General features: G+C 42.3%; 5 protein-coding genes and 1 long non-coding RNA gene across 9 annotated transcripts; 3 read left to right on the top strand and 3 right to left on the bottom strand.

Moving 5' to 3' along the window:
* Nucleotides 1–13,748: 13,748 nt before the first annotated feature.
* ATP7A (ATPase copper transporting alpha) lies at nucleotides 13,749–39,264 on the bottom strand. 2 transcript variants are annotated; one of them, XM_082289723.1, is made up of 23 exons: nucleotides 39,205–39,264; nucleotides 33,131–33,274; nucleotides 30,133–30,622; nucleotides 28,670–29,401; nucleotides 27,716–27,922; nucleotides 26,504–26,667; nucleotides 25,683–25,844; nucleotides 24,968–25,044; nucleotides 24,561–24,786; nucleotides 23,972–24,205; nucleotides 23,607–23,698; nucleotides 23,052–23,179; nucleotides 22,740–22,894; nucleotides 22,309–22,443; nucleotides 21,276–21,470; nucleotides 20,864–21,046; nucleotides 20,352–20,565; nucleotides 19,550–19,696; nucleotides 18,953–19,095; nucleotides 18,432–18,635; nucleotides 17,777–17,894; nucleotides 17,153–17,255; nucleotides 13,749–16,793 (listed from the first exon to the last, which is right to left on the bottom strand). In XM_082289723.1, the coding sequence occupies exons 2-23, from the start codon at nucleotides 33,236–33,238 to the stop codon at nucleotides 16,517–16,519; spliced, it is 4,494 nt and encodes a 1,497-aa protein (XP_082145849.1). In that variant the 5' UTR covers nucleotides 33,239–33,274; nucleotides 39,205–39,264; the 3' UTR covers nucleotides 13,749–16,516. The 2 variants fall into 2 exon arrangements, with proteins under 2 accessions (XP_082145849.1, XP_082145850.1); XM_082289724.1 differs by lacking the exon at nucleotides 39,205–39,264 and adding an exon at nucleotides 39,033–39,150.
* Nucleotides 39,265–40,029: 765 nt separating this feature from the next.
* Nucleotides 40,030–42,324, bottom strand: COX7B (cytochrome c oxidase subunit 7B). The gene is made up of 3 exons (XM_082289269.1): nucleotides 42,166–42,324; nucleotides 40,781–40,905; nucleotides 40,030–40,229 (listed from the first exon to the last, which is right to left on the bottom strand). Exons 1-3 carry the CDS (start codon nucleotides 42,200–42,202, stop codon nucleotides 40,155–40,157), a joined length of 237 nt encoding a protein of 78 aa, XP_082145395.1. The 5' UTR covers nucleotides 42,203–42,324; the 3' UTR covers nucleotides 40,030–40,154.
* Nucleotides 42,325–44,119: 1,795 nt separating this feature from the next.
* Nucleotides 44,120–54,740, top strand: MAGT1 (magnesium transporter 1). Its single transcript, XM_082289188.1, has 10 exons — nucleotides 44,120–44,234; nucleotides 45,361–45,530; nucleotides 46,411–46,528; nucleotides 47,507–47,647; nucleotides 48,100–48,240; nucleotides 48,669–48,758; nucleotides 49,941–50,004; nucleotides 51,589–51,663; nucleotides 52,211–52,301; nucleotides 53,277–54,740. Exons 1-10 carry the CDS (start codon nucleotides 44,142–44,144, stop codon nucleotides 53,290–53,292), a joined length of 999 nt encoding a protein of 332 aa, XP_082145314.1. The 5' UTR covers nucleotides 44,120–44,141; the 3' UTR covers nucleotides 53,293–54,740.
* A 5,054-nt stretch (nucleotides 54,741–59,794) lies between these two features.
* Nucleotides 59,795–125,878, top strand: ATRX (ATRX chromatin remodeler). 3 transcript variants are annotated; one of them, XM_082289563.1, is made up of 36 exons: nucleotides 59,795–59,935; nucleotides 70,437–70,549; nucleotides 72,179–72,313; nucleotides 73,552–73,607; nucleotides 74,436–74,488; nucleotides 76,070–76,194; nucleotides 77,398–77,517; nucleotides 80,551–80,660; nucleotides 82,731–82,798; nucleotides 83,659–86,573; nucleotides 89,116–89,194; nucleotides 95,180–95,310; nucleotides 95,817–96,029; nucleotides 97,574–97,667; nucleotides 98,184–98,292; nucleotides 98,920–99,099; nucleotides 99,471–99,612; nucleotides 99,998–100,107; nucleotides 102,024–102,170; nucleotides 102,369–102,546; nucleotides 107,531–107,668; nucleotides 107,882–108,057; nucleotides 109,044–109,161; nucleotides 109,753–109,883; nucleotides 110,177–110,265; nucleotides 110,422–110,591; nucleotides 111,517–111,670; nucleotides 111,950–112,053; nucleotides 114,036–114,144; nucleotides 115,183–115,360; nucleotides 116,683–116,877; nucleotides 120,073–120,222; nucleotides 120,883–121,005; nucleotides 121,565–121,660; nucleotides 122,152–122,280; nucleotides 123,023–125,878. In XM_082289563.1, exons 1-36 carry the CDS (start codon nucleotides 59,916–59,918, stop codon nucleotides 123,299–123,301), a joined length of 7,437 nt encoding a protein of 2,478 aa, XP_082145689.1. In that variant the 5' UTR covers nucleotides 59,795–59,915; the 3' UTR covers nucleotides 123,302–125,878. The 3 variants fall into 3 exon arrangements, with proteins under 3 accessions (XP_082145689.1, XP_082145691.1, XP_082145690.1); XM_082289565.1 differs by lacking the exon at nucleotides 72,179–72,313; XM_082289564.1 differs by lacking the exon at nucleotides 77,398–77,517.
* A 4,987-nt stretch (nucleotides 125,879–130,865) lies between these two features.
* FGF16 (fibroblast growth factor 16) lies at nucleotides 130,866–142,181 on the bottom strand. Its single transcript, XM_082289349.1, has 3 exons — nucleotides 141,807–142,181; nucleotides 135,419–135,522; nucleotides 130,866–131,778 (listed from the first exon to the last, which is right to left on the bottom strand). The coding sequence occupies exons 1-3, from the start codon at nucleotides 142,081–142,083 to the stop codon at nucleotides 131,533–131,535; spliced, it is 627 nt and encodes a 208-aa protein (XP_082145475.1). The 5' UTR covers nucleotides 142,084–142,181; the 3' UTR covers nucleotides 130,866–131,532.
* LOC309577380 lies at nucleotides 141,823–212,564 on the top strand. The gene is made up of 3 exons (XR_014226758.1): nucleotides 141,823–141,915; nucleotides 146,588–146,730; nucleotides 212,443–212,564. It is a non-coding gene; the product is annotated as an uncharacterized lncRNA (long non-coding RNA).
* Nucleotides 212,565–270,577: the final 58,013 nt, after the last annotated feature.

Below are 270,577 nucleotides of genomic sequence, written 5' to 3'. Positions count from 1 at the left end.
TCAAGATCATCCCGTTCCACCCCCTGCCGTGGGCAGGGACACCTTCCACTATCCCAGGGTGCTCCCAGCCTCGTCCAGCCTGGCCTTGGACACTGCCAGGGATCCAGGGCCACCCACAGCTTCTCTGGGCAACCTGTGCCAGGGCCTCGTCACTCTCACAGGGAAGAATTTTTTCCTAATACCTCATTTAAACCTACTCTTTTTCAGTTGGAATCCATTTGCCCTTGTCCTGCCACTCCAGGCCCTTGTCTCTCTCCATCTTTCCTGTAGGTTCCCTTCAGGTACTGAAGACCGCAAAGCCTTCCTTTTTCCAGGTTGAATAATCCCAATTCTCTCAGCCTTTCCTCATAGCAGAATCGCTCCATCCCTCTGATCATCTTGGTGCCTCCTTTGGGATCTCTCCAACAGCTCCATGTCCTCCCTGGGCAGGGGACCCCAGGGCTGGAGGCAGCCCTGACCCTGCCCTCTGCCAGGTCAAAGCCATTCCCTGTTGTCCTGGGACTCCATGCCCTCGTAGCACGTTGGTGGGTGCAGTCCAAAATCACCTGCCCCAACATACGTGCAGCCTCTAACACAGTGCAGTGGGCTGTGCACTGGGCGACAATAGCACAGTGCAATGGACTCTACTGGGTGAAAAAGGAGCTCATGGGCTTTTGTCTTTTGCCCATAGGATAGGCCTTTCTGTTGCTGACAGCGTTGGTTTTTTGCCATGCTCACAAAAATGTACAGACACCGCTGAGAAAGTGGTGATGACAAAATCAGTTCTCTGCTGACACAAAGGTGCTGGAGAGGGTCCAGAGAAGGGCAACAGAGCTGGGGAAGGGTCTGGAGAGTCAGTCATGTGAGAAGCAGCTGAGGGAGCTGGGAAAGGGGCTCAGCTTGGAGCAAAGGAGGCTCAGGGGGGACCTTGTGGCTCTGCACAAGTCCCTGACAGGAGGGGGCAGCCGGGGGGGGTCGGGCTCTGCTCCCAGGGAACAGGGACAGGACAAGAGGAAACAGGCTCTGGTTGTGACAGGGGAGGTTCAGGCTGAACATCAGGAAGAATTTCTCATGGAAAAGGTTGTTATAACATTGCAGTGGGCTGCCCAGGGAGGTGTAGAGTCACCATCCCTGGAGGTGTTCAAGGAATGACTGGCACTCTGTGCTCTGGTCTCACTCATAAGGTGGTGATTGGTCAAAGATCAGATTCAATGGTCTCAGAGGTATTTTCCAACCTAAATGATTCTCTGAGTCAAATGAGCATGCACTGACTAGAAAGTCAACAGAAATGTACCTAGAGAGCCAGACTAATGAACTGCTCACACCCTGAGGCAGAAGGGTGGGAGTCTCCTGCTGCAAGACTTGTCAGAAAGCTCAGGAAAGCCTGGATGGGCCTCCAAGACATCTGAAAGGTATCAATCCCAACAGCAATAAATGCTGAAATACACAAGTGGGAGCAAACTGACAGGCGACATGAAATCACCTGTGAGGTGGTCACCAGGAAATACCACCTTAGTTTGTCAGTGTGTGTCACTGTAGTTTTTTATCTATTGCTATAAATCTACCTTCAGGTTTCAAATTAAATTAGGTCCAGTAACAGTCTCAGTGTTGACTGCAGAGTAAATCTGGGGTGTACCCAGGGGTCCCTCCTGTGATGTAGCAACCCAGACCTGACCTCAGAATCATCAGGTGAGACCTTGTAACCCAGAGCCCCTGGATGGCACTTACAATGTCAGCTGTGGACAGGGACACCTGAAAGTGTCAGTGTGAATAAAGCCTTCACCAAGGCCCGAGAGTAAAATCCTAACCTGGTCCTGAATCCAGCCTCTCCTCAGGAGCTGGGATCACCTGCATGAAGCACAGCTGGCCAGAGCCACTTCCACCTGCCAAGCCAGAAGCACCAGTGACAGCAGGTGAACAAACACTCACCTTAGAGGGACTCTGGGTGAGGAGATAAGGAAGGGCTTCTCTGGATCCACAGGAGCTGTAACTATTTAACTGTTCTGAAATTAATCCATTTCCTTCTCCCTGTTCTACTTCATGCTGTGCTGCTTTCTCCAAAGGCAAAGGTTAAATTCCTCGATGCTGACTCAGAAAGGAAAGCTCTTCCCAGCTGCAGCCCACAACCCAGCCCTTGCAGCACCTCCTGCTTTCCCTGGGAAATGGGTTCATTCATTAGGACAAGGCTTTAATTTCAAAAGCTCTCCTGTCACCTCCTAGGGGTAAAAAAGTGTGGAGCAGGAATGTCACAGTGTGTGGTGGCAAGAACACAGTAACCTGAGCACCCACAGCGATTTAGGACAGCCCTGTGCCACAGCTGAGGGAAAAGGGACAGCAGGACACTTATGAATCCCCAGGTAGACAGGGCAGTCAGCAATAAAGGACTAAGCAAGCCATAAATAAAAATGACCAAGAGTACTCTACTCAATAGGACCAACTCCACTGTATCCATTCCATAGGTTAGGAGAGTATTGGATAAGAAGTCTGTAGCAATCTTGGCACACTTAATGAAGATCATTGTTCTGGCAGAAGTGCAGCCATAGCTCATTCAGTGTTGTCTGGTTTTATCCTTATTTGGTTTTCCTCCCTTTTTTTTGGTGAAGGACATGAGATAGAAGAATAGCAAGGATGTCAGATGAGAACCTGAGGCGGCAGAACACAATTGCAGATGGGATATGGTCCAGGCACCAGAATTTGTGTCTTACAAAAGGAGTTACAAAAAAAGGGGAAGATATACAGATACACATTCAAAGCTCATTTCCATTCTTGAGTCACCTCTCTGTCCTTTCCTCCTGTTGTGAAATATTTAGAATATACTGCAAATATTTAAAGAAAAAAGCCCATGCAAACAGTTCAACCCCTGCACTTTTAAATTAACCAGTGCAGCAAAGCCAGGAGGGCAAAGGGCTGCTAATGACAAACCCAAGGAGCTGGGGGTTAGACCTGTGACCATCCTAGGAACTCACTCCTAGGAATATGGAGCAGCAGCTGTACTTTAGACTGGCACAGGCCTCTCCTGCACGATCCTGCCAGCTTCATTTATCCTAAAGGAACAGGACTGTGCAAGTTTAGGCAGACCACAGGCAACGGGAGGGCTGTGGTTTGGAGACCAATAATCTGCATCTCCCTCTGTGTCGAATGAGCCAGGCTGCAGAAACTTCCTGCTTTTAGAAGCACCCGCTGCAGTTGAAGCTTCCACTTAAAAACAGGCTGCAGCACAAGGTCTGAGGGCTCTGTTGGTGCAGTGGGAGATGGTCAATATTCAAGCCCAGAGATCGTGTAGGAAAGATAAAGAGCATCCAGTCTGGAACTGTGGGAAAAGCTGCCTGAAAAACGGGCACAATCCTGAGGGAATAAAGGCAGACGTGTCCTGGCTGCTCCCTCACCTGGCCGATGCCTGCACCATCTCATTCCCAACATCTGCAGGAACAAAGGGTGTCAGGGCTGTCCGTGCATGAAATGGAATGAGGGTTAAGTAAAAAATGCTGGAAAATCCTTCTTCGTGTCTCTTTTCCCTGCACCTGGGTGTGTGTGTACGGCTCTCCAACTCTCCTTAAAAAAATTATTTTAGAGATGTGTTTAATGGGGCACAGACAACCCAATCTCACCTGATCAGCAGTTTTCCTTCATGACCAAGCAGACATGGTGCAAATTCACAGCTACTACTTAAATTGTCCAGTCAACTGGAAGGGAAAAAAATCACCCTAACATTGCCCATAGCACTGCTCTGCAGAGATGTGGTCTAAAATTGTTACTTAAAAAGGCAAAAAAAAAAAAAAAAAAAAAAAAAGAGTATCTTAAAAGATGATGCAGCCGTACTGAACTGAAAGCATCTAGGGAACGGTTCAAAAATCCATGCGGGAACTGCATGCTGGTAAAACGGAAAATGGATTCCATCAAGCCTGAAAAGCTGATGTTTGAGGCAGCCACCAAACTTCTCACAGGGGACACCACCACCAGCACAGGTGTGAAGGGACTTTTTTGTGCCCCAGAATTGTGAATCCACAGCCCAAGCCACGTGCACACACTGCAGATGTGAAGTGTATTTTTACTCCCAGCAAGCACTTGGGAATAAAAAAACCTCAGCCCCAAAGCTTGATGTCTAAACAGCAACACAGAAGTTCTAAGCCAGCTGTCAAGAGAAACAAAACACAGCAAAAACAAAGCAGAAAGGGAGCAAAAACTTGTCACGCTGGTCGTGTTTCTGAGGGTGACAGGTTCTGCCGTGCTGGGAATGCAGCACCAAACACAAAAATCCTACTGCAACTCCTGGATCCCACAGCAGGAAGGACATGGAGATTCCCAGTGGGAATCAGGGATGCGGGACCCGGCTGTGCTGCCATCACTCCCTCAGGAATAGCCAGGTTTAGCTCATTCTGTCTGCCCAGAGAGGGGGATTTGCCCCTGGATGCCCTGGAATGTTCCAGGCCAGGCTGGCCACTGGGGCTGGGAGCAGCCCGGGACAGTGGGAGGTGTCCCTGCCCGTGGCAGCGCTGGCACTGGATGAGCTTTAAGGTCCTTCCAAGCCCAAATCGTTCTGAGTCTTAGAGCCCTGAAATTCTCATGACAAGAGCTTAAGGTCCCTTCCCAAAAAAACCCCATCGCACGACTCTGCAGCTTCTGGAGCCCTGGGTCCATGGAAATACAGTTTCAGAGGAGCTCCGAGGAAATGGTGTTTTGGGGAGAGCAGAGTGGCTGGAACAGAGGAACAGGAACAGTCTCCTCGAGCAAGCCCTTGTGTCTCAGGGAGCGGGATCGGCTCGCTCCTAACGCACCTGGTGACTCCCAGAGCGGGGGATGGAAATGCAGCCCAGGTCCCAAAGAAACCCTGCCCGGGAAGGCGGGCTGGGATTGTGAGCTGGCTGCGGGAGCTCGCTGTTAAAGGCGATCTTTTGGCTGTACAGGTGCGCCTTTGGCTCTGTGCGAAGCACCCGCCCGTAGCGCCCTTTGTGCTGCTGTCTCCTGATTTCCTTAAACTTTTATTAAACGGTCCCTTTTCTTCAACTTTCCTTCAAATTCTAGTGAAGCTCGTTTTGGCAGCTGCGCGTGCGCGGATCCTCGCGCGTGCGCAGAATGCAGGGGCGCGCGGATCAGTGCGCATGCGCGTGGGGACGCATCACTGATGATCCCTCCGCGGGCAGGACCGCATCACAAATAGTCCCTCCTGGCGGATCACTCCGCGCCGGGACGCATCACCCGTTATTCCTCCGCGGGCAGGACCGCATCACAAATAGTCCCTCCTGGCGGATCACTCCGCCTGCGCATGCGCATCACCGCTGATCCCTCTGTTCTGAACGGGATTGTGATGTTGGTTTTTTGCACGTTCCATCATTGTTAGGAATGGATTGTGATGTTGGTTTTTTCACGTTCCTTAATGTGAGAAAAGCTTTGCCTGGGCTCTGTAATGTAATGCTGTAGAATGTCTGTAGTTTGGGTGCTCAGTTTGGGAAGGATGGGGAGAGGGTCTTCACATTCCTGGAAAATCTTATCCGAAGAACCCGAAACCAGAGGGAATGGAGCCAAGGAAAAAGATAAGACAGATAAGTGGATACTCAGCAACTTTAATGAATTAATGAATGATGCATGATGGTGATGAATAAAAATAAGCGATGTACTTTTAAAGCCGATCTTTTGGATGTACAGGTGCGCCTTTGGCTCTCTGCCGGAGCACCCGGCCGTGCCGCCCTTTGTGCTGTTGTCTCCTAATTGTCCCTTTTATTAAACTTCCCTTCAAATTTTACAAATAGCGAGCCTCGTGTTTCACAATTCGGTGCCCGTACGGGGATAAAGGCTCAGCTCTGGGATCTCCCGGGGAACCCAGAGCAGGGGGTGCCCCCGCCTCGCTTTGTGCTTCCCGGCGGGGTCAGGGGCGTTTGCAGTCAAACACCCGGAGGGCAAGAGAGGAGACAAAGCAACAAGAAAGGAAAGAAAAGGCTCCCTGAGGTACCGCGGTAATTAAACACGTAAAATCTTGTGCACCAAGACTCCGAGAAAGGTGAGTATTTTTTCTTACCTCTTTTTGGGGGGATAAGGGGGATGAAAGTGTGTGCATGAGACGCGGGCTGGTTACCCCAGAGCTGCGAAGCGAGTGTGGAGCCTCTGAGGCTGCGGCTCTGCTCTGCCGCGAGGGAAGCAGTCAGTAAAGAGGCGAAGCCAAAGATAAAAGGAGTGAGAGAAGCCCCGGGTTAACTGGGACGGGCTTTCAGGGAAGGGATTGAACTCCTTGAAGGAGGTGAGTCAAGAATTTCCTAGTATTGGATCCGAGAAATTTAGGGTTTAAGACTGCCGGATTGAGGGTTCAAAAATTCGAGACATCCGGGCTTAATTCTAAATGGAGGGTTAGTTCCGAGACATTTGGGTTTTGAGACTGCTGGATTGAGAGTTCAAAAAAATTTCAAGAAATCCAGGCTTAATTCTGCCAAATTGAGGATTACTTCAAGAAACCTGGGATTTTGGGCCCAGGGTGAGCATTGGCCAACAATTTGAAATTAAAAGGTACCTAAGTCTTGTGTGGTTGTGACTGATAGCGCTTGAGAAAGAGAAGTTGGAACAATAAAAAGGAGTGAGTGGGAATGAATGAGAATGTATGTGATAGAAATGCTAAACCTTGAAATATAACTTTATTTTCTGGAAGGAGGCATATTTTATTAAGAGGAGGGAACTTTTGTATTCTAGGAGAAGAAAGGGGAAAGAGGTGGTGAGGTTTGAATAGTTGTTTTGTTGGATTTTATTAAAAAGGTGGGAACCAAAGGCCTGGGAAAGATAGGTAAGATTCTGATAAAATGGGACATAAAACTAGTAAGCAAGAGTCAGGGAATAAAAAAGGGAATAGAGGCGTGCCAGCAGAAATACCCCAGGAAAGCCCTCGGGGAGTTATGCTGGCTAACTGGAATACAAACCCAAGTACAAAGGAAACGAGCAAAGTCAAAATGATCCAGTTTTCTATGTTTGGTTGGGCCGAGAAGGAAGTAAGATCCGACCGTGTCTTCTGGCCCAGACATGGCCCTTGAAGTCTGGGTCTGTCAGGCTTTACAAGGATTTGTAAATTCAAAAGAACTCGTTAACACAGAAGAAAGCAAGTACGCTTCATGCTGGGTGGGAAACAGAGTCTAAGGGGATAAGAATTTTAAAGCTGTCCGAGACCCAAGGAAAGGAGCAAAGGGCAAGCAGGAAAGAGAAGGGCTGGGAGCCCCTGGCAGCATCGGCCCCTCCATTCCCGCCTGCCTCGCCCCAAGCCCAGGCTCCTGTGGCGCCGCTCGCAGCCGCAGCGCCGCTCCCGGAGCCCGAGGTCGCGCCTGTGCCGGCTCTCAGGCAGCGCCCGCGGCTCCAGCGCTGGTCCCAGCGGCGGCGGCTCCGCCGGTAGCCCCGCTGTTCCCGCCGCCCCCTGCAGCCCTGCGGCTCCAGCGGTAGCCCAGCCCGCCGCTTTCGGTGCCCCTGTGCCCGTCCCCAGCCCGGCTCTCCGCTCCACACCAGCCCAGCCCGCCGCTTTCGGTGTCCCTGTGCCCGTCCCCAGCCCGGCTCTCCGCTCCACACCAGCCCAGCCCGCCGCTTTCGGTGTCCCTGTGCCCGTCCCTAGCCCGGCTCTCCGCTCCACACCAGCCCAGCCCAGCCCGCCGCTTTCGGTGTCCCTGTGCCCGTCCCTAGCCCGGCTCTCCGCTCCACACCAGCCCACCCCGCCGCTTTTGGGGCCCGCCCCGGCCCCGCCCCGGCCCTAGTCCCGGCTCCGGCCCCGCTCCCGATGTCCGCGGCCGTTCCAGCAGCCCCTGCCCCCGCTGCGTTCTCTGCCGCGGCTCCATTGAACCCGGTTTCGGCCCCGCGGGCCGCGCTGGGCTCACCGGCAGCTCGGCCTCCTGGCGCCGTGGCTGCTGCCGACCCGTGCAGAGGCTCCACGCCAGCCTCTGGTACCGGCCCCAAGAGCTGCTCTGCCCTTGGCGGTGCCGGCAGCAGCCTCCGCCTTTGCTCCCCCGCTCCTGGAGGAATCGGCCTCCGAGAGGATTCCCACCTCCTACCCCCCCTCCCTCCCTCGCCTGCACCGCTCCCCTGGCAGCGACCGCTTCTGCTGCTCCTCTGAAAGGAGAAGCAAAACACCAAAGTTCCAGCTCGAGGAACGAGCCCTTTCCGAAGGAAATAATAGCTGTAGACGGTTCTTCCAGATGTGTCCAAGGAAAAAGAATGTCAGGGTAGGCTTTAGTTGATGGGGGGACTGTGCACACTGGAATATTTAGCACACAAGAAGGGAAATACATCCACTGATTCAAGGTACACTTTTGGAGGGGTGCACGCCTTTGGGAAAATCTGGGAAGAAAGAAGATTGCTTGGTTCAGAGGGAGAGGGGCTGATGCATGGGAGACTTGTTTTGGAGGTTTTAGAGGCATTGGAATTGCCTGAAGAGAGAGCTGTGGTACATATGGGGGGACAGTAGGGGGGATGGCCTCAGAGATGGGAGGAGGCAGTTTGGCAGATCGGGGGGGCTGAGGATGCTGCAGAGAATGGGATAAAAAAGTTTGTGTTAATTTTGACCAGAAAGAGCGAAAAATTGGAGACTCCAAAATTCAGTGAAACACAGGAAAAGGAATGAAGTAAGCAGGGGGGAAAAGCCAAGATGAATGTGGAAAATGGAAACTTCCTGACGGAAGGCAGTTACTTAATAAGTCACTCACCAGAAAAATATTCGAAAACGTGCATCAAAAACTCATTGGGGTACTAAGGCTTTGTGTGATCACTTTCTAAGGAATTATGGGTGCATTGGAATTTATGGGTTGGCTAAACAAATAACTGAAAGCTGTATGGTTTGCCAAAAAGTAAATAAGGAAGGTGATGAGAAAAACAACTTCAGGAGGTCGTGAGTTGGCTCTCCGACCATTGCAAAGTATCCAAGTGGACTTTACTGAACTCCCCCAAGTGCAGAGGTGGAAATTCGTGTTAGTAATAACAGACCATCTTACCCATTGGGTGGAAACTGTTCCCAGTGTCAGAGCCACAGCCAGTGTAGAATGTAAAACCCTCTTAGAATAAATTATTCCCAGGTATGGAATGATTACTAAGATAGACACACTTTACATCAAAAGTTTTACAGCAACTAACTCTAGCCTTAAGAATAAAATGACAGCTCCATACCCCATGGCACCCACAGAGTTCAGGACAGGTAGAGAGAATGAAAGAAACTTTAAAGAGAACCTTAACTGAATTAATAATTGAAACTCAAATGTCATGGGTAAAATGCCAACCTCTGGCTTTATTGAGAGTTCAGACACAACCAGGTCAGACCTGAGAGTGTCACCTTACGAAATGATGGTTGGTGTTGAAGATGAAAGTTTGGTAAGAAAGTTTCACAGATGTGTGGGCTTGGCGGAGAGATCTGAGTGTGGAGCCTGAGGATGGGACAGAAATGGAAGCAGGTTTTGATGTAGAGTGGAAGATGTTTGCTGAAACATTGATCACTGAATGGGTGAGAGGACAAAGGTTGGAGATGAGTTGGAAGGAGATTTTTGTGGTTAGGACAGAGGTATGTGACTGCAAATAAGGACATGTTTTTCACCAGGTGGGTGGGTCCCAGGAAGAGCAGAAGTAAATAGAAAACATGTTTTTGCCAGGAAGAGAGCTATGGCAGGCAGACAAGGAATGTTGATGTGGCAGGAAGAAGAGAGGTCTGAGAGTGTTCCGTTGTGAGCTTGAATTGTAGCTTGCTTGCTCTTGTGAGTGGATGGTGGTGACTCTGGGGTTCTATAGGATATGTATGGTATGGTGGTGGTAGTAGCTAAGATAGGCTATAGGCAAATGTCAAGGTGTTGTGTCTGGTGCTTGTTGGTTGTTATGTCTTGGGATACTCAGCAAAGAAAGGTGTACAATGCTCTCTTGAACAGAAAGTGGCTTCAGTTATGCCTACAAGCTGTGGCTGGCAGCTGTGGGGCTGGCTCTGGATACCCACTCCCTGAAATGCTGGGACTTGGCCTATGCAATAAACAGCTTTCAAGAGAGCTGCCTGAAGTCCAGACATCCTTCATGAACCCTTTTCCTATAGTTTGGGTTACCCTTTTTGAACACCCAAAATGAAACTGCTACCTATGAATTAGGGGAATGAGTGTTACAGAATATGTCAACGCAATTGCAAGGACCCTTGAAGATTTGCGGTTCAAAGGAACTCAAACCACTCCTTTAGACTTTAAAATCCGTAACATCCATCCAGGGGAGTGGGTGTTAGTAAAAACACGGAAGGAGCAATCTTTAGCTGCACAAGGGAAAGGTCCTTTTCAGGTGCTACTGACAGCTGAGGCAGTGATCCGGGCCAAGGAGCGAGGGTGGATCCACGGCAGCCGAATCAAAGGACCCGTGCAGGAACCTAAGGAGTGGACTAGAACATCTAAGCCTGGGGATACCAAGGTAACTCTTAAGAGGGAACTGGGGGTTAATGCGCTGGGAAAACCCAAATGATTCAAGAGATACACCAAGAATCACACCTGACTGGGAAATAAGGCCAAGCTTATAGCAGTGGTTTCAAGTGTTGCCTGGACAAGTCCTGAGACACCTCCGATACCCTCCTTGGGGAGGAATCCTTCCACTCCAAACAGGAGGATCAGGACTATTTTGGGCTGAGGGTTCTCATATTCTGCCCTTAGCCTGTGATTTATTCAAAAAGGAGGAGGAATTGCTACCTCCAACAGTGCCATACCACATACCCTGTATAATTCATCCCATTACTGGACACGCTAGCTGGGTTAAATGTAAATGTCTAGACTGATAAAATATTGCTATTGTAGTTCACAGAAATGACACTCTCACTGCACAAAGTGTCGAACGCCGAATCTATTCCCCATCCAGGCAGAGCAAAGAACAGCTGAAACAGTAACCCTGCTTTGTGGATGGGAATTACTAGTGCCTGTTGAATGGGAGATACCTGAGGAACGGTGGGAAGCTACAATTAAGAAGTGGCAAAAGCAATTTGCCTGGAAACTGGCAAAGAGGAAGTGACGAGGAAATAGAGGGCAAGGCCCGATGACCACTGTAGCTGCCACCAAGAAGATCACATACCCCTGCTGTGGGCAGCAGCCCCATAGGCACGGGGGGTGGAGGTATCAGCCATATGGGACCTCTGTTATTCCTTTATCTCTCACTCCTCTTTTGTCTCTGCCCTCTGGGGATACCGACACAGCCACACCATGGGTGTTACAGAAAGCTGTGCATGGAAAACACCCAGGTTCCTTTTTCATTGCATGTACCCATGTCAACAGTCTCTGTTACAACCCATCCAAAGGAGAAGACTGTATGCAAAATGGGAAAAAGCACTGGACTGTAGAAAACCTAGGAAGGAGTGGGAGCAGGTTGGGAAGTAAATGTCCAAAAGGAGAAAGATGGGTTTGTTTCATATATATTGTTGGGAATGAAGTCTCAAGCTTAGTAAAAGAACAACTAGTAAATAAAGAGGCAAAGCCAGCACAACAATCTAACTCTGTATCGACCCCAATTCAAGACATGTATGTGAAACTCAAACAACAATTAAAAAAAATGAAATCTCAAAATGGAGAAAAAAAAATCTGTTTGTGGAATTAGGGCAAAGGATAGGTAAGGAGCTGAATGTAACCAACTGCTGGGTCTGTGGAGGGCCTCTGATGACAGAGGAATGGACATGGAAAGGCAGGAGCTTGAGCCCAAGAGAACTCCGTAAGCGGAATCGGACAAGGATAAGGGGAGAAAACAGCCCAGCAGGGTGGGTACTGAGTTCAACAGCGACAGGAGAGGAGCGTCCCTGGCGCACCGGGAACAATTTCCTCAACGAAGTAGGAAATAGTCCCTGTAAGAGATAGAAGGTCAGTAATGGAACTTGTACATGGCGGGTCCCCGAGAAACCAGCTCTGTATTGGACTCAGGAAAAAACGAAAAGAATTGTAAGTACAATAATAGTGCCGGATCGGCCGGAGGGATCAGCGGTGATGCGGCCCCGCCCGCGGAGGGATCAGCTCCCGCAGCTGCGAAAACGAGCTTCACTCTTTGTACAATTTTAAGAAAAATTTAATAAAAGCGACAATTAGGAGACAACAGCACAAAGGGCGGCACGGCCGGGTGCTCCGGCAGAGAGCCAAAGGCGCACCTGTACAGCCAAAAGATCGGCTTTAAAAGTACATCGCTTATTTTTATTCATCACCATCATGCATCATTCATTAATTCATTAAAGTTGCTGAGTATCCACTTATCTGTCTTATCTTTTTCCTTGGCTCCATTCCCTCTGGTTTCGGTTTTTTTTTTTTTCTTCGGATAAGATTTTCCAGGAATGTGAAGACCCTCTCCCCATCCTTCCCAAACTGAGCACCCAAACTGCAGACATTCTACAGCATTACATTACAGAACCCAGGCAAAGCTTTTCTCACATTAAGGAACATGAAAAAACCAACATCACAATCCATTCCTAACAATGATGGAACGTGCAAAAAGCCAACATCACAATCCATTCCTAACAACGATGGAACGTGCAAAAAGCCAACATCACAATCCCGTTCAGAACAGAGGGATCAGCGGTGATGTGGCCCGGCGCGGAGTGATCCGCCGGGAGGGACTATTTGTGATGCGGTCCCCCCGCGCATGCGCACTGATCCGCGCGCCCCTGCATTCTGCGCACGCGCAAGGATCCGCGCACGCGCAGCTGCCAAAACGCGCTTCAGTCTAGAATTTGAAGGAAAATTGAAGAAAAAGGACCGTTTAATAAAAGTTTAATAAAACCAGGAGACAGCAGCACAAAGGGCGGTACGACCTTAATGAAGTTTTGGTTTGGCCTTTTTATTTATTTATTTTTAATTCAGTCAGAGCTAAAACAGAACAGTGCCATTTGAAACAAGAAGGTTCACACACTGCCTTAACCCAAAATTACTCAAGGCCTAAATGAAACAATCCCAAAGCTTTTGGTTATTATTTTTGTGCAACAAACCTGCATTTTCCAAACCACGAGAGCTAAAACTGTAGGTTTTGTCACCCAGTGACAGAACAGGGGCAACAGGCACAAACCAAAATAAGGGGAATTTCATCCTAACGCAAGAATCCCCTTTTTTACAGGGAGGGTGAGTGACCCCTGGAAAAGCCTGCCCAGAGGGTGTGGAGATGTTACAAACCTCAGTCCTGGGGGAGCAGCTCTGGCTCCGCTGCTGGGACAGGTTTTTATTATGTGACCTCCAGCAGCCTCTTCCAGGCTCCATTTTTTGCTCCCCCCTTCCATAACACAGGGAAATTCCCACATGAGATTATTCCACAATTTCCCAACTTTCACCAGCCCCACTTGCCCCCAGCCCTGCAGTTCCATACAGGCTCAGTGTTTGCTCAGGGCTGTGTTTAGCAGAGCTGGAACTACACCTAACACCCAATCCTTGGCCTTTTGCTGAGACAGCAACAAATACTTAAAGGAGATGAAAGAACATGATTTAAAAGAGTCTGTAGATGCTACATTTTTATTACATAGCTTCTAATTGCCATCAGAATGATGGAGGCACAGTCTTAGAAGAATAGGAAACGTGAGACAACATGTTTTGAGATGCAAAGAACTGTAACAGCCCTACATTACCATTCCCTTCTCCATTCATCACTAAAACTGAAGAACAAAAATTCTCCAGTTTAAAACATTTTGTTGGAAGTTCTAAGCAAAAAAAAAAGCGCATAGTTTTTAATAAATAAAAGTGTTTTCTTGCTTCCATTGTGTTCTGTCAACTTCATATTTTTTTGTATAAAATTTCAAGTGTTTTAAACTCTTTTAAAAGTTTAAGTAAGTTTGGTAAGATTCAAAGAGCAACTTGTGAAGCCTGGAGCATATGTACTTTTTTATTAAATAGAGCACAGGTTTATAAATAGCTAGATACAGAAAACAATAAAATAGACAAAGGAGTAATACAATATTGTTTGTAACTGAGTGCTTCCAAGTGATGGTTTGGATTCAGAAATTTAAAGTGTCTCCAACAGGAGCAACCTATTTACACATTAAAACTTTCACACTTGGGAAAACATTGAGCTCCCACACATGATTCCACTTGCACTGTACATTCAAACTGAAGGGGATTTTGGTTCTTCAACATAAAGCACCTTTTACAGTATTTTAATCACAAGTTAAACATCCTAGAAGTCACTACCTCACCCTTGGGAGTGTTGGACAGAGAACCTGCTTTCAAAAATCTGAGTTTATCACAACCACCTTGCCCCCACCCCCCTTTGGGCTCAGTTATTTCCTCTCCCCAGAGCCTGATCCTCTGTCTGTCCCTACAAGCTGCTCTCACATCCCTCCCAGATAGCAGCTGCTGTTCCTCATTCCCTGATAATCATCTCTGCACCACTTTAAGTGTCCTGGTTTGGAAAAAGAGCCTTATTTTGCTGTACTTGGATCAAACACGGAGTTTCACAGAAAATGATAAAGCCTAGAAAAACATCTGTGTTGGGAAAAAGTTGGAGGTAAAGCTGTAAACATTCAACCCACACAGCACTTGGACAACAAAAGGCTGAAGGCAATGTGCTCTACAAATATATTTGGAAATAGTTTAAGAAGCTCTTTATGCTGCTTTATCTACCAACCAGGAACTCAACCCTGAATTACCTCCCTGTTTCCTGCAGTAGGAGGGTGATGTGTCATTTCCATGCCATCCACTCCCCAAGCAGCACTGAAACTCCCATCTGAAGGAGTGACAGACCACCCACAGCACAGACAGAAATATGTAAACACCTCCCTTTCACCTGCACAACTGTGCCAAGAATACCAAGAAGGAGGGTGGATAAACAACTGAAGTCTCTGCATGATTGTGAAGCACTAAAACACATCCTAACAAAACCAAACAGCTTTGGGTAACGATCTGCTTTGTAAGAACAGCTCTGCTGCTGCAAACTCAGACAACTGACCCAAACTGAGAACAAAACCCCACGGGATGGCTGTGCAATGATGTATCTCAGCATGTAACAACACTACATATTACATACAGCTGGAATCTAATTTATAAAAATACTCTGTATTCATGTAGAGATATTAAGAACTCAAATCCTGCTACAGAAGTATTTTGTTTCTTAAACCAGCAGCAGCAGCAGCATTTGAAGCTGCTCTCCTGACTGCAATACAGGTATCCTGATTTCCTAACAACATATCCCCCAGTACAGCTCTTCTGCTCTCACACAACGGGATTCTTCTGGTGGTTCTCAGATGAAATGCAAGAGCTGTTTACTCAGGACTTTTTACATACACAATCTATGCCCTGACATCAGGCTTTGAGTTAAAAAGCAGAACATTAGAGAGAATTTCTTTATCTACACCAAACTGAGCATTTCTCTTCCACAAGTACAATCAGTACACATTGACATCATGGACTGCACTTCATAATGAAACTGAACATTACTGCACCCAGCAACTGGTGCTGATGGCTGCCTCAGCAGTGCATGGGGAGAGCAAGGATCAGTGAGTAACAAACAGGTAACCAGCTACTGGCTGATGGGCATCTCTCACTGAGGATATTTTTGATATTCATGATTTCATGATCAAAAGCTGCATTTTGATATTGCAGTTCAGTAACAAATGACAGCTGTCTGAATTCACAGTGCCTGGATCTGCACAGACCAAACAAAGGGGGTTTGCATCAACCAATGCAGTGATGCTGGGCCATTCCTAGAATACAGACACCTTTACAAGCAAAGACTGAACTGTAGAGATTTTAAAGGCAGTCTGTGTGACAAACTCCCCTGGTTCATTGCAGGAGTGCCAGTAGATTCTGGTGGTGAGCACTAACTGCACTGCTCCTTCCTAAAGCTGAACATTTTGGCTAATACACCTCACACTGGTATTGCATTCAGGTGTTGCAGGAGTTTTTGGCTTAGGAGAGGTTGGGAATGAGCAAACCTCCCAACCTGGACAACCTTCAGGCAGACAGCCTCAAGGCAGGAGTGTCCTGGGGCAGGATGTGCAGAGCTCAGTGTGGATTCAGCCCCAAACCTCCCTGTTTTCCACCACACAGGAATCCAGATCCCATGGAGATGATTTGAAGTCTGGAGTGCAAAAAGCTGGAACCAGATGTTGACAAGAAAAGGCATATGAGAGGACCCATTTCTGGCAGAAGGCAGGCTGTGGAAGCGAGAGGGTTCTCAAGTAAGGCACATCTCTCTGCAAACAAAACCTTCAGGATTTTGCAGATGCAAATTCACAATTTTTTAACACAGCACTGAACTCCACTGTGCATAAAATAGCCTGGTATAAGGCTGGGAAATGAGTTTCTGGTTCCTTAGCTTCCTTAATTGTATTTCGACAATTTGCCAAAATAAATGCTATACTGCAAGCTCCATGGAATGGGAACACAGCCCCATTTGTGAGCATCAACAGCCCCGCACCAGATATTTTTGGTAAGTCTAGATTAAAAACCACCAAAGATCCTGGAAAGTCACTGCAAAAACTACCTCCACACTGAAGAAGAAATGCATCTAAAAGACCTCCACAAGGATCAAAACATGCACAGACCTCACCACAGCTGTTTTGGTTGTGTTTTTTGCTTCGGGGTTTTTTTGTTTTGCCTTAGTGGGGGTGGGAGGAACGAGTCTTTCATAAGGCTGTGTCATCATCTTCTCCAAAATCCCCCACCAAAAGTGAATGTTTGTCTGGCTCACTGAGGACTATGCTGTTCACTGAACGCTTGTCTGAGAACAGGGAGTTGATGGAGGCTCTGCTGTAGGTGATGATTCGATCCATCAGGCTCAGCTTAGGGGAGCCAGTCCCGCTCTCGTCGATCCCCACGCGGACACTGATCTCTGAGGGGCTCTTGTGCCTCAGCTGACCACGAGCACGGAACTCCAGCTTCTCAGAACTTGGTTTCTGGTACCTAAGGAAGGAAAAACAAAAATATATCAATACCTCTGAGGCTGGAGTGAAGTACACGGAAATATGGATAGAAACTGATTATGCACAAGTCAGCAGCATTTGTAATTTGACAACAAGAGTTCTCACAAACACACAAAGGCCACTAAGGAATTTCCCATTCTGAACACTTCTAATTTGTACATCTCTTCACATTAGAAATTATATTTTTAAACACTACTGTCTGCTTAACACAGACTTGCCAGAACTGTTCTTCAAAAGCCTTCAAAATCTCTCACAGTCCCGCATTTATTTTCTGCCACTCAAAGTAAAAGACCCAAGCTTCAAACCCAAAGTACAAACCACAAGACTCTTCCTACTCACATCTTTAAGAGCAAAGAAGAAAGCACAACAGAGACTGAGGAGGCAGCCATGGCTGCAGATCCCATCCAGGGCTGCAGAACCAAACCAATGGGCAGGAAGACACCTGGAAAATTACACCAGCAGCAAGTTCAGAGCAGGAACACTACATTAATCATCTATTGATAGATACAATTTCATGTGGACTGTCTAGTTTTAGTTGTTTTTTAATTTGTTAGTAAATGGGATTTTAGTTTAAATGACCCATATTTAATCCATAGGGATTTGGGGGTTATCTTAACAAGAACCTCAGGTGAATACACACCTGGATGTGCTGCACTTGCACAGTCTGAAACTCAGAGGTGGCATGTCCTGCCCACCCTACAATAAAACTGTTCACAGGACCAGGCTCTTTCAAGAAACTTTTTATCCTGAAGTTGTTTTGATGTGCTGAGCACATCCATAGCAGCCATAGTGTGGGATGAGGACAGCTCACAAATATTCCACTGCAGCATCCCCAGGCAGAGAACTCTGCCCTTAGTGCCAGCCAGAAATAAAGACAATGGGAACTCTCCCACACAACAGTAAATCACTGCAATCTTCTACTCACTGAGCCCAATCCAATTAGTGCAGGCAACACTCACACACCTGCAGCTATGGGAACTCCAATGAGATTATAAATTAGAGCGAAGACAAAATTGATCCGGATCCTCTTCACAGTTTTCCTGGATAAATCTATGCTTGCTACCACATCCATCAGGTCATCCTGCAGTGAAAATGTTTATTGGAGCAGTCAGATAGACAGAAAGCACACGTGTAGTGCCAGCATAGTCCTGTTCTACAGCTCACTACAGTGCACTGGATGTAACAGGCTAATCACAGTAAGCCCTCTGGAGGCTGCTCTGGTCAGTGCCAATCCATCACAATCCAAGTAACATCCACAGCACCTCACAGGAGGGCTCCAAACACTGACCACAGTCTGCCAGGGTGTTGCTGATGTGCAGCAAGAAGTGCCTGTAACGCTGGAGGTGCCGTGGTGCGTTACCCAAATGTAATTTATGTTTGCCAAAGGACAGGTCACTTCCTCCTCCTTTGTCCACTCTCAAACTTTAATTATCCCAACATGTCCAGTACCCAGAAAACTCAGAAGTTTCCTTCATGAGATAATCACTGATCTAAACACAGGGAGGACAACCTCTGCTCCAGTTCTCCTGGATTATGGAGACTGTGCACCCCTGCATCACCCCAACACTCTGGGCCTTCTGACCCCTCCTACCAGCTCCCTTTAACTCCAGTTTCTTACCCTGATGAGAACCACATCAGCTGCCTCGATGGCCACATCCGTACCCGTGCCAATGGCAATGCCCACGTTGGCCATGGCCAGGGCTGGGGAGTCGTTGATCCCATCTCCCACCATGGCCACTCGCTTCCCTTCGTCCTGGAGCTGCTTCACTTTGGCCACTTTGTGCGAGGGGAGAACCTCTGCAAACACTTTGGTGATGCCAACCTAGACAGAGAGAGAGGACACAACTGTGCTGCAGCTTTTCCAGCAGCTGTCAAAGCTCCTGCCTGGAATGATGTGGCCAGGAAGAGTGAAACCCATATTATCATTCATGAGCTAAAGAGCAAACCCAGCTGATGATATGAAAACAGCTCTGAATTCACAGCTGATGTTATTTCTATCCAAAAAACTTCTTGCATGCCCTCTTTACTCTGAATTTTTTTATATTACCATCTTTCACAACAGACCAGCCACCAGCAATATCAACATGCCACACCACCCTTCCTGCTGAAACCAGCCCCAGGCACAGGACACCAGCCCACCTGAGCAGCGATGGACCGGGCTGTCTTGCTGTTGTCACCGGTCATGAGGACAACTTCTAACCCCATGCTCTTCAAAGTGTACACTGCCAGCTCAGCCTCTGGCTTCACAGTATCTGCAATAGCTATCAAGCCACAGAGCACTCCTGAAAACAGAAAGAAAATGTTTGTAATAAAGATCTTTATTGATTTAGAAAAACGAACTTCTCCCACTAAGTCCAGTTCCAGAACCAGTTCATACTGACAGTAGAAAGTGGGATGAGAACAGGTATCAGGGCAGCAAGGTTTAAAGCTATACAGAGCATGGACTGTACAACCACAATGAAAAAAATATTCCTTTTTTTCCTCCTTTCTCCCCTTTTGCTTTCTTTGAAGTCTTTGCATTTTATTATTATGCCCAACTCTCCTGTCAGCTAAGTTGGGTAGGAAGAGCCTTTCCCATAAGAAAGTGCTGTAAAACTGATTAACGATCTCTTTTCAGCCCATTACCCTGCTTCAGGTGCAGCTGCTGTGACATCACTATTTATTAATTTCAATTTATGTGATGTTTTATGTGGTACTTAGTGGCAACCAAACTGAGTACAGCAGCCCTGAACTCACCATCCACAGCTGCCAGAACAGCCGTGCGGCCTCTCCGCTCGTGTTCCATCATGGCTTTGTCCACCTCATTTCTCACCAGGAGGCCATTCCTGGTCATCCATTCCCGATTCCCGATGAGAACTGAGTATTTCTGAGAGGTCACAGTAGCTGAAGGAAGAAAGCACAATGCTACCATCATGTGGATAACCAGGGAGCTTCCCTGCAGCTCATCCCAGCCAGGCTCTCCCAGTATGCACTGGAACAGCACTGCAGGAAATCCAAACAGAAATAAAGAATTTCTCCATATTTTCTGCCCAACCAATCTCTTCATGTGTCCTTAACACGGGAGACACCAATATTTCTTCAGTCCTGGGGAGTCACCCCATGTCAGAGGACCAAAAACCCCAGGTCAAAGGACCAACTCCCCTTCTGAGTGCTTTTGATTTCTATGAACAGCCCAATGGAGTTGAAAAACCTAAAAATGAGCTGTTCTTGAGTGAAAACTAATTAGTTATGCAAATACCCATAATTTTGGCTAGCAAATGGTAACTTGGGATGAAGCAAAGTAAAGCCAGAGAGAGCAGACAGACAACTCCTGTCTGATTTTCCAGTCCCATATTCAACATGCAACTTGAAATTGTATTTCATTTAAATGTTCTGAGTGATGTGTGAGCATGAAATAAACTAATGAGCAACTGTTTAATGTGTGCCTTGATGTCAGCCCGGTTCTCCAAGGCAGAAATAAGTGACCTCACTCTTAAGGATCTTAAAGACACAAAATCAAAAAACCCCCATTTTATTCTCGAACCCAGAATTAACTTACTTGGCAGCTCAGCATCAATGATCAAAGCAGGGTGCACTGATTCGTCTGCATTCTCCTCAATTTTCACAAGTGTCACATTTTTAACATTGTTTTCTTCAACCATTCTGGTTTTCCTGTAGAGTAAAGCTTCAATATTGGAGACTTTGCAACTAATGCCACAGCCTGGAACTACCTGAAAATCTGTACATGTCCCAAGGGTTTCTGAGTTCAGCTCCTAGAAAAAAAAAGGATGGAAACTGATGAAATTTTTAAATATATAATAGCACAACACAATTATAAAGCCCACAAAAGAAAGTGCAGTTGAACAAAGAGGAGGAGGGAAATAATCATCAAAATCTAAGTCTGAATGGTGCATCTAATACGGTGTGATTTATGTGGCTCCACGATTTTCAGCTTACCCAATTAAACAGCTATTACTTAATAAGCATGAACAGCCTTGTGGTATTTATGAAGTCCTGTAAGAGAGGTTCTTTCCATGAGTGGGAGCAGGCAGTGTTGTGGGAGCCCCTCACCTTTTTGCAGTACTTTGTGATTGCTGCTCCCAGGGGGTGCTCGCTGCTGCTCTCGGCTGTGCCCACAATCGCCAGCATTTTGTGACGAGGGAGGTGGTTCCCCTCCGCCAGGAACTTCACCTGCATCACCTCAGGAGTGCCGTGGGTGATGGTCCCTGTTTTGTCAAACACAACCACCTTGACCTGCAGGAAAGCAGGAAGATTTGATTCCATGAACCCATCGTGGAGGTGCAGATTCCTCGGAAAAGCACCTCCTTTAACCAAACTTGAACACGGAGCGACGACGTTAACGCGGAATATCCCGAGCTGGATGGGACCCACCAGGACATCCCATCACCTGCTCCAACAACAGCTGGCAAAACACCATCACCCCCAGGCTGGACAGCCCTTGTGGGCACACCCCAGTGCCCACCTTGTGTGCCATCTCCAGGGGCTCCCCGCCCTTGATGAGGATGCCATTCTGGGCCCCCACGCCCGTGCCCACCATGACGGCCGTGGGGGTGGCCAGGCCCAGGGAGCAGGGACAGGCGATGCACAGCACCGTGATGGAGGCCTGGAAGGCGAAGCGGATGATCACCTCTGCTGCTGAAATGCTCTTGTTGTAGCCCTGGGTACAGGGGGGAGTTGGTCAGGGAAGAAAAGTGAACAGTAGGAACAACTCGTTCAACTCCACATTGCCCTGGAGGTTGGAAACATCTGCTAATATAGCTACTGAAGTAAAGCACAGGCAAATTGTGCAAAACCTAAGATGAATGATTAAATTAATGACTATTTAACCCAATTCTGTTCTATACTGCATCTACCCTCCATTGTTTTATTTATAGGACATTTTCCTAAACAAGACACCACGTGCTACAATTCTTTAATGATGCACCGTAATAAGAGATAGCCATCTTCATATCTGCTTTTTTTCCTCCTTACTGTATATATCTTTGATAGACTTTCTTGGAAACTAAGAAATTCTAATCAGAAATAGTTTTGAAACAAGAAACCTGTGATCTAAGCAACCCTTAAATCCAAGTTGGGATCCTGACCCTCCTCTGGAATTTGTAACGAAGATGAATTCCACTGATTCCCAAGATGAATTTACACAGAGGTGTGCTAACATAGCCAGATGCAGAACTGGAGCTTTTGACAGGAGGGACTATTTTTTTTCCCCCCTCACAGAGGAGGGATGGATGGTGGGAAATTTTTGATGTTTAATATTTACTTCTTTTAATTAACTTTTTTTAAAAATCCTAACTTACAGAGTTAATGTGGATTCTCTTTAACTGCAGGAGTGATAGAGTATAAAAAAATACATAATGTAAAAAATGTACTAACAAGAGCAGCAATAGTCAGCGACTGCCTGCAGGGATAATCCAGAAAGGGAACCACTGCAGTCTAATAGAATTGTAAGGCTGTTTATTAAATATTTCAGAAGGTGCTTAAGGAGATTTACTTACCAGAAAGTATTTTTCCACTATTTCAAAATCCACAAACCCAATTATAATCCAGGCAAGAAGGGTAACCACAGACACAGCCACAATAAAAGGAACGAAGTAGCCACTAAGTTTGTCTGCAAACTGCTGGATGGGAGCCTGGGAAGGAGAAACATCACTCAGCACCATCATGTTTGTGTCTGAAGGCACAGAAGAGAAGAATCACAGCTGCTGCTTGCAGCACACTTGGCTTGCCACTTTATAATTACAGATTTACTTAATAACAGGATGAGACTTGGCTCAGTAGACAGGATCAAAGCCCTTATTCAGCAAGATATTTCATTATGCAGCTGCAATTCAAATCCAAGCAGTTTCAGCCACCCCTCCAGTGATTTGGTGTGCTGGTGCCTGCATGAGACAGCAAACCTTGAGTGCTAAATTTGATGATACTCTACCTTTGAGGTCTGGGCCTCCTCCACAAGTTTAACAATCTGGGAAAGAGTGGTATCAGCTCCCACGTGGGTGGCAGAGATCAGAAGGGACCCGTTCTGATTGATGGAGCCTGCAATAACTGTATTGCCAGGCTTTTTAGTCACAGGCATGGCCTCACCTGAGGGAAAGGCAACAACAGACACAACACTGCTGAAAAATGCACCTTTGGGACAGCTGCCAACTCCTGACAAGAGGGAGAACATCAGCTTTGACTTCCTGTCTGCGGATTTGGTTAAAGGAAAACATTTTTACACTTGGAAAAAGCAAATGCTGACCTGTGATGAGAGATTCATCCACCATGGAGTGTCCTTCAATAACACGGCCATCCACTGGGAATTTGCCCCCTGGGACCACTTTGACAATGTCACCTCGCTGAACCAGTTCCACATCGACTTGCTCCTCACTGGAACAGGGCAAATGTTTTATAAGAGATTGGAACTGGAGTGACCCAGGCAAAGGAGCTTGCACTACACACAAAGCACAACCCCACTGGCTGGCATTAGTGCATACCAAATTGACCACAAGAAAGTTATAGTGCTCTTTGAAATGCCCTATTTTACCAGAATTTTATTTACTTTCCAGTTAAGAAAATCCACTAATTGTCTTATCACAGAAAAAAAACCAAAACAAAAACAAAAACCAGCAATAAAACACTGAACCAATAAAACAAAGCAGAGCAGTGTTAATTCTGCATTTTAATACTTTTATCTGCCAGCAAATTTGAAGTTATTTGCTTCATAATTCTATAGAATAGTAAAATTTGTCTGTGAATTAAGCATGTTAACAACAAAAAAGGAACAACAGAAAAAGCAAATGACAAAGCAAGATACCTTAAAAGAACGTTATCAGGGCCCAAGGTAACAATAGTAGCTTCAGTAGCTTGTAATGAAATTAGTCTTGCCAGTGCTTCTGAGGTTTTACCCTAGAATAATAATTTTCATATTTTTCTGACTATACTATTGAAAAAAAAAGCTGGGTAAATGACAACTGTGTGTGTTGCAATTTACCCTTTTTAGACAACACTTTCTGCAAACAGTCTGATATTAAGTCAAACTTTTATTAGTTCGGTTACTAAAGATGATTTTACAACACAGAAGGTTAAAAGAACCCAGCAAAGCTTTTGCACGGGGTGTTTTTACAAGGTTCACAACATTCTGAAATGATTCTCAGTGCCTTGGGGTTCTCTTTTCCTCACCTTTGCCACGTGCTCCAGCCACCGGCCCAGCGAGATGAACACGAACAGCATCGGGGGGGTGTCGAAGAAGGTGACAGGGTTCACCTTGGCTCTCTCAGCCATTGCCACCAGGAGGATGACAAAGGAGTAGAGGAAGGCAATGGATGTTGCCAGCACCACGAGCACGTCCATGTTGGCAGTGTTGTGCCTCAGTGCTCTGGAGGCCTGGATGTAGAAGTGCCACCCTCCGAACACCTGCAATGGCATTTCGCACATCTCTAACACACAGCAGCAGCTTTTCCATTTTAGTTGTGTTATTTGCCTCTCTCCTTGAGCAAAATCCCAGCTCTAGCTGAGGCTGTGGTCTTCTCACAGTACTCCCAGTATTTCCAGTGCCCTCTCCCAGTGGGATTCAGCTGCCTCAGGTGCACAACATCTCTCCAGTGCCTGCCCTGCCCCACCCCTGACAGTCCCCAGAACCAACTATTTTGACAACACAACCATTTTGCATCAGCATAATTACATTCGCTTTTCAAACTTAATGTCTTCATCACCTTCCATTTTGAGCATTTAAGCCCAACAAAGCAGGAGTTGCCATAACCCCACTCACCTGTACAGGGACACAGAGTAAAAACGACAGGAAATTCATGACAGACAATCCTGGTAGCAGCTGGTATTCCAGGACCATGGAGGAGTGGAGGGCCTCCATCTCCTCACTGCTCATGTTGTGATGTGCGTGAGCATCCGAGAGCTGGCTGTCCATTACCATCATGTAAATCATCAGCCCCATGACAGGGATACAGAAAACCAGGCTCACAACAAAAGACCTTTTCCACCTCAGATTTAAAAAGAGGAAAAAAAAAAAAAAGAAAAAAAAACTTGTATTGCAGCCAAGTGCTGGAGGATATTTTAAGCAGTAAGTCTGCACAGTCACACAAAATATCCTAAATTGATGCCTGAGTAACAAAGAAGAATCAAAGATGTTTACAAAATCTTAGCATGCTCAGGAATACTTACTGCCTGATTTCCTGTTTGTGATCCAGGTGACTGGCAGATCTATCCTTTTTGACTAAGGAAGTAGCAAAACCTAAATCCTAAGAAAAAAAGCCCAGTAATAAAAATGAGAAGAGTCAGTTCTAAAATACACTTTGTGCTCAGTTATTGCCAAATTACTGGTGGTGCCAGTCTTACCTTTGATTAACTTTATTAACATTTCTGATATGAAATGTAACTGTTGTTTACTTACTGTTGTCTGTTACTAACGTTTAGTAACCTTACAAAGAGAGAAAAGCAGTCTGATGTAGAAATTAACCTTTTGGGAATAAAATGCTATTCTAAAGTGTGACTTTCCAAAATGGTTGTTCCTAAAGCACAGAAACAGAGAAACTGAAGAAGGCTGAGAAACTTATTTCACCTCTCACCGGCTACAGTGCTTTATTTTTAAATAGATGTGCTTTTATTTTTCTACAAACCTATAGCTGGTATCTCCAAGTCTACCATGACCTGGGTTTCACTTTATTTCTGTTTAAAAACTTAGGCAAAGTTGTAACAGAGCATTTTTGAGCCAGAACACACATATTAGCTGCAGAAACCTGCACTAAGAAGAAGAAAGCAGATGGAAGAAAAGAGACCTATTTTTTGCTTTAAGAGCTCTTCCTTCTATTTCTGGGATGTGCAACTCTTCCAAGGACACTGGATATTTTAGGACACTTGGTGCCTACATGAAACTCACCTTTATCACTTGTATGACATCTCGAGGACCAATGGCCTCAGGGTCATACTTGATGTGGGCTTTGTTGGTTGCAAGAGCTACCGAGCAGTACAGAACACCATTGGTCTTCATGAGGGTGGATTCTATCTTGTGCACACAGGAGGCACAGGTCATCCCCCTCACCTGTAAAATAAAAGGTTCCTTCCTGTTAGCAAAGCACAGGTTACCTGGCAAATGCATCCTAAGAAGTAGGAAGAGTGCTTGTGACTATGGTGCATTATTTATTGCTTTAATCTGGGTGTGAAGCAGTGAGATGGATCTTTCTAGTTAAAGATGGGAGTGCTGTAGAATCATAAAATGGTTTGGGCTGGAAGGGACCTTAAAGACCATCCAGTTCCAACCCCCTGCCATGGGCATGGATGCCTCCCACAAAACCATGCTGCTCAAGGGCCCCTCCAATCCTTCTAGAGGAAGCACAGCTTAAAGACCAGGTTATTAAGCCCTGCTAAAACTCTGTTAGCTGTTCAGTCTCTGAGCTGGGGGACACTGAGCTATACTCAGCTTCAAAAAGAAAAAAAAAAAGTAAATTCTGGCAACAGGAAGAGCAAACAGAAAAATACAGGAGCATTTCTCTGCATTTTCAGTGCAGTAGTAGTGAGCCAGCACAGTTTGCAGGACAAGATAAAATCTGTGATACGTACCTCATGTACCCTTATACTTCATTTTTTATAAATTAAGTTCTGTGACACGATTAAACTCCAGGAAGTGGACACTAACACAAGCACATCCAACAGATAAAAGCAATAAAAGCTGAGGGTGGCTGGGTTTAATGATCAGCTTACAACAAGTTCCAGAACCCCATCTCCTTCCCCGCAGTTTTCCATCACGGTGGCTCCAAAGCCCAGCTCCCGAATGAGCTCTGCAATAGCTGCAGGGTGAATGACAGCAGGGTTGTACCTCACTTCTGCCTTCCCTGCCATGAGGGCAACAAGGATCGAGTGTATTCCTAGGAAACAAAATGTGAGTGTCAGATGAGGCTTAAGAAACAGCCTGCATTTATTGTAACGTGAGGGCACAACACAGTTTATTGAAATTGGGAAAGCTTCTGTGTTGTACAGAAAGGAAAATATCCTCATGTTTGGAAGCTACACCAACACCAGCACCTCAGTGCAGGTGTGACAGATGAAAGCATTACTCCATATGAGCAGCATGCCTTTAACAGTCTAATTACAAATTAATTAGACAAATAATTATATTAAATAGACAAATCTAATTCTGCCTATGCTATATTAAAAATTATCTATTTTTACTTAAAAGAAGTTCTTCTAAAATACAGTGTTGCATATTTCTCTGATCTGCATTTACTATTTCTAGGAGCCTCTTTTCAAGAGAGGACCTGTATGAGAAAGGGCAGATCTAACAGTGCAATCCTAATGGGCACAGAGAGGATTTAGATTCATCCATTTTCTAGGATGAAAAAAATTAAAATCCAGGCTAACTCAAAACCCATCCATCTTCATTAAATTAAATTATTAATTAAATTAATTAAATAAATTATTAATTACATTAAATTATTAATTAAACACAGTCTGCATTTATGACTCTGTTACATCACAGTCATGCAGCTGTTTGTTCCTGCAAATATAATCACAGATACCACTGCCCTGACTCACAGAGCTAAAATTACCCTGTGTCCCTCTAATCCACTCACACAGTCCCTCTGTCACAGCTCCCTAAAGCACACATCTCCTTCTGCCTTTCAGCTGCACACCTGGGCACCTCCCTGCAGTAGGAAAGAGCTGTTTTGCCTTCAAAAGGATTCCATGTTTCATCCCTATATTCCTTGGAGCACTCAGCTGCTGCTTTTGCAACAGCAGTGTCTGGGCAGCACATCCATAAAGCAGCAAGGATATCCCTGTTCCCACCCTATGGACCAGAGGTGAGCAGAAACACCTGTCCTGACAACCCAGCCCTTAAGAACACTGCAAAATCCAGACGGATTCTCCAAAACAAATGCTTGGAAATGTAACAGACAACACTGACACACATCTCACCATCCTCCCTTCTCAGATTCCTCTCGATGTTGGCTACACACGAGGCACACGTCATTCCTGTGACCTGGACATAGCACTTGGAGATGGTCTTGCTCTCCTGCCTGCCAAGGTGGGCTGGTGGCACTTTGGAGGGTGGCTCAGGCTTGTGAGAGTCCAACTGTGCTTCGAGGGAGAGCTGAGGTTTGGCCACAGGGAGCTCTGCCTTTGCTGGAAAGGAGATTGCAGTTTGAGACATTGTGAACAGCCACTGCAGGGAGGGAAGAGCTGTTGTGACAGACACACTGCTGTTTGTTTAGACTGAAAATGGTGGTTGTACACACCTTGTAAAGCTGATCCATCCACCTCTCTGTCAGTTAAGAGTCAGCACAAAGTTGGCCACTGATTAACTTACTTGTTTGTTACTATTTTTCCTTTTGCCTTTCCTCATTGTCTTTGTTCTCTTGCACATCCTTTGTTCTCTCCTGTAGCTGTAAGCAAAACCTCTGTGTTGCAACCTTAGTTTCACCCCCAGTTTTATTGACTTTACCTGGAGCACAAAGCTGAACTTGTAAGCAAATGCATGTTTCATAAGCAAAGTCAGTGTTTATAACCTTAGAGAAAGGCTCTGGAACTACAGGCCACTGCTCCTTACAGCAATTCAGGGGATGCTCTGTTTGTGCAAGAACAGGGTGAAAAGGATTAAGTGTGAGCACCCAACCACTTCTGCAGTTATTGACATAAAATAGCATTTATATGACATATTTATATTGTGACCCCTCAGGTATTTGAGCCAATCTGATGTATGAAAGGATGTGCACGTTATCTTTAATGATCTCACCTGCAGTGAAGACATAAAGCTTCTCTTGGCAAGTATGTCAAACTGTATGTCAGCTGCTAAATTTCATCTTGGGTGGTACCAAATCCTGAACAAAACTGCACAACCCTTGTAAATTTAAAAGTTTCACATGTCATTACCTGGCAAAGAGGCGTCAAATCCCATTTCCTCTATTGAGGACCGCAAGTCCTCCGGGCTTGTTTGCAGTGGGTCGTATTCTATAGTCCCATTTCCATTTGGGAGAGAGACATGAACAGATTTCACTCCTGCCTTTTGAGACAGGACTCCCTCGATGGACTGCACACAGGAGCTGCAAGTCATCCCCTCAATATTGACCACAACAATTTGTGTGAGAGGCTGGCTGGGATCCTTGGATGCAGGGTGAGATTCCAGTGGAGACACCAGCGTGGGGAAAAGTGCCACGTTCTCATGCTCCCCAGGAAGGCTGACTCTGAACCTCTCTGGAGACACATTCTCCACGGCTTTCCTCAGCTTTTCTATGCTAATTAAGCTTGGGTTGTAGTTTATAGCAGCAGATTTGCTCTCTAATGAAACCACTACACTCGTCACTGCCGGGAGCGCCGATATGGTGCTCTGGATGTTGAGGACACAGGAACTGCAGTGCATCCCCTCAACTCTGAACACAACTGTCTTTGTGCCAGTCCCACTGGAGTTTTCTCTCTCTGGTGCCTCAGAGCTTCTGGGCTGAGCATTCCTCAGCCTCTCCAGGTCAATCCCACTGAGCTTCAGGGGTCTAGGCTGCTTTTTGAAGGCTGCTGTGAAACCCGCCGCTTCAATTTGCTGTTTTATTTCTTCTGCTGTAATTAGAGCAGGCTGGTAGACAGCAACAGCTTCCTGATTGTCCAGGGACACTGGAAATGAATCAATAAAATAAGTGTGTGTCACTGCCCTAAGCATAATAAGCATATCACAGGACCTCGTCAAAGCTTTCCAGCAACACTTTAAATGGTCAGAAATGTAACTGCAACAGAAAGGAGATTTCATTGGTTTGGTAAAGATCAAACAACTCAGTTCTTAACCAGTTTTTGTCTAGTACTACAACAATTTTCAACTCCTCCTCAAATTTTTGCTCTTTCCCTGAGATTTTCACAAATGGCATCACTACTTCTTATGGAATTTATCCTTGTTTTGGGATGTGTGGCAATATACTTATCCCAAAGTTAATGATATCAGTAAGTTGGTCTTGCCTTTCAGATACAATTATATATATGCCAATACAAATTTTTAATTGGACAGAAAAGATGAACTACTATTAATTGCAATTTTAAAAAGACATCTGTTATTAGAGATTTCTGTAACTGGTAATAAAATTATGGAACACAATTACTCCAGGCTCCCTACCAAACGCAAAACAACCTCTGAACACTGTCACACATGTAACAGCCACATCTTTCCCACAATGGGGGCTCCCTTCTTCACTTCTAGTCCATATTAAAAGCATAATTAAATACCCAGTCCCTCAAAGAGTCACTGTCACACTCAGCTATCTCAGCTAAAAACTCACTAAGGTTGTACCTCTAATCTGCTGGATTCCTTGCAATTTGCCAGCTTCAATTTACATGACAACACACTAAGGTTTTACCTCTAATCCTCTGAATTCCCTGCAGTTTGCCAAGCTTCCCCTCGATGGTGCTGGTGCAGGAGTGACAGGTCATCCCATCGACCTTCAGGCGCAGCACAGCGCTGCTCGCCTGGGACCAGCTGGAATCTTCCCAAGTTCCAGGCGTTACCTCTGGCACAGAGATGGTCAAATCTACTCCTGGGACCATCTGGGTAATCTGGCTGCCACTGGTGATGGAAGGGATGAAAGTCACCACTGCAGTTCTTTGATCAGAGGACACTTTCACATCCATGATCCCTTTGTTCCTCAGCAGCGTGGCACAAATCTGCCTGGGTGTTAGAGCTGGCTGGGCAGGGAGGGTGAGGAAAATTGTGTCAGGCAGAACAGGCTGGGGGTTTGAATCAGGCAGGGTAGCATCAAATCCCATGTCACAGATGGCTTCCTGCAGAGTCACTGGAGTTTGCAGCTTGGAGTCGTAGATGACAACGGCGTTCTTGTCCTCCAGAGAGACCTCGAGGGGACAAACAAAGCAATTTAGCAAACGGCAACACACAAAGTTGAGAACTGACACTGCAGCAGACTAGAAGCTGCTTTTACTTGCAAATATTAGCAATACTTGTCCAGCATAACTTTATCTTCCACTACTCACCTCAAAGAGCAAAGCCACCACCACCGAGTAATTCCTGCTCTCCTGTGCAACAACAGGGCCGGACAGAACAGATCCCAGCCCGACTCCCAGCTCCAGAATCCTTTACAAGTCTGTCTGGCCACTTCTACTTGCAACATCCAGACAGCACCAACGCATTTAATGAAACTTCCAGAGCCAAATTCACTTGAATTGGGATGACTAACCCAATTCAATCCCTGGAGCAAAACAGCCCACAGAAGAAATCCAAATCAGTTAGCAGTAATTCTAATGCAGTTAGGAGTAACTTCCCTCAGGCTATAAGGATGGAAGAAAACACTCTTTGAAACAACCCACAGCTTTAAGCAGCAGTGAAAGGAGCCCGGCATCTCCAGGCAATGGAGGCACAGGCTGGTAACTTGCTGTGAGCAAAAACCTGCATCAAACTTCACCAAAACTCACTTCAGAAACCTGATCTGTGACTAACATTAAAGAATCTGTTTTTCCTCTCTCTGTACATTTTGGTGATCCAGAGACATCGTTATTTGGTAATAACCTTTCCCATCTGATGGTACACATATCCTCAATTTAATTTTCTCCCAACAGATGATATATCAAACACAGTAACTGCAATTTCCAAAAGGAAAAAGCAATGCCTGCCAGAGGTCCAACACATTATCAATTCAATTCTATCTTTCCTCTGGGCAAAGGTACAAGCTAAAGACCACAGACATGATTAAATTGTATCAGTTAAATCATTTTAAGAACCACCTTTCCTCATTTCTGCCCCAATTATGGGCCTTAGCAGAATTAGCAACATGGACATTTACTGGTTTCATTGCAGAATAACCTAAAAGCAGCTGTTTGTCTGTATTAGTCATCCAACGTTCATGTCCCTTGTTGTCCTAATCCATAATCATTAAACTAAACCCTGTTTTACTATTCCCAGAGAATTTTCTGAAACGACTGATCTGGGTAGACTGAAGCACTGTTGCTGTAAAAACGATAATTACTAAATTGACCTCTTAAAAGTTTCTACTCAGACTGAGTTTTTTGCAATGTATTTTTTGAAATAGCATTCAGCTGTGGGATATTTACCTAAAAACCCAAATACAAAAGTCTTAGTACTGTCCTTTTAAAGCCCTGCTTCATTCCTTACATAAAGGACACTGGGGATGCACACTGTCTTGAATCAATTTAAAGTATAAATCTCCCTGTCCTATCTAAAGTCACCTATGTATTCACAGAAATTACCTGAGAAAACACAAGGCTGACAAAATGACATTTTGCTAGAAGAAGGAGAAACTATACCTTGGGGGTATAGTTTTACAGGCTGCTTTTAGCCTTTATCTGGGTTCATGCTTGCAGACACCCAGTGATTTATCTGGCCATGCACAGGGGGCTGTTCACAGCTCCAGGGCACTGCTGTCAGAGCACAGACTCACATTAAAGCTCCTTTATAGCTGAAGGAAGATGAAAAATTATCTGTCTCGTAAGTTTTGCTGCTTTTCACCAAAATTTGTGTGTGTGTGTGTGTGTGTGTGTGTGTGTACACAAACACCTGTTTCAGGCCAAAAGGAACTGCTCTGAACTGTGCAGCACCTGCTCTGCAGGGAAACTGCACCACAATGGGTCTTGCAAAACCAGCTACAGACGACGCCCACACACCCCCCAAATTAAAATTGTGCCCAGTTCTGGGAATGGAAGTGTTCACCTAAGATATCCCCACTAAAATGGGAGTTAACTGTTGATAAAACCAGGAAGATATAACTTTCTTTGGAGTAAAATCAACAACTACAGAATGTTACAGGATGCTTTCAGAACACAGACACTAAATAAATAAACTCCTCAATTTTCTGTTGTTAGAACTGCTCTTTCTACCACAAGCTGGGTCACAAAATTCATAGGAGTCTCTCAGCTTTTAAATTGCTTCCATTATTAAAACTACTGTAAGATGATGTACTCTGCAAGGATAATCAGCTCACCCTGGAATGTTCTACAGTCCAAAATTTTGCCCATGACAGAAAAAACACCAACAATGTTGGTATCTCCTTTGAGCTAAGAAAAAAGTTAAAACCAAGTCAGGCAAAGAAAGCCTGAATAAGGACAAACCCTGTTCTTGCCTTTTTTTTCCCCCCATTACTTCACAATACTGAATTAATTGTAGAGCAGAAAATTAATTAAGAGCACCAGATAATGACTTAGCTCCCACAGCAATGAAGCAAGCACCTGTTTTTCTCTTATTTACCAGAAATACACCAATGGACCTCCAACACCAGCCTCCCAAGAAACATACACAATAAACTCTTCCCACATGATTTTCCTCCCTTGGAGCACAATTTATCACCGTTTCTCCTACCAAGATTTGCTAGAAACAGTGCTAGTGTCACTTACTTTTATGTTATGGATTCCATTCATCTTCCCAAGGTGCTGCTCGATGCTCTGGACACAGGAGTTGCAGGTCATCCCCTCCACGCCGATGGTCACAGATTTTGCCTCCATTGTGAATTTCTACTCAAGTCTTCTCATTGCTGGTGGCTAAAAACAATCAGGACATTAGTTCCTAAAGAATTTCACGGAGATTGAAATGAAAACAGGGATGTAGTGGAAGATGACCCCACGGCAGGGGTTGGAATGAGAGGAGCTTCCAGGTCCCTTCCAAACCAAACCATTTTGGGATTCTAGGATTTACCACGGAACTCTGGTAGATGTCAAAATCTGACAGACCTAAGCAGAATGGAGAACTTTACATATTTCTTCCCCTGAATTTTCAAAAAGGGAAAGCACTCAGGCATCTATGACTGGATTTGGGTTACAATTGAGATCATTTAATCACATGCAGCAAGCTGTGATTCACTGGTGTGAAATATTAAATTATAGGGAGAAGCAAGAGAGAGAGAGGGGGACAGCAGCTCTGTCAGCTGTTTCAGCTCATGCTGAAACAAGAGGATGGCACAGCTGATAACTGTGTTTTTCCACATTTCTCTCTCATATATTGCCCTCTGTTTGCAAAAACAAGTGAAACTGAAATTAGCTCAGGAAGCAAATCAAGCTTTTTCCCACACCTCACTCGGAAAGTCTAATTTCTGCTCCTCTGAAGAGAATCATTATTATTTTTGCTCATAAAAACAAGCCCAGAAAACAAAAATTACTGAACCTAAATGAAATTAATTTGTAGAAATAACAGCCAATGCAAAGAACTTCTTTTGCCCAATGCATAAACTGTAAGTGACTAAGGTGAAAAGAGGGCAAAAGAAGCAAATCTCCAGATTTTTTTCTTAATATTTTGAAAAAAAGTAATGCAAGTTTTCATTGACAGAGAGGTTAGTGACCAGGAAAATGATCACAGTTAATGTTTGGCAGCAGTGAAAGCAGCAGTAAAATTTGATGACTAATTGACAAGCTGAAGTGAAGCAGAAGCTTAACTTGTTTTCTTACCCTGAGGACTTATCTTGGAAAACTCAATTACATGATTTCAGTAAAATAAATTTTTCTTGCTCCTTGGTGACATTCCCAGACTTTTCCCTGTTACAGAAGGCCTGAAGGGTTCTGGTTTCACTTTGAGATGTGTTACAAATCACGTAAGAATACAAGGAAGTTTCATCATAGAAACAGGTTTACCGCCCTGATGCACAAAACTAAATGCTGAACTTATTCAACAAGAAGTGAAAGAAATGTAAGACTGGGAATAGTGACTTTTCCAGTAGATTAAATATATCTTATCCATGCTAAGAACAGAAATAAGACAACTCTGCCTGAGGAGTTATTACAGATCTCCCTTCTCACCTGCTGTTACCAGAGTTATTAGCAACACACAATATTTGTGTGTGAATATCCACACATTACAGAAATGTAGAACTCTCACCTGACACAAGAATTACCAACCAGCAGGAAAGTATATTTTAAGCAAATTTCATACAGCAGCTCCTTTCTCAGGCTGATCTGCACACTCAGAGGGACAAAATACTTTAAAAACCACTAAGCTATGCAAGAAAACACTTGCTTTCCTGTCATCCTATGGAAATGTAATCCTCTGTGCTTCCCCCAGTTCTTCCCGAAGGAATGCTCAGCCCACACCCAGCAAACAAGGACAGCATTGTAACTCCACAGTCAGGGACACACCAATATTCCCACAAGCCTGAAGCACAGATAAAGTTGCAAAAAGCACTTGACTTACAGGGAACTTGAGAGCACAACCAGGCAGATGGGACTAAAATGAGACATCACAGACAGGATCAACCTGCCCTCTGGTAAGGTTTGGAGAGACATGAATTAAAAAGCATTTCAGGTACATGACCAATTCGAACTGTCCTGACACTGTACTTTGAAAACAAAAATAAAGGAAGGGGACACTTTGGCTGTGAGCTGCTATTTAAAATGATCAAAGGTTGGCAAGATGCTGCCTTGGAGGAGAGCTGGGGTACAGCTGGAAGCCAGGGAAAAGCTGCTGAGCTCCTGGCTGCCTTGCCTGTGCTTTGGTGTAGTAGACTCGAGCTACAGGACAATAATATCAATTTTTACAGAAACCAGGATACAATATTAAAGGTTCTCTGTCAAACTAACAGCAGCCATACTCTCAGCACAGTGAATTAACATTGATTACAGTAACCATAAGCACTGCTACCAAATGCCCAGCAATGCATTAAAACCCCAACTGTTTAAATATGTAAAAACAACATTAAACTTTTCTTCACATCTATTATTATGACAGTTTGTATGACCAAAGTGTTTCCTCCATTTTCTCAGTCCGTTTCCTTGCCCTTCTGCTGTTCATTCATAAACACAGCAGAGAAAACCCTTTCCTGGAAGAGGCTGTAATTCAAACAAAAAGCATAAAGGCATAAGAAAAAAAAAATTAGAATTATTTTTCCTTTTTAACCCCTCAAGGCCCTGAAGTACTAGGACTGAAAGCAGAACTTCCATCAATAGAATTTATCTGTTGGATCAAACTGGCTCTTCTTTTTTGTTCTCTGACCTTCAATTAAGAATGTCCCTGATCTCCATGACATGAGCATCACTCACAGCTCCCTGCTGGTGGGGAAGACAACCAACAGGCATTTTTATTTGCTTTCTTGCAGGTTGCTAACAGTTTTTATCTTAATTTTAAAAACAGGTTGTTCTCCAAGAAATGAGAAATGTCCAAATCTAATGAGCAATACTGGTCTCTTTAATCAGTCACATGGTATTATTAACACTGAATTGTTAATGAGTTGTTTCTCAGTCTGTTTTCTGTACAGCCTTGCTGAAATTTCCAAAAGCCAAACTGTCTGGATTTCCAGTGCTCCTGAAGCTTCAAAGAGATCTTGTTCTCAGAAGGAAATATGAGGTTACACACAGTGACTCTAAGTAGACACATCCTTTTTTTCCTCCCCAAGCAAAATTGCCTGGAGAACCAGTTAAATCTAAAGGCAACACATGCTTACATCTGAGACTGTATTCTACCTTGTCATATTCATTTCAGTTCTGATGCTCTGCCTCCCTTACAAGTGCTTCAAGATAGAAAGAATTTGGCTGAAACTTGAACAAAATATTTGTCATATTTCCTCTTCCTGACAACTTTAAATTAAGGAAGACCATGACTTCCTTAAGCAGACTCAAAATACCTGTTACACCAATGAATCAGGACTAGATGCACACAAAAGGCACACAAATATTAACAATTTAATCCTAGTTCTCATTTGGGTTAATATTTTCCCAAGTTTGCATGAAAATAGATGTAGAAGTCAGTACCTGTGGCAGTCCACATATTCCAAAGCAATGGCTTGTGCAAGTTAGCATGGACATATCCTTTTAATCATAACATTTTTTCTTATAGAGAAAAGACCTGAAGCTGAGGTCCTGAAAAGACCTGAGATGGTAAGTTATGGATTACACAGGTTTTAGAGAAAAAATTATGCTTTTATTCTTAACCAGTGCATTGCTCTATCTATGAAACACCTTTGCCATCAATTAGTAAAGAATTTCAGCATTTGACAATACAAAGAAATGGCAGTTCCCTTTACAAGTTACCAGTTCTGTATTTAGTTCCATTTTCTTGAAGGAAGTCAGTTAGTGCTTCTGTGAAGTGAATGAAGCAACAGAAAGAGGTGATTTCTACTTCCAACAGAAATTTCTCCCTATGGAAAGGAAAATTCAGTAGTGATCAACCACAGGGTGACTGAGACACTCATTCATCTCTCTAAAGATTTTTTTGATGAGCTCACCCAGGCATCACAGAGCAACAACGCTCTGTGCCCCACAGACACTTTGTGCCTGTTTTGGGATTAGTGGGGATACAACTAGGAAAGACAGGTGCTTCTGGTTACCTGTACAGCTCCAGTTTGCACCAGTTTATCTATAATTACCTTGAATTTATAACTGCTGAAATTAAAAGAGGTCACAGTTTGGCAAATACCACACAAATGGCAGCAACAGAATCTCACAGGTTTAATTACAGCCTTTGGATTTTATTAAATTTCTAAATGGCCAAGTGCTACTTAGCTCACTTTATTTATGGCAGCAGGAAGCTAAATTACTTATTACATTAAATGGGAAAAAGGTGCCTGTCCCTCAGTGTCTGCAGGCACCTATGGAAAAGAGCAAAGGGCAGGAAAGGAAAAAGCTGCATCATCTCACCCTTGGGCTTAAAAACTGCAACAGGAGATGGGTCCAATAGGGAAGAAGGAGGTTTTATAGGGTTCATGGGCAAACAGATCCATTTGAAAGTGTGACTAGATAGGAGATATGCATGATAGGCCCATGGATAGATGAGGCTTAATCACTGAGAGAGAAACTTCACATCTGCAATAAATGTCACAGCTACATGACGCTCTAAGTAGGTTGTAATTCATGTTGCTCAAGACTTTAACAAGCCTTGCTTGGTCAGCAGAGGACAGAAACTGCTCTGAGGGAATTTATTTCTATACAAACTGCATGGGGAAAAAAAAAAAAAGTACTCATTGAAAGCATTCTGCTTCACTTCTAACAAGTTTTACAGAACTTGAGACAAATTCTTAGCAAATCCTTTAACTCGTTCTTGGCTTTCCACAACCTCTTCAAGTCAGATTTTTGCAGAATATGAATGTTCCCTTGGAAGAACCATAGGAAATATTATGAGTAGGATATAATTTATAACCCCTTGTTATGTGAGCATACCAAGGTCAACTGGGGTGCCTCAGTCTTAAGCTTAGTCTCGAAGTACTCAGCAGAAAAATGTGGAATGCATTATACAGTAAAAATAAGAAGAGTAAGACAGCAAACTACATATAATGTTAGTTTTTGCTTCCCTGCTTTGCCACCTGGGGAGGAAAAAAGCTTCAGGTCTTTTCTCTACTAAGAAAACACATTATAATTACTAATTGCTAATCAAACTGTGTTTGTGCTCACACAGGGCATTGTAATACACAGAAAGTCCCGCACCACCAAATCTTCACCTATTTATATCCACCCAATTCAACAAGCATTTAAGTTCAGAAACACAATCTTTGCTGACTGGAGGAAAGATTTTAAGCAACTTTATACTACTTATGTGCAATTTCCAGAACATGAACACAGGGAGGCAACAGTTAAGCTGTTTTGCTCTTGCTCATTTTTGTGAGATTTCATCCCAAAGCATCATAAACAACTCCTCGACCTTTTCCAGAATATCCACACTATGCTTTTAATTGGAAAAAGGCGCTTGTGCACAGAGTGCTGCCATCATAAGGTGGCATAAGAATAAACACTAAGTAAGGTGTTTCAGAGGGACAAGGTGAGCAGCTCAGAACTGGAACAGAAGCTCAGTGACTCATGCGTGTAGAGACTTTCTCTGGCCATTGACAAGAGCACAAGAGGGGACTTTTCCAAGTGAGTGCAGACTCACTGCGTGCCAAGCCCCTAAACGCGGGTGCTCCCTGATAAACACAGCCCGCCGGGGCCGCAGCAGCCCCCGCAGCGGAGCCGGGCCCCTGCCCCGCCGAACCCCCAGGGGCTGCCAGGGCGCTGGGAAGCGGCTGAGCAGGAAACGCCGTTCTGGCTCCGGGGCTCCGCCGGGACACGGAGATGCCGCCGGGACGCTCGGTGGGTGAACCGCCGGGGCACCCCCGGCTCCCCCGGGATGAGGCACCCTCACACATCAGACGGAGAGGCTGGGCAGACCCCGGCCGAGCCGCGCTTGCTTTGGGGCCCGGGCCCCCCCCTCCCATCGGGGACACGTAGTCCAGCACCGCCGCAGCCGCCCACAAACCCCCCTCCCCGCCAGGAACACAGTGACAACGGGCCGGGGGCAGCGCCGGAGGACAGGGAAAAGCGGGAGCTCCCAAAGCGAGTCCGCACGCACCTAAAGCCGCGGGAGCGCCCACGGAGGGAAGCGGGAGCCCCCCGAGGGTCCGCGCTGCCGGAGACAGCCCCGGAGCGGCTCTGCACTGACGGAGGAAAACAACCAAGGCGGGGCCGCGGAGAAAATCCGCAGTGACGGAGGGAAGGGAGCCCCGCGCAGGGTCCGCACTCACCGGGACCGCGGGCTCCGATGGCCGCTCCCGGCCCGGGACCGCCGGGCTCTTCCCCCCGCCGTGCCACGTGACACGGAGCGCTCGGCCCCGCCCACCCGGCACGTGACGGCGGCGGACACGTGACGGCGGCGGGAGGAGGCGGGGCCGCAGCCGCGGTCGCTGTCGCCGTATCGCGACAGGAACCCGCCCGCCGCGCAGCCGTGCGGAGTAGATGGACTTTCAGGTCCCTTCCAACCCCAAGCAGTCTGGGATTCTCCGATCATCAAACACCAGCATGACCCGGTAACTGTTCTTTTCCCACCTCATTTCTCTGGTTATTTCTACCCTGAACAGAAGTTAAATGCAGAGACAGGGTTGCAACAAGATGGGCTTTCAGGTCCCTTCCACCCCAAATCATTCTGTAATTCTCTAAGAATTCATTAGGAAAGTCCCATTTATCCTGGGATACTGCCTGCTCCTGTTCAGCCTCTCCAACTCAAAACTGAATTTAATTTCTTCATGACTCTCACAGGCCACAGGGAGAAGCAGGTTACTGGCAGAGTGATTCAAGACATAAAAATCCTTTTGTGGAAAAAAAATGGGATCTCAACTTTGTCAGTACAAGTCAGATGTAAAGGGACGTGCACTCTGCAGTGGGAATGCAGTGAGGTTGATTCACACACACATCTGGCTAAATGGACGACTCAGCAATGTTCTGGACTTGTCCTTTATCCACCAGTGACCTTTACAGCAACAACTGGGACTGTGTAAAATGACTTGGGGTTTTTACACTATTTGTTATCCTTCATCAGAAACAGAGCACGCAGGAAACCTCAAACAGTCAGACAGGTTTCTAGGTATGTTTATTAGACCAGGAATGCCACTGTCCAAGTGGTAATCAGGGAACAAATGCCATTACACAATCATTTTCTCAGTGAAAGTTTAGACCAGTTCATTAGAAGCAGAGGCTGTTACTCCCTCCATTCTCTTGGAGTGATTCTGCCAACAGGTGAAAAGCCCCACGCAATGTCAAGCTTTGTGAACACCTGTAAAGGGATAAAACCCAAGATTATTAACTCTGAAATCAAAGAAACCGTCTGATACAGGGCTATTTTTATTGTTTTCAGTTCACATTTCTTGTATTAGAACATGACATCTCATTAATTTTCTGATTAAACAAGTGGAATATATTTATATTGAGTAGCATTTAAATGTTTCAGTTTTCTGTTTCAAAATACCCAACTTTAGAAGAAAGAATCTGCAATGTAAAAACCCCACCACCGTACTGGTATGCTCATCCAGAAATTTTGCTGCTGAAAGCTGTACCTGTAGAGGTTTGACATCCCAAGTAAAATAGAGAACACTTGTGTTTCTCATACATTTTCAAATCAAGCAATAGACTGACACAGAAATAGGAGTAACAACTCAAAATCAAGCCGGGAACTAACAAAACTTCCACCTCAATCACATCACTATTCGCTTATGTAAGAAGCTCCTAAATTCTGACCACTGAATTTATTTCAAACAGGCAAAATCGACACCTTTAAAGTTTGCAGCTCGAGTCACAAGAGACAAAAAGGTGACGAAACCAACTTACATAGCCCCAGACAGCTGAGAACATGGCAGCTCCTCCAAGGAGGACCATGGTTCCATATTTATCGTGGAAGTTCGGCTCATGCTTGCGATGAGCTTGTCTGACTGCAGTGTGCTGGATGCCACGAGCTGAGGAGTGTTCAGAAGTACAGAAATCAACAAAAATACATGCTAAAACCATTCACAATCCTCATCTCCCACCAACAGAGAGGCGCTAGTGTTAAAAGATTAAAAATGCTGGAAAAAATAATCTTTTGGACTTAGAACTCTGGAATGACTCCAAAACATGGGATATACACAAATCCTTTAATTTTTTTCAGCTCTCTCAATTTCTCTCTAGAAAGTTATTCCTTATGTCTAACTCCAGTAAGAAAAAAAAAAATCTTCTAAGTTACCTTTTTCACTCATATATTTTCTTTAGTATTACTGTTTCTCTAATAAAATGTTTTGCTTAGTGCCTAGCTTTTTTGGATTTCTACATATAAATATCTATCCTGGCAGTGTATGTACCTAACATGAGCATTGTCAGGATGAAGCTCACCATCAAATTATGGGGTTGAAGATAGAGGGTGTGGAAGGAAGGAAACGGAAATAACCTGCGGGCATGAGACAAAAAATAGAGAAAAAAATACACAATGATATCTGCAGATGATGTACATTATAAATGTACACTATAAAAGGTACACTTATTATAAAGACAACAGTAAAAAATCAAAGCAATAGCTACAAAACACAAACTGCCCGGTAGCTGTGTACAAAGCATTTGATGAGAAGGTGATGTGCGCATAAAGATATTACAAAATAAAACCTTTTAGTCTCAGGTCAGGGGTTTGCAGTTTTATGCAAACATGACTAGAGAAGATGATGGTGATACCCATAATGTTACTACATCATTCGCATGCTCTGTGAGGCTGCACAAGGCGTTTTTTTAGACATAAAAAAGCCAGAATATCTACCAAGACAGGTTTACTTTAGGTGCCCGCACCTCGGGATAAGCACATGGTGACCCAGGACCAGAGGAACACTGCGGGGTCTGTATCACTGAAGGGGTAACTTTAACCTTGAGTTTAAGGGCTGGCTATTGACTACACCTTGTCACCGCAGGTTACCAGACCAGAATGTGCCTTTAGATACTAGAGGAAAAAAAGCTCCAAGGAAAGGAGTCCTAGGTCAAAAAGCAACTAGGAGATAAAGAAAGCTAGAAGAAAGAAAAAAGGCAGGAGGCGAAGGACGCCAGAGCCGCCCGCAGCCCCTGAGGTGCCCTCACGACCCTCCCCGGGTGCAGAGCGAGCCGGGGGCTGTGAGGGACAGTCCGCAGAGGGTAGGGCACAAACCGGGGGTGACCCCCTGAGGAACCCCCCACGCCCCGAGAGCCGCCCCTGTCCTTACCGACGAGGCTCTGCGCGGCCCTGGCCACCGGGAACATGATGAGAGCCGAGCGCGTACCCTTCACGACCGTGAAGAACAAAATGGTCGCGGCGGAAGTGGCGGCGCGGCGAGGGCCTGTGGGTAACGCCGGGCTCCTCCTCGCTGCGGCGGAGCTCCGCGGCCGGGCTGGGCCGGGCCGGTGGTTCCCTGGCTGCTCTCCGGCACCTCCCGGGTGCAGACGGGCTCTCCGTGAGGGGCCGAGGGACAGAGAAAAGCGGATGCGGCCGTGACGACAGCGCTAAGGGAGTCGTGGCCAAGGCTGCAGTCGCAGTGTCAGGATGGCCGAGTGGTCTAAGGCGCCAGACTCAAGGCGTTCCGCGCCTTCCCGCGGCGGGTTTGGGTGTTCTGGTCTCCGTATGGAGGCGTGGGTTCGAATCCCACTTCTGACACCACTTTTTTTCCCCCCCCCTTCCCCACGTGTTTGGGTTAACTTAAATTCACAGAAGGACCGAGCTGATGAAGTCCGGGATTCTACTGCAAATGGAAACCAGAAATAATTGTAACGGTGTCTTCGAATAGGCAAATGAATCCTGAAGCGTGAGTAAACCTTTGTTTCTCTGTGGCGATTCTGTATCAGAGCCATAAGCCACCACACAGCTGCTGAGGAATTCCCCAGTGCATTTGGATTTTAACAGTATTTGTAACACACGACCCAGCAATTTATAGCGTGTGTGTAACACGAAGCGTGTATCTCATGCAGCAAGAGGAAGAACTTCATTACATTGAGGGTGGCAGAGCCCTGGAACATCTGCCTAGGCAGGGTGTGGAATCTCGGTCTTTGGAGACATTCAAAACTCATCTGCACACATTTGTGTTGTTTCAAAATGTGGATTATGTAAAATTTTCTTAGGAAAGGATGTTCTTCGATGTTTGATCTTTGTATACTTTCTAGCCTAATCAACATGGAAGGAGATTTAATCCATGAAACAGCAGGTAGCAAGCTCTAAGTGATGTCCAGATGCTGGGAAAAAAAATTACTTTTTGGTAAACTTTCTTGTTAAGGTTTATGGCTTGATATATTCAATTATCTCATGCCTAGGGGGAGGTTAACAAAGCTTGGGAAGGAGGTTGTGCCACTGATAGCAAACACAAAGAATGCAGAACTTACAGGCCACAAGGACATTTTGCAGAACTCCCACAATAAGGAAGACACTAACAAAGCCAACTCAGAAACTGGGCTGAAATCAGCTCCAGCCGGGCAAAAGGTAATTGCAGCAGAGGCAGATCACGACCACCAACACACCGACCAAAGAGAAGAGAAAGTCGGAGCATGTGCACTAAGTAGTATGAAAAGCAAAGAGAAGCATTAACCAACAGAAGATAGAATACTAATTAATAAGAGAACTACATTACTTGTATCCAATGAACACAAATTCCTTTGTTTGCTAAAGCGTATAAACAGTAAAAAGTTTTGAGAGTGTGTGTGCTTGATTTGTGGAACACCACTGAGCAGCCAAGGCTAGCACAACTCTGAAATAAAGCAATGTCTCTCTGACTGCGTGTAATTACTGGCTTGTTGCACACCGGGTAACAAATCCGGTATCTTAGTGGGCAACACTGTGTCACCTGCTCTCGGATGATCTCCAGAGATCCCTTCGAACCGTGATGGTTCTGTGATTCTGCTGAGCACGGGGAGCGGCTGAGAGACCCCACCACACCCTGGAACCCCCCCATCCTTTCGCACGTCAGGGCCCACTCCGCTCTCCCCTCAGGGCTCACTCCGCTCTCCCCTCAGGGCTCACTCCGCTCTCCCCTCAGGGCTCGCCCTCCCCTCGGGGCTCGCCCACCCTTCGGGGCTCCACCAATGGCGCGGCTCCAGCTCGCCGCGCTCCCGCGAAGGCCAATCGAAGGCCGGCGGCGACGCACGAGCCGGCGCCTCCGCCAATCGGCGTCCTGCGGGCGGGGCCTCGCTGCCGGCGGGGCGGAGCGGGGCGGCCATGGCGGCGCTGCCGGTGCCGCTGCTGGCGCTGGCGCTGCTGCTGCTGGCAGGATGTGGCGGGCCCGGCGCCGCGGGGCAGAGGCGGAAGGAGGTGAGACACACCGGGAAGCTCCACGCCGCGCTGGGGCGCGTTCTCGTTGAGCGGGATGAGGGCAGGACCGGCTAGGGCCCGGCGGGGTGGCGTGGCCTCACCGCGGGTTCCCCCCGCCCTGAGGTTCGGCCGGCTCTGAGGGGAACCCGCTGGGAGGGAAGGTCTTTGTTTCCAGGTTCTTCGGTTCTTGTTAGGAGCACTGTACGAGTGTTGTCTTCCTACCGCATGGGATTTGCGGGGCGGAGGATGGGTGGTCTTTGGTTGCAGTCGCTAAGGTGCAAATTACTTCCGCACACTTGACCCGTAGGGTTTGGAAAAATCCTGCTGCATAAGTGTTTATAGTTGTGTCACTTGTAGGTCGGAGAAGAATAATTTATTACTGTTACCATGGTGGGACTCTTGCGGCTGCCCTGTGCAGGGTCAGGAGTTGGACTTCGATGCTCCTACTGGCTCCCTTCCAATTCAGAGTATATTATGATTTCCTCAAACATATTTATCTGAAGAACGGTGTTAATGAGTAGAGAAGTGCTTTATGATAAACGTAACATTTGCGAGTTTGCCAAACTAATGCCTCTTTTTATAATGTTATAGAATTTATTGCTTCCTTTTTAAGGAATGTTTTAGTGTTGAGAATTTGAGTTCTTCAAATATGTTTTGAATTACAGGGTTTTCTTTTCCAGCAGTGCTGAAAATGAAATGTTGAGGTTGGTTCCATCTCTGGCGTTGATTCCACTGCCATAAGTTTTGAAAGTTGGAACAGTTTGATGCTTAGTGTAGAAAAAAGGCTGCGGAGGGGATGTAGGCAGTTGGTACAGCTGAAAGAAGTCTTGCCATTAGCAGTGTGAGGAAGGCCTGGTAAGCTGAGGGTCTTCACCAGCCTGGTCATGTTAAGTGGTTAAAGCTGTGTGTGTTGCTAGGTGGTTGAAGTTAATGAATTATGTTAAGGTGACTGTCAAAAGCTTCTGTGAATGCCTGGCAGAATTTCACTGAAGTATCACATCACCTGCTTGGTGTTATGAAAAGCAGTGCAGATATTTGTTCCATCAAATATAAAAACCTTTAAGATTGTGCTGTGAGACTGAAAAAAAAAAAAAAACCAACAATGTTGCTCTGGCTTGATTTTCAGATGGTGTTATCAGAGAAAGTGAACCAGCTGATGGAGTGGGCCAGTAAAAGATCCGTGATCCGAATGAACGGAGACAAATTCCGGCGCCTTGTGAAGGCACCTCCCAGAAACTACTCAGTGATTGTGATGTTCACTGCTCTTCAGCCTCACAGACAGTGTGTTGTGTGCAAGTATGAGTTCCATTTAGTACTAAATTAGGACTTGAAAGTCATCTTACGCTTTGTAGGAAACTAAATTCAAGAATAGGGTTGAACTTTCACACATGTGGAAGGAATACATGTGGGCAAGTTAGAGTAGGATTCTCTTTGCAATTTAATGTGTGGGAATATGTGTGTAATGTGCTTGTGAGAAAACAGCACAATCCTTTAGTTTTATCTCCCTCCTAAAATAATTCCTGCTTTGCAGTGTTTACTCTGGGAGGCTTCTGGAGAAAGACACACTGGAAGCTCAGCTTTTCTGACATGAGTTGCTGAAGAAATGTTTGTAGAATTATCGCTGGCCATGCAGCTTAAATGTTGCTCTTAATTAACACATTGATTGTCACTTACTTGCAATTATAATATTCTAATTCTTTAACCATATTATGGCTTTCTTTTATTAATCCAGAGGTGGCAGAGGTCTGTGAGGGTGGTTTCTGAGGGTGGTTTCTGTAGGTGGTCCGTTGAAATTATTGGTTTCCCCTGCTCTGTCATGGAAGAAAGGGCACACCTGGCCACATTTTGCTGCTCTGTGGCCAGGCAAATCATGAACAGCTGGGTTCTATTTCACCTTTCAATTAGAAATTACCTCTGCTTGTGTTTGTGGACTCAACAAATCTTGCCCTTGCATTTAAAAAAACAGGTGCCAAATGCTTCACCTGATGGTAGATAAGTGTTTGTGCTTAAATGATTTCATTAACACTTAAACTTTCTTTTTAACCCTAGAAAATTAATGGGGTGGGTGTGGGATGCACCCATTGATGGGGTGGGTAGGCACAGCTCCCTCAGCTGCTTTACAACTCGTGCTGTGGACAAATCCATGATACAGCATCTCACTTGGTGTGTTTTCCAGGCAAGCTGATGAGGAATACCAGATTCTGGCAAACTCCTGGAGGTATTCCAGTGCCTTTACCAACAAGATTTTTTTTGCTATGGTAGATTTTGATGAAGGCTCAGATGTGTTTCAGATGGTAATGTCCTTTTCTCTTCTAACATTGTTTTTAACTTGGGTTTTGGGCAAGAAGGTGAAGATGTTGCATAATTTGGTGTAACAGGGAATAAAGGAATGAAAAGTTAAAAGCTGTCACTCTTGGAAGAAAGATGGTCTGAGCATGTTGGTAGGAATATTAACAGAACTGAGATGTGGAAGAGGTACAAGGAGTAAATTGGTTTCTTTGACTTTTTTCCCTGAATTTGTCTCCTATAATAACTTAGAGTGTAATTCTTAATGGAATTCTTCTGTGGTACATGAAGAGGCAAGATAGAAAGCACTGATGTCATTAGTAACAGCTATTACAATTTTAAGATTACTAGAGAATGATAGATTAGGCTTTTGGTATGGGTTAACTGATTTCTTTTCAAGTACCCAGCCATTTTTCTCTTCTATTAACATTGTGTGAGCATGTTTTTTTCTCAAGCTGTGAGAATATTCCATGTATGCTTGCAATTATAGGTCACATTAATAGTTCATTATAGTTTTGCAGATCTTAACTTTTTTTTTAGGAGGTACTAAGCTCTGTTTAACAGCAACACAGTTTAGGCAGTGATACTTTATTAAATGGAGGGTTTTGAACTAGAGAGTTGAAGAGAGATGTCTTTTTATTACTTTTGTTAATTTTTTCCTTATTGTTACATTAGAAATGCATTCTTCAAGCTTTGGCCTTTCTGGATTTTAGAATCATACATTGCTATTTTGCAGATTTCTTTATCAAAAGTAAATTAGATAAATACTTTATCAAAAGTATTTAGAGAAGAAACAGATTCAAAAAAATGTGTGTGAAATACAGAAATGCAAGCCGTGTGCTGTCTTTTAAAAAGTCACTGCCAATGAAATCAAAGAGCTAATTTTTCTTATTCAGCAGCAATATTGCAAGACAGAAATGGCATAGAATTGTGTTATTAAACAGTCCTTTCACAGGCTGTGTCTTCTGTGAACTCTCTCCCTGCAGCTGAACATGAATTCTGCCCCCACCTTCATTAACTTCCCGGCCAAGGGGAAGCCCAAGCGGGGGGACACCTACGAGCTGCAGGTGCGCGGCTTCGCGGCGGAGCAGCTGGCGCGCTGGGTGGCCGACAGGACAGACGTCCACGTGAGTGCAGACACCTTCCCTCACCCCCTCTGTGCAGGGCCAGCTGGGAAACATCACTTGTGTTCTGTGGCTCCTGAGCTGCTCTAAATAGCTCGGCTACAAAATCTAGTTCAGACACACAACTGCATCTTTCAGTTTCCTTACAGTCTCTGTGCTGGTATTTTGTGTAATGCTGTATTTGAGATGGTAAAACTCATCTCCTTCCTTCTCGCTCTTCTTTTCTTGTGGAAGAAAAACAATCTCTAAATTATTGAATAGGGTGAAGTTTTGTGAAACTGAAGTTACACTATTGGTGGAAGAAGCATTGCTTACTTCCTGAGTCAGATTTATTACACAGAAAATGTGCGTGTGTGATGTTTTTTCCACTCAATGTGTTGTGGGCTTTTTAGCAGGAGTGCAGGTATAATGTATAATTCTGCTGAGAGACAATAATTTCACTGTGCTGTGTTCAGATCCGTGTGATAAGGCCACCAAACTATGCTGGACCCTTGATGCTGGGGTTGCTGCTGGCTGTCATCGGAGGCCTCGTGTATTTGCGGGGCAGCAATCTGGATTTTCTCTATAACAAAACTGGCTGGGCCTTTGCTGCTCTGGTGAGTAATCATGACTCTTGTCTGCCCTGTTGTATTGAGTTTTGTAGCAAATCTGGATTTTCTCTATAACAAAACTGGCTGGGCCTTTGCTGCTCTGGTGAGTAATCATGACTCTTGTCTGCCCTGTTGTATTGAGTTTTGTAGCAATTCCAAGTTTTTAAAAGCTTCTGTATTTCAAGATTCTTGAAGCTGGTAGAGGAAAATGAGGTGCAGTTAGTTTTACTTTTTGGTAGATTGATAATATTATATGATCTTAGTCTTTCCAGCTCACTGAATGCTTGATTAGATGCCTTTTGTACAAATATAGTGGGACAATTTTTAGCCTGTGTTCCAAACCACTATGTTTTGGTATGAAGTGAAAAGATATTGGGTTAAATTAAAAATAAAAAAGAAACATTATTAAACAGTGTTTCTTCTTTCCTTTTCAGTGTTTTGTGTTAGCAATGACATCAGGCCAGATGTGGAACCACATTAGAGGCCCCCCCTATGCTCATAAGAATCCCCATACAGGACAAGTGGTGAGTCTTGCCTTCATTTTCTTTTCTGCATTTCTATTGTATTTCTGCAGAGTAAGGCTGATACTAAGAGACAATCAGAGTGCAAATTCTGCTTCTGGCTCCTCTCTCTGTGAGTGAGACCAAACTCTCCTGCAGTGAGCAAGGCAAATCAACATGTCTTGCACAGATGTTGTATTTCCAGTGGTGAAGGGATGTGGTAGTTCTAAATTGCTTACAACACAATAAAGGTATTTATGGGTTGAGTCTTTCATGCTAAAAATCCTATTGCTGAGCCTGGCAATTCTGTTTCAACCTGGTCTTGTTAACTCATACACTCATCTAATGACTTCCACATAAAAACATCTTTCCTCAAGATTCTTGAGGTAAATTAATATCTAGTGACCTCAGATTTATTAAGTCTTTCTTGGAAAAAATCTCTTTTTAACATAATTTGGAATATACTGCTCTGTTCATAATATAGAATGAGATGCACTGTAAAAGTAGTCACAGTGTTTGGAGAGCATTGCATCTCCTCAGGTGCTTACACATCACATACTGGCTTTTCTCATGTTTTTACTCTGGCAATTAATTTGGTGAAAGTCCTTTTGTGCCTGGTTAGATGGGTCAGACCCTCTTCTTCCGTAGAAAGTGGATTAAATTTCTTTTTTTCTACTTAGATACAACATCACAACCATAATAGGGATTAAAACATGGTATTCTTTCACAAATTTCAATTTTTCTGTTGACCCAGAAGTGAAAAAGATTTCAAATGCTTGGTTCTGGAGCCAAGTGAGTTGGGTTCATACACAGATTGAAGGGATTGTGCTTAAGCTGAGCAGCAGTGTACACAACCTAAGAATCTCAGTCAGGGAATGGATCACATTTGGATGCAGGAGGGCCTAATCTCATGGTATTTTGCCCAGCTGGACTGAGAATCTGGACCACGAAGGTTGTAGCTGCACTTACTGTAATCTGGATGGTACTTGAGGCTGATTGTGCAATAGTAATAGAAGAAGGATTTTTGTCTCTGTTGCAGCTCCCCCAAAAATCAGCGATCAACAGCTGAAATTGTTTGTGCTCCAACTTCTGCTCTCTCCTAAAAGAAACAATGCAAACCCCAGTTCCAGGCTCTATAGCTGTTGTTAATCCCATCAAAGTTGACTCCAGTCTTTTCTGAATTTAATTACTCTTTGTCTCTTACAGAATTATATCCATGGAAGCAGCCAAGCCCAGTTTGTGGCAGAAACACACATAGTTCTGCTGTTCAGTATCCTTCCTGTGAGAAGCATGTGGTTGGTGACAGTTTTTTGGTCAGCAAATGCTGCTGCCTTTTCTGTGGTGCTTTGTCATGGCTGTAATTGCCACTTAACACTGATGCAGAAGCTTGTAAAACCTTTCTGCACTGGCAACTGTGCTTTTCCTGTGCCTCTGATTGTTAAGATGAATAGAAAAATATTTACTGTTTCTCATCTTCAGTACCAAAATGAATACAGAATTCAAGTTGTGGATCTTTGTGGAATCAGAAGATTCTTCAGGATACTCCCTGCTCTGCTATGGATGTCTCTTTTCAATGTCACTTTTTTCTTGCTTTGGTGTTGAATTCATTCCTCTCTCACTGATCTTTTATTTCTTTGCTTACTTTCTTATGATCTTGTTTGTGCTAATGATGCAGGATTTTGCCATGCTATCAAGAAAGGCAGGTGGAAACTTTCAGATTGAGGGCTTTTACATTTCTCATTTGTACAAAAAGTGTTTCTTTGGGGTCATAAGAATACCTTAAAACTCAATGTTCTGTTTTTCTATTCCCACATGTACGTTTTTGATCCATCATTTGTAACTTCAGTCGTTTCTGGCTGGAGCTTTTCTTCCTTGTTTTGTCCACCTGTATCAGCACCTTTATTTTTTACTCAGTACTTTTTCTGATACTTAATTTTTTCAACTTAAAACAGGCACTTGGAGGGGAACTTCTGATCTTTTTCTGTTACTGTACTTTTGATCCACTTGGTCAAATTCAAAGTAGAAACCTTTTGTAGATGTTTATTTGTGTTATTGCTATCCATCATGTTACAGACCCAACCTACCAGTTGCTGGAGACATTTTAAATTATTACATTTGGTGAGGTTTCTGTGGGTTCAAGTCACTTTCCTCCTGTGCTGAAGGTGGGCTGTGTCTGAAATGGAAAGATTCCTCATGCAGTCAATAATAAGTATTTTTCTTTTCTGCAGGAGACTTGGGACTGGACTTCTTTAGTTAAATGGAATGAAATTTTTGGGAATTCTGTCTTTTGTTCCACTAGATTCACTATTTTGCTTTGTTAAAATTCCTTCTTGGCAAGTGTCAGGCCTTTTGTGTTGTCTGTGCTTCTTTAATTTTGTGATATTTAGTTTTTTAAATCTGAAGAATTAGAAAAGAAATATTGCCACTTGAAAGACAGCCTTTTGGATTAAATACTGCATGTGTTTTATTTGTTCTGTTGGCTGAGTGAATGCAGAAGCTGAATTCCTTTGGGGATTTTCCAGTGGAGAACAGCAGTAGGAGTGGACCCAATCTCTCTGGGAAGGGAAGGAATGCTACTTCATTACAAGCTGAGATAATAAATGCATGTTTTTAATTCTGCCTGAAGACCTTCCATCTTGTATTTTAAGCTTTGCATTTATTTTCCTTTAAAAGCTGACATGAATGTTTTTCAGCTGCTTTTTCCCTCATAGTTGCTGATTTGGCTGGGAAGTCTTTGATTTTTCCAGTGAGTTTTAATGCCCCAGGTATGGTGTGGGAGCTGAATTGAGGAGATTAGGAGTGAGTGTGTTGAGTTCCTTGTACTTTGTTGTTTAGCCTTAAACAGTGTTTGTAGATGGTGGAGTTACTTTAGGAATGGTCCTTCTCCACGAAGCTGCTACTTCTGACATGGATGTGGGGAAAAGAAAAAGTAAGTAAAGGAAAGTATCAGTAAGTAAAGGAAAGTATCAGTAAGTAAAGGAAAGTATCAGTAAGTAAGGAAAGTATCAGTAAGTAAAGGAAAGTATCAGTACTTTCCTCTCTGAGCAAAGGCATATTCAGTAAGGGTGTTTGATACATCATTGAGCAGAAGTGTTTTTGCACTGGGGGTTTTGTACACTTCCCACCTCTAAGCTGAGGAGAATCATTTGGATTTTTGACAGTTTTTGGAGTTGCTTAGAAAACTGCAAGATAAACTCAAACCCTTTTGGCAGATGGAGAGAGATGAAGATGCTTTGCAGTGTTTCGCTAGTAAGGGGGAGAAGAAGGGACCTTTTCTCAAAGCATTTGTATAAAATTGATGTACAGAAGGAATTTGAAAGAAAATTGGTGTTAATTTAGTATTTCTCAATGACGTGAATAGAGGCCTCATCTGACCAAATCTGTAACTATTGCAGAAGGCTTTGAAAACCTGAGTCACTGTGGTGTTTCCAGGAGCAGCTGTCACATCACAGCCTCTCCCTGTGCATCTCTTGCAGTTATGTGCATTGCTGGCATTGGCTTGGTGGTGCTGTTCTTCAGCTGGCTGCTGTCTGTCTTCAGATCCAAATACCACGGCTACCCTTACAGGTACGTCAGGCTGGGACCCTGCAGCCACTGCCCTCCTGGCCTTTGTGGTACAGCTACACCACTGTAGCTCTGCTGACTCATTTGGCAGGAAATACTCTCTTAAAAATGCTCTACTGGTTTCTCAGAGTAGCAGTATTGGTTGATAAAGTCAGCAGAAATACCAGTATTTGATGGATATCATGATTTTTCAGTCTAGCCAAAGGAAAGATTGTGGAACTCTCGTTTCCATGCCATTTCATGTTATAAAGTACTTCTATTTTCATAATGATATCTCAGCCAGTTTATACTGCCAACAAATGTATTTTCCCCCCTACTTTTCTCTTCCATCTTCATACATCTTCATTATTAATCTTCTTTGTGAGAACAAGGAGGATGCCTGATGCTTTAAAGCTGCCTACATTTTGGTATTGCTTGTGTAAGGAGTCTAATACTATTATTTGACCACTTCTATATATGTCTGATAGAGGTATTTTAGATGTTTGCTAGCTTTTATGCATTTTGAAGCAATAAATACATGTTGAAGGACCAGTTTCTAATGACTTCACCATCTGCAATGAGCTGAATTCGTCTATAAAGCTAATCCCATAGACAGATATTATGCCCTCTCTATGAGAAATGTGTTCTTATTTTAAAAATATCTAAATAATAAAAAACATGTTATTTTATGAAGACTTTTCTCAAGAGCAGAAGACAGCTGAAATTATTCCTGTTTGGTAACTGGTCAGCTTTTATTCTGGTCTCTGCAACAGTCTTAGGTACTCATGCTAACTTTATTGTAGGGAAGATGTGGTTGTCTTTGGTTTTGAGTTATTAGAAACTCACTTTTAAGTGACTTCACAGCTGCTTTTGTTGTAGCAGCATCAGGCCCAGTTTCTCATTCTGGTTTTCTTGGCATTTATAAAAGCTAAGTGGAATGTTGCACACCTTTGCTTCTTATAAGATTAATAAAAATGTTTGTTATTTTGCTCTTTACAGTTTCCTAATGAGCTAAAGGATTCCAGAGTCTGTAACATCAGGAAGGTGGTGGCTCTGAAGTTGGATGTGGTGGAATGAGGAGCTCAATGTGTGTGGTTTGTGCTACCTCTGCTTACACTGAGACAGTAAACACTGAACCAAAGATGACGTGTAGTGCCTTAAATACAACAAGCAATTTGCTCTGAAGGACACAGAGTATTAAGATGCAATCTCTTTCATAAGCTTTACATCTTCTTAAGCAACTCTACTTCTAGTGAAACTCAGAACATAATGCTTAAAACTACATTCCCATGGACTAACTAGAAACGGTACTTTCAATTCACTTGGATAACCTGTTCACCATCTTTCTTTTTCCCTTGAATTATCATCTTCCTGTTTGTGCGTATCAGGTGACAGCAGCTTCTCTGTCGTGCCTTTTCGTGGTTGAGGAAACAGCTTTGTGTACCTGGAAGTCTTTTCCTTCAGCCTGTGTGCAACCCTTGGAGCATGCTCCAGATTCCAGTGTGGAATGTGCATATTGTAGAGCTGTATCTCATTTTTGAGAAGAGTTCTTAACTGCTGTATGATGCAAGAGGTTGTTTCACAGGTGGAGGGGGAGTTTTCAACATGTAGAACCAAGTTATTAATTAATTAAATATTTCTTTGCCAAATGCTGAAACTGCAATGTTTAAAGTTGTAAACTTTGACTCAGAGCTGGAAAAAAAGTCCTTAGACTGGCCAACACTCACCCTCTCAAAAACACAAACCAAAAGCACAAAGGTAACTATGTGTTGCATGAATTCAAAGTTGCTAATTGGCTCTCAAGTTACTGCTTAGAACCCTGGCAAACCAACAGATACCAAATTTGTGGTCACTGTAGTAAGTTCTTGCATTCTCCACTTATTTTCTCCACATTTTTATCCTTTGAGCAGAGGTGGCTACTACTAGGATAAATGTTGTTACCCCAGGATACATTTGGTAGCCTTACAATTGAATGCATGTGCTGCTTGCTCTCTCCTTTTTTTCTCTCACCTCACGAAGATGCTTTGCCTTAAGAATTCCTGAATGGGAGACAGTGTGCCTCAGCCCAAACTGTTGTGCAGTTCAGCAGCTGTACTACAGGAAATCTTTGCAGCCTGATTCAGTAACACTTCCTTCTGTAGGCTGTGGTGGCCTTAGAGGCTTGGAGTCAGAGAGACTTTTGTCTCCTGCTTCTGCCTCTCCCCTCTCTCAAGGGGTTCCAGAATCTGGGTGTTTGAAATTGAATCTCAGAAAGGATTGTATCACTCCAAGTAGAATGTTATGCAGTTTTGCTAAATTAATACACATCTCAAGTGCCTTAACTTGACTAATTTAGTTGTTTGATGTTTCAACTTGTTGAGATGCATTTTTCTATGCCATATAGAATGATAAGCCTTAGTGGAATGGATAAATTGTGTGCCTGACTGGATTTTGGACAAGTTTCAATAAAACTTTTTAGTCTAATACATGCTCCTGTGTCTTTTGAACTTTGACATAAAACAAGCCAAGCTCTTTTCTTCCACTATTGCTTCAGTGTGTTAATCATAGCCTGGTATAAAGTAAATAACCTGAGTATGGATGAGTAGACTGGATTAGTAGCCTGTATGTGTTTGTGGAGAATTACAGCCCAGAATGTCAGCACTACAGAAGTGCTGCTCATGTAGCCAACTGATAGCATAAAGATTACATGGTTTTTGGCTTGTTTTTGACAGCTGTCATGCAGTGAAAATCTTGGATTCATGGAGTTCTAGACAGATCAACTCAGTGTTTCTGGAGGTGGAATCTTGTTAGCACTGTAGATTTGCCTGGAACAACTCAGCAGTGCTGTACTTGTGGCTTGTTTTCCTGCCCAGTTGGTAAAATGCTTCCCATAAACTTTTTCAGTTATAATTTATTCAGTCCTTTTAAAACCACCCAGTTCCATATTGACTAAGTTTAAACAGTGGCACCTCATGCAGGTGGATGGTGGAGTCATGTTTGCCTTCCACTTGAGGTGGCCAGGATGTTGAGAGTTTGGGATTTTCCTCTTTGTTTCCATGCTTACATTTAAGATGAAAATAATGCTCCTTTTCTCCAACAGTTTTTCTGCTCTCTAGGCTGAAACTGAAGTGCATGGAGGAGGGAACAATGTGGTAGTGGAGCAGAAGATTGAGTGCTTGCAAGGACAAGTGGCAGGTTTAGAGAGGATGAATTCTGGCAAGGTTTGACTTGTGCAGCAGTTGAGAGGTAATGTGCTGGCTCTAATTGGTACCCAGGGTGACTCTGTGGGCCAGGGGCACTGGCAGCTCACTGACTGGTTGATACAACACACAGTTGGGGCCAGCAGAACAAAGGTGCATGAGGCAATGCATTCGAGACCTGCTCTGGGAAAACTGGGAATTGCTGAGGACATCTCCTTTAGAAAGTGAGTCATTAAATAGCTCAGAAGTGCCCTAAAAGCTCACCTTGAGAGAACACTTGCAATAAAGGGAGGAAATGGTGTATTCTGCAGCTGAAAATGAACTGTGTGGTTTTGTTAATGTGGCTGGCCTCAGTGACTTCTGCCTTTTTCTGCTTTTGAGAAGGAGCTGTGGTGTATTTAGAAGATATTTTGAAATAACAGCTAGAAATAATTTTGGGACCTCTGCCCTAAGCACAAGGCAAGTCAGTAAATTTAAACGGATTAATCTGTGTAATGGTTTGCATTATGTACAATTTACTGGAAGGTCCTGCATTCAAACCATTCTAGTGTTCAGCACAGAATGTGATTTTCATGAGGCCCTGGCACAGGTTGCCCACAGAAGCTGTAGCTGCCCCTGGATCCCTGGAAGTGTCCAAGGCCAGGTTGAGCAGGGCTTGGAACAACCTGGGATCGTGGAAGGTGTCCCTGCCCATGGAAGGAGTGAGGTTTAATGTCCCTTCCAACACAAACCATTCTGGAATTCTATGACAGTGGTGCCTAGTGGTCATTCTTGCAGGTAAGCCTTTTACAGATGCTCCATGAGCATCTGCCCTTCAGGGGCTGAACTGCACAGTCCTCCAGCAAGGTGGAAGATGTGCTCAGCTTTGCATCTGCTGTGTTCTTGGTGGTCATGCAAATAACCTTAATGAATCCCCTGGCAGGTGATGGCCATGGGGCTAAGATTCAGCCATGAGGGTAAGAACAAGTCCAGCCTCTTAGCAGGCAGTGGGATGGATGGCCATCCATGCTTGGGGAATATGGTGAGATCATGGCTGGCTAGAGACTTCAGGAGGACTGTGTAGATGCTTTTATGGTCACAGCTACTGGGAGTGTAAGTAAATGTACAGCAAAGCTTGTTCTGAGCGCTGTTCAAAATGTGTAAAAGCATAGCAGGGATTTTTTTCATTCCCAGCAAATTCAAGTTGGAGTTTCAGAAGTACTGGAGAAAGTAAATTGCTTAACTTTCAAAACATTTGGAACATCCAAAGGAAATCAGATGTGTGGATGGCTTCTGCTGCCCATGATATTAGATGATGCCAAATTGTGGCATCTTGTAGCCAGACTTTGTTGGGAGAGAAGAATGGTCTGTAGCGTTCCTTCATGGGCTGTTGGCAGTGGTTTGTGGCAGTCTGTTTTAAAAAATACCCATTCTATAACAGAGAAACAAGCTGAAATCCGATTAAGAATTCAAAATTTCCAAGTGCATTCATCTGCTCTGAGAAATAATTCTCACAAAGGATTTGGGAAAGTACTGGCACTTCGTTTCTATGTTGGACCTTGGTGTTTGCTGCTTTCTCATGCTGAAAAGGTTTAATTCTCAACTACAAACCACTACTCAAGTGACTCCGCACCATCCCTTTGAACTTTCCTAAGGGGAACAGAGCAACAGCAACACAAAAACAAACCCAGGCCATCGAGTGAGTGTCATCTGTTTTCAGTTTTATCATGCTTTTTGTCTCAGGAATAGTTTCATTGCACATAACCTGTTCCAATTAACAGCTCAGATCTTGATCATTCCTACAAAATTAATTTAGGCATAGCATTTTATTGGTCTGGATTAATTGTGCTACTTTTATCACAGATAATAATATGAAAGAGATGTATATGTAGTTTGTATTTCTAGGTCAGGAGCACATCAAGTTATTAAAATATCCTCTTGTCAGTTGATAGCTGTACATGTCTTTCAGCCATGTTCCTTAAAAGTAGGGTAATATATACTTAAGGAAACTAATTGCTATAAGAGAAACAATGGGTGTGATGAGACTCCACAGTGGTTTGTCCTGCCAGCTGAGCTCTGAGTCCTGACTCTCCCATGCCTGTTGGAGCAGGGGGAAGTGGTCCTGTGTGCTGGGGAAACTTAACTGGGTGCAGGTCTGGTGGATGTGCAGAGTGTTTCCCTGCAGATGCACTCAGAATCTGTCTGTACACAGATTTCAGTGTACAGAAAGTTCCTGTGCTTCTCCAATCTGTTTTTTGACAACCTCATGATAATGTCAGGTTTTGTCTTCTGGAGTAATTGCTGGGAGATGGAAGCATTTCCATTTTTACTTTATCTTGACCTTTTCTTACAGAAGGATTCCTTTTTCATGTGTGACTTCAGATAGAAGTTATGAACTGGAGGCAATTAAATTTGGGTTTTTGAACTGCTTTCAAATACCTTCCCCAAGGAAATAGTGAAAGAATAAAATATTACAGAACAACAGTAATAAATCTATCTATGTTATTCTAAATCAGTGGGATATTAGTCTGTAATGCTGACTAAATCCCTTGAGGAGGAAAATGAATGTTTTGTGTTCTTACTGTAATCACACAGTTGGAGTCCTAATGCAGAGCTAAGACTGAGTAATGCTTCCAGTTTCCTTCATCTCACTGGTGGCAAAACACTTAGAAAGTCTTTTTGCAGTTTTTCAATGGAATTTGTAACGGTCAGTTAAAATGGATTTTGTTTTTCCTCCTTCTAAAATGGAGTGAGAAGGCAGGTGATGCTTTGGTCTTGTCCAAGTGCAGCACTGGCCATGAGACGGAGTTTGATAACAAAGCTGCTGTTAAATCTGCTCTCTGTTATTACTAAATTCAGCAGATACAGGGCACAGCTCTTGGGTAAAATGTTACATTCTAAAGCGAGTTATGTTTAGACATGTTTGTAGAATTTCCCTGGGAGATGTGTAAGCTTGGATGTGCTGAAGTGTGAAAGTGCTGTTGATTCTATTATCAGAGAATGAAATGGGTTTTAGGGGTGATTTGCTTGGGTATTTTCTCATGTTTCATATGTTGCTTTATGAAACCATGTGAGCAGGTTAATTTTATTTCTTCTTTAGTTTCTGCAGAAAAAGATATTAATTTTCAAAAGTGGTTTTCTTTATAGTAAGTGAACAATGCTTGTCACCTGTTTCAGATTCTTTGTGGTACTGGGCTGGCTTTTGGTGGTCCATTCTGTTTTGGTCCTGTGTGGTGATGGAACTTCACCCAAAACCCCAGCCTGTGGAGTTCAGTCATCTTCTCAAAAAAGCCTGTAACAACTTTCCCTTGAAGAGGGCTGTATTCCAATCCTCCTCCTTTCACAGCATTTTAACATCTGACAAGAGTGTAGAAGCTGCTAGTACCAGCAGGGAAAATTGTCTTGGCATCCTTAGGTGTAACTGCCAATGATGCATTTACTTATCTAGGGAGTTTTCTGATTAAAAAGAAAAAGTTGTAGCCAAGCTGGGCTGAAGTGGCCCCAAGCAGGGTTACTTGGGGCTGCTCACATTCAACCTGTGTGCCGCTTACGTTATCCCCGTCTTGCTGTCGTTGTACTTGAGAAAGTCTCCTCTCAAGCTTGCTTCGGGGTGTGTGTCCTGGTGGGCTTGGAGTTCCAGGGCTGGTTCCTGCAGAAGGTGAGGGTTGTGCTGGTGATGCCCAAAAACCAGGAGGATCACTCTGGTGATCCTGTTGAAGGAGGAGGGTGGTTGTGGTCATCCTTGCAGAGGAGGAGAAGGGTTGTTCTGCTGATCCCCATGGAGAAAGTGTGTCCTTCTGGTGATCCTCATGGAGTAGGAGAGTTGTTCTGGGGATCCCTGCAGAGAAGGATTGTTCTGGTGATGCTCATGGAGTAGGAGGGTCCTTGTCGTGAGCACCCACTCCATGTTACCCTTTGTAAGGGTGACGTATCTAAATGCTGTGATTGACCTGCCGTGGTTGAACCGAGGTTGCAGGGTCGCCCAAGGCCGCAGTTCTGCGATGAAGTGCCGCCTGTCCCTGGTGTGACACCAGCTCCTGTCCCCCACTGTCCGTCCCCTGGGATGTGTCAGTGCTTGGCTCCTGCCGCCATGGCCGCAGCCGCGCGCTGGAGCCCCCTGCTGGGCACAGGTGTCAGTGCACTTTGTTACGAAATGATGTCACGGGCCTCGGTCCATGACGCCAGCGTGACGTCAGCCCCGCCCCAGCCAATCAACGCGGGGACGGTTGGGACGGTGACGTAAACTGCCCTAGCAACAGTCGGCGCGGCGCCGCCCAATCAGAAAATAGCTGTGGGCGGCCGTGAGCCAATGGGAGGCGGCGGAGGAGGACGGCGGCGGGAGGCAGGTCCCCTCAGGCTCCCTCCGATAAGATGGCGGCGGCGCTGGCGATGGCGGCGGCCGCGGCTTTGTCTGCGCCCAGCGCCTGAGCGCGGCCCCGGCCCTGGCGGCCGCTCCGCTCCGAGCAGCGGCGGCGGAGTCATGACCGCAGAGCCCGTGAGGTACGGCCGGGCCGGGCGGCTCCGCGGCGGCCGCGCGGGTGGGGCGGGGCCGGGCCCGGCGCGGCGCGGCGCAGCCTTGGCGGGACGGACGAGGGCGGGAAGCGGGATGGCGGCGGGAGGGCAGCGCCGCGCTCGGCTGGGGCGGCGGGGCCGGGCCGGGCGCGGATGGCGGGAGGGACCGCGCCGAGCGGCGGGAAGGCCCGGGGGCGGCCCCCGCCCCACGTGCGAGCACGGCGGAGAAGCTCCGCTGAGCCCCCGCCCGCGCCTCATGCTGGGCACCGGTATCGGCCGCCACCGCCGGGCCGCTGCCTCCGGCCGCGGGGCTGACACGGAACGGCAGGAACTGACAAACGCCCGTAAAGCCGGGCTGAGAGAGGCGCCATGTTAAACTGTTAATAAATAGTTGTCTTTGTGTGCTTTCGGTTTGTCCGAATCCCCGTGGGTCTGACCCCCGCAGTCCATCACCCACAGACACGCCGCGTGCCTGAGGGGCTGCACAAACCATGAGGTGTTATCCCTTGACCCCCACAAATGCTACACATACCTTCAAACCGTGTTAGAGAAGCATCCCTGTGTCTTTAGTACTCATCACTCTGTCTTTAGTACTGAGCCTTGGGTAAAGTTTTTCCTGCGATCATATTTGAGTATCTTCACCTCCCGTCTTATTTTGAGTAGTTCGTAACTACTGTGTCATTTTAGACAAAAGTTAAAGGGATAGTGGTTTTTCTCCTCTTGTATATTGCTTGGTTTTGAAGCCTTAACATTTCCAATTAGGAATCTACAAAAAAGAAGGGGTTTATCATTATCGTCGTTGTTGATGTTGATCACATGCTGATGTAGGTCATGAGCATTGCAAATACACATTATTTGGTGCATGATTCCCAGCGTTTAGCAGTTTCTTCTTCGTGTATTTCCTTCCTTATTTTGTAAAACAGGGATTGTCCATCTCTCATTCTTTCTCCTCCTCACTCCCACTTTCTCCTTTCTGTGTTCTTAAAGTACTTTGACAGTTTAAACAACTTCTTTTACTGGAGTGATTATTTTGTTGTGTAGACTGAAGTGCTAATTAAGGGGCTTTCTCCTCTTTATTCTCCAGCCCTTGAAAATCAAGGGTAGAGTTTGATTTTTGTAGAACAAAAAGATCTGAGTTACTAATATTTATGGTCCAGTTTTCTGTCGCCATTAGTATTTCATATTCTGAAAAATGCTCTTCCATTAGCACCACTTCACTTTTTGTTTTATTGTGATTGTCATATTTTGTTCTCTGTCATCCATACTCTTGTTTGCCTTTTCTTGAACCACTTCTTCCTGGTCTATAATAGGAAGGATTTGTACTTAATCCTTGCCATGTTCTTGTGTTGTCATTAGTGCCACAATTATTGTTACTACCAAGGGCCTGCTTCAGTTGGTGCTTTGGAGGAAGAGGATGCAGAAGCTCATACATTTCCCGTGCAATTTCTTGGGCTACCTGCAGAGAGGATTGGATTATTTCAGAGAATTTGTGATCTTGAAGATGAGACAGCATGGACAGAACAGGTCTGAGATTGTGTGCTGTCTTTGGGTGGAATCTGCCCACAGAGTAAGCAGCCCTGTCACAAACTGCTTTTAAGTAGAGAGGCATAACATTTTTTTGGTGGTCCAAACTCTCCTTCTGTTTATGAACTCAATTCTCATTCAGGTTAAATGTTTGTTACAAGTCCCATCCTGCGTAGAGCTCATCTTGAGCAGTTTGTACTTCACAAGATCTGTGCCAGGAGCTGGGCACAGCATTGCAGGGTCCCAGCATTTCAGGGTTGTGGTGAACACATTGCATGGGCTTCTCCTTATTTCTGTCCATTCCAGTTCTGCTTAAAACTGGAGTTGGAGAGAAAGAAATGAAAAAGAAAAGCACACCCTGTCTTTCTCTCTTTTGTTCCCATTTCCCACAAGTCCTGGTGGCTGTCAGCTGCCTGCATTTCTGTCACTTCATCCTCTGCCTCTGTAGTTTTGCCCATGTCAGAGGTGTGCAGAAATAAAGGACTGGGGGATCGCTGTTAGAAATCTTGGGAAGATGTGCAAAAAACTGAATTGGGATGGAAAATCTATTCCCAGCTCTTGTGGAAAATAGAGTGTTTCATAGGCAAGTAATCAATCAATACTAGTCTGCTCCCAGAGAAGTTCTGAACTATTATTATAAGGAATACTTTTATTTAATATAAAGATCCTAGGATTCTCCCATGTCCCGAATGAGAAATTTAGAATGATAAAACCTGGAATCACTTACTGAGAAACTTTAAAAAAGTGTTGCTTCTGTAAATATTTATAAAGATGTCTCAATAACTTTTGCCCCAAAAACTTTTTTTTTTTTGTGTTTTTCTTTTAAAGGGGAGGAATCTTTGTCATACTGACCTAACCTGTTCTTACCAGTTCATACATCATACAAAATAAGCACAGCAATACGAAAAGAAAACAAGTTTTGAATCCTCCTTACTTGAACTATCTGGTAGTCAATGAATGTAGATTTTTTGTTGTTGTTGTTTTAAGTTGGCAAAATAAACTTTATTCTTGCGTTTCTTTAATCCAGACTTTTCACTTCACATTATGATATTGGTCATTTGGTTTTAAAATTTTTATTAAATTGCGTGCATTTTTGAGTCAGTTGAATGTCTTTGTTCTGAGTGATATTGTAGGGTTGCTTGAGGTGTGTTACTTGATGCCACAATGATATAATTGGAAGTAAGTCAACACCAATCTTCTGTATTCCCTAAAGGGACAGTGGAAGTTCTCTGTCTTCCACGCTGTTCTGGAATGGGCATAGGCAGATTCTTTGATTCTTCCTGAAGAAGAGCAAAACTGTGTCATCTTCAGTGCCAGATATGCCTCAGAACCAATATCTGCAGCACTTAAATGAAATTCTCTGGGAGAAGAACTCAGTGCAGGGAGTTTGTTATTTCTGGTTTTATACAGTATTGTCTGTCAGGGCTTTGGAAACTGTGTCAGGGTCTTTATAGGGCTTAACCGAAGGTATATTCATTTTCTAGGAAATAATTTGGTGTGACAAAGGGATGTGTAATACAAATTCTGTAACAGGGTGACCTTAACATTGTGGGAATTTGAAATTCTCAGTTCTGTTATAGATGAGTTCCTTGTACTCTCTGCTTGAAGGGTGGAAAAGATAGTGCTTTTTATGTCCCTATACCTCACCAAAAGACAATACCAAAGTGATGATAAAATGTGCTGTGTTCACCATAAAAACAAATGTCTGCAGCCTGTGACCAAGTACAGTTTAAACTGGATTACCAGAAGTGTCTTTTATAAAGGGAAAGCCTAAGGATAGTGCTGAACATCATGAAATCACACTTTGTATTGCTGGAGCTCAGCTCATGCCTGCAGGTGATTTGGAAACATGAATCAGTTCATGGATGGGTCAGTGGCAGGTTGTTCCCTTGGTGTGGCAGCAGGAGAAAGAAGAAATTGTAGAAATTCAGTGGCAAATATAATGGAAGGTTTTATGTTGACTTTAAAAGTGGTGAAGTGTCCTGATTTATTTACTAAAGGAGGAGCATAAAGCTATCATAGTCTGTGGTGAAATGCAGTTGCCACTCAAGGTGGGTGGTGGACGATTTGTGTTGTTTTTTGGGTTTTTTGTTAGAAAAGGAGTGAAACCTTGAAAAAATCAAGAACTTGATGACACAGGTTGCTGCCAATGTCAGCTGTAGTGCTGTTGAAGCAGTTCATTTGCAAGTCCGAAAGTTGCATAGTTGTAGAAATTTCTGTCTGAGTAGGTCCAACTGTAGGCTTTAATAGGTTCAGCCTGGAAGCTTTTTTGGGCAAATGCATCTGTCATGTAAAGCAAAACTAAAAAATAGGCAATAAATTTGGGACTGAGATGGCTTTTATCTTGTAGAATGAAACCTTGTCCTTTGGATGAGCTACAACCCTTAAAGCTGTGGCAACTGTGATTGTGAATATGTGGGAGAGTTGAAGGGCCGGGCTTTGATTCTCAGGCAGAGTTTGTACTGAAGGATGTTTCATTGAGAGTCTGTGATCAGCTCCAGGGAGCAGAAGGCAAATGAAGCAAAAGGCATTTTTAGAGTTAGAGGGCCCTGATTGCTCTTGGTCGTGGGTCCTTCCTTCCCTTCACACGGAGTGTGTTTAAGCATTTTAAATATAGCTTGGTTTGTGCTAGACTGAGCTTCTTTTCCTGAATCACCAGAGTAAGGTGTGCACTTTGTCATGATTTTTGTCTCATAAAGGTGAAAATGCTGTGTTTAGATTTTCACTTGGTGGCTTCAGTCTTTTTCAGCTTGCAGGATATTTCACCATTGAAGTTACACTTCTTGGTGACATTGAAACAAACCTAACAATGAGATTGTTTGTCTTACTTTTGCCTTGTGGGTTTGTGATGATGTTGCTTGTTTGGGTTTTTTAAGATCCCATTAAAGAAACAGGTTAAAAACAAAGTTGGGTTTTTTTTCACTTCTTAGTGAATGAAGTGTGATAACTCACACCGTGTCAACAGAAAGAAATTGTGTAATCTTCCTTGAACAGGATAAAGGGTCTCTTAGTGACTTTGAACTGTTGCCTTCTCATTCCCCTTGTGTGTCTGGAGGAGAATAATTCTGTTTACTTGTCTGAACCTGTTATGCTGTATTTAAGCTCTAAAATTACTTCATCCACATCGTTGAGTGTCTTCAGCTGTACCAGGTATCACTTGATTAAGCCCATGTGGATTTAAAGTCAGTTCTAAACAAAGTAAAAAAGTGAGTGTGTGTTAGCAGTGTGTTACATACAGAATCTCCGATGAAGTGCTAGATGCCTCTATCTCTTTTCAGTCAGAGCTTTAGTGTTCAGGTATTTTCTGATGTATCTGATCTAGTAAGTTTAATGTGGTACAATTCCTCCTAAACACAAGAAAAGTATTTTACTGTGATAATGGTCAAACACAAGCAGGTCACCCAGAAAGATTGTGGGGCCTCCATCTGTGGAGTCACTTGGAACCTGGCTGGACATTTTCCTGGGTGACCTGTACCTGTCTCTTCTTGTGCTGGGGATTGGACTAAGACATGTCCAGAGGTCCCTTGTGTGGAGTGGAGGAGAAAGGAAAGGACTGAAGAGTGTGGATGGCATCAGGTGTGTGCGGCGTGTGAGGGTTTGTGTCCTTGAGCAGTAGGGCTGGTTCATGCCAACACGAACAGATTGTGTGAATCTTGAGTGTGAAACCTCACTTGGTTTGGCATGATTGGTGTATCAGTATAAGTAAGGTCCAAAATATGATTTGGATCTAGGATTTACAGTGTCATGTTGCTTTGCCTGCAGAAAACCGTTGTTGAGTTAAAAAACAACCACTGGGATGAAGTGCTCTGTTTCCCCACCATTATAAAACTATGTTTTACTTGTTCAAGTAATATAATGCTAGGCTGATTTTATTTTTTGCTTTTGTATTTTTTTTCTGAGAGAAGTAGGTTTCTTAGGACATGGCAGGTGTGTTCACTCCATTTTTTTTAAATTGGGATAAGAAAATAAGCAACTTCTATTGCAGGTTTTGTCCTCTTTCACTCTTTCCCACAGCTTTAAGCTATTTCATTCATGTGTGTTCAGCCATGATATTGACATGTTTTATGTGAAACAACAATGTAGACTCTGCCCTTGTAACTGAAATCTTAGAAATGGGCTAATTCTAACCCTTTTCCTTTTCATCAGGAAAAACTTTTATGAAGATTTGCAGGTGACAGAATACTGGCCTGATTATATCAAGGCTTAGGAGTAGTCTCTCTTCCCACTATCCTAAATAAAATACTGCGACTTTTGCTGTGGGTTGTTGGATTTCTGCTGTTCAGACAGGGATACAGTCGGAAGCAGAGGATGACAGTCTACAGACCAGCAGTTTAAAAGTACAGCTGGTTTTATTTTTCTTCAATTATTTTTCCTAAGGAGTGTTTAATTTTGTCTGTTTAAACACTGTTCTGCAGTGTTTTGTTTCAGTTTCAAAAGTGAAAAATAGCTGAGACTTAACTTGAAGCAACTGTAAACATTAATTTAAAAAACTTGTGCCTTGAACTATTTTAAAAGTTTAAACACAGAAAAATCTTAGACAGGTATTGAACTTAAGGAAGGCATATGCTTAAAAAAAGCATATTTGTCAACCCTGGGATAGATAAAAGCTGGAAAGGACTCCTGTATCACTTTTGGGAGCCACTTGAAATACAGATAAGGGACACCTGTTTAGACTAATAGTTGGTAGGTGTTTGTTTAAAGAAAATGTAGCTTTCAGATTCTTGTTCCAGATGTTGACAATAACTGAGACATACCCTTCTTCCACTTTTGAAGTGTCTGAAGAAAGCAAATAGAAACTGAGTGCAATAACAAGGTTTTCTGTGCAGTTTCGTAGGATAATCCAATGTGTCCTGGGTTTGCTGCTGAAATGGTCAGTGCTACTCCTTCCACTGCCCTGGTTATGAATTCTCATCACCTCACCTGCCTTCAGAAGAAATATGATCATGTGAATGTGTGGCAAGTTGGATCCAAATGAAAACTGTTCCTTAAAATTTTATTTGTCCAAGGTGATGTGATTTGCTTTGGGGAAGCACAATCATCAGCTGGCACAGGGGGTGAGGTTGTGTGGCGAGTACCCACTGTGTCACTGCCCCTCCTCAGCTGGGCAGGGGAGGGAGAGCACAATGAAAAGTTCAAATTCAGGTAAGGATAGGGACATCACTCAGCAATTGCCATCACAGGCAAAACAGACTCTGCTTGGGGAAATCAGCTTAATTTATTACCAATCAAATCAGAGCAGGGTAATGAGAAATAAATCCCCTGTGTTAAAACACCTTCTCCCCACCCCTCCCTTTCTCCCCGGTTCAACTTCACTTGATTCTCTGCCTCCTCCTGGTGAGCGGTGCAGGGGGATGGGACTGGGGGCTGTGGTCAGCTCATCACACTCCTTCCCTGCTCTAGTGTGGGCTCCCTCCCGTGGGAGATGCTTCTTTATGGACTTCTCCCATGTGGGTCCTTCCCGTGGGCTGCTGCTCCTCACAAACTGCTGCAGCGTGGGTCCTTTCCCATCCCATGGGGCTCAGGAAGAGACTGCTCCAGCACAGGCTTCCCCTGGGCTCACTGCCTCCTTTGGGCATCACCCTTTGCTGGTGTGGGCTCCTCCATGGGCTGCAGCTCGGTCTCTGCTCCACTGTGGACCACCATGGGCTGCAGGTGTATTTCTCTTCTGGCCCTGGAGTGCCTCCTCCCCTTCTTCTTCCCTGGCCTTGTTGTCTGCAGGGTTGTTGCAGTCACATACTCACTCCTCTCTCCCAGCTGCTCTTGTGCAGCAGCTTTTTTTCCCTTCCCAAATACATAATCCCAGAGACACTGTGGGCACTGCTGATGGGCTCAGCCTTGGCCAGCAGCGTGTCCCTCTTGGAGCAGGCTGGTGTTGGCTCAGTTGGACGTGAGGGAAGCTTTTGGCATCTCTGCACAGAAGTTTGTCACCCCTGTAGCCCCCTGTAGCACACAAACCTGGTACAGGTAAGAACATCCAAGGGGACAGCACTCAAGAGCCAGATGGAATGAAGTGTGTTATGCCTAGATTAGGACACAGCCTGTCTGGCTCTTTATTTATTCTAATTATTTGTGGACTCATTTAGAGGTAATTTGCCTACTCTGGATGTTTTGTTATCCTGTAAGGGCCAGACATTTATTGTTTGCTTTTACAGCACTTGCTCTGAATGTAGGTAAGGAATTACATGTTTCAAGGTAGTTCCCAAGGTCACAAATCAGATTCCTGGCCAAACCAATAATAGCAGGGCACCTTCCCTTTCAGTCCTGTTTTAATTAGGCTGAACAGTGTTGAAATAACTCTACAGTGATGGGGAAGCCATTTGCTTAGAAAACTCCAGTCTGAAAACACTAATAAATACTGTGGGGACTGTCAGTGTAGAGGAGCCTGCTTGCCTCAGTAGTGCTTCAGGGATGGTTCTACATTTTTAGGCTCCAGTGTTTTTTTTAAAAAACACACGTTTATAGGTTGTGATCAGTTTAATAATGACTGGATCTGTACTGCAAAGAATAAACATTTTGCAGTAGAAGCTTTAAACAAAAACGATGGATTATTATACTCAAGTATAAATGCATGACACAAAATCATGTATTTTTGTATTTTGTACAAAACCAGGTAAAGTGTTGCCCTAAATTAACATTTCTCTCTAGTGAAGTATAGTAAGTGTAACACCTTTACTTAGATTTGACCTGGTATTCTGTAACAAAGGCTTATGGCACAAAATAGGAATAATCAAGAGAAAAACCAAGCTGAGAAGACTTTTTAGTATTAGTTTGTATATCATCTTTTTTGATTGGTTGTCAGCAAGCACATTTTGCTCTGAAAATGATAATTTTAGGTTAGTTAGTATAAGAGTTAATATACAATAGTGGATCATGTTCCAAGTATTAGTCACAAAGACACATGCATACTATTCTGAATTTGTTTTGCATTGACAACAATAATACTAAACTCATCTATAGCTCCTGTTTTCTTTCTAAAATGCTGTTACCAAAGCAAGTTATTTATAAACTAAATGAGCAGAATTCCCCATGTGTGGGGTTTTTTTTGTTGTTTTTACTACCAAAAATGTACTTTCTTGTGGCCTTCTAAATGTGCTTTATTTCTTCAGACCATCTGGAATGGATATAAAATCTCTTTATATGCTTTTACTATCAAATAATTCTGAACAACTCTAATTTTTTTTTCACTTAATGCAAGTAAATTGTCATTAAATCTCCTTTTTAAAGGAGAACTTGCAAGCTGTTAAGACTGCAGTGTACTGTTATCATCTTCTGTAATGTTTTCCGAGTATGCCTTCCATCCATGAGAAAAAGGGAAGCCCAAGATTAGGGAACTGGCAGTTGTGTAGCAGCATGAGTCCAGTAATTAGAGGGAAAGAGTTTTGGACAGATTGAGAGAAAAATTTTAAGGTACTCTTGAGAGTTAAAGAGCTTTGTTCCGCTCTTTCAGACTTGCTCGAGTGATTGATGGTACATATGTAGTCTCAAAAGAAAAGTGCCCTTCACTCATGCAGAAAATCTTTTCATTGCAAAGTGCTATTTTGTTTTATTTTGAGTACCTCAGGAGATTTAAAGAAACTACAGATGATTTTTTTTTTTTTAATGGATGGTTTACACTGTTTTATGTGGTAATTTTCACTGGTTGGAATAGTCACTGGCATTGATATGAGGATGCCCTTCCACTCACTGCTCAAGAGGGCACTCACCTTCACATCCTTCTGATAAAATGGGATTTTTTTTTAGCCATAACAGTTAAATTGAAAGTCAGAAGTTAACAAATGGATGTGTTCAGAGAAATGGTAGAGATGGTAAAGGTGAGTGCTCTGGATGATTATTCAAAAATTCCTATGACCAATAAAACAGGCACAGAAAATGTAATTTCTTCTTGCTATTAGAAGTCTCTTTTGCAATTAATGGGGAAACAAAACAGTGGGAAGGGTGGAATCCTTGATCCTTCAGCTGGGCTCACTTCTGCTGGGGGTAGGGTAGGTCAGCAGTGGGAGAGTGTCTGGAGCAGCAGATAAGGCATGATGAGTCAGGACAGATCAGCTGGCAGATTCCAGAGGGGCTGATAGGAGGGGAGGGAGCAAACAGCTCAGCAGCAGCTTCTGAACAGGGGCTGAGAGCCCTTGGCCTCAGTCAGGGCAGCTGGAAAAACCCTGTCCTGGGAAATTGTAGGAGTTTTGGGAGAAATAAACCCTGTAAAATGCCAGGGGGGTAACATGGAGGTTATGAAATGGAGCAGCTTTTCAAGGAAAGCCTGGGATCGAGGTGTTGCTTTTTACTGTAATCAGTAAATGTGCACAAGACTGACAGTTCCTGGGGTCTAAAAGTGTACAGTGAAAGTTGCCAGGGGATTATTTTTTATGAGTTAATTATCAGTACTCATACAAAGGAATGATCTGGTCCTGCATGGCTGTTTCTTGATGAAATTAACACAACACAACATGTAGATGGTAGATTTAATAAAAGTTTGGCATCAGCAAACTTTCATATTCAGTGGACCTGTTTGTTTCTAAGTTTGCAGGTGAAACTCGCCTGTTAGTTCTCGTGGTTTATATCCCAAAGGTAACATTTTTGGTAGTAAAATAAAGACTTTATTATTCTTACCTGTCTGGCTTCTGACAAGTAGAATATTAATTTTTTGCTGTCTTCATGTCATAGCAGCGTTACCACTCAGACTTTCTTGAATTGTGTCAATAACTGTAAACAGTGAAAATTACTTAAAATAGTCTTTTTATTATGAACAAAATCCTTAGTGCTTTTTTGTCAGTAAAGCTGCACCTACTCTTTCACTCAGTATTTAGCAAAATTATATGGTTTTTATTTGCTCTGATATACTTGTGCAGAAACAGATGTTTAAATCTCTTGTAGATGCATTAATTGAGATTAAACATAATTTCTTTCAAGCTTGATAAATTGGAGTGAGATATGTAAGTAACTCTAAATATTACTTGTATTTTAACAGTGAAAGCAAGTTGAATACTTTGGTACAGAAACTCCATGACTTCTTGGCTCACTCATCAGAAGAATCTGAGGACGCAAACTCTCCTCCAGCATTATCTAAAAACAAAAGTATAGGTAAAGGGATGTTTTATGTTTATTTTCAATGTATATGTGATTCTAAAGTCAAATAACTTGATGCTGTTGTTTCACTCTATCACAATTCACTGGGGTACTTACACGAAGCCTTAATGTGATTTAAGTGGTGATATCTGGATAAATACACAGTAGGCCTTTGATACAATATTTATTTCAATTTGGATCTTTCTAAAGATGAAAAAAATCTGATCTTCTTGTAATTTCCCTCCTATGAAACATGAGATAGCAAACACACACGTATTTGCTGTGCTAGGAGTTCTTGTTCAGCGTTCCTGAACTTATAAATGCAGTGTCTTGGTTTTTCTGCTGTAGTAAAGCTTTTGCAGTCCTTGTAGGTGTGGAAGAAGTTCTGGAGATTGTGCTTTCATAGTAATTTGAAAAAGATTTCTACATATATGCTGGAAACATTTGGAAAGAAAATAATACTTTTAAAAAACCTAGAGTCCTCTTCTAGGTCAGAATTGGTATTGGAAATTTTTACTTCTAAGTTACACATAGGTAACAAAGTTTAAACACTTTGACAGTGATTAAAAGTGAAATTATTTCATGTCAGTACTGAATAAAATCTGTTTCCAAATTTAACTGGTTAAATTTGTTTCTTACTTTAAATTGGACTGGATACAGGTGCAAAACCTTTCAGTCTCTACTGTTTAATGAGCTAAAAGTTGTGTTGATGTGGTGGAGTGCAGGAGTGAGTGTGTACTGGCTGTGTTACAGAATTTATTTTCGAACTCCTGTTATCTTAAGTAATATCTTCCATGGATTTTGTGGCATGTAGTTTTTATCTTTTAATGTTTTGTTTAGAGAGAGAGTCTGTTGCCTCTGGCACTCACCTCCTCAACATCAGCATCAAACGGAACTGTTAGCATAGGAAAAAGAAACTACTCATGATGCTTCAGCAGAATAGTAAAATAAACTGTGCTGTAGATGCATCTCAAAGTGAAATTTTGCTGAGGAGCACACTGGGAAAAAGAAATCTTCTCCCTTTATCCTCTGTAGTTAAAAATTAGCATTTGGTTCCTTGCTGTAAAACACAGATTGTCTGTGAAATGGATACACTTGCAAATTCATAGCAGACATATTTTAATGTGGGTTTGAGATCTAAAAGAACATATTAAAGTTGAAGAGTCAGAATTAAACACTTAAATACTAGGAAATGCCAGAATTAATTGTGCAAATTTCCTTCCCCTCCTAATGTTCTGTGCATAATGAAAGTGTTTTCAGCAACTGTACTTACTTTTTTTTTTAATCCACAGGATGCTCATTACAAGCAGAAGTTATGGGTGTGACTGGGGCCAAATCAGATTTATTTAGTAATGGATCTTGTTTTGTTGCAGCATTTGGAGGATATATGAACTATTGGGTAGAGTGTTGTAAGGAGGGAGGTGATGATGCAGGTGGTTAAGTGTGGCCTGGGAGGGTTGGGTGTTAGAAATCAGTAGAGTATTAGCTGAAACTACTTCATACCCTAAACTTAGGTCCCTGCCACACACAGAGGTCAGTTAAAATAGGAAGCAGTACTTGCTTTCTAGCCTTAATAATGTTCCTTTATCCCCTCTGCACTGGAACTGGATGTCTCCCTCCTCTCCACTGCATGGGTGCCAGCAGAAGAGTCATGGAGAGCTCAGGAGAGCCAGACTGCCTGCTCTTGCTCCAAGAGTGCAGCTCATTCCCTGGAGCAGCAATCCCAGGGGAAGCCCTGCTCTCTGGGAGCCCTGGAGTGGCTGGGGCAGGAGCAGCCAGGTCAGCACTGAGTTGGGAGGGGATGGCTGCAGCACGTGGGGTCATTTGGTGGGTATGACGTGCCCACAGCCCGGGCACACGGAGAAACTGGCACTGGAGCACGTTCAGCTGCTTTGGGAATAGCACATGTGCATCAGGCTGCCAGTCTGAGTGCAGAGTATGCACACACTGGGGCTGCCAGAGTAGGGGAAGCTCTGCCAAGCTCTCCAAGATGGTATTTTCCATGGGTTTATCACTTGGTCAAAATTGGTCAAGAACAGAAGGTGGGCACTATCCAAGCTCCAGAAGAAATGTCACTCTCCTTCCAAATCTCAGGTTCCTCCCTCACAACAGGGGAATGCCTATAATATTCTAGAGAAGAAATTTCAGGTATTTAAAAAGGCCAAAAGCATTGTTTGCTTCCATTTTTTATTTCCCCCTTCACATGTGGAAATGGCTGGATGATTTTCCCTGAAATTTACTCAAACAATTCAGCAGAGGTCAAATATCCAGCATTGAATTCTCTGAGTGATTCAGTTTTTTCAAAATATAGAAGAAAATGGTTTGGTTTTCCCCAAAACTGAAGTTTAAGGATAAAGAAGTTGCAGTCCTAGTAGTTTTCTGTTAAAATCACAAATAATCCTGACAAGTATCCGATAATTATACTGCCTACTCAGTAGCATCTGTAAAATCCCTGTTCCTAAGCTTTTGGAGCAACTTCATACAAGAATCATTCAATCACTGAACTCCAAACTTTCCATTTCCAGGACTGGTGGATTGGAGCAGGTGCCAATAGGTTGCAGGTCTTTAGGCTTTGTTTTCCATGGTTCCCAAGACTGAGAAAGAGGAATTCTCAGTCACATCTTGGATCAAATGAGATTTTCATCTGTGGTTCCATGATCCCAGATTTAATACTTTGTTTCTTATGTCAAGATGTGTAAGAGAAAATACTTGTAGTAACTTAGATATCAGCAAAAAAAGATATTATTTCTGCATGCAGTTGCACTGCCAGTGCTTCAGTATTTCTTCACCAACAGAGGAAGGCTCCCAGGCACTGAACTGAAAGGGATTTCTGAATTATTTCTGTAACATTTATGCCATACAATGGAATGTCTTTTTTGTGGTGCAGCAGTTTGTCTCTGAAAGTCACAGTTATCTCTAGCCAGGCTGGTGAAACACAAACAATGCTGTGATGTGCAGTGTGAAGAACTTTTGATGTTCCTTGCATTTCAGTGGACTCCTTTAATTTCTCTCCATAGGTAAAAGTAGAGAACCTAAAGGAAGTCCAGCTTCAATGGAGAACAGTAGGGATGAGGTAGGAATAAAAATGCTTTTGAATTCTGTTTGCGTGTCTAGTGCACGGCAGCTGAGTTCAGTCTGTTGCTTTTACAATAAATAATACTGTGAGAAGCACCCGTTAATGTCATCACCCTTCACCCTGTTACTCAGATAACAGCAGGTAATTAGCTGTTCTTTTAGGCAAATATGCTCCCCTTTTAAAAAAAGTAAAAATGGACATGCTGGATCTGTGTTAAACAAGAGCAGAAATTTTTCATGTGGTATTTACTTCTGTCTGTTCTCCTGTTGGAAATATTCTGGTGGACAGTATCTTAACATTGTAGAGAAAACACAAATGCCAGTGTCCTGCCTTAGTTTGCCTTTACTGCTGTAAATTCAGGTATTTTAAACTGCCCAGACCTAGTTGTGATCTGAGTGCAAAAACGGCTGAAAAAATCAGTTTTGCTCTGAAGGCAGCCAGTGCTTTCTGGCACGAGCCACATAACAAGAGTCTGTTCTGCTGGCAATTCCTGGGTGCAGGCTGCTGCTGCTCCTGAGTGCCAGAACCCTCTGGAATGGTGTGTTGGAAAAGGGGATGGTTTCCTCACATAGCATGAAGAGCATTCACAGGCCTGTGTAAGCTGCTGACTTCTGAAACTCCACAGATGCAGTTTAACTGTACTGGTGTCACTGTTGAAATTGCCACTTGTAGTTACTGCTTTTCCTGCTGCACTTCTTAAAGTATTTTTTTTATAAGGGCCCTGGTGACTTCTGAGTTGTGTTCTAATTAATGCAAGAAACTGGTTTTTGACAGGTCCCTTGGATATAAATGTGTTGACTTTTACTTTTTTTTTCTTGTTTTTAGGGAAGTAGTTCTTCAGAAAGAACCAAATCCTTAGGATTATCCCGTTCCAAAAGGTTGGTTTGGAAAATAAAACAATAAATTACTTTTTGGGTATGGGAAGCTGTAGAAAAGTGCATGCACTGTGTCAAATATTTTTGGTCCATACCAGTATAAATCCATGAAATCAGCAGAGTGCTGGTAAAGCAAATGGCTCATAGTACACTTAAAATTCAAATGATTTCTCAGGGTGAAAGGATAAGATGCTAAAGCTTAATTATTATTAACAAAGACAAAATTAGCCCATATCTTCAGGACAAAGGAGTTTATACAAGAGTTCCTTCAGTCTTGCTATTTATGCGTGTAGGATTCTTCCAAAACTGTGTCTTGGGTCATGCACAGAAAAAGAGGCTTTATTTGCTTTATTATTAGGAGAGTGCAGCATCGGACTGTGCTGTTGAGTTGTCCTGTGTAGAAACTGCCATTTGCTGTATCTCTGCTTAATCCTTTTCCCCCTCTTTGATCTAAAAAGTATGGAGTGAATTGTTTACCAGCTGCTTGAACCTACAGAAGACAAATCATTTGTGTCCCAAGTAAGAGCAGACTTGCTCCAGTCAAAGTCCTCCTCATCTGCTCTCAGCTGATGCTCACTAAAATTCTGTCCTCTGTGCTTTTTGTTAAATCCCAGTGAACTGTGCAGGGAGTTGAGCTTTCCACAGCTGCCTTAGTACTGCTCTTTAAAAGTCTGTATCTCTTTTCACTCTCCTTTTAATCCAAGTTGCTTTATTTTATCATGTCTGCTGGAATTAATATTCTTCAGTCTTCTTTTTATGTTTGTCTTGATGCCATATTTGAGAGTGTGGTTTTAAATTTGGCTTTAGTTTCTCCCTCATCTTTTGAATCCAGTGTCCTGCTGAACTCTTTTCATTCATATTCTTCTTTAGTCCCGTTTTTTGCTTCCTGTCTTATCACTAAAGGGATTTTCACTCATCCATTTATCATATTGTGCCTTGTACTGACAAAACCAGTATCCTGCAGTAGTTCATGCATTGCCTTCAGACTACTGAAAAATTTGCTCCATATTCTGTATTATTTTCTCCCCATTCTCACATAGTAAATTGGTTCATTTTCATGGATTCAGTTCTGAGTTATGTTTGTGTGGAATTCTGTCAGCTGATCCTTTTGTTCAACAGCTTTTTCATTTCTTTCTGCATTTCCTTCGTTTCCTTGCAAGCATCTCTTCTGCCAAGATGCTTTTTGTAATTTGCTAATATCTGTGTTCTCTTTGTGCTGCCTGTTAAACCTGGAAGGATGTATAAAATTCATGAGCAGACATTCACTTGTGTTTCTTTTAGACTTCTTTCCTGGAACTGTAACTTTCTTAAAAACACATCAAACCTTGGTTTTGCAACAAAAATATTTTATTAGTATATATTTTTATTTCACGTGGGAGGGGAGAATTCCTATTCCAAACCAGAAAATTAACCTACAATTTATGTATTGTAGTAACTTGGAGCATCCCACTTCATAATGTCTTCAATTAATTTAAAAAGAACTTAGTTTTTCACAGTTAATATGGTGCTTTGCAGGCAAAGCTTGCCTGAATTGCAGTATGTACTATTTGTCAGACCATGGGGGTTTTTTTTCTGTCTATGCAGGAAACCTACAGTTGTAACAAAATATGTTGGGTCAGATGATGAACAAATCGTAGATGAAACTGTAAATGAAGATATTTCAAATGAGAACTCAGAAAATGATGTAGATATGCAAAGCTTGCCTAAAGGTAGGTCATGTCTTTTTTTCTTTTGTTTCTGAATTCAGCAAATTAGCCAAGATTATAATGCAGCATAAATAATTCACTAGAATGCACATGTATTAGTAAAATGCCTCTTGAAGGTCCTGTTGGTTTTCTGTCCACACAAAAAGAGGAACCTGAGCACCTTCAGTTTGGAACCCAGCATATTTTAATCCATGGGTGCACAAGGATGTGCTGGTGGCTTAATTTCCAATGCCTGCTGACATCTGTATAAAACCATCACAAAAGAGGGGAAATGATTGATTCTGTTGTTTTGCAGGAGTCTCAAGCTCTGACACCTGGAGGTCTTATTTTACTGTTCTGTCTTTGAGGTTATTAGCAATTAGATCAACAAAGGCAAAACTAACTCTGGGAGGAGAATGCCATTATTGGATGTATTTTTAAGCACCTTTTAGAAACAGTTAACACTGTAGGCCTACATCCCTCTGCTCTTAGCTGCAGTGTGAGTTGGATTAATCTCCATTTCTTACCTAGGAAAGTTACAGGAAAAATTGCTGCTGTTTACTGCATGAGTAGCAGTATTTAGAGCAGTCACTCTAAAATAATTTTTTCAGAATATTAGATTATTTTCAGTGTCCTCACAACAAAACTGGGCTCTTAAATAGGAAAGATATGCTTTTTCCTTCACATAATTTTGATAAGTACTTTGTTTAAATGAAAATGTCAGTTTTGAATCTTGTTAAAGACAAAACAGGTTTTATTCCATTGCTTTTTTGTTTATTTCACGCTGAAATAAATCAAGTTATTTCAGTTTTAGGGAAACTGAATAGAAGGGGGCAAAGAGAGAAAAGCATAGCTACTCTAAGGGTTTTGAGGGATTTAAGTGATGTCCTTTATTGGTAGCAAGTTCCTGTCCTACACCCCCCCAGCAGTGTGACAGTCCTGTCCTGCACGTGCCACAGCCAGGCAGAGAGAGCAGGATTTGCTCCTCAGCCCATTCAGTCCTTGGCTTCTGTCCTACAGCTGCAACACAGGTGTAGTTTGAAATGTGTGGTGTTGTTTTTGGTTTTTTTGGGTTTTTTTCTGTGAACATCTGTGCATTCAAAACTTTGTTGAGTTTTAGTCAACAGATTGCACTTTTTTTTTTTTGTTGTTGGCTTTATTAATCAGAACTTTTGCACTTCACTTGGATGTGTAATGGTTTCCAATTTCTAAATAAAATTATTCTAGGTACAGTGGTTGTACAGCCTGAGCCAGTGCTGAATGAAGACAAAGATGATTTTAAAGGGCCTGAATTTAGAAGCAGAAATACCGTTAAAATGAAACCTGAAGCTCCCAAAAAGCGTGGAGGTAAATACAATTTAAAACATCTATTGAAACGGGTTTAAATTGTTGCTTACGACCACATTTGGTACATCTAAAAATTGTCCATATTTCTGATAAATTATCCTAAAAATACCTCCACTCTTCTGGCTTTTTGTTCATTGAGGATTTTAGCTGATAGAACTTAGCCTCCATTGCTGCCCCTGCAATGCAGCAGTGAAAGCTAAGATTAGTTCCCATTAAACTCCTTATTTTCAGTAGGTATAGGATGCTTCATTAGGTGCAGTTGCTTGGTTGCAATCAGGTGTTACAGGTATTCCTTTATTAAGGAATTATATTGGAGCACCATTGATACAGGAACGTTCACTGACTCACCAGGAAAGCAACCAGGTTTGAGCAGGGACGTGTATAGGCAGATTATCCATCAGTGAGCTAAGAAAAAATCCTCAACCCTCAAACATTATAAAGACTTTTTTGTTTTGCTTTTAAATTGTGAGAAATTCCCGACCAGTGGGCCCTTCTAAGGATTACCTTTGAAAAGATGCTGTGCCAGCTGGTTTGCCATAGCTGCTGCTAAAACTGAGAAGTTAGGTAGATTATAATACTAACAGAAATTAATTTCTCTCTTCTCTTTTTTTCCCCTCAAAAATAAAGGAGAGGAGGGAGGATTATGTGTAATGTAGCCAATAAGAAGGCAGATATTTTTGTTAACTCTACTGGCAATATCTTAGCTCACACATGTCCAGCAGTACCCAGGGTATTCACACAAACAGCTCTTGCACACGCTGTTCATGCTTCCCATTGTATCATTTGAGATCCTTGCTCTCTTCTAAAGCAATTTTTTGAGTGGTATTTCTCCATCTGTTGAAGGGGAGTGAAATGTGACTGTGTGGAAATGTGCTTGTGCATACACCTGGGCTCGTGTGGTGTCAGTGACATTTTGAGCATTGATGTTTCCTCCAAATTATGAACTTTGGAAGTTGGTTCTGTTTTATCCATGCAAGATGTCCTGTTCATATAAAAATGCTCTTTCCATTTGTGCTTATAACAATTCTACATATGGTCCAACAGGACTCTTCAGGGGTACAGTGTTAAAAAGATCAGACACTTGTGCTTGAGCTTTGTGGCCTGTGTCTGCATCCCCAGGACAGTTTGTATGACCTGCCCTTCCAGCTTTTTTATCTCCATCCCTAGGGAATTTGCAGGCTTTCCTTTGTGTATCTGGACTGGTTACTCATGTACTGTGCCTGACATATATATATATTTAAAACATTTGCATTTCTAGTAGGAATTACATGTCCTGTGAGTATTAGAAATAGTGGTAGAAGCAGAACTCTTGCCTTTCTAGCAACCAAATGCTCTTATCTAAGACTGTAAGAGGCATTGTGTCATTATTTTCAAGTTTTGTGTCTGCAGCATGGTTATGGTTGTATTTTTGCTGATAAATTCAGTTAATGTTTTTAACTAAGTAGTTTCTCAGTATTAATTAATTAGTAGTAGTTTATTTCTTTGAATCATCATAATTTGTAGTAGTAACATGGTTTACAAAGGTTTGCCTCATAAATTCTCTCTTTTCCTGGTTCCAGCTTGGAGGTTTGAGGAAGGAGGCCGTAGTGCTTCCCCTTGGTTATGGACAAGAGGGAAGTGGCTCAGGACTTGGCAGGGAATATCATGTTCTCCCTGGGTTGGCTGGGACCCTCAGTGATTCCTGCAGGAGTTTAAGGACTGTGATGTGTGCCAGGGTTGGATTCTGTGCTGCAGAATGTGGGGTTCTTTCCTGAGGAGTGTGATGTGATGGGTGTGTTCATCCACGGTCACAGCAGCATTTGAAACTGGTGTTTGAGCTGGTTTGGAGCTCGTGAGAGGGACTTGCAGGTCCACAGACCCTGCAGGACGTGCAGTCAGGAATGGCTGGAGGGTGCAAACATATCCTGTATTCCGAATTTCACTGAATTAGGAGGGTGGATCAGCTGTTCACTGCCCCCTGAGCCATCTGAGGCTGTGCTTCAGCAGCAGATTGCTGTGAGCCTGAACTGTGTCCTTCAGTTCCTTAACATGGTGGTGTTGGTGCTTGGTTCTAATTCTAGGGTAGTGATTAGTTAATTAAAAATAGAAAAAATACAGAGTCTGTACTCAGATTGTAATCATTAAATTAAACTGTTTGAGTTAATTTCCTTATTGACTTAATCACTGAACATGACAGCAAAGGACAAGTCGCAGTTAAGTGATCTCTTACCAAACCTGTATCTGCTTGATCACAAATTGGGTTTTTGGAAGTATAGAAGTTTCACAAATGATTTTCCTTTTTCTGCTGTTGAAAACAAAAATATTTCAGAGTATTAATTAGTCAGTTTAAGAGCCTGGCATGGAGTGAGCCTGCCAGGCCCAAGTTTGCCCCTTCTAAGCTGAACTGGGGGGTTGGCATTAAAAAAAAAGCTTTCTTGACCAAATGTAGCAGAGTGGTGCACACAGCATGGGATCAGTCAGCAACATGGGGAGAACACGTGGATCATAGCAAAATTGTAGTTTCAGAAAAACCCAAAAACTGCTATCCTGAAGAGAACAAAATGTGAGGAAAGATTTTTCAGGCACTGTTACAAGGATTGCTTGCATTTTCTGTAAGAGTTTTTCATGCTTTTCTTTGAGAAACTAAAATTGTGTGTGAAAGAAATGTCATAATACAAACGTGAACTGCAATGATATTTGTTGAAAAGAGATTAAATGGGGAATGTCATCCAGAATATCAGAGCTGCTCTGAAAGAATTTTAGTGATGATTCTTACTTAAGTGTGTTTCCAGGAGGTGACCAGTTAACTCAAATCAAACTTCTCAAAGGGAAAGAACTGTATCTTCACCCTGAGTGAAGCATAGAAATCAGGGGTAAAAACAGTCCTCAAATAGCAAATGGTTACAGAAAAATTTCTCTGGTGCTGGGTGCAGAAATAAAGGCATGTGAGAAACCTGACAGTCCAGAATATTGGAAGAAAAGGCAATAGGTACATACAGATTTCTTAAATAAGAATGAAAACAATTGATGTGTGGTTTGTAATCCTCTCCATAGAAGAAGGACTCCATGGAATTGTAAGCTGTACAGCTTGTGGGCAGCAGGTGAACCATTTTCAAAAGGATTCAATCTATAGACACCCTACACTGAAAGTGCTTATATGTAAGGTATGTGGCAAACAGTTCTGTTTGTTTTTGTTTCAGAATGTCATATCAGTTGATTTGGGTGGGATTTTGTGGGAGTAATTCTTGTTCATTAGTCAATAAAGTTTTCAGTCATTAGCTGTTACAATTAAGGAAACTATAATGAGGAAAAAAAAGGCAAATATACTTACAAATTTATATTCCTTTTTTCTTATATCCTGTGTTTCTTTGTTATTTATTTCTACAGCTTTATGGGTATAATCTTAGTGAATTTTTAATGTTAAATGATCTGTCTGAAATTTCTGCCTACTCATAATGTATTTTAAGAACAGATTCAAGTCTGCATCTCCTGCTAAAGCATTCCATGTAAAACAGCATTGAAATAAGGAGCAGAAAAGCAGCTTCAAAGCCATCTCTGTTTCTGCCAGCTCCTAGACTGTTCTAATTTATGGCAGCTTTGCAGTGCTGGTCTAATCCATAACCTTAAGCCCAGTATCTGAGTTTTCAGCTGTGTGGCTTCCTGCTGGCTCCACAGAGGCCCTGAGTTGGCTGCAGTGGGAAGAGGTGGGACAGGGCAGGAAGGAAATGTCCCTGCCTCCTGCTATGGAGACCTCTGGTAATTTTTGGAGAGCTGCAGAGATCTCTCTTGCATATTCCTATGGTTGTGGAGATTTCTGTATTTATAAAGATATTGCTAAAGATAGAGATACAGTTCTGTGTTAAAAAGTAGATGTAGCATTTCCCTGCTCTTCTCTCCTTCTCCCTCTTCCTAGCTCCTCTTTAGTGTTCCACACTCAGCTAACAAACTGTCTCAGCCATGCCCATCTAGTCTGGTGTGCTGGCTCTTCTCTGCATTCGGGCTTGTTTCTTTTGCTCACACGGTGACCCTTTCCCCATCTCCATTGGAGTCCCAGCTCCTGTTCCTGGCTTTGCACAACCTCAGCATGTGGCTGTAGCTGCCCAGGTTCCTGCAGTGCACATCAGTGACCTGGGTCATTTTTGTAACCTGGTCAGGGTGTTGGGCTCAGTAGCAGCTCTTGACTGGGAGCTCTGCTACATGAATTATATCAAGGGTTGTTTCCCTTGATTTTCTTTGTTTTTACTGAATTGAACATGGCCTTATGTTAATGTGAGAGGAAGGAATGGAAGCCCCTGGTCTCCATACTCCAGCTCTTTCATTATTTCTGTGCCTAGTTCTGTCCTTATTTTTCTCCTGCTTAGGTAAAACAGTCCCAGACCTGAGAAGCTGTTTTCCTTTGACTGTGAATATCCCATCAAGTGTCTAAACATCAGATTTTACTGGGGTTTTATGTTGATTTTGGTTGTTTGGATAGTTCAGTTGAACAGATGTGCAAGTCTGCTCCAGATAATGGGGCATCATCATTTTAAATTCAGGTGATGAAGCCTCTTCTGGATTCTGAATTGTATTAATGCCTGTTCAGAGTAGAGCTACAAGCCTGGGAGAACCTTCTTCACTAACAGCTGGGAAAAAAATAACACCAAACCTACAGAATTTGGTGTAAACAATTCAGCAACTGAAGCTATCAATAATTCTGGTTGAATAATATGTAATTTTTTTTCTTAGCATTACCACATTTTCAATGAAAATGTTTATTTTGCACCTGGAAATGGAATTCTTGGATGTTAACATCATGATTAATGCTGAAGACATTTTTGTCTATAGCCTTATGGCATCACATGCTAACATAAGGAGCATCCAGCTGAAAATTGTAATTTTTGTAGGATTAATGTGTCAGGGAGGATGTGGTGTTGATTTACCTAGGAAATGGATGGAAAAAAATTCAGACTGGAAAGAAGTATTCAGCTGATGTTCTAAGATCCACAGATATGCAGCCATCAAACAAAAGCCTGTTTAATTTTCAAACAGACCTTGAGCCATCTAAATAAGTCATGGTTTGGGACGTGTTCTATCCATGGAAGATGTTTTTTAGGTTAAAACAAATGTAAAAGGCTTAGAATGCTGAGGGCCTTGCCTTGCAACTGCTGCTTCTAATGCATGCTGAAATCTAATGAATTGCTGAAGCCCAGTTGAGATTTAATAAAGAATTTCTTGTTCTCTCTCTTTCTTTCCAGACTTGCTACAAGTATTACATGAGTGATGACATTAGTCGTGACTCGGATGGGATGGATGAACAGTGTAGGTAAGTGTACAAAAACTGCAGAGTGTACAAAAACTGAAGTAACACCCACAGCTCTGCTGGTGTCTGGATCCTTTTTCTTGCAATCGTGATGTTATTGACAAAGACAAGTACATAAGAGCTGAATGAACAATTATTTGTCACCAGGAAATACTCAGCCCCAGGGTTTTTCTGACTGATTGATTGTTGTTTTAGTAATGAACAGGCAGACATTTTATAAAGAAATCTAATAACAAACACTTGTAAGATATCACATTTTTAATTAAATAGCATGCCACCTTCTGAACACCTTAAAGGTGGGGATAGAATCTGGCATTCTAAACCTTGTGAGCCTCAGAAACTCAGTTCTCCAGATGCATCTCCCACTTTTGAAATGCTAAAGCACTTCCTTGTCCTTATGTCAAATACCTAAATGTGTAATTCAGTCAAAATTGTGCAGTCTTTGGTTTCTGTGAGCTTATTGTCCACCACTTTCCAGTCTTCGTGTGCTCCTGCAGTAGTAATGTATGAGTTAAGGCTAGAAAGGCTTAAGCTTATTAATTTTGCTGTAAAAGAAATCACAAATTTTCATAAGAAACAGGGAAAATAAGATTTAATTAATTTTTTCTCTTCTTTAAAGAATTAAATCAGTGCTGAAATTGTGTTTGAAAATTACTGACCATTTCAGCTTTGTGAAGTGTTAATGTAATACGTGAATTTTCTGACTTGGCAATTCTCAGTTGAGCTTTTCAGGCACGCTTTCAATAACGGTTCCAAGTAATGGATATCTGTTCATCACTTGAACTTTTAAATATGTGAACTTAGGAATGTATCATCTTGTTGATGTGGAGACAAGACTCTTACCATTCTCAATGTCGTTGCAGGTGGTGTGCTGAAGGTGGAAATTTGATTTGCTGTGACTTTTGCCATAACGCCTTCTGTAAAAAGTGCATTTTGCGCAACCTGGGCCGAAAGGAGCTCTCGACTATCCTGGATGAAAATAACCAGTGGCACTGCTATATTTGCCATCCAGAGCCTTTGTTGGACTTGGTCACTGCGTGTGACAGTGTCTTTGAAAATTTAGAACAGTTACTTCAACAAAACAAAAAAAAGATGAAAGTTGAAAATGAAAAAAGTAAAATATATGACCACACGGTCAAGTTTTCTCCAAAGAGAAATAATGCAAATTGTAATGGGGAAGAAAAAAAATTAGATAATTCATATTCAGGTTCGCTAACATATTCGTATAAAGCACTAATGGTGCCAAAAGACTTGCTTAAGAAAACAAAAAAACTGGTTGAAACTACAACAAATCTGAATTCTAGCTTTGTAAGCTTTTTGAAAAACGCTGCAGAAAATGTAGAAATAAGCCCAACTGTGCAACTGTGCCAGCTGAAAGCTTTTAAATCTGTGCTGAGTGACATGAAAAAAGCTCATCTGTCACTAGAAGAAGGCCTGAACCTGGAGATTCAAGCATTGAATGTTAAAATCAAAGATAAAAATACCAAAGAGAAAAAGACTGAGGTTAGATCAGAAAAAAATGAGGTGAAAAAAGATGAAGGCAAGGAACATGTGGCATTAAAAGAGGATGACGCTGTACAGACACAGAAAAAAGTTGTGTCGGAGCGGCCTGACAGTGAGCCCATGGATCAAAGTGTTCCCTCAGTGGAACAGACAGATAACAAGGCAGCTCCTGGGGAAGAGAAAAAGTCTGGCAGAAATGAAGAACCACAGTATGAGCCCAACAGTACAGAGGCTTTAGACATGGATATTGTGTCCATCCCCTCGTCTGTTCCTGAAGATATTTTTGAGACTCTGGAATCTGCTATGGAGATCCAGATGCCATCAGATGAGCAGGACAGTGGAAACACAGCAGCAGATCATGAGACTCTAAATCCAAATACAAAATTGACCACTCCTGTGAAAGATACCAAAGGTGGTACCAAGTTAAAATCATCAGCGAAAGGAACAAAAGAATTGATTGTAAAATTGACTCCTGTTTCCCTTTCAGAGTCTACAGTTAAAGCTGAAGATCAAGACAGCAGCGTAGAAAAGGACAGTAAAGATGTTGATGCATCTAAAGACGTTGATGCATCTCAACCTAGAGCAGCAAACTGTGATTCTGTAAAACAAAACCATAATGTTGGCAGCGAGCCCTCCACGGAGAACGAGGCCGTGCCCGTGGAGGACGCGGATCTCCGGAGGTCGCCGCGCGTCAAGACCACCCCGCTGAGGCGCCCCACGGACATCAGCCCCCTGACATCCAACTCAGAGGAGGACAGCAATGACACGAGCAATGAAAAACGGAAGAGAAAATCATCCAAGCAGCCAAGGAGGAAAAACGATAAAAGAAATTCTGACAGCACTGCTGATGGTCCTAGTCCTAACAAACTTTCCAAATCCAAAAAGCCATATGACTTAGATCACAGCTCAGACTCTGATGAGATGCCAGCTGTCCTTAAAGAGGCAGGGATGATGAGTCGCAGCTCCTCAGACAGTGAAAGCAACAGCGAAGTGCCAGCAAATAATCAGAAGGCTTCAGATTTTCAAAAGAATCAACCAGTAAAGGATGAAAACGGGAAACGAAAAAGGAAAAGTTCCAGTTCCGGTTCAGATTTAGATGCTAAAAGAGGCAAATCAGCTAAAAATGCTGCTGCTGCTAAAAAGAAACGACAAAACTACTCAGATTCTTCAAACTATGATTCTGAGTTGGAAAAAGAGATAAAAATGTTGAGTAAAATCGAGGCTGCAAAAAAATCGAAGAAAACATACTCCCAAAAAGATGATAGTTATGATTCCTCTGAAGAAGAGCAGAGGAAAAAAGTAAGCAGTAAGAGAAAGGTAAATCTGAAGAAGAAGAGAGGTAAATCTTCTGAAGATGATGATGCTGAGAAGTCTTCCCCAGAGAAGGAAATTAATCACTCTTCTAAAGATAAAAAAACGGGTAAGAGGTCAGCTGCTAAGGAGAAGATAAACAGAGACTCAAAAGAAAAATCTGCAAAGGGAAAACACGATGAGTCTTCTGATGTTGAGAAGTCTTCGCTGGAGAAAGAGGAGAGTCCTGAAGTTAAGAAAAAGAAGGATTTGAAAAAGAAAAAGGCACAGGATGATTCTTCTTCTGAGAGTACTGAGAAATCGGCAAAGAAAGAGCACAAGTTGGAGTCTTCCAAAGACAGACTCAAGAACAAAAAAGGATCAGAAAGCAAAGCAAAACAATCTGAAAAACTGAAAAAGAAAGGTTTGAAGAAAGAACAAGGTGATTCCTCTTCTGATCTTGATAAGTCATCTCCAGAGAAAGGAAGTAACAATTCTTCTGAAAACGACAAAATTAAAAAGGAACTCGTGTTTACAGAAAAGAGGAATTTGAGAGAGAGAGTAGCTAAAAGAGTGCACATTGATTTATCCTCTGATACTGAGAAATCTCCCCAAAAAGAGGAGAGTTCTTCTGATGATGCTGTGCGGCGTAAAAAACGAACTGAAACGAAAGAAAAGAAAAAAATAAGCCACAAAAAGAAAATTTCCAAGAAAGAACAGAACGACTCATCCTCTTCTGATGAGGAGTCCTATGAAGACACTAAGAAAAAGATTAAAAGAGGATCAGTAAAAGAAAGTAAAAAGAGCAACTTAAAAAAGAAGGTGGCAAAAAAGAAGGTGGTTGTCACTTCCTCTTCCTCGTCTGATAAGGAAGAAAATGATGATCAGAATTCCACAGGCGATGGAAGCAGCGACGAGCAGAAGATCAGGCCGGTGACCGAAAGCTTGATGCTGTCTGCTGATGCAGGATTTTGTCAGTCATCAGGTGTGCAAAAGATGTTCATGTACACATATTAAAATATAAACAGGAATTTTGTAAGGTTTGGGTGACATTTAATAATGCAGAAGCAAAAAACGCTCACCAGTAGGGAATCGTGCATTTAAATGTTTGCAGCCTGTCGGGTTTTCTGATACAGATTTGGAAGCACATGTTGTAAAGTTCCCTTCCAGCCAAACTATCCTGTGGCTGTAAGATTCCATGATTTCAGTTTGTGCAGCTTGTACCTTGAGGAAAAAAAAGATATCACTGTAAATGGAGGTGCTTTGGGAACCCCAGGCAGTATTTGCAGCAGGTACTGCCTTGAAGTCCAGCTTTCCAAAGCCTGGCCCTTACCTCACCTGCCCTGGGACTGTTCAGCAGAAGCTGATTTGAAGGAGTAGATAATGTGGTGAACTCAAATTTATCACCTCCTGTTCTGTGCACTGGAGGCGACTCTGGAGACGTGTGGCATTGTAATAACATTTCAAAATCAAGCAGATGATTTTTGTGCCTCACAAGAGCCATGTAGGCTTAGAACAGCTACTTAGAAATCTGTCATTGCTTATTGTTTTCATATGTTGTGTCTCTGTGCAGATAATACTAGGACTTGTAGAGCTTTTCCTTGACTGCTGCCTTAGCAATATTTTCCCCAGTGATGTCACTGGCAGGAGAAATTGCAGATAATTCATGGTTTGCATAGTAATGAACTGGCTCTTTGCGTGTGGTTGCTGCCACAGCCATTAAACTCTCCTACAGACAGACAATTGATGGCACTCAGTGACAGTGTTCAGCATCACTGAACCATCAGAGAGAAATGCCTTAGAAATGGAATTGCTCATGTACAGTTCACGGACTTGGTATTGAAACGGCCCAAGAGGAAAAAGTTGGTTTTAATATATCAGCAGGTGTCTGAGGCAGTGGGACCTGTTGTTTCATTTGCAGGTCACAAGTGGAAAGATTGGGTCATTATTGGAGAGATGGATAGCATGGTACCAATGAACAGGTCTGTGGTGTGGGATGATTGACAGTAGAGTTAGACTGAGAGAGAAGTGGGTTGGTTTAGACTGGAGACAGAATGCTAAAAATGGGGTGTCTGAATTTCTGTCTGCAAATCAGCTCATGGGCAGTTTTAGGGGAGGCTGAGCTGGATGTGTGCCCAAAGGATAAGAGGGAGTGGATACAGCATTTAGCAAGGAAAACTGATACAGACACTAGAAGAAGTGTTCTTAAACTGAGCATGGTCAAAGCTTGAAACTGGTTGCCTTGCTGAACTTTGGAATCCCTGTCCTTGGAAATGCTTAAAACTTCACTGGCCAAGACCCTGAAATAACTGACCTGACTTTGGAGTTAGCTTTGCTTTGATGGTGGATTTGGAGTAGAGCATGTCCAGATGTCTCTTTCAGCCTTAGTTATCATTTGCTTCTGTGAAATTCTGCCCATGTTAGAGTATTTTCAGAGGAGAAGAATGTGCCCTTTCTCTGCAGTCTGCTTTTGGTTTAATAGGTGAATTAATAAAGGAGTCTGTTCTGGGTCTGAATAAGCTGTGTAGATTGATCATTAAATGAGACTTAGGATCTGGTTTAACCAACAGGATGCTTTTATTTATCCAAATGAGGGACTTTCTCTGATCACCTTGGAGTGTGCCTCTCGCAGCCTAGTTTTAGTCCAGTCCTCCAGTCCCCACAGATAGAAAATAAACAGAAATTATGGATGAGGGAATCTCAGCTTGTTAGGATTGTGAGGTTTCTTTCCCTAAGCTTAATTTTACTACCTAGCAGATTTGTCTGATGTGCATGCAAGAAAAAAAGAGAGAAAAGCAAGGAGACAGGCCTGGGAATGTGCTAGAAACAATCCAAATTCCTCAGTCCAGCCAGGACAGTGCAGAGGAGCTTAAGGGCAGGCTTCACACTGTGCTGTTCCTTCTCTGTCACGTGTCCCACGCTGTTGGTTTCTATGTCCTTTGTATATGGGACAGTGCCATGTAGTGCAGCTGAGTTTGGATATTTGCAGTAAGGATAGCATGTGGAATTCTCAAAATACAACTCTTTACACACACTCATGGTCTGAAAGCAAAAATAGGAAGGATTAGTGTTCTCCAGTACTTCCTCATGGCAGCCCATGGGCTTGGGAAGCAGTTCTGTCCTGTACTTGTTTGTGCCTTCTTTTCAGTTTGCCAAACTCACTAGTGGAGCTTCTGACAGAGCAAATAATTTCTTAGGGCAAATAATTTCTTAGGTAACTTCTTTCTGATTCCTGGGTAGAGTAGTTAGTCTCTGTGTTTTGGTGTAAAATCCCAAATTCACAGTTTGTAATTAGGAACGAGTTGCAAGTTGTGTGTAGCAGCAAGCATAATGTGCATTGAAAAACTCCATTTATTTTTATCTGTCAAGACAGGTAACTGGTAGAAAAGTGGTATTTCCAAGCTGTCTTTAAACTGGGATTTTGATGGAGATGTAGTTCACATGTTGCGTTGTTCATTGTGCTGTCGTGTCTTGTTTGTTGCCGGGTTTACATGTACTGAGTGTTTTCTCTTGGGCTTTTTTTGCAGGAGATGAGGGAGAGGCTCTATCAAGGACTATCCCAATGGAGGAGGAGGAAGATGATGATGATGACGACCCTGAGAATAGGTATGATACCCTCCGTAAGGACTTAAAAACGATTATAACACACCCTAGGCGTGGGCGCAAACCGGCGCAACGGAGGAGCAAGCAGGTGGTAAAAAGCACGGCTGCCTGCCCGGTAAAGACTCGCTCACGGGCCTCCCGCAAGTGTGAACACGGGGCCAGAAAACAGAGGCCCAGAGCCAGAAATGCAAAGCAAGTGTTTAGAAGTGGTAGCTGAGACACCTGGCTAGGGGGTGTTCTCAAGGCACTGCAGCACTGTCCCGCTGGGGTTCCCGGTGCGAGTGGGAGGTTGGTGATAAAGGATCTTGCAGGCAGGTAAAAAGCTGCTGCTGCTAAATGTGAATTTCAGCTAGTTCTGGGAGTAGAAGGTGACAATTTGCATCTGTGCAATATGCAGTGCTGCAATATTTTCAGAATGAATTTGGTTATTACTGTTACTTAATATGCTTTTTTAATTGAAACACTTTTCTCAATAAAGAGAAAGCACAAATGTGGGGAAAACCATATTAGATATTTTCAGCTGTTAATTCAACTGAGTTTTAATCCACTAAAAAGTACCTAAAGTGACTAATGTGAGTTAAGGCCATGATTCTACAAGCACTGTGCATAGGCTCAACTGGTATGAAAGATACTGATTATATATTTTAAGTCTTTGCATAGATATTTTCAGAATTGTGGCTTACATGTATTGCTTCAGTTTTGAAATCAATAAAAGAGAATCTCTGTAAGATACAGTTAGCTAAGACATGTCATATTTTACCAGTAACGTTGTAGCTTATCAAAATTAGCTGGCTAGAAATGTAAAAGCTTCATTTCCTAAGGAGTAAATGCACAACATGAAGTATTGCTCAGCTCCAAGCCACAGTTTCTTTTTGGAAGTCACTGTAGTTAGACTGAAGAGCTGTTCAACAAATTTTTATATAGTATTTCAGAAACTGATTTTTTTTGTTGTTTTGGCCATATAGCATGTGTGGGACCAGTTGCTGGTGGAGTCTTTTTCTGCTTCTGAGCCTTACTAGTTTAGAACGTGGAATCCTTGTTTCACAGAGTTGTATGTTTGGATATGTGGCTGAAGTAAATTTTAAAAACACTGTTTTATATCCTTTACGGACCTCAGTTTGGCATCAAAATGCTGCTGCTGAATTAGTTCTTGTGTGTTTTTAGTCATCAAATTTAACCCAGTAATTCAGCTATTTAAAGAAAGATGCTTTTTAGGGACTTGACAGCACAGGGTCATAAGCAGAACATGTAAACTTTGGTATAACAAGATTTTTTTAAATTCTGTTTTCATTTCAGTCCTGTTTTAATTATTTTAAATTTTTTTTTCTTCCTTTTTTTTTTGCTTTTTGAGTTTTTGGTCAATAATAACTAAACCAATACACTTTTGTCAGAAGTTCAGCATTTACCACACCAATGCTTTTTTGACAGAACTCACTCATGAGTTCGAGCTATATTGGGAAATGAATGAACTTAATTGATAATGAACAGTAATATAACTTCAGGCTTTAAAAATCAGTTTCTGTACTTTGTTTTGAAGCTGCCTCTTTGTTAAGTTTTTATTTAGGGGATCTTTTGAACATCTATTCATGAGATGGAGAGGTATTTTGTCAATAAACAGTGTTGTCAACCTTCAGACATGTTAACTGGTAATGCAGTCTGACTTTACCTTAATCATGTGTTGTACTTGGCACCAAAATCAGAGCTATAAACTGTAAAAAGATGGAACAAATTTCAAGAAGTTAAAAACTTGTTCTTCTGTTTACTCAACACAAAGTGTTTAAATAGTTTACCTACTGATTCAGAGAAGTTGCCTATTTTCTTCCAGGCCAAAGAGGGTACCTAGTACCTGCTGGGTGTTTGTAGTGTGGGAACTCTCCTGTTTGCAAGTCTCTAGTTTAGATGTTCTGTTATTTGCATACCTGGGGTTGTGCATGACATGAATATTAATAGTCTTGAAATCATCTTTGCCAAAATGCAATATCCAAGTGGGTCATACTATGCCATACAGTGCTGTATGCTTTCATCTTCTGTTGTGTAACTATTATTGGTCCTTCTGATCTTTTAAATGGTACTGTTTGATATGTTTGCAGTAGTTCTGTTTATTAAGAAGTTAATAGTGTATTTAATGCAGAATGCCTTTAAGTATTTGATGGTTACAATAAATTTTTGTAAAACGTTTTTCTTGTCCAAGCATTTAATTTAATACAACTCTGACAGCTTGAAAATCAGCCTCTTCCAACAAAGACAGCACAGTATTTAGAACAAGGTGTTTGGCAGTTTTCACTCATTTTTTTTAGACATGTATGATATTTCATCCAAATATTAATTTCTTAAAATATATTTTAAAGGGTTCTGAATTTTCTAGTAGTATCCTAAAGGCCCATTTAAGCCAGTAGTGCTCTAGCTGGAATTCTGGTGGCTTTTATTAGCCACATTCCACCATCCTCCCCCACCCAAGGGCTTATTTCAGGCAACCTTATTTCTACATATAATTAGTAGGTATTTATGAACACTGAGTGTGAGTTGATGTAATCGAATTGGTAATGAAACATCACAATAATGAACTAAAATTTAAAATCATGGCTTTTTAAGAAAAGTGATTTTTACAGTGGTAGGTAGCATTGTCTCACCAAGATTTTGAACAATCTCTAAAAGAGTCCATTGTATTGGCACTGTGAAATTCATGAACAAGAGTGGTGCAAATTACCATGTGGGCTTAACTCCACATCATGAGAGGCTGCACCTACTGTTCCAGTTCTTCTGCAATGTCTGAAGGAGCTTTTAAAGTAGTCCTGCAGTGTAACTAAGCAACCCCTGGGTAACTTCCAGTTTGCCTGTCTTGTGAAAACTCTCTCCTTTTAGCACAACTTAAAAATCCATAGTAATCAATTCATGATTTAGAAATGTATTCTGCTGGTGTTGTCCTTACAGAGGGGAAATACCTTTGAAGCCCAGTCGATACAAAATTGTGCATATGTGCTATTATTTGATTCTAGAGTTGGTTTTGTGTGTCCTGGTTGAGGTTGCAGCCCCGTTCTGTAAGGCACTGTATAAATGTGTGTTGGGAGAGTGCCCTTCATACAAATGTCACGATAAGTTTAGATAGGAGTGGGGCAACATGGCATGCTCAAGGTCACAGCAGATCAGTGCAGGAATGAGTGAAATGCAGGGATTTAAAATTTTTATTTTATTTTTTACTTTATTTTTTACTACCTGAAAACCCCGTGCTGGAGGTCATAGGGCTTTCTGTGGCTCTTAATTAAATCCGTTGGTGATGCTCAACTGAATGGCCAAGAATCCTTTATGTCCTTGACCTGAGTAAATATTACAGTCCCTTTTGATTTACATGGTTTTCTCTGGAACAATGTGAGTGAGGGGATTTTCACACTATCGTAGCTTGTTTGTCTTGCTGCTATTAATGCAAATACTGAAATGTTAAAGCTACCATGTGAAGTTTCTTAGCTTAGAAACCTGATCACTTTAAATGTGTTTGTCATAAAGTAGAAATACGAGGTGTTATCCTGGTCAACAACTATTGTAATTTAATATAAAACCAGCTTCCAGAGTCCAGTACTCAATTTATTCTGATTCATATAAGCCATTTGTTGCATCAGTCATTTTGTCACATGCATTTACAAGGCTTAATCTCTTTGGGTCTAATATTGCTTACACTTACCATTCTTATCAGATCTGTAGTTAATTAAAAATGGGCATCTTTTAAATCCTGAACGTCTTAATAATGTCTCACATTTTTAGCCTAAATTAAATGTGTTGAAGAACATGCAGCTTTTCTCACTAACAAACAGTCCCATCTCAGTTTGGTTGCAAGTGGTTAAGTCTTTATCCTAGATAAAAAATAGGACTAATTTTGTATCGTAGCCATAACTTCTTAATCAATATTATTATAAATAATTAGAAACTAATCAGTTTACCCAATCTGATTGTTGGTTATGCTGATGATTAATAGGAAAATGAGAGCATCTTCTCTTTATGGATGGTAGATTTTGTGCATGGTCTTTTTAGGTGTTAGATACATTTGCTGTATTCTTTTCCTCCTAAAAATATACTTCATTAAAGAACAAGTAAAAATGAAGGTCTTGTTTTGCTAAGAACCAAAGTCAGCCTTTTAAAGGTGACTTGTATAGAGGTAAGTGTTGCTATCCACAAGCTGTGTTAACTTTGCTAATGCACTTGCCAAAATAAGTCAAAGGCAGGACTTTCAGGCTTCAATTTCAGTTTTTTTCCAGGCCTTTTAGGTTTTTTTCTCTTCCAAAACTTGGGGTTTTTGTTGAACAAGAAGAGTAGCCAGAGCACTGCTCTGCGCATTTTCTGGAGTACAAGTCAAGGGTAATAATTTATGTTAAAAGCTGTCAAAGGGAAGCCAACCTGTGACATTCCAAGCGGTTTCATTTTGAAGAAAAAGTTCTGACTATTAAGAGATGGAAGAAATATAGTCTGAATTTCTTACATGAGGAGCTGTTTATTTCTGTTGCTGTTAACATGATGTGCTGGGTTTTAGAAAAATCAACAACCAGTCAAACCCTAAGTCCCTTTTCCAAATATCCTCTGGGAGGACCTAATGCAAAAAGCATTTGGAAGAGGATGTTACTTTTCTGTGGACTTAAGTAAGTTTTCGTTGGGTTCATGCTGTGATCTCATGATAGATGTGGAATTAAAGTTCTCCAAGGGTACTGCTTGGTAAAGTTTTAATCAGTTTTTTCTTCACAAGCCATTTCTCAAGAGAGAGGGGGAGGGTGTGTTTTGGATGCTGATGGATGGTCTGACTCACTGAACAGTCTGAAATGTTTATTAAACTATTTTGCTTCCATCTTTTAATAATAACTGAATATAAATTAGTGTGAGAGTGTTTTTAAAAAATAACACTATTGCTCAAAAATTAGAAAATACTGTGTGGAGTGTCAGGAAAGATAGCTTGGGAAAATTCCCTTAGAAAAATTTCTTTTGTTTTGGCGGCACATTGCAGGCTTGAAAATGAAATATTGGTTGTTAAAAACCTATTTTATAGTGCTCTGTAGAAGCAGTTTTCTGGTGTGTAAGCAACTTTGCTTGAGGGATCCCCGTTCCTTTGCTATTCCCAAGTGAAGCCTGGATTGTGGTTCAGTTCCATGGGTTTTGAGCTGTTGTTTTGACTGGTGCGAAAGCTTTCCCATCCTGAACTATGTATATACACAGTATCCATTAATTCTCCCAAAAGGCAAGACAGATGAGGTTTCACCTAGAAAACACATCTTTCATTTAAAATGGATGACCTCAGAATGAAAACTACAGTATTCCTGGTATTTAGATGAGGAAGACCTGGTTTATCCTTTTTCCTCCTGGAAGTACAAGTACTCTGATAAGTCCACTATTTTCCTGTGCTTTTGACATACCATTTTATATCCTGCCTTGGACAGACTCAGGCAAGATGTTTGTGTTAAAAGTGCATGTGAACAAATCATTTTTTCATAGTCACTTGTGCATTAGCTGGAAACTTCCTTGTTCTGCAGTGAAGCCATGAGAAGCTGAGCGGAGAGTTTGTGGAGCAGGAAATAAGATGATAATTTTTATCTGAAATTCAGGTCCTGTAGTGTTGGTCAGACTTTTTGGGTATAAGCACATAAGGGTTTTTGCTAGAGTTGCTGTAAGGCAAGTGCTTGTGGTTAGTTACCCAGATAGACCATGAATAAAATGAAATCTCTAAGTCTGTACATTTTATAGCCATTTCCAGTCTGCTGTAAAGCAGGAAACTTCTCATCTAAAGAAGCTTTATACAAACCTGCTTTCTAAAAGCAAGTCAACACATCACATTTAGTGTGAGATTTTTGCTGATAGATCCTGTCTTGCCACAATGACTTTTCATCACGTGTCTTTTTTTTCGTTCAGCTTTCAGCCCTTTTTTTGAAGTTCTGAATGGTGTAGGATTACACTTGTCATTCATCGATTTACTTGAACAATGGAATAAATAGTGTTTTCTGTTTTACTTCAAAGAATTGCCAAGAAAATGCTTTTAGAAGAAATCAAAGCCAATCTTTCCTCTGATGAGGATACGTCTTCAGATGAGCAGCCGGAGGAAGGAAAGAAGAAACCTGCAAAGCAAACTGAAAACACAGGAGATGATGGTAAGCACCAAAAAGCATCTGGGACAAAATGGTGCTGTGGCACCTGTCATGATTTCAAGGGTCACTTGGGAAAATGATGGTTGTTAAAGCTTTCGGCAAAAAATATTATTGAGGTTGATATGTATTTGCCACATAGAGGCCAATGTATGTGGTCATGAGGATTATCATCTCTTTTAATCTGCTGTATGTTTATTTTTTTGTTACAGTCTGATTTTTGTAAGCAATTAAGAAGTCCTTGGGGTTTGTGAGGGATAATCTATACAGAACAGTAAGTTCTGCAAGTGCCCAGGAGAGATTTGGCTAACACAGCCATTGGAACAGGCATTCCAAGCATTCAGGCAGTGTGAAATACTTAACATTTGAGAAAACTGGTATGTTGTTGCTTGTAATTCCCTGGAAAAGCACAGGATTTAGCCGAAATTAATTCAGATTTTAATTCTTGCCCAATTTATGTAAGATAGGAAAGTGACTGGTATGTATGTGGTACTGACTCTTCTGTGTGACAGGAGAGAATGAAAAGGAAGACAGTAAGTCTGAAAAGGAAGAAGGTAATTCTGAGTCAGATTCAGAGGAAGAAGAAACATCTAAGAAGCCCAGATACAGACACAGACTGCTGAGGCACAAGCTCACCGTGAGTGATGGGGAATCTGGAGAAGAAAAAAAGGTGGTGAAACCAAAAGACAAAAAAGAAGGGGGGAAGCGCAGAAATAGAAGGAAAGGTACGTAATCCACATCTCTTTTTTTGGTCTTAAAAAGTACTTGCTTCTATAAAATAAGTCCAAAGCTTGTCAGAATGGAGATCTCAACCTCTGTGATTTTAAAATCCCTGTATAAACTTCCTTGTATATGAAATCTAGAATTCCCTTATCTTTGTGTGATAAATAGTTTTGTTTGAAATGCTGAATACAGTTGCAGCTCTCTCCACTTACTGTGTCCTCTGAATTGGATTAATCTGGTGGAGTCTTAGAATATCCATTTTAAACAGCACAGGCAAGCCCAGGATGTCTAATTTGGGAAAATCAGTCTTGTCCTTTAAGTAATTTCTCTCTTGGACTGGCAGTAGTGCCTGAGGAATGTGTCCATGCTGGGATTCCAGTGGAGCAGGCTGGAGCTGAGCAGCAGATGGCACTGTGAAATGAGCCTGGGCTGGGGGCTGGCTTTATTGTTGCAGGCAGCAACAAAGAACCTGTGGGGGTTTCCTGGCCAGGAAAAGTGCACTGGGCTTCCCTGTGTTGCACTGATGCCAGCCAGCTTTTGTGGTCTTCCACAGAATAAAAGATGCAATGTGATTTGTTCAGCATTTTCCTCTGTGAAAACTCTCCTTTTTATCTGTTCGCATATTCCAGTTTTTCCTCCATATGGGATTAAAACTCTACCTACAACATTTCTTTCAGGGGGAATAACTTTAAATTACTTTTGAATTAATGTGCAAATAAGAGGTAGCTCAGGATTCTTTAGCAGACCTTTGTAGCTGACTGCCCTCAAACAGAACAAAGTATTTGATTTCAGTTTGCCTTTTTTAGCCCTATGTTATTAATGTTACCTTTCCCCGTGTATACAGAACAACCTGTGTTTTAAGCCTTGTCTTTCAGAAAACAATTGAACTTTCCACTGTGTTCAAGGTCAAGCTGAAATTAAAGGTGTTAAATGCCATGCTGGTGTCTTAATTACCTAAAAATGCCACTGCTAGCTCCTCAAAGTGCTTAGGAGAGTATTGCTAATGCTGCTTTTTAAGGCGCATTTTTAATTGCTTTTTGAGGCAGTTTTGAGCTTGCATTACCTGAAGAAATGCCAATCCATAAATGCAGTGATGTAATTTCATATGTTGTTAGTAAATATGGGTCCTTTCTTGAAGTATGGCTATAAAATGACATGTAGAGCATTTGAAACAAAAGCTTCTGTTCAACTAAAAATCATCTTTTGTTTTCTGAAGTTCCATACTGCTCCCCACGGTTCTCCTCCATCATATAATGCACTCTCTCATTTGCTTGTAAAATAAATGTAGATGTTCATGCATAAAGACCTCAAGGCTTGTTGGCACAATAAACCATCCACCAGGACTCAGCTAGTGCTTAAATTTTAACCTTTTCTTCTCTGTACCCCTTTTATCCCTCTTGCTCCTTATAAATGTGGGTTTAATGGGTCCCATATTGTCTGAAACCTTGGCAGTGCTTGTTGCTCTTAACCAGTTTGTTGTACAGTGAGGAGCTGCTGGCTTTGCAGCGATGCTCACCATGAAATAAATGCTGGTTTCTTTTTCAAGTGAGCAGTGATGACTCAAATGACTCCGAGTTCCACGAGTCTGCAGTGAGTGAGGAGGTCAGTGAGTCTGAGGATGACCAACGACCAAGGACAAGGTATGAATAAAACTGAACTGTGCTTACCCTGTGTGTATTTGGGGTTTTAATAAAACAGTTTAGGCAGGGAGATTGTAAAAGTTAAACACTTTGGAGCAGTTCTTAAAACCCCTGATGATACTTATCTATAGGAATTATAGAACATTAATTTATTTTGCAGCAAATGGGGGAGTTTTGAATTTGTACCACAGTGGGGGGTACACAACAATTTGATGAGCCAGTACAAGAAAAGATGAACAAAAAAATTGACATTTTTATGTCAAATACACACTGTCAACTGGTGGATTGCAGTATAAAACTACTGCTTGACAGTTTTGAGATTCTGTAGGGTTTTCTCATTGCTGTGTGTGTCCAGTGGGCTGAGGGGCAGGAAGGAATTTGCAAGTCAGCCCTAACTGCACAAAAGGAGTGCATATTTTATTAATTAATGATGTAGTACTTCTTTACCATTGTTTTTCAGCAAGGCAGTGGATTATTATAGTTTATCAATAATATTGCCTTTTTGTATTTTAATAGATCTGCCAAAAAAGCTGAGGCAGAAGAAAACCAGCGCAGCTACAAACAGAAAAAGAAAAGAAGGAGGATAAAGGTTCAGGAGGATTCGTCAAGTGAAAATGAGAATAAGGTGCTGTATCATGCTTTGAAGGAATAAATGGGGAGTTGCTGTCTCTTCTGCCAGCTGCTCAGGGTATCTCAAACAGCTCTGCACAAAGGACAGTAAAAAATTAAAACTTTTCTCAGTGTCAGTTCAGGCTAAAATTTATAAAGTGCCACCATTGTGGAGGTAAAACATTGTTTAACTAAAAACTTTTCCTGTCTACATCTTGATAAAAATGCTTGATATTGAAGTAAATGGAATTTTTAATCTAAATGTAGGTGAGACAAATTGTAGATTAAAACTCTAGTAGTGTTGGGGTTTCTTGTCCTGTGTGGTGGAGGTAAGGGCTGATCTGATTTAGCACCAGTATAACAGAAAAGAAATGCTTTATTAATAATCATTAGCAACTATTAAATGATAACAATGCCTTCAGTACTGCCTTTGCACAGCAGGGCTTATCTTTGGTATCTCAGAATACATTACAGTTAAGGTGGCACTTCTTTTGTCAGACTTTTAAAAAAGATATCTTTTTTCTTGTTAGCTGAACTTCACCTGTGCGTATAAGAATTTCTGGGAGCTTGTCTAAGAAAGAAGGGTTTGATGGTCTGTGCCATAATTTTCTAGCTAATGTGTACTTTATTTAATTTCTAATAGAGTAACTCCGAGAATGAGGACAATGATGACTCAAAGTCTCCTGGAAAAGGCAGGAAGAAAATAAGAAAAATCATTAAAGATGATAAACTTCGAACAGAAACACAAAATGCACTTAAAGAAGAAGAAGAAAGAAGAAAACGTATAGCAGAGAGAGAACGGGAGAGAGAGAAATTGAGAGAGGTATGGTCTGATTTCTCTGTAAAATTCTGTGAACTTGAATTCCTGATTATGTTTATGATGATAAATTTCAACCTCAGTGTAATTTGATGGGTAATTTTTGAAAACTGCTTACATGCAGCCTTGTAAGCCACAAGTTTTATCTGCAGTTTCCTGCAGGTTGACCTTGGTAAGTTTTATTTGATGCTGAGATCTTTAGAAAGTTGTTTCAGTTCCCTGCTGCTTCACTTCAGTGCCAGAGTAAGTTGTGAGGCAGTAAAGAATTGAAAGCTTCTTTTTACTAAATAAATTATGACTTCCAGTTCTGATGTGTCTCAGATGCTGGATGTTATTCACGTGAGAATATTCCTCTGGTGCCCTGGTTCTGTTTGCAGGTGATAGAGATCGAAGATGCTTCACCTCTGAAATGTCCCATTACAACCAAGCTGGTTTTAGATGAAGATGAAGAAACCAAAGAACCATTAGTGCAGGTTCACAGGAGTATAGTGACCAAACTGAAACCACACCAAGTAGATGGTAAGGGAAGACTTTAAAGGAAAAAAATTTACATTTTTCTCTCCAGGGGCACAGCACTTTATGCAGACTGAATTAGAATAAAAACTCCTTGGCAGGTAAAACCAGAACGTTTTCTCTTCTCCTTGTCCCCAAGATCCGTCAATCTGCATCCTCACAGTAATGTTTTCCAACCCAGTTGCCACATCTTGAGAGAAACTGTGAATATAATCAAATTCAAGACAAAGATCATCCCACATACAACCCACTGGACAGAAATGAATCAATAATTATCCTGACAGCTGCTTTCCTAAGAGTTATCATGATCTCAGTGATCACAGCTGTCTCTTATCAGGTGAACTTTAATAAAGTGAATGTTTAATCAGAAAACTTCAATTATTTCCTTCAGGTGTTCAGTTCATGTGGGATTGCTGTTGTGAATCTGTAAAAAAAACCAAGACATCTCCTGGCTCTGGCTGCATTCTTGCTCACTGTATGGGCCTGGGGAAAACGTTACAGGTAAGAAACAAAATTGATTTCTGTGTAGCTCCCTTGCAACTCAGAACAAGAAAATAAATACAGCTGGTAGGAGAGAGGCTCAAGGAACCTAAGACAGTGTGATAATTGTAAGCAGGTTGTGGTTTTTACTATCTTCCTCATTCGTTTTCTCTTAAGTGGTTTATTTCCTTGACTGTTTTTAAATTCATTTGCTGCTGATAAAGTACAAGTTTATCAGATTTGGTTGTTTTTATTTTGTAATGCCAGACTTTATTTCTAAAGTCAGATGCTGGTGGGTTTGTGGGGGTTTTTGGAGTGAAACAAAGCTGAGGATGATCAGAGGGACCGAGGTCACTCGTGGTATGACCAGTTCAGGCAAACCAAGCTGCAACTGTGGTTGGTGCTGGTGCACAGCAGGTTTTTAACTCCAGCTCCAGCAAATATAAAAATTTGCTTTGTTTAGGGAAATTGGAGTGACAGACACAGTATTCTGACAGTCTGTAGTTCTACAGAACACTTTGAAAATCACCTTTGAAAGGTGTATTTTTCACACTTGATTCTAGCTTAGGTGGTGTGGTTCTTCAGGAGTTAAATCACACCTTTTAGTGGAGATTTGCAATGCTTTGCAGAACTGCTGTGGATGGGATAATCACACCTTTTAGTGGAGATTTGCAATGCTTTGCAGAACTGTTGTGAAGGGGACTTTTTACACCTACACTTTTACACCATATAGTTTGATTAAATACTTCACAGCAGAAGGTATTTTCATAGTGATCCAGATGTGTTAATGACACTAATTTTGGCTGCAACTTCTTGATAATCAAAGAAAAAGCCATAGTTAGAAACATATATCAATATAACCCATTTTTAAGGCTGGTGTTTGAAGCTGAGGTAGTTGGTTTTTTCTGCATGTGTCCATCTGCCAGTCACTCTGCTGTGCTCTGTGATGCCATTTGCTGTTTAGATCTTAAAAGAGCTGAACCACCACGAGTTCTAGGGGACTTTGCAAACTGCAAAGAGATCAGGGAAATCAGGCAGCTGGGGACTTGCTGGCCAGGACAGAGGACTTTGGTCATGAATCTTCCTGAGTAGTTTTGTCTTACCACAGAACAACCAGTAACTCCTTTTGTTTCAAAAGCACTTTGTTGCCCAGTGTTCCAAGCACGGTCATGCAGTTTGAAATTCCTCTGAACAATCTATTAAATCAGAGTTGCCAGATACCAAGATTTTATGCAGAAGGAGCTTCTGCTGTTGTGCATTAAAAGTCCAGTGGGAGAGCTGGAGCTGCCATGGATTTGCTGACTCTTTTCTAATCCTGCCTTTGTTTGCTGCTGCTCAAAGCAGGCAGCCCAGCAGGAACACTGAGTGACACCAAAAGATTTTTGGGTTTTTTCCAGGCCTCAAGGAGGTGTTGTCATGTGCAACATACAGCTAGGGTGGCTGCAGGGTGAATCCTTGGAAAACATTGCCATAACCTGCTGCAGAGCTCTTCTGAGAGAATTTGCTTTGAAATACCTTGAAAATCAAGTGTGAGAAACTGCTTTAAGACTGAAGTTCACTTTTGAGAAACTTTGACTGTGAATTTATTTTGTGTTTGGGGCGAGTGTTGGGGGAAAGCTTAAAAATGACCTGATAGAAATAATTAATTTATGAAAATGATTGGTGAGATGTAAAGGGAAGGTTCTCTATTTATGAAATCCTTCAGCAGTTCAAAAGTGGATCTCAGTATGTGAAGGATGTGTGCAGCCATGTAACACAGAGTAAGGAGTGTATGAACTCCAAAAACACCTGTATGAAATTTTAACCAGTGAGTTAAAACAGGAAAAACATATTTAAACAAGGCTGTTGTTGGTAATTTAATTACATAATTGAATAGATACATCTATCTTTCTTTCCTGGTGTTTATTTGGTGTTCTGCTTGTTTTTTTCTCTTGCAGGTAGTAAGTTTTCTCCACACAGTCTTGCTATGTGACAAACTGGATTTTCGGACAGCTCTGGTCGTGTGTCCACTCAACACTGCCTTGAACTGGCTGAATGAGTTTGAAAAATGGCAAGAAGGTTTGGAAGATGAGGAAAGACTAGAGGTAAAAGGCTTAAAAAGAGTTCTTCATGAAATAACTGAATGATTTGCATAATTGGGAAGTTCCACCACTCAGAGTACAGGCTAAGGAATGCACTTTATGTGAAAATTCTACTTCATATGTTGTAAGTATTAAAAGTTGCACCATTCTTTGAGTATTTTAAGAGTAATTAAAGCTTTTTTTTTTCCCCCCCTTTGGAAGGTCTGTGAGCTGGCAACTGTGAAAAGGCCTCAGGAGAGGAGCTACATGCTGCAGCACTGGCAGGACGAGGGAGGTGTGATGATCATTGGCTACGAGATGTACCGAAATCTGGCCCAAGGCAGGAATGTGAAGAGTAGAAAACTTAAAGAAATATTTAATAAAGCTTTAGTCGACCCAGGTAAGTGAAAATTAATACAGGCTGTATAGATTGTACTTCCCAGGTGTATGTATATGAGGAAAGAAAAATCAGATTTTTTTTGTTGGCTTTTGCTGAGTTACAGAAATTTGTGCAGAATCTCCCCCATCTGCTTTTGTAAATAGATTTCTGTAATAGTCTTTTCTATTACATCAAATACAAGGAATATATTCTGGAAACTTCTCTTATTAAGTATTCTTATTTGCTAGCATTGCTTCCTTTGCGAAGTAATTTGAGGTGTCTATTGGGGATCCAAGGCTGTTTTAATCTGTTAATTTGTTACAACCACAAGCTGTTTTGTCCCTGATGGAAATTTACCATTAAGGGTGCAGCTACACATGAAAATAGTAGACAGTGTACCTTAGAAGTGTGAAAAAACAAGTGTTAATGAAGCGCTAATTAACGGAATGCAGATAAAGCAGGTAATTATTTTTTCAGTCTTGAGAAACAGATGTCTGCTTTGAGCTGAGCTGAACTGAGCAAACTTATTGTCAACATGTATGGAAGCACTTGAAAGTATTCCAAGTTAATATAACTGATTTCTCAGGTGGTCACCAAAAAGGAGTAAAAATTTTAGGATTAGGAGGGTTCACCATAATAGCAAAATTTCCTTGCAAATTCTGAACTGGCAGCTGATACCTGAAAATAACTTAGGGTTATGCAGGATGTCTTAAAAACTGCTTTTAAAAGGCACCTTTGCTGTACTGTTGGTATTTCTCCTTGAGAATGCAGATATGGAAGGCAAAGTAAATGGAGGTGGGTTTTGGATCTTAATTATCTGACTGGACTTTACATTGACAGTCTGTGATTGATTTTATTTTTTTCCCTCTTTCTGATTGATAACTGTACTTGGTGAGCTTGATTTTGTGAAGTTTCCTACTAAAGCAGGGCTGTGAATTCTATTCTAACAGACAAAGAGATTATTTTAAGGGGAGAAGTAACTTTGTGGTTATTGGCATTGGCCAAGTGGAATTGGCATCTCCAGCTCTGCAGAAAGGCTGCTTGAGCAGCTAAAACATTAATTTTCTGCCAGCTTGACTAAGTCCTACAGTGGCTGTGGAGTCAGGGAAGCTCCAGTGCAGCAGCTGATGAACTATTTTTGTTGATATATGTGTTGATTCCACACACATTATTTAAGCAGTGAAGGAAATGTACTTCTTGCCAATGGGTTTTTTGACTCCTCCTACCTAAGCTGTAGTTACTGAGAACAAAAAAAACCCCAACAATAAACCAAACACCAAAAAAGAGGGGGGGAACCCTGTGCTGTCAGTGCTATTCTGTATCTGATTTTCTCAGGATATTGCATTTATTGAGAATATTGCCAGGAAAGTCAAAGCAAAGGGATAAAAGGTGTGAATTGCTGTGTCAAAGTAGTGGTGACAGGACAGTAATTTCGTGCTCAGTGGGTCATGTTCTGGTGCAGTGATGAAATAGTGTTATACAGTGATTGATTGTTGTGGGAGTTTTTCCTGGTGGAAAGTGTAAGGAAGGGCAAACATTAGGGTTGTTACCATGTGTCTTTCCAGCAGCACTGTCCCTTCATGGATTTGTGTTTGTGTAACCCCAAAAATGCTGAACTCTGGGATGTTGGACAGAGCAGTGCTAGGAGGAGACAGTGACCAGTGTAATGTGCCCTGTCCCATCCCATGCTTTTACCCTGCTGTGTTCCTGTTCTCCTTCCAGACCTCTTCAGACACTGGGACAGAGCAGGGTTTGGGATTAGGTCATGGACTTTGTGTAGATTTAATTGGGTTTGGAAGCTGCAGCCCACTGAACCTTACAGATTCTGAATAATTCCATATGAACATGGAGCCTCCTCTTCTCTTCTCTTCTAGGACTGGTTGGTAGGAGGGAATCAGACCACTAGGAAAGTCAACCTTGAAATAACTCCTTAATTATTTTTTTAGAGTCATGGAAACTTGAAGGTTGGAAAAGACCTCCAAGATCAAGTGCAGACTCATGTCCACTAAACTGTGCCATGATCTTCCACATCTACTCATTTTCTGAACACTTCAGGGATGGTGACTCCCTGGGCAGCTCCTTCCATGCTTAACCACTCTCAGTGAAGAAATTTTTCCTAATACCCAACCTGAACCTCTCCTGGCACAACTTGAGTGCGTTTCATGTTGCCTCATCTCTTTCTATATTTTAACTAATTGCCAAAAGATAGAAATGTCCATGTGTTGCTACCCACTAATTTTTGGAGCCATTTGGATTGGCTAAATGGATGAGAATGTGCATTGCAAGATTCTCATTTGATTTTTGCTCTCTTGGTGAGTCAGCATGGACAGTTGCAGGTTCCGGTGCAGGAGAAAGCCATGTGCTGGCTTGCTGCTGGGACTGGAGATGGGGAAACCTTGGCCTCTGAGAGCATTTCCCATTTAAAAAGCTGCAAATTTGGTATTTAAGTGCTAATTTAATGAGATGTGTCTGGTGAATACTTCTGGGGTAAGACATATAATATATGTGAAGCTTGTGTTGCATTGTTAAGGGGACCAGAGGGGGAAGGTTTAGCCAAAGTTTATGGGTGGAGAAGTGATTTCATTAATTACCCAGCTCTGCTACGTGGAAGAATGGCAGGATTATATACACATGCAGGTTTTCCAGGCTGCTTTGTGCCATTGCTGAAGGGCTGTTGGTTATTGATCACTGCTGTGCTCTGCTTGTAGCACTTCAATAACTTTTTTTTTTTTACTTGTTGCTACTCAAAAAAATTCTCTCACTGTTTAACTTGGAAACTGCTCTTTAAATGACAGTTGTATAAAGTTCTTGTAGACTTCAGAGGAACAGAACTGTGTATATATACCTCTATATATCTCTCATTTATATATTTCAATATATTAACATGTGCAAGTACAGTAAGGATGAGAAGGTGAAGACTGTAAGGAAAGATTGCATGAGTAGGGCTGTTTAGCCTAGAAAAAAACCAACTAAACTGACACATTTTCCACCATTTAGAAGCTGGTTAATGAAAGGAGTGTTATCAGTTGGTTTTGACATCATTTGGGGGAAGGAAAGGGCAGAATTTATTCAGATTTGCAGCAGCTTGGGTATTATTGCACAGTGTTTTAGCAAGAGAGGCTGTGGAGTTTCCCACTTCTGTCAGGTCTGTCCCTTTCTCATAACCCTTATCTCAGATGGAGAAAATGATCTAAATGATCCCCTGAGGTCCCTTTAAGTTTTACATTCGTTATCATATTTTGAGGAATGTTCTGTCCATAATGATTTGCATTTGTGTTTTTTAAGAACAAGGGAAAAATTCCACACATTTATGAAAATCCCTGCTGCTGAACTATAGCCAAGATGTTAGTTCAAGATATCAGTGCTACATGCCTGCCAAACAAACCATGAATAATTGTACTAAGATTGGGGTTTTTTCATATTTTTACTGTCATTCACTTACTCTAAACAACAGGTTTTGAGATGGTTTTGTAATTTAATTTCTCTAACTTCATGTGAATGAATCACAGTCTTTAATGAAATGAGGACTAGAGAAAGGATCTGTCCCTGCTGGAGATGGTTATATAAAATTAAAGGAAGGCTTTGTGTGTAGCCACTCTGTTTTTCATGCTGTCAAAACTGGGAAGGTACAAAAGTCATGAAATAATACGGGGAAATGTTTCTGTGGCAGATGGGAAAATTCAGAAATACATTGGCTTGAACAAGCCTAAGTGCATTTGGAATTCATATGTGGATTTTCAGAATTGTCTTCTAGACTTGTTTCAAAAGTTTGGGGTTTGTTTTGTTTGGGTTTTTTGCTTGGAAAAAAGTATCTTCTTGATTTATTTCTTTTCACATGTGAGATTCAGATCACTTCTAAATCACCTTAAAATGGCATGATTAAGGTGTCTGGCACTGGCATGTGAGTAGTCAGAGGTTAATTGATTCTCTGTCGTTGATCACTGCCATAGAATTAATTTTGTTCTTTACAAGGCAGTTTAAATTTAGTCTGACAAAAAGTATTCTCAGTAAGTTGCAAAAGATTAGACTGTCCTTGCTGACAAATCCTCCTTTGCTCCTCAAATATTGGCCTTTTTAGAGCTGAATTGCTGAACCCAACTGGTGGCTTTTCTCCAAGGTGCAGCAACTTGTCATGAGCTGCTTTCAGAGTTGAGAGTGCTGGAACTGAGGTGAGGTTTAGAGCTGGTAAAACATTTCTTCTGAGTTGCTAGTTGGATCCTAGAATATCTTTTACTTCATTTTCAAGGAAAGAAATTCCAGAAATTGTGCTAAATCTGAAAGCAATTAGTGTGTGTAAGTCTGTTCTGCCAAGTTGGGTATTATTTATCTTATTATTAGAGTTGCTTTGCATACTGTGGGAATGTGTTGTGGTGTGGTTTTGACATTCCTTGTGCAGCTCACTTAAACCAGAGTGATATTTTATCTCCTGGAAGAAGGCTGAGGACATTCCTGAGGTGACTTTCAGCTGCAAGGTGGCAATTCACTTGTCTGTAATTCAGATCAAATCTGGTTGTTTTATATTATCTAAGACTTCTGATTGCACTCTGTCCCCCTAGTGATATTCTTGCCTTGATGAAAAATTTCAGGTTACCTGTTTTTTGGGTGTTTTGGGATTGCCCAAGTGTCAGTAGATGGCAGCCTAAAGCTGGAGAGAAGGGAGTTTTACTGAGTTTTGATGGGATGGATGGAGGTGCAGCTGTGTACAGCCAGCTGCAGGGATAGACCATTTTAACAGGAATATACTGCAAAGCTGAATTTAATCCTTGCCATGAAGACTTTACAAGCAACAACCTTTAGTTCACCAGAGTGGCTACTCTGAATGCTTGTGCAAAAGCTGAGTGAGAACCCAATCAAGTGCTAAAAAATCTCACCATGAAACACACAAAAAAAAAGTTTAAAAAACCCTTTAAGTAACACTGGTAGAACAAATTTTGGATACTTCATGCTCTCAGGTTCTTTGTGGCAATAAAATATTGTGGAGAGATTTAAACTTGTTTCTTTCCAGGTCCTGACTTTGTGGTGTGTGATGAAGGTCACATATTGAAAAATGAAGCATCTGCAGTCTCTAAGGCAATGAATTCTATTCGGTCTAGGAGAAGAATAATTCTGACAGGGACACCACTGCAGAATAATCTTATAGAATGTGAGTAGTTGTCTTTTATTTCCTTCAGTACACATTTGCCTTTCAGCCATAGAAGATATATTTAGTTTGATTGGAAGAGAAGAATTTGATACAGTGCAGCTGCCTGCGACGTTTCTCTGTATTTAGATGTGACTCATTTATTTTCTGTTTGCATTAATCCCAGCACTGTGCTTTCCATTTTGAACCACTCAAATCTGTTTTTTTTTCTCCTAGATCACTGCATGGTTAACTTCATTAAGGAGAATTTGCTTGGCTCAATTAAGGAATTCCGGAATCGATTCATCAATCCCATCCAGAACGGTCAGTGCGCAGACTCCACTCTGGTGGATGTCAGAGTGATGAAGAAACGTGCTCACATCCTCTATGAGATGTTGGCTGGCTGTGTTCAGGTAAGAACAGTTTGTCCCTAACTCATCACTTCATTTAACTGCAGGGAAGGAGAGGAGTTATTTCATCTCCCTCTGATAAAAGCACCCAAAGGCCTGTAAACTTCTGATTTGAGAGCTCCATAAATCTTCTAACTTTAGTATTTTTCACTGATTGTTAGATCTCTGCCTTCTTTGGGATTAGATAAACTTCATAGTTTTTCTCCAAATGTCAGTGTATTCTAAAATACAAGTATTAGAGAATACAGCTGTTTCCTGCTAGGAGACAAGAGCATTTTATGATAGAGTAGGATATGAGTTGCTTTGAAATACTCTTTTTTTAATTCCATATGCACATTTAAGAGCTGCCTTAAAGTCTGCACAGAAAGTTGCTGGTCCATAGCTTGTCAGTTGTTTCTGAATATGTATTTTTTCTGATCTGTGAGAATCAGAACAGCAGAAAACAAGAGAGAAGGAAAATTATTCAGGTTCAAAAGGGTGAAGAACTCATTACCTTATAGACCTTAGATAAAAAAAGCATTGGATGAAATGATTTTCTCCCTGCACCAGTGCAGAACAGATCCTGTCCATAGAGAGCAGCTCTCTTGTGGTCTTTGGGTGAATGGAGAGACAGAGTAGTGTAAGAGTCAAAAAAACCCAAAACAGAAGTAAAATTGGGGTTTAGTATTCTAAAAAAAACCCCCGAAAGTAGTTCCCAGAGCAGCTCCTGGAGTTGCAGTGAACTTTGCAAGGACTTGGAACTGGCCATGGGCTTTGCAGGTCATAGACTTGGGTGTGACAAGCACCTGAGTGGGGCAGGTGTGTTTCTGCTGCAGGGCCTGTGGTGAACTGTATTTACTGGCCCAGATTTTCCCACTGTGTGGCTGGAAAGCACCAGAATCACTGTCACTGATCCACAGTGCTTTGTCCTTTGAGATGCCACAAGTCCTGAAGCTCTCAGGAGTCGTTCCCATGTTTCTGTGACTGAAGCACTGTTTGTAAAATTGCAGAGGAAAGATTACACAGCATTAACAAAGTTCCTGCCCCCCAAATATGAGTACGTGCTCGAGGTGCGGATGACCCCGATCCAGTGCAAGCTGTACCAGTATTACCTGGATCATTTGACAGGTATGTTCCTGCAGCTCTCCCTGGGGACAACACTGATGGCATTTAATAAGGGGCATTTTGCCACAATTGGTAGGTGAAAATCAACTTTCTGAACATTATACCATGCACTAAAGTGCTTGGACAGCAAACAAATAGTCTGGGGTTTTTTAGTTTTGTTTTGTAGTAGAATACTGCAGCATTACAGGTCATTAAAGGTAGGTCAAATTAGTTGGCCAGATTCATTGAAACCTAAATGCAAATGTTATTTTGTGTTTTCCATCTTGGGCTTCTTTTACAAAACCTAAATAGACATGTCTGTCTTTTTAGGAGGATTTGTATACATTCCTGTACTGGGGAGCAATGTGCTTTTATGTAAAATATATAATCATGTTTCTCATTATCAAGAAGAAGGGGAAAAACTAATTTGGACAGCTTTAACTAGGAGAAAAAATGGCTGTGACTGAGTAATTTGAGCCCTTTTACAAGAGATGTTACAGTGTGATGTGCAGCTGGAAAGAGCACTCAGATCTGCACTGACGGGCTCTTGGAAGGGGAGCACTGTGTGGCAAACTCACTTCAGGGCTCACTCTAAAACCTGAACTTTATTGTCAGGTGTAGGTGGTGGAAATGAAGGTGGAAGAGGCAAAGCTGGAGCTAAACTATTCCAGGATTTCCAGATGTTGAGCAGAATCTGGACTCACCCTTGGTGTTTGCAGCTGGATTATATTAGCAAAGAAAATAAGGTAAATTAGATATATCAAAATACTCTCACTTGAGAACTTTCCAAATAAGCTCTGCCAAACTCTAGGTAAAGTTTCGTCAAGTTAATGGAAATCTTTGTTGCTGTGGGGTCATTTTGCTGCTGGTTTTGTTATATTTTTCTTGCTGGGTATGTTGTCATTCTTAAAACATTTTGCAAGGCCAGGCCTTTGTAGAACTTACCATTGTTTAAATGAAGAGTAAGCAGATGGCTAAAGATTTAATAAAAGCTTCTGGATGAACACACTTAATAATTTCTGTTTTTTCTCTTTTTGAGGGCTATTTTGATGAAGACAGCATGGATGACTTCATAGCTTCAGATTCCGATGAAACTTCCATGAGCTTAAGTTCTGATGATTATGCAAAGTAATTGAGCTTTTATTTTGTTTGTTGGTGTGGTTTCCCTTACAGAACTGAAGTGATTTCTATAAAGTGGATGTTTAGTTTATGTATGTTAGAATACGTTTTCTTGCAGTGGGATTTAAAAAAAAAAGTCATGGGGTGTATAATGTTGCTTTTTAGGAAAAAAAAATCCAAGGGGAAAAAGATGAAGAAAGAGTGTAGCTCAAGTGGAAGTGGCAGTGATAATGATGTTGAAGTCATTAAAGTCTGGAATTCAAGATCTCGTGGAGGTGGGGAAGGAAATGTGGAAGATCTTACAAACAACCCTGCATCAACAAAGTCAGATGAAGGTGAGGATAATACAGAGTGGTGAAAATGTGAGGCAGCTTCATTTTGCAAAAGGCAATTTGAGAGGGCTGTCAGGAATTGTGCTGGATGGCAGAATGGCAAATTCCTTAATTCCGTACTTCTAATTTATCCTGGAAATGTATCCAGGATAAATGTATTTGTCCTGGAAAAACAAGGGGCATCAATTTAGCACTTGGGCGTTTTGAGGCAGGGAAGCTGCACAGTGAAATTTTTTAATTCAGAAGTACAAAATTATGTAAGTTTAAGAAGAACTGTGCTGCTTTTCAACTTTTTGAAACATATTGCTGGAAGATTAATGGAAAGATTAGGAAATATATGTGCAATAATTTGTTGCATCTGGAATTTGAATTGGATGCTGAGCAAGCAGATCCAATGCAGCAGGAATACAAGACCTTTTTAAAGTTGTTACTCAAACTTCTTACAGCTGCACACTTAATTTTTGGTTTTTTCCTGTAATAATCTAGCTTTTGTCTTGTATCTGGAATCACAGAGACAATTTTCTGATTCTTTTATCTCGTGTGTCTAATCCTTTTCCCTAAGTACTTCAAATTTCTGGGGACAGCTCAGGTGAGAAATCTTTTGTTTTGTCCCCATCCCAGTGACAAACATACTGTAAATGTGGGGGGGGGGGGAGGGTGTGTATGTAAAACTTTTACACACAGAGATTTAATGTGTTAGAGGAATTACATTATAGTCAGGATGAGTTTCTGTCTCTGCATCACTTAAGTATTTAACTCTTGTGCAGCCTTGTAATTGCTGATAGTGCAAAACCTGGGGGTTTTTTGCCTCTTTAACTCTTCTCATATCAGTTAATGAAGGAACAATTCTGTAGTTCAGACACTCAGAGCAATTAAATGATGACCATGTTCTCATCTTCGATTTTTATTTCTTTGGTTTTTTTAATAGGCAAAGCTACATCATCCTCCAATCCTGGTAGCCCAGCTCCAGACTGGTACAAAGATTTTGTCACTGATGCAGATGCTGAGGTGTTGGAACATTCTGGGAAGATGGTGCTTCTCTTTGAAATTCTTCGAATGGCAGAGGAGCTGGGAGACAAAGTGTAAGTCAGTTCTGGACCTGTTATTGAAGACTTTATGAATATATTAGTCTGACAGTGTTCCCCATCCATTCCTCGTTCTGCTGTGGCTGTTTTCTGAAGCAGACAAGCATGTTACACTCACTTTTGTCAGGGAGTCTTCCCACACCTGCCTGTGCTCCACTGAATCTTGCTGTTTGGCTCAAAGGTCGTATCAGAGGGAGGAGGGAACAAAAAGGAAGCAGCACAAGGATGAAAATAACTCCAGAGATGAATTCTGCGTTTCCCTGTTTCTTTTTTCAGCCTAGTGTTCAGCCAGTCCCTAATATCTCTGGATTTGATAGAAGATTTCCTGGAGCTGGCTAACAGGGAGAAGTCTGACAGAGATAAGCCTCCTATCTATAAAGGTGAGTGTCTCCTTCAACAACTGCAGTGCTCATAACTCTTTCACAAGTCTTTATTCAGTCTGCAGGGAATGGGTTTGAAATCAGTGTTTTCATTGGAATATTGCATGCTCTGGACATTTCCTGAAGCTGGCAGGGTTATTGGGCTCCCCTGCAGGTGGTCTCTGCTGCCCCAGTATGGGCTCTTGATTCTGATTTCATTCTGTATCATCCATGCTTGTTGTAGCCTAAGCAGATTAAATGGTCACATCTGAGAAGAAGGCATTTTGTTAAATTCTGCACAAAAATGATGTTAAATTCTGGTGCATGGCAAATCCTGATCCTTCCTCCTGGGAGAGAGAGAGTGAAAGAAAATGAGGCTGCTTTAAACCACCGTGCAAATCATGGAAAATATGAATTCAGGCTTTATATGTACAGCAGCAGGTTGGCTTATGGATTTCATTAGGGAGCAAATATTGAATTAATTATTATTCCAGTGATGCTCAGATGGCATGGAATTTCTCACTAAGATGTTCCCAGAGCTCCTGAGGATGCTGTTCATCCTTGCACGGAGTTTCATTCCCAGTAAATGTGGACTGAAGAATTCCTTCAAGTCTGCCTTTCCTTTCCAGTCTCTCATGCAGCTCTTCCACGTGTTTGCACTTAGGGATAACAGAAAAGTGTCTCAGTGATGGTGACTGGAGCTCTCCAGTATCTGTCTCTCACAGATTTATTGTTCCTGGATGTTGCTTCCTATTCTGAATTTTGTCATCTTCACACATTACAAGGTGTCTTTTTGAGGAATTTGTGCTTTTATTCTGAGAAAATGTTTTAAAGAGCTTGGGGTTTTTCATGTGTGGTAGTTCTGGCTGGCAATTCAATGATGTATCATGGCAAGATTCACCTTTCCTGACAGAACTCACCAATCTGTCTCTCACAATGGATTGAATTGAGCAGTGCTGGCTCCCAGAAATGCTGTTTTCTTTAGGATTGGTGGCTCAGGGGTGTTAGTTTTGTGTACATACAGCTTGATGGCCAGAGAAAAGGGAAGGTTACTGTGAACTGGGGAGAGAAGAGCTTCCGTCAGCTGAAGTTACTTTTTCCCCCTAATCTGACAAAAGTTGCTGTAACTCACAGGGTAATTAAACCCAAAGATTTTGCTGGATTTCAGTTCCAAAATGATTAGAGTTTGACCTTTGAAATCTCCTTTGGAACATTGACTTATCAGTGCTGGTTGTGTGGGAGGCTGACTGACACTGATGCTGTAATGTGAACCTACCTGGATCAATTGGAAAAGTGCAATTAGTGCTACAGTACCTAAAGATTGAATGTAACAACATCTTTGGGGCTTTGAAAATTAACTTTGGCTCCAAGTTAAGGCATAACTCTGCAAATTTATAAATAGATAAATTGTATATAAAACAGATAGAAATTGTGAAAAATAAGAGGACTTCCCCTCAAAAAAAGCTCAGATATTTTCAAATCATTAAATTTAACCTTAAGACACTTACTTGATTATAAATTTTCATCTTTAAATTCCACGTGGTATAAAACTGCTTTGAGGAGTTGGTCCTCCTGTAAAAAAAAAATAAAATTTTCAGAAGGAATGGATAGGGAGAAGTACTGGGTACATTTTGGAAGGTAAAATTGTATTGACAGCGTTTATTCTGACTTTGAATAATTTTAGACAAAATTGGCTCAGGGATTGTATAAGCCACTGCAGGCTTGTGGATGATCATTGTCATCACAAATCAATTGCTGTTATTTTCTGTTATTATGCATACTTTCTATATTGTTAGTTAGGCTCTGCTACATAATTTTCAAGGCATGTCTGTGGCACGGACCTGTATCCTCCAAAAACATGTGGTCGTCTCCCATTGTCACATCAGTGTGTTTTGTGTTCCATATTTGTTCTTCACTATTTAGAGAGTTGTGTGTATCCAGAGTTACCAGTCTGGTTATTTACACCATCAGCATTTTCATAACTTGGCTGTTGCATTTTACAGGTGAAGGAAAATGGTTCAGAAATATTGATTATTATCGCTTGGATGGCTCAACCACAGCTCAGTCCAGAAAGAAGTGGGCTGAAGAGTTCAATGATGAAACTAATGTGAGGTGAGGTCTCTTCTGAGATACATATATGTTTCATTTCCCCCCTTTCCTTTCTTTTTTCCCTATTTTTATTACTTTGATGAGCTTAGTGACCTTAAGACCAGGCAGAGAATGATCTTTTGTCAGAACTCACACAGAAAACGTGCAGCAACGTGTTACTGACTTCAGATGAATTCCATTGTATTCAGCAGTGTTTCCTTGCTGTTTTCATTGTCCTTTAGATTGTAACCAATTTAAATCAGAGACAATGTTTTTATTGCAATTACTTCAAGGATATAAGGACCTGGGAAGGGTGTGGACAAGAGGCTGCAGTCCCTGGGCCACTCAGGGGCAAATTAACTCTCTTAGCTGCCTCCAGAATTGGCTGCCAGCCCTCCACTGCTCATCCAAAATGGGACTTTATGGAGAGGTACAAACTTGTATTTGAATGAAGTTAAGGAGCTTCACCTTCCTAGATTTATTTTAAAACTAAAGTATGTAATCATGTTGCAGTCATTTATAATGTGCAGGGGAAAAGAAGTTAAATTGAGAAGTGAACTAATCCAGTGTTAATACTTTTAAATAGTTTATTCTGTCCAGTGTCTGTCAAGAACTGGTTCCAAGGTGAACCTGAGTGAGATTTTTTGAATCTCAAATAAAGCAGATATATCAAAGAGACAGGGTCATTGGAGAGTTACCCTGAAAGTTTGCAGGCCAGGAAAGAGTTTCAATGGCATGGAATCTGCCTGTTTAAAATTATGGTTTAATTTGATATAACTAATTTTATTAGAGCTTGAAAATGCAAACCTCAAAGTTTTTTCTTCCCTGCCAGTTTTTGTTAACAGCTGGTTTGCAAAATGCCTTGATGTGTATTTTGGGGAGTATATGTTTTGCTAGAAGTGTTGTTCTTGTAAAATCTGCATCTGTTTTATGCTTAATACATTATTTTAATGAAGTTTTAGAGTTATTTCAGTGTATGAACAACTCCATAGTAACCCAGCAACACAGGAACAACAGTTGTTTTCCAAAATACTCAAATTTTGCAACTCTTCTCTGTTCCAGAGGCCGCTTGTTTATCATATCCACTAAAGCAGGTTCCCTGGGAATAAACCTGGTGGCTGCTAACAGAGTCATCATCTTTGATGCCTCTTGGAACCCCTCCTATGATATCCAGAGCATCTTCAGGGTTTATCGCTTTGGGCAGAACAAGCCTGTGTTTGTCTACAGGTTTTTGGCTCAGGTACATTTCTGGCTGCTATTTCTGTGCTGTTTCATCCTGCAGTCAAATTTGGGAGCTGGGATTGTTGGGACTGTACCTGTTTGGGCTGGTGTTGGGGTCTGTAGTGATCCACACTGATCCAGTCGTGATCTGTAGCAGCATTTGGCCACTGAAGCAGCTCTTGAAGGAAAGAATGGTAAAATAAATGACAACAGAAATTATTTCCTGTTAAGTCCCCCTTGTCTGACACTTTGTGTAGCACAAATTCTGGAATTCCAGCAGATTCACATGTCCAGACTCTGAACAGGGGTTCTCAGCTCCTTTAATTTGCACACCACAAAAAAATTCTGAATGGAGCAGAGCCTGCAGAGGATGATGTTGTTGTTGTTAGGGAATAGCCCTGCACCCTGCTGGTCCAGCTGGGATGAAACCACAGGGACATAATGAGATTTTTATAAAAAGGCATCCAGTCCTGACTTGAAAACTTGTATCACACCCTGCAGATGTTAAAGATGGGCAGTAACTCTGGTGGACACTGCTCTGTGCTTTATGTAAGGCCATTATTTCTGTTAGGAAGTGCCTTGCTTCAGCTTCTGATTCCTCGGGTGTGACAGAGCAGCCTGGAGACCTTTCCTCAGTAGCTCTTAACCCTTGATCCAGTCACCATTTCCATCCCAGCTGAAGCAGATCCTTGTCTGGGACATGTTGCTGTCAGAAATGGGGTTTTTCTTCAGGCTTCAGTTTATTTTTGTAGTTTTCTCTGTGCACTTTTGAACTGTTGATATCCTTTCTAAATTACGCTGTTCAGAACAGGCTGTGCTGTTCTCGTCCTTCTCAGTCATCTTTTTCTTTTTTTTTTTTCCAAAAAATAAGTAATTTTCCTTTTTTTTCATCAAAGATCTAATTTTTTTGTACACAGCTGTGGTGAATTAGACTTGACTGCCTTCCTTCCCCTCTGCCCTCCACCACAGTGATATGGTATCTGTTTTCCTTTTTACAGGCTGCTCAAAGCAGCAAAATAAGGTACATGCTGTGAAAATTGCCATTTTTTGGTCATAATCCTACTTTGGGGAATTGAAGCAAAACTGGATCTCTTAAAAACACCACTAAAAGAACAATTTTCTTCCTCTAGTCAACAGCTAGATGACATCTGCCCCCTGCACAATTCCTGCTGTGCCACTTCCAGCAGGTTTTTCCTTTTATTGCTCAGCAAACAAAGGGCTTGAAAGGCGTAGAAACTTGGTCACGGAAACAAGGCAAACAGAACAGCTGGGTTGTTGTTTTGGCTCTTTTATACCTGTAAGTATTTTCTGTGGGTGAGCAGTGGCTGTGTCTGTGTTTAGGGAACCATGGAGGACAAGATCTACGACCGGCAGGTGACGAAGCAGTCGCTGTCCTTCAGGGTGGTGGACCAGCAGCAGGTGGAGCGTCACTTCACCATGAACGAGCTCACCGAGCTCTACACCTTCGAGCCAGACCTTCTGGATGACCCCAACTCGGAGAAGAAGAAGAAGAGGGACACCCCCATGTTGCCAAAAGTGAGTGGTGCCCATCACCAGGAATTCTGTGCTGTAAAAACAACCTTTGTCTGTTCAAAGATGTTGCAGGTTTTTAGTGCAGAGCAGTGCTGGCCACTTGGAATGGAGGTGAATAGCAGGAAACACAACAAAATCCGTAGTTAATATAACAGATCCTATCATGAGCTGGGTGAGGAGTTTCCCCTCAGTGTAACTGACACTATAAGAGAAACTCACTAAAACCCAAACTTTTAAGTCAGAACAGACGCTTTTTCATGCATTTTGAATGAAGAGAAGTTTTACTGCATGAAACCGTGGAAAATTGAAATTAGCACCTGAGTGGGTGCTGGTGATACTTCAGTTTGTGGTAACACATCTGTGAGCTGGCACTGTAGGTGAGAGTCAACTTAATCCATGTCTTCCTTTGCCAAGACTTTTTGGGGTTTAGTTCCCTGTTTAACTTCCTGTGGGGACCAATAGTAGAGATATGGTAAAGATAAGGGAACACTTAAGATACTCCTTTTCAACTTCTTGGATGTAAGAGAAAACAAATATTTAATTATTTTGCTTTTAATGGGATAGGAGAATTCATTCTGTATTGTTTTAAAAGTCATCAGTGAGTGAAGAAACAAATCCTGCTTGATTTTAAATTACATCCTTGAGAATTCTGGCTTTACAACAATCCAGCTTCAAGTCCCAGACCAGTTTTCTTTGAAAGCGCTGTTAAGCGGGGAGGAGATGTTGAATGCTTTTATTTTCTATAAGGAAAGACAGTGCAGATGTGCAATCTGTTGTTTTCCTGGAAGTTTATCCAAGTGTCATGTCCAGTTATAACTGGAGCAGCAGTTTTCTGCCCTGTGTGGTCTAACAAGACCTCGAGGTGTGGAGGTTCTCAGGGCAAAAGTGCCCCAACTCGGGTTCCTGTGTTCTGCCGTCACCCCTCAGAAACAGCCTCTGGTCACAGCTCTGCAGATACTTGGGGTTAACAGAATATTTGTGATACGAATGTGGTTCACATGAATTATTTAGTCTTAACTTCCACTGTTTGATTTCATTCATCCCCTGTCCCTGCACAGCTGGAAAGGGCTGCTTTGGAATTTCAGTCCAAAAAAGGCGTCTTAAGGCTGAGTGATCTCTTGGTCACCTTTGCTGTATTTAAGTATAGAAATAATGACATTATAATTTACAAAATAGTGAAGTGCAGACCATGAACTGGACAAAGGCAATACTGGGGCACTGGGTGTCCCTCAGAGCTGGCACTGTTGTTGCCCTGAGCTCGTTCCCCATTCCTCATTCAGGGAATTAGACTTGAAATTACTTTTTTATTTATGTGGAATGAAAACTTGGTGAAAACAGCTTGGAGAAGCAGATTAATAAAATCATAGTTCAGATTCAGTTGGCTATAGTATATCAGCATTTTATACCGCCTCAGGACAGAGACCTGTTTTACTGTGCTCCCACACTCACAACTTTGTGAGTTTTGATCTCAGGATTAGAAGAATTTGCTTCTTATTTAATATTTTTATTTTTAACTTTAGTATTAAATGTTCAGCTGGTTGAGGAAAAACCTGTAAATTACAACATAACTTGCATTCCTTCATGGAGGATTTCCTTTCTAATACACTGATCTCTCCATAGCATTTAATTCCATCAGGTTCTTAAAAAGACAAATGTCTTTTTAAAAATTCAAACCCCTTTTTCAGTCTCTCTTCATATTTTCATTCATCACCAGGATTTCATCCTAAAGCTTACAAACCAACTGATAATCATTATTCTATCAACAAGCTAAACAAATATAAAGAAATAATTATCCTGATGATTTTTTATGTGTAAGGTGGATTTATTATTTTTTTTGTAAGATTGAACTAAATGTGAGTTTATTCCCCATCCCCATTTTTGAGCTTCCATCATTAAAGTCAACACAAAATAAAGTTTAGACAAAGCAAAGCAAACACACAGTTGGATGTAATGTAAAGCACCTTTGAGGGCTGTGCTGCCTGAGGGAGGAACTCCCAGGGCAGTTCCTGCACCTCCAGGAGCCCCCACACCCTGTGCCATGTCCTGGGTTCCTCAACCACCTCCTCTGGGCTTTGTGTCACCCCCATCCCTGGGGTCTTTCTGCTTCCCTGCCAGCACCCCAAACCCACCATCCTCTGTTCCCTGTGCCCATCAGTGGTGCCAACCCCACCCAGGATATTCTGGGAGGAGCTGGTGATAACAACAATGATTCAGACCAGATAGAAGGGTGGGACAAAGAGGGACAGTTCATTGAGAATTGGTTAACCTAATTAACTTTTCAAACACAAAGAAACAAACAACTTTCTGTAGCTGCAGTGACAGAACCCCTGGTCAGCACTTCCATACACAGCTCCCAGAGTGGCTGCAAAAGCTCTTGTTTGTTTGTGGGCACTTTTTTCCAGTCATTGTTTGGCTGAGATTATAAAATGCCAGGGTGGGACAGGCTGGATTCCTGCTTGTGCAAAGCCTGGCAGAATGAGGGCAGGATGTGGAGGGGGCTGGAGGTACTCAGATAACTCCAGGACTGTCATTACTTTCAGGAGTGGTTCCATGATGTTTTCATATTAGGAATTTTAGCCTGAATGCTGAGGTGTATTGGAGCTTCCTTAATTCATGAAGCTCATCAGCCACACAAGTCATGTAAAAACCCTGTTCAATAATGACCTTGGAAAAAGAGCTCCTGAGGTGCAGCAGGAGCAGTTTTTCATACTCCTGTAGGGGTGTTTTTCTTCATCCTTTGCAGCATCACCTTGACTTTCAGACAAAAAGGTTTGACTTAAAAAAAATTTGAGATGTTGGACCCAAAGGGCTGCTCAGTGTTTGGAAGCTGTAGAGATGCTGTTTGTATAAAATAAATGCAGACTGTAGATAGGTCCTGTCTGTTGTCCAGCCTAAGCAAAGGAAAAGTCACTGAGCACATTCCATTCTTCTTAGGTCCTGAAAGTGCATTTATTGTTGTGGAATCCGAGTGCATTCCTGTGGTTTATTAAGTGACTGGACTGTCATCTCTGCAACAGATTGTTAATCCATTGCCCTCCCTCTGAGGAAAATTGTACTTTTAAATGATTTTCAAGTTTTATTGTGCTGTGGAGTGCTCAGAGCTGCTGCACATAGAGGAAGGGAGCAAGAGGGGAAACACGGGGAGCGAATAGAGCAGAGCTGCCAAGTGACTCCTCCTTTATCTCCTCCTTTGAACAGGACACGATCCTGGCAGAGCTGCTCCAGATCAACAAGGAGTACATAGTTGGGTATCATGAACATGATTCACTCCTGGACCATAAGGAGGAGGAGGAACTCACTGAAGAAGAAAGGAAGGCAGCCTGGGCAGAATATGAAGCAGAAAAGAAGGTAAAGCTGTTTAATCTGGTTTATGTGTATGAAAATAACCTTCTCGAGTTTAGAGTCCTAATTACCTTTTCAATTTGTCTTGGGGCAATTAAATTTTGTTATAGACCAAGAAATGAATATATAAAGCAAATTGTCAGGTACCCTCAAAAGCCTTCCACTAAAAGTACAAATAGTGGGTGTATAAATTGCCCCTGACCACCTTGAGTGAACTGATGAAAAGGTTTGGGGAGGGAGAAGAAATAGGGAGATAAATAGAGTAAAATCTGAAGCTGCCCTATGAGAAATCCATATGGGCAATGAGCTTTACATTCCTGCTAATAAATTATGCATTTCACTTCTTCAGAATTTCATTACAGGCTGGTCAAACTCAACATTAAGTAGTGGATTTCCAATATTAAAAAAATCATCTTAACCAATTTAAGCTGTACTAATAAGCCTTGGTCACTTATATATCAAATAATGACAGTTAAGCTAAACTCAGAGATTATTCAAGACTGGAACTTGGGTTCCTCTGTGACTGAAATGTGGTTCTGAGTTGAGATTTGGAAACCTCCATGATCAATGTTCAGTGCCTGTGACCCTCTCTGAGGGCTGCTTTGGCTATGTGTGGTTATTAGAGAATTATCAGAGTTAGTGGCAAGTGCTCTTTCTGTTTTTCAGGGCATGACCATGCGTTTCAACATGCCAACAGGGACCAACATGATTCCCACAAATTTCAACTCTCAGACATATATTCCTTACAACTTGGGTGCTCTGTCAGCAATGAGTAACCAACAGCTGGAGGTAAGGAGCACAACTTGTCTGTGTTGCTGTAGGGGTTTTCTGTCACAAATTGTGGATAATGTCAGTCTTAAATATCTTTATGTAATTATATCCTATTTTTAATAGTTTGGAGGTTTGGGAGGGGGGCTTGCATGTGGCTTTATTGAAGTTTAATTTGCATGTATATAAACCTATACCTGGACAGATTGTCAGGCTTCTGGAACATCACCTGCATTCTTTGAAGACTTTTAATTACCACATTTGAAACTGTAACATTATCAAGTCTGTATGGTAGAAAATTTACCTGGGTTGCAGCATTCTCATGCTGGTCTGAAAACCTGTGGGTACAAAAATAGGTTTTTACAAATGCTGTCTACAAATTGCCAGGTTTATACATGTTGTTCAACTGCTCTGTGCCGAAATTCACATGGGTGGCAGCTTAGACTCATTGACTTGTGCAAATTGAAAGCAAAAAGGTAATTGAAGTCTAGGTATGTACAAGAGAAGGATTAAGAAAGTTGGGGAAGAAATGTGTTTGTTGCTTCTGTGCTTTATAACTGATTTTCTGGTGTTTTCTCAGGACCTCATTAATCAAGGAAGAGAGAAGGTAGTGGAAGCAACCAATAGTGTGGCTGCAGCGAGAATCCAGCCCCTTGAAGACATCATTTCATCCATAGTGAGTGGCAAATGGATAACCCTGGCTTTGGATTGGGAGTGGAAAATGTTAAACATTATCACACAAAGATATTGCTACTGCAAATGGTCATTCAGCTAATGAATTGCATTATTAATGAGTATCATTTCCAGCTGGTAGTGACCTGTATCCCTGCAGTAACCCTCAGTGGTATTTAGCTGGCATAGAGCCTTACAGGAGTGGCAGTTTAGATCCCTAAGTATTTGCCATGCTCTGAAAATGCTGGTTTTTCTATAAATCAGAATAGCAATTATAGGCAAGTAGTTACTGTATTTTGTGGACTGCTAATTGCCAGTTAGAAGAACTAATAACTCATAGGTCTGGTTCTGGTGAAGCACAGTTTTGCATTGAACGGAAGCTGGGCTGCTTTGACTCTTGGTGCAACTGTGAACATGACTCAGGGCCTCAGTTACCATCAGGCTTTTGTTCAAATGACCAGTGCCAAGAAGGTTTTGGGTTTTTTTGCTTTTCAGTGGAAAGAAAACTTAACCCTGACAGAGAGCCAGGTGCAGGCCCTGGCCCTGAACAGACAGGCAAGCCAGGAGCTGGATGTGAAGCGCCGAGAAGCCATTTACAACGACGTCCTCGGGAAACAGCAGATGGTAAAATACCTTACTTTTATTTATCTACTGTCAGTGTTTGAATGAGGATCATGTGTGTGTTCATTCCTAAACTACAAGTGCATGTTTAGGCACATAAATATCCCTCACTGAATGGTCAGCAGTGTGCTGGAGTTCATTGGTCAGCCTCAACGAGGGGAGACGCAGGAGAAGTTCATAAAAAAGCCACTCGCCAGGTTTTTGAGCTGAAGTGCTTTGCTGCAAGGTCATGAGGCGTAAAGAGAAATCTGATTCCCAGAGCTCAGCCAGCCACTTAGGAAACACATCTTAGAAAGTGTTGGTAATGTTTTAGCTTAAAATTACTTGGCAGAATCTGAAAGTTGCCCAGATGACGTCAGAGGGAAGAGTTTTCTCTCAGGCAAACAAACACTGACAGTCCACAGGCGGGACTTTCAAAGGGAAGATGAATGGTACCTGACAAATGATGATGTAACTTATACCTGGGAATAATTTCACAGTAGAGTACATGTTGCCATGGCAACTCACCTAAATGCTGCCTGCAACACAATAGCCAAGTCTTCGGGAGAACTGAGCCCTAAATGCTGTTCCTGAATGGTTTCTCCAGTAATGGGTTGCTGAATGCCATCACATTAGGGATGGTGATAACAATGGGGCTTTTTCCCCCGGCCATGCTGTCCCTAACAAATTGATTTCAGCTCTGAACCTGATCCTCGGAGCAGGGAGACGGGTCGTGCACTCAGCCAGCTCTGCTTTCCCTTCACAGTTAATCGGTTGTGTCCAGAGGATCCTGATGAACAGGCGGCTCCAGCACCAGTACAACCAGCAGCAGCAGCAGCAGATGTCCTACCAGCAAGCAGCCATGGGCCACCTCATGATGCCAAAGCCACCAAATTTAATCATGAATCCTTCCAGCTACCCAACCATAGATGTGAGAGGAATGTATCAGTCAGTGTCTGGTGGGATGCAGCCACCACCCCTACAACGAGCACCACCCCCAATGAGAGGCAAAAATCCAGGGCCTTCCCAAGGGAAATCAATGTGATTTTGCACTAAAAGCCTAAAGGATTGTTAAAATCAGAGAAAGAACTTTTATTTTTTTAGGAATCAATGGCCTAACAGAACTCAACTGTAAAAAAAAAATTAAAAAGAATAGTTTGGTTGCTCCCCTTAAATACCATGTTCCATATTAGTGTTCCAGCTTTGTTTAAATAGGACATGATGTTTTCCCTGTTGTCAGTGATGTTGCCTAGAATCTTCTTACATATGTTGAGTACAGGAGATAACAAGTTGTTTTCAGTGAAAACAAGTTCTCCCGTTACAGTAGCATCTCCACAGGTTTCCTGTCTAAACTCCTACGCTTGTTTTTCGTGGCTGCGAAGCTTTGGGAAGCTTAGGAAGGACTGCAGGTCTGTATGTTCAGTCTGACATATGTGAATTGTAAACAGCTGAGTTCTTGATTAGAGTTGATTCCTCAAATTATGGAATACTTTTCTGCTTACCCATTTCTTTCTATTAGTGGGAACGTTCTAACAGAAATAGTCTAGTTTCCTTCATGGATCATCTGTGCTGAATGGAACAGGAGCTGAAAATACTCTCTGAAACAGAATTGAGTGCAATATTCGTAAATACTACTGCTCTGAACCTTCTGAGGCACAGGGAAGCTGTGCATCCAGCCTTAAACACGACTGGGCCTTCCCCAGTCTGCTGCCATTTCTTATTTTCAGTTCCATGTGTTGGAATAACAGCTGATGATCTGGGGGTGGGAGATGTTTTTCCTTCAGGCGTTAATTCCCTCGCTCTGGAGTCCAGCACAAAGCACATTTCTGGTAACTCCTTCATGCTGGTGCTACTGTCTCCTCCCATTGCCGGCAGTGGGGGATGGGCCAACACAATTCAGTTCCTGGTGTTTTGGGGGTAAAATAGTGATGGTGGCCAGGGTCAAACCCTGTTAGAGAACGCCCTTTAACGTGGCAGAACCATTGCCGATTGGACATGGATACAGAGAAAGTGCTGTAGCAACTTCCAGAGGTGCCAGAAGCGTGAAATGACTTTCTTGATAGAGATGTGGTTGTGCACTCCTCCCCGTCCCTTCAGTTGTGTGAAAACATGAGTTAGGACACAAAGAGCTTGATGGGTTTTGGTTTTGGTTTTGTTCTCTTTTGGATTTTTTTAATGTAGGCCAGAGATAAATTTCTGGTTTATTCTGTATCATTATCATGTTCTTTGCCCACACTTGTTGTGCTTGTGAAGATCTAATTAAGTACAAATAGGGCTTTTCTTTGCATAGATTTTGGTTGATTCTTACCCCCCCAAAAACCCCCGTTGATAATCTGGGGGCACAAGTAAGTAGCAGGAACGTGGAGGCAGTGGTGTGTGGACAACAGGGAGCTCTGGAGATGGATGGAGGCTGTGGCTCCAGATTGTGCTGGACTCTTCTGACGCTGGCATGAACTAAAATCATTTTGGTTTCTGGAAAGTTTCTTGCAGGAGTTTTGAGTTCTTGCCCTGAATGGACAAGTTTTGCATCTAAACATGCAGATGTCACACGATGTTTCGCTGTGTGACTGGCACTTGGTTTGTGACGTGGACAGAGCTTGGTTGGGCTGCTGCACACCCAGCTGACAAGTTGCTGTCTTGGACTCTGATTACAAGATACCACAAAAGACCCTCAGTGTGTTCTAGTGCTCTGCCAGCTCTACAGTTAACTCTGATCTGGGGGAGGGAGCAAGAGAGACGTGTTGGCACTAGAAGAGACAAAGCGTGAGACGTTGAGACAGACATTTGAAGGCAAATGTACTCTGGGCAACTCTCACCGATATTCCTACATGTTGTGAATAAGAGAAATACTTTCTACCAAACCTGGGAATGTTAAATGGAGTTTTACAGTAACTCAAAGACTTAAATGTGGAAGTTTTAGGCAACATTGAAAGGCACATTTTATTTCATCCTGGACAAACCTATGGATAACAGAAGACTAATGCACAAGAAGGAATCCGAGATAAGCATTGAAGTAAAACCTGGACCACTTTGCATATGTTTCTCACTCGACATTTTAGCTGCATAACAATGTGCTTTGAATATAACATCAGGCTTTAACCAGTACTTAAAGACAGAACATACGTCAGTAAGATAATAAAAGGCTCATTTTTATATTTGTTCTAGATGTTTTAACTAGATAAAAATGGCTTAAGATGACGAATAAAAAACGTTGCTTGTTATACAGTTTTGCCTGCTGAATTATCCACATTTTGTAACCTGTTTATTCCTTTGGATGTAAAGCGTTTTTGCTTAGTATCGTGATATTGTATATGTTTTGTCCCAGTTGTATAGTAATGTTTCAGTCCATCAACCAGCTTTGGCTGCTGAAATCATACAGCTGTGAAGACTTGCCTTTGTTTCTATTAGATGGCTTTTCAGTTCTGTATTAAATATCTTAAGTACTATAGAAAAGGTGTCTCCTCTTCCTATAAGGCTGTTTTGTAATATATATAAGGACTGGAAATGTGTTTTTAAAGAGAAGAAGCATTCAAGTATGACGATATACTATCTGTGTTTTCACCATTCAAAGTGCTGTTTTAGTAGTTGAAACTTTAAACTATTTAATATCTCATTTAATAAAGTGACCAAAATACATCAACGTGCCTTGTGCTACATTCACAGTCCAGCGTTAACTCCACAGGGATTCAGCCTGGGAACGTGGCTTTGAAGAACTGTGCTGTGAGTTGAAGCTTTTACTGTTTTCTACAAAGACTTCAGTGGATGTAACCATTGATTTACATTTAGGGAAAATAGTTGTGGTCCAGATTTTCAAATTACATTAATTAATAGCAGCTTCTGCCAGTCTGTCTGTTAAAAATGAAGTGAGTTATCCAGCAATGAGATGGTTAAAAGTGAGGTGAAGTTCTGCTTAGTCAAATCAGAATAACATGCTGCCATATTTTAACCTCGTAATTGTACTTCTCCCTTCCTTAGTTACAAAATTCCACCTGTTGGGCAAGACACCCCCTTTCCTAGGCAAAGAAAAGTGTAATAATTGTGTTTAAATGTGCCCTCTGCTTGTTCCCTGGCAGTGCTGGGGCTGCTCAGGGGCACAGCTGGTCTTGGTGAAGCTGAGGGAGGTGGAAATGGTGTCTGGGGTGAAGATACTGGAGTTGTGCTCCAAGGGGCCCTGTGGGCAGCATGTTTTTAAATATCCCTGCGACTTTTAACTTGGCTGAGCACTGATGGAGGGCAGTGGGCAGCTCAGGCTGGATGTGGCTGTCTGTGTTGGGCTGGGAAGTGTCCTGGAACAAGTCCCGTGTCCAGAATGTTGTGCTGAGGTGCCCCAGCACTGACCAGCACTGTTGCTGTGTCAGCTGTGCCCACCTTGAGCAGCTTTTGCCTTTATGTTAAAAGCAGAACCGCTCTGTGCACAGTAAATTAAACTAAATTCATCAGTTCAAGCAAAAAATAGTTTTGAAGTTGGATAGATTTTCAATGTTTATGGAAAGCCAAATGTCCTAAATGTTCCCAGCTGGAGGAGTATGGAAAAATGCTGGTGTTGCAGCAGCAGCTCCAGTAATCACGCAGTGTCTGAACTTCCCAGACCTGCTCAGGTGTCAAATAACCCCCTGTGCACCCTCTGTGCTGTAGAACCCACCTTGGGGACGTGGCCTGGGACAGAGCACCAGCAGAATTCCCAGTGCATCTCTGGGAAAGCTGTGCTGCTGTTAAGGGGTCTGGAGAAGCTCCTGCCCTGCTGTGTGTGGCTGGGGTGAGTGGTTCATCCTGTGTGTGACCTTTTCATCCAGCCACAGCTCTGTTCCTGCTTTCCCCAGGGATGAGGTGGCTTGGGGGTCACTGGAGGAGAGTGTTGGGAAGGGCCTGTGGCCTGGCGTGGGGATACTGCCCTGGAGAAGGGCAGGGGCTCAGGGAAGGTGGGTGCAGGGGGAGGTGGCGTCACCCCTTAGGTCTGTCCTCAGCCAAGGTCTGATCTTGAACACCACCCTGGCCTTGTGTGTGCACAAAAATTGCTTGAGAACGAGTGAGATGGTAACTGATACCTGAGGCATTCCTCAAAGCCAGATCCAGCCACAACAGCTGCTTTAGGAATTCAGTTGCACAGTGTGGTGTTGCTCCTTTCTCTGGATTCTCACTGATGCCCACGAGCAGCAGCAGCAGAGGACACGTGCCCTGGCCACGTCTGATGTGGTGACCTGCCCTGCTCGGTGGCATCTTGGTGCCAAATACCTTGTGGCACAGTGAGGGAAGAGCCTGAGAAGCCTTGGAATTAGCTTCCCAGGGCTCCTGCTCAAACCCAGAGCAGGTACGAGGTGATGCCCTTGGTGTTTTCCATGATGAGAATTCAGGGGCTCTCAGGCAGTTCCTTGCTTTGGAAAAAGCAATAACCAGCAGTATCCCAAGGGGTGCAGATGTCTTTGTCTCCACATCAACAGGAATTTCAGCCTTTCTCCTTCAGGAATGGTCCATCCCTGGATGCCCTTCCAAGAACCTCTCGGGCACAGTCTGGCAGCTGCAGCACATCTCTCTGGATGTCCAGCCAGCTGGGACAACACCAGGACACCTTCATTGCCTTCCAGCACTGAGTTTCTGGATTCCCTCTACAGTTTTGGGATCTCCATCGCTCTCTCCACAGGAGGTGAGTCTTTGGGGCCTCCTCTCCTTTCCCGCCTTGGAGAAAGGAGCCCTAAGCCATGCATTCCACCCAGAAGAGCTCCCCACAGGCAGCAGGGTCTCCATGGGGATGTCCATGAGAACATGTGTATGTTGCCACTGGTACGTCTCCAGACAATCCACTGAATCCATCCCTGTGCCTTGGATCACGAGCCAAAGCCAGGGAGAAGGGCACTTCCTGCTGTGCTTGGCTCCACGTTGGCCTCTCACAGGCAGCTCCCCTCTGTTTCTGCACCTTCCATAGTGAGACTCCAGCACTTTCCCACCTCTTTTCTGGAACCTCCTCTCTCCTGCTCTGCACAGCTGTCCCGGGATAATGTTTCCCACAGAATAGGCCCACCCCTCTCAGGTGGAAGGAGAAGGGTTGAAAGAGATGCCTTTTGTCCCCTTTGCTGTGGTGTTTCCAGACCCACAGTCTTCTGTGTAGAACAGCTCTGGGGTTGGGGGCACAGTAGGGTTTCTGGGGATCACAGCCACCCCTGCACCAGCTTTTGCCTCCCCTTTGAGAGGTTTTCCAGTTGGCTGTTGTGACTCTGAATCACATGGAATCTACATGAGCTGAGACCCCAAACTAACACTGTTTGCTTTTGCTGACTTGGAAGATTCTCTCAGGTTGAAGCAACCCAAACCTATTTTCCTCTCAAACTTTCCTAGCAGGGTCCATCTGCCAGCCCTGTAACATCTCCAAGCCGAAGGAGCAGTTGGCATCTCCAGGTGGAGTAACAGACGGACCAAGGGAGATCGGATGGGGTGGAGAGGTGAGTGTGTCCACACAAACCCCCTGTGCATCACAGCCCCCTCCTGTGCCACTCAGAGCACACCCAGCATCTGTGGTGGGTCCCTCTGCTGCTGTTCAGCTCCCAGGTCACTCACATCTTCAGATGCTTTGTTGAACCAGAACCAAACACAGTCAATTCCTGTGAAAGAACCATTTGGGTGGGATTTAGCAGTGCTGAATTCCCCATTTAATGAACGCCCCACACAGGACAGGACACCAGCCTTTACCAAGGGGTTTCCAGCAAATTCTTTGTGGATTTTGCTTTTAGGCACTATAAGTTTTTTGAACCCAGATCCTCAAAAGGTGTTTTACAGCATCCCTGGCACCTGTGTGTCCCTTTGTGGCTGGAGGCTCTGCTGCAGCAGCTCTTTGAGTTGGGTATCAGAAGAACAAGTCCAGTGTTGTCCCCATGGGCCAAATCATCTCCCTTTGGAGCTGGTAAAAAATGTACTTGGCATTGCTGAGATCAGGTTTTGACCTTCATTTTGAAAAGGAGCAGGATCTTAACCACCAGATTTATCTTCAAGCACCACGGAAAGCCCTGGCTGGAGGGAGCAGGACCATCCCGGGGGACAGAGCGAGGCTCCAGGGCTGAGGGATTTCCCTTCATGCAGGGGAAGGTCAAAAGTGCACCTGAGGACACGGTCTCGTGAGCGATCGAGCTCCCGACACAGCAGCCGGGGATGAGATGTTTCGGCAGTGACTCAGAGGAAGAAGCTAAATAAACTCTTTTTATTTCAAACACGGGATTAAATTCCTTCATGTCTGGATCATTGAAGGTAAAGCTCCTGTAATCTCCTCATTGCCAACCCCAGCCTGTCGTCTGGTGGCTGCTGGACCTGCTGGGACAGCGAAGGGACATGGCAGGGACATGGGAGGTGGCAGAGAGGGCGAGAGACAGTGGGGAGCAGAGCTGGGCACTAGGGCTGCTGCTCCACCAGTGATGTAGCTCACAGAGAAGCTGGTGTGGATCATCTGTAGGTCAGTGAAAGTGTCCTGGGAATTCACAGGCTGAAGATGAAGGAGCTGAGGTTTTACCATGACTGTTTTGCAAGGAAGAGGTTAAGAAACAACACTGTGAACAAACAGTTGTGATAAGGAAAACCCAAAGCCACCACAGCTGTAGTTGTTCAGGTTTTTGCACACTCCAGAGAACCCTGTTTGCTGTCAGCCTCTCCTCCTGCTGCAGAGTGCCTCTGCAACCACACACTCCTGCTCCCACCGTGTGCTGAAATCTCTCTGCTGATCACAGGGAACAAAACATACACTGGCATCATTGCTGGAAGCTTTCCCTGCACGTCTGTGACATCCCAAGCAGGCAGCAAGGACAGACATGTGGCACAAGTGGCACTGAGGGCCTGTGCTGGCCCAGCCAAGCCTCCCCCATGAGCGTCCCTGGCCTGGCCTGACTGGAGGAGGGCTGTGTTTCCCTGGCACTGTTGGGCACCAGATGGGAATATGGGATTGGCTCAGGGCTGCCAAATGTCACCAGGTTTGCTGAGCCCAGCTGGAGGCAGAGGAAAGGTGACAGAACTGTGTGACCAGGCAGCTTCTGCAGAGGAAAATGCCACACAGCCACAAACATCCAAGCACTGCCTGCAGGGATGATCCTCATCCACGGTAATTGCCTAAAAGTGAGGGGGTTTAAAATTGCTGTTGTTGCTTTCTTTTTCTCCACCGATTTTTCATGGTGCTGCAGGTAAACCTCATGTGAGGTGTGCTGGTTTTATTGCAGGAATGATGGGTCCATCCAAAACACAGCAGATGCTCCAAATGTTTGTCCTCTTGGTTTAGAACAGGACAGTAAATCCACGGGGATGCACCACACCCCAAGGAGACTGAGCTGCCCACGACTCCTGCCAAGAGCTGAGCTGGTGCTTCCCAGACCTGTAATTTGATGTCATCCTTCTGCAGGAGTTTGGGGCGTAGGTAATTGATCTTTATTGTACAAAGCCCTTTTAGAGGTGGATTTAATGTTCATATTGCTGGGGAAATACTGGGTTAGTTGTTGAAGAGTGCCAAAAAAAAGGGCTAGCAAGAAATCTACAATATAAAGACAATTTTATTGCCAATAAGCTCTTAAAACTCATTTTTTTTTTCCTGGTTCAGTAGGACCTTATTCTTCCTGATGAAAATCCGGTCATAGCATCTCTCATTAAAAATAAAATTATTTTGAAATAAATAAATATATAAAATAAATATCATATACATTTTATAAATAGTTTTGTCCTTATGCACAGTATCCATGCTTACATCTGAATAATGTTCCTCACCCCATTCCCACCCCAACAGCAGGAAGAACCCTGCACATCAGGACTGGTCCATGGAGCATCATCCATGTAGCAAACTCCTGGGCTGCTTAAGCAGGGCACCACTCAAAGGCTTTTCCTTAGCAGGGAGCTAACCCAGCTCAGCAGCAGCATCTGCAGCAGTTCTGTGGTCTTTGTTATCTTTTCTTCTCTTCATTTTTTTGTTGTTTTGGGACTTTCTTTTCCCCAATGATCAGGTTTGCTCACCTACTCGTTCCTTTAAGCAACTATAACATTGAATATTCAGCCTCTCTTGTAGCAACCAGGTAATGAAAGTGAATGAAAATGGAAGATTAAATGTAGGGTTCCCTCCCTTCCCCTACCCCCGCCCTGCCCCATAAATAACCCAGGTTTGATATACACTGGAAACAAGGAGGAACAGCAGTGTCTGAATTCAATGTAAGTGCTTCCCTAGGTCATCTACGCTTACAGGAATGATGGAATGACTATTAATAGAGTGCTCTGGGAAAAAGCTTGGGAGCCCAAGTATGTACACTGACACTGCAGGAACCATCACCTGTAGTGGAAGAGGTCTCTGTACATGGCAGGGATTTTGGCAGGGTCCACAGGCCGGGGTAAGAAGTGGGTGAATTTCTGGTGTCTCTTAGTCCTGTACCCCTCACGGGGGGAGCCGTCCTTGTTGAGGGCCACGTAGTACTGGCGCTCCGAGTCGGGGTGCTTGTACAGGGTCGAGGCGTACGTGTTGTACCAGTTCTCCTCAAACTGCTCGCGGAAAACGCACTCCCGGGTGAGCTTCTTCTGCCGTGGGCAGCGCAGCAGGGAAACAAAGAGACACTCGCGTCAAAAAGGTAAAATAGGAAACATTGTCAACCTTCCTTACTTTATTTTTCTAGCATTTTCGCAGCTGCCTTCTCCTGGCTCCCCTGAGGACGGGGACTGTGCTGCTGGGGATGCTTCCCCTGGATGAGAGCTGGAAATGGGCACAAGTCAAGACCCAAGGAGCTTTGGAGTTGGAGGAAGAAGGAGACAAAAGCAGGAGAAGGTGGGTGTGGATTTTGCAAAGATGCCCCATGAATAAATTAGACAGGCACATGGCAAAGCTCCAGACATGTCCAGGTGTGAGTCTGAACTCACTGGGTGGCCGTGCTGCCAGGCAGGGACATGTCCCCCTGTAGCAGTGCCCTCCAAGGTATCACGCAGCCCAGATCGCCTCTTTTGGATGGGAGAAGCAGCAGGCAGCACATCTGAGGGGTCTAAACAGGAAAACAGGAGCAAGAACTGCTTTGGAAGTTCAGGGCACACAGCTGAATGCGCTGAGATGGGAATGAAAGCATTCCTCAGGGTTCCACCTGCTGGAGTGCCAGTGAGCCGTGATGGGAGGCTGTAACAAGACCTAGAGGGATGTGGGATGTCAGACCCCAGGGAAGATTTAGGGTGGTGACAGGTGATGTGATGAGGGTGTGTGGCTGGTGCATCCCATGCTGGCATGGGGGGACAGATGGCACTGGTGTCACCATGCCCACAGCCAGCCTGTCCATCCAGCCCTTACAGCTGGGGGCTGTTGGCAGTGGCTGTTTGCTGATGGACTTTTAGTTCATGTCCAGTGCTCCTTCCCTCTCTCTCCCATCTCCATGTGCCAGCTACAGGGATGTACCCAGCTGCAGTGGGCAGCAGGGCTGTCCCCCTGCCCCATGAGGACACAGATGGCTTTGCCAGCACTGCTGTGCTGTTGCAGAGGGTCCAGCCATCCCATCCCATCCCATCAGGGTACTGCAGGGTGACTGGGAGCCCTTTCAGCTGAAGGGCAGTCTGCAAATGTAGAGGGCTCTAATATTACACCCAGTGTCCCTCCACTGTAAACTATCCGGGCAGGGAATGTGTCCCCTCCTCGGCACACAGAGTGCTCAGTAAATGTTAGCGCCCACAGTAGATGTGTTTTGTAACACAATCCAGGAGCTCACCTGTGCTCAGAACCTGTTTTCAATGTTTTGCTGCTAATTAAATAAAGCCTGAGGTGAGTTGTGAGCCCTCGAAAAGTCCTAGGCCGCAGCCCTGGCCATCTGAGACCCAGGGAACCACGGACTTCTCTTCCCAGATCTGTCAATAAATACAGGCTGGGTTTTTTCCCTCCTCTCGGATGCCATCTACTTGGAATATGTTGGAACCTGATGACTGGCTGAACTCTGGCTGTTGCTTTGCCCCCATTCCCCTGTGCTGCAGTAGGCAGTTTGGAGTACAGTGTTTGTGGAAAATGTTTGGAGAGTCTGGGGTGACTCTGCAAGGAGTGATTTATTCCTTTCCAAGCCCTGGGATGTCCCCACTGAACCTGACACCATCCAGGCAGCAGGCAAGGTGCTGCCCATGACTTCTGCTGCCCAAAGTATTAGTGGCATTTCTGAAATCGTTGGGAAGCTTTACAGAAATGTTGGCACGAGGTCAACAGGGACAGGCGGAAAAGCTCTGTGTCCCGAGGGGACTCCACGTGTCGCTGTGGGGATGGCTGGCTCTGGCTGCATCAACACAGGCATCAGGCAAAGTTGGCACAGAGGGAAAAAATAAACTTGCTGAAAATTTAAAAATACTGCTGTACTGTGATCTCCCAAAATACCATTGTAATGTTAATGCTGTTGTCAGGCACTGTTTTATGGACCTTTAATTAAGAATACTGTAGTGGCTTTTGAGTTAGAAAAGCCATCATTGTACAACCCACGTGTCCCAGATTTTAAAACTCCAGGGTAATTTGGGGACCTGGCTCGTGACGCCGGCACAGTTTGGAGCAGCCTTTTGACTGTGTCCCTGTAGTGTCCTGCCTGGTGCACAAGATCCCAGAATGGTTTGGTTGGAAACAACCTTAAAGATCACCTCATTCCAACCCCCTGCCATGGGCAGGGACAGCTCCCACGACTATCTTCAGGTCAATCCTGGTTCCAGATTCAGTGCTGTAAAATGCTACCCTATTTTTGTTTCTGTGTTGTAACATGAACACGGGCTCTAGAATTTAATTAACCCATCATGAAACTTGATTCACAATCAGAGCTGCAGGGTTTGAAGGCAAAGGGGGCAATACATGGGCTCACATTCTCCAGCAGGCACGAGTGAAAACTACAATTGCAGGAGCTGCTGAGCAGCCTTAGGGTTTGACAGGAGACATGCTGCTCCAGCCCTGCTTTCTGAAGTGTGCTTCAGGAGATTTTGTGTTTTATGGAATCCTGGTGATTTTTCTTTTTTCTGTGTTGTACATTTGCAATTTAACCACTGTCTCTGCATTTAACTGCTGTGCAGGGTAGAAGCTGTTACAGAAATGAGGTGGGAAAAGAACAGTTACTGGTGCATGCAGTATTTGATGATCAGAGAATCACAGAGAGGTTTGGGTTGGAAGGGACCCCAAAGGTCATCCAGTTCTACCCCCTGCCATGGGCAGGGACACCTTCCACTATCCCAGGTTGCTCCAAGCCCCATCCAACCTGGTCTTGGACACTTCCAGGGATGGGGCAGCCACAGCTTCTCTGGGCAACTACCTCAGATAAACATCAGCAACTGCATCTTAAATGGTGTAAGGGTCTTTGGCAGTCTCAGGTGGAAATGGGACAAGGAAAAAGGAGCCAAATTCATGGTTTACTGTTTGCTAATCAAAGGTTTTCTCACAGCTTCTGTGTATGCAGAGTACATGAGTTTTAACTTGTACTCTGAGACTTATCTGATGGCGAGAGGAAGTAGTGCCTTCTGCTTTGGTTTAAAACTGCTTTATTTCATTTCATTTTATTTTATGATCCACCCTTAATTGAGCTAAATAATTAGGAATTGAGTTAAATTAACCTGTAGGAAGCACCTCTGCCCAGCTGTTAAGACCTGGCATTTTGACTGCAAGTCATAACACTTAATGAGTTTACACTTGGGGTTTTTTGTCAAAACAGAGGAAAATTTTAGCATGAAAAGGGCACTTCTAGGAAATCATGAACAGCAGCCCTAAACTTCTAAAAGGAGTCACAGAGAATTTCACAATAACACTCAGGCCACAATTTCAGCTTTTGTTGGTTAAAGAGCCATAATACAAAGATAAGACCTGCAGATAGGTGCAGACCTGACCACACGGAGAATACAACTGCTGTGTTACTCAGGCTGTGAAAACACATCAGCATTTCCTGGCTTTATGCTAAATGTCCCCTTGCCTTTACCTGGCCACTGCCACACCATGTCTGAAAGGCAAAACCTCAGTGTGATGTCTGGGGGCTGGGTACCACTGTGGGCTCTCACAGCAGGAGTGAATCCTCCCTCAAACCCAATTCCTATATATCATTTATGCTATAACAGCAGTGGCATCAAGGGTAGGATGGAGATCAGTGTCACCCCAAGAAGGTGGGGGACCTGTGACAGAGCAGCTTGTGACATGGCTGAGGCCACAGGCTGCAGTGCTGGAATCAGCCCAGCCTGAACTTACCGACCCATAGAGCTCGCCTCTCTCATTCATGCCGAGGTAGAGTCCGGAGTCCACCCCACGGATGCTCACCAGCCCCACTGCCAGGCTAATAAACTCCAAAATCCCTAAAAAAGAAAAGAACTGCAAATCATCCAGAGGAAAAAAACACCAGCAGGCTCCAGCAACAAAAACAAACCAGCCATTCCCAGTAACAATACAGTTCTTAACTCTATAGTCCCATCTGCGTGCAATTTTCTGGTTTCCAGTCTGGGCTTCTCCCCAGCATTGTGAATTTGAGTTGCCCAAGAGGGATTACCTTTGCTAATGAGAAAAGCTTTGCAAGGTTTTGTTGGTTTGGGTTTGGATTTTTTTCGTAATTATCACCAAGAAGACAGATGTAGAAACTTGTGCCTAGCCACTAGAAATGTCAGAAGGCTGTTACCATGCTGGGTTTTATTCTTCACCAAAAGGAGTGCCATTTTGTCTTCTGCAATAAGATTATTGTCCCACAGGTTTTAAAGTCATGGGTTCAGTAAAAAGAAGTGAAAAGCACTAGAAGAGATGTCTGTGAGGACCATCCTCATCCTGGCACTCCAGTGGGATACTTGCCAACCTGAAATGTATATACAAGCCATAGGGATAAAATCCAGCTTCAAAGCACACAGATAGAAATGCATTTCCTCTGCAGCATTTGGAGCCATGGCACTGCCAGTCCTTTCTCTGTCATCCCCTGCCACCAGTACTGCCAGAACCCTCTTCCTGCCCCCTATGCCCTGCTGCCTGTCCCAACCTCCTGCCTGCCTCTTCCCAGTCCAGCAGCATCTGTCCCAGCCAGGCCCAGCCCTGCAAGAGCAACTGTTTTACCCACAGGCTGCAGCCTGCTATGATGGTGTAAGACACTTTAAAAATGAGGGGCAGCCTTATTTCCTCTGGAAAGAAAGAGCGGGGTCTGGCTGCTGCACCCCCATGGCCAGCAGCTGTTTCAATGGGGGAAAGACTTGTAACAGAACCTTTGGTGAAGCACTTAAAAACAAACAGCCCCTACCCAACACCTGAAGTGGTGAGGACCTTCAAACTTCCCAGGAAGACTTCCTGAAGGCAGTGGTGGAACTGTGTTATTATGGATTCCACACACTACCTAGCTAGAGGTCATGGGCAGTTTTGCCAGTGTCCAGTGCAGGATTACTTAGCTGGGAGGCAGAAGGAAGAGGGTTTTCCTCATCTCATCTGATGACCGCATGTCTCCATTGACTGGAGAAGAAAGTTGCTCTAACCTTTAGCGTGGCTCCAGCTCTCCTAATATAGCTCCCAAAACATCCAGCCCTGGGCAGTTGATGCTCTGATCAGGTTACCTCCCAGAGCTCCTCTTAAAAGTATTGCCCTGGTTTAAAACCACCGCGTGACCAGCGGCCACCTGAGCCAGCTGACTTCAGTGGCAGCCACAGCTCTGGGTCAGCCCTCAGCCTGGAGCATGGATGTGACAACTCTCAGACGACACCGCTTCACTGCCTAAAGATGGGACAGACCAGATGGTGATGGGACACCCCTGTCCCCCTTCGTGCAGCACAGACTCATCATCAGGTGCTGGCAGCTAAGCTGGCTGCAGGAATTCCTACCTTCCATCAGACCTTCTGTCCTCCTTTTCCCCTGCCTACTCTGGGGCTTGTGCATCTAATCCAGCCCTCCCTGAAACCAGCGGGTGCTAGGGGAGATGAAATATGCATTTGGGAGTGGCAAGTCCTGGAGACAAACAGGGAAGCAAACATCACAAAATGCACTTTATGGACCAGAGCAGACATTCTACAGGCTGAAATATGCCCAGCTACACATCCTGGCCTGGGGACACATCCTGCCTGCAGAAACACCAGGAACAGGCAGCACAGGCAGGGAAGGTAGCCCTTCCAAGCCAGACAGGCGCAGACCCTGGCTCTGCTCTCCTCAGTAGTTGTTGTGGTTTCTTAGCTGAAAAGAATCCCAAACAGGGAGGAGAGAGGTGCAGGATGAGGGGTGGTTTCCTCCCTTCACTACCCACCAGTTCTGACACGAGGGAGTTACTGAACTGCTGAGTGCTTTTTCCCATCCAGAGACCAGAAATTACCACAGTCACTCTTTGAAAAGGAGGGAGTGAAGGAAGATGGACAACTACAGGGAGTGTAAAAAGTAAAACAGGAGTACAGAGATACACCCAGGAATGGGGGAGTCTTCCCCAGGCTAGAGACAAGGGAACATTCAAGTGAAACTTATCAGGTACCTGGGGAATGGTAGATGGACCTTCCTATAGGTATAGACACAGTCCTCAGCATCAGCACTTTTTTTGTCTCCTGTCACTTCTGGGTAGTAGGAAAATGTTGCTGGTTCTGATGAGAAACTGAGGGATGTCTAAGGCAGGGGAACCCAGATCTTTTCTCGAGTATGCCCACAAGCATGCTCTGTATGAGCCATGTGAATCCACGTCTCCAAAGACCTGGTAAGAACCAAGCCAGGAGCAGCATCAGCATCTTCCCTCTCTGATTGGGAAGGTGAGACATCCCTCACCTGGTGCAGGTTGGGTAGATATGGGTTTTGCAAATGAAGTTTCTTCCAAGGTGTGCCCATGACAATCTCTTCTGACAACATCTCTTGTAGTATTCCCCTTTTTTGATCTCTGAGTGGCACTTGGAGACATGCATGGAAGATGACTATGTTGAAAGAGCATTAAGAATGTAACTTGAGCCCACAAAAGTCAGGAGACAGAGTGAAGGCTGAAAATATGTGGGCGGATATCCATCCTGTCCTTAGCTCACTCCAATTCTAGACAAAATTGCAGCTTCGTACATCTGATCTCCAGCAGCACAGGGAGTGGCCACTGGGGCCAGCTCAAGAATTCTCTTTCCAATTGTAGCGGTGTGTTTTTGTGGTAGAACATGCTTTTGTTTTTTTCTTTTGCTTTCTTCTTTTCTTTCTCCCAGGACTTGCCTCTTTTTTTTCTCCTCACTTTGATTATTCATTCTCTTTGTTCCTTGAGCCTTTCCAGATAAGACTTGGGGAGATTTGATTAAGACTCTGACTGGATTAATTTACCACCAAAGAACTGAATAATCTCCTGAGCTTTGCCATGGCTGGACCCACACACTCTCGCCTTACTCTAAACCATCCCTCAAAGAACAATTCAGCTCCCTGCACCTGTCTCTTCTTACATGACTGTATTCAGGAGCTGGGGTACAGAAACATCAGATGTTGTATTAATGGCTACAAATCTAAAGCTTCAGCCAAAAACCTCAACAACTGTTCAGCAACAGGTGCACGATGGTCTGAATGTCAAAATTACAGCAAAACTTTCTCTGGAGGTCTCAGCAGCTTCTCTAGGAGTCTGTGTAACAGATCCATGAGCAGGTTTGTACCTGAGAAGAGCTTCATTTTCTGCCTTTATTCGTCTGCAGTGCAACCTCAAGACCTCTTTCTGTCCTCCACTGCAGTGAGTAGCACCATTGGGTTCACTTGTTTAATGCTGCTGTAAAAGAGATGTGAGGCAGAAAAGGAGCAGTTCCTCCTGGCAGGGATTTTCCTGGCAAATTTCTCTCAGTTTCATTCTGAGAAGGATTGTCATAGGGGTGCTAATGTCAGTCCAGACCCCCTCCAGATTTTCATCATCCTTTATTTCTTTGTAGAGGAAGGTTCTGAGCAGATGCAGTGAGAGAGATATATTTTGGAAAACACTTTATTCTTTTGGGAGTGACTTTGCCAGAGCTGCCAGTTCAGAGAGTGAATTTGGGCACTTCTGTAGTGTGAGAATGAGCTTTCTTCCAACAAACCTAGAGGGCTTTGCCACATTATGCGTTAAACCTCCTCTAGGAAAAATAAGCTGCGCTCCATTGTTCTTGCAAGAATCTGTGTTTTTACAAGTATAAAATATCACATTCCAGAAGACAGGTGTGATTTAGGAAAGCTCCAATCCTTGACAGATGAGAAGCAGTAGTTCCTGTGATTGCTCAGGCAGTGTGGATGGATGATGCCAGTGCCTCCCCTGTGTCCTACAGTCATACTCCCAAATGCTGTGGTACAAAAGAATCTCTCCCTTTAATCCTCACTTCTGGGACCTTGGGACTCTGTTCTGCATCAGCAGGGCTTTGGCTATTTTCCTCTCTGGAAGATGTGGATGTCTTGCACATCTGGTAGCTTTTGGGATGGCTGCACATGGGAGGGTGCAGATACTGCCTGTCTATTCCTGAATCCCTTCCAAATCAAGAACTGGGGATGCCAAGTCTGGTTTTACCCTACATCCCACCTGCAGCTGGACACGTGCCTCGGCTGTGGCATTGCAGCCATCCATGGAGCATCTTAATTATCTGCTCATGACACCAGGGAGCACCTTCCAGCCACATGGCCTTGATCCTGGATTTCTAAGTATTTCTCCAGATGCCCCAAGATTTAAGGCAGCTTTAAACTGCTTCCCTGAACCCCTTGTCTACCTCTGCATCCCTCACCACAGTTTTGGAGTCCCCAGCATCACTCAGGCTGCCTACTCCTGTTATAAGTCACTCCTTTCTGACTGTTGCATGCAAAATTTAGGAATGCATTGATACATGACATCCTAATATGAACCATACCAGGGACACTGGAATTTAAATATTCATGGCTACTGAACGCAGATGGTGAATACTGTGTGCCAATACGTTATTGCTTTGAGTCTCTGCTGAAGCAAGGCTTAGTCCAACTTGATCTGAATGCAAGGATTCCAGTCTAATCCTTTGGGGCTTTGTCTTGCAATTACAACAAATAACTATTTATTTTACACTGCCTCTGGGAAAACCCTGAAGCAGAAAACTATAATATCTGAAGTCTGGTCTAGTTTACGGAGCTGGATGTGGACTGCTAAAACACTTAGGGAATGCCAATGTTTCGATTTATTGGAAGCACTCTGTGACTTAGGCTTCAGTGTGCAAAATTCATGAAAAGTTTTAGCATGTTTAACATGTTTTTTCCAAGTTTGAAAATACGCTTGTTTTACTCAATCTTTATAAAAAATGGACCTGAGACAAATGTTGCCCTTTGAAACTGGCTGTTAGTTGTACAAAGGTAAAGAAAAAGAACTGATAGACTAGAAACACTACGTGGCAGCTTGAACTAAAACCAACCAGATGCAATGGGTTTGCTTTCAACTCTTTGAATGTGGAAACCCATTGCGTATTGCAGTGTGAAACGTTAAAAGATGGGTGTTTTCAGGAGGTAATTAAAGAATGCTTGCCCCATGAGCATATTAGTACCTGACTCTGACCCGCAGGTTATGACTTTCTTGTTGATTTAGGCAGGGACATGCCATGCACACACCTGGTGTTTATGGAAAGCGCGGTGTGGAGATAAGCTTCCCCAGTTGTTCCAAAAACCTGCCTTACACCTCCAACAATAGCAGCAGAAGCACTTCCTAGAGTATCAGAACTGACTGGTTGCAAACAAGTAAAGGCAAAAAAAGAATTCCTTTCACTGAGGAGTTAAATCACTTGAAAACTATAAAAAGTCTTGCAAGCACGTCTTGCAACCTGTTGACAACATAGCTGAGATCACTGGCATGGGACTTGTTGATAGCTTATACAGACACCTGCACTAGATGCGGGAGTAGCGGGAATTTCTCTTAGCTGTGCTCAAACTGACTGGACTCTTTCGCCTGCGGCTTGGGATGCATTTTTTGAAGATTACATATAGTCTCATTAGAGGTCCCTGCTCTTGTGTGCCACTGATACAGGCACTGCAGTCTTCCAGCTGTATCCTGGGCGGCAAGGTAAAGTCCACGGTGCTCTGCCTATTGTTCCATCTTCTTTCTGAGGTCCCCTAAGTGTTTTTCCCCTCTTCAGCTTCCCCCTTTCCTTTCCAACAACCTTCCCAAACCCAGCTCCTGACACCCCTCCAGCCAACTGATCCCTGCCCGCTTTGGGGAGAAGCTCTTCTAATCAAAGTCATGCATGATGTAAAAGAAAGCAGCTCACAAGTATCTGCAGAGGCCAAAAAGAAGGAGGAGTAAAAGAAAAAGAGAGAAACAACTGAAAAAAAAGCGAGGAATTTCTTTTTCCAACATAGGAATTTCCAAGAAATTCCAACCAGGAACGTCTCTGTTTTGCCTCCCTCACCACTAACTTTAGAGGCACAGCTAGAGCTGGTCACCGTCCTCTTTTTTTTTTTTTTCTTTATTTAATTTTTATTTTATTTTTTCTTTTTTTCTCCCTTGCGAAGGCACGTTTTAGTGCACCTGCAGAAACGCTGAGCGCCGGGAGAGTAGGAAATTGGAAATAAAAACTCCCGCATTGCTGGGGAGTGAGCGCATTTATTTAGGAGGCCAATTATATCCGTCCCGGGATGATTTATATTAGCGGGGTAATTAGCTGTACGCGCGGGGCACCTGCTCCCGGCCCGGCCGGGCACCCCCCCGGTCCCTTACCGAAGCGGCTGTGGTCCTGCCGGGTGCCCTGCACCGTGCCGTTGGGGAAGATCTCCAGGTGGAAGCCGGTGCGGCAGTAGAGCTGCCGCCGCCGCAGGATGCCCTTGAGGTGAGCGAAGTCGGTGGGGGAGCCCCGCTGCAGCCGCCCCTCGATCTGCCCCAGGCGCTCGTTGAGGAAGCCGGGGGAGTCGGCGAGGGGCAGCCCGGCGCCCAGCGCGGGGGGAAAGCCGTGCAGGTCGGGGTCCAGCGCGCCCAGGAAGCCGCCCACCTCTGCCATGGGCGCGGAGCGGAGCGGCCCCGGGGGCGCGGGCAGAGCGGCCGCTCAGAGCGCGGGCTGCGGCCGCCCGGCCCCGCGCTGCCGGCCCCGGCCCGGCCCCGCGCCGCCCGCGCCTCCCATCGCTGGATCCAGTGTCCCGCCGTCGGATGCGAACTGCACTTTATATACGTACACACTCCCCTTACATTGACATATTGGATATTTAAATGCAAGCCACACCTCACTGGCATCCCCTTTGGCTATTGCTTTCCACCCCCCCCCACCCCCTTCTCTGATCCATTTGGCTTCTTTTTTTTTCCTTAAAAAAAAAAAAAAAAAAGGGCCCGCTTCACTCCCTCTTTTATTATGAAAAAAATGGCAGGAAAAAGCTACACATCGCAGTGAGGCATAACAGCTCTTGGCAGGTCCCCGCCAGCTGACGATGAAATCATGAAGCCCCCGCACGCACCCACTCCCGCACCGCCGGCAGCCCCGGGCCCCTGCCCGGCCCTGCCCGGCCCCGCAGCCGCGACCCCAGACCCCGCACGGGCCGGCTCGATCGGAGCCCCCGGGTGGCTCGGTGGCCCCGGGGCTGTCGGAACCCTGAGGTCCATCGGTGCCGCCACCGCCTCAGCCACGAGCGTGCCCCCCACCCACCACCACCCCCTGGAACGGACACGTTGGAAAAAAACAACACATGAGGAGAGGGTCGAGACGCGTTTTTCAGCCGAACGTGTAAAAACGGAATGCGATCTTTCTGAAAGGCGATCCCGCGGGCTGAACGGCCGGGTTACAGCCGGCGGGAGGGGAGGGAGAGCGAGCGGCGCTGCCCGGCCCCGCCGCGGGCTCCCTCCCCACCTTCCCCATGTTGGAAACAGGTGTTTCCGCGCTTTCCCCGGCCCGCCGACACCGTATCTGTGCCGGCAGCTGCGGCCGCGCTGCAGACAGACGGAGCCGGGCGGGGCGGAGCGGAGCGGTGCGGGGGAACCGGGGGGAAGCGGGCACAGACGGGCCCGGGAGGGACCGAGGGCAGGGAGGGTCCCCGCCCTGCCCGGCAGGCGGCGCTGCTGCTCGCGCCGCGCCGCCCCGGGGCGCTGGGCCCCATCGCGGGTGCTGAGGGGGCCCAGGTGGGCCCGGGACTGGGACTGGGCTGTCGTGTTCCTGGAGCGGGGTGTCGCCCGTGCCCTCCGCCGTGCCCCGCCAGGGGACAGAGACCCCACAAACAAACAACCACAAGCGCCCAAAATTGCCCCCAAGCCACCAGCCAGCTCTGCTGCAGCAGCTCCTCCGGGTGACGTCAGCGTGCAGGGCTGAGGCATCGGTGGTCATGTCCACCTCAGCGGGTCTCCCACATGGGGTATCCCCACCGTGGCGTCTCTTTCCGAGCGGGTATCCTCTCAGAGGGTCTCTCCCCTCAGTGGGTTTGTCCTTTTACCTGGTCTCTTACTTCAGCAGGTCTCTCTGCAGTGTGTCTCTCCTCTTAGCGGGTCTCTTCCCCCAGCAAGTCTTCTCTCAGAAGTTCTCTCCTCTAAGTAGGTCTCTCCTCAGCAAGTCTACCACATGGTGGAAGAGAACTCAGCAGGTCTGTCAGCTGAGAAAGTCTCTCCCCTACAGTGGATGAACCCTCAATGGGTTCCCGCCATGGTGGGTACCCCCTCAGTGGGTCTATTCCCTTAGCAGGTCTCTTCCCTCAGAAAGTTGATGCCATGGTGGATCTCTCCCCACCGAGTGTGTCTCCCTCACAGTGGATTCTGGCTCAGGGGGTTCCTGCCATTGTGGGTCTCCCCTTTGAGTGTCTCTCCCCTTAGCAGGTCTCTTCCTCAGCAAGTGAGTCTCCCCTCAGTGTGTCTCCCCCACAGTGGGTTTTCCCTCAGAGGGTTCCCGCTGTGGTGGGTCTCCCCTCAGTGTGTCTCTCCCATCAGAAAGTTTCTCCCTGTCAGGATGTTCCCACCATGATGGGTCTCCCCTCAGCAGGTCTCTCACCTCAAAGAGCATCTCCCTCAAAGTGGATTCCCCCTAAATGTGTTCCCGCCATGGTGGAGAAAGGCTCTCCCCCTCAGCTGGGTTCCCGCCATGGTGGGTCTCCCCTCAGCAGGTCTCTTCCCCTCAGTAAAGTGCTGCTCTCCACATCACCCCAGAGGGAGGGTTAAAATGGTCCCTGCTTGCAGGTCCTTTCCCCCGGACTCAGGCAGTGCTCTCTTGTGAAGACATGAAGGAAATTGTGATACCGTGATGTGAAATACCTGCCCATGTGTCTGCAGTGGGTGAGGAGTCTGGTTTTTGAATGGGGTTTGGGGTGGTTTTTCCTGTCAGAGCTGTGGCTATAAAAGGGGTGTTGATGCAGAACCTGACACATGAAGCCTAAACTCATGTTTTTTATAGAAATGTAGGCTGTTTCAGAGGTAGTAAAATCTACTGAAGTGCATTTGTTGACTATTTGTTTATCATGTGTGGTTACATGGAGATACCACTGTCTGAGGAGTTCAAGCATCCCACTGCAAAGATTACGGTTTTATTGCTGTAGTATCTATATGAAGACTCAGGTGTGATGAGGTAACTGAAGGAAATCAATTGTGCTTTGGTGAAAATGACAGAGGTCCAAGATGGGGAGGGGCCAGACACAGCTGACAGGACACTCCAAACCTGGAATTACTGTTAAGGATCTGATCCTGTAAAGGCTGTGAATTTAATGCATAAAATTAATGTAATGTGAATGATCCCACTACAAACAAATACACTCCTCTGTGAAACCTGGTTTTGCTGATGTAAGTGTGAGTTTGCCTGTGGATCCATAGCAAATTCATGTTTGTGAATCCTTATTTCTGCACATGTCTGAGAGCTGATCCCAGGGGGATTAAGAAGCGAGAGGAAAACCTAGTTTCCGCAGTGGAGGACTAGCCAAACTCTGTAGAGGCCTCTGCCACTGACTTCAATTGCCTCTGGGTCTGTCTACAATATCCTTAAACCCAAATCCACACAAGCACTTAGTGGAACACTTAGGAAACTGACAAAGGTAACAGAGTTCAATTACACTACAGTAAAATCCAAGATAAAGTAAAAACCCACAAACCTTCGTGCTTAACTAATGTATAACAAAAGCAGCACAATCCCTCATCCAAGCTGACATTCCTCACTTAACTCTCCTGATTATGGTCAGCTTTTGAAGTGTCTGCGATACATTTTATTGAGAAATCATACATGCTGGTACAACATGTTCTATTTAGGCACAACAGGATGTGGAAAAGGTAGCTTTCTCTCTCTCTTTTTTTTTTTTTTGTCTTTAATTTCCTGGTTTATTTATGTTTTTACTAAGCTGAGGAAAAAGCAGAGATTTATACCCTGTATTTTTGAAGGAAAAAAAAGGGATGTATTTTAAGTTCTGAAAGCTAGAATGACTCCTCCAAAACCAGAACAAGTTTAGCGATTTTTTTCATGTATTACATAGAACACAGTTTTGCACTCAGTAATTTCTTAAAGGAGGACAAAAACTTATGTACAGTTTGTGTCACAGAACATAGAGTGTTACAAAATTAACTTTCTGCTCTGCTTTGTTTCAGTTGATTCAGCTACCCATGTTTATTCTTTGATTACAGTTTGTATTGCCCACCTTGGGAACTAAAATGGTTACTGCCAAACTGCTCTGCCTTTCAGTTTTCAGAAGAATTAGCAATGTTTTTTTTACCCAGTTTGCTAAAACAGACCTTGCAGACCCCTTCCACACGCCATAGAAATGTATTTAATGAGGCAGTAAAAATATTAATGGCACTTACTGTCAGAGAGATTTCTGTCCATGGAGAGCAGCCATATTTGATATCTGGATCAAAGGAAGAGCAAGGCTGGGATCAGAACAGTAAATTAATTAGAAAAGAATAAGATAAATAACTGCAATGAGCAAACCCAGGATCTGAGCTACTAGATACTGCATATCCTCTGCCTGGGGCTATTCCATTTGGTAAAGAAAAGATCAAGACAGCTGAAATGATTTGAAGTAGCAATGGCCATGAATGCAAAAACAGACATGAAGAGTATCTGAGGATAAAGAAACAACAGAGCCTTGAGCTTTAATAAATAATACTTCTGCTTCCTTAGCACTTCTCACCTCGGGATCTCAAAACAGTCTATGTACACTAATGAATTAAGACTCACAACCAAGGTCACAGTGCAACTCCTTTTCCCTGGACAGTCTCCTTTCCCACTAAGAGATGTTGTCCGAAGGATATTGATGGCTTTCTGTATTTGCTTGGGATTTTGGATGCATAGCAGCCCTGATGGAGCAGCAGCTCTGACCAGGTTTCTGTATATCCAGAAACCAGACACGTCCACCGTGAGCCTTTCTGCCTTTTGTGGTGTGGTGACCATCTGTGCTGCACATGCAAGGAATGTCTGAGCTCTCCGGGCAGATAAATAGGGCAACCTCCTTTGTGAGGGGGTGAATAAACAAATTTTCTTAAGGGGAGCAGAGGATGGTTTATTGGGTTTTATCTTGGATTGGTTTTACTTAAGCTACTATTATCATCTTTTGCAGTACCACTTCCAGGCCCTAGACCCTGTTTGTGCTGGGTACTGCGTTAACAAGCGAGTAACAAACCAGAGTCCTTGACCTGAGGAATCTCACTGCTCTGCCTCGTGGAAGGATTTCTAATGGAAGGCAACAGAATTTCCATCAAGGTATAGAACTATGTTTACAAGTATGGTTTTTTGACATGTTTAGAATTGGGGGCAGAATGAAGGTAAGGATCTAAGGATAAAGCTCCAAACTTGCCTACCTGGGTATTGGAATCAAGTGCCTAAATAAATGATGTGACTTTCAAATGAGGAAGTACCCACCTCTTCCAGTTATTGATAGTTTGGTGTTAAACATGGATCTGCTGGCTTTAATAATCCCAGTATGGATTAGCAGTAGAAAGCAGAACTGTTCTGGCTTGACTCTGACTCATGAGAACTCCCATTTGGAGAGGATTGCTGTAACTGAGATCTGCAGTCTTTAGGGGAACAAGTCTTTAGGGGACAAACACGTGCAAATGAACATGGGAGCTTTGTTGACCCTCAGGTAGGTTGTTTTGCCATGGTTCTGTCCCATTTGAAAATTGCAGGTTCCTTGGCATGGCTAAGCACAGGTTTGAATCCTGACTCAAATTATTCATGTTAATACATTTCCAAGTGCTGGATGCTGACTGATGAATGGGGAGCACTCCTTTATTGGGGGCAAAGTGGTGCATAATACTGATGTCTCCACTTGTAACTTTTTTTCTGGGGATTTGTGCTAGAATTACAGGATTGCTGAGTCATTAGGCCTTTGGCATTTGGGCAACTGTCCAGAGAATATGTACCTGTGTATTTCTACCCTTCAGTATATTGCACACCAATGCAACTTGCCATGTGGCTACTGACTGATGAACAGTTTTTCTCTCTGGAGTGTATCTCATATCTTTAGTCACTTCCCTCTCTGTTTTCCCCGATGGAGAAGATGAGGAGGCCATTCAAGTAGCAAAGCATGCTCAGGATACTGGAGTCTGTAAGGAACAAGGTCTTAAAGAACTGTTCCTTTCTTTGGTTGAAGACCTACCTTGACTTCAAATTCTACCCTAGACCACGGACGGAAGTTTCAGTCTATGTTTTGAAGTACCTCTGCAGCATAAAATAAACTTGATAGGCAGTTACTCCAGTGCCTCTCCAGAGTTTCTTAAGCTGAGCTCTCAGCCACCCAGGTGCAAGTCGTTGTGTGGATAACAGCTATCATTTACAGCTACTTCTCAACTGGAGCTTGTCTTTTTTGATGTAATTAGGGAATAAAAAGGAGGTTAAAACCTTAACTTCTCTATGGAAAACACAGATCAGAACACATCAAGTGAAATACAAGAACTGGTTCTAGTCCTCAAATAAAAAATGCTGTCCTTTATTATGCTACTCTTCTAAGTATGCGCCTTTTAACTGTAGCGGCCTCTTATGGAATTATCCGTGACCGTGGCGGGGTGTGTGTGTTTATATCTACTTCAGTGAGTATTAGTCAAATACAAAAAAGAGTCACAGCAAAGGTCTGTCTAGCCCCATATCCTGCCTCTTGATAATGGCTAATAACTTGTATAGGGAAAACAGGACGAGTATAGAGTGATACTTCCTTTGGTAAACCCTCCCAGCTTCCAGTGGTTTCTGGTTTAGAGACCTTCCTGAGCTGAAGGCTGCAGCTGTATCATTGTTTTTGATATTCCTTGATGGACCTTTTTCCATAAAATTGTCTAATCATTTTTTTTAAAACCCACTTGTATTTTTGGCTGCCATAACATCCCGTGGCAATGAGTTCCACAACATCATTAGGCATTGTGTGAAAATGAACTTCCTTTTGTTTGCTTTTGAACCTGCTTGCTGACTGCCAGTTTGAGTTGGTGCCCTGTTATTTCTGTTAAGAATACTTTAAAATAATCATTGGTGTTTACATTTACTGTGCTGTAACAGCTTGTCTAGAACTTATTTGTTATTATTCTTGTTTTCCAGGTTGAAAGGCTCTGGCTTGCTTGAGTTTTCCTTGTGCTAAGGCCTTCTAACACCTCATGTGCAGCTTTGGTACATTGTCCTTCTTGCCCTTTCTGTGGCTTTGTATTTCCACAATTTCTAGAACTGTGCTCAGTATTGAAGAGATGGGCATACTGTGGGTTTATTCAGAGCAATAACACCATTTTCTGCTTTGTTCACATTCTTCTAAAAATTCTTAACAGGATAATTTTCCCCAAATGCTGAGAGCTGATAATGTGCTAGTCTTTTTGGAGAATGATCCACTTCTCCAAGATTTCTTTCATGACTGGTAATAGAGGATTTAAAATATGGCAAGAATGGCTTTTTCCTCGTCCATTATTTTTTATCCATGGCCTTTGAGTTAAATTTACTGTTTTAACACCCACTGGCTTTGTATCATCAGCCACCTACCCACAGCGTTTCCAGATCATTTATGGAATATGAAGCAGCAGGAGTCACATAACAGACCCTATTCTGAGTCTGTAGGGAGCTCCCAACATTCCTGATGTCAAACATCTATTTCTCTTGGTTATGATCACCAGTTATGTCACTTATTCTCTCATTCTTGCAGTAAGGCTTATTCATGACCTGGGTTTCATAGTAAAGTTAATGGCCTGGCAATTTCCCATGTGATACCTGCGGGGATCATCAGTTAATCCTCATATCACTGTGTTATTTTCATCTGTGCTGCTGCCTAAATTCAATCTCCTTGCAAAATGGCTGTAGGTTTCTATATTGAATATCAGTACTAAGATTCATTGAATTTTCTTGCTATCATCTTTTCACCTGGGACTGTTTTTTCAATGCGTCAGGCAACTCTTGGTGCTGTGACTGTTCAGACTGAGGCACAGATTTACGCAGTGGAACAGAGTCTGTAATTTTCTGTGGTCAAGTTGCTTTGGGACTTTTGGCCCAGTATCTCTGTATCTGTCTTTAGGGATGACACCGGGTCTCTCAATGGAGAACTAAAACTGAAATATATTGGTGCTTGAGGTGGAGTTAGGAATCTGAGCTCAGAGTTGTTCTAGAAGTGGATGATTGGATGGGACATCCTAAAATAAAGAATAGAGGGACAAAAAAGGGAAAAATAAAGTAAAACAAAAAAACTTTTTCCTACTTATGCTGAAGGGCTCCAGTTTGTGCATTTTTGGTGACTGAAGCTTTTCAGCTTTACTGCTGTTCATGTGAGTAGCATTACTCAAGTTCCTTTGTATAGTACTGGGTTAATTTGTATAGTATGCTTATAAAAAGACACATAGAAACTTGAAAAACATAAATAACCTGATTTGATAATTATTATGTAATTATTCTTTTCTGTATATAAATTCTGTATACCTTACTAGGTTTTTTTTTTTCACTAATGAATCAGGTAATCAAAATGCAGCATTATTCTCCTGTTTTCAAAAAAGCGTCTGGGTACTTTGCAATCTTGGTTAGAGAAATAAGAATTCCACAATCAAGCACCCAACTACCCTGCAAATCATGATGCTTCATTGCTATATCTCTGTGGAGAGAGGAATGAATAGGCTAAAAATAACACTGTAAAGGTGTATTTGTGATGAGTTCTGCAAACAGCCAAAGGATAGGGAGGACAGAGTAAAGAGAGGACAGTCCTGCCTGCATCAGATTGACACCACAGAAACGTGCATGACCCTCCTGCTGGATGAGGTGTTTGTTTACAGGAGAGCCACTTGAGTTTCATAACACGGGTTTCCTTAAAATCTGTCCTGAGAAATCAGGAGTTAACAGAACCCAGTTTCTATAGCCTTAACCTTTCACAAATGCAGTATTTAGTAATCACAGTTCTGGTAGATTGAGTTTCATGTGAGATCTCAAAATGTTTATTTTACAGCATCCTTTGCTGTGTTTTTGCAGTGTTGCTGTTGCCTTTCTCCAGATGGGAACATGCAGGAATGCAGAAGCCAGGTGGTTTGCTCAAGGACATGAGGATCTGTCTTGAGTGCAGTTAACCGGTGCCTTACTGGCACTTGTGTTAGCTGTGCTTTGGTCTGAGCAGTCACCTGGATTGTGTTTACTTCCCTTTGTGAGCTGCTAGCATTCCTTAACTCCATGTCTTGCAAGAAAGTTACCCTGAGGATGTGTAGAGTCCTGAGCAACAAGCAGAAGTCTGGATTCTCAAACCTCTGCTTTAATAGCACGGGATATTTATGGCCTTGATAAAATTAGGGAAGAAGGATGAGGGGCATCTTCTCATGCAGTAGTGTTGGGAAATCCCGTTGCTGAAGTTTTCTAAAAGATGAGAACTTTCTCAGATATCTCCCTCAGCATTAAATGAATCAAAATGTGAAAATTCAAGTATCCTTCTCAAAAACTTGGGAGCATCTGTGTGGCAATGACTTTGAAGATCGTGCTGATGCTGGGGCTGTGGTTTAGTGTTTAGTTGGAGTCTTGTTCTGTCATTAGAAAAATCAGAATCAAATGCAAAAATTAAAACAATTTAACACTTCTACAGCTTCCTTTGTAAACAAATCTGAAACCTCAAGGCCAGGAGAAGAGCACCGTGGCTACCAACTGGTATAACTCAGCTTAGGCTTGATTGAAGGAAATGTTAGATCTCAAATACATGCTACCCTGACAGGAAAATTGTAAGCCAGCTTCAAGGGAAAAACAAAACCTAATAATTTTGTTCCAAAGGAAGAGAGAGAAAAAGAACAGATGTATGGAGTCTTCTGTCCACTTAGTCAATCTGCAGTACCCACGTAGACACAGATAATGGTTTAGCTTTTGTTTCTTCCCTTGCTTCCTTCTGTAGAAATGCCTTGGTTTAAGCACCAAAAGATTCAAATTGGGGTAGTAGAGAGGAGGGGGAACAAGGACCTCACGCAAGAACTGGCCTAAACTCTGAGGAGGTTTGTATAATCTAATTTGCAATAAAATGGTATTTACAATGTTATCAGACAAAGCTTAGCAGTGTTAAGTTAAACAGCATATAATGTGATTAGTGGGGGAGTCATGCCCATGATGTTATACACATTCTCTGAGCTCTTGGAATGGGCAGATAATGTCTCAGGCATTTATTCTCTTGTGACACACACGAAAAGCTCCGTAAAGATTTGGGGGATGGGAAGGAAATGTGCACATGCTCGGCACCGCGTGTGGAGCTCACAGCACCAGAGACGGCTTCTCCCTTTGGCGCAGAGTTCGACCTGTGGTTGCACCCTGCCAGCACAGTGCTGTGTAGTGGTTAAAACAGGCCTTTGGGAATAGTTTAGAAGCTTGAAATTCTATTCTTGACTCTGCCGCAGACTTGGGTTTTGACCGCTAAATCTTCTTTGCCTCTGGTAACTCCATTTTTAACTAGCAAAGGTAGTCAGCCGTGTCTGTGGAGTGCCCGGAGTGAGGAGCTGTATGGAGATGGAAACCACTGGCATTCTGTTCATTATGCAGAACAAATACAGCTAGACCACAAAGAGCTTTGCTGTAGATAACAGCGAGCAATTTCACAGCTACTAATGGCCCATTCACAGAAAATTAAATCTTTATCTTTCTGTCTCTCCGAGGCATGCAAAATGGTATTAAAATTTTTGGCTAGTCTAATTCATACGGATAAGCAATATAAATCTCACCTATAGGTTCACATCAGATAGAATCTAGACTGTATTTATTTTAATGTTTTGCTTTAAAAAACTCTTGCTAAAAGCTGCTGAATCAGGCAGAGCTCCCTTTAGGCTTTCAAGTTATTTTAGTGGTTGTGAAAGGACAGATTCTGGAACATTTAAGAGTGTTTTACTCCCCATGTCCACCAGGGACAATAAGCCCATACTGCTTCGTGCATGCTAATGTTTTATAGAAACACAAAGATTGCATAAACATGTTTTCTGCCAGGGTGTGAAGGCTGTATAAACTGTTTAACTCTGCTGCAGAGATTGACTAGGTAGTATTCCTGTTTTCAGTGATGCAAGGAATTATATGGACTAGACATGAGATGAAATGGGAGTTGCAGATGTGGAGAATGAGATGGGGGCTGCAGACGGAGCTGAAAAAACTTGGAGGAAGGAGGTGGACAGGAGGGAGCAAAGGAGCTTGGAAACTATGGCTCATGCAATGTCAACTCTGTTATATGTTAAAATCAACTGCAACGCTTGCACGATCCCCATCTTTTATCAGAACAAGTAGTCATTGTCTTGGCTGTAACACTCATGTCAGTTTATGGCATTGGTGTGGATTTGTTGAGAAATGCATACAAGGATTTTATTTGACTGCAGAGGGATGCCATCAAGAATAAATCTTTGTTGTTCAGAAAGGGTAAGCCAAGCTTTTGTCTCTATGGCTGATAAATGAGGAACAGGGGCCAAGTGTAATATGAACAGAGCATTGGCCAGTCTGGTCAGACATGTGGGATGTACTAACAACAACAGGGAATGAAAGCAAAGCCTGCAGGTAGACACCTTTTAAATAATCAAGGCTGACAGTTTTACTACAGTAGCACTCTTTAACACTTTGTAGGTATGTGCTGCATCACAGATGCTGCTTATATTAAGTAGTCTGCAAGCATTACACAGCTTATTTAGAGGATAACTTTTATTTCAGGCATTTTTGTGTTTGTTAATGTAATTACAAGTAAAATATCCTATTGTTGCAGATGGTATTGCCAATGGATGTCTCTGAATGATGTACCAGAAAGATGTTTTAGATGACCTAGATTAAACTCACAGAGGACTGGGCATCCCAGTTATTTCTCAAACACAGAACATTTCCAGGAATGGGTGTTTCTGACACTCCTTATTACTTATTTGTACCATGTACAAATAGTTATCTGATGCCTGAGTAATCAGAGAAGCTGTGTTGACGCAGATTGCACACAGTGCCTTGAGTCTTGAGGGCTGGATTATGGACATGCTGCACTGCCATGGTGAGATGTCCTGGCCCGTGCCTCAGTTTACCTATCTGAAAAATGTGGGTGTGATGCTGTGTATAGAAACTGGCCTAGGAAAAGTATTTTGAATTGCTAGTGACAAACACCAATTAGGAATATACATGGTCCTTAAAGCAAAAGACTTCACAAACTGTAGAGCCTGGAATCTCAGTGAGCAAAATGCCTTCCTCCCAGCTCTCACAGGAAGCAAGTTAATTGGGAGGCCAATAACTATAATGAGGCAGAACCTGGGGTTTTGCATGTGTATAGCGAGATCCTCCCCTTGGGGCCAAACTCCTGTTCCATATTATGAAAGCAGTAAAAGGTCCCCTCAGCAGGTGCTGTGTAAAGGCATTTCAGCTTTGCCTTTGCAGTGCTGGAATTGCCAAGCTATTGCTTCCCTGAGTCTCCAAATGAATTCCCCAACTCAATGTGGAACAGCTGTGGGAGAGATACAGCCTTGAGAAAAGGGGTGGCAAAGGAACACAACAAATGGGATTCAATCAAACAGCACAGGGCTGTGAAACAACATCAATGTCTTGCTGGTCAGCTTTCCTTTGAGTAAGGGAGGAACTTTCTGTATCAAAGTTCAGAGAAGAGAGGCAATATGTGATCACTGTGTGCTACTGAGGCCTTTTGTGTGATGAGAGCGAGCCAGTAGCACTGGCTCTGTTCATTCATGCAGTGAGTAACAGCATGACTTACCTGCATGGATGCCCAAGAACTGGAGAAAGATCCTTCTTTTTTTCTTGCTGCCTTGGCAGAGGTTTCCCAGAGCGTCCAGGCTTTAGCCATTGGAGCCAGGCAGTGAAGATGAGGTGGGACAAGTCTGAAAGGGTGGAAGGACAAGTCTGAAAGGGTGGAAGCAATTCTTGTGCCCAGTTAGGGCAGGGAAGCTTTTTCTTCATATATGATTGTGGAAGTAATTGTTTTCTTCCTTATTGAAGCCCTCTGAAATATGGTTTGCACAAGAAACCCCCCTCTCTCAGCTGAAAAAATATTATACTAAGGGCTACAAATGGTGAGAGTTACTGTTTTTCACTTGCAATGCTTTTATTGAATACTTTTTGAAAGGAAAGTTTGTTGTGTGTCAGGTCTACCTACCTGAATTTCCAGAGTGTTTCATAAGAGCTCCTTGGAAATCTGTCTCCTCTGTCAAATACTGACTGTGCCTGTTGGAGTGAGTGCTTAGTTATAAGTGTTATGTCTGAAATATAAAACAGACAGGGGAAAAAGGAAAATGAAGGAGAGATTGTAACAAGCAGAATATAGCTGGCTAATTACTACAGCAGGATAATATCTGAAAAAAGCCCCCGCCATTATGAAACTCATTTTTTTTCTTGTTTCCATGACATAGAATTTCCTTGAAATCTTTTTCTTTTGAGTGTGTATGCACTTTCCAATATGATCAGAGCTAAATGGCAGCATCTGTCAGAGAAGATAAATGACCTACCAGCAAATCTTCTCAGTTAAACGGAAGACAAAAATCTATGGAGTAGGGGAATGAGTTTTAAATTAGCCATTTCACTTAACTCTGCCCTAATGAAGGGCTAATCTTTGGACCCCTGCAAAACAAATGAGAGCATCTCGTTAGATCCAACGGAAACTGGTCATTGAAAAGGCTTTTGCCTTATGAACCTAATTGGAAGCAAAGTAATTCCTTTGATAGCTGTCTTCATTTAACAATATCTTTCCCTTTTCCTGATTTATATACAGTAAATGAAGGACTCTGTTAATTACAAACACATTTGCCTGTTTGCAGATTGACAACTAAATATGCTTGGGTGAACCTGGATAGAGCAGTCACAAACCAGGCACAAAGATCTGCAGTGCCAGTTCTTTAGGGGCTGCCTGAGCAGAGCCTCCTGCAGAAGACAGGAAGGGAGTTGCTCTTAAAAGACCCTTTCCTGGATATTGAGGCAGCAACGAGCTCACGGTGAAGCAGACTGTGGGCCACTGTGGAAATCAGCTAAATTTACACAACTTAAAATCTGACCTGGGATTTCAAAGATATTCTATTTATTAAATTAGTTCGTTCTTCTATTTTTGTATGTGATGGCAAAATAAGGGGGTTTTCCCCCTAAATCCAATGAAATGATAGAAAAAACATTGGGCACTTGATTGCTATAGAAGCAGGATTGTGCCTTTAAGGCAGAAGGAAGGAATGTGTCAGTCATGGCCCCTCTAAAACTGGGACTTATCTTGATTATAGTGTTAGCTTGGTAGTAGAATATGATCTCGTCACTGTGAAAGATTACATGAAATATCAACCTGGCTGGCCTTAAACCAGCTCTATTCTCAGTCACATTTTCAGTTGCTGCAGCTGACGTGGGGTTTTGTAATTTGAAGAGATGGCCATAAAGATGGTTTGAAGAATTTGGTCCATGTATTCAAATAAAAAAATTAGGGAATGGATAAAAATATGGCTGCTTCTGATGTTTTCTCTTTGACTGTCTATTTTTTTGCAGTTTTGTTTTTGAGAATGTCAAGACTAAGCAAGACTTGAATACCCTTAATTTTACAGTACTTAGAACTGATACCAAACCTGGGAAGATAGATACCTGTCTGGTGGAAAGTCACTGAAGTCCATCTAGGCTAAAATATGAATTATTTCCCACCTTCAAGGAATGATATTCTTGAGGAGATTAAGTGTGTAAGTCTTGAGCAGTAGGTGTGCTGGGTGCTGTAACCAGAGGCAAATTCAGAAGGTCCATTAATTTGCTTTCTGTGCACATGCAGTGTAATTCATTTGGCTCTTGAACATTATGCTTTATGCCCAAATGGAGAGATAAACACTATTTTTTTTTAAAATACTTTTTTCAGTGTGACTTCTCCTGGGGTTTAGTAGATGCCACACACCAGATGAAATAAATGTCAAGTGATGGAGGCCATTTGAGCATGATTGAAGCCATGGTGTGAACTCTGGGTCCGTGCAAATAAAACATCAGTAGACCTGCCAAGCCTAAGAAAAACCATTGTATTTCTAGGGGTGTATCCCAAGAACTGCATTTGGAACACTGACACTATTATAAATGATGATTGTAGAGATAGAGATGAAACAAGGTAGCTCTTAGTCCTGTTTCTCTGCAACAATGCTGGGAAAGAGTGCAAGAAGATGAACCATGAAGAAAGTTAATGCCAAGCTTTCCACTAGAGTGCAATAGGTGTTGCTCAGAGCCACAGTTCATTTGACTTGTCTTTTAATGCTCAGATATTTCTGCCTTCGTTATGATGCTCAGAAATCCTGGGAGCCTAACCTGAAACTTGGAGATGTTTTCTCTGCTACGAAGCTGCAGTGGCTCTCAGGAGGTGCAGGGAGAGGTGTGAGGTTGTGGTGAAACACTCCCCTGCAGCTCTGCGGGATCTGACAGCTTTTTGGGATGAAATAGTTATGCATTGAGTATCTCAAATTCTTTCCAAGGAGTCTTGCAGATAGCTGGGAGCAAAGACAATGAGTCATTTCTTGGGAGAGGATTTTGGTTCTGTATCCTCAAGACAAGGTGTTGCCATAATAATTATTATGGTTAAAAACAAATGCATTCAGGCTGCAGTTTTGACCCAATCTGTTTCTGCTGCTACTTTGCATTGGTATTTGCTGGTGTGAATTGTGTGGTTTTAATTTTTCTCTCAATAACAGTATTTCTAATTATTCCAAATGGGAACAGCAAGAAATAGCACTACCCAAGTCTGTGCTTATGGCAGGGCCTTATGCCTGTTTCATGTGAGTGAAGCCTATGCTGTAGTTTTTTTTCTTTGAGGAGGTTTAAATTTTGTTTAAATAAATCCTGAAGCATCTAGTTTTTCATTCATGGGTTAGAAATGTCTAGCATGTGTTACACTGGCTTAAGGGAATTTGCTTTTCTTGAGCTACTGACATAGTGTGCATTTTTCATTAGATTTTTTTCTTTCTCCCCCGTCATTTTCCTTTCTTGGTCTCTGCTAATCAAATCTGAACTTAATACTTGAATCAAGTTCTAAACTCAGATGTTCAAAGTAGATTTGTGACTGGGCTGAAAAATTCATTCTGGCCATGTTGAACCCACCTTATCTACTCACAAGTTGTATTCTTGCCCTTTGTAGTGCAACATTTATGTCACCCAAGCAAGAAAAATAGATCTTCACATGCTTGGCTGATTCATGTAAGCCACTGTTAAGTGAATAGGCCCTTTGGTGTGTCATTTTTTTTTTTCCTTCTTGTTTGATAAACTTGAGACATAGTTACTTTGAAGATTGGGCATTATCTACCTGCTCTGGGAACAGTTCCATGAAAACTGAGATTGGATCTCTGGGCTGCTGACAAGCTAATTCTGGACATTATTGGGAGCCTCAAGGTCAGTGTGCTTTCAACAGCAGAATAGAATTTCTGGTGCATTCATCTCTCATTTTAAATAGGTCTCCCTAAACCTGTGCTGTGAGAATTCAGGCTTACATACATGATAGAGGATTTTAAAGATACTGAGATAGGAAAAGAAGATGACCTCAGACCCTAGAGAGGTTATTAAGTAACAGGGTGAGTTTTCACCTTAATGAACCTCCATTCACCTCTTGGCTGAACAAAACCACCTTACTGTGTTATAGTAACTGATGTGAAAAGAGCCGCTGACCATATATATATTTTCTGGGGGACAAATACAAGGGGTTTCTTGAGTGATTGTTGCTGCTATTTGTAGGCAGAACTGCAATAAGCCAATTTATTGGCAGTTTCAGTGGGGAGATGAAAGAGCTGAAGGACAGAGATGCTGAGCTTCATTTTTCCAGAGCAACAAGAGGGAGTTTGTCTGAGGCCAAAGGGACCAGTGTGATCTGACTGTCTGGGGGAGAGTTTGTCCCCAAAATTTACCCCTGGCAGTTGTGTGCAGTTAGGAGACTGTACTGCCGTCAGAAAAGACTACTGGGTAACTTCAGCTGTGCTGTCAAAACCTGCTTAGCTTTTCCATTATTGCCAATTAGTCTTGATCAAGTATTTAGGCAGAGTAGAACTGTGGTGTGGGTTGACAGTGTATAGAAATCTGGCAAAGATGATACCTTGCTACAAATAGTAAGTGGTAATTCCATCTCTTTTCCATTGTCAAACACAGTTAATGCTGTTACCTGCAGACTGGCAGGGTTTTTTTCCCATAGAACAGTTTGGATTGGGAGGGACTTTTAAAGGCCATCTAGTTCAATACCCCTGCAGTGAGCAGGGCATCTTCAATTAGATCAGGCTACTCAGAGCCCTGTCAAACTTGATTTGAATATATCCGGGGATGGGGCATCCACCACCTCTCTGGGAAACCAGTGCCAGTGTTTCACTGTCCTTATCATTAAAAATATTTTCCTTATTTCTAGTCGAGATCCATCCTTTTTTAGTTTAAAACAATTGCACCTTGTCCTATTGAACAGGCTCTGTTAAAAAGTCTGTCTCCATCTTTCTTATAGGCCACCTTTAGGTACTGAAAGGTCTCCTTGGAATTTTCTCCCCTCCAGGCTGAACATCCCCAGCTCTCCCAGCCTTATCTCCATAGCAGAGAGGCTCCAGCCCTCAGAGAATCTTTGTGACTTTCTCTGGACCTGCTCCAACAGGTCCATGTCCTTCCTGTGCTGGGGACCCCAGAGCTGGACACAGCTCTGCAGAGGGGTCTCACCAGAGCAGGGCAGAGGGGCAGAATCCCACCCTCACCTGCTGCCCACCCTGCCTGTGTTGCAGCCCAGGACACAGTTGGCTCTCTGGGCTGCCAGTGCACATGGCCAGGGCATGTCCAGCTTTTCATCCATGAGCACCCCCAGAGTCCTTCTCGGCAGGGCTGCTCTCAGTCTCTCCACACCCCAGCCCGTGCTGGTAGCAGGGGTTGCCTTGATCCAGGTGCAGGGCTTTGCACTCCTCAGTACTGAGTGTCTGCTAGGAACCTGGAATAGATGTTGGACTTGCCAGTCCTTCCAAATCTGTAATGAGGCCACTTCCTTCTGGAGTGACAGGAGAAGCTGGGCCAGCACCCCCTACCCTATGAGATCAGTGTCCCTCAACAGGTGTTGGGTGTGCCAGAACAGAGGATCCACCTCTTCCTTGGGAAGTCAGCCAGGAGGCCTTGCTGCTTCATGCTGCACTCCCCTGGGTATTTCTGACCAAGAAATCAGCTCTGGGGTGTAAACACTTTCCTAGCTAGTTGGAACCAAAGATCTTTGTGACTAAAAAGACCAGCAGTTAGAAACACTTCAGTTTTCAGGCAATAGGGTAACAAACATAAACAAAATAACACTTTAAGCAGGAGATTCAGGAGTACAGAGTCTCTAGGCATTCCTTTCCCGGCAATGGAGAAACAGAGAGGATGTGTCCTGCAAGAGATATGTGTTCTGATACACTCGCTGTGCATGAATGTGTGCAAATTGTTATCTTTCTCTGTGCTTTGGTTTCTCCAGGAAATAGGGAAAAATTGCAGTCAGATGAAATATGCCATGTCAATTATTTTTCTTTCTTATGAAAGATCCTTCCTCTTTATCCACACCCTGCAATGTGTGCCATGTTTTGCATGCTCTCTCTGAACACTCTGACTTGCTGACCTTCTTTGGGCAAATGAAGGTCTGATGTAACTTCCCATGAGTCCCATCTGATACAACTTCCTTTTGAACCCATCACAGCTGGTTTATGATGACTGGAGGGAATGCTGCAGGGCTCCCAAAGTTCAGGTTCTTGTCTGACTGTAGACCCTGACTGTCTGGAAAATCAGAACTGCCTCTGGAGAGAGTCCCTTGGCTTGTTGGAAAGTAGCAGAGAATGGCAGCTAAATTTAAACTTTAATAAAACTCTTCTGAGCAGGATTAGGTGTTTATGGAATGTCTGCACTAGTGCATAATATTAAAGAATATCTTAACATTATTGCAACTGCATTTGAGCAGGGGGGAAGACACTGCAATTTTTAATGAAGTGCTTATGGCTTTGTTGATTGCAGAAGTGTCCAGTTCCCAGTGCTGTGGAACTCCAGAGGTCCTGAAGAGGTGGTGTTTGGCTTGGGGCTGTATGTTCAGACTGATGTGGCTGAGTCTGGATTACTGAGCGCTGAAATCCTGCCTTTGACCTTGCATGATTTGAGTAGAAGTTGGCAAAAATCTTGCAGGAGTAACTTTCTCTCTCATGGAGGATCCTGTCAGCTTGGGATGAGATTTGCTAAGGCAAGACTCTAGTTTGGCCATGCTGGAATCAGATCTGTGTTTCTTCTGAATTGAGGTCTGGATAAATTAAAGAAGCATGGTACTTGATTCAGAGGGTCTAAATCCAGACTGTTTATCCCCTACTTTTCAAGAGATTCACATCTGAGGGTTGGATTTCAGGAAATTTTCATTGATGGGGTGACTATTTAAAGAGTTGCAAGAGCCCTAGAAACCAGAGTTCTTTGTTCATAAGCCATGCACAGTGCAGACAGCAGCAATTGCAGCAATCCTTTTCCCCGGGAATTGCAAACAAGCTTAACCCTGAGTTGGAAAGACCATACTCTGGAGAAGTGAAAGGAAATTCAATATCTGAGCTGAATGTGTTCTGACTTCCTTGCAAGAAAGACTGCCAACTGTACAAAGTTATGGTGATCATGTGCTGAGGACCCAAGGTTCACTGAGGCCTCCATCAGCCAGGGACGTTCATGGAGGACTCCAAGATCAGCAGTCCCATGGGGTGGGGAACATGGGGTCGGAAGTAGGCCTGTGTTATTCTTATCCTCACTACACTTGGATGCCTTGGAGAGCTTCAAGGTAAACCTTTTGATGTCTCTTTTACAATGATCTGTTTCTCTACGTATTTTGAAATATCTGGTTCCAATGGTACTAAAAATTTGCTGTGACTGAGAACTTTTCCAGTGCAAAGTACTTGTTAAAATACAACATGTGTCCAGAGCAGACTTGAATAAAGATTGTACTATTCTTCACATTATATTGAAACACTGGCAATTTTCTTGTGCTTACAATGTAACTTTCCATTGAAGTCTAATTATAGACTTAAAAATAAAAAGTCTTCCCTGTTTTATAAAGAATAATAGTGACACTTACCAAGTCCAATCTCTATTTTTGAAGTCAGATATTCAGAGATGTTACTGTTTGTGCTTTTTTTTCTACTTTCTTTTCAACAAGTGATTCTAAAAAACAGTGTCATCTTCCTCAGTCTGTTTTCTGAGCAATGCTGTTTCTGTTTGCAGCCCAAGCTTTGTCACAGTCTGGTAAATGTTCCTGCTGGACTATTTATGTCACCTTTCCATGTGCTGCATTTTTGTTCCCATTTGTGTTGGTCTTGTTTCTTTATCCTCATGGTTGTTATTTGGCCCTGGTCTGTGTTTGTTCCCCAGCTGGAGGTGGATGTTGCGTGGTATTGCTCCTTTTGGATCTTTCTGTTCTGTTTAAGGGAATTTTTCTGCAACAGCAGGGAGGTGGCATTTTCTCATAAAAGGAGCATGCTCTCTTCTCTTGAAACCAATATTGTCATCTCAGTCAGCCACTTGGATTTTGAGAGTGGAAATACTGCTTTTATTTTCATATTTCTCATAGTTTTAATGCAGCTACCTGTTCTGTCAATCTATTTAATTCAGTGAAAGCTCTAGGGTAAAGAGATACTGTGGAAAATCCGCTGTCTTTGATTCTGAGCACCTTCACAAACTTCTTCCTGTTCAAGTTTAGTTGATTATTTTATGATTTTCCACTAGTGAGATTTATACTGTGTAACTGTGTCCAACCAGCACAAGAGCTCAAAGCCTTTCATACAAAATATTTTCAAGGAGAGCTTAATACACCAGATAAACTTAATCAAAAGCAGATATTTAAATCTTTCTGTAGCAAATATCAGACAGATTTTTGAAAGAAGTGTTGTGTATATGTTTTATTTTTTTCATTTATTCATGTTTTCTTTGCCTGTCTTTCTCTGCCTTAAATATGACAGGCCAGAAATTGCACTTTTATTGATGGAATGGAATTTTCATTTTGGATCCATATATTCCTTATGGCTCTTGGGAAATTACGTAGAAGCCAAATCCTTGATCATAATTACAGGAACTTGATAATTAAGGACTCGTCCCTTCTGACATAATATGGCTAGACAGGTACATTTCATTTGGTACCCTTGGATTCAGATCTTGATTCCATTATTCTGCTCAATAAAATACTTCTTTGCAATGACATAAGGTTTTCCCATTATTGAAAGGAGAGAAAAAAATAGATGGAAAAAAGCAGGTGAGGAAGAGAGAAAAGGAAGACTGTGGTATTTTCTTCTTAAGGAATTTATAAATGTTGATGTGAGGCTTCTCCAGCATGAGGTCTGTAAAATATTAGAGACGTTCCCTCTCTATCAAAGTTCGTTTTTTGCTCTCGTAAATAGTCTGTATTAGAGTTTGAAATCTATTCTGAAGGTTGCTAAGATTGGAAAAACTTGGTCTCAGGAACCCCTGTAAAGGTCACTTTCACAAAGAAATACCCAGTCTGATTTTCAAAACAAAAGGTGTCAGATCAATAGTAAAACCATGGAACCATTTGAGGTTTAGTCATCATCTTTCTTTTCTCACCCTTGTGTGTGTTATGTATGTGCTATGTAGAAATGTACTAACACAATTAGAGACTTGTGTTCCCCCCAGTTACAGGTTGTTGTTATGATTTATTGTATTGTGGCAAGGCCGAGGGGCTGGGATTCCCACGTGTTGAGTACTGGGCAGGCAGAGGAGGAAGTTGGATCCTTCAGGGACCTCTTTGTGTTTGCTTCAGCCCTCCCTGGGGACGAGGTGGCCTTGCTGCTGGAGTCCCCTGAAGGGCTGCAGGTTTGTGTTGCCACTGCTCTTCGAGCATATTCTTCACTTGGCACAACCCCAGGGAGTCAGCCTAGGTGGGTTAGACCAGGTACATCCTGGGAGTGACTGCCAGGGACATGGGGATGAACATGGGGGGTGTTTGTGTGCATTAATCCTAAAATCATGCTGAGAGAAACAGTGCTCTAGGGTACATTCTCCTCTGTCCTTCCAGTGTTGTACTCATGTCTGATTTTGATTTGAGCAGGTGAATGACTTGAGAGCCCATTAGCAAGCATTTGACCTGCTGTGTTCCCTATTTCCCTTCCCACTCTGACACTCCCTATAATTTATGTAGCTATTACATTTCAGCTGTAACTCAATTCCCGGATTTGTTCCTTTTACAGAAATTAGTACTGAAAGGCATAGTGGTGATGGAGGGCTTGGAATAACCATCAAATTATTTGTCTATTTAATATACTTTTTTTTTTTTTAAATAGCATTTTAATGTTTGGGAGAACACAAGGAAGCTGACTGTACTTCAGAAGTTCAGAACTGGTTTTCAGACTCTTCAAATTTGGGGCTGCACCATTAACACTGAGTGATATCACTAAAGAACTGTGAAATGCAGAGCTACCCTGTGCCCCCCCCCCTTCCTATTCCCCTTGCAGAATAAAAAGCAGGGCAGAAAAACAATGCTACTCTGACTTATTTATCTTTATCCAGTTCCTCTGTCAGTAAGGGGATGAAGCGAAAAATTCAGAACAAAGTAACTTAAAAAATCAAAGGATTAAAGCCCCATGTATGTGATCCTGATGAATTGGATGATTCAGAAGATGTTAACCAGAGCAGCAGCTGTAATGGAAGGAGAGTCTGTAACAAACAGGTTTTCTGATTTATCGGGGTAATCAAGCATAGAAGTGGGCAGGCACTGGGTGGTACAGAATACCAACATTTTTTTTGTGCTGCCTGGGAGATATATTTGAACCTCTAGGGAAGAATTGCCCTCTCCCCCTTAATTCCCCTGAAGATTCTTCTTTTTCTTTTTTTCCCTGAAAATGAAAGCAGGGAACGAGCATTTCCCTGAATCTCATTTTAAATCTTCCTAAGTTTAAAATGGTTATTGCTTGTTTATTATTGTTGGCAATGTAACGACCCTCACAGGAGATTAATCCTGCTTGGTGAGGACTCCATTCCCTAGCATAAGGGAGATAATGAGGGTGGGGAACCTGGCAAATATAAACCTAGAGATGCTTGGCTGCTTAGAAAAATGCAACAACTGCCCTGTGCTGTTTTCAGGGTGGTTTATTCCGGTAGCAACTAATGGTCTTTGGATTGAAGACTTCTAAGAACTTCTAAGAACCCACCCTAGAATTACTCTGAAGCCCATCTCTAATGCCATTTTCCTTGCTTGCTAATGCAATATCCCAACCTCTCTTTCATGTGTAAAATCAATGGGAACATGATGCAGACAAAGTTTAACATGACTTGACTGCGCTCAGGTTCTTAGAGATAACAATCTATGTCCAGTGCAGTGGGACTGAGGCTTTCATCCAGTTATGTCCCTTCTAATACCCATCACATTTTAACAGGCCGTGCAGGTTTGCACTCAGGGAGCATGTCCCAGGCTCTCTAGAGATACTCCCTGAAATCCCTTGAGTGGTGTATTTGCTGAGAAATGACAAGTCTTGGAATTTTTCAGCCTGGGAGTTTTCTCCTGCACAGCTGTTTTCTTCTTGAGATCCCATCCCCAAAGACAATCGCTATCTAGCCTTGACTGGGCATTTTGGGCTTATACATATCTGGTTGCATCATCTATTTCTTTGTTTTTATTACTTGTGGGTATTTTTCAAGGTGTCCCCAGCAGCATGACGGGCTCATCTCAGTCCCATCCACAGAGCACCTTGCAAAGCTGCCTCTGTGCAACACCAGCCATAAGTAATCCATGTGTGTCAATTCAAGCCACTCCTGACTGGAAGGAGGAAAGCTTTTGTTTTTATCAATATCACAGGTTTTTTCTTACTCTTAAGATCTTTCTCAGTAGTGCTTTTGTCTGTTGAATGTTTATTAAGAAAATAATTTTTGTTTGCTTGTTACAAGAAGAAAGAAGTTCTTTGCACACATGGGATATTTGTTTGATTTCCTGATGTGGTTCCTGAAGCCAGAGAGTGAAAATGTTGATACTGCCTCTTGAGATGAATATCACAGGAAAGTAGTCTTTTCCATTGTGTGTGCATACAATTGCCCAGATTTACTTACATTTTAAAATTACCGTTATTATTCTAGTATTATTTTAGTATTATAGGCCCCTCAGAATGGGCTACTGGTGGTTGTTACTGTTGGTTTTAACATGATACATGATTTTGTAGTCAATAATTTCTCTGCAAGTGTTTCAACAAAGTCCTCACCAAGTTGTGAGTTTGCTGACTGAGTTGAATTCTGTTTCTCTTCCCCAACTGGATGCAAGTTCTAAACCATGGCCATTTTCTCTTTTCACTGCTGGGTTTGCTGCAGTTACTACTTCAAGATTAATTTTTCTGTGAGGGAAGAACACTCAGAGCCTGGGAAGCCATTCCATTAGGCTGAATCCAGCATCTCCTTAAATGAGAAACCACCTAAAAATAATATTGGAATAATATCACAGAGCATCCAAACAAGCAAAAGAAATAAAAAACAAATGAAGAAAACAGACTGCCTCTGTGCCTTCAGGTGGAGCAAATCTGGCCTTCAGTAAATATTTTCCCTGGGTTTGATTTCATAGCTGAGTGACTCCTAACAGAACCACCTGTTTGCCAGCTTTTTACCAGCCCCAAGCTACTCCTTTCTCCCCCAAGCCTCCCGAATATGTTCCTGCTTTGAGCGCCCCCAAAACAAAGCCCCTGAAACTGCTGTGGTTGCCTGCCTGGCTGCCACATCCCCTCTTCCCTCCCACGCTGGTCTTAGGACCAGCTCTTTGCATCTCCTTGGCCATTCTGGTCCACGGAGTCCACCCATTTGTTCACCTTTCACCGCAGAAAGCAATTCCCCATCTTCTGGGGCATTGCTCTGGTAGCAATTTAGCAATTAGCTCTGGTAGCAATTTAAGAAAACCTGGATGCCAGCTGGGACTTCCAAGGAAGAAAAATAAGATGTGTCTGAGAGAAAACAGGTGCACCACAGCTCTGGGTTTGGTGAGCTCTAACAATACATCTGATGAAGCAGCAAAAATATTTTGGGTAACCTTAAGAAAAGCTGTCTCCTGCACTACATTATCATTAATAATGGCACATTCCTGGTTTCAGTAAGTATATCAGGATGTTTATTTTAAGGAGAAAGGGCACAGTTTATTTTGCACAGAACATGCTTGGGAATGTTTGTCATGATGTGTCAGTGACAATCCCAAAGACCTGATGTTGCCCTCTTTGCCTATCACTGACTCCCTCAGCTCCCATCAGTTTGCACTCTCGGTATTGAACGTGTCTCCCCCAGTGAAACGTTGATAGTATTTTTAACAAAAAAAGCCTTCGTATAATTGATATCTGCAAGAAACTGAGCTCCAAAAGCATGTTTTAACCTGTGTATTTTGTAAACACAACATGAAAAATTCACAGAGAATTTCTGTTACATCCTGAGGCAACTTTTCCAAAGTAAAAGCTAAGGAGCTCTATGGTGTATAAGGAAGAGAAAGTGAACAAAGAGATGCCAGATGGGAGTCTACAGATAGAGCTTGCAATTAGTATGTCTTATGCACCCAGAAAAAGCTATTTATTGTGCTGTGGCTACAGGACAGACACCCTTGTGGAGGCACAGCATATTCTGCCAGCAGGTTTTTTGGTGGCTTAGGGACTTCACCTTCCTAAACAGCAGAAGGTGTGCTCATCCGGACCCTACTGCTAGCACAGGCAATATCAAGTCCCCAGAGTCCCACCATTGTAACAGTGTCAGCTACAGGATGTGCATTTTCCATGCCCTGAGCTGACCTTGGGTGTGCAAAACTTTGGCGAAGCTTTACTCTGTAGACATGGCCTAAGGCAGGTAGAATTTGCCAAACGTGGTGTTTAATGAGACAGCCAAGTGTGTGTAGCACACAGCAAGTTCAGTAAAGCCCCTGAGGGCTGGGGTCCGAGGAATGTGCTGTGATGGAGCAAAATAAGCCAATGATCCTTTTCATCCACCTCCCTGGTTTGACTGAGCCTGGCTCCTCACGGACGCAGCAGGGCGGGGCTCAGAGCACAGGGACACCAGCAGAGCTGCGGTCTCCTGCTCCTGTGTTTATTGGTGCCTCTCTGCACTGACCGGGCTCTGTCCTCCCGTCTGGGTGCTCACAGCACAACCGTGTCTTCAGGACCCTGGGAATGAGAGGAAGGGCCCAGAAGTGCTGTACCTGGCATGGTGCAGACCCAATGCAGAGCCATGCAAAGGCCGTGTGGTGTCATGGAAGCACTGTCCAGGGCAGGGGAGGGTGTGCCCAGAGGGAGGATATCAGGCAAGGACTAGGGACGGCTCAGTTGTGAATTTACTCCCTTATTATGAGCTCCTGGTATAGGAGATTTAATGTGGGATCCCCACATTTGGACAATGTAATTTGGTGCCACTACAGAACAATCAAGTATGTCATTTTTTGGTTATAAACACAGTTGTTCTGAAAAGCATATTTACTGGTTGAAACAGTTTTTATCTCAAGGACTTGAAATACAGGAGTTGCATGTTATTGTATTCCCCTAGAATGTTGTGACACTATCATTACATATTCTGTACCTCTTTTGTAAGTGAACCTGCACCTCTGCACAAGTGAGTGCATCATGTCACACACACACAATTCAAGCCTGCCTACTGCCCTATAATTCTCAACATTTCTACAATTGGAAACATGAAGAAAAGAGTAACAAGTGGATTTCTAAAGGGTTCCAAAGGACAAGTGAGGTTTTTGTGGAAGGGTCTATTTTGTCTTTTTAATCTTTTTTTTTTAAGGCAAGTTCTTTCATGTTTTCTGCTAGAAGAGCTGCTCATTGATCTTGTGGTTTGTGGATGAGGAGCAGTACCCATTGCTCTGTACACAGGAGGGAAAGCACTCACGACTGAGTGAGACTTTCCTGTCTTTAGCACCTGCTGGGAGATGTAACACCTTCTAAATCTCAGAAAATGACATTTGATTGAATTTTCTTTTATTTTTATATAAAGTTCTTGTCTCCTTTCACACAGCTCTTGTTCATTTAGATTGATTTAATCATGGATTAGAACCATTAGAAGCATATGGTGTGAGAGACCTCCTGAACGGGCATCAGACCACACCCAACAGGTTTGTCTTTATTTTGCTGGCAAAAGTTTAAACTGCAAGGAGAACCTAATGGGAATGTTAGGAGTTGCAGTTCTAAAAACGGAGCTCTCTCTGAACACAATCTCTTTGAACGTGAGAGAAATTAGTTCTGTTTCATCAAGGAGATAAGAAAATAAACATGATCATTCCTTGGCTCTGAAATGCTTTTTATTCAAAGTAATCTCTGTTTGGAAAGATGTTTAGAGCTTGCCTGCTTGACAGTAGCTTGCTCTCTGACACTCATCTGTAGATTTTAAGAAAAAATAGACTAATGCTGCTTGTTTTGTAGAATTTGGAAATGTTTTGAGAGGACATTGTGAAGCAAACAGAAGTTTAGGCCAGAAGGAAGGCCTGGAGGATGGAAGCATAGCCCTGGAAGGGCCAGGGTATAACAGAGAGGGGGAGGAGAGAGATTGAAGTGCTGCCTGTTTGGCTCCCCCTTCTCCCATTTCTGCTCTGTGAGCACAACCTAAAGCAGATTCCCTGCTGATATGGAGGTCACACAGTTTATTTCTGTCACACTCACTTGGTCTTGCCAATACCAGGGGAGCATGAATCAGAAGCTTATTTTAAAACCAAAAATATATGGTGTCACTTTGTATTCTGATAGCATCTAAGGACCAGTTAGGATCAGGGCTTCAGCTATTACATGCTGAATCTATTACAATGTGAACATATGTTGTGTTGTTGATCCTCTGAGAAATTTCAACCAAAGACGCTACGAGCTGTAGGAGGAGAAGGGAGGGTAAAGCAGTTGAGTGTTGGGTGGTCTGCATAATGCTGGAAAGGAGGCAGAGAGCTGGATGCAAAAAACTGTCACTTAGAACTATTTAGGCAAGTAACTGAAAGACTTGGAACAGAGGAAAAGACCTTCTTTGTTTAACTAAAGATTAAAGACATCTGAAAGATCTGGAGTTGATGTGGGGCTGGGGTGGGAGGAGGCAGGACAGGCAGGTGAGCAGATTAGTGGCATTGTTGCAGCTTGCCCATATGGTGTTTGGGCTCTATTTCCTCAGCTATATTTATCTGGTGGGATATTTTTGATGCAAGCCTGATCTGGAAAAAGAAAATCAATTTACTTGAAAAGGTCAGCTTCGTGAGAATTGTATGATTGAGCACCTACTGTTTTTCAGAGCTCATGACCCATGTGTGAAGGTGACTGACAGCAGCTACGATTGCCAAACAAACTGGAGAAGAGATGAAGGCATGACTTGTGCTGAGGATGTAAAATGGGGAGGAGAGAGAATGAAACCAGTTTGTTACGTGTTGCAAAAGTGTCTCTCTCTCTTTGTCATATCTTCCACTTATTAAGGGCAATATTACTCTCTCCATGCACTCAAATGAAAAGGCAGAAAGGCAATTAAGTGATCTGTGCATAGATGCTACTGCCATCTCCAGAAGAAAAAAATGATTGTTTGATCAGAATAATAAATTTATTAAACTCTGGCTAATGATACTCTCCTTCAACATAAGCACCACTGCTGGAATAGGATATTCAAAATCTTCCTGTCTCCTGGAAAGTCCGTGGAGTTGGAGGCAGTGTGATGGAAACCTCGGCTAGGTATGTAGCATTCAGCAGCCTCACAGATGAGCTTCCAGGAAATCTTTACGGCTTTTGTAATAAAAATAGCATTCATATATGACTTTGTTTATGGTGAGGCCCCAGGGTGAATTGTTTGGGTTTTGTCTGTAAAATTTCTTGCCAGTTGGTCTTGCAAAGAACAAGTGTAAGTTGGAGCCTCACAGAGTTTAAACTCGATGAGAAGGAAATAATATTTGAAGAGAAATCATAATTTTGGACCCCGCAAGTTTGACACTGGCTAGTGCTGCCAGACTTTGAATATTACTGAATTCAACAATCTTTTCCATCAAATTCCAGAATCATCTGGAACATTCCCTCTTACGTGAAATAAATGCTTGCAGGCTGCCAGGTGATTAACTCTGTTAACTGAGATGTGAGGGTGTCTCAGGAGATTCTGCTTTGTTTTGCTACTGTAATTTCCAGTAAAGATTTGGTCAAGACTTGAAACTGTCTCAAATGATGTATTTTGCAGCTTTAAGTTAAAATTCAGACCTGCCAAAAGGTTCTTGATTGTTAGTTTTTCTGCCTGAAACCACCTAATTTTTCCACTGTGCTTTGTCCATGTAGTTATGGATCGCTGTTTTATCTCTCTGGCTTCAGAAAAGACAAACACTGTATCACTTCCTAAGTGTGAGGGGAAAAAAACCTACTAAAATATTGGTAAGAATTTTCAAAGGATTGCAAATTAATCAGATATTGTACAAGTAAACACTGCAAGTGTAGGCCTAGTGAAAAGATTTAAAGCCTAAAAGGGACAAGCCATTGGTTGCATTTAAAGGAAAGCATAGAGGTGGAGAAATTACTGGATTTGAGGAGGAATCTAAATTGAGAGGTCATTTGGCAGACAAAATGAAAGAATAATCAAGCATAAAGAAGAGCAAAAAACAGTCACAAATAAAGCAAGAAAGAAGTAAAATTAGTTAAATCATTTAGTCACATTCTTTTCACAGTTGAACTACAGTTAAACAGATTTAAACATTATTTATGGGAAAGAAATGCATTTGGAATGAAAAAATATTAGATGCATGTGAACATTGCTGCTTTCTAAACCATAAAAACACTATTTATAAAGAAATGGTGACTGACACTAGAGATTTCAAGAACCATTCTTTCTGTGTATTATCCTTCAGCTGTATCCTACATCAAAATGAGTGACAGGTCTCACTCTTCCCACACTGGTTAGAGTTTGGAGAGTCCCCAAAGTAAGCAGATCACATGTGCAGGGAACTTTCTGAGGGGAAAGGCCTAGGATAGGATGAAACTTGTTTCTGTATTAGACTTCAGTATTCAAGAGATTAGTTACTACGAGGAGACCTTAAGAAAGTGACATTGAAAAGACAATTTGATTGAAAAATATATTGACAGCATGCAGTAGGAAAGAGCAAATTCCTGAAGTTTTGCTGAAGTGCTACAATGTCAGATAACCTCCAGCACAGGCATGGATGGCACACGAGGTGCCATGAAGGTCAGATAAACTGAGGCAGGATCTCAAATAGATCCTTCAGGGAAGAGCCGATTTAGTTTTCCAGGTCAGCCCATGAAGCTCTCAGCATCCTTCATTACGTAACCTGTGCAAGAGATCCTATAGCCTCTTGGGTGTGAACCAGGGTGGAGAGCTGCAGTGTAGGAACCTTCCCTGGCAGGAGCAGGAGGAGAGGCATGGACTGACCTAGGAGGTATTTCCCCTACTCATCAAAAAGGAACAGGCATGGAGAAGGCACAGAGAGCACTATGCTGCCAGATAGCCTTCTGTGCAGCTAGGGTGTTTCACCTTCTATTTTTAACTGTCTCGTGGAAGCATTTAGGAAAAGCAATATAAAAGAGGGAGAATGTAAATATTATGGTTTCAAGGATATCAGCCCCAGTCCCAGTGCAAAAATCTGCCTTTCAGTGAAAGCTTTGAGGGGCTCCTAGTTCAAAGGATTCCAGAGCCGTGGAGAGGCAGCTATGCACATTACTTTCTTCTCTATCAGTTAGCCCTTATTGATGGCAGCCAAGTTAAAATGAGGAAGAGTATCCCTCTTATGCAGTTTTGAGAGGATAGAAACACTGGCATGGGAAAGAGCAGCTACAAGGTGGTAAAAACTTTTTCAAATGTCAGAATAATTTTTCTGCTGAGGCTGGAAATGTCAGTGTTGAACTTTTGCTCGTGCCTCAGACCTCCTGAAGCAGTTGGCTATTTCAGTGCATGGCAAAATACTCAGGGAAACTCCCCACAGTTAAAAGGCTTTGTTTTAGGAGGGCTTTTTGCTCTGTGTAAGTGTAATGATCTTATTCTGGTTTTATCTTTCAGGATTAAAGCTCTACTGACAGATATTTTAGGATTAAAATGTGGGTTAGACTTAGCTTTTTGTTTTGTTTTTTACACAGTCTGATATGAGTGGGAATATCTGTGAGTTGGAAAATACATCCACAATACCCCTGGAAAAAGCATGTTTTTATTTAAAGGCAGTCCTGCTGTGTTTAGTGTCAGAGCTAAAAAGGGAACCTGGTATGAACAGAAAGTGAAGCAGAAAGCTACAATTTGGCTTCCCCAAATCAGTGAATGGCAAAATCAAGAGAGTGTAAAAAGTGGATGCTTAAAATGTTTTGGATTAAATTACACTTCTTGTTGTTGAAGACTCACTTTCAAAAATAGACTGTTTGCTAAAATAGCATCTTACACATCCACAGACTGGAGAGCAGCCTGCATAAATTCTCGCCAATTAATTCTTTGCTAAATTACTATAAGCATACATTCAACGATTTTGTTACTTTCTTGACTTATTTCTCATATCTGTATTCACATAAGGTCTCTGTGTTGACAACATGAAAATGCTTTCTGATCAATGATTAGTGCATCACAGCAAGAGGAAGAGTTGGCATGAATAGCTCTTAACAAGTAAAGTATGCGATTCTTTTTTATCTCTCAGCCAGGGCTTTGTCAGAGAAGCAGAGCTGAGACTGGTTAGTACTCAGACAGGCTGCAGAAGTTCCAGTCTGGTTTTCTAATTTAGAAGCACTACTGGATGACATAAATGGTAGGAATAATTGTAAATTCTATGTGAAAAAATCAAATGGGAGTCGTGGAGACTGTAGGAATCGGTCTAAAGTAGCTGTTTAAAAGTTAGAAACAGCTTCAAACATTATTGCACTCTCAGTGTGAATGTTTCGTGTATATTTGAAGTGATGTGCTGTTTAATCTCACATTATGATATTTATTTGCAACCTAGTTCAAATCAAGGAAATTAAAACATGGAAGGGTAATTGGTGATCTATCCTTGAAAAATACAGTACTGAGAGACTGGACAAAGCCAGCAAGAAAAAGAATGTTTAGTCTTTTCAGACCCCTTCTCATCTCTGAGAAGACTGCAAGGGAAAAAGGTTGAGGATGAGGGCAGATAATGGCAATACAGGTTTGAGAGAAATATTCATCCTATTGTGTTTCTTTCTTTTTTTTTTTTTTCCTTGTCTTGCCTTTTTTTGTCTGGTCTTATTTTTCCTATTTTTTTTCTACTGTGCAGTTTGAACAGAGAGGAACATAGAAAACCCAACAGGAGATCTGTAGCCAGAGTGTCCTGCTGCTTCAGCACAGACTCTTAGGAGATGGTTCCCTTCCCTCATCCCTAAAAGTAAAGGTAATCTTAGTTTATCTTGCTTCTCAACCAACCTGTCACAGAAGGCAATATTTGAAAAGTACCAAGTTTTTTTGGAAATCATCAAGGTTTGCAGTGGATTACCTGGGAAGAGGGGCTAACTGGGCTGGAGATGGTGGGGGACTCTGAGCAGTCTCAACTGGTGAAAGGAAAAGATGGGTGAAGAAGGAAAAGCCTCCTCTGCCTACTAAAACACCATGTACCCAGGACTGGTCCTGTGTAAACTATCAGAGCTCCCAAGACCTGGCTTTTATACTGTACTTGAAGTGAGACCAAAGGACGGAAAACTGGTAGTCTGAGCTATTTTGAGGTTTTTATTATGTTCAGATATTAATTTGGATGACAACAATGGTGTTTTCAGGGCAACAAGTAGAATTAAATAAGCAGTCTGGCAGAAGATCTGAGAAGCAGAAGGTGAAAATAAATAAAATGGAGCAGTGAAGAATGCAGAAAGAAACAGAAAGTGTTCAAAGGCATGTAAAAGCCATGAAGGCTGAAGCCAAATTCATATGCAAATATCTAAGGTCCAAATCTTCCCTGCTTTTCTCTTTGCCCTGACCAGGTGCCTATACAGCCCCTTGCCCCCTCTTGTGTTTACTCTCATGACAGAATTTAAGCAATGGAACAGAGCAAAAAGGAGGCAGATGTGACTATGTGGGAAGTTGCTTTGCCACTCAGATGTGTATGGGAACCACATCTTTTCCTGTAGTTTGTGGGAGGGGGATTTATTCTTTCAGCATTTTTGAGAAAAACTTATGATTCCACATGGATTTATGCACAATAGCTTTTCTGTCTGTACTCTTTATCTTTCCTTGAGAGCTTTCTGACTAAGTTATTTTCCTCCTGGGATGTATAAAGTATACTCTCACCTACAGTGGGATAAAAGACTTGAATACAAAGGCCTCTGCTGAAGGCCCTTTGCAAATATTGTCCATTCCCATCTAATTTCACCTGGAGCTCATCTGTAGGGCCTTACTCAGGTTGGGCCATGTGGTAGGGCATTATAAACTCAAAATGGTGTAGCTGTGTGCTATGATACTCTAGGAAGTTCACACCAAGGCTCTAAATTAGCAACCCATTTAGGCTTTTTAATTGTAATGGTTTTTAAGTCATCTCACTCCAGGCAGTGGTACAGTGAAAGCTGAAATCATGCTGGAGTGCTTTGCTGGCTCACAGCCCAAGCTGGCTCTCAGTATGTTATAGGCAGCCTTTCCTGGGATGGTGGAATTAGAATTGTGGTAAAGTATTTCTAGCAAGATGACAAATCACCTCGCATCTAAAGGTTTTATTGCTTTTTCCGCTGTCTATGAACTCAAAAAAGAGGCCATTTCTATGAAAAATGGCACTTGAGAATATGAAATTTCCAGAAGAATTGGGGATCCCTTTTCTAACAGAAGCTGAATGCATGGTGAACAATCCCTTTTTGAAAAGAGGACATTGTTACCTCAGGAAACAGTGATCATACAATTGTGTGAAGCTTTGGACCTGCAAAATTAAGCAAATGCTGGGAGCTACATCTGGTTCTAAATTAAATTTACCTTAGTGCCCCAATCCTGCACTGACTTCTGCCCAGAGCTGCTGTGAGAGGGCTTCAGAGAAGCCTGTGAGCCTGCTAATGCTTCTCTTCTCAATTTCTCCGTACAGAGCTGCTTAGTGAGTCCACTCAGCATCCAGCTCCTGAAGAAGAGATTGCCCTTTATGAAACAGAAAGTAAATTGTGGCCAAGAGTTACAAAGTATCCGAGAGTTTCTGCTCTTCTTTGTGTATTTTTCCAGACATAATTGTTGTGCTCTAGCAGGTACCCCAAAGAGCCAGACTCTTCTGCAGTTGCAGAGTGAGTAATTTGAAACCATGTAATTTATTTAACGCCATTTCACTACTTAGCTTGCAGAATCTCTGTGAGAAATATTCCAGGTCCCTTGACCTTATTTTTTTAAGATTTGTTTTGAACAGCATGTCTGGAACATGTGTTTCATGTGTTATATTTCCTCTGTGAATTCATCTTTGACATTCAATGTGTGAACTTTTCTTATAATTAGTTCTGATCAGTAGAGCTAGTTCAAGTACCACTGCAGATAGTTTAACTCAGATTTCTTGTTGGCAGCCACAAAACACTTACAGGATGCAGTGCTGTAGCTGTGCAGGAGTGGAATTCTGCCCCTAATTCACTTTGTACTGAAGTCAGAGGATATTCAGGCACACTCTATGCCCACAGCAGGTTTGCAAAGCCAACGGTCAAGTATTTAGTAAATGTATTCAACACACAAATTTACTCAGATCCCTGGGTTTGCACATTAGTTAGATAAATCTACCTCTCAGCTGGATGAGGTTTTATTCCATGATTTCATAAGTACTTGCTTTACAAACATCTGTAAATTTAAAGCAGACTTACTTTCAATGCCTTTACCAGTTGGGTTTGATTGCTTCAAGTGCCACCTGAGGAGAAAAACAAAAGGAGCATTTCAGTGGTTAGAGCAGACTCATTGAATATTGAAATATTCTTTTTTTTCCTTTAGTTGCTTGGGGGTTTGAGTAGATTTTAGGGAGGGATGTGTTAATTAGTCAGGGGAAAAATTCTGAAGTAGCAAGGGCCTAAAACCCAGACTGCTCCGGAAATGGTGTGAAATTTTTTCTTTACCTTTGATTGTATATCTTGCCTGCACTATTTTTGCCAACAATTGCAGCAGTCTTGCCTTTCAGGAAGGAGATGAGGCCACTGGAGAAATGTTGACTGTTTTATTCATGATTATCTTATATCATTAAATAGTTCACTGTGCTGTCCACGCTTGTATCTGATGACTTTTGTGTCCCTGAGTGCGAGGGCAGACAGAGCCGCAGCAGCAGAGAACACGAGCTGCGTTTTGGGACCGCCTTTTGCCAGGGAACCTGTTGCCCATGGGCTGAGAGGCTGTTCCCTGGCCCCCAGCTCCCGGCCTGCCCGGCACACCCTCTGTGTACATTCTGCACATTCCAGCCGGGAATTTGCTTACATAACCCCGGCTGCCCTGCCTTCCTCTCCCCACACAGGTGAAGTGCCGGCTGCCCTCGGCTCCAGCTCCCCGCCCTGACCCACGGCCACGCTGCACTGCTGGGCTCAGTGCTCTGGTTTCTAATGGCCAAGCAGAGTGCCAGGCTCCGAGGATTTCTTTCAGGGCAGAGTGAAGCCAGTTGTCTGGCAGCTGCAGGAGCCAAAGTGGCTTTGTGTGTTACCGTAGATTCCTGAATGGAGCTGCTCAAAGCTGCCCACCCGGGAGAGCTGCACAGCAGTGTGGGTGCTGGAAGGCTGAGCCCTGTTTGCGTTGAAGTGCGTCGTGCTGAGCAAACCTGTGCACTGGTCCTGAGCCCCCTCTTCCCTTCCCACAGAGAAGGGAATGATAACCCAGCTTGTTAAAAAAAAAAAAAAAAAAAAAAGACCACAAAACAAGCCCCCAAACAAACAGCCCCCACCCAAACCTCTGAGATCCTTGCATGCAGATGTGCTACAGGTACCTGGAATACCTACACACATCTAAAATATTCATCCAGGACATGAGTTCAGGTTTCAGCTTTTCTTGCCAGGTGCTGGTGATTCCACAGAAGGGAGAATTTTTCTAATTGGATTGCTCTATCCATGCTGTCAATAATCTGTTGGGAATAATTGCTAACAGATAATACTAATGATAGTGTTGTCAGTGGCAATACCCTTAATAAATATAGAAGTTCCTGCTCAATGGCATGTTGCACATGCAAAGGGAGTAATAGTCTCAGAAGACTCTGTTCTATAAACAAATTTATTGTGTTTTACTGGTTTAGGATTTTTAGTTTTAAAATTTGGTTTCCAAAGATTTTAAGGGTACCCTTTTAACCATCATTGGATTCATCTGTAGAAATTTCTGCTGGGGAGGGACATGGGACAGCTTTCATTTCCAAAGCTGCAGAGCATTTCTGGCTTCCACTGCAGTTGGTTGGAATTGTGGGCATGCAGGAACTTTAGGAATGAATTGTTAGTTGTTGTTATTAATTTATTTGGGAAACACAAACAGTATGACTCATTAACTCATGTCTTGAAAAATGCTGTACTCTTTCTTCACAATCAGCAAACTGCTGGAAAGCTCTCCCTTCCAACACTGACATGAAGTAGAATTTGAGAAACAGAATTATGAATGTGGACTTAATTCAGTAACCTAAAAAGCCCTGAAAAACTGGTGATATACAACACAGACAAAAACCCCAGGAGTTCAAAAACATGTGCTTTGTATCTTTAATGAAACCACCAGAAAATGTCTGAATGACACAGGACATACATAAATATGATGTCACCAGCTTGAGAGCATGGCTTCCTGAGGCTGGTGCATTGGTTCCTGATCTGGGTTTTTAATTTGATGTCATCTGTTTGATCACTATATCCTGTTTCTTTTTAAATTCTTGGCTAATTTACTTTCTTTTGCTGTAATTTCCATTTCCAAATTCTCTGATAAGTGTCAGCCAGTGCCTTTTCAGACATTTCCTCTGTATATAACCCAGAGAGCTGCTTAATCATATGTGCAGCAATATGCTTTTATTATTATTCATGTCTTTCTAAAAGCTGAAGCCACATCTTAATTTGAGAGCAGAATAGCTGAGGTTTTGAAAAAAAGGGGAAAGAATAGGAAGTCAGTTACTGTGGACCCAACAATTTCCTTAGCAGCTTTTCATAATGCAGAGCTCTGTAAGGCTCTTTTCACTCTTAGATTCTGTTGCCTGTGTGTCTCTGGGTCTGCCCTTTTGCTCTCATGCCAGTCCTTGCTCAGGCAAGCCCTGCATCAGAATTAATGGGATGTGTTACTGCCAGCTGGACTTCAGAAGGAATCTCCTTCCTGACTCTTCTTTGCTGTGTTTCTTTTTGAGAACCCTGTAAATAGCTGAAACTGGGAGGGACCTGTATGTCACTGAGGCCCCAGTTCACGGTGTCATCTTTGAGAGTGGCAACAGTCCTGGGACCTCTCAGTGCCATAAGCACCAAATTTCACATCTATGTCCCTAGTGAGGAATATAAATAGAAATCAAAACCAGTTGGGTTTTGTAAATAAGCTGCAAAGAAAGGCCTCCTGGCTGCACTGAAACTCCTTTGTCTGTATTTTCATCAATGTTCTATTTGCTGATTGTAAATCAAAATCACGGTGTCTGAAGATCCTTGCAAATAAATCATCTGGTGTAGAACTATTAAGAGAGAGAGATCATCTAGCACAGGAAATATTTTATTGGAATGAAGAAAAAAGTGGAGAAATTAAGTAAAAATGCATGATGTTTTGCACTGTTTAACACTCCAAAAACAAACTGGGAAACTCTTTTCCTCTGTTCTTTTCCTTCCCAGACATGTGTACTCATAATATTTAATGGAGTGGAATTGCCTGAAAGAACTGGACCATTAATACACCTTTCTGTGGCTCCTTGGTACATATGTGAACAATTTGAATAAAAAAATGTTGATTTGTAGTGATTCTTAGATGTCTTGCAGTAGATCATCTGTACTGGACAGATGGATTTGGTCACTGTAAGCCAAATAAATAAATTAGCGCTATCTTTGAAATGTATAGCCACAACTGGCATCTCTAGTTACTGTACTCCCCTCCCTCAGCTCAGATGCCTTCACCTACACTGCTGAACTGGCCTAACTTTATATTCTGTTTGGCCTTGAGTCAGAACAGAGGACCACCTGCATGAGAGAGATGTGAAATGTTATGCGTGCCTTTGTAATGGGATAAAGCACCAGAGTACCAAGTCTGCAAATATTTTACTGAGCAGGTCATGTATTAAGTAAAGCACTGAAAGGTAAAATGATAAATGATGAAGTCATCGTTTTAAAAGTGGTGTCCAGGTGGTGGAAAGCCAAAGGGCTGAGATATAGAAAAAAGGGACTTCCTTTCAACTTGCCTGACTTGGTGTGTTGCCCTCTCTGCACGGGATGAAGCCGGACTGTCTCGGGGAGGGCTTTGGCCTGTTTGTGTAGAGGTCTGCCTATAAAGCAGGAACCTTGTAAAGCAAGGATATACATCTGCTTTTGACTGTCTTGATTCATCTTTTCAAGTGCCTCGTAGGTTGCAAAAATGCATTCTGTATAATGCTAGATTTCTACCTAGTCTAATGCGATTATTTGTGAAATGCTTTGATTTATTCTGCTTGACAGGGCCAGTCATGGAGGCTGAATTTAGACATTTTCTCTCTCCTCCTTCACCCCATTTTTAAACCAAAGCTATGTATCAGCTGGTAGCTGCTAATCTCCAAACCAACCAGCTTTCCAAACCCATTGCAAACAACTTCAGGTGAAAACTTTCTATCCTGTCCTGTCTTTTGGAGTTAGTTTTCTGCCAGATTACTTGGTTGCAGAAGAATCTAATAACTGCAGGAAATGGGGTAAAAGGTACTGGATTGAAGCAGGGCATTTCATGCAACTTCTCTGTCACTTCTATTATAAAGGGGTGTTAGTGTATCCCGGAGGGAGATGCTGTTTGATTTGAAACTGCCTTTCTCATTTGGGACGGTTCCTTTAGTTCCGTGTGTGATCTGGGTGCCTGGGTGTGAAAATACACATGCAGACTGATGTGGGTAGCACAAAGGTATGGGGTGGAGGGCTCATCAGTCATTTTTCAAAGCACTCATGCTTTGTCAACTATGCAGCAAGCTGCTTTATTCTCCTTCTTCTGCCTGGGGCAGTGGAGCATCAGTCAAGTATTTTCAGAGTGCAAGTCAGTTGTCTTCTGGTGGTCTGGAGAGCTGAATGTGCTTCCTAAGGGTCACTTCAAGCCAGGACTGAGGTGAAGGGAGAAGCAAGATGATGTGGGCAGGAGGAGGACAGGTAGGGGGAGAAAGCTGATCTTCTGTGGCAGCAAGCTGGGAGCAGGTAGAAAAGATGGTCCTGTAAACTGGCACAATTTAAAGAGAATTTCAAGAAAAGAATTCAGGTTTGAATAATATGCATATGTAATTGTTGCCCTTAGGCTCTCTTCTTAAAGAATAAATTGCACTGATCTTCAAGAACTGTAGTTTTCTTATTTCTCAGGGATTTTGTTTCTGAGGGACAGAATTCATCTCCTGCTCATTACCTGTTACTGCCCTAGAGGGATTCTCCTTTCAGTAATGTCATTGCCTCCTTTCCTGAGTGGAAAGCTCATCACAGGTTCAGAGGCTTGAGTGGTGGCCCATTGCCATCATCCTGGCAGTCTGTACTACCTGGAAGGCGATACCTTGTTACATAAAAGGTTTTCTGATGGAAATGTACTCTGGGGTGCTCCCGGCCAGGGCACAGCAGTGGCGAAGAGGCAAGAGAGTTGTGTCCAGCCTGGTTGTGCACTTGCTCAGTGCCGAGTCCTGAACTCTGTCTTGAACCTTCTTTCTGTTTGGAGAGAGGAGAAAGTAGGAGAATGCACACCTTGCCTAAATGTAGTGGAGAATTAGTCCTCAGGCAGGAGAATCACACAGTTACCCCATGTGTATTTATTTCTCTTTCTGTGTCTGTATGCATATAATAACACTTGGAAAGCACACAAACACTCATGGCCCAGCTCTGAGCGAGGCAGTGCTGACGCACAAAGTAGGCAAATTTGAAATTGTTTGGAGAATTTTCAGAGCTTCTCATTATCTCATTTGTGCATTTAATGATTATTGCGGGTGCAGTTTTTGACGTTTGGATGCCACTGGCAGCAGTTGGAGGGAAGAGTCCCACCTGCAATAGGGCACAGCGACAGTATTGATAGCCTGGAGCATTCTGTGTGGCCAGCATAGGCAGTCCTGAGTGGGATGGGTGATCTGCTCTTTTATCTTGGGGAGGCAGGAGTTTGGAAAGAGTTCAGGTACATTAAGAGTGGAAACATCCCTGGAAAATGGGGGTTTTTATGATTTTAAGTCATCTATGAGCATTTGAAAATTATATTGTCTCTGAAGTCCTCACAAAAGGTCTTGGCTAATAAAAGTGTTCAAAGCAGAAAATACCCCTCACACAGCAGGGGTGGAGCCCTGAGTGCCTCAGGTGGGTGTGCAGCCAGGTGGGTTTTGCTCAGACAGGATGAGGTGGTGCTCAGGGCAGGCTGAGGAGCTCACAGCTCTGTTGTAATGGTTAGTCTGAAAGGCCATGAAATCAGTATAGGATTCTCATGCATGTGTCATAAACCCAGTCCTAGCTGGAAAGAGAGAGAAGCTGAGCAATAGGGTTTAGAGGTTTTTACCTGTAATTGCTTTTATCACAATAAAGCATGAAAGTATGAAACTGGGGGCTGCTTATAACTCCAGTCCAAGGCACTGCTTCCTTCTGAGTGAAGCAACAGGATGCAGTAAGGTGAAGAAATTAAACCACAATAATTGAGTAAAATTTCTGATGAATTAAAAAATGAAATGAAAACCTTATGTAAAAATTCTACAGATAAATCAATTTTTTTTTTTTTTTCTTTCTTTTTCTCTCTTTCTGTCTTTCTTGGAATCCACCCTGAACCAGATGTTGGGAGTCTGTAGTTTAGTGTTTTTGGATCCCTGCCCAGACTTTTACCTATCTTTTCAGCTATTTACATGGGTTTTATTTCTCCAGCTGTGCTTTCACTGATACTGTACAGTCACAGACCTCCTCAGTCACTAATAGAGGGAGTTACTGGATTTTCATTGAGATGAACAGTGATACCAGACATCAAGTGGAAATAATTTTGTCTTTCCTCAAATAGTTAGAGGATCAGGAGTAATGAAGGGTGTGAAGAAATCTGCTGTGGACAATGATAACACAGGAGGAGGGAAGGGAGTGGCACAGGAATTTTCTTTCCAATGCCATCACAGAGAAGGAGCAGAGAGCTGCTGCTGCTGCTGCTGTGTGTGAGAAAAGGTGCAGGGGAATGTCTTTTGTCTAAAACAGATTCAACTTCCATTGTGTCATTTGGCTTTAAGTGATTTTTTAAGTTTTGATGGTCCTTATGTTTTAATTTCCATTAAAATGATTTTCTCCTTTTTATATTTAGTCATTATTAAGGGTTTTTAGTTGGATTATTGATCCATAAAGATTCAGTATGGAGGAAATGAAAGATTATTGGCATGTAGCCTCTATGCTCTGGGCATAGAGAACTGCTGTCATTTGTCTCTTGTGTATAGTGGGACTATTTTTCAACAGAAAAATCATGAGCCTACACATCCCTCTTCTGAAAGACCACTAAATCTAGTTCATGGCTTTGCTCAGGCAGTTGCACTAAAACTTTTATTTTGTGTTGGCATAACATTTTGCACATTTCTGAATTACAGCCTTCCAACTTGTCTCAGCTGTGAGGTTCAGACTGGAGAGAGGAGAAAGTTTCTCAGCAGAGAGCTGGTAAGGGCTCTTCTGAGTGAGGCTCTGTGATTCTGAAAGGTGTCGTGTGGCAGCCTGCCTAAGAGACTGATGCTTCTCGTTTGGTCCTGGCTCTGGATTTGAGCCAGTGCCCCAGAGATTAAATATTCCACAGCCTGTTACCAATCCCCTGAGCAATCTCCTGTCTCCAGGTGCTGGTCTTTTACACAGACTTCTTAGCAAAAGCCATTTCATTGGCAGTAAGAATCGGCTAGTTCAGTTCAACTGGAATGTTTTAATGAAGTCTCTCATACCAGTCGGGCTGAAGATCATCTAATGGAAGGAAAGGCAAGGGAAAATGGGGGTATTCTGGAAGGCTGGTTTGCAGTGCTGTGTCTAGGAAGAGGTGACAGAAGTGTGTGTCTAAGTACGGGTGTGACGAGTCCGGGTGTCTGAGCTAGCTCAGAACAGCCATGCTGTGCTGAGTTTGCTGTGGGAAATGCAGAACTCATTATTTCCCAAACAGCTTTAGCAGTAACTATTTGAAAGAAATCCCCCTAAAACATAGCTTGTCAGGATGGTTATAAAATGGGGGCCTGAGCTATCGTGACCCAGCACAGGTGACAGCGGTGGCCCTATTCTTCAAGGGGATTATATCCCACCATCACTGTGCTTGTCCCCTGCTGGTGGATATTCTACAAATAAAAATTTATACAAATCTGGATACCCATGAATGTTAATGTAGTATTAGCAGCTTCCTTTAGGACAGTATTTCTGAAGGCAAATTAAAAAGAGACAGATTTAAAGTTACTAACTTTAGTGTCTAGAGCCAGAAGGAGGTGATCAATGAGTCAAGACTGTATTTTGTAACCCAGATTCTCTTGTTGCTGCTCCTAAGTCAGTTACATGTTTACTATTTAGAGCTTAATTTTGGCCCCACAGTTCCTCTTCTTCCACACCATCTTCTACCAAAGACAAGGTCTACTACCTCAGCATGGACATTTATATTAGTATTTTTTTACCATGTGGATTTTGATCCCTTTGATTCCTTAACAGGTTACTGGGAATTTTAAAGTTTTGTTAAAAGATTGGAAAAGTGCACAGTTTGTGTATAAGAGGTTCAAGGGGATCAGTTTGTGCAAAAGCGCATGGCCACATGAGCCAAAAGAGACTGTTCAAAGAGCACTCTTTATTTGTTTAATTTATGCAATTTGTTAATGCTCTGTTGCATTTTAAGGGCCTCTTGAGGCCGCCCAGTTTGAGCCTTGGGGAGATGCTTCGTTGCAAACATGGCTCCTGTTAAAACCCGAAGGCTCTGGTTCTCTACTTACACTGTGATTGTGATTCGATCCTTATTTCTACAACTCATATTTCACCATTTTCTTCCCTTCAATTTTTTTCCCATCCCAGCAGCCATCTGGTACTTTCTTCTGTCAGCCAAGTTTCTGTTCCTTACCTGGAGCCTTTCAAACAGCCACTCTCGAAGAGAGTGGATTAACATTTGTCACTGGAAAATGAGTTTACTTCCAGCTGGAAAAGCTGTGAAATATAACTATTCATTCATTGATATGTTATGCACTTCTGCTTGGACACCCTTAATTCTATTTGAAGGCAAATACCTGGGAACAGTTTTCCTTAAATATCTGTGAGAAGACCATTAGTACCTTTAAACTGAGTTGGCTGATTTGACTTGCTCCTATTATGCACTGGGTCTCAACATAACAAATGTGTTCTTTAGCAGGCAGGTATTTGGGATTAGACAGAGATGAGTTTTGAGACTTTAATTTGTGTCAGATTTAGTCCAAATGGAAGAGATTTGTGAGCATTCTACTCTGCTTATTTTTCTTTTTCCTTTTATATTTTTAGTAAAATCTGAAGTTTGTATTTGTCCTGCATAACCTTTGTTCCTTTTATCATAAAAGTAGAAGTGCATGGGTCACTTGATAAACAGCCTATTCTCTTTTCTCTGGTTTATTTTAAGCATCCAAAGAGTAAAATTTGCTCGTGTACTTTTAATTATTTCAAGAACAAAAATGTCTAGGCTCGTAGTAAAAGTGTCATGAAATTACTGTAAGGTTGCATGAATTTTGGCTGTAAATCTTATTCACCTTGACTAGATCTCATACTTTAATTCACTGGGGTATAAAATACCATTTACATTAGCTCTTAGTTCACTTAATCATAATTAAATGACTTCAGAGGCCAATAATTCTTAGAGACTCTTTCTTTGATGTGACACAAATAACAAACTGTGTTTGTAATGTGAAGGTGTTCTACTTCACTTTTACATTTGTCCCAGCCTTATCCAGCATATAATGTTCTCTTTAGGTGCAGACATATGCTCTTGTTACATGCACCATATGGGTCACAGATGTGGCTGACATGGCTACATGACATCTTTTTTAATTTCATTGCACTATACCGAGGCTGTGCACAGACCTTTTCATGATGGTTTGAAGGGATTTCTGCTCAAGATTTTAATTTTTTTTTTCACCAGAATGATGAGTGGGAGGAGGGAGCCCGCTTTTCTTCCTATCAAGTTATACTTTGGTAATAAAAACCCTCAGGAAGGTAATATTTTGTGGCTGCTGAATTCATTGTCACCTTAAGCATGGCTTCACTGCAATGTACTTGCAGTTCCTTTTTCTAATACTTAAGCTTTGCCTTACTTCAGAGGAAAACTCTTCTGATCACAAAGGGCAATTTTTGGAAGGAAAAATACATAGGTTCTCCATAAACTTAAAAAGTTTGAAATCCAGGTTTAAGGTTTGCAACTGCATTTTGATTTAAATGCAACTTAAGGAATAATTTTATGGTAAGGAGCATATTTGGAAGTAGGGGTTTGCTGCAGTGAATGGAACATTTGGATGTTACCTCCTTCAAAATATCTGTCTAACCACCAACCTACCTACCTACCTACCTACCAGCTTAGTGAACTCCCAGTTTGATTGTGAGAGGTTGGAGGAACAGAAATTATCTGAACAATTGTGCTGGTTAGGAAGTGAGCTAATAAAATTCCAGAGCAATACTTGTTAAATGCTCTCATCATTTATTAATGGGTTTTTTATTGTTGCCTTCAGAGGAAGCTGGGTTAGTTCTGAGAGGAAACATAATTTATCATATCAAATTTTGAACAGAAAATTATCTGTGTTCTTCCAGCAGCAGCAAACACAGCCATGGAGAAAGAATGCCCACTTAGGTTAGGTTAGAGGTGAAGATGGGTAATTACTTGATATGTCTGATAATCAACCATGGACAGGGAATGAACACAAAAAGGGATATTTGGATTCTATATTTGGAACAGGAATATGAACTATCCCTGTTCATCCAGTGAAATCTATTCTTGGCAAGACTGAAAACTGTGTCTTTCATCCACCTAAACTCTTTGGTTTTGTCAGTATCTCATGTAGCCTAATGTGAGGATGAGGGGACTGAACTGGCACAAAGCCCCAAAGGACAGGGCTGTGGCACCCTTGGGTGGGGAGAACCTGTCACACTTAGGAACAGTCTTTGCTGCAATTTGAGGTTCTGACGAGTGGCCTGTGTAAATTGTTGATGGCTTGCAACTTGGTACTTCTTGATGTAGAAAAAATTTGTAATTAAGCCAGAGATTTTTTATTAGATATTTTATACATGAAAAAACCCCATATTTTCTTCTTTTCCAGTGCATGAAAAAATCCATGAGATGTGCAAATACAGCATTTGTTTTTAACAAAGTGACCACACCTGAAATCAGACTGAAGGGACAGGGAGTGACATGGAGCTGCTTCAAGAGCTCTGACAACCCAAATACCAAATTTTGTGTACGTGTGGTGGAGCTCAGGAGATCTCTGCTGTCTTGGTGCACAGCAAGTTCCAGGGCATGTGGTGGCTTCCTGTCCTTAATGCTATCTAGGAGATCAGGGCAATTCTTTTTATTAAATTTGGAAAGTTTTCATCCCAACTTTGACCTTTTATTTGAATGTATATTCATTTAAATTTGCAAAGCAGAAGTAGATTGCAATTCAAAGGAACTCATTTGTTCAAAATATTTTGGAAAGGACATTGGGACAGTTTCAAAAGGTTTTGGCTTTGTTTTAATGGGAAATTTGCCCAAATTAATTTGCTTCCACAGTTTCTGTTTTGCTGAAACAGCAGAGAGTCTTCTTGTCCCTCCTCACCCAAATACTCTCTTCTTGATAAACCTCTTTCTGAATCTCACTGATATTGCCAGAAATCAGATATAAATTATATTCATCTGAAGAAAAGAAGTTCAAAAATGGGTTTGAATTGGCATTCATCACTGTTGGCATAGATAATTGGACTAATTATACCAAATTTGCCTCTTTATTTTGCAATCCACAGAGGCTCAGTGCTGCAATGGAACCAACTCTGGCCTGGATCTCTTGATCATAGTTTGTCCATCAATACATTTAATATATTTAGGGCTTTCCTTAATTCTTTACAGCTCTCAGGGAATTGTTTCAGCTGACAGTATTGCACCTCTTCTCAAGGTTATTTTGTAAAACATTATGCAAAGACAAGCAGTCCTATTTCTGCAGAATAATTGTGGTTGAAGGTCATGGCCTTCTTCCTCCTTCTGAAACCTTAGAAGAACCTTAGGTTTTGTATCCCCTTCAGACATTAAGAGGTCCATTTCAAAGCAGTGGATGTGGGAGGTGTACATACGAATCTTTCTAACAAATAAGCAGATTTCTTTTTTGACTTGATCCTTTTGAGCACAACTTTGAAAACTTAGCCAACGACATCTATCTGAAAAACCTTCTGTCACTGTCTAGGATAGAGAATTTCTGGGCAAGCAAAGTTTGGGCTTTGCTTTATTTTATCTGTGTGACTGGAAGCAAAAGATAATGAATTGTCTTGTGGCCATTTAGATTCCATGGGGCAACTGCTGCCAAAGTTGACAATGGCAAGGTACAGTTGTACTGGAGCCTACTGGTATCTGTAGGGGAAGATGCCATAGCCCTGCAGCTGGACAAGGAACTCCTTTCCCAGCCCTGTTGCTGGCCCATAACATCCTGACACCCCATGCTGGTAAACTGGCATTTCATCCTGTCAGCTGCTTTTACATCAGCTTTTCACAGCAATCTGGAATGCACTTTTATGAGAGACTGTTTCTCTGTGTCCTATTAAGGTTCAGACAACTGAAATTCAGCTTTAAACCATGGGTATTCTGCAAGGAGGAGTTCCCAGCACAATGAAGGGTCAATTGAGAAGAGAAACTGGTGGCTGCAAAGGAGAGCTGAGGGAGGGAGTGTATTCCTTAGAGCGAGGGGTGTGAGAGATGTGCAGACAGGCTGGGATGGTGGTGGGTGGGAGCTGAGATTGAAGTACAGCCACTAAAAGTCATGCTGAGTATTGAAAGAGAAGACTGAAAAAATGACCCCCAGGTCCATTCCCAGTTTTTCATGTCACAGCAGTCACCAATGTGAACAACTTGAAATTCCCCTGGCACATTTACCTGCTAGACCTGCCTATACTCCAATGGGCTGATAATCTCTTCCTGTGCAGAGACCATGAAGTGCATGGCAGGTTTCTTACTGCTTTGTGATGTTGTCACTCAAACCCAGGCATTTGGCAAGTCCTGTAGAGAGGAATTCTCTGAGCTTGGCTTCAGCAAGGCAGAGATCACACTTGTACTGAAGGTGTTTCATGGATTCAGGACAGGAGCTGCACAAAGGCAGCTGAGACCTAATGGGACCATTTCCTGAAATGCTTTCAGACTATCTGTGCCCTGAGAGGTTCTGAAAGAGGAAGGAACTGGCTGTGAGCCAGAAGTAGTCTAAGGGAATAAAAAAGCAAGTGGATGAATCAGATGGAATAAGTCACATAATAATATAACTGGATACAGTCAGAAGAGGTGTTTCTAGCAGGTCAGTTTTTCACTGTGCACCCGGACATTAAATGTCCAATATCACAGCATCATTCTGTAGTCTAAATACCAGTACCAACCCAGAATAAATCAATGGAAAAAACTCTATTACCTCTTAAGGAACGAGGGCTGGCGGTTGTCATTTTTCACACAGTGAAAACCCATTGCATTTATCCTTGGATGTAGCTGAAGATGAGATATTTCTTTAATAGTGTGTTGCTACTGATCTATGGCCTCAGAAGGTATCCTCCATCTGGATGATTCATTCAGCCGAATTACTTATGCAATCCTGGGATCTCTAGTAGAAAAGCAAGCAATTAACCTTTCCTAATAAGAGCCAGAAGTAGGCCTTAAAGAAGTTAAAATGAAGGAGGAAGTTGGTGTTTAGTTTCCAGAGCAAGTTTTAACACCAGCAGATGGTGCTAAAATGTCCATTAAAAGGAAAAAAAAAACCCAACAACCCAAACATCTCAAATTTCCTTAAAATCATAAACTGTCAGGGAAAGATAAATTGAGATACTTTAGCTAATTGCTGTGGAAAGTTGAATCTAGGGTGATGTTAGTCATCTTTTTACTTAGACTAGCATAACACACATGAAGATGTGTGTAGCCCTTATTTTCTAGTTTGCTTTCAAGATGGATCAATTTTCCTCAAGTCAGGTCTTTACCTTGAATAAGGCAACTCAAGTATTTCAGGAATTTTCATTCATATTCAAAGCAGGGATTAAAAGCTTTGTTGTATAATTTTGCTGATTAATTATAGGAATGATTTACGATTTTTAGACTCATTTTCACTCTGACCAACTACTTGAAACAACTGGCAGCTGTTTTTCAAAGGATATTGCTGTATAATTGTTTTAGTCACTAAAGAAAAGCCATGTGGGTTTTTTTATATACAGAAAACCCTAAAATCCCACCAAGAATAACCTAAAAAATACGTTGTAAAGGAGCTGTATGGTTAAATTAAGGAAATTGGCATAGGAATAAGAAATATTCTGTTCTAATTCAAATTGGTCTGAAGTTGGTAACTACTGGAGGCTTCTGGCCACTAAGAAGTGTGTTAGGAGGGTCTAGTGGCGCAGCCTGCAGCCGCCCCAGGCAGTCTGCAACCAGAACAAGAAATTAAAACCTTCTTGACAGCCTTTGCAAAGGGGGAACACCATGAAAATGGCTCCTTTCCACTTAGATCTAAACGTAACATGGGTTTGCACATGTGGTAGCAAAGAGAAAAATGGGGGGTGAGGAGATGGGTCATGGAGAGGAGGTGGTCTCCGAACTACCCAACAGTTTAAGTAGTGCCCACTTTTCCTTGGTTCACTGCTTGGATGTCAGCCCCTCAGGTATGGCTGTGGGATGTGTGTAACAATGGAAACACGGGGATTAATAATGGGGGGCATTTAGGGTCAGCGTCGGGCACATTTCTTTAAGCAGCATAAAGAAACTATGCAGGAATTTCTGAGCACTAATGCTGCAACAGAGGCCCAAAGCAACTGGCAAGCATTCCAAATGCCATATCCCAGCTTAAATTGTACTGCCCTGGGAGGTTTGGGAGTTAAGGACTCTGCAACCAACTTGGTTTAAATTTGAAACTCCTTGGCTTCATAACCAGTGACTGTTCTATGTTGGATCAGAGGATGAAGAAACATGTAAGTACTGCAACTCTAGAGGACCTGCAAAGCCAATCCTACAAAATGACACCACCCTTTCTAAGGATCTAAAAGTTATTCCCAGCAAGATAAGTAATATAAAATTATTTCTAGCAGAATAATTTTGCCTGATGCATCCAAGAGTGGTGAGCTACATCCTGGTGTCTCTTACATGCACTTGTGACAGTTGTGCCTCAATAAAGGCTGAGAAACACCTTCTCAGTGTTCATTAATTGTGTGGCCAGGTGGGACTGCACATCTGCACCTCCCTGCTGCTCCCTTCATCAAAACTCCTCTGCAAGAATCATCCAGGTGACCAAGTAATGCAAGGTGTAGGTGTACATGGCGATGCATTATAATATCCTATTTAATTATTTTTTGGCAGGGATGGTGTGTAATTATTTACTGACCTGTGGAATTGGTCACTGAATGACTGTGAAATTCAGATTCTGAGCACCACTGTCATTTTGATAATTAGAGGCTCTGCCTTATGAGAATGTGTGCTCGTTAAGTTGTAATTTGCTTAAAAAAAATAAATTGAAGACAGAGGTTATTTAGGAAGGAAGGCTTAAGACCAAGATTATATTCAAAGGAAATTAAAGACAGGAAGCCCCAGGGTATTCCAGCCCTGCCATGCAGCTCCTATTAACAAAAATGAAGTCTTACAAGCAGCACAAATCGTGATGTCTGCCATGAGGCTGCCCAGCACTTGCTATTATAAGGTCCTGTTTTCTATTGCTTGTGGCTTTGCCAAACTTAAATCATTTGGGCCAAAATTTTCCATGCTGTCTGCCTTGGGCAAATATTTTTGAGAGTTTACTCTAAAATCCTCAACTATTTCTCCAGCTGCAATTAGGAACAAAAAAATAAAGGAGATATTGTTTACCCACATTCACAGGGCTGTGTGTAGGTATGAATGTAAATATGGCCATGTGTAAGTATATGTAAGAAACCCAAGTATTTTGAGAAATTTTGGTGTTTCCATGGTCTGCAGTGAGGAGGTGAGGACTTTATTTTTCAATCAGAAAATTGACAATTTTAACATGCTCAGGGGAGAGTAATTTGAATTTTTCACAGATTGTGCACTCGTCTTGAGCCTCAACATTTCTTAAATTAGACCATGAAGCTTCCCTCATGTGCATCAATAACCACTACACCTCTGCACTTGAAACCCAGAGAGGAGGTTTGTTTCTCCATCTCTTTCTAGTGGCAAATCAAGCAGAGTGTGTTGTGTATCCTTGGCAGACCGACCACCTGGAGGGGTGGAATTCTGCCTCATGACATTTGATTTGCAGTGTAAGCATTTTAAAGGATTTATTCAAGACTATAAATACCCCTCTTCTTTCTACAAACTATTGAAATAATCCTTATGTTGTGAAGTCAAAGATCTTATGATGGCTAATTAAGAACTTAAACATTATTTTAATATCTTGTGGTGTGTAACTGTTCATTTATGCCTATTTGCCATCGACCTACAGCTTTTACTGTGCCTCCCACACCACTTTCCCATCTCCCATCTCATCACTGCCCTCTTCAGTGAACTCCTTTGCTACTCTCCTCCCCTCACACGCCCTGCTTTTGCACATTACAGTTTTGTTGCCCCTTTTAGTCCATTTCCCTCAAATCCTTGTCCCTGCCTTTACACCTTCTATTGCATTCCCCTTTCCTTTCGCTCCCGTGAGCAGACACAGCATTGTCCTGTTGCTAAAGGCTGGATCTTGGTTTCTTTCTCAGCCTGGCCATCTCTTCTGTAGCCTGGCACAGGCTGGCTCTGCTGAAATCCTTCTGTGTCTTCCAACAGGGCACGCAGAGACCCTGCCCTGTCCATCACCAGGTGCCCTCATGTGCAGAGGTGTTTCTGGGCTCCCCTTGGCTCAGGTTTTACCAAGGCAGAGCCCTCCTCTCTGCCCTGCTCTCGGCAGCCTCACCCTCACGCAGTCCCTTCAAACTCTGCTACTTAGATCATTTTCCTGGCTCTTCACCCTATTTCACACGTTCTGCTGTCTTGCTCTTCTCTCTTCCACTTGTTCTGTGTCTCAGCTGGTGCTGCATCATTTACAGCTGTCTTCACTTTCCAGCAGTGCAAGCTTTTCCCACGTGGGAGTCTGCTCCTGCAATCATTTCCATGCTTTCTCTCGCCTTCTGAGGTGTCTAAGAAAGCCCACAAAGCTCAGAGTTTATTATTTGAAACTTTCCAAACTACCTTGTATCAAAATGCTTGCTGAACAATGCTGACATGACAAGCTACATGAGCATCTCTATTCAGATTTCTGCTGCCTTGTCTTTCCATTCATATTTCTCAGCCTTTTTTCCCCTTCATTCCTCTGTTTCCTGAAATTAACCCAGATTATAAGTTATGGCCTGCCTTTTTTTACAATTTATGTACAGATTTTACACGATATGTCTTTTTTCTAATCCTTAACAAGCCTCAGGCCATTATGACGTACATAATTTTAAAAGGAATTTATATGACTTTGAAAAAACCCAAATAATTTAGAAATTTGCCTTTTGAAAAATGAGTCTTAAAGGAGCCAGCCTGTTTCATCACAGTGGGGCTATCACAGCAGCAGCAGCACACTCTCCTCTTATGTAATTAGGACAGGGTATCCTATGTTACTGTTGAGCATTGTAAATATTTCTGGAGATTTTTTTCTTTAATCTTACATTGTGTGTGTTGTCTTTGCAACAATACTTTTTGCTATGGTAACATCTCTTTTATTGGAATCCAGAGCATGAACATGTAATGCTGCATCGACCCTTTTACTCGTGAGACAAATTAACTTTAGGAAGATTTGTTTTGGCCAAACTTTCAAGGAGGAAACAAAGTGAAGAGATGTGCATTGATTGAAAAAAGGCTTGCTTTTAAACAATATTTCCCATTATTATTGCCATTATTGTCCTTTCATTAGAGACTTAGGTTTGAAGTCATTAGCAATTTTTTTGTAAATCACAGGGTGGGGAATATTATTTTGCTCCCCTTATTTTATTCTCATCATTTTGCACATCAGAAACGAAATGATTTCTTGAGTCAAATGCACAACAGCTGGATATTCCTGTACCCCCTCCCATTCATCCAGCTGAGAATCAACATCAGCTGTGGCTTTGTGCAGAGGCACAGAGTGGGATCAAGGCTGATTTAGCATCTCATTCAGCTGATACGAATATGTAACTATAATTAGGAGCTCCAGGTCCATCAGCACGTGTATGAGCCTGGAATTTAGGTTGTGTTTTGATGTATTACACCTCTTCACCCCCTGGTGGGTAATAAACCTGCAAGCCAAGAAAAGCCAGAGGTGAAAACTTTGTCTGGAGGTACTGCAGGGCTTCCCTGGAGGTCCTTCAAACAGTGAATCATCAATGTTGAAATGCTTGCAGCTGAATTCCCAGCTCAGGCTCAGCTACAGAAAGAAGAAAACTACAGGCAAATTGGGCAATTGAATTGTCTCTCAGGGTGCCTGGTGCTTAGACAGACCTCTAAAGCTGGGATAACACAAGATACTGAGGGCAGCAGAGTCTGACTGGCCCTAATTCTGCTCTATGCCAAGGACTTTTTAAGATCTTCTAAGTATCACCTTTTCTGTCCAAAGCCAATGGGGGACACTGTGTAGTGATCAAGGAAAGACAGCAGTGTCTAGGGCTGTTCACCTGGCACTGGGCTTCCAGACTGTTCCTTCCTGAGGCAGAATACTGCACTTCATGAGGGGGCTCAGCTCTCATTTGGAGCAGAAACTGCTGTGCCCCATAATACAGGTAAGGATTTGATTTTTTTGAACACTGAAAGGTTTTATAAATTCAGTGTATTCTTTACTCTTATCTGTGAACTAGTAGTTATTAAACCATTTTGTCCCTGAGCCACCTTTCAGATACCTCTTGTTTTTACTACATATTAATATAAATAATACAAAAAGAGACTAAAACTGCTGGTTTTCACTCAGACAAAACTCCATGTATGCCAGCGGGTTCAGATCTCATTCAGAAAAGACTTCCCCCTTCCCAATGAGGTTCCCACAGGTTTGAAGTGCATACCTTGATGGGATATTCATTCTCACAGAAATTAGGAACTAGAACTTCCTCTCTCCTATAGACCCTGCTCTGGTTGCCACAACTCCAGTAACTCAGCCTTATGGGAAGGATCTGCCTTCAGTTCACTGTCAGCACTGTGTCCTCGGACCAGGAATCAGTTCTGGTTTGAGATCTGCTGTTGGCCACAGAGCAAACTTTGGGTGAATGTGCAGTTAATAATCTCACTGTACCTGTGGGCACTAGCCAAGGTTTTCTGTGTGTTTTAGTGCCTGGGAGAAGGAGGTTACACTGATCAAATAAATTTTGCACCAATTTATGAAGTGACTGATTCATATGTAAGCTGACCCGAAGCAGCATTCCTGGCAATCCCACTCTTCCAGCCACAATGTCAGAATGGTTGGGATGGACCTGGATCAGCCAGGGCTTAGGGGACAAGTGACCCCTCACAGATTCAGAGATTGTCTTTCTGCTGCAGCCCCTTTGATCTCGTGGTCATGCTGAGCGACGGCTTCCCTGAAATAGACTTATCTACCTGTGGGGAAGGGACTATTAAAGGAATAACCTTTCATATTTACTTGAAGAAAGGAATTTCACAAATGCCAAAAAAAAAAAAGTATGTGTAAATGAATGTGTGCTAATGGGAACTGTCATCAGGGGAATCTTGTGCAAGCAATTCCCAAACGGATGCAAGATATTGTGGATAACTCAGACTGTCCAGCTCTGGAAGTGAAATAAAGCACCCAGAATGGAAAAGGTATGTTTGACACACTTGCAAGAAAAAGATTCAACTTCATATATGGAAGAATGAATATGCTTCCTTCCTTTGAAGTTCTTGGGTGATCTGTAGGGCAGAAAACTTTGCAACTCTGGAATGATGTCCAGGTGCCATATTAAAATCTGCCAAAACCTACAGTGCAACAACTTTTGGTGAATGCCAGAATACAGCAATCCCACTTCTTTCATAGTTATAGAAAAAAAGAGAAATTCAGTGGTCTTTTTAGATTTATACCAGTCTTTCCACCCTGGTAGTTCTGGTTTTCTTCCACTTGTCTATTTAGGTACGAAGCTCCACCAGATACTCCTGTGAGCACTTTGGAGCCCTGCCTGAAGTACCTAAAATGCACTAAAGCAGCAGGGAACAAAGGTCAGTTAATGTCCAGTGAAGAGGCCAGGTGGGACAGGGATTTTTGGAAAGGTACTGAAGGATGTGAGTTCAGTAGTTCCATTCTTCTGCTCTTACTCATTTAATAATAAAAAGAGAGAGGTTTTAAATGAGGCCCAGAATAGAAAGTGCAGAGGATGCTGTGCTCCCACCCATGATGGGAGTGACACACAGGTACTGGAGGTCAGGACTGGAATGTGTTTGGGGAAGGATGTGAGTGTTCAGGACTAGAAGTGTTCCTTGCCCAGCCCATGCAGGGGAGTTGTGAGCTCAGCTGGAGCCTGTGCAGGTATGAGGATGTGCCCAGGCCCCCAGCTCTGAGCACAGCTCCTGCCAGGGGCACACGTGGCACAGGAGCACGGGGCTGACTGTGACGGATGCTGGATGAAACCTCAGCTCAAACTCCACTTACTGTTAGCTGCTCGCTTGCTCCCCTCCCCAGTAAACAGCCCCATCCTGCAGCAGCAACAGGTTACAGAGAAAACCAACCTTTTAATAGCACTGGCTGGACGTAGGAATTAAGAAAATAGTGCTGGTTTAATTTGGAAGACTGGGTACAGTGTCTGTAACAAGGAAAGGATTCTGCTCAGGACTGTGCAAATCGGAATTCTGATGTTAGAGGCTCCTGGACTTCATAGCTCTGACTATTGATACCGTTAACAAAGCACAGATACTTTTTAAATTTTAAGGAATCTTCCATATGAGTGGAAATGGCTGATTTCTTATCGCTTTGGTGTTTACATATTTCAGTTACTAAAGAAAATGGGGCCAATTATCCATATTTGGCAGCCCCCAACACATAAGTTTCCTTATGTCTCTGTTTTTTCTATCCTAATTTTATTTAATTATGAGACTTTTAAAAATCGTGCTGTAATTACCTGGTCCTGTGCATTATGTAGAAGGATGTTGAGAGACGTGTGATTATAAAATCCAGACTGCTGTGTGCTGACATTGATGGCTTTTTCTCTCAGCACTAGCATGAGTAGATGCTAAATTGTCTCAAGCTAAAATGTAGCTGGAAGGTTTCCGGTAAAAAGCAATTTGCATTTTTGGACAACAAACAGAAAAAAGGGCAGATACAATTTTCCAACACCTGCTCAGATTTTAAACTTTGAGTCCATTGAGCCTCTGTATTGTTCAGAATCGGTTTTCTGCCTTTCCCTGGAATGCCTAAAATTGGCTTCTGACAAATAAAATATTAGAATAATTGGATTCTGTCCTTTTTCATTGTATCATTTTATGTTTCCTTCAATGTGAAATTCATAGAAGAGATGTTTCTAACATTTCCTGAATAATGTCTTTCAGTATAAGCTTTTTCCATCTGCTTTTGGAAAATCAGAATGTTTTATAATTATGCAATCATCTTGCTCGAGTTACTTGTTTTCTATTAAAACATTTTGTTCTGTTCGAGGTGTCATCTAAGAAAGATTAGGAAAAGCTAGAATTAAAATTCACTTTTCTGTCTAAAAACTACTCATAGAAAAAGATAACTGGACAGACTTGTGTTTTTGAGAATGACATCAGAATTTCCCTCTAGATATCAATTATTTATTAGCTTATGATGGAATTACATAATTCATCTTAAATATTGGGTAATAGAAGCCTTTGCTAACTGTTCCCTAACTCTGGTTTAATGGATGCAGGCCCCACCAGTTTCTTAAAACTGTTATTCCAGTTTGGACCTCATACACTTGAAATAAATTTGGACCATTAAGTGAGAGTTTCATAAAATCATGGAATGGTTTGGGTGGGAAGGGATCTTAAAGCTCATTTCCTCCCACCGCCTGCCCCAGGCAGGGACACCTTCCACCATCCCAGGGAGCTCCAAGCCCCATCCAACCTGGCCTTGGACACTTCCAGGGATCCAGGGGCAGCCACAGCTTCTCTGGGCACCCTGTGCCAGGGCCTCTGCACCTGCATAGGGAACAATTTGTTCCTAACCTAAAGGTTGCCATGAGTAAGGGTCCAGTTAAAATAAAACTAACAGTCAACCAATATGGTAATTGGAACCTGTTAGGATTTTTGAGGCTGAGATAAATTTTGGGGGTTGACTCAATCTAATGTACTTTAAAAAAACTTCTAGATAGCTGGAAATCAGGAAGGAGGGAAGAAACCTATAGCAATAAAACACATTAAAAAATTTAAAAATCATCTAATTGAGAAAAAAAAGAATAGCTCATGTGAGACTTGTCAGGAATAATCTTTACCCTGCTGTGCTCTGCTTGCTATTCTTGCTCAGCTTCTTGATAAACACCCTGAAAGGATGAGCACATAGAGCAGAGGCAGCTCTGGGCACATTTTGGGGCCGGGCAGCGCCTGCCCCGAGCGAACGCTGTGGGATGCCCTGGTGAGCCCGGCAGGGAGCACTGCACTGACAGCGCCCAAATCCCAGCGGCCCCGCCGGGAACCTTCGCCGGGAACCGCGGCTGCTTCCCGAGGGCTCGGAGCGCAGCTGCTCCCTGGACCGCTTACAGTAGGGCACGGGCAGGTTAAGAAAACACCGACTTATGTCTCAAAATGGTTCGTGGGTCAGCTGCTACCAAGATATGAAAAACTAGCTCTGGAGAAGTGGTTGTGTCTGCGGGAAAATCCTGCGGTACCGTGCCAGGGGCTCTGTGAATTATTAGGTTTGCAGTATGTAAACAATATATTTTAACTTAGTTTATGTGTGTATGGCTCGCTGCTGGGAGAAGCCGTGACTCCCACTGGCTTCAGTGCATGCTGCAAGTGCACAGTCCGGGTGTGTGATATGGTTCTTAAATGCTGTTCTCAAAGGAGAGTGAAGCTCTGGATTAACCCTTCCAAACACAGGATCCCTGCAAAAGCACTCCTGCTTTCCTCTCTGGGGTTTGTATATCCAGGCGTTTACCAGGTGCCATCATGCTCTGCATCACTCCAGAGCAGTTTTCATGTGCCCAGAAGCCTCACCCGTGTGTGATACACACATGTGCAGGGTTCAGTCCTGTGTTGTGTTTAATTGTGTGTGAATATGCAAATCATGTGCTAGTCCAAGAAGCTGCACCAACACAGAGCAAATTCTTCTATTACACACAGACAAGTTGTGTAATGGAAACAAAGACCTGCATGTTTAATAATTAAATCGGATTAGATCCCTAGTACTGGTGGATGGTCCCCATGCCTGGAACAAAGAGGGAGTAAAAGGAAAGGCATTTAAAAGTTTTGCTAGACCATACTCTTGGTATATGGAAAATATAGGAAGCCAAATAACAATGACAGAACATACAGTCCTCGTTGTTCAGAGTGGAATGACCAGCAGAAAGAGTAGAAAACATGTATCTCAATGGTCCAGTGGGAATTCAGACACACAGACTGAAGAATTTCTCTTATGAAAAAAAAGGACAATGCTGGTTTATATCTGAAAGATGATTACAAACCCAGGGATGTTGATGGGACCTTTACTGTAGGTGTACTGTGCCCACATTTCCTGGAACAGGGAGGAACAAGAATAATTAGGTTTAACAACAATTAGGTTCAATATTATGGATGATCTGAATATTTTTAGAACCAGAATTGGAGGTCAGATAATAAAGATATTCCTTTGTGGAAGTGTTTAACAGACTGTGTTTATAGGGGTGAATAAAAATAAATAAAAGCAGCAGAGGTGGTAAAATTTCCTAATGCTCTTTCACCTCAACCGAATCCATACTTGTCAGGGAAGGTAAGGCTTAAAAAGGAAACCCTGTGGAAAAGTTTGAGAGCTGCTACTTTAATCTTCACCTTCTGAGAAGTTTCAAATATCAAGAGCAGAGAGAGAGGCTGAGTCTCTAATTAGTGAGGGAGGCAGGTAGGACATTAATTGATTTGCTATGCTACTTCTTTGACCTGAGCTGTGTTTGAGAACAATAGAGGAGCTGTAATGTTCCTCCATGACAGAGCAGAGCTTTTATGTGATAGCAACTTAGAGAACTTTGATCACAGACTGGGGCTGTAAATCTGTAATTTTTATAATAATATTTTTGCTACATGTATTTTATTTTTAGTTGTTTATTCTTTGCTTGGGAACCAGTTTCTCTGACTTTGGGCTACTTTCTCATTTTACACAGTGTTTGGAAAGTTCTGAAATCAGTGCCCCTCTTCTAATAATGGCATAGTACAAACCTAGCAACGTTTGTGAGAAAGTGGGATAGTCTGGGTTTATGTATGATCAGGCCATTATAAAGATTAAAAAAAATAAAAGAGGGGAAAGAAGGTGCAGAAAGATAGAGGAAGGATTACTTTTTATCTGTCCTGGGTTGTCATCTAGGGTCAAACTTACTGTGTAACTGTGTCTGTCATGGCTCCACGGTCCCAAATTTCACAGTGAAACATGATACTGTCACTGCATAGTCCTTTGAAAGTCGCCTTTGGTAAAGGTGTTTAATAGTGCAAAGAGTTTCATTAATGTTTTAGAAAGAAAGAGACATCTAATTTCTAGAGAAACATAAAAATAATGCTATAAAAGCAGTGTACCTATTGTGATTATTTGATATCAAAACTGTTGGCTTACAAAAATATGTGGGCTTAGGCCTAATTTAATCAGTTGGGAAGGCGAACAAATAACAAAATGGGTGTCTCAACTCCAATAGAGCCCCAGAGCAGAAGAATTGACTGAGAATTTAATGAAAATGTACAACACAAACACACAAATATCAGAGGTCTCAAAAAGGAAAGAGCCAAGAGCTTTTATTTGCAAAGAAAAGGTCCCTGATACTGAAGATAACTCCTGGTGATCCCTTTTAACATTTTTTTTTCAGAGAAGGACTGCTTTCCCTAGTGTCAGCAGCCAGTTTAAAAGAGAGCAGGCAATTAGCCAGAGTTCCAGATAAAAATTAGATTTCTGTTTGTCAGGGTTCCCTGTGTAGCCAAAAAGGAAAGACAGGGATGATCCATCACACTATAGAGAGATGGCTGAGATATTTGAGATATCGTGCCCTGGGGGGGTGAAATGTCTTTTGCAAGTGCTGCTCCGACATCACACTCCAATGGCAACAGAACGATCTTGGATCTCGGATCTCAGCTAGACTCTGGATGGAAAACAACATAACTGCATGGTAAAATAACTCAAGTAAACACTCTTATCTGGGCAAGTCACTTTGGAGGGGATTTCACCTGAAACAATGCAAAGTATTTTTTGTTTGGTAGAAGAATGCCCAGATAGGGAAATGGGCTTGTTTATTTGTAATGATTTAACTCAACGTCTGTGTCATGAGTAACATTTTAGCTGTGAGACAAGTCCATGTATCAAAGCAAAGTGTTGCCTTTCCTGAAAGGAGCACTTCTTGGCTGTGGCCAGAAGGCGCTGTGTGCTTAAGAGCCTCAAAACAGTCTGTTTCATATGGGGTGGATGGGTTTGAACATAATATTACTTGTTTATCTCTCTCTACCTTCAACCATGCTTGTGCTTGTCATTGTACAATTGCACTTCAGTGTATTATGTACAGAATTAGGGAATTCTTTACCTGATTTTGGTACATGAAGGTCCAAGTGAAAGAATGAACTTTACATTTTCAGGAGAGCACAACTGTCTCTTTGTTTATAAAGTGGCATTCTCCTTCATGGCCCTCTGGGTAGTAGAATAGAAAATAATACATGTGGGTGGGTGGGAAGAATATCCAGTCCTGCTCTGGAAAAAAACCCTTCAGCCAAAATAAGTATTTGACTGTTTTGCAAGATAATGTCTAGCATGATGTAATACCAGGCACCTGGTGCAGACTCATCACCATTGGTTTTAACTTTTCATCATGACTAACAAAAATTAGGCAACATATTCCAAAACCAAAACAAAACAACAACCAAAAAAGAAAAGGACTGTAGGCCAGATGGTTTTTGAGAACTGTCTAAAGTGGGAGGTGAAGTAAGCACTTGACAAGAATGCACAGGGAAAGGATTAATCATCACTTCATGTTCTATGTCCAAAACAATTGTGTCTTTATTATCTGTGATGCCTGATCTTGAGTAAGACAACAGGCATTCCTTTTCAGGGACACTCAATTGTCCCTCTGAAGGAAAAGTGGGGTTGGGCAGATGCAAACAGCCTGCATAACTCAGATATTCCCAACACAGAAGTCATTAAAGTTTTTACACAATTTCATCACCAACTACCACCATGGTATGCAAAAGTTAACAGCACAGGATAATGCACATTTAAATAGATAAAAATATTTTCATCTCATATTAAAGGCCACATTGGCTGTTTGTGTTTGTTTATTTGCAATTGGATTCGTGGAACGTCCTGGGAACATGCAGGAGATTTATAAATTGTGTCAAGGTTGGGCTGCAGGGGTAGCAGGCAGCACCTTCAGACAGAACGTGCTTGTTCTGAACTTTTTATCTGTGTGCATGAAATGGCCTGGGGGTGATGTGAGTGTCTGAAATCATCCCTGTGTGTGTTTCCACATACCCAGAGTTAAGTACCTGCAGAAAGTTGGATGCAAGTGATTTACAAATGGAGCATTGCACTTGTAAGGGCACCCATGGACTCCTTGAAGAACATTTGTTGTGTAGATCAGACAGCAAACACCAGGACAGAAGAACAAGCAAGGGGATAGAGGCACAGGAAATCATAAATATACCCCTGGTAGCCTTTTCATTCACATAAACATAACATGTGTAGAATATGTTGAATTTTGTATTTTAATGACTGTGCTAAGTGTAGTCCAACAAACTATTCCAGCATTTTAAAACTTTACTATCAAATTCCAAAAGCAGTGATCAAAGTTCTACTACATAGCTAATAACTGTTTGCATATAACCTGATATAGGCTGTAGGTTTCTATGACAAGAATATTTTTGTTAAATAATGTCCTTTTGGGTCCTTCAGAGACCTGACAGCTGGTTATTTTTGTGCACAAAGTGGATACTTAACTCACATATATGCAGGTGGGTAGAATTGATTCCTGATACACACACAAACACACTGGATTTTTCTATGTATATATATATATAAGTTATATAGAAGTACAACATTTGCCAAAAGTATAAATTTCTGAATTTTTATGTCCCTGATTAATATTATCTTGTAATATTCCATGAGTGTTTGATATATTAAAGCTTGTTAGACTGTTAACACCATTACAAAAGCAAACTGCTTTTGATTTTTTTTCATTACTCTCAGGGCTATCAGCCCTCGTTTCACATCCTGTTTTGTGAAAAGAGAGGCCAGTTTCAACAGGTTTGGATTTCACTTTTGGGAGAGAGAAGAATTAGTAGTTCAGAGACGGCTCAGATAAGCCTGACCTTAACTGACACGGTGTATGTTAGTTTGTGCTCAGTGAAGGAGAAAAAGGGAGAAGAAACATTGCCAAGAACTTAAAAATCATGAAGATTTCAGTTTAGATTTTCTACAGGTGACTTAAAAGAAATACAAATTTTTACAGTTAAGTAAATTTTGTTTCAGTGGCCTCACATCAGGATACCCTGGGCAATCTCTTTATGCCATGAGCACAGTCCCTGCTGAGGGGGACACTTCCATGGGTGGGTTTTGATTCTGACCCTTCCAGCTCCTGTCGCTTTCGTGGCACTCAGATGATTACACTGGATGGTTCAGCCTTGGCTTAAAAATAACTTGAGTTTCCCTGTTCCATCTTTCTGGATTAAATGGGGTTTGCAATTGCTGAGCATTTTTTTTTTTTTCTGCTGTATTTCTTTTCTGCTGCTCAAATAACTTTGACAGTAAGAAACTTCCACATGATCTCTAGGTATAAGGTTCTTACAGGTGGGTTTTCCCATGGCATATGAATTGTCTTTGTTCATCTAGGCTGGTTCTGTGCCTCTAAAACTGGGATAAAGGAATATGACAGCTGCTAGTTTGAGAAGAACTCCCCCAAAGAAAACATTCTTTCCTGATATCTTGTAACTAAAATTTCACGTCTTAAGGTTTATTTCTATTCCAATTCTCTCCTGAGGTTCAAAAATGTCTTATTTCTTAGTAAAGTAGTTCTTGGTGTTGTTGTCATTGATGAAATATTTGGTTCTTTTCGTTCGTAGCTTTACTCTTGGTCCTAATTATGTCATGGAGCATTAGGTGCTCATGGAAGGAGCAGATAAACACACTGCAGGCAGCAGCAGCAGCACATGCTCTGGTGCTATCCAGCCAACATTCCTCAACTCTGACCCGAGGACCACCTCTGGAGATAAGAGTCCCTTCTTATCAGTGAGTCCTTGCTTTCTCTGCCAAGACTGTCAGCAAAAAAAGGACAGCCAGAGCCAGCAGTGTACTTGTACAGCAGGGGCTTGTTCACCAGAAACTGCTCTGTGATCACTAAAGTGATTTCACATCCACCACCAGAAGATTTATATTGTAACATATTCACGTTCCCATTTCACCTAGAGCTTGAACCCTGGAGATCTGGCAAATGGCCAGTTCTGGAACTCATTTGTTTCCTCCAGACCTGGCACTTATGTAAGTGTTTCTATCTGAAGTGTATCAGGAATAGAATGCACACTGGCTACACTCTGCAAACCGGGAGATGTTGTTACCTCTTTCAAGGTGAAACCTTCGAACTCTCGAATATTCTCTAAAAATCAAACATTTTAATGACTATCTCCACTCTTACTACTCTTGATGTAAGCAGTCATGTTACAAAATTTAAAATATTTTTCATGTGACTAATTATTTCCCTAAATCACAAATTTTTCTTCGCTGTGAGCTGACATGGCAATTGCTGATTTTCAGTTCTCCAGAGTCACTGCCTTATAATCAGAGGGGTGGCTGACAGACCAGTTGTCTTAAAAGCTTTGGTCCTGCAGACTTGCCTGTCTGCTGTTCAGTAGCAACATAAAATAACAATACGAAACAGCAACAGGTTCTTAGAGTGCCAAATCATCTTGAATAACTCTGCATTCAGTTTTCCATAACGTGCATGAAAAGCTTAGAAATTAGTTGATAATTTCTCAATCATTAATTTCCACTTGTATCATTTTCCTAGGGTGACCTTAAAAATTTTATTTCGTGTATCTGTCTGAGTATAAAACTGTGCTCATGCATCATTTCATACTCCTCGGCTCAGGAGGGTCCATGTTTCAGCAGAGCTGGGTGTTGATGTCTTTATGGATGGAAAATTTTGGTTTTACATTATATCAGTAACTCTACAAAATGTGATACTGGGATTTAGGGATCTTATCTCCTGGAAAACGATGGGTGAGGCCCAGCTGTATTCTTGCTAAGCTTGGAGAGACAGGCTGACACCAGGAGCATATGCAAGTGCAGTTTGGTTGTTTGCTTGAAACTGGATGTCCAAAGAACATTTTTAGCCTGGCTCCAGCATATGCATTTATAGAATACCCAAATTCTTTTTATATTTCATTTTTAAAGTAAGACTTTCAAAAGCCTGAAACTTGAAATGTTGTTCTCTTGGAATAGGACATTATGGAATATCTACTTTTTCTGTTGTGCAACATTGATTGTCTTACTGCATCTAAAGTCTCACAGCACAGAGAAAAGAAATCCTGATTAAATATGACAATTTCACTTTTGCTATGAGAACATGATGGGCTGTTTTCTGTTTTCCCAGAAGCTCGTTGGAATTTACCTTGGAAGTTGTGTGAATGCTTCAGGTTTGTCCTTTTCTATACGTGAACTGTTTGTATTTTACAGGAAATGCTCATCCTCATTTCCTCAGCAACGATCTTTGCCTTTCTCCTCTTTTGCATGAATGAATGTTTCACTGTACAATAACTGGAGATCAAAACAGCAGCCACCTTTCTACCCTCTGCAGGCCAAAATCCTGAGGGGTCCATTTTCAGGGTACTACTGCAAGGCAGAGCAGGTCTGTGTCCTCTCTGTGCTGTGGGACAGGGAATTCCACAAAGCCTGAGGTCGGGCAGCTTTGCAGGATTCTTAATGCTCCATGACACTTTGGATCCAAAAGCAGTAAATCCTAAGTTTCCCTCTCCTGGGCATTACAAATGATGTCTTAATCTACCAGCGCTAAGAAAATTCTTTTTTATCTCTTTGTTTATAACACACTTTTTTATTTATAACAGAAAAATACAAAAGCAAGTCCCACAAGCTTTCCATTTAAATTTTAAACAAAATGAGCTGCCCTGAGTCTGTCTACATCAGGCACTGTCAGGACAATTCCATCTTGAATATGTTCTGTTTTAAAAATATTCTGCCCAGAATATATGTTTTAAAATTTCGATTAGTCTTTTTTAAGTGATAGACATCTGTTGTTGAATATGTTGAGATGAACAGGGAAAGTTTTTCCTACTAATTAGTGTTAGCACTTATGTCACATTCCAAATTTATTCCCTGACTTGGGAGGTAGGTAGATAAAGAGAGAGATTCTCCTTCTGCAGAGGGAAGGGCAGAGGCAGAACAACAAGGTAGGCCCAGGTTTTGGAGTCAGCAATTCGAAGTTCTGTGCTCAGATCACTGCATCCCGTTACACTGGCAGGCACTGGTTCATTCAGCCCGCCAGAAATCTAATCATTTTAGGATTTCCAGTGTCCAAGTTCACAGTAACATTAATTACCATGCAGAAGTCTGGCTATTTCAAGACAATTAAGAGATATGAAGAGAATTGGTGGAAGAGTGAATCAGGGGTCATAGTCTAGTTCAGTATACAGCCAACCAGTGCTCAATCTGACAAATGAAAACAAAATACAAAGCTTAAGAGGAGCCAAACAATATCTTAACAAATAGAGTTTCTATGTTTAAGGGAGCTGGGTCTTCTTGGCGACAGCGGGCAGCAGTCATTACTGAATAAACAAGATTGAAATTTGTGTCTCGGTGAAGCAGTGCTGGGAGCCTGTTTGTCGTGCTGCACTGAGGCTGTTTCCGACACCCTGCGCCAGCTGAATTTCCTGTGCGCTGGAGGTGGGCAGGAATGTGGTGCATGCACAAGATGTGCCTCAGCTGAGATCGTTCTGTGCTCCAAAGGCATCACAGGCAGGGATGAGTGTGTGGGACATCTGCTTTGAGCTAATGAGGAGCTGACGAGTTGTACCTGTGCTTTGGAGTCCAGGGGTGCTGAGCTCCTGCACCCAGCCATGGCCAGGGGGTTCCTATGAGTTCAGCAGCTCAGAACAAACAAACCAACAAAACCCCAGGCCTGCAGGTAAGATTTATAGGTGCCTGCACAGCAGTTCATTCCTGTGTGAGATAGGGAATAAATGCATTTGTACAAGAGGCCAGCCCTGGGAAACACCTCCATAATCAGCTGCCAGTTCATGCTTACAGCAATATTGTCTCTTCCCATTCCCCGTGGGATGTTCCTCCCTACCCACAGCAGCAGAGGTAGGGCTGGGGGTGAGCAGCCAGAGGGGCTCTGGAGCCACGAAGGGGAGCAGGGTTAACCCCCCTCTGGCTGCTGCCTCAGCCAGATGCTCCTCTCCTTCCCCCAGCGGCCCTAAAACAAAGCATCCCCCTCCTTCTGCATATCTCCCCTCTGTGCAGCTCCTCCTGTCCCTCATTTGCCAGGGGAAGAGAAAAAACAGGTACAAAATTAACACTTTCTCCTTTTCTACACCTCTCTCACACCATCCTTTTCTCCCCTTTGGCCTCAAGGGGACTGTTCCAGCACTGACTGCCATCACCACTTTCCCACCTGGTACCCCGCTCACATTAAAAGGTTTGTAGCTTTAAGAGAACGTTTGCTGTAATTAGGAGGGAATGTAAAAAACCTGGTGCCAATGAGCTTGATTGGTGCCAAAGCCTGATTGGTTGTGAGGAGAGGTATAGATGTTGCCTCCTGCTTCTCACTTCTGTTGGAAGGCAGCTTGGCTTTGCTGGAGAGAGTTCGTGGACTTGACCTGAGGTGTGTGAGTAAAACCCCCACTGAGGGCTGGAAGGAAAAGTGTGGTTAGAGGTGGTCTCATGGTGTTGCTGACTTCAATTGGATCTGATACACTGGGTTAATGCTGAAATGCTTGGAGTTATGGAGCAGAGCTAGGAACTGGTGGGTCTGGGAGGAGAACCTTAATTTGTGAAAGAGAGGAGGCTCTCTAGATCTGGGATAACTTGGGATTTCTAGGGAGGAGCTTGCCAGCTGAACTAGTGAGTCTTGGTTCCTGCTGGTAGGGCTCAGCCTTCCTAGGAAGACACTTCAATGTGTGTTTAATTAAGAAGAAAATGGGCAGAACAAGTGGAAAATAACAGTATATCTCCAAGAAAATTCCAGTGGGCAAGAGCTGTTAGTTGGCTTCAGATAGAAAGGCTGGGCTGTTCTAAGTGGTCTGCGTTTTGGAGGTGAGGGAGAGGGGTACAAGTGTACACTTCAGGGTGTGAGGAATTAAAGGGCAGCACAGCTGCTAAAAAAATTGAAGTTGATGTGTTTGCCTCTCTAAATGCAGCATGTTTGCCAGAACTCTGCAGTTGGATTAAACTCAAAGCATATGTTCTCTGACTTCAGAATTATCCCACACTGGGATGCATCCATCACTCCTGCTCTCTCCTCAGCAGAGCAGCTGAAGCTCTGTAAATGAGCAGCGTTGCCCATCTGAAGTCCAGCAACCCTTGCACCACTTCCAGCTCACTCTTTAAACTTCCTTTTCTCCTTTGTCCACTTCTTTCCCCATACAGGTGCTTCCTAATTTCTTTTACTTTTTGGTGTCTTGATTTCTAATGCCTCTTCTGTAATTTTTTGCCCCTCTTTTAGAGATGTGATTCTGTCACTTGTTCAGTGATTTGCCAGGTAAAGTAAGTTTATGTTCTTGCTTTTGGTTCCTTCACACTTTGGAGAGGCTCGTTAGAAGCACCCCAAAATAAACCAAATTTAGTTTTCACATGAACAACAATCAACTGCAATAGGCTTCTGGTTTCCTGAGATTACTTCTGTTTAGAGTCATCAATACTTGTTCAGAGCTTCCTTGCTATTTTCAGTCTTGTTTAGATTGTAAATAAATTGGATCAGGGTCTTGTCTCTTTTATTACAATTATTGAAAAAGTAGGACAATTAAATTTTGGCTTGTACTTAAGGCTTATAGTGAATCCTAAACTGCTGGTAACAAAATAATTCAGCAGAGTGAAATTCATCTTTCTGTATAGGGTATTTTCTACAGTCAGTTGAATCCCTAAAAAAGATGAATATTTTCCAGTGAAACATGTAACATACTGATGACCTCAAGCTGTCCACTTATCTTTGTGACTGGCATGAAATCCAGGGTGTCTGGGAATCCAAATCCTGTCTTTTTGGCTTTGTGTGTGTTCTGCTAATTGCTTGCCTAATGAAACAGATAGGCAGAATGAGCTTTTTCTCATCCTGCAAACACATCTATTCATGAAACCGCTCTCTGGGAAAGTGGGTTGGAAACATTTAGGTGAAGATTTTTGTTTTAGTATAGATTTGCTGTTTTGTGGAAACAGAAGGATGTTCTTGATAGAATAGAAGACTCCAGACTTCCCTCTTGCAAGCCACGGTAGTTGCACTAAGACAGTTAAAGAGAATATGCTCTTTACATTGCAGTGGTTCTGCCATTTTTGTTTGAGTGAATTTTGGTATATTAAAGTTTGAGACTGATTATTTTTAAAATAAGGGAGTTTAATTCTGCTATTCAGTAAAAGTGTAGCTTATGAGTTCTACTGGGCAGAGCTGTGCAAACTGGATTTGCTGCAGTTACTGGAATATACTGATGTCAATACAGAGCTGATTGTGCCAATGGCAAACTGCCAGGAACATTGATTTTTCTTCTCTGTTCTTGCCTTGATTTAATTTTCTCAGACTATTTTGCCTCATCTGCACCTCTTTTCCAAATCTGCTGTACCCAAGCTGTCCCCTGTGCCCATCAGACATCTCAGCCCTTTTGGTTTTGGGAGAGGCCCCACTCAGAGGATCCTGACTTCCAGGGTTGCCATTGTTTTAGCTGCCAGCTTCAATTCAGGAGAAGAATTTTCTGTAGCCATCCTAAAGGAATGGCAAGATGTTGCAGCATAACTGGGAGCTATTTCCATGTTCTGACTGTGAGGCTGCTAGGATAGGTTGTGTATGGCTTCGGTTATATGTGAAGATTGATGTTTGTGACCCTCCCTCTCATGTATTCAGCATTTCTGATCCAGGGGAAGCTTCAGATCCAAGGGAGGCAGGAGATGCATGATTAAGAATTAGTTGTTACTAAATTTAGATGGAGGGAAGAAAATAATAATAAAAGCTGATGTTAGAGGCTTAGCAAGTCCAACACACCATTTAGGATACTGAGTTCCCTGGGGACTGATTGCCAGGGACAGGGTGTGAGCCCCTGGGATCTGCCCATGGGAGGTGGAGGGGAACCAGAAGGCAGCAAAAAAATGGGAGAAACAGTCACAAGGATGGCCCAGAAAGATAATGGCAAAAGGACTCCACAAGATGCAGAGAAGAAAGCAAACTGGAAATTGTGCATGATTAATCTACTTGCTGTTTTCTCATTGTGTTGTGGAGACTTGAGTTTATAATCTGAATTGTGCCAAAGGAATATCTGGTTTGTATTATCAATCTTGTCTCCATGTGGAAACAAGTCAGATCAAATGTCAAGATTTCTTATTCTTTTAAGTGCTGTTGTGTTTTACTGCATCTCTTGATATCTCTCATAACGATTTTCTTTTTATTCATCATAAATGATTAATTCACTAGGCAGGCGGCCTCCCTTGAGTATTGCAGGGCTCTAAATTGCTTATTTTGCCAAAAAATATTTATTACTGGATCAGAAAAGCTTGACTGACTACTAAGGAGGGAATTCTTCCTAATAAATCTCTCTTCTGGGTAGAGCATGCCTATTCTATTTCTCAGAAGCGTTCAGTGTTGTTTTACTTACTGTACAAGTTGGAATCATAAGAGGCACTTTGCCATTTCTGCCTTGTGAAGATGTTCTGAAAGACAAACAATTTTTAATCTAAAGAATATGATTTTTGATTGGGAAGGAAATTTCATAATGGACAATATTACAAAAAACCCCTCAGATCTATAATTCACACCTTAATGCAGATACAATATTAATGTTAGACTGATGTATTTCTGTATTTTTCTGGCCTCTCCTTTCTGAAACTGCCCAGAGAGAGGCCAAGACTCAGATTTTTGTCAATATAATTATATAGCTCTCAAAGGATTTGCTCCTATTTTCAGTCAGGAGAGAAGTAGTAGACTTGTAGTATGCAACAAATAAATTCCACTTCCTGGCTTCAGATCTCTCAGTCAGAGAGATGAAGGGAGATGAAGGAAGATAAAGGAAAAAAAGCACTCAGACAAAGGGGTGAAAGTCATGTTTGGTCTTTTTGGAGAAAATGAGAGTGGAGCTGCTCTGACTGGGCTGTAACAAGAGTTCTTTCAAAGGGGAGGGCTGGCAGGAGGTGGGACATTCCCTCTGCCAGATTTTGATTTAAACCTGAACACAATGCTGAGGCACCTGTTGAGAGCTGAAAGCTTTTCTAGAGATTGTGGTGCTAATTGTCCCTCGCAGCTGGGGGATTAGGTGTAACCCGAGCATCCAGCACTGCACTTCTCAGGGCAGCCCTGACAAGCACTGAAGGGGAAAGTTCCTCTGGTTTCTACTCTTAATGCCACAAAATGGGGATCTGTGAAGTTTGTTTTTAATCTCACCTCGCAGTGATGTCCTTTGCAGAAAGAAAACTACAATCTGCAAATAAAGCCACTGTAAATAAAAGTATTTTAACTTCAAAAGAATATTGTATCGCATGCACAGCTGAATCAAATCTCCCATTCCCAGTGCAATATCTCCATGTGTTGGGGGTTTTTCCTCCCCTTCTGCATTTTAAAAATAGCTTTCATTGTTTAAACACACTTAATCTAAATGGATCCACTGATGCCTGGAGTTGCTGAGCTAATAGAACAAACAAGAGTTCATTTTATTACTGTTTAAATCTCCATTCACTTCACTGAGCCATCCTGGGATCAGTGTATTTCAATCTGAGGAGAATTCATGTAGTTTTTTCTTGTCTCAAGGAAGCAGAATGGTTTGGATGGTATCAGGCTTTTATCAATCATATGAGACAGGCAGTAGAAAGCATCCCTTAAGTAATTATAACTGGGTGCCATGCAGAAGGAAGAGCTGTGAGTCGTGAGATTAGGCCTAAAACCTTGTTCTCCTTCACTTATAATCCAAAATAACTGTGGAATTCTCTTAAGGTTTACATTAAAATGTGATTATAGAAGACAGTTCAGCACAAATTTGGGGCTCTTAATTTACTATGGCCAAGACTCTTAACAAAAAATAACTAAGAAGTAACTTATTTTAATGCTTCTTACAGGAGGACTGCAGCCTATTCTTGGAGAACATTAGATATGATGTTTTTACTTTACAAGCAAAGCAAACCAGCTGCATTCATTGTCTGCCCTATTTTTTTCTAAATCTGTATTTAAAAAATCATTGTGGAAGCGCTAAGAAAAAAGAACTAAAGAATAGTGTTTCCTCCACAGCTGTGTCTCTTAAAGATACTGTGTACCTATAGATCATAGAAATGTTTATGTGAAGTATGAAATTTTAAAGACATTATAGCATTGCATTGTTACATTAGAAAATTGTAATGAACTATCTTGTCTTCCCCTTTGATAACGCTGGATTCTTGTCTGAAAGCTGCTTTATTTTCTGCACCATACAAAGTGCTTCATATTTAGGACTAGCTCAGCTTCTGTCAAAAAAAGGCATCTGAATTTCAGTAGTCTTTCTATTCATTTGTTTAATAACAAGAGCTACAAAAGATGAATATAGAACATTCCTTTACACCAAAGAAATGCCATTGGGTTGCATACACAGCTTTTAATTTATACTCCTACCTTGAACACGCTGCAGTTTATACCCTTTTTTTCAGAAGGGAAATGATCCCAATGTTCACAGCACTAGCTAACATGGAATTATCTTATTTAGGTTCAAACCTGGTAATGAAGACACAATTTGTGCAATGAGGAGCTGGGTGTTGACTTGATAACGCTGACAGAGAAAAGAGTAACACCTGAGACTGATGAGCACACGATGAAAGCTCCTGTGTACTTCAGCTGTGGTTTCCACCAAGGTAAGATGCAAAACCTTCATCAAAACTGTGAAAGGGAAGAGCTTTATCTTGAATATTTCAGTGAAAGAACCATAATTTCTGCAAGTTAGAGATTTTTGTTGCTTGTTTACGCTGTTTGGAGGAGTGGAATGCACTTACCTGCACTTTTCACCTTTAAAAAGCTTTCTGCTTTTTCTAATTTATCTTATTGTTCATGTTCAGTATTTCCAGTGGGTTACCTACAGCTCACTAAGCAGGCAGACATAATTTCATAAAATAGAGTATTCTTCAGTGGAATAGGGATAAATCAAAAGCAAAAAAAGACATTTCAGTATGGCAATTGCAGCAATTTGTATTATTCTAGCTCAGTGTGGTTGCAAATATAAATCTGCTAAAAAGAACCAGGAGAAAAGGTACATTTACACACAACATTTTTAAAAGGCATAGTCACTTGCTTGTGTTAAAAGCTGCTCATCTATAGGCCTGGAAATACTTAGAACTTTCAGGTTTTTGAACGATTGACTAAAAAAAAAAATTAAGAAGAGTGGTGAAAGGAAATCTTCTTGTTGAAGAAATGTGAAAGTAACATTTTTGGCAGGCTACTTTGGGTGATGTCATTCTCCAGAATGTGCTAAAGTCTGGTATTTTACAGCAAGAACTGGTTTCTTGAGGCAGGCAGAGTCTATGGGCACTTAGTGCTGCTGCTCTGAGCTTCAGCCAGCCAAGATCTGTGCATTTTTACACCCTGTTTGATGGTAATAAACCATGCACAATTCTAAACATGGCTCTCAGAGGCTTCAGTTTCATATGTGTAAACACACATATATGTGCCTTTACATGCTTTGAATCCTTTGCACACTTTTTCTTGTGTGGGTTTGTCTCTTGGCTGAGGATCTGCTCACTGCCAGCATTGGGTATTCCTTGCCTTCTGTACTAATTAAGTGTTAAAGTGATTGGATTCTGTGTACATTGTCCAAGAGGGAGCATGAATTCAGTCATCTTTGGGGGGTTAAAGGGTTGTCCCACCAAGAGCCAATAAATGTATTTCACTTATGTGATAACAGAGGGAATATTTATATTTCTTACATTTTATGTGGTGACTTTTATTCCATCAATTTGGACCACTGGGCCCAGTAGGGTGGAATAGGTACTTTAAAATAAGAATTGCAAAGAATAAAGCTGGTAGCAGAGAATATTCAGGGCCTGATCCTGCAGAAATTTTGTGGACTGCTAATGGAATAACGTGTCTCTTGGGACAAGGTAGACTGGCCTTGTGGTTATTGCATCTGAAAGGAAAACTGCTACATACTTTTCCTTGGGAGTTTTACTTCTAGTGACAAATACCATGGCAACAGTCTGAGTAAAATTTTTGTTCCTAGGTACATATTGAAATAATGTTCTATCAATCAAGCTATCAGTGTTTTATGATCAGATTTATTCCTTATTTCTGTTTGCTAGCATGAAAATATTGATTTGGTACTTTGTGATTTGGGGGCTTTCTGCGTCTACTAAGGAAAACCTGCTTGATAAATGTATGGAAAGAAAAACAGTCAAAGCCTCTAAAGTTTTATCAACTCTTACTGCCATTAACAAAATGCATAATTTGATCTAAGCTTGGTGGGCTCTTTTTACTTTGAGAATGTCATTTCATAATGTTGTGTATTCTTAAGGTAATTGTATTCAAAACCAGCATTTTGGAAGATTTATGCCTGTCAATAGATTATAGTAACTCTTTGGCTGTGGAATCACAAAAGAAGAGCAACAGTTATAGGCACACCTGCATGATGATGGAAAGTGCATCAAGACCTCAGTTTTTGTCCTAAGCAAAGATTTCAGGTAGGTTACAGCAGAGGAAGTGTATGGCAGCATTTGAACAATGGAGTAAGACAAAATTTGAACAGCTCTTCTTCACATTCCCCATATGAGCCCTGGATGAAGAATGTTTAAAGCTGAGTGAGAACCAATGTTTAAAAATGCTTATCTGTGTAAAAATGATTTGGCAGTAGTGCAAGTTTCAGAGTTCATAAAATGCAGTCCCAAATTTTATCTGATTCTGTTTCAAAGTAGTTATCAATACTCCTCATTGGTATCATGAGCTATTTAACATTCAATATGCTTTTCAGGTGCTGAAGGTCTAATTTCATAAAAGAAAAGTCACTACCAGCAGGCTCAGTTTCCACTGTCACTGTAGGATTCCTTGGCTGTCACAACCAAAGCAGAAATTTAGAGCTTTGTGCCTGTATTATTTGATATTGTCCAAATAATTACATTTAAAAATAGGTAGTTTTAGCAAGTCTTCATTAACAAAATGCAAAAGTATTTTTGTTATGACTACTAGACCTTCCTAATAAAAAGAAATAATCTGGGTATATTTGAAATATAATAGGCTTAGTACCTAATTGCAAAATGTAAGTAATAAGTATAATGGGTGTTTCTATAATTGTTTAATATTTTTGTGTGCATGGTCTTGGACATGTACAGCTGTGCTTGGATGTTTAAATGTGTTCTTGAAATTCTCTGCCTCTGCAAAAGCTCTCGGGAGCAGCTGCTGCCTGGGCTGGGCTTGCTGGGGTACAGGAGGATTCTCCCCGTTCTCCCTGAGCCAAGGTTTTATTAGGCTGGCTTGTAAATCAGAGGGATGGATACCTGCTGGGTATGCTCTGAAGCTGGGATTTTTGGGTAGTGCTGCACTGAACAAGGATTTTGCTGTTTTAAAGATTTAGAAGCTCAATTGTGTTGAGTTATTTGTGAGTGAGCAGCAGTCAGGGGAGATTCAGCACCATTTGCTGGCAATACCTATGGATTGACAAATGCAACAGACACCAACACTCAGGGGTGGCCTACAACAACCTCATGGATGTGTAGGTTACACTAAAAATGAGGGAGAAGAGACACCCTCATCTAGGGAAAAACTGTTTTATCATATCGTATAACCCATGTCCTCCCTTTCCATTGTAGGAATTAATTCCTCAGGATTTGGACTTTCTGGGAGTGTTGTTTTAATATTACAATGTAAAGCATTACAGGGGCAGAGACTGTGTCTTATTTATTGGTTTTTTGAGTCATTTAGTTCATTTTTGGATGCTTGACAGATAATAATGTGTTTGATTGCATCATGTGGTACAGAAGGTCTGGAGGAAGACAGACTTTCAACTCTGTAATGAAGTCTTAAGTTTGATTTACTGTTTACTCATTCAACAGCAGATGCAGACCAGAATTCAGCTCATTTAAATTCTATGGACTGGCTCAGCCAAAGGCAATATAAAATCAAGTATCATCAGTGTACATCTAATAGTTCACACTGTGTAACGCTGTCTAGATTTTCATCATTAGTGTTCCTGGACTAAACATGGGGAATTGGATAGAAGAAAACTTGGGTGGATTTCAGCTGGAAAATATTCCCAGTATCTAAGTGTTCTATAGAATAACATGTTAATGCTTGTCACTTTGCAGTAGTCCTCATACACTCCATATTTTCCAATTGTTGAGCTGTATTATAATTAATCTCTCAATAGAACAAAACCTTTTCCCCTTTTCTTTTCTCCCACCCCACCTGTGTGGGCTTTGGAAAGCTGGAGTTGTGGAAACATCAACAAATTAATTCTTAACAGAATACTTGAGCTGACAGCTGAAGAGATGCACACTTTCTCAAGCACTTAAAAAAATAATACTTTTGTTAGAATTTTGTTCTCCATTATTGATTTTTCCATTGAGTGAAGCTGAGCCTGGTGCAGAGGGTTATGCACTGCTGGGATGCTGTTGGCCAGGCCTGGGGATGTGATGTTCAGCCTGAGCAGCTGAGGGAGGAGCACTGGATTCCTTTTTCTCCAGAGGGACATGGCAGTGGTCAGTAGTTGAGGGCAGACCTCGTTCTGGGGCACGTGCTCAGCCAAGGAAATTTGATCAAGCTGTGTGATGTGAGCAAAGACCCCAACCATGCCCAGGGATGGGGGGTGTCAGCAGGGCAGGGCAGCGCTGCCTTTGGTTAAATTCTTGTGTCAGACACAGCTTTTACTGTAATGGGGCTGCCACAGCTCGCTCAGTTCCAGGGGCTGCCTTGGGATCTGAGTTTCCAGTCCCCCTGAGGTTTCTCAGGTAGCTCAGCCATGTCAAAGGGTTAAGAAAGGACTTAAATGTGATGGAACATTAGTTGGACCTTCCTGGTAATGGAGGGATTTCCAAAGGGGAGAGGTCAAATTGGTCAAGTCCAAATAATGCAAAACTGACTTAGTATATTTGATTCGGATTTATAACATGTCTCAGTGTCATGGCTGGACAGAGTCACACGAGTCAATTTGGACTTCCAGAGCAAGGTCAGGAAAGGGAGACCAAAGGTACTCTCAGGAGAGCATAGAATTCATTAGTGAATCTTAATCATTCACTGGAGAAGCTAAAAGAAATTGTTTTTAATGAGGAGAGTGATAGTTGGAAGCTATTTTTGTGCAATTTTTTGTTTTAACACCTGATCCTAACCCAGCTTATGACACGTGAAGTTCCAAATCTGAGTTGTCTAATTGGTGTTAGATACAGGCACTAACTGGAGGCTTATGCCCATCCAAAACTTGAACTGTTTTTCAAAAATGGATTTCTGGAATTTAAAAAAAAAAGATCTTTGTAGTTATGAAAATGAATAAAGTGGTATTTTATTATGACTTTTATCTTTATAAGAATACCAGACACTTTCAGGCATTAAAAGCTTTAATAATGTGGCTCAGATCAAGGGGTGATGATTGGTTTTTGGGTTGTATTTTTTGACGATAAACTGCTGTGTTTTGAAGGACACAAGGCATAATGTCACTATAACCTGCTTCTGAGAAGATAAAGGGAATATCTGACACTTATTTTGAAATCTGAAATCATACCTGTGGAAGTTCAAATATTTTCCATTCTAATTGCAATAACTCAGATTTCCAAATTTCAGCTCAGTTCTTGGATCAATAGTAAGTATGATTTGAGTAATCAGAGGGTTTGTTCCAGAGCCTTTGTATTTAGGTACATTAGACACAATCCCAAGCTTACAGAGGGAATTCTTCATTCTTTTAAATGCTACTGCTATTATCCAAAAGGTTACACATATGAGGAAAAACACTTTATTGGGTAATCTAGGAAGATTCAGGTAATTCTTGCTCATTATAATTCTTCATATTGTATGTCAAAATTCCCTAGAGACTCCTGGAAATTCATCCATGCCTCTGTGCACACTCAACCTGCTCTTGACTTTGCCTTTTGAACTATATATGTGTTTGTTGCTGTTAAAAGAGCAAATCCTATGGACCACAGGTCCTCCTGAGCTGCCAGATAATGTTCCCACATGTAAGGATGCTTGCAAAGGAGCAATAGGAGTTGAAGCACTGTCAGACCAGAGCTTTCTGAAATGGCTGCTGTAACCACTCAGATGTTGAATCAGTGGCCAGGTTGCTTCTCTAAACATTTTAAACAGGTAGTTTCTAAGAAACTAACCCAGAAAGAGCAGCCAAAATTGTGTTTTCACTGAAGCCTGTGATAGGGTTTACAATGTTTTAAGCAGGCCTGGTATTTTCTACTTGCTTAATGGCTGTATCTTGATTTGTAGTTCTTGCCAAGACTTGGTCTCATGTGCTCTCTGACCACATCTGCTCGAAGCCAGAGGACTTGCTGGCAAAGGAGCAGGAATTCTTTCAACAGCTCTTTGAGTAAGGATCAGCTACTTTTAATTTACCATGGGATGAAAACATTTACATGGTGTTCCCACAGCACAGGTGATGCACCCTAAAAGTTCATAACCCAGTTTACCCTGTGCTGATTTGTTCACATATCTCTGTTTTAGTTTTATGGTAGCTGCCTTATTGTGGGAATCAGCTGTAATTAGCATGAACAACATGTTTATGTCATGTAAAGGAAACAAAACCTATTTTAAGGACAATTTCATTAGATTAAATATCGTTGTGGTGAAACACACCATTCTGTAACTTCCTCTGAATGCTTAGCAAACAGCACTTCTAATTAAACACTTCGTGCTTGCCCTATGTTCCTTTTGCATTACACAAATGGTTGGAGCAGAAAATGGTCACGAAAGCCAGGAGTGCCTAATAACTGGTGTGATAGAAAAGCAAATTGGTAGCTCAGTACCTTTTAAAACAGCTGTAAAGTTTTTACTTGGTAGCAGAAGTCAATTGATTTTTTCCTTTCTTCGTTACTTTGCTTTTGGTCTGTAGTCTGAGGATATTTTTTTTTTCCTGCCACAGCTGCCTGCAAAAGCGCCAGGTTTGGCAGCTCCCACCTGTGTAAGCACTTGAGGTAGAGTGGTGTGAATTAGCCAAAAGCTGCTCAGCTCAAACTGTTATGCACTGAGGTGGCTGAGGAGGGAGCTGCTACCAGGAAGGGTTTCCTGCTGTGTAAACGAAAAATATTTTTAAAAATATGGGTCTCTGTTTTTTGACTTTGGCTGTGTTGTTATATTCAGGGCTCTTTCTGTGAGATTTTTGTTGTATCGTCTAATTAGGAAATCAGCTGGACTCCCAGGCCTCTGCCCTTGGAGGCTTTGTTGCTTTTACATATTCATGTGTTGCAGCAACAACAGTGACCACTGGGAACATGAAATAAAAGCTGAACTGTCAAGAAGAGAGTTGTCTATTTTTATCATTGCAAGTTTTATTAAAAAAAACAAAACAAAAACCCAACAAACCACTCTTGACTTTTCCCCTGGAAACATTTCTGAGAACCCAAGTGTTCCCATGCCCACTTAGATTGTGCCACTGAAAATCACCTTCCACTGTCCAACCTACTCAATCCACAGAGAGCATACTTTGATTTCCATATTTTCTGTGAGCAATGGGAACAGAGTGAACATGTTGCAAATGTACAGTTTAAACATCTCGATTGTGTGGCTGGTTTCCGGTTGTATTTGTTATTTATTCCTTGGGGTTTGTCCTCTGCAGTCCTGGGTATCTACCTTGGGCTTTCCCCTTCCTGAGGAGGGAGCCTACAAGATAGAAAAACCAGTGAAGTCCACCCCATTATCAAGGACTACTCGGTGTATTCGCACACTAAAGCGAGGGAATTTTCAGCTTTCTTATTTGTGTTTGAACACCCTTTTCTGGTATCTTTGATGCCAGCTTTAGTGATGGATGTACACTGGTGAGTGAGGACCCAAAACACAGCTGGAGTGGTTGCCATGTTTATCTAGAAGCTGACAAACTTAAGTAGAAGCTATTCTCAAAGTAGAGCTCCGACAATGAACACGGTGTGGTTTAGAGCGCGTGGTGTCTGGGTAAGCGGGCGAATTCATGGAACGTGGAATTTCGAATCTGGGTGTGCCTGTGCACATTTTCCCGTTTGTAGCTGTGTGGATGAGCTCCTTCGTACCAAGTCAAGGTCCTCCTCTGGAGAGGAAATAGTTTTGGTTCTTGTCCCTCTGGAGCACAGGGGAAGGGGCAGAGTTGAAGCAGGTGGTTGCTACGAGAGGTGGTTGTTACTTACTATATTTGAGCACCACCTTGGCCTCGGAGTGAGAATTGCTCTTGGGGAGAAGGGCTGCTTTAGCAAAAAGGGGAAAGTGTTTCCTGGGATTAACAGCAACTCCTGCTGCTACTGTTATCTGGTGTTTGTGTTTTTTTGCCGGCAAGTGATGGTCCTGCTTTGGCTAATTCCAGTCAGTCCCACTTAATGCTGTGATGTGGTGAAGCTATGTGCTTTATGGCTCACAATTGTTGAACAGAACAATTCATTAAGCTCCTAAATCAGTTGAGTTTTCCTCATTTCCTTTTAACCCAGTCTAGTGTGTTCCCTTATTGCTAGCTTAAAGATACCATAGCTGCCCAAAGCTGTTCATATTTATGTAATCCCTATGTGTTACTGAAGACCTTGTTTTTCACTGCCAGTTTTGGTTGGGAGTTTCATGATTCAACTGAGAAATTCTACTTACAAACAACCTGTCTCAATAAAAGGTTTTAGAGGGATAGGGCATAGTTCAGGAGCCTTTCCTTTAGTTTCCAACTATCTGAGACCCAGTGTGAAACACATGATGCTATCTTGGACCTAAGAGTTGGACGTGGTTTTTCCTTATTGACCTGTGGCTGATTATCCCTGGTTTATGTGGCTGGAGTTTGTACAGTGAACTCTCATGAGTAACTATGAATATTTTGTGTTAATAAATTGAAGCATGTTTCCAGGTTGGGTCAGTTGTCAGTTGAGCTGGAACAGTCACTTGAGGGGGAGCATCTTCTGTCTTTACAGTGCCTTGACTTAGTAGAGTTCAAAAGTTACAAACCCAGTCTAGCAGTCTGCACCATTATTATGGGATAAAAAGGTGTTTATTATGCTAAAGAAAAAGAATCCAAAATAACCAAAGCCACAGCTACTTCTTGTAAACAAACTCTGTGCAAATTTATATCCCATGCAATATCACTGCCTTTACCACAGATGCACGGTGTGAATCAGTGACTGCAGTGATTCATTCTGCAGTCTTGTCTCTTCTTTCCTTTCCTTATTTTTTTTTTGTTTTGAGCATAAATGTGGCACTTGGAGAAATCAAGGAGAAAAAACCATTTGGCTTTGGCAAGCATAGTGTGGGTAGAGAGTATAAAATTCCAAACACAGCTGTGCCAATGTGCTTCAGTCCTAACTTACAATATTTTCTGCTCTTCCAGAGCTGGGGCTGTCTCAGGGATTGCCAGCCATGGCACTTTCCATGGTGGTTTTGTGCTGTGCACAAATGGGGACCAGAGTGAAACCAGCAGACTAATTTTAGTTCATGATCTGAGATTTTTGAATCCAGGTCTGCAGAAATAAAAGATTAGTGTGTATTAGCTCACTGAAAATTTGAGCCTGTTCTCCAGCTGGACTGTCTTGACCACCTGCTAACTTGTTGATATGGTGAGAGATTGGGCTCCTTGGGTCCAATTCTGACCTCATGTGCCCTGGTGTAACTTACATGGGGTTTGTAAAATCAGTTTCAGTCATTTGATTTAAACATTAGCAAGGCCTAGACCTCTCTGCTCTTTGTTATTTTAAATAAAACCATAGCACATTTGTTTTTGGCTGTATAACCTTTTTTCCCCTTCCAATTTCTCAGTTTCCTAAGCCATCCTTTTTCTACTGCTCTTGCTTTTCATAATACCACCATAAAATAGCTTTGTGTTTGTCTGCTGTGATCCTTTATTCTTTCAGTGATCTGGAATGTACCTAAAATGTGCTTCTTGTCTTGGTATTGCCTTTTCTCTGCCATTATAAAGTTTCATGGCAATAATTCAGAGACTGGATAGAACACCCTGTTTTGTCATTGCTTCAGAAAAAGAGAATATTGGTTGTATGGGATGGTCGGCAGGTGGATCATGGCATCCTGTTCAGACCTAGCTACTGTATTTCAAATGCTTGGATGCTCTGCATGAGTCCCAAAGGGAATCTGCCTGTTTCCAGCTGGATGTGAGAACTTTTGAGCAAGTTCTTACCTCCTGGGTAAGTCTCTGGCACCTGGAATGGCTTCATTTCCTTGCTCTGACACTGATTTCCTCTGTGGTTTTGACCATATCACTTAATTGCTTGAAGACTGGATTTCCTTATCAGTGTGCTATCTAGAGATAACAGTGCCTCCTTGCATCCCAACAGCTCTGGAAATAGGTGCATGCCAGTTTGTTTGGCAGAAAACACAAAGACCTTGTTGTTTCAGGGTAGCTAAATCTTTGCATGCTGTCAACTCTGTTGACTTGTCCAGTGTTTACAGAGGCAATCAGATTTTCAGAAATTAATTGCAACATTTTCTTGACTGGTTAGTGGCATCAAGTAAAGAAACATGTCAGCATAGTATTTTCCCTGTAATTTAGAGGCTGTTTATAAATTGCTTGCATTGAATGAAACCGCTTGCTCATTTCTAATTAAAAAAAAAAAAAATTAGAATAACTAATATTTGCCCATGTAGAACAGAAGAATGCTTTAAATTTTTAATTGTAATATAGCACTACTGTATTAGATGGTATTTTCGAAGGCACGTTCCCATGTAAAGAATGAAAAATCCACGTTCTTGACCTGACTAAAATTCAGGTGCCTGTATTGGGAAGAGAGGGTGAGCAAAGGGCTGTACAAGCTCTGAAGAGCTGAATGCTCGGGTGCCATCTAGTGCTGCAGGACCCAGGGATGGGCTGCAGCCTCCACAGCTCCTGTCACACCTCTGCTCCAGGGCTTCCTCGTGAAAGCTCAGGGCAGGCTCAGAAGGCGGTGAATGAGCAGAGTGGAAATGCTGAGGAATGGCACGATGGATCCATTCCCCCCTGAACTTTACGTGGCTTGAATGAATTGCTGAGAAACTCTGGGCTGGAGTTGGAAGAGGAATATGTCATATATGTGTACATATGTATACACACACACAAGAAGTCACAACAGGTTGAGCTTAAAGGATCTGATTCTTTACCTCATAGTGTTGTTTGAAAATGGAGAGATTGAGATACATGGACTGATGAGAGAGCAGTGTGAGGGGAAAAAAAAAAAAGAATAAACTCATCATGCTTCAATTAAAATAAGCATCTAGGAGTTTGGGAGCTAATCCAAACTAGGGGAATCTCTTGAGGCTTCAGTATAATCTGGATTTCCAAGTTTTGCAACTTCTTTCACTGTTTTGGTTCTTTCATTCACAAACTCCATGCAAGAACCCTACTGAACTGGGAAAATAAGGGAAGGAGCAGGTTTACTTTATTTCTTTTATGTTTAGGGCACATTGCAGGTTGGTATGAGTTTAGCAGCTCTTTAAAGTTATTTGCACTCTTGCTGCTTTTTTTTGGAGGGGACATGAATTGCTAAATGTGATTTAAGGGTACAGCATAAGCAGCTGAATCATGACAGATGTCAGTTTTGACCTGTATCAGGACTTGATGCCACCATGATAAGAGATTTCAGTGAACATAGAACTTCTCAAAATTAACTTGACTGTAGGTGATGTTAGTAGTGCATTTAAAGTAGAATCTTGTAAACAACTTTATAAATACAGGTACAACCTTTCTTTCTGTACCATGAAGGTAACTCTATTCTTTTGGAAAGGAAATCAAAATGGAAGAAATACCTGTAAGTACCCTTTGACACCTCTCCAATGTATTTTCTATCTCTTCTTAACAGAGATTTTCAAAATAGTAAAAAATCCCTAGCTGCTTTCCCCACAGCTGTTCAATAAGTGGTCTCTGAAAGCCGGGTGGAAAATTCCCCTCTGATCTGCTACTGCATTTCTGTGCATTTGCTTTTTGACCAGGCTGCTAACATGATAAATTTTCTCCTTATCCTCAAGGAAGCAGTTTTGAATAACAAAGCAAAAGCCTTTCCTTAAGAAGAACTGGTCACCAGCTCAATTACAGAGGAGCTTCCCCTACCTCAGGCTGGTGAGCAGTATGTTTTTCTGGCATGGAAGTTTTCCAGTCATGGGAAATAACCACAATGGGATTTTTAAGGCTGTAATAGCTTTTGAAAAAACTGCACTATGTGAGCCATTACGGCTCTGGCTCAGGAACAGTTTCCCAAGTAGATCTGTATGGAAGCAAATGGCAACTGTTGCATTTTAACAGTCTTTTGCTTTAATCTCTTGCCCTTCTAGAAATTCCTTATTACAGGATCTCAGTATCTTGCAAGGCCTGGTGAATTAACCACTGTGCTTGGCTGAATCCCACTTTGTGTTGTTAACTTACTGAGTGATTACAAGTGAATCACTTCCCACAAATGCAAAATAGGAATTAGAGTACTTGGATGATAATTTCTTTGGCCCAAATCTGTCTTTTGTTCCATTCTACAAGAGCTAGCACAGCAGGGGCACAAATCTAGACATGGTCCGAAAGTGCTACCACAGCCCAGTTACTGCACTGGAAGCAGTGCTGCCTTTATCAGTGATGCTGTGGGATTCCTCACTTGGATATCATGATGGAGCATCATCAAAATTATTGGAACAGAATGAGATGGTGCATATGAAGACTTTTGCTTTAAACTTCTGCTGTGGAAGACCTTCCATTAACTGAAGGGTGCTTGTGTTCCAAGGTGATGTCACATGCGAAGCTGGCCCTTAAAACATGGTCAGCTTGTGAGTCTGGGTTTGGACTTTAACCAACCTTCTTTGGTAGAGGAGGTGGAACACTGGGGTTTGGCCTGGGCTCCTCTGTAGCTAATGAGAAGCATTTATAACCTTGCAGTTTTCATTTTAAGATGGGATTTTTTTAATTGTTATCCAGAGAGGTTGTAGATTGCCCATCCCAGGTGTTCAAGGCTGGGTTGGATGGGGCCCTGAGTAATGTGATCTAGTGAAGAAGCATCCCTGTCCATGGCAGAGGGGTTGGAACGAGATGATCTTTAAGGTCCCTTCCAACCCAAACCATTGGGTGATTCTGTAATAGAATGTTCCTCTTTACAGCAAATGGAAGTGCCATCTGATTTTCATGGAAGTTCATTCAGTGCATTCTGTCCTTCAAGGAGGACTCCACTTTTCTTCATCTTTGCCCAAAACCAAGACTCTTGCTTGATTTAAATTTCATGCTGAAAAATACTTAATCTCTTTTCTTTCTCTTTCTGAATTCAATTGCTTTGCTAAAAGATTTTCAAGGGAGATGAGGAAATTATGAATTCTGTATTCTGCAACTCTGTTGAAAGTTCCTCTAGATATTGAAACTTGCTCTTGGTTGTACACTGAGGGGTTTTTGGAAGAAAACTTTTTTCCACTTCTGGAAAACTGCATCCTGTTAAAGTTTTTGTTCTTATCAGGGAATGCCTTTTAGTTCACTCTTGCAGGAAATGCATTGTCTCTCCTGCAGAGAATGGAAGTGCCCCTGGATTTTACAGAGGGGGCATCTAAGTGTGACTAATGTCTTCTAGAGAAGGGTTTTGAGAGAGCTAAATTTAGATTAGATACTGCATTGCTTCATTTTGATGGATTAATAAAGAGAGGAGGGGGTAGAAGGAAATTGTATCTCCCACAGATTTAATGCTGAAAAATCCCACAGCACTTTGTCCAGCTGTTGAGCACTCATGAAATCTATACAATGATTAAGTACACGAATCAAAAATACTATTAGAAGTAAAATAGTTCCATAACTTGAAATATTTCAAGGTTTAACATTTATAGTCCTATCCCTATTAAAAAAATGCCTGGGGTTTTGCTCAGCTTCTGCATGTTGCCATTTGAGAGGATGCTGCTGATTTCAGAGCCTTACTGGTGATTCTGGGGATGAAAAGATGGATGGAGCAGGGAATGCTGTGGGGTCATAAACAATTATCTGCAGATAGCTTGGGGGATATCTTTAATTTGAATGATAATGCCTTTAACAGCACAGCATTCTTAGAACCATGCTCAGGCATTGGCTGAGCACTGAGTTGGAGGAGAAACCCCAGGGCATGGCTTTGACAAAGGAGAGATGGGAACAAGGTGGGAGCTGCTTGGGGGAGGGATTGAAGCTCACATCAATGGTTTAAAGGCAGTGCTAGATTATGGCAAGCAGCGCTAGTGTAATGAGATTAAAGTTTGAGGGAGATCGTGCATTTCAGACTGCCTAACTCTGGGGGATACTTACAGGAATGTGTGTCCTTGCAAGAGCAACTAAAGCAAAGGAATCACCAGCAGTGAAGTGGTGCTGGGCTATACAAAAAGAATCATTAATGGCCCGTTTGACTTGTCCTGTCCTGAATTCTTCTGCAGGTTGGCAGGTTCTTCTTTGTGCGTCCTGCATACACAACTTTCTCATTTTATTGAATTTAAAGTAAGAAGTAGACAAGAAGAGAGTCAGAGATGCTATCCTGAGAGTATTCCCTAATTGCACTCGCCTTTGCTGCCCCTGCAGCTGCAGTAATTTCTAAGCTTGGTGTTGTCTAATTCCTCAGCATGGTGTTTTTTCACTGTTAGCACAGTTTGCTTTGGCCTGCTGATGAGCAGATATCCATGGAAAGCCACGGTGCCCAGCCAGAGGCCTATTTTTGTCCTGAGTCAATAGAGCTCTGCAAGCACAGATCCAGGATCAACAGAGATCCATGGAAACTCTTGCAGTGCTCCCAGCAGCGAGGGCTCTGTGCGCTTCAGAAATTGCTTTGTCCTTCTAATCTGTGTGTTCTGGGTAAAGCACAAACCAATTCAGGGAGATATGGGGGGAAATACGAAATCAGTGAGATATTTCTGGAATGAACGAGATGTTCTGGCACCTACAGTCTAATCCTTACTGAACTTTCCCCCACTTGAGCTTGAGCACAGGTGTGCAGTCAAGGCATAGCTGCTACCAGATGGCTTTGAGTTTTCAGAGTTGGTAAAGAAGAATCCAGAATAACACAGGGAGAAAAGTCATCCATCTCCTTTCATAGCTGCAGGAAAAGGATTATGTGTACGATTGCAACTTCCTTTATTTTAATGCACAACTGCTTTAAAGGTGGAAGCTTATCCCAGTTTGGAAATTGGGGCACAAACAAATGAGCGGGCTGGTTCATAAAACACAGAACTGTTGGGATAGGTTGGGAGGGCAACCTGGACATTCCAGGGTCTTTGTGAAATCACCAGCAGGTAACTGTGCAGCCTGAGAGCAGGCTGGTCCAACCAGTCAACTGCAGGGCCTGAACCCCAAGCCATCTTCCAGGCTGCATTTCCTGCTTGGGGGTGTCAATGGCACAGGGTTCTCTCCATTATTTATATGCCTTTGTGCTGACACAGGACTTAATTACTCTAGATAAGGTGTGAGGCCTTGTAGCATAAGACCTCATTTTACCTAGTGATAAGCCTGGAGAAAAATATTATAATATTATTTTAGGGATATTTTCCCAAACTTTCTCCCAAGAATTTGGAATTCAAGAACTGCTGCAGACTGATTGTGCCTTAAACCCCTCTGAATTTCTTTCATTACCTTGTTTGATCTTCCCCTAAACCCATGTAAACTTCCAGCACACACAGTCTCTTTGAGGCAAGTGTTCCACACTGCAGGTTCTGTCCTGTGAAACTGAGGAGCTGCCCGAAATTCAGACCTACCAATATTTTTAACGGGAGCCCAAATTAATTTTTGGCAACTTGAGAAAAAACTAAGTGTTGTGAGATTCTGGTTTTGACCTTTAGCTGTGCTGAGAGAACATTCAAAAGTTAACCATGGACAACCTGCTTTGGTAACCCTCATGCCTTCCTTTTGAGTAAAACAGGAACAGCCTCTGTTCCTCCTTCTTATACGTGGAACAGGGGAAAAGCAGGAGAGCAGTTCCTCACCTGTTGAAGCTGCTCTGCTTTGCAGAAAAGCTGACAATTCCCTGTGTTGTGGAAAGGTGGAGTGACTGGGGCTCTGCTTCTGTTGCTGGGCTCTGAGGTGAGGTGAGAGGGATGTTCCAGCCCCACAGAGCAGCACCATTACAAGGCTCATTTGACTGCCTTAGGGAGTAGAGGATAGAGGCATTCAAAACTTTCTACTGGTTTCCTGTACAACTATTTGAACAGTTTTACAGAAAAAAACCTGTGTGTGCTCAGTGGGAAAAGGGGAGTTGCAGCTTACTTGCTTTTGAAATAGAGCAATGAACCTCGGAGGACTCTTGGAAATCTGTATTGTGATGTGTTTTTTCTAGTAGCAAGTGGAATTGAATATCCTCCTGTAATAATGTATTTTCTCTTTGGAATAATTAATTATAAAATCTTTCTAAAAATATCCTCAATCACCCCAGATAAACCCTGTCCCTAAAATTTTAAGCCTGTATCACTGTGTTTAGGATTATGGGCTGTATGAATGTGTTACAAGAGAAATGACATAGGCTAGGACAAATTTCAGAAATACTTTGAGACTGACTTAGCAATGAAATGGTTGATGTAATTCAACATAAATAAATGTTGCACAAAATTATGCATGTGGAGAAATGACAATACTGCCTTCACATATAAAATGTGAAGCAAGACCTTAGGGATGATGACAACAGTTCTGAGGAAAGATCTCCTCAGTTGCTGGCAACAGCAGGAGGAAGAAAGGAAATCAGTTTTTGTGTATTGGTAGTATTGCATAAGAAAAATCTGACTTGCCTATTTCTTGTGTGCTACCTGTATCTAAAAAGGACATCAAAGTGAATATGTAACACAGAAGGACAAAAAAGGTGGAAAAAATTATGGGTGGAACCAATTCAACATTAGAAATGAGTAAGGCCTTCAGTCTGCAAGGAAGCAAATAAAATGGTGGGTATTTGCACAGTCTCAATGGCACAGAGTGGGTGAAGTGTTTAATTAATACAAGAACAAAGAATTATCTTGTGAAGCTGATGGGGCCCACTCAAAATGGGAGCAAAGGAAGGTCTTCATGTGGTGGGGAGCAGACCTGTAGAACTTGCTGAAGAGCACTGTGGATGCTCCAAGCTTGTGGAGGTTTCAGAACAGACAGAGGAAGCTCGTGAAAGAGAAGCCTATTGAGGATGAGCAACTTGGAGTAGAAAACAGGTCAAGGTTGGGAGGGAAGTGTCAGATATGTATTCCAATTAACACAGTTACTTGAGATAGGCTGGATGGACCTCAGAGCTGATCTGATGTGCAATCTGACATGTGTCCCTTCTCTGGAAAATGCACATCGTGTACAGCTGGGTGGAGTGGACTAAAAAGCTTCCTGCTCCATTGGAAGGATCAGAGTTTTTCTGTTTGCATAGGTATTAAAAAATACCCAGCTGGTTGCACCTCAGGCTGCCCTGGGCAGCCAGGAGAGCAAGAACACAGCTGGAAGAGATGTGACACCTACACCTCCAAAGGAAAGGTTTCTCTCTTGCAGGTGTCATTTCCAGGTGTCTTTTTCCCCATCAGAGGAAGGTGCCAGTGGTCTTTGCTGGTTGTCTTTCTGCAGTGAAGATTTCAGCACAGCTGCTGATGCTGCTGCTGCAGCAGACTCTAAAGCCTTACAATTAAGAGGACATGACAGCATTTCCTTAACTCTGTTTGGCCTCCTTGCTCTGTACCATTAGAGAGTTCTCATCAGTGCATTTGCAGTAATTCTGTTAAATAACATTTCCATCAAAACTTATTCTTGGCATTTCCTGCAGATTTTGCCAGGACTGACTCAATATGGCTCATGTTTCGTGAAGTGGAACTTATGGCATGGTGGATTTTTTCTTTTTCTAGAGAATTTGAAGTTAGTCAGGCAATGAATTTTTTCTTTTTTTTAATGATGAGACCTCTGATGTTTCTCTGTTAAATATGTTGCCAGGTTCTCTGTTCAGAGTTGCTTGGTCTAAAAAGTCCAAGTTTGTGTCAATGAGATAATTTTGTCAGGAACTTAATATTCACTATTTGGGTGCTCAGCCTAGGATTTCGTTTGAGTGTGATGTCTGCTTTTGATACCAAAATGGAGTTTATAAACTCAAAGTTGCCATAGTGGAGGAACAATGGGTAGAGAGAAACACTGAGAAGCAGGGACAAGCCAGGAGGTAAAGAATGGGCTGGAGCTGGGGCCGTGTTACGTGATGGATTTGTCCTTGGAGAGCGGAGGCAACTTTGAAATATCTCAGATTCCCTTTACTGGTGAAGGTTGACTGAGAACCAGTCTGTTGGGAGATGCTTTTCCAGGAAAATTACTTTCCTTGGTTAAAAAAAAAAAAAAAAAAAAAAAATTAGGAAGTGTCTGCATCCCTTCTCAAACCCCTGAAATCAAAAGTGTTGTTTGGGAATGGCTCCCCAAATGTGTATATACTGGTGCTGGTGTTGTAAAATAAAGCACGGACATGAGAGCCTAACCAGGGGGTTATGAAACTTTAAACAGAAAAATAAGATTTCAAATAAATTATATACCTGAGAGGGAGATACTCTAAACAACATAAGGTGTATATTCCAGAGCCCATGACTTCACTGGCATGTGGGGCTGGATCTGACTTCCTCATTGAAAAGCCACTAAGCCTTTTGTATTCTTTGTTAAGGCTGTCCTTATCAACCTTATCTCTATTTATGTAAGAAATTAAATGGGCTGGCAGTTTGTAAGGTTGGTGATAAATGGAGATAGAACTAAAAACATTGGTGGTCAATTATGGTACATTTTATTTTCACCATTGCTTGTTTTTGTTTCTGCATGCCTTTGTGGGTTTGTTTAGTTGGGCTTTTTTTAATGGTTGTTGGCTGTTTGATTTGCTTTGTTTAAATTTCAAATTGACTCAAAGTTTTTCTAGTATTTCTGGAAAACACTTGAGTGTGTTCTTGGGAGTAAAGACACAATTTCCACTAGCTCTGTTTGGTACTTTGACTAAACTGCTTGCTCCTCTTCTTGCCTGGGAGTCATTTCTGAAATGGAGCTTTGTAAGTTGAACATCTTCATAAGCTTTCTATAGAGTAAGGGAAAATGACATTCAGTTTTTAAAAATAAATAAATAGCTTCTGCCTTCTTTTTACTGGGGCTTTGACAGCTTTTACAAATCCCCTGTAACAGGGAGGGGTAAGCACCTTCTCTTCAGCTGGACAATACAGGGGGAAAAGAAATCTGAATTCTTACACAATGCAGACATCTCGTAGAGAAGTTTTTACAGCATCAAAAGGAGTTGCCTTTTTTTTGTTTGCTTGTTGTTGTTGTCATTGGTGGTGTTTTTGGTTTTTTGCTTTTTCCACACAGTGGAATGCATCAAATTACTTCTCATAACTCTAGAATTATTATTCACCTCAGTTACTGGAGGTTGGTGGGGACATTGTTTCCTGGTGCCCAGCACTCTGGGTTTTCATGGAAAGAGGGCAAATGCTTTCATTTTTCCAATTTTCAAAGCTTTTTTGGACATAGAAACTGGCAGAAGTTGTCTTTTCATATGAGTATTTGATTTGGCATGGAATGTTCTGGCTGGAATGGCTTTCTATTAGAAGTATTCCTCCGAAGAGATATAAACATGTGATTTATTAATCACTGGTATTTTATTTTAAGAGAGAAATTCCTGCCTCCCTTTCTTGTTCAGCATGTGGACAAGGTTTACATATTGTCACTGTTAAGGCTGGAATTAACATGATTAAATACGGAATTAGCTCAGGCTTGGGTGGATTCTGAAGCTGGGCTGATCCAGATGTTAACAGTAACTGGTATCTTAATAGCTACAAAAATTTGGAAGTCAATCCTGTTCATATGTAGTCAGATTTTAACTAACTCCTGGAATCCAGTGATGCAGAACAGTGGGAACCAGGGAAAAATTCAGTGCCTGGTTCTGTGGTGCTAATTCATCACAGCTTTTATCTGCTGCCTGGAGTTACAGATCTGATCGCTGTCATCCTGCAGGAGGGGAGCTGGTGTCTATGGCTTCATTTTTAAACATGTAGGTTTATTCTCCTGCCTGATTATTTCTGCTTAATATTCAATGCAAGGGAAAGAGATCCCTCTCTAAGATACAAAAGGTTTGGGGTTTTTCTTTACAACTGTTCTTCTGGGTCAGTCTGTAAAAATCCATTTTGTTTCTCTTATTCCACGATGTTCAAATACTGCTTTATCCAAATACCACATATCCAGCTTGTCTCAAAGTGTTTGGAAAGCGTTTTTCTAGGATGATTCACTGTGTGTAAAATGAAATATGTATATGGGGAAATTCTAGACGTCCCTAGCTTTCTCCTAGAGTTACTGAATCCTGGCCCTGGGAGAAGCTGCTATAGGTCTTGTGTATCTTTGGAACAAGATTTGGCTCCAGCTGAACAATGAAAGCTCTAATTTTATGTTCTTAAACCAGAAAATGTAGGCATTGGTTGCATGTAGGCCTGGTACCTTAGTGATAGCAAATATTTGCTGCAAGTTCTACCTCATCCTCCTGTGGTGTGGACAGCCCTGGCAGAGCACAGAGGAGCAAGAGCTCTGAGGTCAGATGTTGTTCTTCTCCCTGTGTGGGGACTGACAACTTGGAAAGCAGAAAGGTATTTCTTAGTGGCTCTTCTCAGTTCATCTTCTTTAGGATACTGAACCAGTGCTCCAAAGCCTCCTAATGACTTTGGGAATCACATGGGAAATCACCAGTTCTTCTGGGAATCAGAATTTTGTTGAGTATTTCTTGGTGCATTTTATATTAGTTGTTGTATTTGCATTCTCTTGTACTAATATAAAATAAAAGGGAGTAAAATCTATCTTTGCAATTTTTTAAACAGTTCCAAATACACAGTGTGTGGGTAAATACCTTTTAGAGTCTCTGCTTAGTGCCCAGGACTGGCACCGATCCTGTTCTGATTCACATTTTCCTGAAGCTCACAAAGACAGCAGGGATGAGGTGGAAGAAAAGCAAGATAATTACATTTACAGAAGTGATAGAAACACATAGTCCTTATGGGAAGTTTTGGAAAAAGTTTGTCTTCAGCTGGAATTTGGGACCATGAATTCAGCTTCACACACTTCCTGTTCTTTCTTACCAGGCATTTTGTCCTGTACTTTATGCTTTTCTTTGGAGGGGTAGTAATTAAGTACTATTTTATGAATTGACAGGCAAGATGCACCAAAATTCCTCTTGTTTTCTTTTTGGCATCACAACCTTGATGGCAATTTTATGGCAGTTGTCACTAGGCTGAGCTGTGAGTGTGCTGCAGATCACTGCCAGCACTGCATGGTGCATCGACACAAATTCAGTATCAATTAACATCTTGGTGTTTACAAAACTTCCATTTTATCCTTTCACTCTCTCAATCTATCACCCTCTTCTGAGATAATACAGATAAGAAAATATAGATAGGAAAATAAGGGAATGGTTGTCCAAGGTCAGAATAGTAGACACAACCAAAAACTCAGGCTTTTGAGTTCCATCCTTGGGTTACTATACTTCACTTGGCCGTTCTTTGTTTTCTTGTGTTGTTGAGGCAGCAACACGTGCTAGTTCTTAATTGATTTAGTTCAGAAATCTTCTGTGGTGACATCCTTTTATGGCCTGAAAGTATTCCCCAACTTGGGATCCACTGACTGTGGAAATAACACTTCCATAACGTGTCTTATTATTATTATTCTTATTCAAACCTAGTGATTTAAGATAATGGAAGTGACTTGGATGTGTAATGTTTTTTCTTGCTGGCAGGGACGTGCTGCGGACTCGGGCCTAAGAAAACTATTGACCTGGACATTCACTGACCAGCTTTTCTGAGGATTCTGTACAGGGTCTTTCATGACATTTTGGGTGTACCTCAAATTCTTGCCAAACCCTTTGGAACGGTTCAAAAGAGCCTTGATTGTGTGCAGTCCTCTGAAGTAGGAGGTGCCAAAAATATAAAGGTCTTTTTTAATATTTTCCACAATGTTGCAAAGCTATTAATGTAAATTACAAAAAGACTTTTTGATTACCAAGGCAAGCTACAAAAAGGGAAAATGTGGTGTAATCCATATAAATCACTTGACTAAACCATGCACAATAAAACCAGTGTTGGTGAAGCTGAGCTCCTCTATCTGGTAACGCCATTTGCTCTTTACAATCACAATCAGCATTTACTTTTTCTCGTTTGGCAGTTGGTGTTTGCCATGGACCTCCTTCACCTTTGTTCACATCCTTGTGATCTGTAGCTGTGCAGCATTCTGATTTTGTTGGCATTATTTAAAAAAAAATGAATAATTGAGAAACAGTGGGGAAGTTGCCACAGAAACAGTTAAATATTTGACCCTGTTTACTGCCAGCTTAGATAAAAATCAGATTTACTTCCTTGTGAAGAAAAATTCTTCAACCCATTTTATAAGTACTGACAGTGGTAGGTTCACTGCAGCCCCTTGGAATAAGGGACTTCCCATGTGTTGCAGTGGAGGGAACATTTTAACCATTTGCTCCTGTTTGGCACCTGTTTCCTTTACCCACTCAGTGAATTTCACAGCTGCAGGTGGTATTTCCTAGGCCAAAAAGAACCCAGGCATCCCTGCCTCCTTCCATGCGTCCAGTCAGTCCCAGCAGGGGCTGCAAAGTGTTTGTCCCTGCCCTGTGTCCCTAAGGACTGGGAGGGCTCAGCCCCACATTCCCTCAGGTGGGTGACTGGATGTGCTGGGGATGGGGTTGGGTCACTGCTGACACCTGGGAGCAGGTGAAATGTCCACTTCTTGTGCAACTTAGAGAAAACCCTTTGGCCTTTCCTCTGTAAAAACCTGTTATTATAAATGTACACCCGACTTTCACTGCCATCTAAGCACTTGATTTAGACTCTTCCTAATGCAAATACTAATTAAGGACTAAGGGCTTTGTCATGTGGGCTCTGTTAGCTGGGAATGAGATCCCTTCCTGGGAGTGTTTGACCTGGAGCTGGTGAAGGGGTGGATGGCTCTGCTTGGCTGTAGCAATCCTTCTGCTTGTTAGACTGTGCTTGGTTCTCTTCCCCATGCAGAACCTTCCAAAGGGGGATGGCTGAGGGAAGTTTATAGATGTGATCATGCACTTGATGTGCAGTTTCAATTTTGAGAGCTCTAGGGACTACTGAATGCTTGGGAACCAAAAAATTCTTGCCAGTTGGTGGTAGATTTGTCTGGCTTAAAAGACCAGCCCAGGACTGAAATGGGACAGATGGCTTGTAAATAATGGCCTATGCACTGTGCTCATTTTCTTTTTGTTGTTCTATTATTCTTTTAATGATTGAATTGAAGGACTGTTTTTCAAATAAATGGCATTATTTGGTTTATTCAGTAGTTTTATTGAGAAATCCTCCTATAAAATGTGATGAACAAGTATTGCTATTCTGCCTTGGTTTGTACATGCTTGGCTGTCTCAGGATTCATTTGAGTTCTGAAGTCTCTGGAGATATTATTCCTTGGAGCAGCAGCAGGATTAAGATGTCACTCTGGAAAAGTCCCATCTTCAAGAGACTGTGAATGTGAGAATGAAGAGAGACAGTGGCCTTGAGATAGCAGCAGGTGACTCTGGCTGTCTTGGTCTGCACCTGACTCTTCCACTTTGCTGCTAATGTCCAGGATTCCCGGGGTGATCCTTAAAAACACAGACAGTGCTTAGGATTCCTACATTCACATCTCTGCAGGTTTGTGTTGTTCTGAGCTGTACCTCTAACATCCTGAGGAAAACCTGAAATAAATTAAACCCTGGTATAAGATAAATGTTACCCTTTCTAGACTTTAGATATATTTCCCATCTGTTTGTGGTTCTTGAATCTTCCACTGTATCCTGCGCCGTTGGCTGAAGAGCAGAGTAAGTTGGCTGCTAAAGCTGTCTCCTACATGGTGCTGTGGCTTGACAAATGCCACCACCCTGTGACACCAGCTGCAGGATTTTGGCAGTGAATCGATGCAGTGAAACTGATTCTAGTTTTCATGCAGGAAGTCAAGTGTATTAGATGCGATTGATTAATGATATTACAAACCATCAGTAGGTGACCCTCAGAGGCTTTGGAGCTTTGTTTCAGAAAAAACACTCACAAATCTGACAAAAGATGACAGTTCCAGGGCTCTCCAGGTTCTTGGATGTACAAAACTGGGTTATGAGAATATTTTTTCATGAGATTTTGGATTCACATACTGTGACCCCTTGCCTGTAATCCCACAGAGACACAGCTGAGCAAACTCCAGCCTGCAGGTCATGGGCACCACGAGCTGTGAATCCCGAGCAGGGTGGATGTACTGTCAGTGGGCTCAGTGAGCAAAGCCTCTGCACCCCTGTTTGCAGAAAGATGACAGCAACCTGATTAAAGCTCTGTGGTGCAGGGCAAGGGACACTGCAATCAGAGCTGTGTATGAACTAAACTTCGATTAAAAAAAAAGTAAGATTGCCCAAATCTTGATGTGGAGCTGCTGCCATCTCCACCATGGAAGCAACCTTCATATTAAGTTGTTTTTGTAATTCTAGCTGCAGTACAGGTGAGTGTTTACAGTCAGGTATTGCTGTGGGCAGGAGCTGAATACACCATCACTTTCTGGCTTGGTTTGCTTATATTCTCTTTGCTTTCTGCAGTGTCAGTGAACTGCTGGCTGCAGGTGCAGGTTGGTGTTGAATTTTCCAATTAATTGTCTAGTTCCACAGCCACCTCTCCATCTGGCTCAGCAGGCAGTCTGTGTTGAACAGGGTCCTGCAGCACAAACCCTGGGGTTCGGCAGGCCAGCAGCGAGATGTGTTGGCAGAGCTGTGCTGGGGCTGGCGGCTGTTTACACATCAAGGCTGAGTGGACTGATGCTGCTCTGTCCAGGGAAAATTGCCCTTTACTCTCTCTGCTTGACATTAACTAGTCCATCATTTTTGTGTGCCAAAGCTGGTGAGGGCTGTGTATGTGGTAGTAGAAGAAGCAGGGCTGAGCCTGGCAGCCAGGAGTGCTAATGATTGTAATCCTGCTGCACTGACTCACTCGGCAGCCTCAGGTTAATCGCTCGGCCTTCTCTGGCTGGTTTGCTGTAGCTGTGAAAATGGGCAAAAGCAAAATTTCATCAGCCTCCAGGTGCTGAATTGGAGCGGAGTTTGCTTGGGGAAGCAGCTCATACAGAATATTAATATCTATCATAAGTTAAAAATGGGTGTGAAGGTGGCTGGTTAACTTGTAGTTTGTTAGGGAATTGTCTCCTTCTGAATGTGACATTGGATTGCAACGTACACTAAAAATGTATGTTAAACTTTTAGTTTATTTTGCTTTACTGTAATGTTTTGAAAAGCAAAGCATGAGGTCCTTTTCATTCAAACTTTCTCTGAAAGGGGAAGTACATAGAGCAAAAAAACTATAAATCCTATTTGACAGCTCTGTGTATATTCCCTATTGTGGTGTTTGAGCTATAATAGATCCTTTTATGAAAGACTATGTGTTTTATTTATAGATATTTGAAATTAGTTATGGGGAAAAATGAATACCAAAAGCTCCAGGCCAATATAGGTTTTTTCTGTAGTGTGAATGAAGGTTGCTTTGTTTTGGTCCCCATGTATTTTTTTGAATAACTGTGGTTTGGAAAACTACATACATTCTGAGTCCATTGCTGTCTTTCAACTGTGGATTTTTCAGATGGGGCTACAAAGATTGGCACGTGGACTCTGACATTTAAATAGTCCTTCCAGAGACCTAAGATGCAAGACTTGAATGTAGAAGTTAAAGAATTGGGATGAAGACACACTGAAAAACTGGAGTTGAGGTGTAAAATAATAAGCATTCAAAATAAGCTGAGCGGAAACCCTGCCTATTTGTTAATTAAGCTTGGATCCAAATTCACCTTTAGAGAACATCCCAAAAGAACAGAATAGAGTGAATTTTTGTTTCAGCTTGCTGCCATTTTTGTCTGGAGGTGTTTGTGTGTAGGCTGTGAGTCAATCTGGAGGCAGCTCCCTGCAGAAGGCATTGTCTCTGCCGTGGTGCAGAGCGTGGCACGGTGGTGTGGTTTCTTACGGGGAGATTTTTAACCCGGTACGTAATTCTTGTTAACGTTCACATGATATCCATCCCATTGGTAAGAGTGCAAGTCAGGGCTATCCCCTCAGGCAGACTTCATTTAAACACTCTTCCCAGTGCCAAATTTCTAGGCATTTTTCTCTTCTAATGAATGCATGTGTTTTAGAGCAAAGACCTTTCCAGCCCTCCTCTCCCCTTCGCCCAGTCCTGCCCATTTCAGCCCCGTGTATTGCACAGGGTCGTTACTCAAATGTTGCTCTGAAGAGTTTCAGAAAACCTGTCAAAATGATTAAGAGTCTGAAATTCTATATTACATTAATGTTTTTAAAACATCTTATTCAACAGACAATATAATGTGAAATATAACAAAAAAAAATCAAATACTGGCTCATACATAACACTTCTTGAGGGGCTGCTGTCACTTTGTTGAAAGCAAATATTTTGAGAAGTGTGTCTAGCTCTGCAATGTGAGGGGAAAAAATTGAAATAGTCTGTGCTGGTGTCAAATCATTTTTTAATAAACTGAGAGCATTTATAGTTTTCAGTCTCCATTAGAAGATTTTCTTGGGCAGATTGGACTGTAAACTCACACAGTTTATTTTAAAAGGGCTTCAAGACCATCTGGGATTTTGAAGTGTGGGGTTTTAAAATATTTTGTTCCTTACTGCGATGAGCAAGAAACTTCTTTGGAAATGCTTCATGTTGGCTAAGCTGGCAGGGTCATCCAGCTCTTAAAGGGAAACTGATTCATTTAATAATTTTACACAAGTGGGGAGGAAAAAGCCCAGTACTAGTACAGTAACAAAAGAAACTCCTAGCTAAATATTCAGTGACTTTGAGTGAGAGAGGACAGTGATGAGAAAAAGGTGGGCAGTTCTGAATAAAGACTGCAAGACATGAACCAAGCTGATTTTCACAAGCTAACTATAATTGATTCTTTCCTTCCCCACAGATTTAGGAATTTAAACTTTTAATTTGGTGTCAGAGCTACAGTCCCCATGTTTCTTGCAGGCCACCTTTAAGTACTGAAAGATCACAATAAGTTGTCCCCAGACCGTTTAGGCTGAACACCCCCAACTCTCCCAGCCTGACTCCAGAGCAGAGGGGCTCCAGCCCTTGGAGTATCTCTGTGGCCTCCTCTGGACCTGCTCCAAGAGATCCCTGCCTCTCTTCATGCTGTGTCTGGTGCTGATTTGTACCCTGCCTGTGTTTGTCCTGTTCTCTTGCTGTGAACTGAGGCCCAGCACACAAGGATGGGTGGCTTCTTAAGGTGTTTTGCCCACCAAGTGAGTACAACCAACCTACACCTGGTTTCCTTCCAGCCCTTTCAACTCACCTGTTCTTGAAAGCCCCAGTGATGCCATTCCAAGCTTCTATCGGCAATTTAGTTAATTAAGCTACAACTGGTGGGTAATTCCTTACATGCCTAAGCTGAATGTTTTGTGATGAAATTCAGCCTTCTTTCTTCTCATCCTACTCATGGAACACTCATCCTTTTTGCAGCAGCCCAGGGATGTGTCTGAAGACAGTTACCCATCTCCCTCCACCCCTGTCTCCAGACAGAATGATATCATGTATTCTTTTTCAGCTTGGCATCTCCAAGGAATTAGGTTTCTGCAAGTTTTGTGGAAAAAAGGAGTTGAATAAAGGAAAGATGTGTGAATAGGTGCTCTTACAAAAAGATAAATATACAGAATTCAAATGTTACCCATTCTGAGGCATCATCTCACCAATGAGCTGGCTCACAGTGTCAACGGCTGGCTGTTCTCCAGACAGATAGGAAAGGGTGGGAGCTGGAGAGCCTGGGAGATGTGACTGGGGGAAGGAAGGAAAAGGGATGCTGAAACAAGGGCCGTCTTAGAGAAAGTAAATGCTGAGATTGAAGTGAATAGGACTAAACACAGAAATTTTTAGTGTCAATGTTCGCTGAACTGTTGATGTTAAGACTTGTTTTGAGCAGGCGTGGGAGTCTGGTACACATCCTAGGACCCAGAATTCCTGAACTTTCCTTAAGGTCATTTTGTAGTCTGAGCCAGCCTAATTATTTTATAATGGGATGTAAATTATTTGGAAAATATATCGAATGAGTGTTCAGACTCACAAATTTTGTTCCATGTTTTACTGCTGGAATGAGAAGAAAGATCTTTTTATCAGGATTTTCATTATTAAATTGGTGATAATTATCTGCATTTTGAAACACATGAGTGAAGAGCAGTACATACACACTGAGTTATCAGTCTATATCTTTTATCAGAGGAGGGAAAAAATGTTGAATGTCCTACAGAAGCATTATATAAAGAAAAGACCCGTGCAATTTGCCTAACAAAAAAATACCACGTCTCTACAACCGAGATCTTGGTACCTTGCTCTTACATGAGATAACATGCCAATCTAAGCATTTCAGCAAGTATATGATTTATACTCAGGGTTATTTGTGCTGGAAAAGTGTGGTGATCTGTAGAGGAAAAAATCAGACTTGTCATATGAACTCATTTCAGCACAAGAGTCAGTCAAGAGAAACATTGGAGAAGTGTGTGTGCGAAGGGGGGACTCGCTGCCAGCATTTACTTGCAGTCGTTTTGTTCGTCTGTGATTTCCATTGCACTTTCTGTTGTGAGAGAATTTCCTTCTAAATGACTCTAACTCCAGTTTAGGTTTAGTGAGCATTATTTAGTGTGCAGGTTTCCAGCATGTCAACAGCCATGGATGTTGTCGTGTTCCTACAACGTTGTTGCCTGTACCATCTTTTGATGGCCCCTTGTAAAGTTCTCATTTAATCCATTCCTTCACCTTTGCCCAGCAGGATAAGAGGAGTTGAATTATTGCACTAAATCCATGTGAGAAAGCTCGATACAGAGATTATTCTTCTTTCCTCAGCTGGTTTTATATATATATTTTTTCCACTATTTATTTCCTGATTTTACAGCTTCTGAAGGAGCCGTTTTGAAATGCACAAGTATAGGTCAACATAATTGGAAACCTAGAACTCGCTTCAGATGCGTCTTGAGACTCTACATTTGTCACAGTTTTGGATTGACCAGAGTTTTAACTGGAAGAATGTTCACAAGTTCTTAAAAGTCAGGAAAAATACAGCGACAGCTGAAAAAAACCCAAATGTGGCATTTGAGCTGTACATAGATTGTCTTCAAAGTGGTGTTTCAACAAAAACTTCTGGAAAGATTTTTTCAATAAAACAGTCTACATGACTCTGTGGAAATAATGACACAGAGGTTGGTGCTGGAGCACATTGATAGTGGAAGGGTGGAAAAAGTGTAGGAAACTTTGTTCTTGTTAAATGGCAAATGAAATTGTGTTGCTTGCCTGTTAAAGAGCAGATGTACCTGCTGGAAGCAGTTCTGTGAGGAGATCTGCAGTCTGAAGCTCGGAGTGTTTCCCTGCAAGGTGAATTTTTCCCAAGTGGCTGTGTAAGAACCCCTGGCCCTGTGGGCTGTTGTGTGACCAAGGGACACCCATGTCGTGCTGGCACAGCCTTTCCCACTGGCCCACTGAAGTGTTTATAAGAAACTTCCAACTTTTTGTCACGTTTTTCACAGGCAAGGAAAGAATGTACAAATATGTTGCTAAATTATTTCGGCAAACAATTCCAAGAAACCCAGCCATGGCATGGCTGAGCTCAGGGACCAGGCTCCACTGGGCTGGGCTTCCCATTTAAACCACTAAACCACACTTTGAAGACAGCCTGCAAGTAATATGCTGCCAAAGCTCCTTTTTTTCCTTTCTGTCCTTCACTCTCTCTATGTATATCCTTGCCAGCCAATTTATCATGGCTGTTAAAGACTAATTAAACCTTGTTATTGTGTTTTGAATGTGAACAGCATCTGAAATGCTAGTAAATAATTCTTATGGGATTTTAATTCTCAGGTGGTGCAGTGTTCCCCTCACATGCATGCATCATCCTCTCCAGCATAAGTCCCCTCTGCAAATCCTATAGCTTCACTGAAATAAATAAGTAAAATTTATAAATTAAACCCATGTGGTCTTCGTCCTGCAAGCTCTGAGCATCAGGTATCTTTTGAAATTAAAATTCCATCAGTGTGTCCTGCAGCATCTGCAGGAGGTGTGTGGAAGAAAAGGAGGTGTGTGGAAGAAAAGGAGGTGTGTGGAAGAAAAGGAGGTGTATTTGGAATTCAAAGCTGCAATAGAAGAATATTTTTACATTATTATTCTGGAACTTGCTGTCTTTTTCATGAAAGTGGTTATTAATAGCAACAAAATCTGAGGCCTCCAGTCTCCTAAGAGCACTGCTCATCATGAGCCATGTTTAGGCTTTTATGTACCTCGTAGGGAAGGGAATGGTGTAGTTCGGGTGTGGGGACTGAGGGAATGGACAAAACTAAATTCACTGAAAATTGTGACATTAAATGCCTCAGGAAATCAGAGAATCAAAGTGATGTAGAGCTATGACTTCTGGAACTCTGATAGTCTTGATTTTCTTGCCCAGATATTTCAGTATGGCAGAGAGAGATTCCAGGGTCAGATTGTTGTGGTGGCTAAAGGAAAAAGTTTCATTCTCACTTTGTTGCTGCAGTTGTGTAATTCCACTAACTTCACCAGAATTTGCTACTGCTTAGCAGTCATTTCTGAGAGCAGTGACTTCCAGGTCTGAACTGGAAATGGTGGATTAGTGGGAGTTGAAGGGACAAGGTGGTGAGTGTGATATGACCTCTCCTGTGGAATGGTCTCATTCACTGAGCCTCAAAAAGGCCATGGTGTTCCATCCCCCCAAAATGATAAACTCAGTAATGTGATACAAAGATAGTGACTGTTCTCTGCTGTCCCACACTTTGGGGAGCAAAAGGAAACTCAAGCCCTTAAGTCTCAGTTTAATCTGAACCCAAAAAGGGGAAAAACAAGCTGTATCTTGAAGATGGTGCACCTCTCCAGCAGTTCACAATTTTCCTTTATTTTCCATTAGTGAACGTCTGCTCCACTGTGAGGCTTTTCTCTGAACATTTGGAAATATTTTAATGCCCTTAAAATTGCAGATTTCTATTAACAGGCTGTGCTTTCCTCTTGCTTTGGTATCCTCACACCTGTTTTGCCTTTGGCACTAGGCAGTGGATAATGAGGTTACCTAATGTGTTGACTGTTGGCTCCAAGCTCTTTAATAGTCCAGCAGGATGCCTTTCCTGAATTGTTTGGGGTTTTTTTGGTGGGCACAGGGGAGAGATGCTGTGTAAGGAGTCCTTCCTTTTGGAGGCCAATGTATGGTGGTGTTTTCAGCTGAGTTTTTTTGATGCACCATGAATTGAAGGAGAGCTGTGTCTGCTTGCAGTAGGACAAAGTGCTTGTCCTGGATTTGTTGTGGGACATGAGATGCTCCAGGTCTCATCCTCTTTCCTACCAATAGAAACCCATGAACTTGGAGACAGTGCAGCTCCTGATGGAAGCTGTAACAGCTGAGTCTATGGCAGTGGATGAAGCTGCAAAATGAGCTGTGACCTTCTAGTGGGAAGGAAGAATGTGAACTTTGCCTCGTTTCTTCCCAGATTTAATGAATAAGTTAATAACCATTTAAAAAAATACTGTTTTATTGAGGGATTTCATCTTACAGTTGTTGATGAATTTGTGTATTTTATTTTATTACTATAAGTTTTTAACACTCATTACATTTATCAGAGAATCAAAGAATGGCTTGGGTTGGAAGGGACCTGAAAGCTCATCTCATTCCAACCCCTTGGGACATCTTCCATTATCCCAGGTTGCTCCAAGCCCCAGCCTAGCCTTGAACACTTTATATCAAAGGTCTCATGAAGGATCAATTTTTAGACTTGTGATCATAGCAGCTTAACTTCCTGAATTTCATTCCACACTTAAATACATAACTGGAAGCAGAACCAGGCTTTATCTATATTTCATAATAGGATCATACTCCTGCTTTTCAAAGAAGGCAATTATTTTTTTAAAGGTTCTGCAAGTTATGTAAAAAAGCTTGAAAAGAAATCAAGTTGGTGTAAGGTTTAGCAATTGTTGTTCAAATGTTCCAAATTTCCCTTGCCCAGTGCAGCATTCAGACCCTGATTCTTCTAGGCAAGATTTGAGTTAGTTTTGTGGCACCCTATAGCAAAACATTACTGTAGTTCCTAGAATCTGGTGAAAAATGTAGGGAAAATTAAATCCATATGCTACCCTTTGAGGCAGACCTGTATCCCCCCAGTTACCCTTAAGCTCCTGAATTTCATAAAGCATTTTTTTTCCTTGTTAAAATTAATACCAGATTTAAGTTAGATAAGGTCACATGTTATTTAGTCCCCAGTGAAGATGTCAGAATTGAAATGATTTACACTGGAAATAGAATTACTGCTTGTTGTTGCAGAATGGTGAGATGAGGTGGTTGATTATATAGAGATATAATATGGTGAGATATATATATTTATGGAGAGATAACCCTTTGATGCTGTCGCTGCTTTACTCTGAATGGGCTCCCTCATTTTTGAGGCTTTACTATTTTTTTAATAATATTTTTTAAAATTATTATTTTGCTGAGGAAAGGCTGTGACTTTCTCGAATATGAGTTTGATGGATGTTGTGATCTAAGCTGTGGCAGGATCCCTGCCCACCCTGCCAGCCTGACCTGGAAAGGCCATCTTTAGAGCTGGAAGAGGATTCATGCAGAAGTTTCTTTTCTGATCTTATATTTAATTATGATCATAGGTGGTCCTGTTTTTAGGAGAGCAGAGTAGGATCATGGATTTTTGCTCTTTTTATTAAAATTAGGATAAACTGCTTTATCAGATTATAACACCTTGGATATGGATACTTTGTCTAGGTAAAAATTAACTTTGGGGTTGGCTTTCTGGGGGTTTTTTTGTTCTTTGGGGTTTTTTTTAACCTTTGCCGAGGATTCCCAGGCACTCAGAGGGGTAGCTCAGACCACGTTGCTGGATGTCTGGGAATCCTGGATGTGCTCCCTCTGGGTACTAATCACCTCTGCAGCCTGTGTGGAGTGAGCCCAGCACTCCTGGGAGGTGTCAGCCCTAGTCTACATGGGCTAAAACAAAAATACGTCCTTGTCTAGGAAGTTTGATGCATCCTGGAACTGAGATCTTGCTGCACATGTGCATTTTTGCCTTTGGGGCTGGGCAGAGAAATTCTCCTGACACAAAAAGCAGAGTAACAATGTCGTCAGCTCTGGAGTCAGACTCACTTTTATGTCTGACTCACTGAATTTTGACAACACATTTCAGTCTTCTGTGCTTTTTTTCCTTCATATCTGCAGTCTGTTTACACCATGGGATCTGTGGAGAAGGTCTGTTCCTTAGTTCAGACACAATCCCTAGAGCATGGATGGAGGGAGGAGAGGCTCGATCTCAGTTTGGCCCTCTGGGAAATTTTGTACTGTAAATAGAAGTAGTAAAATCTATCAGGTGATGACACTTTTTGGGCTGAGTTTTTTTGAACTGGAGACCTAAAGGTGAAATCATCTGTATCGCATTACCCACCACTGGGCTGTCCAGACACTCTTAACTTTCCATGCACTGACAGATTCCTACTGGAGTAGCACACTCTGTCTTGTGGAAAGATTGCTGCTGTGCCCACAAACAAAGCCGTGTGCTGCTTTGGAAAACCACCTTGGGACACTCCTCAGGAGCTGCCATCAACCCAGAAGGATTTCTTAGGTGCTTATTATGTTCAGAAGGAAAAAATAATTCCTTAATTTCGATGTTATAGCCTTTGTTACTGTGTTTAGTTCCTAATAAATTGTGATGTGGAATAGTCTTTTTCAGAGATTCACGCAAAATGAATTGAGAGCACAAAAATTGACAGTCACACATAGGTGAGAGTTGTTTAGAGCCACCCTAACACATACCTGGGAGATTGTCTGGGGTGGTTTTCACTGTGGCACCTTTTCTATTTCCTTACTGCATGTTCTCACATTTCCTTCATTCCCTCCATCATCCACTTTGCTTCCTGTTGTATTTTTATCTTCCTGTCCTTTTTTTGGCAAAAACCCCCAACATCTACATTTCCACCACACCTTTATTCTGCTCAATAAATGTAAGAGTAAATCAGTCAGGTTCTTTGTATGCACAAAGCCATAAAGTCTTGGGAGTGCAGGTTTGCTTACGGATAGAGCAGCCAATGAGCTCTTCCATTCAGCTTATGAAACATTTCACTAGTTATTCAGCTAAGGGTTCAAATGATGCTTCCTGTGATGATTTTTGAGTGGTTTTGTTCCACTGAAGAGAATAACCAAATGAAAACTTCGAGTAATCTTTTTAGGGGTTTTTTCACATGCATAGACTAAATACTTTATCATTAGATATCTTTGAGATAATTGTCCTCTAACGTAAAGCCTAGACTTGGCTTTTGGTCAGATGGAAAGGTGGTGCAAAGAAAGAATTTTGAAGGTGATCCCTCAGTTTGTCTCCCCAGACTGAGCCACCCTTTCACATGCACGGAGCCATTGCTCCTGACCAAGTGGAATTTTGATTGAAAAAGTCTGACCCGCCGAGCGCTCTGAGTTCACTACACCTGTGCAGTGGCAGGAACAGCCAAGTTCTCTTTCCCGTAATTTCTAAATAACTGCAAAGCACATAAATTCCTAGTCCTGACCTCTCTGTGCATTCCACACGATTTTGGCATGGGAACAGAGTTGCCTCGAGCCCAGCCGTGCGCTGCAGTGCGGCAGATCCTGGGCAGGAGAGCACCTCAAATGTTCTGTGCACTTGCACGTTTCTGTCCATTTCTTCGGGGCCCATAAAGCAGGAGCTGGTGTGGTTTAATGCACAGCTCCACTCTTTCCCGTAAGCGTTTCCAGGCCCTTTGTCTCAGCTGGTTATTGGTGTCTCTGAACACGTGGAGTTGGATTGCACCTTGTTAACGTTGGCCTCTCCTCCGGGCTCTGGGACTGCTGCAAGGCTTGAGTGGAGGCAGAGGATGCAGAGCGATGGGGAACCTTACCCCTGCATCAGTCTCTCAGCAATTAAGAGAGATTTCTTAGCTCATAAAACCTGGAGATGAAGGTAGTGGAACCTGTATATTCCCTGAGTAGGAATTAAGTTCTTTCAGTGGAATGGAATTATACCAGTTAATTTCAGCAATAGCTGATCGTGATCGACCCAATCTTAAAACAGTGACTCAAAATGTTTGGCTGGTGGTAATTCTTGCATCTCTTATTTTGGAAAAGCCAAAGCCTTTGAAATTCAACTGTTGGAGTGTAGGTGGAGCAAGGTGTTTGGGATGTTTTTCTTTCCTTTGAAGGAAATAGCAAAAGTATTTACAAAAATATGCTGCATCAAGGATTGGGATAAATTGTTACATTTTCCCTTAGAGAATGCAATTTAAAATATTGGCCCTTTTGAAACAGAATGAAGTGGTGAGCTGGATTTGCCATATTAATCCCCTTCCCAGCAGAGAAAGGGGGACTGGTTGTGAATTACAGACAAAGTTACTACCTGAATATCTGCCTCTGTAAGGATTTCCTTGATTGCTCAACAAAGCCAAAGGTTCCACTCCAGCTCTTGTAATGATGAGATGAGTGTAGGCTCTGGAATTCATTTTGGGAGTGATTTAGGATGGGAAAACTGGAAATCTTATAAAGAATATAGCTTTATAAGCAATAGATCCACATAGTAGCTTCAAGAGGACTGGTGATTGAAGGCTTTGTGGGGGAGAAAAAGTATTATTTATCGATATATTTTTAAAAATCTGTTTTAAAAATACATTTTTTATTAACTACTCATATTGTGGTTAATAGTTGATACCCATTTAACATAAGCCGAACAGATCAACTTGTTAAGAAGAAAAGATAGTTGGCTTTAATTTGTGCCCTGAGAGTGAAGGAAGAGAGGCCTCTGCTTTACCCTGGTGGGTGCAGAGAGAAGTGAATATTTGCGTATGGGTAATTAGGGTTTTAAGTATCTTAAAAGCTGATATGAACACAGATGTTCGTCAATTGAATTACAAGATCTTTTAAAGGAAAACAAAAAAGACTGTGCAGGTTAAAAGGAGACAGGGAAACAGCTTTGAAGGTAAAAATATTCTGTTTAATGTCCTGCCTGTCTATTTCTCTCCAGGGCATCACACCTACACAGTGCAGGTACGTAGGAAAGTTTGGCTTACTGTGCCATGCTCAATTACAAAAATCAATTAAGTCTGATGTAGCCTATTTGGACAATGTGTGCAAAGTGCAAATCATACCTTGTATCTTTTGCAAGTTGATCAAGTTAACGTTTTGCTCTCAATTGCTTGTAAATATTTTTCTTTGGAGTAGGTTGGTACTCGCTGCTATTGAACTCTAGACTTGGCTTTGTTGTCTTAGTTTTGGAGAAATATTTTTAAGGGCTTTTTTACATGTATTTAAATGTCTCAGGTGCTTTGGTGCTCCTTTCTCCCTTTCTGCCTCATGTAGATATTTGCTTTGCATGAGCTTGCTTTGAATTTGACTTTTTTCCCTGTAGGTATTGCAGAAAGCATGATCTCAGTTCCTCTGGCTTGTTCTGTTAATAACATACCTGAATACTTGGCAAAACCCCATCGTTCAATGATTGCTGAGCAGCTCCAGGTTTCTTTGGGTACCCAAAGGAAATATAAAATTAATTAGCAACATAATTTAGGTTTTTACCTGCCTTGTAAAAGTGCACAAATGTTTGTACTATTTAGAGGCTTCTGGCTGCAATCCTGTTCTCCTGTTTGAGGATATCAAATGCTGAAATTCAGCTGAATTGCTGAAAAGTTGACAATTAATATTGGAGATTCTCCTCAAGTCTTTCAGTGCCTGTGTATTCATTTGCATGTCAAAAGGCTTTTGAGGTGAAGTAGATACTAAAAATGGAAGGCTTCTTTATTAAAAACTGCTTTTTAATACTGTGAGTGGTGTTTTCCTAGCTGAGGGCATTGACTACCTTGAAATTGCATCAGATTTTTTACTATCAGACCTAAATTGTTTTGTGTTGTATGAAATGACTGTCTCTTTTGGATGATGAAACGCCTCATTTTCTCTTCTTGGGGGGTTTATAAAGCTCCATCAACACTTTTCATTTTATATCAGGCTCTGATTCTTGAATTTTGATGGGAATTTATCCCTTGGAGAAACTGATGGGAGGATCTAATTCTGTGATGGCCTTTTGTACTTACAGTTCATTTATCTCAGTTATCTAAGTGTTGTTTCCTGGGTTTCAGCTGATTTTTGTAGCCGTGTAGCAAGATGATACAATCTTTCTTTTCTTCCAAGGTTCCTTAATCCGATTTTCAGGAAGAAATAGCTCTGACTGCCTTTTATTTCCTTGGCAGGGGACCAGCTTTAAATGAGGACATGTGTCCAGACAGCAGCTGGTCCATAAGATGCTGAGCAAGAGCTGACTCAAGCCCATTGTTGGGGTGACACACGCTCTCCCAGCTCCCACTTTCCAAGGTTGCATGGTAACCAAAAGGTCAACCTTATTCCCTCAGCACTGGAAATCAAATGAAACTTCACAATCCTGAGCATTTTTCATTCATCAAATCCTTCAGGGCCCATTCACTGCTGGTGTACGTGTCCGGGCGGATCTCTGCTTTTCCATGATCCCTCTGTACAGCTGGGCGGATGTGAGGGCTGCGTGCACTTGAGCCAGATGAACACCCAAAGCTGTCCTGATGGCTCCAGACACACAACTGCAGCTTCCTTGTGAGGGAGTGGAGCCTTCCAATTTTTATTTTGGCTGTTGTTGTTGAGGCAGGGTAATTAGATGTGCATGGAAATGTGGAAAAACCCCTTTAAAGGAAGGTAACGCTGGTGGTGTGCTGCTCCTAGCACTGCTTATGGGTAGGGTTTGATTATCTGGGGAAAACGGGAGAATCTGTTTCCTTTTCTGACAAACTCAGTGATTGGCAGGGTCAGTGAAAAGCCAGCTGAAACATTCAAAGGCCACGAAGGAGGGATTAGAACACCCCTCCTGGGAGGAAAAGCTGTGGGAGATGGGGGTGTTCAGCCTGGAGAAGAGAAGGCTCCAGGGGACTTTATTGCAGCCTTCCAGTCCCTAAAGGGGCTCCAAGAGAGTTGGAGAGGGACTTTGGACAGGGGTCTGTAGTCACAGAACAAGGGGAAATGGTTTTAATCTGCCAGAGGGCAGGGTTAGGTGGGATATTGAGTAGAAATTGTTCCCTGTGAGGGTGCTGAGGCCCTGGCACAGGTTGCTCAGAGAAACTGTGGCTGCCCCTGGATCCCTGGAAGTGTCCAAGGCCAGGTTGGATGGGGCTTGGAGCACCCTGGGATGGTGGAAGGTGTCCCTGCCCCTGGCAGGGAGAATGGAATGAGATGAGCTTTAAGGTCTCTTCCAACCCAAACCACTGTGTGATTCTATGATAATAAATACTCCTTTGCTCTGCTTTTACACCAGTGTTTTCATATTGACTCATGTCTCATACAACTGTAAAATATTTGATAATGAGACCCACTGCATCCAGAGAGGCTTTGGAGTTCTTTTTAGAACACTGTTGCCTAAGAAGTTCATGGTCACTTTTCTGTGGCCCAGATTCAGTGGCCGATCCCTTTTTTCCTAAATGTGTGTTTAGCATAACTTCATGTGTCCTTCTAAAAAGATCTGGGTCTCCCATTGTAGTTCTAGGGAGTTCCAACTTTAATAAAATATACAGCTGATTAGAAAATGCATTATTTACTGGTTCCATGAAAAATTGAGTGTTTGTTTGTTCCAGATCTCTCTCTCTATATTTTGGGTTAGATATAAATTTGAAAATTTTATGTGGAAGGCAAAAAAAAGGATCTATTAGATCAAATGATATGATAATGTTGCTTTTAAATTTTTGGTCACCCACAGTGAGAGAAATGAATGAGTGAAAGGGGCAGTTTATGGTTAAGTACATGGATTATACAGTCATTAAAGTAAATACCTAACATTTATCTCCCATTGCAAATAATATCAATAAATGCAAGTTGATTATTTTTTACCAAAAAGGTGTTACATTGGCTCTGAAGTTATCAACCTATTCAAGTTATGCTGATAAATGCTTTTTTGCTGTCCAATTGCCTCAGCATTCTGCTTGGCAAACTTCTTGTGTTTTGTTCCTCACAGTGATATGGAAGTGGATTACATTTGAGTGTATTTTGTTTGGTTTTTAAAGTCGGAAAAGTACTTATCCAGGTCTTGATGTAACTGTCTGTTGTTAATGGAAACCTCCAAATAAAAAAGATGGGAGACAAGCAGTGATCATCTGTGACTTCTGGCGTTGCATGAGGAAGACTCAAACTTTAAAAAATGGCTTCACTTCCTTCTTTCTTGCCTTTTTAGTTTAAATGTGTGATTTTATCAAAGTAAATATGGCAAAGATTAACCACATTTTCCATGTGAATGGATGTGCCCTATATTTTGAAGCATTTGCTGGTTTGATTTTTTTCCTTCGGATTAATGTTTAAGTGCAAACCTTGTGCCCTGCCTTGCTTTTCACATTGACATGGATAGTGTGGCACAGGCAATATGGGAAGCATAAGTTCAATGCCAAATATCTGTTCTCTTACTGAAGCTAAAAATGGGTGCTCTCAAGCACTGAAACTTCCCATAAATCCCCCGAGAGCCATGGCAAAGGCAACTTCAAGGCTTTAGCAAAAGAAATAACAGGAAATATTTGCCAAAGGATTTGTATTCATTGTACCTGGGTCTCTTGGTTGTCTTTTGGGCAGAGGTTGTCACTCACTTCAGCAGAAGGAAATTAATGATTATACCTTGAATTGCTCCATTGCTTCCGTTCATTTTGTGTCTTTATGGAGATCCTTCCACTCTTGAGTGTTACCATAAAGGAGGAACTTGAAAATTGGAGGCAGGGCTGACACCCTGACTTTTTAGTAGCAAAATGTGCGAACAACGCTGAGTGTGTTCTGTGTGCATAACTCAGTGGTGTACTCCCTGATGGCACTGCCACATTCCCAGACACTCTTCCAGGTTTGTACAGCTTCCAGCCCTATATGGAACTTCACAGGAGCCAGATGAAACATCCCCATGTTTCCTTTCTGCTGGAAATCCTCCATCCTCCAGGAAAAGCAGCAATATTCAGTCTCCCGTGACAAATGCTCTCAATGACTTTTAGCTGACACAAGACCATTTCTCCAGCGGCCTCTCATCTTCCTGCTCACTCAAGGCTGCTGTAACTCTGTTCTGACATTTGTGAATGTGTAACATTCTCCTGCCAGAAGTCTCAGTGTCCTCTGCACGGTGGTGTTCTCTCCTTGGTCTTGGGAGCAGAAAACAGGAGTAATATTTCTGAAGCGTGTCGGTCTCCTCTATGCCAAAGCAACAGTTGCCTGTGTTTATCTAAAGTTTATTTCACTGCCTTGTAAAATACTTGTTTTAAGCAGCAATGGTCTTTCAACACCACAGATCAGCTGAATTTTGCTGCAGATTCTGGTCAAAATTTGGCCTGCTCTGTGTTTTCTATTTGGTCTAAAGTACAAGAGATCAGACTTTCAGAGAAACGTTAAACTTGTGTGTATGGGCACATGTGTTTTCTTGCTAAAGTACTAATGATTAAAAAGAGCATTTCTGACAGCAGGAAAGTTTTGTGTTACAGGATATTTTTGTGCAGCAGTCTCCTTCACCTGATCTGTGCTAATTCGCTCCAACCTGAAGTGCTGCAAGCACTGACAATCTTTGGAAACATTTCTGAGCACCTTATCCTCTTTTGCTGTAGGCTTTTAACTCAGGCTATTTTCTTTCTGCTTGCAGGCCTTCTGTCTCGTGTCTTAATCATTTTCTGTTCCCTTAGGCCGGGAGCTGAGTCCAAACCTCAGTCTGAGCTCTTGGACAGGTGTTATGCCTGGAGCTTCAGATGGCACAGGAGTGAAAAGCTGTATGCTCTTAAAAGTGGCCGTGGACTTAACACTGTGGTTTAGTCCCAAGCTGTATCAGATATTTCCACCTACTTTTCAGTTCCCCAAGACTCTTATGGCATTCTCATTTTTGTTGCTGCTGTGGGCATAGGTTTTTTCCTCTTACACAGTGCTTCAGTAAAATGCTTCCCCAGAAAAGGGAGCAGAGATCACTGGAACAAACATTTTTCAAGACTTTAATCATTGCATGGAAATACAGCTTTCCAGTGATGAGCTGAGACCTGAAGGCAGAGGTAAAAACAGAGCAGTGTTTTTTAAAGTAGCTTTACTGTGATTTAGGCTTAGGTCTTCTTAATTCCATCAGTAATTTCTTAGGGGTTGCCAGGCTCTGTGCATTAGGTGGTCTTATCTTTTTAGGACAGGTTAGCACTTCAGTACAGCAAGATAAGTGATTGAACCACTGATTGTAGTTGGATATCACCTTCTTCCACGGTGCTCACAGATTGCCATGGCAGCATCCTGGTGTTTGGCTATGCTTAAAGCAGAGATCTCACCAACAGAAATCCCTCAAAATGCAGTTCAGTCCCAGAATCAGTGGGAGGACAGCCCTCTGTCTCTGAGTTATCTTGTGTCCTGTGTCATCTACACTGCATTTTAAAAATCATACATAATTTTCTTCTTATTAATAAAGTTCTGGAAGTGACTGAGTAACATTTTGTGCTAATAAATCTTCTTGCTTTCTACTGCTTTTGGTAGCAAAGGCCTTCTCTCTGTTGGCTTTAAAAAGAAATTATGCTCAACAGTGACTGAAAAATACACTTTCCAAAGCTTGGAAAGACTGTAAGTAGACAGGAACATCCCGCTTTGCTTGTGCTGCTTATTCTAGCCCTCTACACTTCTGTAAGGGTATATTGTAAGATCCCTTTTTACATATCTCCTCCCTGTAAAAGCCTTTTACAGTAAAAGAGGAGATTATGTTCTGGTAAATATACCTGCTACTTCCAAATAACAAAGTCATTAAAAAGTCAATAGGCCTTTTATGTAACTCTAATTTGCTTCTCCTGTTCACCCTCTCTTCTGTGCTGCTCTGTTCAAGCCAACACCCATATCCACCAAAGCAGGGTGTGCGTAGTAGCTCGGGGTCCCAGACACCAAGCTCCAGGATGTATTTTTCCAGCAGCCTTGGATTTGCCTGGCTGGCTTCTTAGCTGGCCTCGGCTCAGGCATTTTGGCTGGCTCCACTGCTGGCTGCTCTCTTAACTCCCAAAGGCTCTGATAATGGGGTCAACTTGCTCCTTGAGATACCATTTGCCTTTTTAACAGAGCTCAGATGGAAGAAGAATTTGCACTATTACACCAGTGAGCTGTGGTTAATACTGGGAATCACACAGGCGAGTGGGAGAGCACAGAAATCATCTGAGCTCCTGGAAGGTGGTGTGCATGTCACCATTATTAATCTCATTTCTAGACAGTCCTGCTTGCCCTGGTGGAGACTCCTGGGTTTTCCTTGGCAGGGGTGGCAGAGCACTGGGTCTGAATCCTGCCCTCAGCCCTCCTCTCGCTCCTGGGGAAAGATCAGCAGCAGCAGGAAGAGCTTTTAAAAGGCTGGTGGCAGCCTGTGGCTTTGCTGGGTGGCTGGCACCACCACAGTGTGGTAGAGACCAGGAACTGGTTCTGCTGCAATGAGACTGTGAAAAATAAATCTTCACAGCCCCCCTTTCAAAGGAGATTGTGCAACATCCAGGTTCTGTCAGCTTTTCCTTCTGCACAGGGTGCACTGTGTGTATGAGGTATGTAACTATACTGTTAGTTTTTGTTTTAAAGGAAATGTCAGCTTCTAGGGCTGGGCAGAAGGACTGAAGGATTAAATGACAGCATTTCACAGTGCATCAAAACTGAGATCTCTCTTGGGGTTCATATCTGTGTGTTTTGCAGAATGACAAATTGGCAGAACTTGGGTTGAGGAGAATCTAGATCTGAAAAACTAAGGGGCTGAAATTGTGAGGAATTTCTGATTCTGGCCCCTACTGAAGGTCCTGCTTTGAAGTTTCCCCCATTCAGGTGTCACTCCATGTTTCTTTACAGCTGGCACTGCCTTGTCCCACTTCTAAAGGGGTTTTTGTAAAAGTGTCTGAGACTTGCATCCATCCCAGGGATATTTTACTGCTCAACATCAACTTTGAAAGCAAGTTGTGGCATAAATAAATCTAATTGTTGACTCAAACTGGATTTCAGGTTATTGAAGGAGCTGGGAAAGATCCCAGAACTCTGGATTTCTTCTGCACTCCTCGTTTAGGTCTCTGTTATCAATACTGCCATAATTTAAATCAGGAGTTGCCTAACTCTTGGCTAAGCTGAGCAATGATGTAAATGGATGAAATGAATTTGCATTGTTTGATGCACTGAGGGAGCTGATGGTTCAATGGACAAGCCCTGCAAAGTGAGAGGACGTGTTAGGGAGAAGTCAATCCCAACTGTTGCTCTTTCCGGTACAGAGTAGGGTTGGAAAATCTGCAGCCCCATGAATGAAAGCCTACACTGGCACCCTCCCCAGGCTGGGGTGGAGGTGGAACAAAAGGAAACTCCACATTTTATAGATTTGGAGAGCCACTACAAAGGCAGAAAAATATTTTGACTCTGACTAAGCAAGGTCTCTGCACGGCTCAAATGATCTCCCAGGAATTAGAAGCTATGCTGAGAAATCTGGGAACAACCCTGAGAAGGTCATTGGTTCTTTTTCAGGCTAACAATTTCCAAACTATTGCATTAACCTTTTTACCTTTATCTAAAGGTCAGCAGAGGTAACATATTTGTGAAGATCTCCTATGAAAATACTTTTTTTTTTTTAATGGCTCATTTTCCCCTTCTTAGCACAGAATACTAGTTGGAAACATCAAGTCATATGTTGGATAAAACCCCACTTCGTATTCTCAGCTCTCTGATCTTATTCCTTTCAATTTTTAAAGCCATTCTGGATAAGGTTTTACACTGTATAAAATCATAACTCATTAAGATTAAAAAGAGCAGGCTTCAAGCGTACAGATTAATCTATTTTTTTAGTATTAAACTTACATCTAGCAAAGAACTACAACAGAATTGGTTGGAGAGTGAAATTTGCCTGACCATTTGGGACTCTTTTGAGCCACTAAATTGTAAAGAAATCTGCTACATATCTGCTTTGGAAACTTTTCTATGTGGTCCAGCTCTGGAAAAATGCTGTTGGTTCTGGATGTCTTTGCTTTTGCGTTTGTTTTGTTGGTTTTTTTAGCATGAGTGCTGTTGACTGGAGACCCATAAATGGAGACTTATCAGTCACTTGTAATTTATAGCAGGTGAACAATTGCTCACCACAAGCGTGTTTAAAAGAATAAACAAGAACATGACTTAAATATCACTTATTCAAGATACCCTTTACGTGCTCAGCCAAAATCACCTTTTCTTGCCTTGTTTTTCCATCTTTTTTTTTTTTTTTCTTAACTATAGTGTTGTGCTGGGCAAGGGATAGTGGAGTTCCTGAGCATTACACCCTCTGCTGCCTTTTCCTGCCAAGGAACAGCCCCTCCCTATCCAGTGCTGCAGCAGCTTCATCCATCTAATACAGATACAACATTGCCTGGTGCTTAAAGCACAGGCTCATTATTTGTATTTTTTTTTCCTTATTAGTCTTTGATATTGTTTAACAACTATCTCAGTTTCCCCATGATAAATATTTCCATCTTCTGTGGCATAGTAGAGTTCAAGTGATTCACAGAATTGTGAAGAAAGAAGTAAAGGCAAAATTTTTGTCAAGGTAGAAAAAACTCTCCATAGATTTCTTTACGTATCCCACTTCCATTGGGAAGTGCTGCTCTGTTTTTATTTACTGATGTTAATAGTGGGAAAAGATTCACTGATTCTTTACCTAAACTGCACCATAGTGCTGCAGTCCAGCAGGAAGGGGCTGTGGGGGAGAATAAAGTACTGAGGTCCTGCAGGAGCTCCACCTCAAAAGTGGAGGTCCCAGGAAATGTGGAGCCCTGAGACCAGAAATCTTGAACAAAGCCAAATACCAGCCCCAGCAAGTGGGCTTGGGGGCAGGGCAGGCAAGACTGGTTGGGTCTTCTGCAGAGTCTTATTTCTATCATAGAATCATAAAATATCCTGAGTCAGAAAGGACCCATTAGGATCACCAGGCCAACTCCTGGCCCTGCACAGACACCCCAACAATCCCACCCTGTGCCCAAGAGCAATTGTCCAAATGCTCCTGGAGCTCTGGCAGCCCATTCCCTGGGAAGCCTGTTCAGTGCCCAGCACCCTCTGGGTGAGGAACTTTTTCCTGATATCCAACCTAAACCTCTCCTTTGTGCTGATTCCTTGAGTCCTGTCACTGGTCATGAGTGAAGAGATCAGTACCTGCCCCTCTGCTTCCCCTCATGAGGATGTTGAAGAGTGCAGTGAGGTTTCCCCTCAGTCTCCTCTTTCTAAGCTGAACAAACCAAGTGCCTTCAGCTGTTCCTCATAAGGCCCCTCCAGACCCTTCCTCATCCTCGTGGCCTCCTTTGGACACTCTCTCATGGTTTCATGTCTCTTACATTGTGCTGTGCCATGGCAATGACTCTGTACATTGTGCTCTGCTGTCCTACAGCTCTGAGCACAAGTGCTGCTGAAGTAACTGTCCAGCACTAGGAATAAAATGTGAAGCTGTTGGTTTTTCTGACTTGTCAGAGGGTGCTGCTCATCTACCCTGGCTGTTGGGGTGTCTGCTGGACCTATGCTCTCTGAGCTTGTGGAGGAAAACATCCACCAAAACTATTCCCTAGCCAATGGATCAGTGTGTGAACTAAACAGGAGCCCAAAGCCAACCTTCAATTAAAGCTGAGGGTAAACATAAGATCTTTTCAAGGAGAAAAGATAATCCCAACTGCCAGATGTCACCCTCCAGATTCTTGTTTAACCTTGAAATCCATCCTGCTGTTTTTTTGCTCAGCAAGGCTCAGGGAGATGCACTGAGGCATTTTCTGGGCTCTGCCCCATATCTGGTTGCCAAGGGCATGGAGCCCTCACAGCACCTCAAGTGGCTCCTCAGCATGGAGGTTTCATCTCTTGGTCCTTACCAACATGTAGGGAGTGGCTTTTTGTGTTCAGGCTGGGGGATGTTCTCTGCACATACCCTGACAGTAAAGGCAGGATGTTTGCTGTCCACTCTTAGTTATTATCTGGCAGCGTCAAGTGGAAAATACTGATAACGTTAAAGGCTGCGAAATTACAATGTTTTAATAGGCCTTAACCTTGTTCTGCGTGACACCCTTTTAATGCTCTGATTTCTAACAGCCAAGGCCAATTTTCCCTTATTGTGTTTTGTAAATTACTCCAGCTGTGGGACTTTATTTATTTATTTATTACCCTCCATTGCTAAATGGTACTTAGACTATAACCCGCTTTTAGATCCCAAAAAAATCTGATTTGATTTACCTTGTGATCAGCAGAGCAACTGTAGTACTTGGCATTAATAAGGTTAAGGAAGGAATTCCATTGCCTGAAGTGTTCATTCAAGAATTGGGGAAAACCTTTCTAATAACAGAAATGTGTAATTGCCAACCAATAACCCGTAAAACCAAAGAGTAGAGGTTGAGAGAAGAAAACCACAGGGAGGATGGGATAGGATGGAAGAGCAGATACGGGGAAGGAGAAGAGACCAAGTGAAACAAAACAACAGAAGGGAAGTGGGAGCTCTTGTGCTTAATCAGATGAGAGTTCTAATTAGTGCATTATTTTTACGATGGTAGGGAAAGGGTAATAGCAGATGTTCCAGTAGGTCTTCCTCAAGGAGTACAGAAAACATAGGGGAGAAAAAGGGAGCAAAAAGATCTGGGAAAAGTTTTTAAATATGCCATGGGTTTTTTTTTCTTTCAGGCTACATTTTACTTAGAAGAGCGATTTCCTCTCCTCTCTTTTCTGTCTGCCTACCAGAACTTCAGGGTATTCAGTTACCAGTGGGAGAAGAAAAGGTTGCAGTACCTTTCATACAATTTTATAGAATTGCAGTTTGGTGTTTTCTTCTAAGCTAATTCACAGCTCAGCAGTCTAGTCCGTCTTCAACTATTCTGTAGCTGATTTCCCATGAGGAAACCTGCAAATTGTGTAACAGGGACTTGATTCCCAGAAATTAATATTATGATCTCTTGTGCATAAACAGTCCTTAATATTACACATGTGGTTGAAGTGGCCTCTTTTAGAAGGATCTTCGTCTAGACTGAAGAACCCTGTGTGACTGAGACCTTGACACATTCATTGGTAACCTGTCTGTGAAAAATTTCCATCTCATTTCTAGTTCGAATGTAGGACTTGAGCACTTGCTCTTGTTGTGCCTTTGCTAAGTTCAGCACGACTTGTTCTTTCCTTGTAAAGTAATTCTTAAAGACTGTGTTCAAAATGTTTACTTTTTTTTTTTTTTAATTGACAAACTGAATAGGTCAGGATCTTTCGGGTCTTTTATTAGGTATGCTTCCCTGAAGTTTTTCCTCTTTGTTCAAACTGCTTTTAAGTATGGATGCACATTCTAGCCCATGTATTACAGCAGAATCAAATGCATTTCTCTTAAGAGCAGACGGCTTCAAGAGGCAAAGCAGCAATAAATAAGTTATGGTTGTGGGTCTGGAGAAACTGAAATTTCCCCGTAATGTGGTGAAAGTGAGGAATGTTTGAAGCTGTTTCTGTGAGTGGCAGGGTGATGTTGATGGCTTATTCAAGGGCATGGCTGAGTCCTCCCAGCAGCTGTTACCTGCTGTGGCCAGGCCCCGCTCTCAGCCCCAGGGAGATCATCAACCTTTGGGATCTCTGTGGAAAATTCAAGGGTCGTATTCAGTCTAGACCAAAAGAAAACTGTAAGTGTCTGCAAACATATTTAAGTACTGTTAGGGAAAGGACAGGGACCAATTATTTTGATTAGGCAATAAGGCCAGAAAAGGCTTAGGAAAAACCATCTGAGAAGGGTCAGTGCAGTGAGGTTCTGGGGGAGGTGACCGGCCCCAGCAGGTGAGAGATTCCAAGCTAGGCTTGACACTCACCTTTTGGGGTGGAGTTCAGGGATAGTGAGCTCCCTTCTGCTCTGAAGGAGGATGGTGGATTGGGTTGACCCATCTGGGATTCCTTCCAAGCCTGATGATCCTGTGGGTCGCCGTCTGCTGGCACAGCCTGTCAGGCACTCAGCTTCTCTAGCAACTTTCCAGAAATAAAAATCTATTCATAAAAACTGTGTGTGTATGTAAGTGTGAAACTCCAAGCACAGGGTAGGAAGTTCTGGGGTGGTTTGGAATCTCTTTGTACATCACAGTCAGTGTTTGAAAGGGCAGCTCCTCATCTGGCTTTGTGCTGCCTTTGGCTGTGCCACAGAACTAAACCTGAGGTCATTTTCCAAGAATATCCTATATTTTCTTGCAACTCCAAGCTTCTGTCTGCGTGCTCATGAATCTTCTTCCCTTCTTCACTTAGCAGGTGTCACAGGGAGAAGTGTGAAATGCAGGTGTAAAGGAGGTATTTTGAGACATTCAGCTTAACTTTTATTTTCTTAAACATTCCCAGTGTTCTCCTGAACTTAAGTACAGCCTTCATCTCAGGAGAATGTGCTTGGATCTGGCTGGCTTAGTCAGAAGGTGTCTGCTGCAGGCTTCAGGATATTGAAATGAAAGCACTGTGAAAGCAGGGAAAGATCCTTCCTTCTCCTTGAGGACATCCATTGTGCCAGGGAATGGTTATAGAATATTGATCTAGGACTCCAGTCTGGGGATTTTGGCAGTTTACCAGTTTAGTAAAAGGAAGGAAAGAGAATCAGTTTCAAGAGGAAAGAAGGAAAAAGATGCATTACTTTTTTGAAAGTAAAAGTCAGGTGCTGAAGTTCATTTTCTATCAGGTTCTGTATATCTAGGAAGGTTTAAAGTCCTGTTAATACTGAATTATTTATGTGGTTTCATTCAGCAGCACCATAAATTCCTGGATTTTGCACTTATAATAGTTTAATACATCTTTTGCAAGTCTGTCTTGGTGAGATTCCACATGGAAGATGGGTAGGAACCTTTCAGCAGGACCATTCTTTGGCTGCACATTTTAACAGCCACTTTTTAACTGAAGAGAAGAACAGAACTATTTTCAAGACCAGCACAGTAGTTATTGGAGAGATGTGTCCACATACTGGCCTTTACAAGCACAAGGAGTAGAAATGGTTGACTCTAATGAGGTCCAGCTTCTTAAAAAGCTGATGGCCAGACCTTTTATTTGAAAACAGGGCTTTTTCTTCTGGTTTGTGCTGCTTGCTTCCTGGGTCATTGCATTTAGACACCTTCAAAACAAAATGCTTACTAAATTTTATACCGTTCTTGTTACACTGAAGCTGCAAATCTGTAGATATCAAAAAGTCTGAGCTTTGGTGGCTGTAATTCCACTATAAAAGGAAGAGCAAACCAGTAGAAATTGTTTAGAATCTTTTGGTCTTACATTCTGTCAAAAAGAGATTTAAATATATTTGACTTGGCATCTTTCAATCTGATCTTTCCAGACAATTATTAATTAAATCTTAGGTTCCCCATAGAGAATGAAAGTACAGATGTCAAACTGATGGTGTTGCAGAGCCCTTGAGGGATTTGAGGAGGAACAGAATCTGACTTGTGGCATCCTGTTTATGTTTATACTGCTATTTAGGATTCCCTTTAAAGATATGTGCTTACCATCCCTCATTCCTGTAATCCCCTTAATTCAGCCTCTTTCTAGTATGAAATTTATTCTGCATATCTATGTAAGATATCTGCATGTCTGTAAACAACAGAAATATTATTTATTTAGTGTCTTTTCTTATACTTTGACTTTAAAGGTAATTTTCTTTTGAAACACCCAGATCACCGTCTTTCCAAAAGCACCCACAACCACCTGCAGCTCCAATTCCCACCCATTAGAACCTATTGTGTAGGAATATTTAATATCACCTCTCACACTAAGCACTGTTTCCTGCTTTGCTTTGAGCAGCTATTAGGATTTAGTGCTCTTATGTGGGTACTGCAATTTCAGGCAGTGCCAGGAAAAAACTAATAACTCTACTTCAGCAGAGCTTAGGTTTTAAAAGTTAATGAGGGACACTTGAAAACTGGCAGCTTTTCGGTCTCACAAGAAAGACTAGGACTAAGTATGATGTAATAAAAGGGGAAAAATAAAAGGCTCTTCCTTCTATTTGTCCTGCTGGTTGTGAGTTTGGAGTTGAAGGTGTGATGCTACAGCAGCAGCAGTGGAAGGTCACTAATGCTCCCAGGTGTGTTTTCCAGTGCCTGACAAGAAATACAAGTTTCCAAATGGGTATGCAGTGGCATGAGAGGCAATAAAGGACACAGAGCATCTTCTTGTTTCTTATCATTTTTTCTTTTGGTCATTTCCTGGATTTATAGGAGGGAGCATTTGTGTGTGTGGGTGTAACTTTATTTTAAGTTTTTAAAAGTCCTCTAGTCTGGAAAGGAAAACCAGCAGAATTAAATCATAAATATTGTTTAGTCACTGCTGGACTGCCTGAAAATCACAGAAGGATCATATAGTCCAATGGGAAAGGATTAGGAATATTAGTGAGAGAATTTCTTTAGGCTATAGCAGTGTTATTGCAGAGTTTTTACCAGGGATTATGAGCATTAATCTGTGGTTACATCTGCAATCTACAGAGACCCCCTGGGACTTTCAGAATGTGGTCGTACATGGATAATAAATCACAGCCATGTGATTATTTAGACTTGGACTTTGGCAAGGATGAGGGAGCATTAGGAACCCTATTCAGGGGTAAAGGCTTGCATTTGCTTTTATCTCCATCATCTATCACCTCTTATTTTGATACTTCTGAGCAGATTTGTACTTTGTCTAATGTAAACAGCAGTACACAAGTGGGCAAGTGTAGGGGCTTTGTAATTATTATTTCTCTGCCATGAATGTCTCTGATGGAGCCCATGTTTAGTGCTACATAAGTGGCTTGCAGACCTAGGAAAACCGACTGGAATGACTCTATCCCAATATAACCCAGGAAAAAGGGGGGCTCTGGGTGTAGCACCAGCCATGGCACATTTGTACCCACAGTGATGGGTGATCCTGAACACCCAGGGCATCGCTGACTCCCAGTGGGAGCTTTCCCAAGGAATGCTTGTAGGGGTTATATAACACTCTTACTAAAATGATTGCTGGAAGTGGTGGAAGTTTTCACTGCAATTATCAGAAAATGGCAGGGATTTAAAAATTTTGTCAAAGTTCTGCAAAAAAATTCCCCAGCCTGGTTTACCTTACCCCCAGCTGTCAGCCCAAACAATTTGGCAGGGCTTTTTCTTTAACAGTAAAATCTTTCCAGAACTCAACACTTTGTTTGAAAAAATGAAAATTTTTTGCATTGGAAATTACGTTGCTCTGTAAGAAATTGGGAGGGTAAAGCTTGATTACTAAGTGGAAAATAAATGCTACATTTTGGTTTTGTTATTTTCAGGCAACAGGTTTGGGCCAGTGCTCCATCTGATTTCAGTGGATTACCCTTAGGAGCAGGATTAACCAAAATAAGTCAGAAAGATGTGGATAAAAAGTGCAGCTGCAGTTGTTTCACTCGAAGTCTGGATTTTAAATTTTGGTTTCTGAATCGTCCTAGGCTTGTGATGTAACTTAAAATGGGCTGGGGAGTGGTACAAAGTGTGGTGGTCAAAACTGATAATGATGAATTAATATTTTAGTATTTCTTCTTTCAAACCCCATTTTGTACTTTTATTTTTCTGCTCTGTTGAATGAAAATACTTTATAGATTATATTGGAATACTTTTTAGGCACTATGAAAATACAGAGTAAGAAATAATAATAAAAATGTGATTTGCTACCCTCAAAAATGTAATGACTGGGTAAGCTTGTGCAAAATGTAAAAGGAGTAAAATCCCACCTCAACCATATCCTTGTCTTTAGAGAGAGAGTGAGACGCATTACCTTTCCTATTTGATTTTTTTTTCTTACTTTATTCACTTATGGTTAGATCTGGTGCCTTTTTTTTTTTAAATACATCTTGCCTTTTAACTGCTTAAGACAAATTCACAACTTTTCTGTCAGAACCAGTGACTCTGTGAAAACCAAACACTTCCATAAAAGAGGTGGTAATTTTTTTGGAGAGCAACTCTACAGGTGGAAGAAAACACATTTCCTTTACATTTTTAATCCAGCAATTAGGAGCATCAATAACATGTCAATGTGTGTGAAAAGGTCAAACCTGCCCATCTTTGTTGCTGGAATTGTACTAAGGAGGTCTGTGATGGAGCCTGGCGTGCCTGGCTGTGTTAGAGTGACAGGACACTGCAGGACAAGTCTGGTTTGAGGGTGAAGGAGGACGTGTGGCCCTTCAGACTGCACTGCTGTAGTCACACAGTGCCCAACAGAACTTTGTTTCTTACACACTAAATAGGAAAAAGATTTCTGGATCTGAAGGCTAACTCTTAGAGGAAACCAGGAATGTTTTCCTTACAAAGTGGGCCCGGGGCTCAGCTGCAAAGAGTTACTGCCCTTCTCTCAGGGGAGTTGTGTCCTGAACAGCTGAGGATCTGTTACAACAAGAGAAAGGCTTAGGAATTGCCCCAGTCCTCTCGTAAAGAATCAATGAGTAACAGATATTGAAATGGCTGAAAATCTGAAACTGGTTCTGAGTTTCCTCTGAAGTGCTCCCCAGTGTTTCTGGTCAGGCTGGGACGTGGGGTGGGGAGTGAGGATGGTGCTCAGGATGTGCCACTGTCAGACCAGGACAGCGCTGTGGGACGGCACAGAGGGGTGAAGGACACCTTGGCACACCTGGCAGCTCCCTAAACTGCTCTGGGAGGCTGAATGTGCTCCAGGGAGAAGGGACTGCAGTTGTGGCTGATTCCTGCCTGGAGTATTCCCTGGAGGGAAATCTCTTATTGCCCAGAGAAAATGTGAATTCCCTATCCCTGGAACTGTTCAAGGACATGTTCACCAGGGTTATCACCAGGGTTTGGAACAGCCTGGTCTGGTGGAAGATGTCCCTGCCCATGGCAGAGGTGGAATGAGATGACCTTTAAAGTCCATCCCAACCCAAACAGTTCTGGGATTCTGTGTACCCATCCAGGAAAAATGGGATGATAGACCTGTGACTGCAGGGTGAGTTTTAGTCAGATATGAGAACTTGGGAGTCACCAAAACTCTTCCCAAACCAACTGAAAGTACTTGCACACATTCCTCCATGCTCTGCTCCTGCAGCCCATGAACCATGTGATATTTGCATATCTCGCCAGTGGAGCACTTTGGGGAACAAAAAGTATTGTTTTTATGATCTCCAGTACTAGGTTGCTTCCAGCTAGTCTGAGATTTTGTGTGACTTTCACTCATTTTTTATTGATTAAAGCCAACTCTCCTATCCCAGTGTTAGTCACTGAGAACCTCTTCCCTTCCATCCTTCCTAGGGACATTCCCCTCACAGGAGACTTTCAGTGCAGCACTTGAAATTCAATGGAAGGAGCCAGACAAGACAAGATACGTTGTACAAATATTCCATTTTCATTTTTATCTGACTTTCTTGTCATTCATTTTCCTGCACTCAGAGGACCAGCACGCCAGATTTCACTAGCAGTCCCTCAGCATGGCTGCTCTCTGATTGCTCAGCACAAGCTTTCTCATAGAACAGCTTTTAAGGTTTGATTACTTTTTTACTACCTTAAAGCTATTTCTCCTATGTAAATCACAGTAACACCCACCTGTGCATCTGCTGTGTGAACAAAGTTATTGGACAGAAGGCTGTTTTGCAAATTTTCATAGTTCCCAACTCTGTGCTTGGGGAATGTTGCTGTGGGAATTTTCATCTGATGAAAGGTCAGTTGGGAAATGTGAGGTCTGACATTTCTGTTTTGCACAGACAGCTATAATTATCTTCATGCTTTTTTGCTCCACACTTATTGAAAACAGATTTAAGGAAAGAAAAAAGAAAGCAAAACTTTAATTCAAAACTCACTAGAAGAAAATGCAGACTATTTCCATGAGCTCCCCAGCTGAAGCTGAGCTTTATGTTACTCCTGCCTGTAACCTACTTCTGTCCGTCTTGCTGCCTGTAGAGATCCTGGGACATCTCTTTTATCCTGAGACTGTGTATAAATACATAAATGTATAATAAGAAAACAAGAGTGACCTCAGTATGTCCAGGCCCCAAAGTATAATGCCCAGGGAAGAACTAAGAGTGAAATGATGGTTCATCTTCTATTCTTCCCAATATTTTCATTATTAAATTCCAGCTATCCAAAAAAAAAAAAAAAAAAAATCCTTTTGGTTCAAAAAATAAGGATAATTTTTCTCCCTTTCCCAATGGATGTTGGTTGCCTCAGTGGAAGAAGCTACTCTTCCATTGCCAATGAGTTGTGAGTGAAAGGTCCAGGGCAAGGCAAGGAAAACAGACCCTGACTTAAGTGCAGCAGCCTGTCCCAGGTGGGATCCTTTGGCAACAGCTTTATTTGCCAACAAACCAATGTTGCTGCTAACACTTCTTTACTCTGACTAAACTGAATCCACTCAGCAGTGTGTAAAATAAGCATAACTGGCCTCCTTCTATAAAGTGTAATTCCCTCTGGCTTCATAGATTGTGCTCTTTCCAGGAATCTTGTGGATATGAGGAGCAGTGATTTGTGGTGGGAAGTTCTGCTTTATTATAGCTTTCTGGTCAGTGCTTTCTCTGCTAAGCTGCATTCCCATCCCTGCTGTGGATTTTGTTTCCAGCTGGTGCCAAACACCAAAATAGATGTTTATAGATGTTTATTGGTTTGGCCTTTCTGCTTTGCACTTGCACCATAGCTTAGAAACACAGCAAATCTGGCTTTAAGTTTCCTGGTAGCTGATAAGAATTCAGTATTCTCCTAGTTTAGGTTCACTGAGAAGTGTTTGGAATATCAGGGGAGGTTAAATCCGTACTGATTGACTTCATTCTGGTTCAGGGTTTCTCTGTGGTGCTGCTGTGCTTTTATGTTTGGTCTGATATGCTCTGCTGCCCTGCTGCTGGCAGGCAGCCATGGAAAACTGGCACAAACCCGATTTTGGGGGTTCTGGCTAACTTTAGAAACATCTGATCCCATGCCCACACCTGATCTGGATCAAACTATGCCGTGGGGTGATCTGGTAGTGCATGACCTGGTGTTGGTGCTGGTGTAACTTTGAATAACCCAGAGATGAACCTGGTATGTTCAGACTGCTACTGGTTTCTGTCCTGAAAATGAGTCTACAAACATTTACTTGTGAAGGATCTTGCACAGGATGAAATAGTAGCACTGTTACATTTTCTGAGCTGAAAAATAGCATTATTTAAACGAAGTTCCCATAGATAAGTCATATAGCCCTGGCAATTACTCAGTACTTTAAATCCACACCAGTTTATCAGCCTTTGTCTCTGCAGAGTGTCATGTAGCCATCCTTTTTTATTTTAAAGATAAGTTTTATCCCTAAGTCGATACGAAACTCAGTTGTAGGCACCAGAACAGAGCCAAGGTGGCAGGAGGGGGATCTCTGGCACACCCAATTGTTTTGGACTAAAACCTTTGTGAGAAAGCACAGCCTGACCCCCTGCCAGCCCTCCCCTCTCTGCTCTGCTGCCCAGCTTCAGGTTTTAAGACCTTTATCCTGAATAAAGCCTAAGAAAATATATTGAAAGAAAGGATTGGAGCTGACAAATGTCCGTTCTTGCTGTGACTATCTCTCCACTCCTTTGCTCTGGTTTGCCAAATGTCTGGTTGCTATTTTCATTTACATGGATGCTACTTCATGGCATTGCTGTGCCCATTCAAAGCATTCCCAGAACTCCTGTGGGGGTGCAGAGAGCCTTGAAGAGTGTTTGAAGGTTAGAGAGTGGTGGTCGTTGGTTCATTTTGTCCAAGTCTGTAAGGAAGTGCGTCTTCCAAATTCTTTTTAGAGAATTTTCAACATATTTTTCTACTAAAAGTATTTTTGCATCTGTTCTTGCTTTTTCAAGTTGGTTCTGAGTTTAATTTAAGCAGAATGTTTTCATGCTTTCATCTAAAAATAGTTTGCCTGCATTTTTTACCCATTAGTCCAAAAGAGGCTGTGGCTCTGTTCTCCCACCTCATCATCCTGTTCTTCCTCAGAGGGCAGCAGCAATGCCAAGCTGTAAAGATCCATTCCAGTGCTGGTGTCCGGCCTCTCAGAGCAGTCACACGTAGTTTTGCTGGCAGTGCAAAATCCAGCTGTGGGTCTGTGATGTGGTTGAACCTATTGAGAAGTTGCTGAGATGTCTATGGTGGGTTCAGTTCCTCTGTTCTGCTCAGTCAACACTACAAACATGGCTGTAAATGCTTGGTGGTGTCCTGTAAAGGGAAACTGAAAAATGGGATATCTGGTGACAGACTGGGGGAACGTGACCCAAGGAAGGGGAGCCATCACTAGGAACCAAAATATTGATGTTTGCACCAAACTGCAATTTCCCAGGAGTGTTGTGAGGGGCTGCACAGTGAGATTAGGAAATCAGGAAATCCCATCAGCAGAAACAACAGCACGTGGGGGGGGGGGGGGGGGGGAACTGGTGTTAGTTTGATTGGTCCCTTAGAGCAGAAAGCGAGCGAGACAGGAGCCAGGTTTGGAAGAACAGCCAAGGGACACCTGCTGCCTTAATGTGGTGGGATGCAGTAAATAACTGCTAGATTTGTATTCTCAGGGACTAAGCAAGAAATCCAGTCCCCTGATCAGCCTGTAGCTCCTGTTTAGTCTGGCCTTGTTTCCTTAGGTGCTTGCTGCCTGGGAAGTTGGTGGTTGGCAGAGGCAAACCCAACACCAGAGAACTTCCCGAGGCCTCCCCTTGGCACAAATCCTGGCAAGGATCCTGGCTAGGATCAAGGCTCCCAAATCAACCTGAGGACCATTTCCTGTCCATCTCAGATACTTACTGATGGCAGTGCAGATAGTGCTGAGAAATTCTACTTTTCCCCAAAGCCATGCTGGGAGAAGTTATGTTTTTGGAGACTGTTCCTATTCTCTCACAGCTCAAGTTTGTTGTGGGCTTCCATGAGAATTCAGCCTGTGGCTGTTGGATTTGGGGAGCTGGGGTCTTTGGATACTTGAGTGAGGGGAGTGTCTCTTTTATTTTGTTAATGAAGTTTTCAAATGATTCTGTAACTGCTATTGCTATTGTCTTGAGACAATATTCAATTTATTTGTTTATATCCATATATTCATTGACTAATTTCTGTGCTGCTCTATGGAGTGTGCCTGCCTGAGTTGTAACCCTTCTTAATTGCAGTTTATGTGAACTTGGAGCCATCTGTAAAAGGTATCAGTACCTTAATGATTTCAGAGATTGAGCCGCGAAAGCTGAGGTGCTTTGAAGGTTAATCACAGTACAGAAGTGACCAAACATCTCTGGCTTTGCCAGACTGTTTGGAGTTTCACTGACTGAGAGGCAGCATCAAAGATGCTCACTGAATTTGAGTGTAAATTGGGGTTTAAATGACTGGGGAGGTGGGTGATGCCATCAACAGAAGCAAAGGAATCCTGGATGGTGCTGGGACGGGGGAGGAAAAGCCATTGCTGTGTGTGATCCATGACTGCACTTCCTGTGGCTCTGGTCTGTAGGATTAAGGAATCCTCGCTGTGGTCTTGCTGAACATGTTCTTGCACATGGTTGGCCTTGTTATGACTTTACTCTCTTTGGTCACAGCCTTGCAAAGCGCCTCACCCTAATGTAAACCACATGCACTGGGATCGTGTCATGCTTGGAAAGGAACCAATCAAACAAGGCACAAGGGGTGGGCAGGCCTCACTTGTTTCAACAAACTTAAGGAAAACATTTCTGAGGGGATCTTCCAGAAAACCACACTTCCTCCAAGGCCTTGGAACTGAGGGTTCAGCTCGTGGATTATGCTGGTTCTCAGTTGTCTGTGAGGGAAGAACAACTCGGACAAAATTTGGAATTAAAATGAGCTCCATTCTTTTGTTGCACATCCCTGGTTTTGGTTAAGGGAACACACACAGGTGTAACCATGAGCACCAGGGTGTGCACATACCTTTTACAAATTATCCTGTCCAGTGGAGATGTTGCTGTTAATTTTGCTGACACATCTGATCGTGTGCCCCACTGGTTCATAAAAACACACACGAATCCTCAGCGGTGCTCTGCTTAAGTTAGTAAAATAAATAGAAGTGTGAAGAAGGAAATTGGTGGTAGAGGGTATTAGGGGACTGATAATCCCACCAGCTAAAGTGATGGGAAGGGAAATAGTGTAATGTTTTAATTACCAGGTGTTAAATCATTAGTTCTAGAGTGATGTCTATCACAGATATGTGTCTGAGGTCATACCGTTACTCAGCCCTTAACAGTTGTTTCACCTTTTCTGAGCTTTTTGTCTGGATTTGTTCTCATATCAAATTCTTCCTTAGTAAGGAATAAAACAATTTTCAAGATACCATAAGTTTATTTGTGTAAGACACAGGAACTGGCTAACATTTACATGTAAATATATGTATTTATAGGGTATGTTACTTCTGTTTGATTAGTCACAAACAACAGTTAACTCCTGGCAGGGACAGAGGAGAAATTCAGCAGGAGAAATAGATTCTATTACTGGTAGAATTTTAACTTCTACATTTTTGATGAAGTCTTTCTAGTTTAATAATAACCTTATATAAATCGAGTAAAATATGTGTGGATTGTTACCATGAATTTGGTTAGTTTTTAACTAAGCTCCTGTAATACAACAAGCCAGCAGGTAGATACTGTATCATGAATAATATTATTTCCCATCCAAATCACCGATTTTCAAGTGTGGTTTTGCAGTTCTGTTACATCGAATATACCAAGATTTTTAACTCTTACAAACTCATCTTCTCTTTTTAACCATTCCAGCTGCTTCTCTTATTAAATGCTGGATGGTTTATGGTTACTTTTTCACTATTTTAAGCCAAATCTGTGTTTGTGTTTCTGTAGTTCTGGGATTTTATTGTGTTACCTTGCTACATTCTAATTTGTACATCTTGCTTTATAGAAGTTATTTTCTACAAATAAGTAGCTATATCTTGATTTATATTA

Source organism: Coloeus monedula (assembly GCF_965178545.1).
Source record: "Coloeus monedula genome assembly, chromosome: 12".
Lineage (NCBI taxonomy): Eukaryota > Metazoa > Chordata > Aves > Passeriformes > Corvidae > Coloeus > Coloeus monedula.
Note: the sequence above shows the minus strand (reverse complement) of the source record. Positions and strands in the feature narration are given on the sequence as shown.

Excerpts from the sequence above, each read along its gene's own strand:
- COX7B (XM_082289269.1), bottom strand. The coding sequence starts at position 42,202 with ATGTTCCCGGTGGCCAGGGCCGCGCAGAGCCTCGTCG. Across the intron at positions 40,906-42,165 it reads GGCCGCGCAGAGCCTCGTCG|CTCGTGGCATCCAGCACACT; the intron begins GTAAGGACAGGG and ends AACACTCCTCAG. Across the intron at positions 40,230-40,780 it reads TCTCAGCTGTCTGGGGCTAT|GTGTTCACAAAGCTTGACAT; the intron begins GTAAGTTGGTTT and ends ATCCCTTTACAG.
- ATP7A (XM_082289723.1), bottom strand. The coding sequence starts at position 33,238 with ATGGAGGCAAAATCTGTGACCATCGGCGTGGAGGGGATGACCTGCAAC. Across the intron at positions 29,402-30,132 it reads GGGAATTCAGAGGATTAGAG|TGTCCCTGGACAATCAGGAA; the intron begins GTAAAACCTTAG and ends ATTCATTTCCAG. Across the intron at positions 25,045-25,682 it reads ATGTCATACAAGTGATAAAG|GATTTAGGTTTTGCTACTTC; the intron begins GTGAGTTTCATG and ends TTTTTTTCTTAG.
- FGF16 (XM_082289349.1), bottom strand. The coding sequence starts at position 142,083 with ATGGCAGAGGTGGGCGGCTTCCTGGGCGCGCTGGACCCCGACCTGCAC. Across the intron at positions 135,523-141,806 it reads GCAGGACCACAGCCGCTTCG|GGATTTTGGAGTTTATTAGC; the intron begins GTAAGGGACCGG and ends TTTCTTTTTTAG. Across the intron at positions 131,779-135,418 it reads GAGGCGAGCTCTATGGGTCG|AAGAAGCTCACCCGGGAGTG; the intron begins GTAAGTTCAGGC and ends TGCCCACGGCAG.
- ATRX (XM_082289563.1), top strand. The coding sequence starts at position 59,916 with ATGACCGCAGAGCCCGTGAG. Across the intron at positions 114,145-115,182 it reads AATGATGAAACTAATGTGAG|AGGCCGCTTGTTTATCATAT; the intron begins GTGAGGTCTCTT and ends TCTCTGTTCCAG. Across the intron at positions 115,361-116,682 it reads TCTACAGGTTTTTGGCTCAG|GGAACCATGGAGGACAAGAT; the intron begins GTACATTTCTGG and ends GTCTGTGTTTAG.
- MAGT1 (XM_082289188.1), top strand. The coding sequence starts at position 44,142 with ATGGCGGCGCTGCCGGTGCCGCTGCTGGCGCTGGCGCTGCTGCTGCTG. Across the intron at positions 45,531-46,410 it reads AGACAGTGTGTTGTGTGCAA|GCAAGCTGATGAGGAATACC; the intron begins GTATGAGTTCCA and ends TGTGTTTTCCAG. Across the intron at positions 47,648-48,099 it reads CCGACAGGACAGACGTCCAC|ATCCGTGTGATAAGGCCACC; the intron begins GTGAGTGCAGAC and ends TGCTGTGTTCAG.